Source organism: Narcine bancroftii, chromosome 9 (assembly GCF_036971445.1).
Source record: "Narcine bancroftii isolate sNarBan1 chromosome 9, sNarBan1.hap1, whole genome shotgun sequence".
Classification (NCBI taxonomy): domain Eukaryota; kingdom Metazoa; phylum Chordata; class Chondrichthyes; order Torpediniformes; family Narcinidae; genus Narcine; species Narcine bancroftii.
The window spans coordinates 110327205-110568803 of NC_091477.1; the positions used below are offsets into that span (position 1 = coordinate 110327205).

Genomic DNA, 241599 nt, shown 5'->3' on the forward strand with positions numbered 1-241599 from the left:
TTCAATATACAGATCAATGAATTGTGTCTAGACTTTAAGGGAGATCAAAGGATCTGGGATCAGTGCTAAGAGGTACCAAAGTAAAATATTAGCCATCATCTGAATGAATGGATTAGCAGGCTCAAAATTCTAAATGACTCACTCCTGCTTCTATGCTCTCATTTAAAGGGGAAATCATGTCAGTGACTCTCTGGGAGACAATGGCTTGATTCTTCATAGTCCAGAAACAAATGAGGTTTCAAAGAGCTGGTATTCAGTGCAAGGTAGAATTCAGCCAACAACAGTGTGTTGGTCCTGAGTGAGCAGAATGCAATGTTCAGAGGTAGTTGTAGATTAGTGAGAGTTGAAAAACAAGAATGATTAATGTCATACTGGCAATTGGGTAAGAACAGATCTGGAGGGATCAAGGTGAATCAGAAATTCAGAAATGATCTGCCAATAGCTACCGTGTTGTCCATATTAAAGAAATGTCAGTAATTTATTTAATGAAAATATGAGAATAGCAGATTTACTGAATAATTATTTTATGAAAGAGTAAGTGGCATTCCAAGAATCTAAAAATGAATCAAAGTCTGAACCTCAAAGAAACACAAACAAAGAATATTGTAAAGGTAATGATATGAAAGACTGACAAATCCCTCATCAAATCCCCATGAAATTTTACCTTGAGTATTGTTCGTCTATAAGTTCACCCAGTAAGTGTTTGACCAGTTAGATCACTTATTACTGCAGTTAGCCTTAAATGACACCTAATGTTGAATGGGATTCTAATTACTGTCAAATAAACATTCAATTACAATGCTGAGATTACCATCCTTGAGTTTCTGCTTAAAACAAGATTACACATTACACTTAGTTTGTTATGTTTCTGATTCATGTTTTCTGTATGTTTTCCTCAATTTGCCTAAAATCTTTGATCAAACCTGTCACAGACCAGTCCCTTTGCTCAGTCTGGTTAGAAACACAAGAGCCTGAATTTTAACCTCCCAACATTTCACAAATGTTGAGATTGTCCAGTAGACCCATCATTTCAATTCCTTGCTTCTCAGACCCCACACGCAAATCCTGCTGACCCACCCATGAAGAGGGGATTGTTTGACATCAGATTCTGCAGTGATTAAAAAAAATTTAAAATATACAGTAAAACTTCTGATATCAGGCACCTATGGGGATTGGTCGATGCCAGATTATTGTATTTTCTGGTTCCTTAGCTTACTCTTACAATGTCTAATTAATACACCTGCACTAAAAATAAAGATTTTAATTGTTATAGCATTATAGATAATTAACCCTTCCCCCCCCCCCCCAAAGTTTATACATAAAGCCTTCGATTCTGACTAAGAAGGATAATGCACCATCAATCACTCAGGAGACTATTGTGGAGAAACCAATAGGCTTTCATTCACTTGAGAACATAACATATCCCTACTGTTCAGTTGTCCTGCACTGAGTTGCAGGGGGCTGTGGAACAGTCATCTTTATACAGGAGCCTATGGGAAGGGCCGTAAGTATAACTGGCCAATAGGTATGCTTGACCAGATAATTATACATTTCAGTGGTTTACCACACAGGAATAAGGAGACACTTTAAGAGAGTCACCCTAAAGGTGAGCAGCATCAACCAGCTTTTCATCCTGGAGAATGTCATTGCTGTTTCACACCTCTTTAGTCAAACAGCTGCTACGAGCAAAGCATAACCAACACACTCTGTTGGCTCAATATTTGTTCCCATCTTCACCACAGGATTATGTGATACTACAGAAAACATTTACTTTTACAATTTTAAACTTACATATTTATTATTTTATTCTTATTTATTTTAATTTTATTTTTTCTTAGTTGCTTGAGGCTGCCGATTGCTTGAATTCCAGATACTGGTGGTTTTACTGCATATTGCTTTTCATTACCTCTGCACACACAAAAGAATTCTACTTTTGAAGGTAGTAACATTGTGAAACTCAGCATCCAATTTATGTACAAGATCCCATCAACAGAATGGCAAAGATCATACAACTTTCATTGTATGTCGTGCTGCTAACCAGTGGAAAAATATGATCTAGAACTCCAGGGACAATGTGCCAACAATTCTTCAAAATTGTGCATTTGGGAATCTTTACCACGCCTTATTAGAATTTAATGTTGCATCTAAAAAACAGCACCTCTGACAATGGAGTGCTTCTCTGAAATGTCAGCCTTGATTTTTGTGCTCAAGTCTCCAAAGTGGGATTTGAACCCACAACCATGACTCAGAGGTGGGATTGCTACCCTCTGAATCATGGCTGAAAAACCCATTGTCTAAAGCTGTCGTGTTGTGCAAATGGTGCCATTTCATGAACTGTTTGACTAGGTCTGGCATACAATTCTAGCAATTCTGTTCAGTAAATTTAACCCCTTTGAGGGAAAAATATAATTTAATGGTAGCTTTTAACATCTATTCTCATTCTAACAAAAACAAGTCCAATAAATTGAAGTACAATCCATGCTTGACATGCAGTTGCTACAATATTGTGAATCTTTACCATAGAAGAATAGCTGCCCATATTCTTCAAACTTTTATTGGACTTCAATCTACTTTTTAAAATATGTCAATTATTATCTCCACATACAGCTTCTATATTTCTCAAACCAAGCAAACTCCAAGAGTCAGAAGCATTAGCCTGTTCACTTAACTTGCCTTTAGGACTGACTACAGTTCAAATATTCCAGAGAGTTAGAGGACCTAGAGGCCAAGATGGCCATTCGAAGGTTCAGATTGTGGGGCGACAGAAGATCTCTCTGAGCAAATGCCTACCATATTTCCAGGATGTCTCTGTACCCCAAAAGCCACTGGAGATGTTTAATGCAGGGATTGGAGTGTATTCTGGACAAGGAGGACAGCATTTTAATTTGAACTTTTTTTTGGTATTTATTTTAAATTATAAAATGCCAAAACAAAACCAAAAGAAACCCAAAGAGAATATAGAAGGACTGGAACACTTCACTCATACAACAATCTCATTGTAAACATTCAATTTCATCATCATCTGACTGTACGTATTCAACCAGAGGAAACAGTGTTTCTCCAGACCATGGTGCACACACATACACAATACATAGCACTTAATAATCTGAGGATAAACAGTGGAGATAGGCAGAGTGGGAAGACTTTAACTGCACGCTACCCTCAAATGGAAAAACTTTGACATTTTCTTCATAATGGCACAAGTTAGACTGTCTAACCATGGCATTGAAAAATATCGACTCTTAACTGTCTACAATGAGTTAAAGTCACAGATAATATTACTGCCAAAATAACAGTGGGCTGTATATAATCCCTCTAAAGGGGCCACACAAATCCTTAAATGTTACTCCCAAACATTCATAAATACCTTTGGCCTTAATCTTCCCCTGTGGATACCAATAAAGGGTCATTGTTTACCATTTAGGTGTTTACACTTTGTCATTTCCTGGCTGTTTCTGGTGTCAGTTTCTTTTCCATTGCCACATCGAAGTACCCCTTATCTGGTTTCCCACATGGGCCCCAGCAATAACATTGGCTGCCAGAATTTTGTAATAAGGATCGGCAGTCTGCTGGAACACCAGCCGCACTAAATACGACGCAATGCAAAAAAATTAAATTGAAACAAAAAATTAAAAGCACAAGAAGCTTAATAAAACCAGCACCCTTTTGAAGGAACCAATAAATCAGATTGAACAACACAGGTCAAACTTGAGTCAAATAATCTAAAAAGAACTGTTACAAACAATTTAATGAAATAAAAAATTATCATAGCCTGATGGATAAAAGAAAATGGATATAAATAGATATCTGCAAAATAATTCAGCAAAATCCACTTATGGAAATGTTTTTAAAAAATCTTCAATTTAAATCTATAGACTGACATCTATCATGAGCTGTGAATAATTTTTCCATTCTCCCGTAATAGAGGCCACTCTCACACAAAACAATGACCCAAAGCAATGTTGCTTACACAGAACAGTCTTTGCTCTCTTTAAATTGAAACAATAAAATGAGGGCCAGAGTGATTTAGTCAGTCTGCTCTTCATCTTTTTGCCTCTGGGACCTCGGCAAAAATCCAGCCCAGATCAGCAGGATGAAAGAGTATTTCTCTATTATGAGGGTCCTGAATGACATATGTAAGCTGTGGCAGTTTCCAACCAATGCAACCGAACTACCCAGAATTCTTCACCAAACTGCATATTACAAGCAGTTTCACTCAGAAGTTTTACAAAGTGGGTTGATGAGGGGTATAGAAAAGGAAATAAATTGGAGGGATTTGCTAACTTGGGCTTTAAAGAATGAAAAAGATCCGTTCCCATTTTTCATTCTGCTAGCACTAAAAATTGACACCCATGGAATAAAATAAATTAAAACTCTGTTTAAAGGGCCTAACTGCTGATAGTTTTAATTTTTTGTTGCTCACTGCATTCTCCTTAAACTCCATTGGGAATATGATTTAATTCAATTTACAATACTTGCCTAGAAATTTCTCTTTTTTCAGTTCTAAATTTAGCTCCTTCAACATGCCAATATCCTTTTGCCAATAAATGAAGCTGTCAGTCCACTTAAATGCAATACATAACCCAGGTACTAAAGATGGCAGAGAGTTTATTTTCCCTCTGTGAGATTCCATTGGATCAACGCTGGTGTCTTTTGGGACCTTACCGCTGGAAGCATTACAACTACCATTTCCCATCCAAGGACCATCTGAACCAAATCAGCGATATTTATGAGAAAAACCATCTCAAGTAGTTAAACAAGAAAGTCTGCTGATGCTGGAGTTGAGTGCAAGAAACAAAAGTGCTTGAGAAACTCAGCAGGTCACGCAGCATCCAGAGAAAGTAAAGGGAGCAACATTTCAGCCCTTGGCCTTTTAACAGGCATCCATTGGATACTGAATGATTTTCCCCAGCATGTTTGAGTATTGCATCACACTGATGCATTTGTGTTTAATTAATAAAGTGAGCAAGTGGGTGACTTGGCAAAGATATGAACAGTTCGTGAGAAATATATTTCTCTCATTATCAACTTGCATTTAAATTATATTTTTGCCCCTCTGTATTTTGTGTGTGAATGACAACATAGTTTTCTGTTTTTGCTGGTCAAGGCCTGAATACTGTGATATATTTTGAATAACATTCTATCCCTGTTCCATTGGCATTCCCTTTATTCACACAAGGATTAATTAGTGGAAATTAGGACGAACAGCCTATTTGGTCACACAAGCTTGCTCTGCCACTCAACTAGATGATGGATTTTTGATTGTTAACTCTAACCATGCTAACTTTTCACTTTATTGCTAATCAATCATCTATCTACTTCTGCCTTAAAAATATTCAAAGACATTTCATCCAGCACAGTAGAAGCAAGAGAATTCTAAAGACCCATGACCTAAGTCTTCTGGTTACCCAACAATAAGAAGGCTATCAATGATTTAGGAAGGGGTACAGAGAAGGTGCACTGGAGGGCCCGAGTTTTTTTTAATATATTAAATTTTAAATTTAGGCAAACAGCATGGTAACAAGCCCTTCCGGCCCATGAGTCCATGCAACCCAATTATACCCAATTGCCCTACAACCCCCGAAAGTTTTGAAGGGTGGGAGGAAACCAGAGCACCCGGAGGAAACCCATGCAGACACAGACAGCGCTGGATTCAAACCAGTCACTGGCGCTGTAACAGTGTAGCACTAGCCATTACTCTAACTGTGCCGCCCGCTTAACGTTTCACTCGGAGTGAGTGATCCACATCTGGAGCAAACTGCCAGAGGAAGCTATAGAACCAGGTGCAATTACAATGTTCAAAAATTAGATGGACAGATATATGAATTGGAAGGATATAGACCAAATGCAGCCAAATGGAACTGGCCCAGAATGCTAATTTGATTAAATTGGTTTGAATCTTGAATGCCCTGTCCTGTGTTATAAGACTCTATGACTCACTGAGAGTGAAAACAAAAATCTAATTTCTACTTTATTTTACTTTCAAACAGTGATCCCCATTTATAAATTTGTTCATCTTCTCCACATCTACCTTGGAAGGATGGATGTGGAGAAGTCCAGTTGCCTCTCACTCTTATAAACTCCAATGAATATGAGTCTGGCCTATCAAATCATCCCTCTGAAGACAAATTGCCCATTCCTGATAGCAGACCTGTAAACTTTCTCTGATCTTGTACCAATGCATTTGCATCCCTTCCTTTATAATGGACAATAAACTAATGGAACATAATTTGAGTAGAACCTCTTCATCATACACCGGGCTTGCCCATTTACTTACGGCATAGAATATAGAACATAGGACAGTACAGGCCCTTGGGCCCTTGAAGTTATGTATTAAACCCACCCTATCTCGAAACCATCTATGTTTCTTTCATCCAATGTGCCTGTCTAAAAGTCTCTTAAATGCCCCTAATGTTTCAGCCTCCACCACAATCCCTGGCAAGGCATTCTAGACACCCACAACTCTGTGTGAAAAACTTAAAAAAACAAAGAGAGCCTTTTGCAAATGATGCACAGCACATCCAGATTCTTCTGTACCTCTGGAGATCTGCACACTCTCTCCTTTGATACAAACATTCTTTTTTAAACATTATGAAGTGTAATGATTGCTCTAAAATGGGAAGTGCTCCACCCAATTATCTCAATGGCAAGGCCCCATGATTTATGGTGTAGTTACCAGATAATCAATAATAGTGCTGGTGGCTAAATCTTGGTCTGGGCTCTGATTCTAGTCCTTCCATGTTGGAGCTTGAGCCCACCTAAGGAGATGGGGCTAATATAGATCACCAGGGACGTTGTGTAGCTTATAAACACTCTGACAGAATAAAACAATAAGCATGACTCTTACAATTTATCATTTATTATTTGCTGAATGTTCTCCAGTAAGTTGCACTTTGCCATCTGACTTACAGAATGTGAAAGGGTGCGCAATGAGTCAGCGGAAATAATCAACTGAGTGATGTTACATAACAATTTGACAAATTGAATTATCTTTTATTTCCTGCCACTCCAAAGTTATTAGTCCATTTATGACGTGCCCTTCCCTATTCAATGATAAGCAATACAGGAATTGAGTGTGTGAGGACTATTGTTGATGTGAAGGCTATCTCTCCATTATGGTTCTAGGCAATATACCACCAGTGTCACACTTGCCTGATTACAGATTCACCATTTAAAACACTAAAACATTTCAATACAGAAGTAACATCTTTCTGCCATTATAGAGACCCTTAGAGATGCTGTGCTTGGAATATTGTGTAATTCTTGGTCTCCTTATCATAAAACAAGTAAACTTGCCATAGGGGGAGAGATTCACTAAAACTAACCCCAAGACTTGGTAGATTTACCAAACGAGGAGGGATTGAATGAATAGATTAAGCCTGAATCCTTGATCTTATCAGAAGAATAAGTGGACAGTAGTACCATGTGACACCTACAGCTGTGTACACAGTGCAGATACGTTTCCTTTTCTTTTGGAATGATCTGTTTCTGCCCATAATAGCTCTATTTGTATTAATCCTGGACTAAGTGCCACTTTCTTTGCAGACAATTAAATCCAGTTGATAAATGGAAAGTAATGCTAAACTAATCCATCTGTAATCTAATTTGGCCCTCCAGTTGTTGTGGCAGTGAGGGTTTTGCAAGTTTCCTGGCATTCCCTAACATCTGATGTAAACGTAGCTTGGAAACCTTGCATTAGTCACTAAATACTTAAAAGATTTAACCAAGCATTACTCACTTAAAGCATTCCATTACCAACATCAAGTGATTAATAAGGCTAACCTCAGCAGATAATCAGTAAGTTTGTTTAAGCAAGTAAAAGCTGCTTATTGAAATGTGGTGAAGTATTATCAGTTGAAAGTGCAAACATAAAATAGGCTGAGAAAGCTTACTTGTCCAATGTTAGACAAACAACAAAGGATGGGATGAAAGTCTTCAAAAAACTGCACATCTAAACTAAAAACAGAAAACCAGGAAATATTGAGCAGGCTAAGGATTACCTGTGGAGAGAGGAACAGAGTCACGAAAAGCAAACATATGACTGTGTTTCTCTCCTCACAGATGTAGTCTGGCCTGCTAATTATTTCTTTCACCTACAAAACTGTGACTAGGGCTGCATTTTTAAAAAATGTTAAGGTAGAAACAGATTCCGGCATTTGAGACCCATGCCACCAAATTACTCCTGCAACCCTATAGTTTTTAAGAGGGTGGGAGGAAACCGGAGCACCCAAAGGAAACCCACGCAGCTCATGGGGAAATCGTACAAACTCGTTACAGAGAGAGCCAAGTTCAAACCGTGTCATTGGCGCTAACCACTGCACTAACCGTGCTGCCCATGATCTCGTCAACCCTGGATCCGACCTGCCATCCGTGAACTGAAGAAATGGGGAGATTTTGATGCTAAACCATGAAGTAATTGAACGAGTGCCTGGGGAAAGGAAGGTGCTAGCTGAGAAAAGTGGTGGCTGTGGGTCGGGATGGTGGAGGATGAGAGAACATGGCACGCTGACAATATGGAGTAGATATCCCTGAACATGGTGGAGAAGTGGGGAAGGAAGACTTGTTCAGTCGTGGCTCTTGAGACATGGGTATGCATTTTACTTTACAAATATTCTCAAGGACAATCAATCACACATTTAACTACCAGTGGCAGCACAAATCTCTACTGCTCTTACTTTCTTTGCCAAAAGCTTTCTGAGATCTAAAGGAGAGATGATTGGAATTGGCCACTTCCATATCCTGGCATTTGGACATCTGTTACATTCTATTCTGCACAATTAGACCCCAAGTTATGATATGAATTTTTCTTCATTGTTCATGATGTATTTACATAATGTGGTTTCCACATATATGCCATAAATCTTTCTGCTTTATTGAAGTGATATTCATTCCTTTTCCATGTATTTTCCATTAAGCCAAGCAGCTTCATCCAAAGACCAAGATCAGCTTCTCTAAGCAGCTGGAAAAATGCTCCAAGCAGTTTGTTCAAAAGTCACTCTGACAGCAGTGAAATGCCATGTTGTTACCTCAGCAATCTTGAGAATTGAGATTCCTTCAGAAATTGATACCAAGATAGATCATAGAGCTGGAAAAACCTTCCAAATTCTGCAATTTTCATGCCATTCAACCGAACAATTCCAGTAATACTTTAAACTGAAAAATCAGCAAATTTTAAGGAATTTTTATATGCCACTATGCAAAACTGCTCCACGCACCACATCTCATAGCTTGCATCCACTGCCAGTTATTTACGTTTGGCAGTCACATCACACAAGCACATTCTATGATATTCTACTAACATGGTTCACTTTCTCTATTACCAAAAAAAGTGGCATAAAATTAATAGCCCACAACAAACCAGCAGGGATTACAGGGTCACAAAATCGTAAAGTTCATCCCTTCCCCGAAGCTCATCACCCCATCTCGTATCCTCGCTTGCCCAAGGCCTTAAGGAGAGAATATTTGTCATAATTGCCATAGGGACTCAAGGGTCACTGGAAGGCATGAGATCTTAAACATAGCAGAATGATCAAACTGTATCCTCCATTTCACATTCCATATGCATTATCCATCATAGAGCTATATAGCATGGACATTTCCAATTTGCCATGCCAAGCAAAATGTCCCATCTACCTTCATTTGACCCATATCCCTCAAAATACATCCTATCCATGTATCCACAAAATTTTTCTTAAACATTGCAATAGTACCTGGCTTGACCACTTCTTCCCATCATTCCATATACCCTGCGTTTAAAAAAAAAGGGGTTACTCCTCAGGTTCCTGTTAAATTTCTCCCAACTTAAATCAATTTGGGCAAAACACACAGTGCATTCAACCAATCTACTCCTCTCATGATTTTGTACACCTCCATGAGACCATCCCATACCTTCCAAGGAATAAAGCCCTAGCCTGGTCAACCTTTCCCCTGAGTCCTGTCAACATCCTTGTAAATCTCTCGACCCTTTCCAGCTTGATAACATCTTTCCTGTTGCATGGTGGCCAAACCTGCGCACAATGGATCTTCACCAATGCCTTATCCAACATGACCTTTTAACTTCATTACTCCAACTGATATAGGCCGATGTGTCAAAATCCTTTTTGACCACCCTATCTGCCTGTGACTCCACTTTCAAGGAACTCCTAGATCACTCTGCTCTACCACACTCTCTAGATTCTTAGCATCCACCAAAATGCAACACCACACATTTTTCTATTTTAAATTCCATACTTGTTGTACAAGAGCAAGAATCCCATCATAGGATAACACACAGAAATGCTGGAGGAACTCAGCCAGTCTCGCAGCATCCATAGGAGGTAGATATATTGCTCTGTCTGCTGTAATAGTGTGGATCTCCCAGTGGCCACGCAATTCCCTTGTTGACGGGTCTCTCCATGGTCTCATGCATGGTCAGACTGAGACCACCCACAAGTTAGAGGAACAACCTTTCATCTTCTGTCTGAGCGCCCTCCAACCAGATGGCATTGACATCAACGTCTCCATTTTCTGTTTAAACCCCCCCACCCAACTTTCCCATCTCCTTCCCTCTAGTTCCATCTCCCTCTCTTCCCTTTTCCCTCTGTCGCCTTTCACAGAGCCAAAATCAATTCTCACCCTTTCCCTTATCATATTGAATTAACACCTTTTGTCTGTTGGTCTGGACTCCTCCCCCTCCCATTTTTCCATCTTTATCTCCCCAGTATTTAATTCACACACCAGCTTTTTGCTTGTACCTTGAAGGAGGGCTCAGGCCCAAAACATTGCTAATATATCTTTACCTCCCATGAACGCTGTGTGACCAGCTGAGTTCCTCCAGCATTTTTGTGTGGTTTTACTACATCCACAGCATCTGCAGACTTTTGTGTTTCATCGCATTGTGGGATGCTGCACCTCAATGAAGTAGACTCGGACTTCAGATTTATTGTCAGAGTATATACATGACATCACATACAACCCTGAGATTCTTTTTCCTGCGGGCCAGGCAGAATTGCCACATATTGGTCATGCAGAAAAAAACTATACACAATGTACATGCATAAACAAATGTAAGCAAGCTGATTGTGCAATACAGAGATTTTAAAAAAACAATAAAGTGCAAAAGTGCGAGTCCTTAAATGAGTCCCTCATTGAGTTTGTTGTTGAGGAGTCTGATGGTGGAGGGGTAGGAGCTGTCCCTGAGCCTGGTGGTGCAAGTCTTGTGGCACCGATACCTCCTTCCTGATGGTAGCAGTGAGAACAGAGCGTGTGCTGGGTGGCGTGAATCTTGATGATTGCTGTTACTCTCCGACGACAGTATTCCCATAGATGTTCTTGATAGTGGGAAGAGGTTTACCTGTGATGACCTGAGCTGTGTCCACAACATTTTCCAGGACTTTACACTTGGGGGTTTGTTGTCCAGATACCCTACCGTGATGCAGTTGGTCAGCACACTTTCCACCATACATCTGTAGAAATATGCCAGAGTTTTCAATGACATACCAAACCTTTGCAAACTGCACCCCCCCCCCCCCCCCGGGGAAGTAGAGGCACTGATGTGCTTTCTTACTGATGCCATTAGCGTGTTGCATCCAGGAAAGATCCTCTGAGATAGTGATACCCAGGAACTTAAATTTGCTCACCCTCTCCAGCTCTCATCCCCCAATAATCACATCTGGTTTTCCCTTCCTGAAGTTAACTATCAGCTCCTTGGTTCTGGTGACACTGAATGCAAGGTTATTGTTGATGTACCATTTCAGCCAAGTTTTCGATCTCCCTCCTGGACGTTGATTCATCGCCTCTTTTTATACAACCTACTACTGTGAGATTATCAGCAAGTTTGTAGAACGTGTGGTCGTAGGTGTAAAGTGATTAGAGCATCAGGCTAAGAATGCGGCCCTGTGGTCCTCTGGTACTGATGGAGATTATGGAGAAAATATTCTTACCAATCCTCACTGATTGTGCTCTGGAGGTGAGGAAATCAAGGATGCAGTTACACAGTGGGATGCTGAGTCCCAAATCTTGGTGATTGATGATTAGTTTTAAGGGGATGATGGTGTTAAATGCCAAAGAGTAGTTGATCCTGATGTATGCAGGTGTCCAGGTGATCCAGGGCTTTATTTTGAGCCAGTGCGGTAGCATTCATCATAGACTTGCTGCTATAATAGGCGAACTGGAATGGATCCATGTCTCCGCTCAGACTGGAGCTTCAACACCAGCCTTTCGAAACACTTCATCACTGTTGAAGTGAGTGCCACTGGTCAATAGTCACTTAGCCAGGTTACCACACTCTTCTTGGGCACAGATGGATACCATGCCCTGCTGGAGTGAGATGTTGAAGATATCCGTGAATACATTGGTAAGTTGGTCAGCACAGAGTTTCTACACGACGACTGATTTTTTTTTCCATCCTCACAGAGTCATTTTAAAACTGGATACAAATTCCCAGGTAGACATGTAGAGACCTAGGGGAGCTGGCAAGATCATTAAACTTTTCTACATCTCCCATCAGAATTACAGTTCTTTTTACTTATCCCTGTTGTTATAAGACACTGTCCTAGAAAACAATGAGGGCAAATTGTCAGTAGCAGTGCCAAGACTGTGCCTACAGCAGAGTTTTGGCAGCAAATCCACTAAATCTGTAGGGACAGAAGGAGAATCCAATGGAGTATGTACCAGTTATACTGAAACCACAGGATTAAATGCCTGTGCTAAATAAGTGGGTGGTGCTGGCATCAGAGCACTGAAAATGACTCCTGTCTACTATCAATGGCACTGGAAAATTTTCTGTTTGGCCAGGAGCTAATCTATCCAGATCCCAGGAGAGTTTCTGAGCCTATAAATGGATTCTCATCACAACTAGGGCAGCGCAGTTAGAGTCGTGGTTAGCGCAACGCTGTTACAGCACCAGCAACTTGAGAGTTTGTACGTTCTCCCCATGTCTGGGTGGGTTTCCTCTGGGTGCTCTTGTTTCCTCCCACCTTCCAAAAATATACAGGGTTTATAGGTTGATTGGCGTATTTGGGCAGCATGGAATCGTAGTCTGGAAGGGCCTGTTACCGTGCTGTATGCAAACCAAAAGGTTTTTTTTCTTTTCAAAATATTTTTAATGAGTTTAACAAAAGCCCTATACACAAGGTAAACTAATGGTAACATAAATCAAATCATATCATATGCATAATCCCATATTAATAATAAATTAGAAAAATAAGCATAATTATTACATAACTTATTTCATTCAGGACATCAAATTCTACATTTATAATAATTAACCAATTAGGCTATGTCCAAAAATAATATTGAATACAAAAATTATACAAAAAATACTTGTAAAATTCCTTTATATATTTTATACTCCTCTGATGTGATCATATTGTGATACGATCCTTAATCTGTAATTAACCCTCCCCTCTTCTTTACTTATTAGTCTTAATAGTAAAAAGGAAAACAAAAATTATGCCATAAGGTTTTAAAGGTAGTCCACCAGAACAGCTGCAATAATCCACAGGCAATATTTTGCAGAATGATGGAACTGGTTTGTTACCAACACTTGGAAATGAATCTCACGGATGATAGTGTTGTTAAGAAGGTGAATGGTATGTTGCCCTTCATTAGCCATGGGATCGAGTTCAAGAGCCATGAGGTAATATTGCAGATATACAAGACTTTAGTTAGACCCTATTTCCCATATTGTGTTCCGTTCTGGACTCATCATTACAGGAAAGATGTTCAGAGGAGATTTACAAGGATGTTGCCTGGATGGGATAGCTTGCCTTATGGGTATAAGTTGAGTGAACTTGATCTTTTCTCCTTGGAGGGACAGAGGATGAGGGAGATCCTGATGGAGATGTACAAAATGATGAAAGTCATTGATCATTCAGATAGCCAAGGGCTTTTACCCAGGGCTGAAGTGGGTAATATGAGAGGGCATGGTTTTAAGGTGTTTGGGAGTTAGTGCGGGGGTGGGGGGGGGATACAAGATGTAAGTTTCTCACACAGCGAGTGGTAAGGTGGATGGAATGTGCCACCAGCAACAGTGCTGGAGGCAGGGACAATAGGATCATTTAAGAGACTATTAGATAGGCAAAAAAACATAGAAACATAGAAGATAGGAGCAGGAGTAGGTCATTCGACCCTTCGAGCCTGCTCTGCCATTCAACGAGTTCATGGCTGATCTTAAAGTTCAATACCCCATCCCCGCCTTCTCTCCGTAATCTTTAATACCCTTATACTGAAGAAATAGATCTAATTCCCTCTTAAATATATTTAATGGACCTGCCTCCACTGCCCTCTGTGGCAATGAATTCCACAGATTCACCACCCTCTGGGTAAAGAAATTCCTCCTCATCTCGGTCCTAAATGGTTTGCCTATTATCCTCAAACCATGGCCCCAGGTTCTGGATTTTCCCATCCTTGGAAACATCCCACCTGCATCCATTCTGTCCAGTCCTGCCAGAATTTTATAGGTCTCTATGAGATCCCCTCTCAATCTTCTAAACTCCAGCGAGTACAATCCCAATTTGCGCAATCTTTCCTCATTCCTGCCATTCCAGGTATCAGCCTGGTGAATCGCCTCTGCACTCCCTCCATTGCAAGAACATCCTTCCTTAGATAAGGTGACCAAAACTGCACACAATACTCCAGGTGGGGTCTCACCAAGTCCCTGTACAGCTGCAGTAAGGTATCCTTGTTCCTATACTCAAACTCTCTTGATATTGAAGGCCAACATACCATTTGCCTTTTTAACCGCCTGCTGTACCTGCATGCTCGCCTTCAGAGACTGATGTACAAGTACCCCTAGGTCTCTCTGCACTTCCCCATCTCTTAATCTATTGCCATTCAAATAGTAATCTGGAGTAAAGTGGAGCAAAGAAAAATGGTGGGCCAAGCAGTAGGGAAATTCTAGGCAGTTGTTAGAGTAGGTCCACCCAACAATGTGGGCTGAAGGGCTTTTACTATGCTAGAACCCCTGTGCTAAAGGGTGGCACAGTTAGCTTAGCAGTTAGCGCAATGCTGCTACAGCACCAGCAGTTGGGACCAGGGTTCGAATCCCACACTGTCTATAAGGAGTTTGTACATACTCCCCCGTGTCTGCGGGGTTTTTCCCAGGTCAGCCAGTTTCCTTCCACCCTTCAAGACATACCAGAATTATATGTCAATTGGGTGTAATTTGGCAGCATGAGCTCGTGGGCCTAAAGGGCTTGTTACTGGGGTGTATATCTAAATTTAATTTAAGATTTAAATATGTTTATGTTCAATGATGTTGGTATTTTCTCAGTCCAATAGAAGAATCCATTTTTTTCCCCCAAAGGGGCTGTCAATCAAAAATGTGATAACCTCTGACCTGCAAGCTGGCTCAAGGTCTTCATGGAACCCAGAAACCTGGATTTGTCTTAGAACTTGGTGACTCCATGAAAAGTGTGGACAAAGCGAATTAGGGAGGAATAATGTTTTTATGTAGTACTGAATTCATCCTCAGAAAATATCCTTCAGCACAAAATAAGGCCAGATTACGATCCCATCTTTTGAGATGATAATTGTGGAGAAGATTACAGGAGTATACTTATGAAAAGGGGCATGTGGAAATAAATTGTCAGAAATGTTTTTCAAGGGGGAGTCACGTGATGGAGTAGTGGCCGGACGGTGAACTCCAGCCCTCTCCAGAAAAGTCGGGAAAAACAAGAGAAAACACAAAGGCACAGAAATAAAAGTTACAGAAAAGTGAGTATAAAGGTGGAAAGAAGATGGCGACAAAAAAAGAAAAATCGAAAGCAACGGCAAGAAGAGAGGAAGAGAAGACAAAGGAGGAAAAAGGTGAAGGCCTTACCTGTCCGAAGAGGCCCGCTGCGGAGAGAGAAACCCGCTCCCTCAGGTCGGTAAATAATGGACTACAAAAATGGCTCGCTGAGCCGAGTAAAAGTGCGCAACCGCGCATGCGCGAAGCGAATGAAAAAAAACACACCGACGGGAGGGGGGACCAGCTGGGGAGTCGATCTCCACAGCAGGCAACGACAGCTGCAGAACACCTGCAGCAAGAAGAGACCACAGAAGACAATAGAAACAAGAAAGAAGAGGAGGAAAGGGCACCAAAGAAACAACAGATGGTCAACCCAGAGGAAGAAGAAGAGGAAGAGTATGGTGAAATAGAAGAAGAAAAGATAGGCAAGGTAAAGGATATACTTGCTCTTATTAAAGGATACATGGAGTCATTTAAAGAATGGCAAACACAGGAATTTAAGGATTTAAGAAAAAGAATAAACAACACAGAAGAGAAAATAAATAAAATGGAGATGACCTTAACAGAAATGGGAAAAAAAATGGACAAGATGGAAGAGCGGGCAGTAGCAGCAGAAATGGAGGTAGAAGACTTAAAAAAGAAATTGGAGAAATCTAACAAAAAAACTAAAGAGACACAAGAACTACTAGCTCAAAAAATAGATACAATGGAAAACCATAACAGAAGAAATAACATAAAGATAGTGGGCCTTAAGGAAGATGAAGAAGGCAAGAATATGAGGGAGTTTATAAAAGAGTGGATCCCTAAGACCCTAGGATGTCCAGAACTACAGCATGAAATGGAAATAGAAAGGGCACATAGAGTATTGGCCTCTAAACCACAACCACAACAAAAACCAAGATCTATTGTAGTAAAATTCCTAAGATATACTACAAGAGAAAAGGTACTGGAGAAGACAATGGAAAAAGTAAGAGAGGGCAACAAACCACTGGAGTATAAAGGGCAAAAAATCTTCATTTATCCAGATATAAGTTTTGAACTCCTAAAGAAGAGAAAAGAGTTCAATACAGCAAAGGCGATTTTATGGAAGAAAGGGTATAAATTTATACTAAAGCATCCAGCGGTATTGAAAATATTTATTCCAGGACAACAAAACAGACTATTCTCGGATCCAGAAGAAGCACGAAAATTTGCAGAACAATTACAAAAATAGACTGAGGGAGGAAGACGGGTAATGAGAGTTAAAATGATCACGATTGATATGTATGTGGGTAAAGACAAAAATAGACTGAGGGATGAAGACGGGTAATGAGAGTAAAAATGATCACGATTGATATGTATGCGGGTAAAGAGGTATAAGAGTGAATAGAGACAATGAGCATACATGAATGTATCTGTACTTAGAGGAAAATATAGATAGTATAGACAAGAATTAATAAGGGAAGGTAATGGAATAGAGAGAATAAGGAGGGAATTAAAAGAGTGACCTTTGTGACATATGAAAAGTGAAATCTTTTCTGGGGGAGGCGGGGTGGGGGGAAATAGCGGTCACTGCAAAATCAGTTGACGCTTGCGAGTGGATTCGCAAATCCAAATGGAGAGGGGAGATGTGGTTGTCCGACAAGGGATAAAGGACAACTCAGGAGGGGAAGGGGAGATTGGGGATAAATAAGATAGAAATAGGAGAATAAGGAAAATGTTAGATGTTGTAGGAATGTTGTCTTATAAAGAGTTGAAAATAAGAAAACAGAAATGGAAAAGGAGGAAAGGTAATGATGGAAAAACGGAAAGAGAAGATAAACAAAATATAAAAGGGCTACGCTGAACTATATGTCTTTAAATATTAATGGAATACATAACCAAATTAAAAGGAAGAAACTACCAAATTTAAATGAATAAATGTATTCCATTAGAAAAAATAACATATTGGTTAAGAAATAATATTGAAATATTCGAACAATTATAGGAGCCTTACATTAAATACAATAGCGAAAACCTACCGGGGACAAACATTACCTAAGTTGATGGAAGGAGAAGGAAAGAAAAGAATGGACTCAGTAGAATTTCTGGTGTAATTTTGTTGAATGACAACATTGTCTGACTGGCTTAATGCAACCTAGATTGTATACCTAAAATGGATGAGAGGGGGGGGGTGGGGGGGTGGTTTGGGAGGAAAGGGGGGGGGGGGGGAGAAAAAGTCACTGTATATGTGTGAAAAAGAAATAGTGTATATCATGGCTAATGTGATTTATGGTGTGAAAAATAAAAAAATTTAAAAAAAAAAGAAATGTTTTTCAACAGAGCTGAAAAGTGAATGGGCTCATTAAACTCGTGAAGTTTTCTGAATAGCCATGGGGTTTCTGTGTTCCAAAGGAACATGGCTATACTGAAGTTAAAGCATTCATAAATTTGTCTTTAACTTGAAAAATCATTTAGTTATTGCAGATCACTGGGATCCGGTAACCTGAATGAAATAACTGAATGCAACTTGATCCATTGATTATTTTTCAACCACTTTTAGTGCTATTTGGATCATTTCAGTTTTCACTCTGGGCAGGTCTATCTCCCTTTTATGCGGTATGTTTGCCTTTGCCCAGCATAGTTTCTACGAATTCACTCATCGATATGACAATTGTGCCAAAGCCTTCATGTGGTCATTTACTTACCTCACAATCAAGCGCAACTCATTCTTAATCAAACGCAGTTTGCCTCTTACAAACCTGTAGTGTTTGTCTTTGATGAGCCATTCATTTTTGCTGAATTTATGTCGAATCTTGGATCTTGGAGGTTGTCCACATCCAAAATTGAATTGCTGTCCTGAGCTACTGAGTATATTTTTCTCTCCCTTCTTAAACAAACATCAGCCACGTTCCTGTCCCAAGGCACCATTTGAAGATTGATCACTCTGCTCAGAGCTCCTGTTGCTCCTCAACTCCACTCAATAACCAAGAGTGAATAGCATCAGCAACTACTGGCTTATTTGGACTGAAGACCAATTACTTTTCCTACAAATCCTCAGTGCAGCCTCGATTCTCATTTGCAACATGCTTTTTATTGATCGTCATTTCATTCTCCTATCATGTCATGTAAATATTTCTTTTTATTGATCGTCATTTCATTCTCCTCTCATGTCATGTAAATATTTCTTTTTATTTATGTTGTAGATGGATGTTGTAGATTTATGTTGTAGAGGCACCAATGCCTCTACTAAGTTCAATATGTCCCGTTGTCCCTCACCAATTTCTACAGGCAATATTTGAACTAGAATCAATTTACTTCCAAACAGACAAAATTATTTAGTAAAATATAATAACAATATTTAAATTATCCAGGGTTTGAATGGATTGGAGGGCTTTAGTCATGGGGAGAGATTGGATAGGCTGAGACTTTTTTTTTGCCCAAGATTGAAGGAGGCTAAGGGGTGACATGATTTGAGGAGTAGAAAGTTATTAGGCATTGAAATTGCAGATAGCTCTGGACAACAAATTTTTTTCAAATGGTTTACTTCCTGAAAAAAAATTGGGGATTATGATAGACATCTTCAAACTGACCAAAGATAATTTCAGATTTGCTGTATCACACAGGAAGTTTGAGAAACATTATATTAGCTTGTTTAATCGCATAATGAAGCTGACACATTGTGTTAGTTTAACTGACCTAAAAATGTTTTGCCATTGATTTTCGTTTGTACTCAGCATCTGTTGCCTCTCATGTCAGTGTAGAACATTAGTCAGCCAGCATTGATGGATTCCACATGTCCTGATACAGGTTTTCCATGGTCGCAATGTCTGGTGAAACCTTTCACCATGTTCGTCACTGATGGCACCAAGATCAGCAAGGAAGAAGCCCAAGTGCAAATGCAGAAAATGAATTTCCACCACTTGTTGCACTTCGTGGTTTTGGATGCTTGAAGTGGACATAAAATATGACAGGAAATCACAATAATACGTTATTTCTAAAAGAAATGGTACGATTGGAAAATATTAAGGTTATTTTTGTGATCAGTAGCTCGAAATCCATAAAAAAATGTTCAGGAAGCAAAATCTTTGTTGTTCAGAGTATACATAATATTGTTCCCTTGACAGGAAAATCAAAAACAAGTGGGTTTAGGCTGAAGGTAAGAGGAAGGAGTTTTAGAAGGGATGTTAGGGGTATGTTTTGTTACACAATGGGTGGTTTATATTTTCAACTGCTGAAGGAGGAGAAGGAATCAGATACAATCATTAGGTTTTAAGAGACATTTAGTCAAGCAGTTGAATAGACAAAGTATAAAAGGATACAGAATGAATGTGGGCAGACGGGATTACCGTAGATGAACAGAAAGTCTAGGATGGATGTAGTGGACCAAAGGGCCTGCGTCTGTGCCATATAACTATGTAACCCCATGATTCTACCCTGAATTGCAAGAGAGACTCGATATCTTGTGGAAGAAGAAAAGGAACTAATTGTAATATGAAGAATAGTGCCATCAAATCTGTACCATTCCATCAACTAAAATTGTACAACTTTGGCTATTCCTAATATATCACTCCTAATGCTGTGTCTGCTCTGAAAATTTGACTAAAACAGCGACTAAAAAAACTCCAGCAGCAACAAAGCCCTTACCATAGTGAACTTTCAAGCTTTGTTATGCAGATGAAATAGGCATTGAACAATAAATTGTGCGAAGCGGTGGAAGACAAATTCCAAGGTGTGGTGATCATAATCCATCCTTCAACATCTATGACATAGCCACATATTGTTTTACTCTAGTCTGAAGTTTTCTAAGCTCCTATTGTACGGTGCCTTTTTTTAACACAGCTCAGATCTATAGCCTGTGGCACTCAAACCCGGCATCAGATTTATCACAAACCCAATTCTAATGAAAATTTAGGAATATCAAATATTAAACATTCATGCTTAAAACTTGGAATTCACCTTAATGTGTTTCAACATCCGCTGCATATAGTTCTGAAGTCAAATAGAAAAAACAATAAAGAAAATTTGCAAAATGCCTCAAAGTAGCTTTGTGTAATTTTACACACTGCTACCGGGCCTGTATGGCTCTTGCCTGGAGTTGCATGCAGAATTTGTAGCTACCTCATTGTTGACCTGCCGATTGTTTAGAAAGGTGTCAGTGCTTGTCCCAATGCAGCCATAAAACATACAGGAGAGGGGGTGGGATAGATGAGCATCGTGGAGGTGAGGGAAAACACAAGGGTGATTTTCCACGTATCTGGGCTCCGTACACATTGGTGGTCTACCCCAAACGAATCCTGTTGCTATCCATTGTGAGGTGCGAGACAGAGATGAGTGCTTAGAGTTCTGATATCAATTGTACAGAAAGATCTCCATAGACACAACCAGTTATAGACACAATCCTGTTATGAACAATGAAAACTGAAGCTGGAATACGCTGCACGTGTCACATTGACATACAGTGTAGAATCTGCCATCAATATTTTATTTACAATCCCTGCACTGTACCTGTAGTCATGTCAAAGTGTATACAACAAAAGTCATAGCATTTTAATGTTACTCTTTTTTAACTTACGTAATGTTAACTCGAAATAGTTATTAGCGATTTATTTTTTTTATGAAGTACCTGCTCAACTGTGGAAGGAAGAATTTCTATGCATATGTGCATTGTTCAATATATATGATAATAAACTCATTATTATTTACAAAAGAGGCAGTTAAGTAAAAGGGAATAATATCCAGGCACAGTCCTGTGCAGATATATTGGCTTCCCTGCCACGATTAGCAGAGTAAACACTGAGTTCTATCTTGACCTTGGCTGCTGTCCGTTGGAATATGCATGTTCTCCCTGTGGCTAAATGGGTTTCCCACCACACCAAGATGAGCGTGTTGGAAGATTAATTAACTACTATGCATTTCCCTAGTACGAGTGCTAGAAACTGGGAGTGTGAACTGATTAGAATATGGGATGGAGAAAAATGGGATGAATAATAGGTTAGTACATGCAGATGGTGGATGGTTGGTGCAGACTTTGTAGGCCAAAGGTTTTGTTCCTGTGCTGTACCTTTATGATTGCATTACTGGGTTCCTATTCCTGATTTCAACCAAATAATAGTTTTCACTCTGGGCTTGAGCTTTTCCAGCAGTTCAGGCAGGGCCCAGTAATCCAACTTAATGAATTTGAGGTGCTTTGAGGTAAATGTGAGGTCATCCAGTTTGGAAGGAAATACAGAAGATTGCAGTATGCTGCAGTGCAGAGGGACTTGGGAGAGTGTGTGCTTGAATTACAAAAGATTGGTTTGCAGACGCAACAATTAATCAAGGAGGGAAACTGATGCGCTGTATCAATAACTTCAAAGACAGAAACGATGTTTTAATACACTTTAGATTGTAGCTGGCCCGATTCCATGTGCTTGAATGAATGGATAGAGGGAGGGAGGTCCACCTTTATGGCCAAGTCACAAGTGGAGGAGTTACTAGGAGTCATCAGTAGGCAGGCCAGCCACTCATACACAGCAGTATATACATATCACCACATTCACCCCCTCTTTAAAACAAAACCCTGCCGGGTTAAAATCCTGGAGGCTCAGCTGGTCGGGTGGTCTCCTCTGCCTCTGTGACTTGAGCAGCTCCACGGGTGGTGTACTGGTCAGCTCTGTAGCCATTCATGCGTCTTGAGGCTGGGGAGGTAGCGTTGTTTCTGTAGGAGGTGGGGTTTGGTTGGATGTGGGGGCAGTCGTGGTGGTCGGAGCAGCTGGAAGGGGGTTCGGGCATGTGTCACTACTCCTGCAGCAAGTCTTGGAGAGAGGGGGGTGCGATGTGGGTGTAGGTGGGATTAGGGTTGGCTGGGGTGGGGAGTGGGTAGGGGTATCTGGCACATGCCAAGTCCCAGACAGGGACTGTGTCCTCATGGCCATTGGGGTATAGCACGTAGGCATATTGAGGGTTGGCATGCAGGAGCTGCACCTCTCCAACCAACAGGTCGGTCTTATGGCCCCTCATGTGTTTCCGCAGCAGGACAAGTCCCAGAGATGAGAGCCAGGGAGGCAGTGTGGTTCCAGTCACCAACCTCCTAGGGAAGGAAAACGTGTTCATGTGGGGTAATGTTGGTAGTGGTGCAGAGGAAGGATCAGAGAGCATGGAGTGCTTCTGGCTGGACTTCCTACCAACAGAACACTGCCAGGCCTTTTGACTTAAGGGCCAGGAGGACTGCCTTCCAAACAGTGGCGTTCTCTCTCTCTACCTGGCCGTTCCCCCTGGGGTTGTAGCTTGTGGTCCTACTAGTGGCTTTGCCTCTAGCCAACAGGTACTGCCGCAGCTCATCACTCATGAAGGACCCCTGATCACTATGGATATAGTTCAGGTACTGAAAGAGGGTGAATATGCTGCGGAGTGCCCTGATGACGGTGGCTGAGGTCATGTCAGGACAGGGAATGCCAAAGAGGAATCTGGAGAACTCGTCAATGATTTTGAGGAAATAGACATTCCTGGTTGGACGAGGGCAGGGACCCCTTGAAATCGATACTGAGTCGTTCAAAGGGGCACGTGGCTTTGATGAGGTGTGACTTGTCGGGCCAGATGAATTGTGGTTTACATTCCGCGTAGACCTGACAGTGTCAGGTCAGAGACCTGACATCCTCGATGAAGTACAGGAAGTTCCGAGCTTTTACGAAGTGGAACAATCTCGTGAATCCAAGGTGTCAGAGGTCATCATGGAGGAACTAGAGGTGGCCGAGTTGTGCACTGGCTCACTTCCCTCGGGATAGGGCATCTGGGGGGGTCGATGAACTTCCTGGCCGGTACAGGATATCATAGTTATAGGTGGAGAGCTCAATTCTCCACCTCAGGATTTTATCATTCTTGATTTTACACCGTAGTTTGGTTTTGATCATAAAGGGTACGGCTCATTGGTCCGTTGGCAGGGTAAATCTTTTCCCGGCCAGGTAATGATACTAATGGAGTCCTACCTCAACGATCGTCTGTGCCTTTTCCTCGATTGAGGAGTGCCGTGTCTTGGGGCCATGGAGGATGCAGGAAAAAAATGCCACTGGCATGCCTGCCTGTTTGAGAGTGGCAGCCAGCGTAAAGTCGGAGGCATCGCTTTCCACCTGTAATGAGATGGATTCATCCACGGCATGCATTGTGGCTTTAGCAATGTCTCCTTTGATTTGCGTGAATGCAGCCCAGGCTTCTGCCAATAAGGGGAAGCTTGTGGATCTACCAGACCATAGTTGAAATCATTAATACACTTTAGATTGTAGCTGGCCCGGCTCCATGTGCTCAAATGAATGATTAGTGGGAGGGAGGTCGACTTTTATGGCCAGGTCACAAAGGGAGGAGTTTTAAGTGAGTGAATCACCAGTGGCCAGCCACTCATACACAGCAGTATATACATATTACCACATTAACGGAATTTAAATTCTTAATTTTTTTTAAATTTAAATTTAGACATACAGCATGGTAACAGGCCATTTCAGCCCATGAGCCTGTAGTCTCCAATTACACCTGATTGACCTAAATCTTGGTGTATTTTGAACAGTGGGAGGAAACTGAAACCCTGAGGGAAAACTCACACAGACACGGGGAAAATGCACAAACTCATTTTGGACAGCATGGGATTCGAACCCTGGACCCAATTGCTGATGCTGTAACAGCAATGAACTAACCACTACGCTAACTGTGCCACCATATTGGCTTTCATTGCAAGAGGGATTGAAGTTAAGAGCAATGAGGCTCTGTGGCAACTATACAGGATACTGGTGAGATCTCACCTGGAGTGCTGTATGCAGTTCTGGTCTCCCAACTTGAGAAAAGATGTATGGGCTTTGGAGGTGGTGCAGAGGAAGGTCACTAGGGTGATTACAGAGATGAGAGGGATAGCCTAAGAATGGATTGAGTCACTTGGGCTATTCTCATGTGCCTCGTAGAGACATAAAATTGTGAAAGGCAGGAAAGTTTTGTTACCACTGGTAGGTGAACCTAGACTGAGGGGGCTAAGCATCAAGTCTTGGGGAGAATATTTAGGACAGAGGACCAACTGCATTTTCCCAGAGAGTAGTGAAACTGGAATTTTATGCCCAAGGAAGTGGTAGAGATTGCCTTGTTAGGTGGCAATAGTTAGATAGATTTTGCAGAGTAGGGGGATTGCGAGGAAAAGACAGGTAGGTGGAAGTAAAATATGAAAGTCTGCAGTTACGTAGGCTGAGCTAAAAGCACGATGCTGGAGAAACTCAGCAGGTCAAGCAGCGTACATTATATAGCAAAGATAAAAATCCATAGCCAATGTTTTGGGCCTGAGCCCCTCATCAAGGTATGAGCAAAATGTAGGCAGGCATCTGAATAAAATGGTGGTGGGGGATGGGAGGGGCAGGGGGAGGAGCACAGGCAAGAAGTATGGCAACGTGGCTGTAGAAGCTAGTTCAGGTGAATACATGGTCATAAAGATGAAGAGCAGCAAGAGTTACAGATGGGGAGCAGAGAGAGAGATTCCACAGAGCTCCCTTCAGAGAGAGGAAAAGATCTTCAGGTCAGGCATCCCTCGAAGAGATAGGTGGATCTGAAATCTTCAGCTAGATCAGCCCTGATCTTAGTAAATGGCGGAACAGACTTGATGGGCCAGATGGCCGACTCCTGCTCCTTATGCACTGAATAGTGATGAATGGTCATTGGCTGTAATTGTTAATTTTGTTTGTCTCTGCACTGATGTTGTCTGACCAGCTGAGTACTTCAATCACATTCAGTTTTCACTTCAAGTTTTCAGCATCTGTTTTTATTGTACCTTAAGTTGAACTTAAGTCTGGAGAAATACAGCCCAACTCCCATACCTGAAGCTTGCAGGCACGCCTGATTCAGCCTAAAGAATAAACTTGAGTCACAGAAGGAGGCAATTCAGCCCATCGTGCCCAGACTCACTTTCATTCTTCTCTCCTAGCCTCTGCAAGGGGACAAATGCAAGGCTTTGGAGAGTGCCGATAAAGTGAAATTGTACTCCAGTTGCTGGTTGCAGGAGAGAAGGCACACAAGTCCTCGGGTCCAGCGGTCAAATGGGGACAGCTAGATAGTGTGGCACAAGGGAGAGGCGGGGGGGAGTGGATGTCTGCAGTGGCATTTTACAATAATTACTTTGACACAGGTTTCCAGAATTTATTTATACCAAGGTCACAGCAGACAACTGGGAGGATCACTGCAGAAAACCCCCTGTGCTATGCATTGCCTGACAAATTGTGTTTGAAAATTGCAGTATTTAATTCAAGCAATATTTAAGCTCTATGCTTAATGTTTATCATGCACCAGTCACGTTGAGACTGAGGCCCCTCCACTTCTAATCGAACTGTACTGACTGCTTGTACTGAACCCTTGACCTAGATCCCACAAGCCTGGATCTGATTGCAGCAAAGCAGAATTCCAATGATGTCATTGAGGAACATTCAATCCTCCAGAGACTGAGCTTATGAACTGAACCTCTGGAGGTTGTAAATGTCACACTCCAAGTTAGTGCTAGCTTTCACATGCCACAGGGCTATACAGTTCGTGTTTGGAACCAGATGAACATCCCAAAATGGAGTTGCAGTGTTACAGAAATAACTGGAAAAATCTTGTTACAGCAGGTGTTTAAAATAGGCCCCATTCACAAACGAAACTAGTTTACGTAATTTTTCTGTTCATGTATACTATTTGACACATACACCCAGTTACTGAATGATTATTTTCCACTTGTAATTGTAGAGTAAACCCCTCTTATCCGGAATTCAAGCAACCGGCAGCTTCAAGCAACCAACAAAAAAATTGCAGAAAATAAATAGGTAATAAATACAGGATCAAAATTGGCGCATCTCACCGTTGGTTTGCCAATTAGGCAACACGCAATCTCAAGCATCCGGAAAATACACTTATCCAGCATCGACCAATCCCCATATGTGCTGGATACCAGGGATTTTAGTGTACTAGTTTGCTGCAAGCTGTTTTATCATGTATTCATATCTTTCTATCAGTGCCTCTTCGATATTTAAAAACCTCATTTGGTTTCACACTTTTTGACTTGTTGTCCTAAAAGCAGCAGTTAATTCTATCTTACAATTTGTGCTAATAGTGAATTTTTTCTAACCAAGACTGAGAACGCTGGTTAAACAAGTCATCAACAATATAACTGGATACACAGACCTCAAAAGTTAAATAAATGGGACCCAACAGTATCAGACAGGTGTTTTCGCTGTAAAAAGGAAACGGGAACAACAATTCATGCAATTTGGACAAAAATTTTGGGAAGATCTAAACCAGATATTAAATAAAATCACAAAAAGCAATATACCAAAAAAACCAGAGATCTTCCTTCTAAGTAATATAAGAAATAAAGAATTTGGACTCAATTTTGATGGAGCACAAAAAAGATTTGTTAGGATAGCCCTAGCCGTAGCAAAAAAATGTATTATGTCAACCTGGAAATTAGAAGACAATTTGAGAATACAACAATGGTACATAGAAATAAATAAATGTATTCCATTAGAAAAAATAACATATATAATTTAAGAAATAACATCACAATATTCGAACAAATATGGGAGCCATACATTTTTTTTTAAATTTTTTATTTTTCACACCATAAACCACATTGACCATGATGCATACATTTTCCTTTTCAAATATATACAGAGCCATTTTCTCCCCCCCCCCCTCCTCCCATATGGGAGCCATACATGAAATACAATAGAGAAATCCTACCGTGGACCTCCACCACCTAAAATGACAGAAGGAGAAGACAACGAAAAGAACTGACTCAGCAAAATTTCTTGTTTATTTTTATTAAGTGACGACATTGTTTAACGGGTTTAATGTATCTTATAGATTGAACTTCAAATAAATGGGAAGGGGGGTGAGGGAGGGAGGGAAGGGAGGGGGGAAAAGGGGGAGAAAATGACATTGTATATATTCAAGAGAAAAAATGTCTGTATGTATCTTGGTCAATATGGTTTATAGTTTGAAAAATTAAAAAAATTAAAAAAAAAACAAAACAAAACATGAAGCATCACAATTTAGCACAGTCCTTGTTACAACAGAAGAGTAAGTCACTCTACTCAGTCAGCCAGAAATGTTACGTTTGAGCATTTGTTGAAAAGCATGACTTCAGCTCACTCCTGTGTTTAAATATGGATGTCACGGCACTATTATGGTCAAGCAGCTGACCAATCCATTGAGAGCCCACCAACATTACTTTCAAGTATATTCCTGAAGGGCTCAGCAGTCAAACTTTCAGATCATTGATCTTTTATCTGTACTGATGACTTGATACATTGCCTCCGTTTCTCTTCCTACAGATGCTGCCTGACCTATGGAGTGTTTTAGCAATCTCTTTTCATTTCAGGTTTTCAAGAGCTTTGAATTGTTTTCTGATTATTTTTTAAAGCTCAGTTCTTGACCCTCAATTATTAACATTGATATTAATGACCTAGAGGAGAGGCAGAGTGTAATGTTTCTGTTGAACAACAACATGAAAACAGGACAGAGAGCATTTGCTATGAAGACATTCAAACTCTGCAATAGACTGAGTGAAAACTTAGCAAATGGAGTTTAACATGGTGAGGGCACGGAATTTAATAAGAGGACTCTAAAGAAAGCTATTGTCTAAATGGAGAAAGGTTGCAGAGGAGCATAAACAACGGGAACTAGCTGATTCTTATGCACTAATGGCAAAAGACCAGCAAGTGATTGGAAAGTGAAATGGGGTATAGACCTTTATTACAAGACGGTTGAAGGTTAGAAAGAGCAAAGTGTTGTTGCTGTTGTGCAGGGGAAAGGTAATGACCATGCCTGGAGTATGGTACAGTTTTGGTCCCCTTATGTATACTGGCACTGGAGTTGGTCTGAAAGAAATTCACTGAGCCACGTCCTAGTTAAGAAGGTTGTCCTTTCACCAGCAGCTAAATACATTAGATCTATATTCTCTGGATCATAGAATAATAAGGAATGCTTTAATTGAAGCACAGGGACTCTGCAGTATAGATGTCAAAATATTTCTGCGATTGGGAGAATCTTGAACTGGACATAGTTACAAGATTTAAAAATTTTTAAAAAATTTTTCACACTATGAACCATATTGACCAAAATACACACAAACATTTCCCTCTTGAATATACACAGTGTCATTTTCTCCCCTTTTCCCCCCTCCCTTCCCTCCCTCCTTCCCACCCCCCTCCCCACCCACTAAACGTTCAACATATACAGTACATTAAACCCATGAAACAATGTCATCACACAATGAAAATAAACAAGAAAATTGTGTCATCTACTTTTACATTTCAGTTCATTTCGTCTTCTTCTCATTCTGTCATTTTAGGGGGTGGAGGTCCGCGGTAGGCCCTCTCTGTTGTGTTCCATGTACGGTTCCCAAATTTGTTCGAATACTGTGATGTTATTTCTTAAATTATATGTTATTTTTTCCAATGGAATACATTTATTCATTTCTATCTACCATTGCTGTACTCTCAGGCTCTCTTCTGATTTCCAGGTTGACATTATACATTTTTTTGCTACAGCTAAGGCTATCATAATAAATCTTTTTTGTGCTTCATCCAAATCGAGGCCAAGTTCTTTACTTCTTATATTACTTAGAAGAAAGATCTCTGGATTTTTTGGTATGTTGTTTTTTGTGATTTTATTTAATACCTGATTTAGATCTTCCCAAAACGTTTCCACTTTCTCACATGCCCAAATTGCATGTACTATTGTTCCCGTTTCCTTCTTACAGCGAAAACATCTATCTGATACTGTTGGATCCCATTTATTTAACTTTTGGGGCGTGGTTCATAGCCTGTGTAACCAATTATATTGTATCATGCGTAACCTCGTGTTTATTGTATTTCTAATAGTTCCGGAGCAAAGCTTTTCCCATGTTTCATTCTTTATCTTTATATTTAGATCTTGTTCTCACTTTTGTTTGGGTTTACAGCTTATTTCATCGTTCTCTTTCACTTGGAGTTTGATGTACATGTTTGTTATAAATCTTTTAATTATCATTGTGTCTGTAATCACATATTCAAAACTGCTTGACATAGTTACAAGATTAAGGATTTTTGAATGATCATGGAATAACTGAGTACTTGGAGGTAGACTACATAATAGGCAAAAAACCCAGTATGGTTTCCTTAAGGGAAAGTATTGCTTGACAAACCCACTGGAATTCTTTGAAGAAGTAACACATTAGCTGGATTAAGAGGATGCAATGGATGTTGAATTTTAATTTAGACATACAGAACGCTAACAGGCCATTTCAGCTCACAAGCCCATGCCATCCAATTTACACCCAATTGACTGACACTCCTGGTACATTTTGAACGGTGGGAGGAAACAGGAGCCTCTGAGCAGACACGGGGAGAATGTGTAAATTCCTTACAGACAGCGTGGGATTCAAATCCCAGTTCCAATCTCTGGCACTGAAAAGGTAATGCACTAACCGCTACACCAACTGTGCCATGAATTTGGATTTTCAGAAAGTCTTTGACAAGGTGCCACACATGAGGCTACTTAACAAGATAAGATTCCATGGAATAACAAGAAACATACTATTATGGATAGAGCATTGACTGACTGGCAGGAAGCAGAGAATTGGAATACAAGGATCATAGTCTGATTGACTAGTGGTGTTCCTCAGGGGACAGTGTTGGGGCTGCTTCTTTTGATGTTGTATATTAATGATTTTGATTTTGGAATGAATGACTTTGTGTCAAAGTTTGCTGATAATACGAAGGAGGAGCAGGTAGTGTTGAGGAAACAGGGAGGCTGCAGAAGGACCAAGAGAGATGAGAAGAATGGCCAGAGAAGTGACAAATGAAATAGAATGTGGGAAAGTAGAGGAGAGGTATCTCCTTGTTTCTGAGCTCCAGATTTCATGTACAATCTTAACAAAGTCCAGAAGATTGAATGAGACAGACCATTTTGGCAGTGGTGAAGTCAGAGTTGGTGTTAGAACAAATCTAATCAGGGAGGCATTAGGATAACCCTGGAGGGGGGGGGGGAGGGCACAAACTTCCATTTGTGTGCTAGTTTTGTGTGTCGTTCATGGTCGGGTGCAGGGCACAATAACTCATTTGGAGGGGCGCAAATGCCCCACCCCTCCACGACACCGACTCTAACTGGAGTCAAATCAGCATTGCACAAGAATTTATGCAAATAGTGCAATGTAATGGCCCAACTTTCAACATTGAAAGTTGACCTGCTGACCAGAGTATTAAAAATAAACTGGTAAGGAGCCCAATTTCTTTCCAATTTCCTCTTAAAAATGGAAAAGGAAAGTTCTTTGTGGCAATGTCACATTCGAATCTATTGTTTTGTACTGCACCATGTCTCAAATCTGATAAACATATCATCAATTACTTGAAAACAGTTCAATGCTGCAGTAGAATGCACAGGAAGCAAGGCTGTTAATCCTTGGGGCTTTTTTTTGTGATTTTCTCAAAAACGTTGGTGGCCCAAATGTGTAATCAACTCTGTGATCAGGCATTTGAGCTCAATCAATAGAAAATGAGTCTCAGATAAAGATTACCGGTAGATAGAGTCCATGACAGAGTCAGTACAGTGGTGATTTTTAAGTGTGTGAACAGCTTGGGCTGCCACAGAGAGGTCACATTTACTATTGAAAGGAAATTCACAGATTATTCGCATTACTGATTGAAGTGGTCACTGGGTGGTTCACACTTGTGTAGGAACAGGAAGGCAGTTATTAGAGCCAATTGTTTTCCTGAATGCCATTATAACTGAGCAGTAAAGGAAATATTATAGTTTGGCCCTTGTCCAGAAGCCTGGGGCTGGAGTGCATTTAGAACACTAAAAAGGAAGAGCTCTTGCAGTGATCTGACTTTATTTAAGATTTCATTTATTCCTGATTTAGTGAGATGTTTTCCTCAATTCCTTGGGGTTCTGTCAGAAGAGCATTCATTCCTGAAGCCTCTACAACTTTGATTCATTTACATTGGTGTACTAAAGCAGACTAAAATTGTGTTGTCATTCTTGTCTTTTTAATTCTACTCACAGATGATGAGATTCATCTCCTGTTGCAAGCACAATACAGTAATGTACATTTCATCAACCTCCCTCCTGAAATCCATTTCTGAATACTTCAAAGCATACACTGCATTGCATATATATCATATGTAACAGAAGTCAGATGTCTACCCTTTTTTTCTACTATTTGCTAAATTACAACAAGCATTCTGGACATGCTGGTGTCACATTAGGTGACACATTGCATCCAAGACAGATGCAATATCTCTGGCTCTCCGCTCAGCTCTGGATTACCTCAAAAACAACAATTCATACGTACAGCTGCTCTTTATCAACTATAGCTTGGCCTTCAATACCATTATTCCCTCAATGCTGGTCAAGAAGCTACAAACTCTAGGCCTCTGTACCCCTGTCTGCAACTGGATCCTTGACTTTCTCATCAGAAGACCACAGTCAGTACGAATTGGAAACAATGTCTCCTCCTCACTGATCATCAATACGTGCACCCCAAGGATGCATGCTTAGCCCATTGCCCTACTCGTTATAGACTCATGATTGTGCGGCCAGGCACAAATCCAATGCCATCTCCAAGTTTGCCGATGACACCACAGTTGTCAGCAGAATCACAAGGGGCAATGAGGAAGGGTATAAGAGGGAGACAGATCAGCTCGTTGAATGGTGTAACGATAACAACCTTGCGCTCAACGTCAGCAAAACCAAGGAGATGATTGTGGGCTTCAGGAGGAAGGGGAATATGACCCAGTCCTCATCGAGGGCTCAGTAATGGAGAGGGTCAAGAACTTCAAATTCTTGGGTGTCGACATCTACAAGGATCTGTCCTGGAACACCGTGTCGATGCAATTACAAAGAAGGCTGGCCAGCAGCTATGCTTTGTGAGGAGTCTGAGGAGATTCGGTATATCACCAAAAACTCACGCAAATTTCTACAGGTGTACCGTGGAGAGGATTCTGGCTGGTGGCGTCACTGCCTGGTACGGAGGCACCAACTCTCAGGATAAGAATAAACTCCAGAGGGTTGTTAACTCAGCCTGTGACATCACTCTATCGAGGACATCTGCATGAGGCAGTGTCTTAAAAATAGCAGCCTCTATCCCCAAAGACCCCCACCACCCAGGCCATGCCCTCTGCCAAGTACAGAAGCCTAAAGACGAGCACTCAGTGGCACAAAAACAGCTTCTTCCCCGCTGCCATCAGATTCCTGAATAATCAATGAACTATTAATGTTTTTAATATTTTATAGTAATGTCGTAAGATGGTTATAATATGAATGTTTGCCCCGTGACGCTGCTGTAAAACACCAAATTTCATGGCTTGTTCATGACAATAAATCCCGATGTTACTGCAATTCTACTGTGTTCTTTTATTTACTTTTGCCATTAGCCTCGGTAAAACCTCCTTGGCTCTGAGCACAAACAACCTCAACTCTTTGCTTCCTCCTTGGTCCTTACTCTCTATGGTCCCTCTTCCTGGACCCAACACACCAATGGCATCGTGAAGAAAGCACGTCAGCACCTCTACTTCCTCAGGAGTTTACAGAGGTTTAGTATGACCAGAAACCCTGGCAAATTACTATAGATGTGTGGTGGAAAGTGTGCTGACCGGCTGCATCACAATTTGGTATGGGGACACCAATACCCCTGAGTGTAAAGCCCTCCAAAAGGTAGTGGACAGAGCCTGGGACATCACAGGCAAAAACTTTCTCCACTATTTAGTACTTCTACAGGGAACGCTGCCATCAGAGAGCAGTATCAATCATCAAGGATACATACCACCCGGCACACGCTCTGTTCTCGCTGCTGTCATCAGGAAAGAGGTATAGGTGCCACAAGGCTCGCACCACCAGGTTCAGGAACAACTGCTACCTCCATCATCAGACTCCTCATAGACAAACTCAGAGACTCATTTAACGACTCTTTCTTGTGCACTTGATTGATTTTTTAAATTATCTCTGTATTGCACAGTTTTTTTACATTTACTATCTGTTTACAGTTCTTTGTTTGCTTGTTTACACTGTACAGTTTTTTTTTTGCACTACCAATTAGTCGTAATTCTTGCATGTCCCCCAGAAAAAGAATCTCGGGGTTGTATGTGATGTCATGTATGTAATCTGATAATAATTCTGAAATAAATCTGAAATTTTGATGGGCTCACTCAGTCTATGAAACTCAAATTGAAACCAGACGGCTGTGAGTAGCAAATGACCGCTAAAGTTTCTCGTACCATTTAAAGGAATATTATCTTTTACTGTTCGTTTGGTGCTGCAGATTTAAAGATAATTTTCAAAATCCATTAGGAGATTTTATTGGTGAAAATTAATATTTGGGGAAATTTTTGTCTCTGAAAACTGCATCTAAAAGGAGAGGGCACTGCAGTATGCAGGATTCACCAGGGAAAAGGAAATATTGGTCACTGGCATCTTGCTTGGAATTCGTTTTGAACAAGAGGATTAGGACAGTGGTTCTCAACCTTTTTCTTCCCACTCACATACCACCTTAATCTTAAGTACTCCCTTACTAACCATAGAGCACCTATGTCATATGGCTATGAAAAAGGTTGCGAACCACTGGGAATGTGACTCCACACATTCCGCATGTAAACTGTTCTCCCTTCTGCCATCTGATAGGAGGTACCATAGCATTCAGGACCTAACGTCCAGATTGGGCCACAATTTTTCCCCCAAAGTCATCAGACTCCTGAATTTCCAGAACAGATGTGGATAGGATACTGAGGACTGTTACTGCATATGTTTTAAAATTTTAATGTGTTTAAATCTATTCTAACTATTATTTATGTAAATATGCTCCATCATCCTGGAGAAACACTATCTCGTCTTTATCATGCGAGCACAGTATGAACGATAAATAAAGGTGACTTGAAAGGCAGAGAAGTCTATATTAATGCCATCTGGTTGGAGGATGCCCAGTCAGAAGATGAGATGTTGTTCCTATGGTCTCATGTAGAAGTACATGAGACCATAGACAGACATGTTGGCAAGGGAATGGGATGGAGGATTGAAATGGGTGACCACTGGGAGGTGCAGACAGCGCTGAGGTACGGTTGATTTTGATGGTCCAGGGAAAATAATTCATTTCTTAAAAAAAAAACTATGTGCTTTTTCTTTCTGGGTTTACTTTGAGTTAAAGCTAGTGAATCTTGCCCAACATTTGGTGACTCCTGCCCACATTCACCCTTTAAAGCATCGTTTGAAAATATAACTGAGCGGTGGATGTGTGTTTGTTGATGGATTTTTGGGGGGAGGAAACATTTGAAAGACATAAGGGAACACCCTTGCACTGGACTGAACTGGCAGACATGGTTAAAACCCAGAGACATTTTCTTATATTTACAGGAAAAGATTGTTTTTGTGAATTTCTGGTTTACCTCATTATATTTTCTTTTCATATTGGAAAATATCCAACCCCAATCTGGCCAAAAATAATACTAATTCAGCCCAAACTAATAACAAATATTTCAAATACTTTATCCTTTTAGACCGATATTGTAAGAGTCAGGAGAAAATTATCTCGATATTTAGTATTGCAATTTTGAATATCCCTCATAATTATAGTGGCATTACATAAATAGGCCTCGGTTAAGCATCTCCTATCATATTCTACGAACTCTGCATCAAAGGATCTTCACTGCTGTGAGCTTTTTGGGTAGGCTTGAGATTATGAAAGGTGCTATATAAATATAAATCTCCACTAATACTGCTAATATAGTTCAAATACGTGTGCATCTCAACGCAATATTTTTTCCCTTATTTGGATAATGAAGCACATTCTGGTCATGCCGAATAGTGGCAGTTTCAGTTCAGAGTTAAGACCCTTCAACAATGTTCTGTGTTTTATTGTGCAAATTGAGCTGCAACTTCAATCTCCAAAATATATCTTAACTACTACAAGAATGATTCCCCCCATCAGGCAATTCCTATGGCTCTCTGCAATTAAAGTAAATTTCTTGTGGTAGAAATAATAGTGAGGTTATCAGAATCTGATGACTTTCAAGCATACACCAGACTGTAACATCCAATGAGTGGTTATGCAATCATTTGTTAAATTCACTTTTGTGATTTGGACATCATTATAATGGCCAGCATTTAATGCTTATCCTTGAGAAGTTAATGATACATTTGTTCAGGTGTGGGTACTCCCTCAATGCTATTGAGGAGGGAGGATAAAGTTTTAAACTCAATGGAGATGAAAAACTAGCAATATACTTCCAAAGCAGGGTGGACCAGTGACGGGCTCTGTGGTTGCAGGACTTTCCAGCACCAGTCTGTTGGTGACTCAAGGCAAATAATCTCCAGGACCATCCAAAGTACTCCCGGTGAACAACATCTTGGTGTTCTGGTTGCTCAGCTCCTTTGACATCCCAAGTTATAGGGATCAGTTGTATAGTTGGGATTTTATTCCATGGAGGGTCAGAGAATGAGGAGAGATTTGACAGAAGTGTACAAAATTATGAGCAGTACATGCACGGTACATACAAGCAGGCTTTTTCAACGGAGACAACTAGAGGACATGGTTTTAGGGTGAAAGGTGGAAATGTTTGAGGATAACATTATGGGAACTTCTTCACTCAGATGGCAGTGAGAGTGTGGAATGAGTGGTGAATACAGACTTGATTTTGACATTTAAGATAAATTTGGATGGGTGTGTGTATGATCCAGGTGCAGGTCGATGGGACTCGATGGAATAATAGTTTGGCATGGACCAGATAGGCTGAAGGGTCTGTTTTTGTGTTCTATGGGTCTGAGAAAATGTGCAAGTGCTGTTGGTGTAGCCAGGTAATTAACTGCAGGGCATTTTATAGCTGGCACCCAATGCAACCTCTGTGGAGGGAATGTATGTTTAGGTGGGCGATGAGCTTCTAACTAAGTAGGCTGCATCTGTCATGGATGATCACCACGAATCGTGCAGCATTGAAACAAGCCTTTCTGCCCACTGTGTCTGCACAAAACCTCAAATGCCCATTTATATCAATCTTACATTAATCCCATTTTATTCTCCTTTTTCCATCATTTCCTCCCAGATTCTACTACTCATCTACACATTAAGTGCAATTAACCTAACATAAAACATCTGAGAATACGACAGCATCTGGGAAAAATTCACAATCAGTGGGAGCACATGCAAATTCGACTTGGTCAGGATTGAACCTGGGCAGCTGGAACGGTGTAGCAGCAGATGTAGAAACTGTACCAATTGTGCCATTCACATTCGTGGCCATTGAAGACATCCAGGCAAATGAACAGTTTAATTTTCAGTTTTGATTACCATAAAACTATCAGTCCATGATGCAAATCCATTTGGTTAAATGTTCTTTGGAGAGGAATTCTACCATCCTTACCCAGTTTGACCTGTATATGCCATCGAAATGACTGTAAAATGATTGGCATTCAACTGTCCTTTTACATTCATGACAAGTCAAATTTAAAAGGCCTATTCAAAGGTCTAGGGACCCAATGTGGTCCTCATCCTGATGACCACCTTCGTGTGTGCTGTATCAGGCTGTGTATGGAACCCAAGTATGCTGGTACCAAGTGCTGATATGTGTCAAAGTTCTATCTGTTTCAGGTGTTGAAGGATGGGCCTGGCCCCATGCCACATAATGTCCCAGTCAGCTGGACATTTCCACACTACCTAGTCTTTGTGGAATTTTTTTTGTTGTTGCAGACAATCACATTTGAATACATATCCATCAGGAAATGGTCAGCACAGAACATCCGGTAGATACTGAGGGACCAGAAGCTGATGGGTGGTTCCCTGAGCAGACTGTCCAGATCATCTGGCAAAATGGCACTGCTTACTAATAAGCAACAGGACGAGCAGTGAGAGTAGTTTTCCTGGTCACATCCTTCCTCTGTGACAGAAATAATACTTACAACACATATTGTCCCCAAGATGACTGCAGTGGGGTAGAGACAGTCACTCACCTATTTGCAGTATGAAGATTTGCTTAGTGTGTGTGGAGAAGTTTTTGGGTCATTGTCATGGTTCATTCCCCAGCAGCAGCGTGACAGAGGGCTCTCTGATTTACTGGCTTTTCCTGGGGACACACAGAGTCAGACATCCAGAGCTGTTGGAAGATCGTCAACTTGGTGAAAGATGCCTTTTGGTCTTCCCAAAACTTATAGTATTCCAGCACACCAAGATGTTGGTGAGTGAATGCTGAAAACTGACACATTCCAGGCTGCAGAAGGAGGTGCTGAGATATGCAGAGGCTCCCAACATGAGGGCATTGTGGAGAAGGACCACAGTTCAGAGTCCTTCCGTTACTGGGCATTGAGGGACTGAGATTGGAGGGGAAGTCCATCAAACATCAGAGATGAGAGTAACTAATGGTGTTAAACAGAGGACAAAGTGATGGAATTGTATGGGCATAAAATGAAGAATGTGGTCTTTGTATGGTTTTCTTTTGTAAATAATTTATTGTGAATAAAATTTATTTTTTGGGAAAGAAAATATAGTTTAGGGGCCTTCTGCTACTAGAAATTAAAAGGCCGAGATGAATGGGAAGCCCCTCAAACAGCTGAAAGATGCATCATCCCAGGGAGCCACAGTAGAGATAATGAGGCTGATTAGAATAAAGATTGTCCAACACTACAATGTACAGAATCGGAATATATAGGTTAAAAACACCATTCTCAATAGGAGCCGTACATCTCCTCTGGGGTCTACAATGCATTTAAGAGGGATCATGGACTGAAATCATTTAAAAAAATTATGTACCGTAAAACCCATGGTATCCTATGGGGATAGGTGGATGCCCGATAAGTAGATGTTCTGGTTGCTTGAGATTGCGTGTTGCATGGATTGGCAAACTAACCGTGAGGCACATCAATTTTAAACTTCTGTATTTAGCACCTTTTTATTTTCTGCAATTTCTTTTTGTCAATTGCTTGAGGGTCCCTTGTGGATAAATTCCAGATAACAAGGGTTTTACTTTAGTCAGGGGGGCTGTAAATAAAGGCCAAGAATGGCTTAACTAAATGGCAATATGAATATGTAGAATGTCTAACATTAAGAATGTAAAAAGCCTGTGCACTGTTTTCCTTTGTGCGCGTGTGTGTTTTTTTTTAATTTGTGAAAAGATTTATTTTCAAAACACAAAAAATGTTTTAATTACCACCAAACAATTCATTTTGACATTGAAAACTATTTTTAAAAAATACATTGTCTCATTCCTTTGGATTTTTGTTATTGGCAATATATGTTAAAAGATTGAATCATTTAAAAAATTTGTTTCTTTTAACATCAATTTAATTCTATTTTTCCAGATCATAACTAGTAACTCACAACTTACTCCTCTCTGGTCATTTTGCCATTGTCTTTAATCTGTATTTACTGACCTTATTGCCGCTGGAAACAGTTGTTCCTTGATCATCAAAATATGACCCATGACCACCCGAAGATTAACCAAGACTGCCTGAGCTCAATTCACATAGAATGTCAACAATCATGGGAAAGAGGAAATCCCTCTTCCTCTTAGTCTGGGTTGCATTTAAATACAGGTCCCAGAGGTGAAGGGCCAGTGCAATTTTGAAATGAGGTATAAAAAATGTCACATTCTTGAAACCCTTCAATAAAATGCAAAAGAAAAGTGGCACACTTGCTGCAGAGAAATGGATTGGAGGTCAATCCACAGGACCATTAGAGTGGCAGAGAGGATCACTGGAGTCTCCCGGGATTGGTGACTGCGTAAAATCATTCAGGACCTCTTCCACCCTGCACGCAGCATCTTTCCGCTGTTCTCAATGGGGAAGAGATACAGGAGGATCAGAGCCAGCACCACCAGGCTGAGGAACAGCTTGTTCTCACGGGCAGTGAGAATGCTGAACAACCAAAGGAACTGCTCACACTAACCATCCGAGACTCTCATTTGTACAAAAGATCATATATTTATTTATTTGTATATTGTTTGCATGTGTGTTATGACTGGTTGTGTTTTTCACCAAGGACGAGAGAACATTATTTCGTCATGATGTACTTTAGATGTGATTTTTTTTCTCCAGTTCGGTCTTAAAATGTCAGCATAATTAGATGAATAACTTAAAAACACATTTATCTAGGTTTGACACTTAGAATCACGGGGGGGGGGGCACCTTCTAGATTTGAGAGTCATAGGGATCATGTAGCCACAAAGCATGAAAACCGGTCCTTTGCCCAATGTACCCATCCTACCCATGTTGTCCATGGTCCATAGTCCCATTTACCTGCATTTGGCCCATATCCCTCAAGATTTTTCCTATTTGTCTACATTTATTTTAAACATCATATTGTACCTGCCAGCTTCCTCTATTCTGACAAATAAACAATACAATTCATATTCACACTCACCACCGTCGACGTGAAAATGTTGGCCCTCGGGTGGCTTTTTAACCTTTCCTCTCTTACTTTAAACTCATGTCCCCCTAGTTTTGGATCCTCTATTTTGTGACCACTCATCTATGCCCCTCATAATTTCATAATTCGTTACAAGGTCACCCCTCAGCCTTCAACATTCCAGGAAGAATAATCCCAGCTGATTGTGCCTCTACTTGTAACTCAAGCTCTCCCGTCCCAGTAACATCTTTGTGGATTTACTGGAATGAAACCCAAGGACTTGAGAGTTATAATGAAAGCAATAGAAATGATGCACTGTTCAAGTTTGCCACATTATGTGATTATTATCATTGTACATAGAGGCAGGTCATGAACATAATCTCTTTCTCCTTGAATTTTTTTTTAATTTAAATGTACAACACAGTTACAGGACCTTCCAGCCCATAAGTCTGTGCCCCCCACCCACTCCCCTGGCAAAATAAATCAAGTAACATACAACCCCTTACATTTTGAATGGTGGGAGCAAACTGGAGCTCCTGGAGGAAACTCACGTCGAAACGGGAAGAACATACAAACTCCTAGTAGTGCGCGTCGAAAGAACCAAAGACTTGTTGATCCAAACCAAGGCTTTTATTAACTAGAAGACTGGAGCGTATCACAAGTAAGTCGACCAGTCCAGAATGACCTGGTCTGGCTAGGAGCAAACCTTTAAGACCTGCGCTACACTCTCAGCTAATCACAGTCATCCTACACTACCATCTGTACATAGACACATTGGTGATAGAATCTGTACTATCACATTCCTTGCAGGCAGTGCGGGTTTTGAATCCGTGTCGCTGGCATTCTAACTGCTAAGCTAAGCCACCCTGATGAATGCCAGACATACCTTCACAAGGATGGAGATGGGATTGAGCTAAAGTGAAAAAACACACTCCCATCTTCAACCCCTGCCAAACCGAAGACTTACCAACGTCATCTAAAGCAATGAAAGCTACAGACACAAAGTACAAACAAATGAATAGATTTCCATCAAGGAGACCAGTCTCCAGCATGGACTTTCTGACAGTGGCTACTTTCACACACAGCACAGGAACTGCTGTAGATACTGATTGCAGAGGAAGCCCACTATTTACAATCCAAAATTCCCCAATGTTTATAAAACAGCTATAAATTTTGAGTATTTGTTGTTAGATTACAGGGCATTAAGTCTTCTTAACTCACTGGCATTGTGAAGTAGTATAAACACATGTTACTCTATATAACAAAAATTCCAACCTCAGGAAGCTGCATAAACAGTTTTGTAACCTCAGAAAATAAAATAGAAAATTCTGGAAATATTCACTCACCAAGAGAAAGTTGAATCTTGGATTGTGTGTGTACTTCAACAGATCTTGAACTATGTCAGTTGCCAATGGAAGAGGCCCTTTCCCCATATTCCACCAATCAGTTTCCAAGGGTAGGGGAATAAATGGGATAAAATACTTGGTTGGGATGGTGAACTTAAATTCAGTCTCTATGCAGGAGATTCCACCTCAATAGATACTAGAGTAAACACAGTTTATTGCGAGTGAACCAAGCAGTTACACATCCAGTCCTCTGTTGAAGACTTTTAAATTGTGTGACAAATACCATTATATGACTGTAAGTAACTTCCAAGAACTATCTTTGAATTGGCAGCTATAAGCACTTGATGTCAACAGGAAACAGAACCCTGAAAGTATGCGCTAACCAGCATACATAATGCAGTATATGTGCAAGGTGGTACAAAGTACAGTTACACTTGTAATAAGCAGTGAAATTACATAGGATTCTCTCCAGTGAAAAGTTGTTCAACTGCTAAAAATCTGAAGTAAAAATACAAAAAAGTAATGATACTTAAGTGCACAATCATATCGAAATCTTAAAAAAGGTGTGTAACTATTTTAGAAAATAAAAGTGATGCAAAATTTGAAATAAATGTTCATGTGTACCTTAACCTGGATTTTATTTGACAATAATGGGGCAGCACATATCGCGCAGTGATTAGTGCAATGCTATTACAGCACCAGCGACCCATGTTCGAACCCGGCACTGTCTGTAAGGAGTTTGCATGTTCTTCTCAAATCTGCGTGGATTTCCTCTAGGTGCTCCGGTTTCCTCCCACCTTTCAAAATCGTACCAGCTTTGTAGGTTAATTGGATATTTGGGTGGCATGGGCTCATGGGCCAAAGGCCTTGATATCGTGTCTAAATTTAAATGAACAGTCATTATTACGCAGAACTTGAGCAATATCACCCAGTGCCCAAACCTGTTCAATGAAATGTGGAAAATACTTCAAAAATCATATGCCAGTCTTTGCTGATGAACAATGTAATTCACAAATTGCTGTTCATCCATTGACTTACTGAACAAAAAACATTGATGCTGTTGAATTAAGGAAGTAGATGTTTAACAATATAATGAATAACTATTATTATTAAACACATTCTCTCATCAAGGATGAATAACATACTTTTGTAATTTAATTAGTTTGAAGGTTTCAATTGAAAATAAATATTTACATTTACTTACCTGTAGTTTCTTTCACTCTCTTTTAATCTCATCTTTCTCACTTGGTTTTCTTTGCCCACCTCCTGGCAGGTCTTAAAGGGTTGCTCCTAGCCAGACCTGGTCATTCTGGACTGGTCGACCTACTTGTGATATGCTCCAGTCTTTTAGTTAATAAAAGCCTTGCCACCTACTGGCAGGTCTTAAAGGATTACTCCTAGCCAGACCAGGTCATTCTGGACTGGTCGACCTACTTGTGATACGCTCCAGTCTTTTAGTTAATAAAAGCCTTGGTTTGGATCAACAAGTCTTTGGTTCTTTCGACGCGCACCACAAGGAGTTTGTATGTTCTTCCCGTTTCTACGCGAGTTTCCTCCAGGAGCTCCAGTTTGCTCCCACCATTCAAAATGTATGGGGAATTTGTCAGGGGTTGTAGGTTACATCATTTTATCCAAGTCTATTTTTACTGGGCCTCTGAATGATGGCAACAAGGGGAAAAACCTCCCTCTACCTCCTCCATTTTCCTATAGTGGCCATGCTGTCATTGCATTATACCCTGTGGAGCTCGCCCTACCAGCCCCTCAAAGCCCAACAAACTTCCTCAGCTCTGACAGCTGCATCATTCCATTCTGTGATTAATTCTCTCCTGATTCACTCTTAAGGCACCATTTATAAATCCTTTCAGAGATTTCCCCAATCTTCTCCAGCCCTGGATATGAACCAACATTCAACTCTCTTGCAAGAATGGGGGCCTTTGTATTTCTTCCAATGTTTCGATAACTTTTCAAACTTCCAAAATTCTTCTCTTTAAATAAACTCTAAGCAATCCTCTCTAAATACGTTAGGTCAGCAGCATTAGCCTTAAACCCCAGCTCAAGCTGCTTCACTCTTAACATGTTCACAGAAGAAGAACACGAACACTACCCAAAGTTGTTTCAAAAGCCCTCTCATAAATGGAAATAATTCCCATTTTACACCCAATATCAATTTTATTTTGCGGAGCAAATTCCCATCCCAATTTATACTTTGTATAAATTTGCAACGTATACTTTAGTGTTAAATAAGGCTGTGTTTTGTGTATCGTTTCCCTGTTTTGAGCATCAATGTATCAAGTGCTTAACTTGAGCAATATTTGCTGCATTGACACCTTTTATTACTCCTAACATTAATTCCTAAATGAATGTTGAACAGCCCGAAGGGTGTTGAGTACAACCTAAAAAGTCATTTCATGTTCTCCACATTCTGCCCAAGAGAATTTTGGAAATGCTTTTTAATATCCAGTTTTCCTAATATTTTTATAGTACACAGAAAAAAAGGTGGAGGAACTTAGCAGATTTCACATCATCCATAAGAGGTAAAGACATTTAACCAACGTTTTGGGCCTGACCCCTTCTTCAAGGTATGAACAAAAAAAGACAGACAGGGGCTTGAAAAGAAAAAGGCTGAGAGAGGATAAGCACAGGCCAACAGACAACAGATAGGAAGACAAGAGAGGAAAGGTAAAAATTGATCAGGAGAGGGGTGTGGCTCTGTGAGCCGGGGAAAAGGAGACAGATGGAGAGGGAGGGAATGAGAGAGGGAGAGACCTATAGAAAAGAAGACAGAGGGAAAGAGAGATGGTTGAGGGATGCTAACAGAAACTGATGAAGACAATGCTAATGCCATCCAATTGGAGGGTGCCCAGTTGGAACATGAAGTGTTGTTCCTCCAGTTTTCAGGTGGTCTCACTCAGGGAGTGCACGGGATGATGGACAGACATGTTAGCATGGGAAGGGGGTGAGGAATTGAAATGGGTTGCCTCTGGAAGATCCCTGCTATTGCGGCGGACAGATCCAAGGTACTCAGCAAAATGATCTCCCAGACTGTGTCTAGTCACTCTGATGCAGAAGTGACCATTCAGGAGCACTGCATCGGCAAATACAAATTCACAAGTGAAGTGTTCCTTCACCTGGAAGGTTCGCCCAGGGCTCTGAACGGTGGTGAGCAAGGTGGTGTGAGTGCAAGTGTAGCACTTCCTGCAGTCACAGGTGTGGGTACCAAGGAGGAAATTAGTAGGAACATATGTGTGGACAAGGACATCATGGAGGGAGTGGACCCTGTGGAAAGTGGAGAAGGAGAAAGTGTACTTGGTAGTGGGACCACACTGTAAGTGGCAGAGGATGATATGTTGGATGCAGGGGTTGGTGGGGCAGCAGACAAGGGCAAGGGGAACTCTGCCCCCATTGTGCATGGGTTCGAGGTGGCTAGGTCAGATGTGTGGGTGAAGGTGGAGGGTCGAGTTGATAGTAGGAGAGGGAAAGTCACTTATTTTTTTTGAAGAATGACACCTTAGATGATCATGCGTGGAAGACTTTATCCTGAGAATAAACACGGCAGAGAAGGAGGAACTGCAAAAAAGGAATGGAATCTTTGACTTGGAGGAAGTGAGTCAAAGAAGTTATTGAGGGTGAGGACAAGAAGTTCTGCCAGCAAGAGGAGGGTGGTGATGGTGGAGTGGGACTGGTCCGAGTCCTTTGTCGAGGATAAGTGGTATTATCACTGCTTTCACATTTATGGAACTAGATCTCTTTCCTTTCAATAGATTCCAGTCTCACTTTTGAATGGTTCATTACTATTTTTTTTAACCTATATTCCTTTTCTTTTTAAGATAATTTCATTATTAAACTCTGCGTCCATGCGCAGTAAAGAACAGTTGGGTTGAAAATGGTTTGCTTGGTTTTCTGTGCATTCTGAGAACAAACCACAATTTTTCGGACCCATCTTATCAAAGCAGGCAAAGATCATTCTCATCATAGGACAGCAGTAGATAAGAGTCTGCTTTAAATTTGCTTCCAAATTCAAGCAACATGTAAAACCACCTGAAGGCACCCACTGACCTTCAAATGACCAGTGCCTGCCAAATAGTCGCAGCATTGAAAGAGCAGCTGTAGAGGAGATTCATCAAAACAAATCAACTCTGACAGAGAACCCATAACTCAATTACTCTGAGCTGGAAATCTCCCACAGTTGAGTAAAGGGACAAATAAAGATGCACAGGACACACACATAACTATATTCACTGCTCTTTCATTCCTGATTGCAGTATCACTGCATTCTCGATGACAGCACAATTTCAGAAATTAGTTACATAAGATTTAGCACTTTGCGCATTATAAAATCTCACTGTATAACAACAATTTAGTGTTCCGCATCACTATTTTTAGATTACAGCTCAAATTCACAAAGCCACTCCTCAAACTCCATTCTTCTTAAGTAATAAAAAAAAACGAGTTGCACTGAGACAAATGGAAAAGACTTTTGGGATCCTTTTTACTATTCCCATGAATAAGGATTGTAGTTAGCTTGATGTGCCTTGTCTTTAACCAAGGCAGTGTCTGAAAAATTTAATATCAATCTGTTTCCCATCATGTAACATCTGCACAAAAGGACACACTGTAACTATTTAAGTCTAAATGTTAAAGAGTCTGAGAAATGAGCAAACAGAAAGGGCCCTTGGGTGTCCAAAGCTGTCTGGGAGGAAAGTGCAACATTTACAGCTTTCAACATGTTTTACTTGGGTCCAACCTTTTAATCTCCAAGATATGGACAAGCAAATATTTCTGACAGTTTTCAGAGCCACCATTTTGTATAATGAGAGGATTTACCATGTTAAAAGTAATGACAAGTAATGTCCAAAAATTGCACGAGAACAAGATTAAGGCTTCTCCAACTTGATTTCAAATTCAGCTACTATTTATCAGAAGCCTTCTGTCTCAGAACCGAAATTGGAAGGCAAGTTCTGAAAGCAAGCATGAGAATGTATTTAGGATGGGTAATTTAGGATGGGTAATTTCACATTGGGAAAATATTCTTCACTCTCTTAGTTGCACTTGCAGTTTTTATTGCCCAGCTACAGGAAAGGGTACTGAACGATACACAAGGATGTAACCAGAACTGTGGAGTTTTGAATTATGAGGAGACACATGGATAGATTGGGTCTTTACTCCCTGGAGCATAGAAAGCTGAGGCATGACCCTATAGAGGTATATAAAATCAAGAGGGGCATAGTCTTTCCCCAGTGTAGGGGAAGCTAAATCTGCAAGGCATGAGAGGGGGAAATAATTAAAAGGATCCTGAAGGGCACTCACTTCAGAGGGTGCAGGGTACATGAAAGAAGCTGTAGAAGCGAGTACAATTGTATTGTTTATGACATTTGGACATAGACATGGATAGGACAGGATTATGGGCCAAAATGCCTTTCAGGGAAGTAAGTCTACCATCCTTTTATAACCAAAAACTGCAACTATTGGAGTTCTGAAAGAGAAAAAAAACTGGAAGAATTCGGCTGGTTGGCAACAGCTGTGGAGGGAGAAACAAAATGAATGCTTCCTGTCAATGGTCTTTCATCAGAACAGGATCTTTTTCTCTCTCCATAGATACTGCCTGAATTGCTGGGAACATTCAGCATTTACTGTTTGTACCTCAATCTAACATCCATAGATTGTGACTCAAAACCCATGCATGCATCTCTCAACTAATTCCTCCATTCAGGGGCAATTAGAAATAGATAATAAATATTAGTGATGCCTTCTTGTGAATAAACAACTAACTACAAGAACCCAATGACTCTCCCTATCCATCCCCTAATAATTAAGATACTGGATTGTTATTAAAAACCTATCTGGTTCACCAACGTCCTTCAGATGAAACAAAATCTGCCATTAATACTCAACCTGTGATTCCCAATTGCTAACTCATGATCGAGCACTCTGTTTCAAGGGGAAATAGGGACAGGTTGGGGTGGGGGTGGAGAGAAGTGCTGGTTCTGCCTGTGCGTCATCATTCCACGAATGAATAAAAATGTTTGTAATATCATGCATTACCTATCCTATCCATGTTCAATGCCCAAATGTCGTAAATGATACAATTTTTACAGAACCCTTTTATAACACCCACAGCACTGCTAGCGTCTCAACCTTAGTTTCAGCTCCTCGCAGAATTTTCCTGCATTAATCCATACTATCTCCCCATGAGCTAATAAACTTTAGCTGTTGCTCTACATTGAGAATGGAACAAAACTCCCAATATAAAACATACTATTCTATTGTTCACAGGATTTTATTTTATTTTTACTTACCATCTCTCGAGCACACTCCAGCTCTACAACTTCTTACCACCCTGATCCAGCTTTGGAGACCCCTCAAAATCTCACTTGCTAGTCCTTCTTCCTTAAAAAAAACACTTCCAAAGGCTACCTCTCATCACATTACACATCTGTAAAGTGTTTTTGGATACTATTGCCCTGCAAAAGGAACAATATAAAACAGAATTGCTTTTGAGAATTGTGTTTTCCAGATAAAAGTGAAGTATACAGTATACTCATTTTTATATTCTCATTTGCAATGTACAACTAAAACGCTGACAGATCTAATCTTAACAAGTAATGCACAAAAGCAGACCAAATTATCTGAGACTGCACCAGGATATTGTGCACAGTCGCAATGCTAAACAGATATAGGTTTAAGCAGAGAGAGGAAAGATTCAAAACAGGGCCTGAGTGGTAGGTTTTTTCCCTCCATATAGAGGGTGGTGGGTATATGGATTTACCTGCCAGAGGTGTGGTAGAAGCAAGTACAATTGTTTAAAAGACGCTTGAACATGTTCATTGATCAAAAAGATTTAGAGGGATATGGATTAAATACAGAGAAATAGACTAGTGCAAGAAGCAACCTTTGTTGACATGGAGATTTAGGCCAAAGGCTGTTTCCATACTGTATATAGCTTTGTGACTCTAAGCCAGTGGTTCTCAACCTTTTTCCTTCCACTCACATATTCCCTATGCCATAGGTGCTCTGTGATTAGTAAGAGATTGCTTAAGGTGGTATGTGGGTAGAAAGAGAAAGTTTGAAAACCACTGTTTTAATTATACCTCATTGACTCATTATGTGCATGGTTTCATAACTCCAAAGGAAAAGGGCCAATGACAATTTTTCTCAAGAAAAATATTTCCGTAACAATTGGGTCTAGAGCAGTGATTCTCAACCTTCCCTTCCCACTCACATACCACCTTCAGCAATCCCTTACTTTTCACAGAGCCCTTATGGCACAGGGATTACTGAAAGTGGTATGTGAGTGGAAAGTAAAAGGTTGAGAACCATAATTCTAATAGTTCTCTCAACAAAAAAAGGAACCCATTAGTCTGAAAAATATGAATAATATTCTCCAGGGAGTTGTCCTAATAGGAGCTTGGTCTATCACTAGTTAATTGTTTTTGATTTATACATGTAGCTGAAGAGGAAACTTAACACATAAAAATACAAACACAAATTTGAAATGGTATTTTCAACTTGTCATGTTGTCATTTTAAAAATAAAAACATATTGGGAATGAGTACAGTATTTAGATCTTGTTTACTGGTCCTGTGCAGTTCAGCCTCCAGCTTCACCAATTACTATCAATAAGAATACTGTAGCTGAAAGTAGAATTTGAATAGATCAAGTCACTTCCTTCACAGCACACTGGGAATGACAAGGATCAGCATCCTTGTCAATGTTGCAAACTGTGAAATGTCTTATCTGATCTTATGATAACCAATTATTCCCTGATAATTTAGAAAATACAAGGCATCTATCATCCATCTGTCTTGTCAAACACAGTCTAAACCATTCCTAGTCTTGCTGTTAAACCAGACACTGAAGTTCTCTTAAAAGAATATGCCCTGCTGCAATTATACAATATTCAATTTAGTAATATGCTTACATATTACTAAGTTAGAGCCCCTTGCACCCAACTCTATGATCTTTTAGCAGAGTCCTTTAGTCTCTGAACAGGGCACAGACGATAACAAATGTATCCAATTATTGTCCTACTGCAGTTAATAAGCTTTCTTTGTTCTGTTATGCACCCAGAGGACCCCAAAACCCAGCAACAATAGAAATTCACCAAGACAAATGGTTACTTAAAAAGTCATTTTTAGATTTATTTACACACAAAAACAGGATCAAATTTTAACTTATTTCTATTAACTTAACCCCCTTCTAATTCTAAGCACACATGTTTGCAATGTGTAGAAGTTCAGAAAAGTCCATTCTCACTTCTCATTCCTCCAAGTTCACCGGTATCAGGCAATTCTTATACTGTGCTCAGAATTGAACATTTATGAATTTCACCAGGCTTTGGTACTTGAAAGGTAAATGGTGATCACTCAGGAAAGTTCTTGTTGGTTTTCAGAGAGAGGTTTGTTGCTTGTTGGACACCCACAACTGATTCCTTCTGATCAGCCACTTCAGTGTCTTGCCAAAGAAACTTGCCCCATCAGGGATTACCAGATGATAACCTCTTTCTTTCAGTTCATCTCAGAGTTCCTTTTCTGTTTCCCTTATTTCAAGTGAAACATTATACAGCCAGCCATCTCCTCATGTATGGACCACAAGGGTTTTGACTAGACTGAACTAAGAACTCAAAACCCATCTTCAAAATGGGGTTTTTCCACAAGCTTGCCAGCTTGTCATTTTCCAGTCCCAGCTGCTGAACTGTAGAACAATTCTCTCCCCCCAGCCCCCCCCATCTCTCTCTGAGAAAACCCTTTTTGACTCTCTGCTTGCAAAACCACATGGCCTTCCTTAGAACAGCAAACTGCCCTCAGACTGCGGCACTGGACCCAGTCTTCTGAGTTCATTCATCTGTTGCTTTCCAAAACAATAATCCATTACTCCACAGTGATAAAGAGAAAGAACATTTTGGTCTATAGGAAGATGCCAATAAACTAGTTAGTTTTCAGTAATAAAAAATAAAAAGTAATAAAATGTTTCCAGCAACTATGATTTTTAATTTCCAGCATTTAAGAAGTACTTGTTGTGCACTTGAAAATCAAGACAATGAACAGGGAGGGTCGGGGAGCCAGCATTACTCTAAAGCCCATTTTTGTCTAGCATGAACAGAAGGGTTTCCCCTTATTTTACAGTAACTCAACTTGGATGCCTTCTACTGTGTTTTCTTATTTGTCCTTTCCTTTGTTATGAAAGTACTTAAAATACCTCCAAGGCCCCAGATAAATCCTGCTTAGCAATCCAGTGAAAGAAGCAATAGCTAGAATTCTACTTCATCCTTGGAGATAGCTATTCAGAACTGCTTATAAAACACAACCTCGACATTCTTTGAAGCCAATTATTATAGTTAAGTGTAATAAAATCTCTACATTAGAGGCAAATCTAGCTATTTTACCAGAGTGTTGACTTTGTGACCTTTAAAAGTCACAAATACCATCAGTCTGATGTCTTATCTTGCTAAACATTTTAGAGTTGTAAGTAAACTGAGCTTGGGAGAGTTTCAATTCAAACTTAGTGGGTAATTTCACAGCCTAAAACTACCAAAGGCACAGCATTGATCAAGCCTGACTGACTAGATAGATTTGCCCTTTAAACCCATTATTTAATTCGGCTTTAGAAATGCTAGCAATCAGCTGATATCTCAGGAATCACTAGAGCTGGAAGTGTCCATCAGATGTCTCTTTATGCAAATATATTTTGTTGTAGTATATATTGAATCCTGACTGATCAATTCCATCTATTTTATCACTTCTTTATCAATTTATTTATCAATTAAATTTGCAGAAGAGTGAAATATTCATTTTGAATTCTTCCTGTTCTTTAGATTCCACTTATTACTTTTAAAATAGTTAAAAATCAATTTAACTATCTAGGTATTACCCTTACCAAGAAATTTAGTAATTTGTTTAAAGAAAACTCTCTTACCCTAATGAATAACGTCAAGAAATCCTTGACAGCGGTCCCCTCTTTCGAGGACATTAATTGGACACATCAATATTATCAAGATGAATATCCTACCTAAACGTTTATACATTTTTTAAAGCTGTACTGGTTTTTGTTCCCAAATCCTTTTTTGATTTAAAATAAGTCCCCCCACCCATCTTTAAAAAAAATTTCTCTTCAAAATATTAAGAAGAATGGAGGCTTGATATTACCTACCCAGCTTTAGGTTTTATTTTTGGGTAGCCAATATTAGATGTTATTTTTTTGGCTTCATCATAAGGGACAATCTACATGCTTTAAGATGGATTAATTTAGAAATTAAATCTACTAAAAAGTATTCTCTTCCTTCGATACCTTTTTCGGCTTCCAAATGATAATTTTTTTTTCTCGAAGCGCTGCAGAGAGGAGGTGGGGGGGGGGGGGGGGGGCAGAGCCTTAACTGATAATTTTGTTATCAGATACATATTGAGAATTTGGTTTCAATTCGGGAAACATTTTTAGGTACCATTATTAATTAGTCCTATTTGAGGTAATTCCTTCTTCTTACTATCAAAGGTCAAATTTAGGTATTTAATCCTTTTTAGATTCCTTTATTGACCAAAATCTTGCTTCTTTTGAATAATTATCCACCAATTTATAATACCAAAACATCACTTTTTTGATGTTTACATTTAGGAACTTCTTGAATTCTTTAATTTTTGAGGCTCCGTCAAGACCTGGAACCTAATGATAGGGAAGGTTTACAATTTCAAACCTGATCATAAAAGCATGTTATCAATCCTTTATGAACTACTTTAGAGCTAGGGATAATTCCCTGGACAGATTTTAAAAAAAACTATGGGAACAAGATTTTCAACAGTTAATTTCTGAAACTGCAGAGGACTCTGTTTTGGAGAGATTGCATTCATCCTCTCTGACTTGGACACTCGTTATTACAATTTAAGGTAGCACCTGGCCCACTTTTCCCAAAGACCAATTGACTAAATTCTATTCTAATTTTTCTTTTAAATGTAATAGATGAAGAAGGTTCACTATATCATATGTTCTGGTTATGTCCTTCTCCTCTTTCCAATTTTTGGGAAAGTGTTTTTAGTTCTTGCATTACTTTGACTCCAAATCCTTTTCTTGCCTTTTTTGGAATAAGTGGGCCAACAGGTCTGATATTGACTGCTTCACAATCTCATGTAGTTGCCCTTGCTTCCCTTATTGCTAGAAGGGCCATTTTAATGAGATGGAAAGATGCTGTCCCTCCCACTCAATGCTTGTCTGAAATGGTGGCATGCTTGACTTTGGAAAAAATTAGATGTTCCACTACTGAAATTAATCTTAATTTTGTTTCTTCATAGGGTTCTTTTCTTATTTTCAAAATTTGTAAGATTAATTTTTTTTTTTTTTACCCCATTTATTTCCTTTTTATTATCAGGTAGTGGACTGCTTAGCCTCTTATGGGAGGGGGTTGATACTTAGTATAGTGGGCTTTTTTAGGTTTTATTTTACTTTTTCTCAATGTAACACAGGTCTCAACATCATTTTTATAATCATGTGATTTATTAATACTTTTATTATTATGTATCTATGTAACATTTATTTGATGAGACCAATAAAAATATTGAAAAGAGAGGCATTTATTTGGAGACAACCTAATGTGGAACAGATCTCACAAGTACAAGAGGATATTGTTCCAAAAAGGGGCAGATTTTAAAATCACTGTCCTAGTGTAAAACGGGCACTGCAGATCATTCAATTACCATTTCAACAAAATTGAGAAAAGGCAGGCAGTTTCTAGAAATAGGTACAGAGTCTATAGAGTACAAGGCCAAAATAGCAAGTTACATAATGAACTCCATTTTTTGGGCATTAATTTACTTTGACCTGCTTTTGACCAGAGTTAAATATCTAAGTAAGACCACAAAATGGAAATTAAATTTTTAAATCAATCTTATTTCCATAACATGCCTCTGTACTGCCCAAATAAACATTTCCTCCTGTTCCAAAGCTTATTTTTGCATCCTATTCCAAACACTTTAAGAACGTTTAAGCATTAAGAAGCCACAATCTTTACAAATAAAGCATTTTGTCTATTTTTTTTGGTGATGAGCAAGGAATCAGACTGTCATTTAATTAAATCACCAGCAGGACAAAAAAGTGCATCATTTTCTCATTTATTACTTACAGGGAGTTGGGGGAAGGGGGAAATCAGTCTCCAGAAATTACAAACATACTGCCCATCTCAGGGCAGCTCATGGATGTATACATTGCCCAGGTACATAATATATACATAAAGAAAAGGAAGACTAAATGTGATTGTTTTTTGAATTCCATTGATGTGCAGTACACACCCATAAACGTACATACGTACGTGTGCGCGCGCGTACTTTAACCATATCAGTGAAAGGGACTGTTCACCAAGGCCTGTACTTCAGTATTGTTATGTAAAAACAATTTGTATCCAAGAACAGAATCGTTTTCTATTCTCACTGAGTATATTCACAAGTTTTAAACAAAATTTCTCTATTTATATTTAGAACTGTATTTTACTTCCAGGCGCATCAATAATGGATGTGCATCAGGAAAAAAAGTTACTTTCAGTTCAAAAAAGTATCAGTATAAAGGAAGCAAAAATGTTAAATATTATTCTGTATTTTCCAAACATTAGCAACTTTTTAAAAATCAATACTTCTCTATACTTAATAATTTACAGTGAAAACCTTAAATGTTTATCAGCAGCACGTGAAAGTCCAGGCATCTGAGTTGCATTTGCTGAGTTTTTCCGCTTCTTTTTACTGAGATTATTGAAATAGAATGTGCTGTTGAGGAAATTGAGGCAGATTCGCTGTAGAGCCTGTGTCATAATGCACATTGTGCACCTCACAGATACACATAGGCATAAGGACACACACAATGACGAACATGCAATCCAGTCGGAAAACTATGTCCTGAGGTTTCTGGCAGCAAACTGGAGTGATTTTGATGTGTCGTACCATAATTTAGGTGAAAGTGAGGTCCTAGTTGTACTGTACAAATTATTCGAAGCCTGGGGCATCGTTAAGTCCATGTAAGGCTTGCCAAAAGCTAAGATGTCATTCTGGAAAAGAAAAAGAAAGCAAATTAGGATTTTCTTGTTGAATCAATTCAGTCATAGGAAATGCAATATAGCCAATTCATATGCACATTTACTTTACAAAGCTTAAAGGTAGTACTGTACAAATACAAAGAAAAATATCTTTTTAATCTTATCCTTTGGATTCCTATAACATCAGTAACTGAATCTCACCATTTCTTTATAACACAATATACAATGCCATTTTATAATGTAACCAAACATGCACAAATGCAAAGAATGGAACATGCCCAAATTTGGAAGGAAGGCACGACATCCCAGTCTACAATCGCACATACAAGTTTTCCTAACTTGAAGGTGCAGAGGACTTAATCATCTCCATGTCAATCTACAGGCAACTTCCAATGCAACACTGCACCAGGTTGCAATTGCAATGCCAACACATTAAAATGAATTGACAAAAAAAGTAATTCTGCTTTAATCCCATCTTTGAATACAATTAACATTTTGTTCTAGGTAATTACTAAAGTTCACTTTCTTCAAGCAGCTGCCATTGGTGGGGTTAAGGCATCAAGACCTTGTTAACTGCATTGGAGAAAAATCAATAAACGACTCAGCTCCCATTTTCTACTTTAAATCAATTCATTTTTAACCACCAATTTAAATAAATCCAAATTTTGCTAATTTTCATACATTTTGGTAACTATATATTACAATTATGAAAAGCAAATCATGTCAGTGTGCAAACTAACATTTCAGAATAAAACTGGCCAACAATTTTACAACCATTTTTGCATCCAAACATTTTCTATTGTTTACAGTAGTTTATTTTGTTGAGTTCAAATTGACAATTATCCTGAAAATTGCTTCACTCAAACCAATGAGAATGCATTGTGGCTAAAGGTAGCTGGATTTTCACTCACATTCTCTCCCCGTCCTATTTTTCTGTTGGGTTAATTTTATTAAGTAATGAAATTTAGGAGTGCAGAAACTTTCAAAGATAACATTGGAATGAAAGAATTTAACCAGGTCAAGAGTCTTTTAGCAGCCAAATCAGGTTGTGCCATTTCAATAATCTAATTACACGTAATTATAGTACTCAGGAAGGAAATCAAATTAAATGGCAGTCAGATACAATTTCTCAGGATGAGCCAAGGCAGTGCATTGATTAGTTTGTATTTTGAAGGACACCTGATAACCATTAAGTTCTTCTGTTGCAATTATTTTTTCAATGTATCAGCTGTCAAATGCAATAGAAAATGGAGGGCAAAACACAAGGGGACATTTCTATCAGGCCAAATCACAAACATGTTGAGTTCTGCTTATGTTGAGCAAATGCACAACCTTACAACTTTGAAACAGCAACAGATGAAAGAGGCTGGTTGTACCACAGCCATTGAAAAATGATCTGGAAGGAGAAGAGCCAGTAATGACCCTTTTGAAGTCTGTGGTACTATTTGAGCACTAGAAGCTGAACCATAAATCAGGAATAAAATAATGTGCCATAATGAATGACAAGATCTTAAGATTATGACCCTTTAAGTCTTCATCAAGAATCATATTTAACATCAAGTCTTGTCAAAACGTGGCGAGAATGAAGTATGCAATTGTAGTGTAACTGCATCAGACAGCTTATGGGTGGGTACAGGAACTTCATGGGAACATTTGTAAAAGGCTGGCTAATGTCTTCTGGAGTCACATCCATGTAGTGAAATGCAAAGGTTAAAATTTTACATCCCATCCACTGGAAGTGAATTTAAAGATTCAGAGCAAAATCCGTTCTATTTCACGAGATGCTTCATTTTACCCAACTACAATACATAGGTTGAAGTAGGGTATATACGAGACTTAAGTTTTGTTTTATTGTAATGTGTACCAAGATGCAGTGATACCGGCTGCTTTACAACCAGACCAGTTGACATCTCATATATAGTACATTTAGATACAATTCAGAAGTGGAATGTTTCAGAGAGATCCAGTTGGTACAGAACAAAGGAAGCACAATTTTACTATTTTCAAGTTCATTCAGGAGTCTGCAAGCAGCTAGAAAGAAAGTCTTTAAATCCGTTGAAACAGTGAATCTGGTGATTCTTCATATCATACTCAAAAATCTACTTGACGACTGCGGGGTGAAGAGAGCAGAGCCAGGCTGGGATAAGTCTTTTAATTTGTTGGCTGCTTTTCCAAGGATTTGGGAATTTTTAGATGGATGGCAATGTTAATTCATGTGTGATCAGAAGTCCACACAGATCAGATGGAACAAACTTTGCATTATATCTGGGTTTCTCATCTCTATATGGAGCTTTAAATTTAGATTATAACTTACAAAAAATGTTCAAAGTACAAATGGATAAATTTGACTTTAATATATAATTTTATCTATTAAAGTTTTTGAAATTCATGCTTCCACGGTTTAAAAAATTGAGACTCAAATGATTCTTCCAGTCACTTCTCATGGTTCCTCCTCCTCCAGATTCCTTCTCAATATTTTCTCCACGGCTTTAGTTCTTACCAACAATACTTGTCATTCCATGCCCAATTATTATCTTCAAATCTTTTCAAGGTCTCTGCAACATTTTCTTCATATCCTCACATATTTAATCCTCTGGTTAAAAGTTTATAGAAAGCATTTTACTTACATTTAGAAGAACACAACTTGGATTACCAACACTTTCATGTTAAAGCAACAGCACACACAGCCTTAACTTTTTTTAAATTATTTTTGGAGCCATTTAAAAAACATAAAGAAGTAAACATGCTTAAAATCTACCTGAGTGTATCATTTAGTATCATAAATTTACTGCTTAATTTGAAAGAAGAATAAATACAATATTCTTCAGTTCAATATATCTGAATCCATTATGGCATTTAAACTATTTACACGGAACAGAATAACTTTAAAAATAGGTTCAAAAAAGATGTGGCTCATGTCATTTGTGACCTACTAATCATCCACCTTTCTCATAAGCCTAGCAATTCAATATCTGTGCTGGTAGCACTGACAAAGTCAATACATTGAAGTCCAGATTAATGTCAATTATAACCTTATTCAGCCAACAATAATTGCAGTCCAAATTTCTTTTTGTATGTCACATTTATATCTGATATATTTTTATAAAGCTGTTTTAAAATCTAACTAAGTTTATCTTAGCCACACTCTGGGCATTTCCAAAATAATCAGTACAGGAAGCCATTGGGCTGATGACAGCGACCCTATCAGAGCATCTATTCTAATGCAATTTTTTATGAATTTTCCATGTCTTTTACTATCTTCAATCATTTATCTAATTATGATTGTAATTCATTTACTTTATCATCTTCTGATCTTTTTTCAACCCTCCCTGAGAAATGTATTGGAAATAGTTACACCCACAGTAACTGTCTTATTTAATTTTTTTTTTTAAAACCTAGACATTCAGCATGGTAACAAGCTACTCCAGCCCATGCCTCCAATTTACACCCAATGAACTTACACCCCTGGGTAAAACCCACACAGACACAGGGAGAACATACAAACTCTTACAGACAGCACGAGTTGAAACCTTGCTCGCAATCGCTGGCGCTGCACTGAGGATCTGTCCTGGAGCTTCCATGTTGATGCAATCACGAAGAAGGCCCATCAGCGGCTATATTTTGTGAGGTGTCTGAGGAGATTTGGTACGTCACTGGTGTACCATGGAGAATATTGTGGCAGTTTACATCACTGTCTGGTGTGGAGGTGCCAAATCTCAGGACAAGAAAAACACCAGAGGGTCGTTAACTTGGCCTGTGGCATCACAGACTTGACTCTATCGAGGACATCTCCATGAGGTGGTGTCTTAAAAAAACATCCTCTATCTTCAAAGACCCCCACCACCCCGGCCATGACTTCTTCACTCTGCTACCATTGGGAAAAAGGTACAGGAACCTAAAGTTGAGCACTCAACAGCACAAGGACAGCTTCTTCCCAGCTGCCATCAGATTCCAAAATGGTCAATGAACCAAAGGCACTGCCTTACTTTTTGGGCATGTTTTGAATTATTTGTTGTAAGATGATTCATAATATGAACGTTTGCGCTGCTGCAAAACACCGAATTTCATGACTTGTTCATGACAATAAATTCTGATAACTGCCACACCAACCATTCATACATTTCAAGAGAGTCTGCTAATCAAGAGAAAACAAGGCCTTCACTGCAAAATAAATGTTAATATTCAACCACAAAGAATAAAAATGCAATTCAACAAAATGAGAAACGGACTGCAATGTTGTTGGCGATCACTCATGTTAAATTCACATCTAGATTTGAATTTCCAATGTCAAAATGCCAGTTTTATCCTTGGTCAGCGTTAAAGTGAAGAATAAAAACTAGTCATTTGACAGAAGAATTTAAAACACTTCTTTATGCCAAGAATAAAACAATTCTAATATATAATATAGAAAATGTATCTAATTAAAAAGGTTAAATAGCTGAAATGTTAAAGATTGATCAAATATTTTGTACATTACACATTAAATAATTCTTCACTATTTATTACATGATGTAGCAAATGTGCAAGATACCAAAAAGATTTAAATTGTTATTCAGGTCTCATAAGAACAAAAAGAAAATGCACACTTTGTGCTCCCTTTCAAGTTTCAAGCTCCTTTCAGTTTAATAAAAAGTTGACAATGCTTTGGTTTTCCATTTTCACAAGATTTTATTATTCAATTTATTCCAAAAGGAAAATGTAACTTCTGTTCTACTACAGTCGAGAAGACCTTATCTGAAGATCCAAAAACCGAAAAGATCCAAAAAACTGATTTTTTTTAAAAAGCGCTGACATGATGTCACAAGTGGAAAACAAATTCAACACTCAACTTGCCCATGTGGGGCTTGGATGCTCTGTTGGCACCAGTTTGATTACAACAACAGTAAAAAAAAAAAAAACAAAATCTGCTTCTGGCCAGGAAGATGCCAAACAGAACTAGGTCCAAGTCTTCAGTGTTGGCTGCAGCTGATGACAGCGACTCCATTCTCAACATCGGATGCAGTGCCATCCGCATCAAAGTAGGAGCTTTGGGCTCCAGGGCAGTAGAGGGAACCGTAGTCGGGAGATGCTAGGGTGGGCGGGGGCAGTCTTCTTTTGTGCAGAGATCAAGTTTTTTTTTGTTAAGTGCTAAACATTATTTCATGTGTATTTTCCACTTGTGGCATCATGTCAGCGTTTAGTGGTTGTTGTTTAACCGCTGATACAGGGATTCTGCTCATGCTACTGTGCTGCTTAGTTCCATTGTTCCAAAATCCAAAAAAACCCAAAAACCATCTGGTCCCAAGCATTTCAGATAAGGGGTATTCGACCTGTTTCACAATGGATTGGATAATATAATGATTTTCCCCCCCCTCCCCCACAATCTCTACAAGTTTCAGGTTTGCCCATATGGATAAGGATTCAAAGCAATAAAATAAAACCCAAGATGGAATATGGGTGGTGCTACAATAGACAACAAGTGCCAAAGAGATGTTTGAATCTATGGAAAAGCTAAAGTAGCAGATACCGCCTGTAAACCTCGAACACTAAATTGAGCTCTCAAGACCTATATTAGAGCAGTAAACATATTTAAGAGTTAAAATTCTGCTTATGTTATGAATCAAGGACACAAGACAGTAACGCACTCTTCCAATTAGTTGTTTTAAATTAGCTAGCTTGGAAACAAAATCTTTTCTCGAAACAGAGACTTGCAGAATTCTTTTGTCAAAGAAAACCTGCATTTATGTTCATGTTCCATTCTCACCTTCCTTTTCCATAGAAACACCTTTCCAAGTTATGTTGAGGTAAACATAGCTGTTAACATTGAATCATTTTGTTTTTGTTACTTTGATTATGTCCATTAAAAGTTTAAGTTTTTAAATCCAAAATCTTGTTAGAATTAACTGACAACTTCCTGAGATAACATTTTACTCTGATTAGACCAATCTTACAAATTTTGAATGCACTAAAGCCAGTGCGGAAACTGCCAAAATGTTTGGCCTGGAAGTCAGCCTGAAGAAAACTGAGGTCCTCCATCAGCCAGCTCCCCACCATGACTACCAGCCCCCCCACATCTCCATCGGGCACACAAAACTCAAAACGGTCAACCAGTTTACCTATCTCGGCTGCACCATTTCATCAGATGCAAGGATCAACAATGAGATAGACAACAGACTCGCCAAGGCAAATAGCGCCTTTGGAAGACTACACAAAAGAGTCTGGAAAAACAACCAACTGAAAAACCTCACAAAGATAAGCGTATACAGAGCCGTTGTCATACCCACACTCCTGTTCGGCTCCGAATCATGGGTCCTCTACCGGCACCACCTACAGCTCCTAGAACGCTTCCACCAGCGTTGTCTCCGCTCCATCCTCAACATCCATTGGAGCGCTTTCATCCCTAACGTCGATGTACTCGAGATGGCAGAGGTCGACAGCATCGAGTCCACGCTGCTGAAGATCCAGCTGCGCTGGGTGGGTCACGTCTCCAGAATGGAAGACCATCGCCTTCCCAAGATCGTGTTATATGGCGAGCTCTCCACTGGCCACCGTGACAGAGGTGCACCAAAGAAAAGGTACAAGGACTGCCTAAAGAAATCTCTTGGTGCCTGCCACATTGACCACCGCCAGTGGGCTGATAACGTCTCAAACCGTGCATCTTGGCGCCTCACAGTTTGGCGGGCAGCAACCTCCTTTGAAGAAGACCGCAGAGCCCACCTCACTGACAAAAGGCAAAGGAGGAAAAACCCAACACCCAACCCCAACCAACCAATTTTCCCTTGCAACCGCTGCAATCGTGTCTGCCTGTCCTGCATCGGACTTGTCAGCCACAAACGAGCCCGCAGCTGACGTGGACTTTTTACCCCCTCCATAAATCTTCGTCCGCGAAGCCAAGCCAAAGAAAGAAAAAGAAAGAAAGCCAGTATGATACCATGCAGTTACAAATAAATGAATAAACTTAAACTGAATTGTACTATTCAAATTGAATATGCAAAATTATTTCATTTGATGCAAATCTCCTTTTAATTAGCTTTTAAAGTTTCTTTCTTATCCACTTAAATGCTAATTATTGTGATCTGCTTTGCCTCAGTAGCATGAATCCAGTTTATTGTCATCTGAATGTAGAAGTACAGCCTGATGAAACGGCATTCTCCAGTCCTTGATGCAAAACATGCAGACACACAACCAGACATAACACACGTACAAACAAACAATACACAGGACAAGTATTCATCTATACCAGTGGTTTTCAAACTGCCCCCCTAAACTCACATTCCACCTTAAGCAATCCCTGTGCTCGGTGAATGATAAGGGATTGCTTAAGGTGGTATGTAAGTGGGAAGGGAAGGTTGAGAACCACTGCTCTAGTCCCAATTGTTACTCATTTTTCTTTCCACTCATACCACCTTAAGCAATCCTTTACTAATCACAGAGCACTTCATGGCATAGGGATTGCTTAAGGTGGAATGTGAGTTGGGGGGGGGGGGGGGGCAGTATGCAAACCACTGACCAATAAATAGTTTCATGAATACGAGTCTTGGACAGTTAGTGTGAGCAGTTTCGTTGATCGTTCAGTATTCTTCCTCCACAAAATGCACAAATCAAAGAATCAATAAGGATTTTATATGTTCACACAAGTCACAAAACTATTATTCACCACGTACAATGATACATTGTGGGTTGGATACCTTGAAAGAACTTAGCGTGCAAATACTTGCCAGATAAAGTACAGAAACTGCTCAATAACCAAATCATGCAATAGGGACAGTTTTGGAAACAAGAGCGCATTCTCAGCTTGAACAGTCGAGTGAAAGGGATAAAATGCATAAAAGATGACAAAATGTACCATTTATTTCAAAGTGAAAGTGAACGATTCTTAGTACCTCCCACAAATCAGGCAAAGCTTATTTTTAATTCAAAATAACATTTCTCCAAATTATGAGGAAACCATGGTAAAACATCTATTCAATTCGTAGGTTGTGAAACAAATAATTTATACAACACTAAATTGCAGTAAGAATTCAAATTCACTTACATCCATATGGGTTGAAAACCACAACTTTATTAGTTATACAAATCTGGTTCAAAGCAGTTAATGATAGCTAATAAAAACAATGCTGTCAATATTTCCCACATGGAAATAAAATAAACTACCCAGATTCAGAAAAGAAAGATTATACAGCATCTGGGTACCAATTTACACCAGCTTGCTTTCATAACTTTAAAGTATGTTTGTGGCCATCTTAAGCAAACATTATTATGCCAAAGTGGCAGAATGTTTGTAGGGAAGTCCAGTGTGGTCAGATTAATTCCTGATGCTGTAAATCCTAAATAAAAAATGTACAAAAAAAAACGTTTTTAATTAAGTATTCCATTTCTCATACTTGATATTCACCTTGACAATATACATCATTGCAATTATCCCACTAAATTCCAAGTAGTTTTTTTTGTAAAATATTCAGGTTGGCACTAATCAGGCCAAAATTATCACACCATAGGGAGCTTTACAGATAGATCAAGAAATCCTTGAAATGTAATGGGAATTCATTGCAGTGAAGATAATTTGCTATATTACAATCTTTTCTTGGTTTTTAAAGATGCAAGATATTTTGTAATACGTCTCCCTTCGAATAATAAAAATATATTTTGAATATTTAACTGTGTTAAATAATCACAGCGTGAAAGCTGCACAATATAAATAAGGATAATTGCACAACATTGCATCACTTACAAATTCTGAAGTCAAGGATATAAAATAAATTGGTCAAGTTTCCTGAGTTCTAAAACTCCAAAATTTTCTGATATGGAAGAGCAAATAGATCATGTTTATGATTTTGCAAATTTACAATTTGATTTACAGATTTACAATTCTACGATGAGACAAGAATTATGTTGCCACAAAGATTTCAAAAATGCAATCTTTACAGGTGATGTTAATTTTTTTCCCCAAACTATGAGAAACAGACATCAATACAAGAAGCAAAACATGTCAATTTAAAATGATTGTGTAATAAATCTTCAATCTCTCCTTCAAAAACCACATAGTGAAGAATAAAAAGGAATGCGCAGGTGCACTTCATTTAATATCCGCTATCACATTCTATTGATCAGATAGAGAGTCTGTGGAGCAGGTCTTTTTATTACTGTCTGGCACACTGGATTTGCAACAGTGAGTGGTTTATTTCCCAAAGGTACAATGAGGCTAGAGGATTAATCTGTAATGACTCTTGTGAAAAATGTGGTCCTTTCTTTTTTTCAATAGGATATCCAATCCTAAAGGACTTCATTTAATAAAAAGACACTAAATCGAATAGATGACTGGAGGTATGAAAAAAATCCCCCAACTTAATCCACTACTGTAAAATTATACCCAATTATACTCCTTTATTTTCTGATTACCACACTCCCAAATGACCTTGTTTGCTGAATGAATTGTGCTATAACAACAATACCATTTCCTTGTTTAACATTGTAAATACTTTGGTTTCTACCAAATGTAAAAGGTCGAACAAATATGGTAAAACCCTTGGTATCCAGCATTTATGGGGATTGGTAGATGCTGGTTAAGTGCATTTCCCAGTTGCTTGCGACAAACTCTTACAATTACTAACTAAATTGTCTTCTGCCTCGTGACCCGCTGATTTCTGCTCACCAGACAAGTCTAATTTACGGATGTAGTGATGAATCTCGAATCTGCAAAGCCAGTCATTTAAAAAAGAATGCTGTACCTCAATATTCATCTTGTAGAACTCTTTTCCTTTTTGTTACAACATGGGCCATGATAATACAACCATCTTCAGACCTTTTCAAACTAAACCATTCAAAAGGAGCCTGGTCAAGTAAGACCATCTTAGAGGTATGAAGAGTGTCAGAATTCATACAAAACTGATTTATTTTCTGAGACTGGTCCTTAATGTCGCAGATTGTTGATTAAATTCCACTATAATCTTTTTCCAGTCTCTTTCACATCTCCACCTTCTGCTTAAGCCAGAAAGAGTAATCACTGCATGTTTATGCTTGCCTGGTTGGTTTTTTTTTGGCATGGTAACAGTTAGGGGGGAAATTTAGCGAAAATAATGTCCTGTGAAATGTTTATTTATATTGTTCACAAGGCAGGAACTAGTTGCGGGTCTCGCCTGACGCGCGGGTGGTGGATTGGCAAACTAACACAAGGTGCACCAATTTAAATGAGTATTTTTTTTAACCTATTATTTCATTTGTTATTTATTTTCCTCAATTTTCTTTTGCCAGTTGCTTGAAGCTGCCGGTTACTACTTATTATTACTAGTTAAAAATATTCCCCACTCAAATTGTTTCAAGGTACTAGACAAGGCTGTATGTCCCCTTAGCCCTTTACTTATTAATCTGGCATTAGCACTCCATAATTCAAATGAGATTCAAGGTATTAGTAGAGGAGATGAAGTATATAAAGTCTCTCTATATGCAGATGATCTTTTAGTCTATATTTCAGATCCTGCTAATTCTATCCCTGTGATGCTCTCTTTACTATCAGATAATGGGAGTTTTCTGGATTTAAACTAAATTTTCATAAAAATGAATTATTCCCAATAAACTCACATGATCTTATTTATGATAATATGCCATTTAAGATTGTTAAAAAGTATTTTACTTATTTAGGTGTTAAAATCACTAGAAAATATTATCATAGATTTTCTCTTATATTTGGAATGGTAAGCTTTATTTACAGAAGAAAGATGGTGATAATGGCCTTACCAAATTTGAGAATTTGCTATTGGGCAGTTAATATTCAGTATATTTACTTTTTTGGATTTATTACTTTGAGAAATTTGATCATTAACTCTTATATAGATTTGGAATTGAAATCTGTCCAGAATTATTCCTTACCTTCTTTTTTTGGAGCAGCATTACTTTTTAGTCCATGAGCAGTTAGCATACTTCAAATCCAATGATTAAATATTTATTACATATTTGGTTTCAATTTCAAATTGACTAAATTTTTTGCCTTGGCTAATATTATACATCTTAATTATTTTTTTTAAAACAACATCTACTTTTGACCGAATCTTCCTTATTTTGAAGATTAAAGGAATCATCTCTCTTGTAGATTTGTTTGCTGATGGTGGTTTGTCTTTTGAACAACTTTACCAAATATAATTTACTATACACGTCTTTTTTAGATATCTAGAGTTTAGAAGTTTCCTGAATATGATAATGTCTAATTATTTAACATTAGAACAACCAGATTTACTTGACACTTTGTTCCGGTCAATTGGTACTATTTATACCCTTATTAAAATTGAGATCAGTCCTCATGGATAAGATTTGACCCACTGATTTCAATCATGTAACTTTAGACATTTAGGTCTGGATTCTCACATTTTTGACTTGAGTGATTAGTGCCCCCATGAATCAAAGCAAATTATTCTTAAGTTAAGATATGGAAGATGACGTTGGGATGACATGCAACGTCTGTGACATTTAAGTGGAAAATGTGAACTACTGAAGCGACAGATTCAGCGTTCTCATGAAATTCGCATGCAATCTAATGATGGTAAACGTACTCACAACTAGTAGCATTATTATTCAAGCAATACCACCATTATTTTTGTAGATGGATACGTCAGACTCATGTTTTACATCACAATGGACGCTGATGTGTCACACGACCCCCCCTTATGGTCCAGGAATGCTGGCCTTCTGCGTGGAAATTACCAACTTTGCTCAGTTCCCAGTGAACGACCAGGTCAAGCTTGAAGCCAGCATACTGCTGAGTCCTCCTTCTGGCAATATTGCAGCGTTTCTGTGTGAAAATGCCTACTGCACTGCTAAATACTTTTAACAGGAACCAGTATCTCGCGGCAAGCAGCACTTAAAGCTAGTCTGCTAAGTGATGGCAAATTGTGATGGTAGAATTTGCTAAGAGCCATTTTCTGATCAAAGACTCGAGAAAATGACAAAAGTTGAGAAATGACAGGCTCTGACCCTTTCCTGACAAAATGCTACAAGTCTCGAGAGTAGTAGGGGTACGGATAAAGTCTCATGTTCAGATTACCAGGTCATGAGGGCTGGAAGTCATGGCCAAAGGACCTGAAATGTACCAATATAATCAAATGGTTAATTAACTAATGTAAAGTCAACAAAACCATCTTTGTCTGGCACATTCATCACTAACTTTGAGACTGCAATAGTTTAGCATATCCTAATTGCTCATTTAGCAGTCATTCATTTTAATCAAGACTCTCACATAATATTCTAATTGACAAACAACAAGCATGCTCAGATTTGCATTCACTTTCCAGATATTGAGCCTTGACAACTAGATTTTAAAAAAATCGACTTGCAGCTTTAATCTCAGCAAATAGGAACATGTATATCAGTCACCATTCCAAAATAGAACATTCATTTAAATCCAAACTATAAACCTACAGATTGACCCTCTTACTTCCATCTGAGTTCTTTCCTGCTTTATTTACATTCCTTTAGGACCTGATCTGATTTCAGCTTCCTAAATATTTTATAAATATTTTATATGCTTCCTTTGACTTTTTGACTAAATGTACATCTCACCCGAGGTGAAAAATAAATTAGGCCAAGTCACCATGGTGTCCTTCCAGGGAGGTCTTGCTTGACAAATCTATTGGAATTCTTTGAGGAAGAGGAGAATCAGATGATATTGTTTATTTGGATGCCCAATAGGCCTGTAACAATAAGCTGTGAAATAAGATAGGAGGGCATGATAATACAGGAAAGACATTAGCGATGGAGAGAAGATTGGCTGACTGACAGGTCGCAAAGTGAGAATAAAAGATCTTTTCTGGCTGGCTGCCTGTGACTGGTGGTGTTCTTCAGGGGTTGGTGTGGGGTCTGCTACTTTACATGGTGTAGATGATTGAGATGTATAGGTTTGTGATGAAATTTGCAAAGGATACAAAGATATGTGGGGGCGGGTAGTGTTGAGGAAACAGGGAGTCGACAGAGGAATTTGGACATGTGGGTAAAATGGACAAAGTGGCAAATGGAATACAACATAGGGACGTGTACATTTAGTTAGAAGAAATAATGATGCAGACATTTTCTAAATGGGAAGTAAATTTGGGAAATGGATGTCTGAAGTAACTTGGGAGTACTAGTGGAAGATTCCCCTCTATTTGCGTCTTGGATGTGGACTACCCACTGCAGTGATCTAAACGCTCAAGAGAACTATAACCAAAGCTCTCTGTAACATCCTCCAAATTCACTGGAAGGACAAAGCAAAACAATGGCAGAATTGTGACCCAGGGCCATATTCCCAGTGTTGATACACAAGAGAGTGCGGATGATTAAATCTGGAGCGAGACTGCATTTGCCTTCCTTTCTGGCAGCTCAAAGTTAGCATTAATTTTGAGATGGCTAGTATACAAAAGCAAAAATGTAAAGCTGAGGCTTTGTAAGATGTTGGCTAAATCAAATTTGGAGTATTGTGAGCAATTTTGGCCTAATATCCAAGGATGTGCTGGCATTGGAGAAGGTCAAGAGGAGGTTTACAAGAAATATCCTGGGGGTGAGAGTGTTTTATGACTCTGGGCCTATACTCACTACAGTTTAGGGTGGGGCAGGGGGGGAAACTCAGTGAAACACACTGAAAAGTTAAGGGCAGAAAGAGCAGCTGTGGGGATGTTTCGTGTGGTAGCAGAGTCTACGATCAGAGGACACAGCCTCAGAATAAAAGGATGTCTCTTTAGAACAGAGATGAGGAGACATTTCTTCAGCCAGAGCATGATGAATCTGTGGATCTTATGGATTACCTACACACTGCTTCAAGAAATGCACCTAACAACTGGGACCTGAACTAAGGTCCTCTATCACCTGCTAGCTATTCAAAGGCACACAGTATACATAATGATGGGGTTATCCATGTCACCTCAGTGGAAGTACTCCAGCAGATCTTTGCTAAGTACAGATGGGGCATTCTCCCAGCTCAATGACAAAAACTTTAAAAAAAAAAATCACATCAAAACCCTGGAACACTGAGCTGTCAGTCTTGCCTCTCTCAACCAAGTCTCTATAATGGCCACAGCATTACTTGTGATTTTCAATATCACTCCAAATGCTTCGTCTGTACAGTAAGTAGTCATAGGCTAAGGATTCTATGAACTCAGCAAGGATTTTAATTTTTTTTTTAAAAATTAAGTGATCGTTTTGAACAGCAAACTTGATTTTTTTTTCCCCTATGACAAGGCTCAGAATAGAGGGTAACTTTCTGGAGTTAAGTATTTGAAAGCCTGTCCAATGGAGCTGACCCGGGACTCAATACTGGCAGAAACCAAGCTGCTCGAGGAACTCAGCAGGTCAGGGATCATCTGTGGAGGTGGTTCATACTTTGGATCGTCACGCAGCGAGTCTCAAACCTTAATGCAAACCATCCCTTCACCTCCACAAGTGCTGCCTGATCAATGGAGTTCCTCCAGCACATTTTTTTTTATGCTCCAGATTTAATCATCTGCATTCTCTTGTGTATCAACACTGGGAATATGGCCCTGGGACACAATTCTGCCATTGTTTTGCTTTGTCCTTCCAGTGAATTTGGAGGATGTTACAGAGAGCTTTGGTTATATTTCTCTTGAGCGTTTAGATCACTGCAGTGGGTAGCCCACATCCAAGAGGCAAATAGATGGGAAGAGATCACAGTACATCATGGGTATGCACCAGGTCTGAGGTCTTAATTTTCAAATGCTCTTTTCATCAATTGACCAAAATTAGGCTTATGCAGTGGAGGCAGCGGTAAAGGTTGGTATTGGTGTCTGCATTCACGGAATGCAAAAAAGACACTTAAAAAAAGAACAGCAATCATTGTCAAAATGCCTCTGTAGAAGATGAACTGACAGAGGGTTTGGATAGTTGATCTAATAGACTGGCATTTTGTGCCTTTATTAAATGGACCACAGAACATCAATGCCAGTATATTATGATACAACTTTATAAAACATTTGTTAGGCTATAGCTGAAGAAATGTGCAGTTCTGATCATCCCTCTTAAGGAAGGAAATGATTGGGGAGAACATTTATCAGGACGTCACCTGGAATTTAGCACTTAAGTCATGGGAGACAACGATGGGCTGAGTTTGCTTTCCTTGGAGCAAGGACAACTGAAGAGGGACTTGGTTGACACATGCAAAATTTTGTCGAGTGCAGAAAAAGGCAAGAAACTTTTCTCCATGACAGGTGTACAAAACCATTGGGAATAAGTTTAAAGGGGTATGTGAGGGAGAATCTTTTCATCCAGATGGTGGTTGAAATCTAGAATTTACCACTTGAGCGGATAGTAAAAGCACACACACAACATTTGAACTCTACAACCACTTGAATTGCCAAGAAAGAAAATGGGTTTGGAATAATGACGGTCAGCATGGACACAAGGCCTTGTTTCTGAACTGCTATGATTCTATTAACTATGAAAATTTATTTTCTTTAAAATAGAATATCATGTGCTCAAATATAAAAAATGAATTTCATCAGAAATAGCTGGTTCATATAAAGATATCAATCTTAATTTACAAGTTCAATCTGGTACTGTACTAAATAGTGATTAAACACTATTTTTTTTTAAAAAGAGCTCTCTTCAATGTTATTTTATACGACTTTTTATCTATCAAGTTAGCACCTTTCATCGAAAGCATTTTGACATTGAAATTCCAATCACAGTTGGTTTTCTGACTTAAGTTGTTAAATACCATTTGTCAATGGTTATTTACATGCAGAGTTGAGTTCAGTGCTGCAATGCCTTGTGATACAACATATGATTTAGACTGTTCATAACAGATCGTTTCCACCAGTAACATTTTCTACTGCAGTTGTTTTTGCAGTGCAAGAAACTGCTTTATGCCAAATTTCGTATAGAGATGCATTCTTAATAAAGTGGAATTCAAGAATGAGATTCAGGAACAGTCCTTGCCACGTCTTCATTTCAAACTGATAATTCAATCAGATCAATTACATGAACTTCTTTCAATATGTTTAGATTGATGTGAAATTACTCTGACTGATCTACTCTCAGTATGGAAAGGGAATTTTGGTAGGAATTTTTGTTTTGAAATGCTCAACAGTTCAAGTTAGATAACTGGATTTTGCATGATCTCCATCTTTAATCACACAAATATATCTAACCTTGAGAACAAGGGAGGTATATGAGCACAACCAGAAATTCAATGAAATGCATTTTTCCAATTTTCGTACCACTTAAATAAGAACCTCAAAATTATTCCAAGTAGAGTACTTGCTTTTCCTTACAATCAGAAACAAAATAGAAAGTTGGCATTTATCAACTATAAAAATTTTTTAACTTGCGCAACATTTTTACTACCAGGAATTATTTCAGTGTTGAATATCGATTCCCATATAATACAATAGTTAATATTGGCATTAAGAGATATAAAAATCAAAAATAAAACTTAAAAGTTCTTCAGAAATTTAAAGGCATATACGGTAGGGGGATGTATAGTTCTTAATATCCAACAGAACATTACATGGATAACATCTAGTAGCAATCATTACCTTTTGGTGTAGCCTTGTACTTATAAAAAAAATATCGGCCATAAATTTCTGATTTTGCAGCAATGCTCACCATCACTATATAGTTGATCCTGAGGCACCTTTAACTTCACAGCTATGCTTCAATCTCAAGATCACTTCACTTCTTAATAAAAAATATTTCAATAGAATTTAGCAAAATTATCATTTCTAGATCTGCACGTTTTAGAAAAGTTCATGATGAGAATAATAGAAAATGAATCTGCTAAGATAAAATGGTATCATTGAGATGCGATGCATTGGGATGAGCTGTACAAGAAGAAAATGCTGGAAATAAAGCAGTCACCTATGGAGAGAGCAACGATGGTGAAGAACTTTTTTTAAAAATCAGCATATAAAGTTCCAGGATTTGCAACTTTTTAAACATTTTTTGAATACTTAAACATTTTAAACCACAAAATATTGAAATACATTCGAATATAATGATTCATAATACATGTGGAATATACAACAACCCTTCCTCCCACCTCACTACTCCTCTCTCTCCCTCTCACCTTCCCTATAACCCAAACCCCAAAGATAGAAAAAAAGAGAAAAAAGGAAATCCAAACCATCAATCACATCACTAAATGCCACGTAACAGAGTAACACCATCACAACACACCATAGAAAGTTCAAAATTTTAAACCCACATAATTCAAATAAGGACTCCAAATTTTCAGATATAAAAAATAATTATCACACAAATTAAGTTTTCTTTTCCAATGGAATACATGATCTCAACTCCATATACCATCGATGCAAATTTAAATAAATCTGTTTTACAAGTAATCACTATTTTCTTGCTGCAGCTAAAGATAATCTCAAAAATGCAATTTGATACCCAGTTAATGTCAATTTCAAGATCAACATTTTAACATTACTTAAAAATAATGATGGTTCCATTGGCAATTTATTCTTAAGAACTTTCTCTATGTCCAAAAAAATTTAACCGTATCACGTAACCAAGTAGAATGTAGGAAAGAACCTACTTCCTATGACACATTAAACATAAATATTGCTGATGTATAAAGTTATAATGAACTAACTTGCATCTCACATTAACAATCCTAGTCTTTATCAAACAAGGGAAAAACCAGACAGGACGAGATTAGAATTAGATAAAATAGGGGAAAAGATACCTGAACACATATTATATAAATGGGATGAAAAATTGGTACAACATAGAAGTTCTCCAGTATTACATCATCTCCTCAATATTTGGAAGAAGATTCATGTAGAAAGAAATAAAACAAATTATCAATTACCAAAACTAATATTGACACAAAATAAGATACTCCCTTTTACAATAGATAACCTTTCCTTTAGAGAATGGGAAAAAAAAGGGATTAAAAGAATAGAAAATTGTTTTTCAGGAAGTAGATTCTTATCCTTTGAACAAATGAGAGATAAGTACAATATAACTGGAGATACAGCGCTGGCATATTACCAACTGAGATCCTACTTGAAGGATAAATTAGGAAGCAATTTGAGTTTACCAGAGGGAAGTAACCTTGAATATGTGATTACAGATACAATGTTAATCAAAAGATTTATAACAAATATGTATATTAAACTGCAAGAAAAGGAGAATGAGGAAAAAAATGGTAAAACTAAACAAAAATGGGAACAAGATTTAAAGATAAAGATAAAAAAGGAAACATGGGAGAAATTATGTTCTGGAACGATGAGAAATACAATAAATACGAGGCTACGTATGATACAATATAATTGGTTACACAGACTATACATTACACCGCAAAAGTTAAATAAATGGGACCCAACAGTATCGGATAGATGTTTTCGATGTAAAAAAGAAATGGGAACAACAATTCATGCAATCTGGACATGTGAGAGAGTAGAAAAATTTTGGGATGATCTCAATCAGATATTAAGTAAAATAACAGAAAACAATATACCAAAGAATCCAGAGATCTTTCTCCTAAGTAACATAAAAAACAAAGAATTTGGAATTGATTTGGAGGATGCACAAAAAAGATTTGTTAAGATAGCCCTAGCCGTAGCAAAAAAATGTATTATGTCAACCTGGAAATTGGAAGATAATTTGAAAATACAACAATGGTATATAAAAATGAATAAATGTATTCCATTAGAAAAAATAACATATAGTTTAAGAAATAATATTGAAATATTCGAACAAATATGGGAGCCTTACATTAAATACAATAGCGAAAACCTACCGGGGACAAACATTACCTAAGTTGATGGAAGGAGAAGGAAAGAAAAGAATGGACTCAGTAGAATTTCTGGTGTATTTTTGTTGAATGACAACATTGTCTGACTGGCTTAATGCAACCTAGATTGTATACCTAAAATGGATGAGATTGGGGGGGGGGGGGGGAGAAAAAGTCACTGTATATGTGTGAAAAAGAAAAAGTGTATATCATGGCTAATGTGATTTATGGTGTGAAAAATAAAAAATTTAAAAAAAACAAAAAAACAATCCTAGTCATACTATCTTTCCATATATTTCTCCAATCTTCTGATCAATCATTATCCCGAAATCTTTTTCCCACTTTAATCTAGATTTATGAAAAATTAAATTTACCGTAAATATTCGTGTATAATGCAAAAAAATTCCCCCCCTTTTTCCCCTCAAAAATAAGGGGGGGGGGGGTCACATTATACATGAGAGTAAAATTTAAAAAAAATATTTCTGCGGGAGCCCGGGCAGGCGGAGGGACGGCAGCGTGGCTCGGGAAGCCGGGCGGGCGGAAGGATGCCACCACGGCTCAGGAAGCCGGGCGGGCAGAGGGACGCCAGCGCGACTCAAGGCAGGTGAGGGGGGGGTCGTATTATACATGGGGGTAAAATTTATCCCCTTTTTCCCTCAAAAATGTGGGGGGAGGGGTCACATTATACACAGAACACATTGTACACGAGTATTTACGGCAAGCATTTTGTTCAGTAATAACAAATACATTTCAGATACAAATTTTTTCTTCCCACCTCACATAAGCAAAATTCTTTTAAGCATTTATGATTCAGAAGTTTTATAAAAGATAGAATTCGGTGGACACTGTGGTTGAAGTAAAAACACACAATGCCGGAGAGACTCAGTAGGTCGAACAGTGTCCTTTATGTAGCAAAGGCAGAGATACAGAACTGACGTTTCGGGGCTGAGTTCTTCATCAAAGTATGAAAAAATGCCGGTGAGCGTCAGAATAAAAGAGGGTAGCAGGGCAGAAGGTAGGTGGAGGGGACAGCAGCACTGAGGGTGAGGGAGTGGAAAGGCAGGGCTTTTGTGTAGGTGTAAAAACTGGAAAGGCAGGAAATGGGGGAGGGGAAAAATAGGCAAGGTTTAATGGAAAGCAGTGAAGTCATGTCATGTGGATGGAGGGTGCCCAGACTGAAAATAAAGTGTTGTTCATCCAATCTGCAGGTGGTCAGGGTGGGACAATATATAAGGTCATGGACAGACATATGAGCGCAAGAGCGTGACCCAGAATTGAAGTGGTTAGCCACTGGGAGATCGCTGTGCTTGCGGAAAGAGAGGAGGCACTGAGCAAAGCGATCTCCTAGTCTGCGACTGGTCTCTCCAAAATAGACAATGCCACAAAGGGTGCACTGGACGCAGCAAATAGACCTCTCAATATACAAGTGAAGTGTTGCTTGACATGGAAGACCTGTTCGTGGTCCTAGACCGTGGTGAGGGACAGGGGAAGGTGCCAGAGATTAGATGGGTGGGGAGGGATGAGTGCACGAAGGAATCATGTAGGGAGCAGTCCCAGTGGAAGGCCAAGAGAAGAGTGGGAAAGATGTATCTAGTGGTGGGATCCTGTAGTAAGTGCCAGAAATTCCTGTAAATGATGTATGGATGCAGAGGCTGGTGAGGTGGTAGGTGAGGATGAGGTGGATTCTATATTGGTTGCATCTGGGGGCAGATGAACAGGAAATAGAGATGTAGGTGAGGGCTGAGTCGATAGTGGTGGAAGGGAAGCTATGTTTGTGAAAGAAGGCAGACATTTCAGAAGTTCTGGACTGGAAGACCTCATCTTGGGAACAGAGACGAAGATAACTGAGAGAAGGGGACAGTGTGTGAGGAAGTGTAGTCCAGGTAGTTGGAGGGTTAAAGTAAGTCAGTGGAAAGTATGTCTCCAGAGATGAGTTTTATAATGTGCAATGGTTATAATTCAATTGTATACAAGAATCAAGTCATGTAACAGCAAAGACTTAAAAAAATACACCATTCATTCCTTATCTGCTTTGTCCATTAATCTCAATTCACTCTCTATATTGCCAGAGTTCCACATTAGTTCTGTTTATCATCTTCTTAAATTAGATCTTGTAGAATTCTTATACACCATATTCACTGGAGCCCCATTAGTTGCCACTTCAAAAAAACCCAAGATTGGTCAAATATTAGTTCCTCTTCCTGCTCAATCCTATTAATATTTTCTAAGTGCCTCATACCACTTCCCTAATAATAGCTTCCAGTACTTCCCCTAGGAGTGATAGCAGGCTAATTGGTTTGTAGTTGCACGTTTACACTTTCTTGTCTTTCTATAAGCATGGGACGACATTTGCTACCTTCTAATCAGTTGGAACCATTCAAAAATCAATGAATTTCAGATCCAATCCAATGAAACTCATGGGATTTTTAGCTTTTCAGTTTCATTAATTTTTCCCATGCCTTTTTTTAAATAAAAGACTCACCAGATCTAATTTTGTTCAGCTCTTTATTTGACACTAGACCTATTTTCCATCATTTTAGGGAGAATGTCTGTGAAGTCAGACACAAGATTTATTTAAATAAAGTACAACTGCAGTTTTTCCCCAAAATGCAACTTCCTTGCTTCCCCTACTTTATTATTAGTTTTCCCATATATTATTTTCTCCTGCACATCTCCAAGAGAACAATGACATTTGCCAATATTTTCCCTTTAAATATTCCTAGAAGCTCATGTTTCACCCTCATAAGATCATTTTTTTTTGTATTCTTCTCTCTCTTTGCTTAAATTCTTGGTCCTCTGAAGTACTCCCACTCTTCAGGTATAATCGCATCTCATCCATTTTTCCTCTTGGTTTTAATTGCCAAGAAGGGATAAACAATGCTTTAATTCTTTGAACAAAGCCATTGCCCATTTGCTGACATTCCTTATAATGAATATTTCCAACTTGAGCTTCATACATATTTTAGTTTTTGAAATTACTTTCATTTTTAAATAAATTTATATAAAAATGGTGGCACTGCTGGAGCTACCATAACGGCAATGCTACTGCAGACCCACGGAGAGCGGGATGCAGAGATACAGCACCCCACAGGGTGCAGCCGCCCAGTTCGACTGTCGTCAGCTCTGTACAGGCTTTGAATGGCCCGCTAAAGGAGTCGACAGGAGTTTTATTTAAAATCCCACAACTATGGGGTCTGACCCTAAGATAATTGGCAGGAGCCACAAGGGACTCCAGGGAACGGAGGACTGGCGCAGGGAACCAGAAAACGGGGAGACCAACCCTCGTCTGAGGAGGAGAAGCAGAGGAGACAACCCATGGGATGGTAACCACAGCAGCGGACCAGTGCGGGATGGCGACGTTTGCAGTTGAAGGACCCAAAGAGGGCTTGGGTTGTCGATGATTTGCACTGGACTGTGTGGCTGCGAATCCATGAACACTCTTTCTTTGCTTCTCTTTATTTGACTTTAAGAGGCACTTTACATGACAATAAATTGAACTTTGAATCTTGAAATTTAATTATACAATAGAAAATACCCAAGTAAATTAGTGACTTTTCTTAAAAAAATCATTTTCCAATCTATGTGGATATTTACATGATGTACACTGAACATGTGTTTTGCATAATACTGCAAAATTAAATCCAAGAGGAATCTCAAAACGATTCTAATGAAAGGTTATTGAGTTGAAATATGAACTGTTTCTCTGCACAGCTGCTGCCTGATCTACTGAGCATTTCCAACGCATTTTTCTTCAGAAATTAGTTGTGCTATTTCCACAAGTCTATTTATAAAATTTCTGTGCTTGAAAGCATCACAAATATCCATTAGCTTTCCCTATACTAAAACATTCAATGCTCTTCTGCAATAGAAAACCAATGTCACTGAGACTATTATAAATGTAATATTTGTGTTTGAAAGCATTTTCACAATCCAATTCACTCTTTTAAAAAACTAAATGCACCCCAATCTATAACCTCTCTAAAACTGCCAAAGTCATCCATATTTTATGTTACCTGGCCAAAGGGAAAAAAAATTACATTGCAGCTTGTTCAAGAAATGCCCGAAACATAAACATGCCATAGCTGTACCCCCTCAGATGTAGTGTTCTTATCAATGTCAGATTAGACTGACTCCATAGTACAGCAGACTAACCCATTCACTATAAATGAAATAACAGTTCAACAAAATACATATGCAAAAATGCAATGCTATTCTCAACACACCACTTCCTGCATTACATAATGGTATTTTTTTTTTGCTGCTAGCTGACATTCTAGGAAAGAAAACTATGCATAGGGAGCAAAACATCAAAACATGTCACAATCGTGATATTAATTTAATCTTTCATTGAGTGCGTAGAACAGTGCTATGACTTTGTGCTACTTGTTGCTCACAGCTGCAAACTTAGGACATAATTACAAGCATAAAAGGTTTAGTGAATAGTAGTACCAGGAGGTCAGAGTCTATCCTCTATACCAGATTGAAAGGTCAGATATTGCAAGTAGCTACTACAGAGCACGAAAGGAATGTGGCCCAAGATATGTTACACAATCTCCTCACAAGCCTATTTGCACTGAAAGATAAATAAAACAAATTTAAATGAGCAAGATAAAGACAATTACCATTGGTTAGTTTGATTTTTAAATAAAGTCTGGGGATACAAAATGGAAATATTTAGATTATAATGATCAAAATTATAAATTTAAATTTTTAGGCATACAGCCACTTTGGCCCACAAGTCCGTGCTGACCAATTTACACCCAATTAACCTACACCCCCCCCCCCCGGTACAATGCGAATGGTGGGAGGAAACTAGTGCCCTGGGAACAACCCACACAGACACGGGGGGAATGAACGTACTCCTTACAGACAGTGCGGGAGTTTCTAACCCACGTCCTGATTGCTCGTACTGTAAAGGCATTGTGCTAACTGCTACACCAAACAATAACCTTTCAGGCATGAAGACTGATTATTGAGATAAATACAAAGAATTACAGATACTATACAGAATATCAGCTGACTACTTTCGGATACATGTTAAATTTCAAAGGATCATAGACAAAATAGAAGTGCCAGAAACTGGACAAGGTGTACCTGAAGACAATATGCCAACCAGTACACAATGTTTACACACATTAAATATCAAAAGCAGTACAAAATTATTAAAGGACCTTCACAGGGTACTATTGACTGGGCACAATTCTAATTGGCATTCAGGATAAAGAAGGAATTGGTCTTGAGAGGAAGTGAATCTTTGAAACTTTCTAGTCAATAGGGATGTGGGAACTCAAGGTTAGTACAAGGTCAAGCATAACTGCATTAAATGGCACAACAGACATAAAAGGACCTAATGCTTTATTCCTACTTATATTTTTTATGCAAAGAGAACTGGGAGAGAAGTTGAAATGAATCTTCCAACAATAAAGAAAAGCAATCAATCCCTAAACAAATCAGATCCAAACTTTTCAGTCTTGATATGAATGATTGAGGACAAGCAAGTAGCCAAGTTGAGGAGCTAGTTTCACAAACATTACCATTCTCAATGACTATAGTAGTGGTAAGCATCAAGTAATGTTCACATACACATGAGTGCCAAGCTATGGCTAAAAGAGCATAGCGCAATTACTTGCCTTTGACAGTGTCATTGTCAATCAGGTCCTGGAGATCACAAAAAAAAACCAAATTTAAATGCATTAAATGCAGTAGCTGCAAAGAAAAAGAGGCCAATATTCAGAATCAGAATTTGTCATGATCATGTCAATAAATTCTTTGTTTTGTGGCAGCACCAACAATGCAAATATTTACATAAACTACAAAATGAATTTTAAAAATAGTGCAAGAAAAAGTCAAAGTGAGGCAGTGTCTATGGTTCATTGTTCATTCAGAAATCTGATGGCAGAGGGGAAGAAGCTGTCCTTGTGCCATTGAGAGCTCATCTTCAGGCTCCTGTACCTTTTTCCTGATGGCAGCAGAGTGGGTGGTAGAAGTCCTCGAGAATAGAGGCTGGTTTCTTAAGACACAGCCTCTTACAGATGTCCTCAATGGAGTGAAGACTGGTACCCATGATGTCCAGGCCTAGTTAACAAACTTCTGGAGTTTTTTTTTCCTGTCTTGAGTGTTGGCACCTCTGTACCACAGTAATGCAATCAGCCAGAAAACTCTTCAGGGTACACCTGTAGAGGTTTTTGAGTCTATGGTGTCATACCCAAACTCCTCAGAGTATAGCCGCTGGTGAACATTCTTATTCCCTAAAGAGTGATCCAATTCCAAAATTTCTTACTGCCTTGAAATAGAGGCTCATTAGATTATGAATCACCTGACTTTTCACAAATTTCAAACATTTTTCAAATAATGTTTCATGGTGGGCATTAATGATTGAATACTCAATCAATTTAATTACTGGTAGCGTTAGGATGAACATTAAATGAAATTAAAGAATTAGAGCAAACTTACATTGAGCCATTACGACATGAGTAACTAGGCAAATGAATATTTCTGACAAGGAAAAAAATTGCCTTCTGGAGTGGAACCCTAACATAACTGGGATTGTAATAGAAAGCAGTACGATTAAATATTCTCCATTTGCAATTCCAACAAAGCTCAAGTCAAAGATGACTACTTGAGCAGCACTCCATTTGCCTCACTCCTTCATTACTGATGTAAGGCAGCATCTGCATTTTAGCAAATTGCAAGATTTCACCAACTACTTCATGATTCACCTTATTGAAAGTAGATCGTCAATTCATGCCAGTGAGTCAACTTCCAACCTGACAGCAACTTGTAGCTTTTGTAAAAGAAATGCAGAAACTCAGTAATTTCAATCATCATTTCTTTAAGCTAATTATTAATGGCTAACACTTCCCATTTTCAATAACAGCCAAATCCCATGAATAAACAATAGAGTATTTTGCATATTAATTCAGTTTTTCCTTGTTATTTCTTGACACATGTTATTGTGGTAAATGCTCTTTATATGTATGTAATAGCCAAATTTTGTAGACAAAATTTAGGAGGTAAAGTATTACATACTTTTGACAGTAAGTGCTTGTATCATTCAAGGCGTCAGGAGCTCGGAGAGTGACCAGGACTGGATGGTAAGTCGGTGTTCAGGACGAAGGGAGCTCAGATGGTGGGCAGCTGGGGCCGAGGTGAGAGTCCACAGTTGGGGCATCAGGAGCTCCGGTGGGTGGGCAGCCTGGGCCAAAAATAGTGTGGGGGGTTGAGTCAACCTTTGCATGGAATCGACTATTGCACTCATGTGCATGGCACAAATAGCAGACGTGGCCATGAATGCAGGAAATATACTATAGGCAGCAGAGTGATGTTAAAGTCATAACTGGCATTTCATTTTCAACTGAGCAAGTATTACTGGCATCCATGGGATCTCTGGAAAACAATGCACCAAAAAAAAACCTTTGGAATCTGCACTCGTGACATACTCATGACTCAATAGGAGCACAGGCTGCTGTCAGTAACAAATCCATTACAGAAAAAGAATGTTTGAAAGACAATAGTTTATGGCCTTTAACACAATCAATCTTTAACACAAATCATGTTTTATGTGGTTTCAATTCCATTACAGAACTTAAATCTCCCTGGTATGGTCCCTATTAAATTATACCATGGAGACCATATTAGGAAACAAGCCATGTTGTTAATTACTTTGAAACAAGTAACAAAATATCCTAGATGGTTTATCTTCTGGAAATAAGATAATCAATGCCCATTTTTATTTAAAAAGTGAGCATGGAAATGTTAAAATAAACTTATGGAGGAATAAGCCAACTTACTTTCATAATGGCTTAACATCTCAAAATGAAACTTAAACTTACAACAAATATTTGTGTTAAAATATAACTACACCAATTGATCAAGGAAGGAGAAATCTTCAATATTTAACCATTGTCTTATGACAATACTTATTAAAGACCAAGTTGCCATTCAAGTTTATTACCATTGCACATACAGTAGGTTTCCGATTATCCCAAAACAATCTCAGTTATCCTTTTTTTCTGTCGGCAACATGACATCTCAAAAAAAATTTCATTCGACATGCTCACGTGGAACTCTGATGTGCTGTTATTGCCAGTTTGTTAACAGAGTTCAGAACCAGCGGGAAGACTGGATGCTGGCTCAGAGAAGCAGGTTGGAGCCATCAGTGAGTGACTGGAGGAAGTCGGCGGATCAGGCAGCGCATGGGGAGATTGTCCTCATTTCAGTTAACTCCCTGCCCTCTTTCTTTCTATTTCTTCTTTACCCTCCACTGTACCTGGTTCTCTGCTGTCCTGGTGTCATCAAGGAGAGCTGCCTTTAGGGCAAGAGTGGTGACCTCATGCTCCTGGGCAGGAGCAGGTGCATGGACGACGATGGGAAGGTGTCGGGGATTGGCAACGGCAGCAGGAGTGTGGACCTCAGATTCCCAGGTAGGAGCAGGGACGATGGTGGAGAGGTGTCGGGGATTGGTGACAGCAGCAGGAGTGGGGATGGTGGTGGGGAGGTGTCAGAATTCAGCGACAACCAATGCAAGTATTCTGCTGATACTGAGCTTCTTAAAAAAATTAACCGAAAAACATCTGGTCTCAAGCATTTCAGATAATCGGAAACGTACTGTGCTAGATCAAGTAATGTCCCACAATTTTCATCCAGCATTCTGCATCCATATTGTGGAACTTGCAATAAATTCAAGTCATTAATTTAATGGGATGAAGACAAAACATTTTAGTTCTTCAAATGTTAAGCTATTTTGCAAGATCCGTTTTCCTTCCACAAAACCTATATGAGGAAGAATGGAGGGTGAAAAGGAAATCACATTTACACTAAGTGAGGGAAAAAAAATCAAATATGGCTATGGATTTTTTAAAAAAATCATTGCAGATCTGAAAGCACCAGTTTTTTTTAATGTAAATTTCACAGCCAGAAGTTTTTGAACCACATTAGGAAACCTATCTGATACCAAGATGGAATGTCAATTTACCAAAGAAATGTGTGAAAAGAAATTTGAAGCAGAAACTGACATTACAAGTTCTATTGAAATGAATAATTACATTTAAAAAATCATCAGTATTTATTCCAGTTAAATTAAGGTAAAAGAAAAATTATTTGCATACCAAGTAATGCTGGGGTCACTCAGGTATCCAGCAGTTCTTTTTATAACATTCCTACCATGTAAGTCACTATCGTAATATTACTTGGGAAATATCACTACTTTTAATAGCACTACCAACAATACAACAGGTGTTCTGCTTGTGTGCATCTGACGTTAAATAAAAAGGTAATCCAAGAGAACTGCCACATTTAATCAACCCATACAAGCAAAAAAAATTGCTTGGGTCTTATAGTTCTACAATATAAACATGTCTGACAGAAATGTTTTCTCCACCCTCTGAATAATTTGTGATATTGTAATCACATTCTGAATTCCCTTTATTGAGTGCCATTTTAATGCAATAAACAGACAAAGTGAAAGCCTATAGGAGTTTTGTTTTAAATAAAGCCCAGCTGTTAAAAATCCATGACCTCAACTTTAAGGACATTATATTCAAGCCTTAATGGCCTACAACTATTGCACCTATGCTACAAGCCAAACATGTGCAATCCAGAAGGTTACTTACAGATTAAAAAGATTAAGGTTTTCAGAAACTCATTATGGTTAACCTTGGCAAGCCTTCAAAAAAGTTAATGATTTAGATTTAAAAAAACTTGTATTCTTAATGCAGCATTTTTAAAAATTTGTTCATGAACTCTGCTGAGTTTATTCCCCAAATTGGGTAAAAAAGGTTCAATTTATGCACTCCTTTGCTATTCACCAATTGTACGAAAAAAGCAAAAACCTGCACTGAAGACTCATTATTTTATTGCATTTAGTGGGGCTGCAGAAAGTTCAAATGTCTCACAGCTCTGTTAACCTGGTTTCAAATCTGAACTATCTGTATGCCATCTTCATATTCTCCCCACCTTCACGTGGGCTTCTCCTGTTTGTGCTGGTTTCCTCCAACATTCCGAAGATGAGCTGATTGTGTGATTAACCTACTATGATGAAGTGTAGGCAGGTGGCAACAAAATCAGGAGGTGTTGAGGAGCAATGTACCAAAAGGTGTTGCAGGGAAATAACTAGGTAAATGTGATTCATGTTTATAGTTCTGAGAGCTTGCAGAGATTTGACCAGCCCAATAATCTCTTATGCCAACAGGAAATATGGAGTGACAAGGATATGAAATGTACAGTTCTTACTCAATGCAGTAGCCATATATGAAATTTGCAGGCTATCTCCATTACAATTTTCCACAATGGCCATGGTTTTCACAAGAGACAAAATGGTCACATATTTCTATGGAGTATATTGAAACCTTTGTAAAAGTTTTTAAGCCAGTGGAAAAGTTGTATCCCAGGCAACCAGGATTATTCTACCCTAACCAGCAGCTAAAAAAAATAAAGTTGACATGTCATTGATGTTTGCCTTCACGACAAATATTAAATGAGAAAGCTCAGCTCCAAAATGCAAATTTAATAAGTCATTCTTCAGTTCTGTCGTTATTCTGAATGCTTGGTGACTTCAAGTTCAATTTGTACTTTTTAGTTGTTTCCAGCTTTACTTTCAATTAAGCTACAGCATTAGTTACATGACCAGTCCCTTTCAATTTATGACGTTATACAACCTTCTCCACCAACATACTTTTTCAAAAAAAAACTGCATCATGTTACTAACTTTCAGTGCATCACACACTAGCCTGCTCCCAAGACCCCAGTATGTTTGTACTGGCATACAACCAGCACTCAACGCTGAGCCAAGGAAGGCTGGGAATCAAGTTGAAACAAGGACAGCAGCAACTGACTCCAAAATCTCTGTGAAATCAGGAGATCCTGTGTTAGTAGGATTTCAGACCGATAACTAGTGCAAAAATCTTGAAAATGTGGTTTGAATCAATGAGACGCAATTTGTTTCTGCACAAGTACTCAGATACTAGAAATTTCCACACGTACAATTAGTGAAACACTGCATTCAGTGCTCTACCGGATTTGAATCTTGGGTTGATGAAGAGAAAATAAAAACAAGAGACAAGTGCAGAGAAGCCTCAGAGCTGGCTTCTGACAGGAAACCACTTCAGCAGGTGGAGAACAACCCAAAACAGCAGAGGCCACAGTTTTCAATGAAGGTCTATTTCTCCACAATTCCCGAAGACAGCAAAAGCAATTATTAACCATCTGCATGCTTCCAAGTTAATCGGAGGAAAGTGATTTTGAAATGGTTTTGGTAAAAAATACAAAATTCTGGAGAAGCTCAGAAGATCAGTGTCCTTTATGTCTTTCTATGGCTTGGCTTCGCGGACGAAGATTTATGGAGGGGGTAAAAGTCCACGTCAGCTGCAGGCTCGTTTGTGGCTAACAAGTCCGATGCGGGACAGGCAGACACGGTTGCAGCGGCTGCAGGGGAAAATTGGTTGGTTGGGGTTGGGTGTTGGGTTTTTCCTCCTTTGCCTTTTGTCAGTGAGGTGAGCTCTGCGGTCTTCTTCAAAGGAGGTTGCTGCCCGCCAAACTGTGAGGCGCCAAGATGCACGGTTTGAGGCGAGATGAGCCCACTGGCGGTGGTCAATGGGGCAGGCACCAAGAGATTTCTTTAGGCAGTCCTTGTACCTTTTCTTTGGTGCACCTCTGTCACGGTGGCCAGTGGAGAGCTCGCCATAGAACACGATCTTGGGAAGGCGATGGTCCTCCATTCTGGAGACGTGACCCATCCAGCGCAGCTGGATCTTCAGCAGCGTGGACTCGATGCTGTCGACCTCTGCCATCTCGAGTACTTCGACGTTAGGGATGAAAGCGCTCCAATGTAGCAAAGGCAAAAAGATATAACCAATGATTTGGGCCTAAGCCCTTCGTCAAAGTATGAGAAAATGTCAGCAAGTGTCCAAACAGAAGATTGGTGGGAGGGGAGGGAGGAGGTGTGGCAAGACAGGAGTTGATCGGTGGAGAATGGAGGGAGGGAAACAGCAGCAATGAGGAAGGAGGGATTTTAGGGCTGTGTAGGTGAAAGAACTGGAAGAACAGGAAAATGGGGGAGGGGAAGAAAAGGCAATAAAGAAAATAAGTTGCTGTTCCTCCAATCTGTGGGTGGTCAGGGTGGGACAATACAAAGCCATGGACAGCCGCGAGTGCAGGAGTGTGACCTGGAATTGAAATGGTAGGTCACTGGGAGGTTGCTGTGGTGGCGAACGAAAAGGAAGAGTTGAGTAAAGTGATCTCCCAGTCTGCGACCGGACTCTCCAGTACATAAAATTCCATAAAGGGTGGACCGGATGCAATATACAAGTCCTCTGGATGTACCAGCGAAGTGCTGCTTCATGTGAAAGGTCTGTTTGGGGTCCTAGACCATGGTTATGGAGGAGGTGTGGGCGTAATTGTTGCACCTCCTGCAGGTACAGGGAAAGGTGCCAGAGATGCGGTGGGTGGGGAGGGATGAGTGCACAAGGGAACAGCAGAGTAAATAGGATGATGTGTTGGACGCAGAGGCTGTTGAGGTGGTAAGTGAGGATGAGGTAGATTCTATGATTGTTTCATTTGGGGACAGAGGGGGCCAGGGCAGATGAGCGGGAAATGGAGAAGATGTGGGTGAGGGCCGAGTTGATAGTGGTGGAAGGAAAGCCACATTTGTGGAAGAAGGCAGACATTTCAGAAGCTCTGGAGTGGAGACCTTATCTTGGGAACATATACTGTAGAGAAATTGAGAGAAGGCGATGGAATACTTGCAGGGGACAGGATGTGAGGAAGTGTAGTCCTGGTAGTTGTGGGAGTTGCAGGATTTGTAGCATGTCAGTGGAAACTTGACTCCCGAGATGGAGACAGAGAGATCCAGGAAGGGGAAAGCATAATCGAAGATGGACCAGGTGAGTTTGAGATCAGGGTGGAAGTTGGACACCAAGTGCATGAAGATGGCAAGTTCATTGTGGGTGCATGAGGCAACCCCGATGTTGTCATCTATATACTGGAGGAAGAGTTGAGTGGGGGTCTTGCCTGTGTAGGCTTGCAGCATGGATTGCTCTACAAATCCTACAAACAAGCAGGCGTAGCTGGGACCCATACTGGTATCCATGGCTACTCCTTTGATTTGGAAGAAGTGGGATGAGTTGAAGGAAAAGTTATTTAGAGCAAGGACAAGTTCTGACAGGCATAGAAGGTGGTTGTAGAGGGCGACTGGTCAGGTCTTTGGTCCAGGAAGAAACGAAATACTTTCAGACCTGTGTGGGGGGGGATAGCACTATAAAGGGATTGGACATCGATCATGAAGATAAGGGGAATCTGAAGTCATTGAGGTGTTGCGGATGTAGGTGAGGAGGGATTGGACTGGGAGAAAGGATGGAGTCAAGGTAGGATTAAACTAGTTCAGTGGGGCAGAAAAAGGCAGAAACAATGGGTCTACTCAGATGGTGTGCTTGTATATGTTGGGTAGGGGGTAGAAACAGGCAGTGGGGGAGAATGAGGTTGGTAGCCATGGAGGGGAGGTGACCAGAGGTGATGAGGTTGGAGATGGTTTTGGAGACAGTGGCTTGATTTGGGTGGTGGTGGGGTCTTGTGGGAGAGGTCAATAGTTTTGTGGTGGTGGGGTGGGTTTGGACTAACAGAATAAAGCAAAGGATCTTTCCTTCTGGAGCTCGAAAGATTACTTCTGTCCTTCAGACCACAAAGAAAAAAATTTAGATTTATCCAAAGAACCTCCCATCTTCACAACAGCTGCAATGCTCTTTACTTGCAGGAAAAAAAAATGGTGGCTAATTTTTTTTTGCTTGGTCCTGATAGTTACTTTGTTCTGGCCTGGTTAAAACTCTTTTAAAATGATATTGGCATAATAGAACATTGATTTGCATAATTTTGAGACTGTCTGCTTTGCTGATATCAAAAATGGCTTGGTTCTGAGCAGGTAAATATCTCTTTGTTTTTACACAAGTTTTCATTCAGAAGTTTGGATTATAATCAACCTATACCGAGTGACAGCAAGCAACCACATAAAAGTACGAATGCCAGACCATTAGAAATTTCAAGATAATGTGACAGTGAACTACAAAACCCATTGGGCAATACACTCAGGCAGAGGAGTAACCATCACCTTTGTTAATTACTATCACAACAGTCTTCTAAAGAGGACATTGAAATAATGTGTGCAATTTTAGTCAACATACTATAGGAAGGATTTGATTAAGAGATGGTGCAGAAAAAAAAAATCACTGCCAAGCTTGAGTCTGTTTACCGTGGGACAATTTACCTTGGATAAAGAAGACCATCATTTTTTTTTAAACAAGGGTAGTGGAGCCTAAAACTAGAACAGATACATAGGTTTTAAAGTGAAATGGAGAAAATACGAAGAGGAGCCAAGGGGCAATTTTTCTACCACCAGAGTGGTATGTGGAATGAACTGCTAGATGATGTAGACGAGATGGCAGTTACAATGTTTAAAAGACATTCGGACAGGTTCATGGATAGTGAAGGTTTGGAGGAATATGTACCAAAATGAAGCAAATGGGACTAGCTCATGGACAAATTGGACCAAAGAGTCTGTTGCTTGGCACACAACTCTCGGGCTCAAACTGTCATTCAAATACAATCCAACTTTCACAATGAATTGATCAGATTGCATAATTTAGAGAGACGTGACTGTAAATATTGTAAAGATATGGATCTGGCACCAAATGCAGGTCTTTATCTCTCAAATTTAGCTGCATAGAAATTTGTCTCCACCTTACACTTGCTACATGGTACACACAAATTATGACACGCTAATTTCTTTCTTGACTCATGAGGATCAAGATAAGACTTCAAGACACTAAATGATTGAAAACACCAGCGATACTTGAAAAGCTTAATATGGCAGGACATGGCAGATGCTTGATAGAACCACATCTCTTTTCTACTCTATTGCCCCACACAATCTTAACCAATAAATCCACAAATGACCTAATCTCAGTCCTACTAAACAGGTCACACTGAAAAACATTTTTCAATTTTACTCAATGATGGACTAATCTCCAATGTGCTTTGAAGTAAACCACTGAGGTAAAGCTCATCTATATGGGAATCTGCTGAACTTGCATCTCCTTTACAAAACCAAGGTTTTGCCAATCTCAGCCATCATTGCATTACATGATCTACAAGTCACACTTTAAATCCACAAAACAAACATCCTCTATAAATCCAATCTTGCTGCATAACACCACCTTTTGAATAAAGCCAGAGAAAGACCCAGGAAAAAATTGTGCCATCTCTCAATAATGAAATCTACCAGCAAATTTAGCCTTGAGGTAATATGTTTAGGAATGGAAAGACCGTAAACCAGGCACAAAAGTTAACTGAACAGCAGCAAAGTTTGCCCTCCTGGACAACAGACCTTCTTCAACGTGCACCTTGAAGCACCAGGAGGAGGATACCAAAACTGCCTCAAAAATCTTTGAAATTCACTGCTGGTCATAAATGAATGTCAGTTTCCTCTACCAAGTAAACATCTCCCAACAACAGGAGTCTAATTACATTCAGTTTCAATGGACAAGCCACATCACTTAGGACTCTGATATGGGTTTCGAGACAATTGTTGGCCACTTCAGAGGACGGACAAGTCAGCCAGAATGAACAAGGTCAATAGATGTCCTCCCTCAAAGTAAGAGTATGATAAGAAGCAAGAAATGCTCCTCACTTAAGCACTCCGCTCAAGTTGAGGATAATTTGCATTCACTTCTCTTTGGAAGACTAGCCAACTAACCCAAGGGTGGGATTTTTTGGCAACACAATAGCTTTATAGTCTTTTGTGATGTTCTGGTGGTATTCCAGGCTCTCCTCTTATTTTAACATACAATCCCATAAGACTCTTATACCCTCCCCCACCATTGGAGCTTGTTCACTCTCATTTCCTGATCTTCATGCCTCTCTGTCATCACCTCCCATCTTCACGTGTCTCCACAACCCTACCTCTGCCTACTGCTCCTTCCTTTCCTATCCACTTTCATTCTCTCTGGTTTTGGGATGTCACAGGATAGCATAAAGTCAATAATAAATACAAGCCTTTAATTTCCATTATTCCAGTCTCTATGGATCACTTCTTCCTATCCCTAGCCGCAACCTTCATCCATACTGACCAAAAACATTCTGTGCACCTCTCCACCTTATCACTACCACAATTTATCCTGACCTCTACACTTCTCCCTACTCAACTGTTCATATTACCTTAGCCAGTCTATGTGGCTCTTGCTTCCCTCTCCTCACACCAGTGCATCAATGAATACCTCCCTGTTTCCAGGTGTTTCACTCAATGAAAATATTTGAAGCATTATCTGTCTTTATATTTCTCAATAGTGAGATTTTCAATCAAGTGCAGATGTAAATAAATTAATATTTTTCAGAGCACTCATGAAATATAAGATTTAAAATGCTTATGTCATGCTTCATATAAAGCACAGGGTGCAAAGGAGAAATATCTAATGGTATACATATGGAAATACTGTCATCCAGGTAAATGAGAGACATTTATACAACTTTACCCAATGACTATGGATTCCTGAATGTCTTTAAACACCAATGAAGTATCTTTCAAGTATAATTTAATTGTTAAAAATACAACAGCCTACTCATGGCAATACTCGAACAGACTCAAACAGCAAAATGATAACAGCCAGATTTGATACACCAATTCTGGTTGAGAGTTATTGGGTAGAACATGACCTAATAATTTTTTTATATATAAAATAGACAGTTGTGGCAGTACGCCATTAGGCAAGTGAACCTGCCCCGCTTGTCACACATGGCGCCATCAGGGGTTTCCTCCCGACCTCGGCACTGGGCTCTGAAGCCCGCGCTTGGCGACCCACATGACACCCGGGTGACGTCGGGGTCCCCCAGCACAGTTCTCAGCCAGGTCTGGGCTGGGAGTATAAGACCAGCCAGGCAGCCTGCAATAAATCAGTTTTGCTCACTGAACTCAACCCTGGTTGAGCGATCCTTCAGTTAGCAGTGTGGCTGCCGCTACACAGTAATTCAGTGAAAGGCAATGATCTTCACTTTTTGTTCCCCAAAAGGAACCATACATTTTCCTCCTGCTAACACCCTCACTTCCCACTCTTTAACCAACCTGCTTTCCCCCCCCACCTCACACCCACAGTCATCTCTGCCCCTGTACCCTTCATTTAAGAGTTCCCACCCCACCCCAACACCTGCACATGTGCCCAGCCACTTTAGTCTCCAGTTTCTAATTTCAGCCCACCTTCTTCAAGGCACCCCATCTGACATCTGATCCAGTTTTCCCACCACATCTTGTCTGAACATCTGGACCCCATTCCTGCCCATACTCTAGCTTCACACAATGAAAGAAACCACTTGCTCAGGAGGCTTGCAAAGAAGAACATTGATGCAAGTTCTCATTTAAAGCAATGCACCTTCAAAAGAGCAACACTATTTTGAAACAACAATCCTGCAAAGTGGTGGCTGATCTTTTGATAAGGCTCTTAATTTTCCCAATCTTTTTCCTCATAATAACCATAATGCAATTAAATATTTTTCCTGATACAACACTATTTAAATTCAGTTATTTTAATAGAAAATTCTACACAACTTTCAGTATATTTGTTCATGTTCTGTTCTCACTATGGTTCAAATCTAGCAGAAATCCATTAACTTTTAGACATGTTTCTTTGAAAAAAAACATTTGAAAACAATGGTGACATTAAGTGGAATAGGTTACCTTCTGGAAACCCCTCACCTGAAGGCTAGCCAAACAATTACTTTCCAATCAGGTCAGGAAGGCCAGGCAGGCTTTGTGAAGATGTTAATAAAAGGACATTCCACAAGCATTTTGCCTCACAAAGACACAGGAGAAACTAGATTTAAAAGACTCAATGGCGTTCCTCCTCACCGGTTTCAGACCCTTGGGCAGCATAGGATCATTCAGTTTCTTCTTAGACACATTCCTTATCCAGTTCAAAGGCTCCAGATGTCAGTTCTCCCATCGCATGCAACCAAGCACCTGCTTTTAAAAAAAAGACCTTCCTGCAGAGACTTGCTTGCTGTCAAGATTTTGGTGTTGCAAAAATGTTTGAAATCCAACTGCAAAACAAGTCCCATCGTTATCGGCCTGTTCTCGGTTACAAAGAGAGGCAAAGGATAATAATTCACAAAATAAAAAGCAGATGTAATATGACAGTCGGTAATGTACTGGGAAGGTTTGACCAAAACTTTTTTTTTGTACGCCTTGGTCTGAAAGGTTGATCATTTTCTTTATAGAACCTTGGAACCAAAGGATATTACAGTACAGAAACAGATCCCTTCAGCCCTTCTAGTCTGTGCCAAACTATTTCTCTGCCATCCCACTGGCCTGCACCCAGTCCATAGCCCTCTGTACCTTCCCCATCTATGAAGCTGCCCAAATTCTTCTTAAATGTTAAAACTTAAGACAGTATTCACTACTTCAGCTGGCAGCTCGTTCCACACTCCACCACTGCCTGTGTGAAGAAGTTTCCCCTAGACTCTGGTTTGTATTTCATTTACCCTCAGTGGTAAAAGCCTATCTACATTTACTCTATCTCCCTTATAATTTTTAAACACCTCTATCAAATATCCCCTCATTCTTCTTCCAGGGAATAAAGTCCTAACCTACAACCATAGAATACGACAGCAAAGAAAAAGGCCACTTAAAGTCTGTACCAAACAATTTTTTGTGTCTAGTCCCACTGACCTGCCCCCAGTCCATAGCCCTCCATTTCTCTCCTATCCATGTACCTATCCAAATTCTTTTTAAATGTTAAAATTGAGCCCGCATTTAACACGGAGTTAGAATTTAACATGGCGCTTGGTCACATTTCTGAATGGTGAGAATTGCACCATAGCTACTTTCAGTTCTGGTAATGATTTTGCTGGTGATCTCGGACTCAAAAACCAGAATGAACTCTCTTCAATTGAGAAGCCATCAAACAATCCCTCTGGTTTGCCCTGGTTTACTCACATTACACAATAATATTCTTTTACAATACAAGATTCTAATGTAAAAGCATCAAACTATTCCAGGGTCCTAATCAGTAAAACACAACGTGGGCAGACCTCCCAAAATGATGCAGTCAAATTCACACTATCTGCTACATTAACTATATTACTCCACTTAGATGTCAACAGTGAGTTTTATAAAGTGCTCAAAAAGGTAGTTTTTTTAAAAAAGCAAAAATCACTAAAAATATGGACGCTCCTATTGTTAGGTCTGCTTTGTTCATGAATGAGTGAGACAAACACCAGACTGAGTCGAAATCAGGGTTCTTTGTTCTTTATTACCGGATTGTAACACTTGCAACTAACCATGTTAGTCGGAGAATGCATTCTGCCGTTATCAGCAAAATGGTGATTTTTTATACCCTTGGATACGTGCTTAGAACATCATCATATCATTACTTGTCCAATGACTAAAACTGTTGCTATCCTTTCCCTGCTAGCTTCCTGCCTCTCAATCCATCAATGTCTCTCTTATCTTGTAAGTACAAGGATGCATTCACATCTTGTTACAGCCCTGTACAGGGTAACTCCTTACACATTCCCATCTCATGATGTTTTACCTTACACTATCCACATTTAATAGACCAACAATATTTGCTGTATCAGGAGTTCAGTTGTGTGCATGTTTCACTTACAACTGAAGAAGCACCATGGGTGGTATAACTAGTGTAGCAGTTAGCGCAACGCGATTACAGCACCAGTGACATGGGCTCAAATCCGACACTGTTTGCAAGTTTACATTCTCTCCACGTTTGCGAGGATTTTCTCCCTTCATTCAAGACATACAGGACTTGCAAGTTGAAATATTTGGGCAGTGCGAGCTCGTGGGCTGGAAGGGTCTGTACAATGCTGTATGTCTAAATTTAATTTATGTAACAGGGTTTTACCAGCTAAAACCACACCCTGCAGGTGCCAGTTTCCAGTTAGCACAGTATTACAACCATTGCCCCACAGGAGCTTCGACCCCCATACCATAACAGCTTTCATACTCACCCTCAGATGATACTCTTCCACCCAGCTGCCATTCAGAGAAATTTACCTTTCCTCTTCTTTTACCACCCTATATGATGCACATTTTAAAATAGCAATTAACTGATTTGGAAGCCCATTTTCAGATCTTTAGCAAATATTTATATATATTTTAATTTTCCACCAAATAATGAATGCAAAATTGTTCAAAAAGATCTAAATCAGAAAGAGAATGATTGAATCTTATGAAAAAGCATCTGGAAACAAATTCATCTCTATTCACTTACAAAAACGTCTAATTGATCCTTGATCCCGACTATGCTCATTTATTGTGAACAAAGGGAAAATGGTCTTGTGTAACACAGCTGGAAACATTTTCCTACAGAAGTATGGTCAAAGACTGGGTTTACAGATTTGAAAAAGGGACCTCTCACTCAATTTCACTGACAGCTGAGTCCAACACGCATCATAGCCCAGAATTGTCAGATTTAGGATGTTTCATTTTTACTTCACAACTTCCCAAATTTTTGCAGACTTAAAACTATTAAGATAGAATTGCAGCTCAAATTAGTTTGTGATATACAGTTTTAGGGCAAAACCACAGGCCCTGCATCATGGTGGACACAAAAAGGCACCACAATTAAACACTTTGCACACTAATCACTGAAATGATAGCTCCCAAATAACATCATCTAGGTTGTTTTTAAAAAAAAAACTTTAAAGCATTATGTGGTGAGGCATTTCCATTTGCTGAGAAGTAGGCTATAAAGAGACAGTCAAGAAAATTAACGATAGGAGGTATACACAAGTAGGAAAAGATAGCTACTGCAAAATATACACCATATAAACAGAAAATATGCCCTCATCTTCAATCCCCTCCTTCAAATTAAAAACAAAAGAATTTATATAATTTCAGGAATGCAGGCTTGACCATCAAATAGCACACTTTAAGTAACCCAGATAAGGTGCACAATAAAAAGGTTGAATGGAAAATATCTCAATGAACAAAGCTTCTCATAAAACATTGAGTTAACAAAGCAGTGCATTCTGGATGGGTCACGTCTCCAGAATGGAGGACCATCGCCTTCCCAAGATCGTGTTATATGGCGAGCTCTCCACTGGCCACCGTGACAGAGGTGCACCAAAGAAAAGGTACAAGGACTGCCTAAAGAAATCTCTTGGTGCCTGCCACATTGACCACCGCCAGTGGGCTGATAACGCCTCAAACCGTGCATCTTGGCGCCTCACAGTTTGGCGGGCAGCAACCTCCTTTGAAGAAGACCGCAGAGCCCACCTCACTGACAAAAGGCAAAGGAGGAAAAACCCAACACCCAACCCCAACCAACCAATTTTCCCCTGCAACCGCTGCAATCGTGTCTGCCTGTCCCGCATCGGACTTGTCAGCCACAAACGAGCCTGCAACTGACGTGGACTTTTTACCCCCTCCATAAATCTTCGTCCGCGAAGCCAAGCCAAAGAGAGAGAGAGAAGAAGATTCTAAACTATCATGAAGAGATAACTGAAGATGTGAGGGATGAATGTCAGAACCTATCTGCAAGAACAAATACACCCATGTATATACACATGCCATTAGTAACTAGTATCAAAACTGCAGTGTTCACGGACATTATAATCTGCAATTTCTTCTAACATTGTGCTGTGAACCAAAACCATACTCTAAAAGTGTCACAGAGCAGCAATGTAATGGATGGAGGATAGGACATGGGGAACACTGAGGAAAGATGCTCCTTTGACTTGTGGTGCAGAACAGAATACAAAATAGGCAGTTTTTCAGCATCATTCTTAGAATGAATTAAACAGAGAATTTTCTTTCAACTCCTCCAGCAATGATTTCCATTCCCATCAACTTTCGTGAATTAAGCTCTCTTCAAAGCTGAAGCCATGCTTTACTATAACATACAATTTCAGATCATGTTTATTGCCATAATGTAGTATGACACAAAATTGCCTTTATTCTGCCATAAGGCAGACAAAAGCAGTTTTTACCCCACAGGCGAGCAGTGATGCTACTTTGTCCTGGTGAAATCACCAGGAATTCAGGACCTCCTGCACTTTTCACATCATGGTCCAAATTCCCAGGAATTTGTCCTCCTCGGCAATTGGGGAGGTCCCGTCCCGTCCCCACCTGCTCTGGGAAATCCAGCTGCATGAGGGATTATGGTTAATGAGGAAGGCCATTCATCACATACGGTGTTGCCATCGCAATGTGCAAAGGGGCCTGCTGTTATCTTTTAATTTTAAAATCGCTTACATGACACAGCACACAAGCACTGATGTCACGAGGCTTTTCACACCGCAAGGAGAGGGTGGTCTGGGAAAATTTCCTGCGGCCACAGACCTGTTTAACATTCCTGGGCCAACCTTTTCACACTGCAGGTTCATGGGAGGGTTCCCAGGAAAATTTCCCCAAGAATTTTCATTTTACACTAAAAATTCACCATTAGCATTTTCATTGCCTCGCACCCATTACAGTCAGAGAAAGAGAAGCAAAAGAGAGTCACCCAAGAGTCACTGAACGTTCGTGGATTAGCCTCCAGCGCTTCCACAACCTCTGCAACCGCAAAAGACTCCGGTTCAGTTCAAACCATTGGCAACCCGAGCCTAGATTAAAAGCTTCAACGTGACGAGGAAGATTCCAGGACCCATCAAGGGTCCTCCTTGCCCTCAGCATCCTCTCCAGTTCCGATAACTGGTCAGGGAAACATGACCCACTCTTCATTGAGGGTCAAGAACTTCAAATTCCTGGGTGTCAACATCTCCAAGGATCTGTCGTGGAGCCTCCATGTTGATGCAATCACTGAGAAGGCTTGCCAGCAGCTATACTTTGAGGTGTCTGAGGACATTCGGTTATGTCACCGAAAACAACTGCAGGTGTAACATTGACAACATTCTGGTTGGTTGTATCACTGCCTGGTATGGAAGTGCCTACACTCTGGACAAGATTAAACTCCAGAGGGCTGTTAACTCAGCCTGCGACATCACAGGCACCAGACTTCATTCCACCAAGGACATCTACATGAGGCGGTGTCTTAAAAAAGCAGCCTCTATCCTCAAAGAACCCCCAACTACATAGGCCACGTTGTCTTTACTCTGCTACCATCAAGAAAAAGGTACAGCAGCCTAAAGACGAGCACCCAACTACACAAGGACACTTTCATCCCTGCTACCATCAGATTTCTGAATGATCAATGAACCAAAGACACTGCCTTTTTGTGCACTATTTTTTTTTTATTTATAGTAATGTTGTAAGATGGTTATAATATGAATGTTTGCACCGTGATGCTGCCACAGAACACTGAATTTCATGACTTATTCATGTCAATAAATTCTGATTCTTTTTCTCATGAGCCAGTCTCCAGCAGTCCAGAGGGAGGTGCGAGTCCTCTGACTGCATGTCTCCAGCAGCCCGTGTGGGTTCCTCATCCACAAGTTACTAACAGCTCGCCACCTACATGCTCTTCAGCAGCAGAGCCTCTCGCTGGCCTGCCATCATGGTCACCATCCTTGAGGCAGTCTCCACTGCTTCTTCTCAAGAAGGGGAAGGGGGGTGTTCTCCCTAGTACTGGTGCCATGCCCCAGTCTGCTGCACCCCCAGAGTCTGCGAGCACTGCCATCTTGAGCCAAACCCTGTGGTCATAGGATTTTAAATAAAACACCGTCGGCTCCTTTATTTGACATTTAATGCCCGTACAGTGCCAGCGACAGTAGGACTAGGCGGTAGGACCCAGTAGTGGAGCACAGTGTCTCTACACCCCGATCCACACCTGTGGCAGCGTTCCATTACAATAGCTGTTTTTTTTTATTATTGAATGGTAGCAGCCATTCAAAATATATTCAGTATCAGAATCATGGCTTTTTTCTTTAATTTTAAAAAATAAAATGGTTCCAGAGTTCATATTTTGCAAGAAATCCTTGCAACTTAAATGTTAAATGTGGGGGTTGTGGAAGGAAGGAGATGAAAAGAACTTGAATTCTGCAGAAAACTGTAGAAAATGGATAATTGTAAATTGTAGTCAATGCTGATACTGTTAATATTGACACTGATAATGTTGATAACTGTTTGAGCTGGAGTTCAAAAAAACTCCTTGTAACAATTACTTCACTAAATAGCCATAAGCTTTACTAATAATGTTACTGAAAACAGAACTTAATCTGGTTATAAAGTAAATCCACAATAAGAACTGTGGTGCCTAACTACTGTTCCTAAAGTTTACAGATGATTTTACTGCACAACATGATTGTATACATTTATGCTTCCTTTGTCACCACCCACCACCCCCATCCCTACCCCCCCAAACCCATTCCATGCCCCAACAGAAAACTGATGCAAAAGGAACTATCTGTAAAATTGATAATTATGGGATACCACAAAATCAAAACTGTCTTTTACTAGCTACTGCCAGTTTATGAATGCATTACAATCTCTGCAACATGACCAGAGAAAATCCATTCTGTCCCCTTGACAAGCTGGAGCAAATTAATGCACAGCATTACCTATCCACAGACTGCAGCCCAATAATAGACTTTGCCTCTTCAGTTTGTGAGAAATCAACTCATTATATTTCCACGCCAAGTATTCACATTAAATTTGCTTTGCAAATAAACCAATGAATTGGACATTTCAACTTTGAGGTACTTGGTTCTCTCTTTTAGCCCTCCCCATCTGCACATTCTAATCCCCATTGCTAACACCCTAGCAGAAGAGATGCCATTCTGCTGGTACCCAGTAAACATTCATTGTGCAAAGTTAATTATTCACTTCCACCCCCCCCCCCCCCCAAACTACTGTAGAACTTAATTTACATCACATTTTCCTTAAAACATGAGCATTATACAAAACTTCTCCACAAATAGCATAACATGTAAGAGACCTGCACCTCACAAAAAACTAATTAGGAAATGTTCCCGTTGATAAGATTTCATCTACAACAACTTCAACTCTGACCCCAATTCCTGTTTTCAATGATACATTCTTAAAGCTCTCCCCCTCCCTCAGGCAGTGCATCAGAGAAACATATGGATCCAGGAAATTATTCTTAATTCACATTTGTTGAACTAACAGAAGACTTATTTTGCTGGAGAACTGTTGCTTCAGTTGTCAAAAGGGTTAAGTGACGTGTTATTGTGGTGAAGTAACAGTCTGCCAAACCATGAAGGCAGCTCAGTGGCTCCACAGATTTCTCCAAAATATTCAATAAATGTTGCAGCCATTTCACTATTTTTATAAGCATGATACAAGGAAAGCTACAAGGTTCTACTGTGCTCTTGCCAAGTCACAGGAAGTGACGAGTGGATCCACTGGGTCTTGCTTTCTAATCGTCAAAACCTTTTGAAGCTCCGCATATTAACTCAGTAGTACAGATTATGTATCTAAACTGATATGCTAAGTACACCAGGCTCTCATGATATTGTTCCCCTTTCAACCTGGAGATTCCACAAGAGCAAATTTCTCTGAATTGACAGATTGAAAACCAATTCTTGCTGAGCACTAAATTGGGAACCTCATCGGGAAAATGCAGAGATCTCAAATTACAAAACACTTTATAAAATCAAGGATACAAATTCTTGAGATTCACGTAAATTCCTGCTCAATTCAGAAGATTTGAACACTTTTTAGGTCCAAGGAGAATTTATTTATTTTTTTTTTTTTTTTTTTTTTTTTTACAGCTACATCTCACATTTAAAGAACTGCTTTATTATTTGTCCAAGAACTTGATGGAGTCCAACATTTATTGACAGATAATAAAGTAAATAATTTCTGGGCCAGATTTTCCACATAGAAGACTAAAACTTACAGATCTGCAGCTGATGTGGAAATTTTCGTACAGGCCAAACAGGGATAATACCCAAGGACATCTGCTACTAAGTTGGTGAAATATATCCCCCCGTAATACCAAAAACTTTAGTATTTACAAGAAAAACAAATCAGTCAACCAAAACCGAAAATACTGCAGCATTCTTAAAAAGGAAAAGTAATCTTTTGACAATAGCAACTTTTGTATTCATCATCAATTATTTGTTACTGGCAAAAAATGCTCCCAAACCTACAAAGAAAATGAGTGAAGTGAAATGCAAGCAAATGTTACATTTTGTGCAGTGCATTTACCTTCCCTTTCTGCAGATTTGCTTCTTTCCTCTGGCTTCTGGAAGCTGATGCTTGCATACGAATTCAGATCATCATCGTTCCCACCATGGCCAGAGGTACTTCCTTGAAGTTGGTGAGGGTTTACATTTTGAGAGGAGGGCCATTCTTTGTTGCTAAAATCATTTATCAAGTCTAAGTCAATGTAATTCATACCATTTTTACAATCATTCTGCAGTGAGACATCATCTGACTGATCTTTGGAACCTGAAGCCAGAGAATCTCCTGGTTTGTTGAGCCACACATTCTCAAAAGACACTGAGCTATGTCGTTTAATGTGGTCAACGTAAGACAGCGTCGCGCCAGTTACTCCGGCTGTGGAAGTGAAAGTCTCTGAACTGTGCCTCCTCCTACCTTGAGGATCAACGCGGATAACTTTGGCACCTTGGTTCCGATTAGGGACAAGATTAAGCACAGTAAAGGCACTCCTCCCTGAAATCTGGTCCATGAGAGAACCAGGAATGACATCAGAAACAGTTTTCAATGCGCTCTCTTCTGCCTGAGGTAGAACAGAAATAGGTGTTACACCTCCTCCACCTGTCATCTCCGTATAGTTACTCACTGATGGTTCCATCAAGTCAGAGCAGGTGGAAACCAGTTGCATGGTAACATAATCACAGCTTCCCTGTCCTCGATCCTTTCTGCAGGTGCTGGAAGCACAGCTGGCTGCAGACCTGGTGACGTCCACTGAAGATTTCGATAGACAAGAAAACTTGGATGCATCAGTTCTTAAGTTCATATTCATGTAGTCTGACGTTGAAGGCCGTTGTTGCACGGTTTTCCCTACTCCTGATGAGTGCTCAGCAAAAGACAATGAACTCGATGAAAAGGTTTTGTCACCAAATTCAATATTTACATACTCCCCTGGGCTTTTGGGCTCTGGTGGAAGTGGATGCTCTCGCGCTCTAGGCAGTGTACTTGCCTTCGCATTGTCAAGTGATAGCCTCGTCGGACGCACGAGTTTACCTTTCATTGGGACATACAGCTCATTTTTAACAGCATTCGCGGTAGGATGCCCACCATCCTGTCCCCCTAAGCTATCACTGCTTGTTGAAGAAGAAGAATCCTCAGCATATAAAAGACGACCTGAATTTACAGCAATTCGTAAGGGGGACTCCTCACTTTTTCGAGGCACGTGCTTGAAAGAACGAGGCAGTGAGAAATACGAACAGACTGGCTTATGAGATTCTTCGGCTGGATTGAAGAAGCAGTCAGGTGGTGTGCTCGTGGTCGAGCAACTCACAGGAGACATATTTATGTAGTCACTAACCGATAATTTTCCCTCATTACTTTCAACAGACAATTTAGAATTCCCTCCACTGTTCCATATTTTCCCATAGTTCACATTCTCCGGTGAGCAGCTCCCACTCGGTGACATCATCATATAACCATCTTTACGAGAGTGTTGGCGTGGATTGATAATCTGCTGTGGCGCAGAGACACTTTTGGGGCTCATTGACATGTAGTCGTTTTTATTAGGCACAGGGGCCACCCCGGGTGACATTGGCATGTAACCATCATCCATCTGGCTGAAACGCCTGCCTGTACTCAGCTGGAGGTCCAAACACTCTTCTGGGTATGAATGAGTCGGTACAAAGGCAGAAGTTTTACACGTGGACAAATGACCACCGGGGTAGCATGGGGTCATCTCGGTGTACTCCTCAAACGAGGCGGTGCAAGACTGAGAAGAGGTCTTTTGGTGCATCGTGGTGGGTGGCGAAGTCCCTGACGAATGAGCCCTCTTTCGAAACCCTTTCTCGGATTCTGGATCTTCCGATTTCGTCGGAGTCCACCTGTTCTGACCATTGGGAGCCAGACTGGAAGGCTTTCCCATGTAGATATAGTTATTCAACTCCTGGTCTTCCCTCGCAGGAGGCGTTAGTCCGAGAGAATCTGGCGTGACGCTTCGGAAATCACACGGACTCGATCCGTACTCATCGGACGAGATGAACCCGCCGTCGCTCGGCGACCCAGAGATGGAGGCGCTGGATCGCCTGGGGAACAGGCCGTCCGAAGTGGACCCGTGGCCACTGGTGCTGCTCGACGACAAGCTGACCGGGCTGGTGGCCGAAGGCGAGGAGTGGGTCGACGGCATGGGGATGGAGCGGCTGTGGTGGAGAGGCGGGTGCAGCCTGCAGCCGCCCCGCTGCCGCTGAGAGTGCGCCCGGGCGGCGCCGGGGCTGCCGTCCACCGAGGCCGGCCTCGGCATGGTGCCCTCGCCGTCGCTGGAGGCTCGAACGCGGAACGAGGGGTGCTTGGCGCCGGGGGACGTGGCCGTGACGCTCTCGGTGCGCGACCGCCGGCTCAGGCCCACCTGGCTGGGCGGCGGGTGCTGGAGGGGCCGCCGCATGGGCACCGAGATGGGGTTGGAGCTGGACGACGACTGGCTCTTGCTGCGCGGCCGGAACTCCTCGCTCATGGCCTTCATGGCGTCCAGGATGGTCTCGTGCATGTTCTGCGCCACCACCGAGTCGTCCACCTGCATCCAGAACTCGCCGGGGCCCGTCACCGCCGAGCGACCCACCTCGATGAAGAAGAAGTTCTCCGAGTGCCCGCAGCGCCGGATGTTCATCAGCTGCAGCACCACGGCCGCCGCCTCCGAGTTCAGCTTCACCAGGCTGAGGGTCTTGCTGGTCAGGCACAGCCGGTAGATGCCCACCAGGTTCTTGGTGTGGCCCAGACCCTTGGGCTTCAGCACCACTTGCCACACTTCCTTGAAGGCCGGCCCGGGGCTCACCTGGCCGGGGGCGTCGTCGGCCGCCGTCCCTCCCCCGGGCTGAACGGCGGCGGCCGCCGCCTCCCGCTCCTCGCTGGAGCCCCTGCCCTGGGCGTGCAGCTCCAGCAGCGCCTGGTACCAGCTGTCCTGCTCGCTCTCGCAGTCGGCGGCCACGGCCAGGTACTCGTCCTTGGTGTACAGGGCCACCAGGTACTTGTTCTTCGAGTCGGCCCGCTTGTTGATGTTGAAGCAGCTCTCCAGGTGCACCGAGCGCTTCGGCGCGCCCGCCTTGTGCCTCCATTTCTTCTCGTTCTCGTAGTAGTCGAGCCGCGCCGGGCCCAGCTCGCTGGGCGCCCGCAGCACGAAGAAGCGCTTGTGCAGGTTCTTGGGCTTCCTCAAGTAGCCCACCTTCCTCACGTCCGAGAAGCCGTCGGCGCCGGGCGAGCTGGGCTCGGGCGGACTCGCCATTTGCTCGGCGAGCCGGTGTCCCCCCCCTTCCGGGGGGGCAACACGTTACCAAGGATTCGGCGACGAGATGAAAACAAGCAGCCGACAGCCAGGGCTGGTGCTGGAGGGTGGTGGGGGGGGGGGGGGGGGATCAACGACGGCTCTCCCCCGCCAAACCCCTCCGGACACTCGGGATTACTCCCGTCCGTCCGTCCCGTGAACGCCCACCCTCTCCTCCCGAGAGGCACGATGATTTTTCCGCCTCCAAGGCGAGGGAACCACAACAAGCGCGCAGCCCGTCCGACACTAGAGACCCCTCCTCCCTCGGCGCGCTCCCGCGTCCTCGACATGTGGCGCGCGTGCTCGGCGCTGAACCAGGACTCCTCGACCTCGCGCGCGCGGTCTCGAGGGAGGGGGGGGCGCGCTCTCCATTCTCTCTCACCCAACCGCCTGCCCGGCTACTAACCCCGCCTCCCTCTCCTCTCACCCTTCCCGCCTCCCGTGGCTGCCCCCTGATTGGTCCCCTGCCCCCCCCCCCCTCCTTGTTTATGTTCTGTTTTGACTTCTTGGCACGAGCAAGCCGCCAATCATCCCCAGGGGTCGCTCAGGGTCTGGTTGGCTGGCCGCCCCCTCTACCCCCCCTTTCTCTTCCCCCACCCCCCTTTCCCTTTCTTCCCCCCGAAAGCTTCCCGCCGCGGCCGCCCCCTCTACCCCCCCTTTCTCTTCCCCCACCCCCCTTTCCCTTTCTTCCCCCCGAAAGCTTCCCGCCGCGGCCGCCCCCGCTCTCTGGTTCGGTGCACGCGCAAACGTAGTAAGGTTGAGCCACCATTCATTATTATCGATAGAGCCAAGACCAAAGGAAAGTCTCACCATTGTAGTTTCAAATGATACTGTGGTCTATTTCCCCCTCTGTCATTGGAAGGAAGAGATACGTAAAATAAATAAGACAATTTGCAAAAATCTTCCAGATGTATACAGAATAAAATAGTCGATCTGCTCTAAACCTTATTTTTCCCACACACTCACATATTCCCCTTTAAGTAATCCCACAGGCATCCGATGTGAGGGGGGGGGGGTTGAGAACCACTGGGATAGTCCAATCTTTTAATTCGCATCATGTTCGTTATTTTCACATGCCTATTGAAAGAAGAAAATCTGCAGATGTCCCTGGAGAACTAGCAATGCAGCAAGTTTGTGATGCAGATCTGCGGGGCGAGGATTCAAAGAGCAACCTCCGCATTCATTCTTCCCTGCATTGCATGTTAGTTACCCCAGCCCGTCGCAGTGCTCTTGCCGATTTTTTAAAAAACTAACACCCTTTCAAAGAAAATAAAAAGTAACAACGTTGTCTCGTTATGTTACCACCCAGCCCAGATGGGCGAAAGGCAAACTCAAATGCAAAGCCCTCCTTTGATTGGGGGGGGAATAAAGGATTCAATTGTGTCAATAATTAACCTAATTGAAACAAATGCACAAACACAAGGATACAAGGGGTGCAGACACTCAGCATGTTCCGTGAATCGTAAACAACATCTGCGCTGACAGGCAGGAATCCCTGGATGACTCCGATGGCCAGCGAGAAGGGGGAGACTACTGTTCACAGCGAGCTGATACCAGTCATTATTCGCAAACTTTCGGAAATAACGATGCTAATTGTATATTCTAAATTTGGTTGCAAAAAGTATCTCTGTGTTATTATTCTCGCAACCGCGTTCAGATTAAACAAAACACAACCACATTGCTGAGAGCGGGCAGTTTTCATGTTGCGGTTTAAATGTTGCAGACCCTTACTTTCCATGGTGCTGCTGTTGAGTTACCGTGCCTGGCTCCCTCTGCTGCCATCTGCTGAATACCGTGAAAGATCTGTTCTGGAGAGAAACGACAGAGAATTCAGGGACTGGGGTGGATTTTCCAAAACGGAAAATTTAACGATTAATATCGAGTCAAAAAAGCTATCCGATATATCGTAAAGGGGGACTGATGAACCGCTCGTGCAAACCCTCCGTGGTTCAACTGTTGATCAAACAAAATTGAATATTTATATCAAAAACTGCACGTGTCGTTTGTCTGTAATAATAGTTATTTATTTAAATATTGCATATATGTATCGTTTGTATGTAACAATAAAATTGTAAGTACTGTGTATATGTATCATTTGTCTGCCTGCGTGTTTGCAGTGTGTTGCACCAAGGACTGGGTTGTACTTCTACAATTCAATAATAAATGAACTTGAACTTTGATTTTAACTCGATTGCTCCACATGTTTGTGGAAAAATAGGGTCAAAGTAACAACCGAATGGTTCTTGATGCTGCTTGACCTGCTGAGCTTATCTGTCGATTTTTTTTTGGTTCCAAATTCCAGCATCCGCAGTCTCTGAAGTGTCCCTGGTCCTCTCTCCACATTCATTTTCCTGTTAACAAGAGTGCCAATTTAAATTAATCCTATTTGCCTGCACCTAATCAATAATTCCCACCACCCCTTCCCTGTTCACGTGTCTGTCTAAAAGCCCCCTGAAATGTTCACACAAAAAACTAAAGTTGAATATCAAATGTTCTGAAACTAGTTTTAAAAGTGAGTATTTCACTATGTATGAGAATGTGGGCCAGTGTAGATTAATATAACTACAATTTAAATGAAAATACTTTTAAAATGAATACAATAACCATCCTATCAATGATATGCAAGTCTCCAGCTCAGGTTCAAGATTCAAGCTTATTTTATTATGTAATATTACAAGCTCCTGTTTCATTTAGTGTGAGGATCACTTTAAGGGCTAGTTCCGCTGCAAGCATTCACAGCTATGGAGAGCAACATCTTGTACAGACTATACCCAAAGTTGATCCTCTAGTCTCGAGGAAGAGAGAGAACATTTGTTGCTTCATTCATGGACACAGGTGGTGAGAGTCATGTGAATGGAACACTGAAGGAAAGACCACCACTCAATAGAACACTGAGGTGGAGTAATTGTGAAATGGACAATTCAGCTGATTCTCCATCAGGAGAATGATTGAACCACACTGTGATCAAAAGAAAAGTCACTGACTAGCCCATACCTGGATTGTGGAAGCATCATAGAAGTCACATGTTTTGTTTCCCCTACGCAAAGAAAAGGAGAGTTGTGACCAACTGTTTGTCTTAAAGCAGGGGTGTCAAACTCAAATTCACGGAGGGCCAAAATTAAAAACTTGGACAAAGTCGAGGGCTGAACTAAATATTTATTGAAAATTTTCAACAACATCTGCATGTTTTCTCTTCTTTCAACATATGTAATGTTAAACTTTTTCTTATTAAAATAAATGTTTAATAATAGTTTTAGATAAACTCTTTCCAGAAGCATTAACAAATGAGAAATAAAATATTCAATAAATAATATTTCTCTATAGAGGATTTGTCAAATGTTGCTAGTGTGCTGTCGAATAGTAAAATCTAAGGGCTATTGAGAATGTGGGAGAATAACATGATTCCTGAAACAATCAAATGGGTGACTGATTGTGGGCATGAACTCTAGCAGGGTTATTTGCCATGCCCTTTTTCCATTGGTACACATATCCTTTGATTTACACATTTTTCAAGTTTTATGCCTAATGAGCTTGTATCCAGGTGCAGGACCATTTTTAACCAGGAATATATTGATCACTGTGACATGAAACTATTGGAAGATCGTTTTATCCTGAGATTAAAGTTCATAATCCTTACTCAGGCCTGTGTGTGGGAGGGCGGGGTTTGCGGGCGATTGGGTTGGACAACGACAGTGCGGGGGCATCGGCTCTCGCTGCAGGGCGGCATCTCGGTGGATCAGTGGCCCCGTCACCGTGAGTCGCGGGTCGGCCTGCGGCAGGGAGGGGGAGTGGGCAACGGTCCTGGCGAGGTCAGGCCCGAGGCCTCCGGTTCCGGGCGCTGGGAAGCGGCCTTGGCTTCCCCTGACACCGGCCAGGCCCCAAAACCAGAGTCCACGGTGAGACCCTGCAACGTTAACAGAGGAGGTGGGGGCGATTAGCGGGCTGATGCCAATGCATTCTGGGATTTATAGTATTAGCTGTGCATGTGCTATACTGACGCGGCAGCCAGCGGGCCACCTCTAATACATTTTTGAAATGATCTTGCGGGCCAAATATAATCATAATTGCGGGCCAAATTTGGCCCGCGGGCCAGAGTTTGACATGTGTGTCTTAAAGGATATTTCTCAGCAAGTAACTTGACAAGGATTTGTGAGTTTTCAACAGTCAGGTCATTCAGTCTCTCCCACCTCCTTTGTGATTACTTCTCAGCATCAGTTTAAGAGCCTGTGTTTTGACACAGGATTTCTAAGACTGATCTTTGGAAAGAGTTTCCAGAAATGCACCTGAGCTATAATGGTTTGAGTATCTCTCTCTCTCTCTCTCTCACACACACACACATACACCCATAGTTGGGGTTAATTTAATTAATGTGTATTATTAGTAGTTATTAATAGTTATTTAAAAGAAAACAATAAGACTGGGTGAATTTCTATTGCTGCTGGTCTGCGATGTAACAGAAATAAAAAAGAAAATATTACATGAAATTTCCTTTAGTCTACCATAAGGAAGACGTCGATTTGCCATCAGCAAAAATTGTCCAGCGCCCCTTATAGCCAGAGAAAGAGAAGCAAGAGAGAGTCCCCCCAGGGTCACTGAAAATCCAGGGCTTTGCCTCCAGTGCTTCTGCAGCCACACAGCCTTCAGTCCAAACCATCAGCAGCCTGCGCTCCAGATGCACACCTCTGACATGATCAGGAAACCTCTAGCACTTCTCACATCCCACTTCCTATACCTGGTACTCCTTCAGCCAGTCACCAGCAGTCTGCAGCCTGTGCGAGTCCTTTGACTGCAGTCGTTAGCAGCCTGCATCCTACGTGGTCTTCAGCTTCAGAGCCCCTCACTGGTCTGCTCCCAAGATCACCATCCTGTGGGTCATCTCCTCTGCTTCTCTCTTAAATGGGGAATGGGGGGGGGGTCTCCCCATTTTCTGGTGCCCTGCTCCAGTCCCCCACTTCCCCAGAGTTTGCAACCTCTTTTAGCCTCTGCCAATCATAGGTACCACCATCTTGGGTCAGGATTTTGAAATAAACCACAGTCGCCTCCTTTAACAGGCTGTTTAAAGCCTGGACAGATTCGACGCAGGCAGACTGGGTGGCTGGATATCACGAGGAAGTGCTGAGATTTTGTTTCCCACTCTCCCCAGTTTTGCACCAGCAGCAGAGCACTGCCATGATAGCAGCTCCGACACTGCCACCATTTTGTTTCCAAGCAGCCATCACCATGTGGGCAATTAGGGATGGGAAATAAATGCCAGTATCTGGTGAAAATAAATCAAGAATAACTTCTGATCTGAACTTCAAACTACAACTAGTTTCCTTTGATCCTTGAAACTTCTGCATTTGGTCTCCATGCCTTAATAGCTGAATACTGTACATCTACTCTGTCCAGCATCTGCAGAGTTATTGTTTACTTACATATGCTATATTCTTACCCAGAGCATTATTAGAAATAATTAAATCTAAAGAATTCAAAAAAGGAACAAGTGCTTTGAGACAAATACGATCCACATTAATGGCACACAAATAATTTAATTTTTATTAATGATGTTTATAAAATTGCATTTCAGAAACGTTAACAAATTAATTGTAGGATTGAGTTCTAGATCTGATTTTCTGAGCAATTGGCTTCCTTGAATATTCTCAAGGTTCAAGATAAACAGAATTAAGCAGAGAGATTCAGTTAAAACAATTGATGCTTTGCTGACTAACTCATTTAAAAATTGTTGGGACAAATATCTGAGTAAGGATGACTTTGAAATTTCTGAGTATAGGATTAGCACCAACAAATTGAACAGGGAACAAAAGCTGCTGTATCCCACAGCAATCGACAATACAAGAGCACTTTTTTAAAGGGGTTGTGAAGTTCAAATGATATTACCAAATTCGCATGATTACTTGTTGGAATCAAGTAGAAAATTCATTTTCTTTGACATTTACCGATGTTACTTTAACTCCTATAAGTAGTTGAATGGATTTTGTGGACTAAATAACTGTTGTGGTGAATTAGCATTTTGATTGATATTTTTAGTAATCTTTCCTTAACTATGTAGTTAATTGTTGCTATTGGCAACATTGGAGATGAGCATATCTTATCTTATTGTACTTTTTGTTTGAAGTATATTGTACAAAATCACAATAGCATTGTATAACAATCGGATTAATGTGGGATTAATATAAATAGGTTGTTGAGACTGGGCTGAAGGACCTGTTTTCATGTCGACTGCCGAATGTATCAAAATAAAATGGAAAACATTTTAAAATTTGTATCCCACGAGAAATAACCCTGTTATGTGGCTAATAAAAGACTGAATAACTAATTATGAGAGAAAAATCAGTTAATTCAATAAGAAACATGAAATAGTTCCTGAAACAATTGCTCACTTAGATTTTACATGGAAATTACATGTGGTCAGGTGAACTCTGCATGTACAGTTAGAGATATTGCTTGGAAGTGATACAATTCTGTGCCAACAACTCCTTCAAGAATTTTCTCTCAATGTGCAAATTCCCATCAAAATGGTTTCTCTGTTGATATTACTGAAAGATAGTCATGCTGCAAAAATGTTTTCAGTTTTTGACTTTAGAATAACTGCACATATTCGGTCAACTTAGTTATTGTTGAAATTGTCCTGCAGATTTATTGAGACAGTTTCCACAACACCAGGATTAGAAGTTATGACTGAAATCCATTTAAACTTATGAATGAAAGAAAACCAAAATAGTCTGGAAAATGCAATATAGGTTTATGTTGACTTAACTTTCACTCTCTTGCCTCTAAATCTTTCAATATCAGGATTGTTTTGCATTTAGATTCATTTGCAATACAGGAATACTGCATTTTAAGGGACTTTTCTTAAAAAATGAAATTTAAACCAACATCTAGCTAGAAAATACTATTAATCGGGTTGAATCTGAGAAAATGCGAGGGAATAATTAGAGTTTGAGTATCAGGTCTCTGCATGGATGCCATGACCTCTGTCCACCTTGTGACAGAGTATATAGATATGTTTTTGGGAGATAAATTAGGAAAGGTTTGTTAGAGTAGGTCACATACAAACACTTTTATCTTATTTGAAATACTGGAGCTCTGATAATGCTAGACATATCGGCTCCACAGCCTTTGCAAGAGCTTTGGAGAGTGCCCAAGTGACTTCACTAATGGATTGTTGTTTACAAAAAGGCAACAGTTGAAAGAGCTTGTCGGAGCCGCAGATTGTCTGGAGCTGTTTTAAGAGGGTCATGTTGTTTTGCAAGCAGAGAGGGGAAAACAGGCTTTCTCTCAGAGAGAGAGAGAGAGAGAGAGAGACAGGCATAAATCAGTTATACAGTGTTACAGTCAGCAACAGCAGCTGGGACTGGAACAGGACAAGCTGGCAAGCTTGTGGAAAACCCCATTTGGAAGATTGGTTGTGAGTTATTTGTTCAGCCTGGTCAAAGCCCTTGTGGTTCATGCAAAAGGAAAGGACTGGCTGTTTAATGTTTCACTTGGAATAAGTGAAACAAAAAGGAACTCTGGTGACCTGAATGAAAGAGGTTATCATCTGGAGACCCTTGATGGGGCAAGTTTCATTAGCAAGACACTGAAGTGGCTGATTAAAAGGGAGTCAGTTGTGGATGTCCTGGAACAACAAAAATCTCTCTAAACTGACAAGAACCTTCTTGAGCATGAATCATTTACTTTTCAAGCACCAAAGCCTGGTGAACGTCATAAATGTTAAATTCTGTGCACAGTATAAGAAATGCTTGCAACCAATGAACTTGGAGGAATGAGAAGTGAGATTGGACTGTGAACCAAAGAACTTTTCTGAACTTACACACACATTACGTACACTGCGCTTAGAATTAGAAGGGAGTTATGTTAGGTTAGTTAAGTCAATAGTGATAAGTTAAAGTGTGATTCTGTTTTCATGTTCAAGGATAATTAAAAGTAACTTTTGTTTAAGTAACTATTTGTCTTGGTGAATATCTATTGCTACTGGGTTTTGGGGTCCTCTGGGCTGTCTGCCGCAATAGCGTAGATCTCCCAGTGGCCACCCATTTTAGTTCCCCATCCCATTCCCCTGTTTGACCATGGTCTGGTGCACAGCCAGACAGAGAAAACCTGCATATTGAAGGAACAACAACAGCACCTCATCTTCCGTATGGGCACCCTCCAAATGGATACATTAACATTGACTTCTCCAGTTTCCATTAAAACCCCCACTACCACCTTCTTTCCTCATTCCCTTAACTTTACCTCTGTCTCAGTTTCTCTCTCTCCCCTCCGACCTTTCCCTCTGACTTCTTTCACAGTGCCAAAATCTATTCTCACCTTTTCTTTTACCAATTAACAGCCTTGTTCTCGGTATGAACCTCTCCCCCTCCCATTCTTCCCCCTTTTTTTTCCACAGCCTTTAATTCAGATGCCTGTATTTTTCATTCATATCTTGAGGAAGGGTTCAGGCCTGAAACATCTGTAAAATATTTTTACCCCCTATAGACACTGCACGACTGATCCTCTAGCATTTCTCTGTTTCGACTACAATCACAGAGCCTGCAGACATCATCATGCTAACTGGAAAGAAAGCAACTAAACCTAAGGTCTGAGATATACAAATATATTTACTCTACTTCACAACTCTTCAGACAAATTTCACGTGTGCATTTGAAATGGTCAAAGTTTGGAAAGGTGATACAACTGATCTCTAAATACTATTTCAAATATATTAGAATGTAAGTATGAAGTAAAAATAAGAGAACATTGTTTCCCTCTGCCATGTGAAAAAACATAAATGGACATGTGGAAAAATAAGCTTTTCATTAGCTCATTCCAACTAAAGGGTCTGAATAACCAGAAGCCAAACTCGAAAGAATAGGAAATTCTGCAGTACTCCCATGAAAATATCCAGCATATCAATATAACATTGCCGTCATTTTTCACAGGAGCCTGTCTGCGCTGTTTGCATATAATGATTGCTTGCATTGTCAGATACTATCAAATATATATGTTGTTCAATATCTTCCTTAAGGAATTATCCAACTTTGATAGAAAATAATTATATTGCCCAATCAATTACAGAAAATATAATATTGTCTTTCAATATTGTCTTTATTTATGTTGTGATCTTTCAAGGAAGGATTTGCAAAATCTCCCTTTCAAGGGACACTTTGTAATTTTACCTTTGAGAGATCACAAGCAAGGAAAAATGATGAAGCTAACTTGAGAATGAAGTAAGAATGGTTTATGGAGCACGGGATCCCATAAACATCATGTGATACTGGCCAGATAATCCATTATCCTCATGTTATCTGGGGCAGATGCTGGGAGGGACACTTGTTCTAAACCAGGGGTCTCCAAAGTGGTTGATTTCGACCTCTGGGGGTCGATGGGACAATCCAAAGGGTCGATAAATGCCAGGCGGTTGAAAGGGGGTTGATAAATGGCAGAAGTGGGGGGGGGGGGGATGGGGTTGATTGAACTTTTGTGGTCGAAAGCAGGGGTATATCTACAGAAAATAGCGCCTTTGGCAGGGGTGGCCAACCTCTCGTAAGACCAGGCCTTGGTGGGCACCATGCACCATGTTGTATTTGGCTTCAGCCTCAATAAGCAGAGAGTGAAGGAATGACGAAGCGGAGAAGGCGGTAAACCGCCACTCGCCCCCCCCACCCGTCCAGTGGTGCCACAACCCCCTTCCAGCCCCACCATACCTCCCCCATCAAGCGCCGCCACCACCCCAAGAAACCCATGCCTTGGGGGGGTGTGAGGGATCAAGGATTCCACAAAGGGGTTGATGGTTTAAGATGTTTGGAGACCCCTGTTCTGAACAGCGTGTTTAAGATTTTTGTATTCGCAAGATGGATGACTTTGTTTGAAGATCACATTTGAAAGGTAATAGCAAATACACATCTGTTTTATTCTACTTTAAAACTTCAAAAACACAAACAGATAACAACTGCTTATACATGTTGCATAGATGCCTGGCAGAAGGGTGAGAGGAGGACTTTGGATGGGATGGTGTTGGAAGTTTTGCTGACAATCAAAAAATTCATTTTGGAGATGGGAGGACGAGGATTTTCCTCTGGGGTTTGAACTAGCAATTCTGCTCCTTTTTAACAAAAAAAACTACAGAATCAATAATTGGAAGAGTTAAAACTAAATTTAACTCCTGCCTTTGCTCTTGATATCAGCAAGAAAAGTAATAAGATCATCTATATTCAGGCCTGAGATTAATGCGACGACTCCTCATTACTTAGACCATATTTAGAATTATTCTTAAATCTCCATATTCACCTTCTGAATGACCCTTAAGGCAGGTCCATCTGGACTGTAAAGATGATACAGTTGAATTGGAACTTCCAGGAAAGAAGCAGGGATTAAAAATAATGCAGGATATTTTAAATGTCCAAGCAACTTGTTTCTACAAGGTTTGGAAAGGTTGAAAGTCCCACTCGCCTCTCTCTTGAATATCATATATCACAGCTACATAAGCTAGTTGTGTAAATAAGCAAACTCAATCTGATAGATGGGACATATGATAGCACTTAATTTCAGGTGGGATGTTAACATGTCTAAGCAATAAACTGTTTCTGGGGTTATTAACAAAGAATTCCTTTTCAGGGAATATGTGATACACATGCATTGACTCAACCAACGTTTACAGGAATTGTCTTTTAAGTTTTAAAATGAAACAAAAACAGATAATATCTGTCTGATTCAAATGTGATCTTCAACCAAAGTTTTGGAATTGGTGATTACAAAATGCCCAGTATAAATTTTGAACAAAAGCAGAGTTGTTCTCACCAGTGCCCTTACCAGCATCTGTCCCTCAACTATCTGGTCAGTATCAAATTCCTGTTTTGTGGAATTTTGCTGGATACAAAGTTGGTGCCATGTGTCCTAGCTACTAGAATGACTACACATTGAAAGTATTTCTTTAACTTTACAGTACTTTGGGATATTATGAAAGGTACTAATTAAATGTTAAGTCATTCTACTTTCGTGTCTTTTCACATATTCACACAGTTCATCTATAACACCTTATTTTAATTGCAAGTGAAACTGAAATCCCAAAGGAAAGCAATGACCTTCAGATAAAAACACACAGGGTCCCATTGTTTTAACTGTGGGGCAGTATGGATGACTTAATTCATTATTTTTAAATATGTTGAACTGAAGTTATTAAAACAGCCAGATCAGTCAAAACAATGCAAGAAAGGAGAGTAGTAAAATTTCTCTCTTCCTGCCTCTGAATTAACTAACAATTATCGTTCTTTGAACATGGAATGCACATCAGTATTGTATTTAGTTGCTTTTGATTCACAGTATATTTTTCATAACAAAGAGATATTTCACTATTTTCTCTGCTTTTCCTCTATGCTAGGGCTTTTGTCACTTCTGAACAATATAACCATTTCTCTCTCTTTGGCTTGGCTTCGCGGACGAAGATTTATGGAGGGGGTAAAAAGTCCACGTCAGCTGCAGGCTCGTTTGTGGCTGACAAGTCCGATACGAGACAGGCAGACACGATTGCAGCGGTTGCAGGGGAAAATTGGTGGGTTGGGGTTGGGTGTTGGGTTTTTCCTTCTTTGCCTTTTGTCAGTGAGGTGGGCTCTGCGGTCTTCTTCAAAGGAGGTTGCTGCCCGCCAAACTGTGAGGCGCCAAGATGCACGGTTTGAGGCGTTATCAGCCCACTGGCGGTGGTCAATGGGGCAGGCACCAAGAGATTTCTTTAGGCAGTCCTTGTACCTTTTCTTTGGTGCACCTCTGTCACGGTGGCCAGTGGAGAGCTCGCCATATAACACGATCTTGGGAAGGCGATGGTCCTCCATTCTGGAGACGTGACCCATCCAGCGCAGCTGGATCTTCAGCAGCGTGGACTCGATGCTGTCGACCTCTGCCATCTCGAGTACTTCGACGTTAGGGGTGTAAGCGCTCCAATGGATGTTGAGGATGGAGCGGAGACAACGCTGGTGGAAGCGTTCTAGGAGCCGTAGGTGGTGCCGGTAGATGACCCATGATTCGGAGCCATTTACAGCACAGAAAAAAGGCTAGTTTGGCCCTTCTAGTCCATGCTGAACAATATATCTGCCAGCAGTATGTAAGGCATCGGAAGAGGTGTCTGAGTTAACATCATTTCCATCTGTGGGAAAGTATCGAGCTTACACTTTCCACCTCCCTTTGAAAAACAATCATGGATTTTTTTTAAATTGCATGTAGATAACTGGGATCCTTGAGAGTACATAAAAATTCAAAACATTGTAGTGTCATGGTGGTTTTAGATGTGGGATACCTATCTTTGAGCAATTATTATAAACAGCCCAAATGTACTAAATGATCACAAGATAAGACAGTAGCGATAAGAATCGAGATTTTTCTCCTCGGTGTCAGAATGCAAGAGCAGGCATGTGATGTTACTGTAAAGTCAGACAAAATAATTTTCTGTTCATAATATTCTGTTGTGTAGAATGTGGTAGGATTTGAAAGATGGCGAGTCTGACTGCTCATTGAAGTAATGAGAGATGATTATATTGTCAAATGTGCCATTTATTTATGTTAAACCAAGATCTGAGTTACTTTCTCAGGTTTAAATTTTTTAAAAATATAAATTTAGAACCACACAAATAAAGCACATAATGAAAAATAATTCAAAGCAATACAAATACATAAGAAAATCTCCCTATATACCACCCCTCCCCGCTCTATCACCCTACAAAGGAAAAAAGAAAGAAAAGAGAACAAGAAGGGGACAAGAGACTCTCAACAGGGGTGCTTATTTCTTTAAAGTTTCTTATAGTATACTAAGACCTAAAGGAGAAAGGGAATGTCAGAGCTTCATTTAAATATTAACACCCATATTTTAAATATGGTTCCACACCTTCCAAAATATATAATATTTGTCTCTTAAATTATGTAATTTTCTTAAGTAGTATAGAACTCTGAACTTCAGCATGCCATCTTTCTGTGTTGGACTTCAAAGGTATGGCAATACATTTTCTTGCTATTGCTAAAGCAATTTGGATGAACTTCTTTTGATACATATTCAATTACAACTTGGGTTCAATATTCTTAATATCACTCAATAAAAAAAAATTGGATCATGTGGGAATTTAATCGCCGTTATTTGTTCCAAATGACTTTCTCAGGTTGATGCAAAAGAGATTACAACATTATTCAAAGAAATATGGAGGAGTTATGAAGTGTTGGAGAATACCAATCTCTCAATCAACACCTCCAAACAAAAACTAACTGATGTATGCAGATCGGTTTCAACAGTGATTACCAGTCAAAACCCTTTTCTCTTCAGCAATGGAAGCTTTTTATTTCTGAGAGTTTAAAAATCTGAACATATGGAGACTTATTTGCTGAAAAATCTATAGCCTTTTGTCCTATCCATTAGTATAACTTAGTTTGAGCTCTGCAAATTTATCTACCTCCATCAAAAATCTTTCTTAAAGTTTTCTCCTCTCTGATCTTGCAATCTTACAAACATCAGATGTAAGTAACAGTAAATGATTTGCAGATTACACATGATTAATTTGAGAAGTAGATGAGACTCAAGTGGCTGAAAGGCTTTTTGCTATTCCTGTATTGGTATCATCTTTAAAGGATGTTCAATCATGAAAAATGAGGAAGTTTTATTTTCTCTGCTTCTGGGATTTTCATAAAAGTGAGGAGATATTAGCTGGTTGACACCCAGACCCATACACTTCATAACAAACCAAATAAAACAATAAAGCTAACACCATCAAAAAAGCTGAGAACACCCACCCAAACATGTGGTCTTTTTTGCATAATGCCTTGCAGAGATTAAAACAAAGAAGCAGGCAATTCAATTTATCAACTCCTCTAGTTTTCCTGCCAGTTCAGTCACTGGCCAATTGTTCATTTGGTTCAAGGTCACTCCCCACATGTCTGCTGCTTTTCACTGAAAGCAACATCTCAGCTCCCACGTCCAAAACCCAGGAGACAAACATTGTCCCTTCCCTCCAACAAAGCTTCCCCACAAAGAATACTTGCTTGTCACTTCGAAGGCAATAGCAAGCCATAGCTTCAGAATAGATGCAATGAACCATGGAGGGCCAGGAGAGAACAACTCTTTGAGAAAAGAATTGACCAATGATCAAGACAGCTTTCTTCCTTTTTCTCACACCATGGTGAAAACCTTGAGTGTGTTGAAGTCAATATGTAACATTTCATGCTATCAGCTACCACATTTGTTGGAGTTTTACAACCATATAGCACATGAGAAGATGGAAAATTTGTAGATACATATAGAGAGGTCTTGGAAACATAGGAAGCAAGCCAGATAATTGTTCTTAAAATTTTTTTCAATTGATCAGAATCAATAGGAATATGCATTTTTGGCAACATCTGTTCAATTGACAAGATCATAACCAAATATGATGGGGTGAGCAACAGCAATTGATAACAATTTCAGTTTTCGGTGATATTCTATAATTTGATAAAAGCTAATAATCCAGAAGACCTAATGCAAAGAAAGAGGCAGCTTCCTCACCAAGTACTTTACAACAAGAATTATAGATGCTCTCAGAGACTCTTTTTCTGGTCATCTTGCAGCCTTGCGAACAAAAGTATGAACTTTAACATTGAGTGACATCAGTCCATCTCCCCGTGATCTGCTGTGTATTGGCAGCCAAAAATTTCGAGACCAAACTTCATCAATTTTTCACCCTGCTTAGGAGACAATTGAAACCTTGTGATAGGGAGATTGTTTTGAGCCAAAACAAAATAACACAAAACAAAGCGAAGGAAGTTTTATAGCTTTCAATTTTAGCCTGTGTCAAGAACTCAGAATGATCGTTATAGGATATAGGCATGGGAATGTGTGAATTGAAAACAGGGAGAATGAGTTAGTCTATGTTGTAATGATCAAAGCAGAATCACAGGCAATAGATACCTTCAGTGAAACTACAGAGCATCAAGCTAGCTTGAATGATTGAGAAGATAAATTAACTATGGAACAATACAAAAGCACCAGAGGGCAATATGACGCTAATTATTATAATTATGATTACAGCTGTCATTTTTGTATCCCAGCATGAGAATCAGTTTCCACATGAAGGTTCAGGAATCTTGTCAGGGCAAGTTGATGCCTGCATTCCCTCTCAGTGTCAGCTCATTTTGCTTCCATTACACTAAATGGCTGATGCTTCATCAGTGCTGAGGATGTTCTGCAATGATCCCTCAATTCACATGCCTTTGCCACCTCCCGTTTTGATCTGTTCATCCATTTAAAGAAGACAGTGGTATAGTGGATTCAGCCCTGCTCTCTGTGTGGAGTTTACATGTTCTCCCTGTAACTATGACGATCAGCTGTTTTGCTTTCATCCCATATCTCAGGGACCTGAGGTCAGACAGGCCTCACCACCATAAATTGCCCTTAGTATGTGGACAAGGGGTAGAATTGATGGGAAAGTGGGGTTGGGGTGGGAATGTGAGCAAAATAGGTTACAATGAAAATTGGTGATGGAATAGGATTGGACAGAACTAGCTTCCTTCTTTGTTATAAGCAAATAGGGAAAACTCCTGTTCAATTTATTCCTGGGAGAAATCCACCATTGAAAGTTCTTTGATCCAAAACAGTAACTCTGTTTTTCTTTCCACACATGCGATCAGTCCCAATGAGTGTTTCTAGAATATTCTGTTTTTATTTCAGATTTACAACAGCTGCAGTTTTTTTTAAAATCATCTTTCTTAATCAGGATAGGTTTAACTTTCCATTTGATGCATTCTTCACAGGGTAACGTGAGGTATCTAGCCAATTATCTTTTTCAAATTCACTGTACTGGATTAGGCAATATTCATTCATACATAGGCTGTGGCTAGCACAGATCAGTTGCCTTTATATTAACATGGCTTCCATGCTTGGTAAGATTGTTGGTTATTGGTGATGATCTCATCAGACCAATTATTTCCCTTTATGCTGTTCAAATAGTAGGTAGGTAAAATTTTCATTTGATAATGAACAAGACTTTATTTGTCACATTAAACCTGGTACAGTGAGGTGGGTTCTTCTGCGAGCAGTCCAACAGTTTTATCTCTAATATTCATACAGTCATGAAGAGCAAGGGGACAATTTCTTTCCCACAGCCATCAGACTCCTGAATGAACCCCACAACAGTGCTCTCATGCTGCCCTTGCTTTAAACTGATTTTTTTGTTGCAACTCTGTGCACTGTAAATAAGATCATATCTTTCTTCTTTATCTGGCTTTAGAATATTAGAGTTGACCTCTCAGAATGCTCATGGAAGAAATCTTCTCACTGTACTTGGTATAATCTGACAAATAAACAAACAAATAATATTCAGTCTTATGAGCTTTGAGCAGAGGAAGATTGGGTTAGAAAGCTCTTTTAAAAAATGAAAATTGCAATTTTTTGGCACAAGTAGCATAAAATGATTTGCAGCATTTATTCAATTGAGAGCTGAATGTGTTTCAAGTGGAGATGAGATTTGTCTAATACCACAGAGTGAGTGAGCATCAGGTATAGTATTGGACATTTTAGCCAGTTGCCAATGAAGTTTTTTTTTCATTCCAAGTTTGCCTGATCTCTAAGTGGCCAGATCATGTCTGATCTTATTGAATGGGGGATCAGGTTTGATCAGCCAGATGACATACTCCTCCTCCTATTTCTTATCTTCTATTGGCTTCTGTACTTCCCACATGATCATGATCGAACATAAACATTTCTGTAATGGGGATTCACACCACTTGGCTTTGTGTACTCAAGCATCAAATCGGGACTGGGAGGTCACGTGATGCAGGAAGAGTAAGCAGAGGGAAGACCCTGGAGCTTCCAGATCGACAAGAAGATAAACTATAACAAAAGATTTTAAAGATAGTCAAAATGCTCACAAGTGGTGTGGGAAAGTACTAGAATCAGCAACAATGACAAAGAAAACTAAATCAACAAGTAAGGAGTCGATGTCGAGATCCCCAGAGCAAGTCGAAGTGCCTCGTGGTGATGAAAATGGCGGGGCCGTCCCGAAACCCACCAGTGAAGTCGCCACCCAGCTGGAGCAACCCGCCTGACAGGAGAGCTGCAACCAAGGAGACAGCGCTGCCTCTTGGGAACCCCTACCCCCTCTCCCGCAGCGGGACTGCCTAGTTGGGAGAGTTCGCACCGCAAGCGGCTCTCAGACCGAGGACAGCGAGTGCGGTGGCCACGAGATGGAGGAGCAGGATTGCCGGGTTAGGAGAGTTCGTGCTGTGCACGACTCTCAAGCTACGGACGTTGATTGCGGTAGTCGTGAAGCAAAGAGCTCAAGACATTCGGCTGAAGAGCCAATTTGGGGCATGGTGAGCTCAGCGGACAACAGCATCAGGTCGGATGGCGTGGAGTGCTCTTGTGACGAGGTCGAGGAGGGCGAGGACTGTGACAGTGATGGGACAGCAGCGACGGTCATCGAGGGAAACTCAGTGAGGCCAGGAGGCCTGAAAGAGACTCACCTGGGGCTCAGAGCAGGCTGGGGGTGGGGGACTCGGGGTCCTCTCTGCAGGATGTGTTGGAGGCATTGGGCCTCATGGAAGACAAACTATTTAAAGCAGTGGACAACAGAGCCTAGACTATGGGAGAAAAGTTAGATAAAATGCAAGATGCCCTCTCTGGTCTAATGGGGAGAATGAAAGAGACTGAGGACAGAATGGGGGTAATGAAGACAAGATAAATAAAATAGAGAAGAAAATGGATGTCCTGATGAGGGAGCACATTTGGTCCAAGCTAGACACCCTGGTGAACTTCAGTCATAGAAACAAAATAAAGATAGTGGGATTAAAGGAGGGCATTGAGGGGAGAAACCCAGTAAATATTTTTCCAGAGCTGGATCCCTGAAATACTGGGCAGGGATGTGCTGGGTGAAAAAATAGGAATAGAGAGGGCTCACCGATACCCCCTTCCAAAACCAAACCCTGGGCAGAGACCCTGCTCTATCTTGGTAAAGTTACTGCATTACCAAAATAGAGAGAGCATTTTAAGAGCGACAGCAAGCAGCACGAAAAGGAGGGGGAGCCTGATGGAGATTGAGGGGGGTAAAGTACTCAGCCATCTTGAAATTAGTAATGCCAGATTTTTATGTTAGCTAGGAAAGGCTCAACAATTCACCAAGAAGTTACTGGTCCTTGTTGGGGGGAGGGGTGCGGGGGGAAGGGGGGGGGGTAAAGAAAAGCAATAGTAAAAATAGGGAATAAATTATGGTAAGAATCTGTAGTAAATAATAATGGTATTTTGGCACAACTATGTGTTATTATCAGGTTTATGAAAAGGGAGGAAAAAAAGTTAATTTACAAAATGACAAGAGGAAAAAATGAGATCTGGGATGTTCAGGGGGGAGAGGAGGAGTATGAGTGTGGGGTGCAAGACCTATTATATTGAGAGGGATGGTGGAAAATTAAGGGTAATAGCCGCCAAAGGCAGGCGAGGAATGGAATATGGGTTGGGGCGGGGGAGCTGCTCGGGGTTAATTGGTTGTTCTATTATAGTTTTCCTTGATGTTATGTCATTTTGTCTCTTTAGTTGCACTTTTGAGTCCTTGTTTTTTTCATCCAGGGTTTGTTGCAGTTCTGGCAACTGGAGACAGTTGCCGGGGATGATCGGTGGGTTGGGATGGGAATTTGGGGTGACAAAGGAGCGGAAGGACTAATGTACTGATAACCCTAGGGGTGATGGCTAAGAGCATAAAGTGTGTTAGCTTTAATGTTAATGGTCTAAATGGCATTGTTAAGAGAAAAAGAGTCTTGGTACACATTAAGAAAATTGGTGCAGACCTGGCCTTCCTCCAGGAAATCCATTAACTGAACAAGAGCATCAGAAGTTAAAAAGAGGGTGGGTGGCCCAGGTAATAGCCTCCTTGTTCAGTTCAAAGGCAAGAGGGGTTGCAGTCTTGATAGGGAAGAGTGTTCAGGGTGTGACTATAGATAAAGGAGGTAGAATTGTATTGGTACACTGTCAGATATACTTGGAATCCTGGATCCTTATTAAATGTATACACTCCCAACTTTGATGATGAAAAATTTATACAGAATATTTTCCTGAGATTGGCATAGGGAAGGGAGAACATTTTAGTTAGGGGAGACTTTAATTTTTGTCTGGATCCCGTCTTGGATAAGTCAACAAAGAAAATAACAAAACAAAGGTGGCAAGATCAACCACTGAGGGTATGAAGAAGCTGAATTTTATTGATATATGGAGGTGGAAGCATCCAAGGGAGAGGGATTATTCCTCCTGATAAGAATTTCCAACTCACTACAAGCCAGTAAAAGCATTGTTGAACCTAACTTTTCCCAGAGATATCCTCTCAATTGAAGATAGCAAAAAAGTGTATTTGGGATTCTTCCATATTTATTCCTTAATTGTTGAAAAGACATCAATTGACCTTGTTCACCTTTTGTTCCAATTTATTTATCTTATTCCAAATAGTAATCAAATGTTTTAACAATGGTGCTTATTTCACACCGGTTATTAACTTTGAATCCCATTTGTATACAAATTCCTCTGCTATTTTCTCTCCTATTTTATCCAACACGAGTTTTCCTGATCCCTCAAAAAAAAGAAGTAAGAAATCTCATTTGAGCCACTTGATAATAGTTCTTAAAGTTAGGAAGCTGTAAACCTCCCGATTCATATTTCCACATTCATCTTTGTAGAGAAACTCTTGACATTTTACCTTTCCAAAGAAGTTTCCTTATATGTTTATTGAATTCTTGAAAAAAAAACTTTTGTGGTAATAGCATTGGTAAGGTTTGAAAAAGATATTGTATTTGTGGAAAAATATTCATCTTAATACAATTAACCCTTCCTACTAATGTCATTGGCAGGTTCGTTCATTTTTTAAAATCCTCCAATTTTTAAAGTAATTTAGTTTATAAAAATTGTTTAAATTATAATCTAACAGATCTCTAAATATTTAATCGCCTCTTTTGGCCATTTAAATTGAGTATTTCTTCGACAAAATCTATAATCTCCTTGTGTAAGGGGCATCATTTTGCTTTTATCCCAATTTATTTTATAACCTGAAATCTTACCATATTTTTCTGATTTAGATGTAATTTCCCTAAAGAAGTCTCTGGTTCTGTCAGATATATTATACCTTCATCTGCAAATAAACTAATTTTATATTCTTCCTGACTGACCTTAAACCCCTTAATTTCTAAATCACTCCTAATTACCTCCATTAGTGCTCTATTCCTAAATTGAACAGAGCTGGGTATAAGGGGCAGCTTTGTCTACTAAATCTCACCAACTGAAATGGAACGGACATTTGCCATTAGTTACCACTTTCACTTTAGGGTTGTTATATAGTATCTTAATCCGTTAATAAAAGTTTGACAAAACTCAAATTTATCTAACACTTTGAACAAGAAGTCCCACTCCAATCTATCAAATGCTGTTTTTGCTTCTAGGGCCACTGCTACACTCAAATCTTTCATTTTCATGCTAAATGTGTAATACTGATTATCCTAGCCACATTGTCTGCCGATTGTCTCTTTTTCACAAAACCTGTCTGATCCAAGTTTATTAATTTGGGCAATTGGATCAAGTTTCAAGTCCTCTCCTTCTTCAAATTTTCCCTCTCAAAAAAAGGCACCAGTGATCTGTTATTACAAGGTTTTACCTCACATTATCTCTCTTGTGTCCTGGAACTCTTAACCCAAGTTCAAATACTGTCTCTTCCATCTGATATTCTCCATCATTGTATCAAAACAGTTCACTAAAATCACTAAGGACATTCTGTGTAATTAAGGAAAAGGCTATTTGTACCTTCCTTCTTGACCTGTCTCAGGGCACTTTCAGGTGGCCAATTGCCCCGCTTGTAAAGCCGCATATTTTGGCAATATGCGGCTGTTGGGAGGCCACGTGAATGTGCAGGAGGCGCCTGCAAGGTGAACTTTATAACACTCCTCCGAGAGGGATAATCACCGCAGCACAGTGGCCTCCCCAGCCATCTGAATGCAGCCACCTAAAAGCTGGCGAGCACCTGACAGCTCCTCTCCCAGCTTCCCCTTCCACCGGTGCAGGACGTCGGGGCAGGGGCAGCTGGTTGGGCTGTCAGTGTGGGGACTGCAGGGCTAGAGTGGCCGGCGGGGGAGAAGGGGGCTGGAGTGGCCGGCGGGGGAAGAGTGATCAGTGTGAGGATATTCCACAGGGGATGTCCCCGCACTCATAGCCCACGCTGGCTGTCCCAGCTGACAGCCAGCCATCCTAACTTGACAGCCCAAAGGACAGGAGCCAGAGTGCACTCAGATGCTCATCACGGTGCAGCTGTCCCATCAGATGGCCAGCGCTGCGCTTTTAGCGCTGTCACCTGAACGGCAAATCAAAGGGCCGCTTTCTTCTTCAGGCGCATTCTTAGCGGAGAATATACCTGAAGAAGCCTTCAGACTTTAGCCACTTTCAGGTGGCCACAATACCCGACTGTAAAGCAGCCTATTATACTCCTATGTGGCTGTCGGGTGGCCACCTGAAAGTGGAGAACCTGGCCAGGAGGTTTACCTACCTAACCCTTCTCCGGTAGGTATAATATCCTGTTCCAAGAATCTCCCATTGCACCTGAAAGCAGCTCAGGCAAAGCTGCTAGCAGCTTTCAGGTGCCTAGCAGCAGGCAGGCTGTTGACAGTCAGCTGTAGACCCGCTGACAGCCACCCTCCCCGGTGCGGACACTTACCCTCCCTGCTGGCTGAAAGTCCCCGGTGTGGGACTACGAGGCTGGAGCGGTGAACAGAGCACTATGGGGCTTACGCACTCACACAAAATCACACTAAATTTAAAAGGTGGGAGCTTTCGATAAGTCATGATTCTCAGGGCCGGCCGCCCCAGCCCCGTACTCCCCTGATGGCCACCCCAGCCCTGCAGTCCCATGCTGAGGGGCTTTAGGCAGCGAGGAGGGGGCTGTCAGGCAGTGGGGAGGGGGCTGTCAGGCAGCGGGGAGGGGGCTGTCAGGCAGCGGGGAGGGGGCTGTCAGGCAGCGGGGAGGGGGCTGTCAGGCAGCAGAGAGGGGGCTGTCAGACTGCTGCCTCTGCCCGGAATCAGGAGCCGGCGTTTGCTCTGTGACCCCTCTCCCTGCTTCAGATGGTAGAACACCTCCTTCAGCGCTGCCACCTGAACATCCCCTCACAGACACTTGCAGCCTGTTCCGGAGCCGCATTCTCCAGGCGATTCCACCTGAAAGCAGCTTGACCCAATTGACTGAATTAGTCAAGGATCCACATCAGCAGCACACACTGTGTTCTTGCTAATACCATCAGGAAGGAGGTCTAGGTGCCGCAAGACTCACACTACCAGGTTCAGGAACAGCTGCTACCACTCCACCATTAGACTCAACAAATTCAATCAGTGACAATTAAGTCTCTTAATTTTTCACTTCATTGATTTTTTTTCTCTCTGTATTGCAGTCACAGTTTTTACATTTCTTTATTTGTTTACATGTTTACGTTGAGTACTTTTTTTTGCACTGCCAATAAATGGTAATTCTGCCTTACTTGCAGGAAAAAGAATCTCAGAGTCGTATGTGATGTCATGTATTGGAGTCTGACAATAAATCTGAAACTTCTTCCATTTTCATTTTACTGCTATCTAACTGGATGGGAGCATATTCGGCTGGTTCCATTCTAAACCATCCAATCGTTGCCAAAATATTACTTGCACTGCCTTCTTTTGTTACATCTGATTATCCTTGGCCTCACCTTTTTCTCATCTACATGTAATCCCTTAACAATATCATCATTGAAGACTAAGCTTCTGAAGCTTCCCAGTCCTGTCTGTCTTCATTGCTTCTAAATGGTCGAATTATGTAACCAATAGTGTTGAGCAAAATTTTCCACAAACTAAATAAGGGCAAGATTTAAGCCACACACACATACGTCCCTAACCTTTAAGTCGAATCCTGTTGTGACAGTCTCATCCTTCTCAAATCCCTCCTTGGACCTATTGTCTTCCATCTTATATATTACTGTTCATTATTCCTATAATCTCATTTTAGATTTTTAAAGATCCTTTGAAACTAATAGGCATGTTGTTGATCAGAACTGGATGATACTAATCCACCAATGAAACAAGCATCAATACATTAATCCTGTCATTTTTGGATTATTTCTCCATGGAAAATAGTTTGTTACGATTCAAAAATAGAAAATATGTTCCTCCATCCTTAAAATTTGATGATACTCTTTCTGTCCCAATTTTCATTCTCTTTGAAATGAGTTACTTTGATGTTTGTTGTCTGTGCCTCATTAAAAAAATTCCTCCAAACACTCTGGTCCTCTTCTCTTTCTGACTCTCCTTGAAACCCTCATCTCTAACCAATCATTCAGTTATTTTCAGCAATACCTCCTTTTATAGTTCATTGTTAAAAAAATTATACATTAACTCTTCTGCGAAGGACCTTTTGGATGATTTAAATCCATTAAAAGTAAGATGTAGATATGGCATTTCTTGGAATTCATAAATTAGCACACATTTAGATATGTTATCTTTAATTATTTTTTGACAGGTCTGAAGTAAGACATTTTAAGCAGCATATTCTTCAGAGATGCTTAATATTAAAACAGATTTTTAATTTCACCACTGAAGGATCTTATTCCCAACAAAATTGTTGTAAAGGTTGTTGAGAAGTAACAAAACAAGGCAAGTTTAGAGTTTGACTAGATACACTCTTAAATCCATCCCCGATCATTCCATATAGTTGGTTTAAATGCTTGCGATTGTTTGGAAACGGTCTGTTTAATCAGGATTCATCATCATATCGAAGACAGAAGCCTCAAGAATCGGGGGGGGGGGAGGTGAGTAAATTTAAGACACAGGAGAGGATGGCCTGCTTCTCTCAGGGCATAATGAATCTGAAGATTCCTCTATCTAATGAAGCAGTAGCTGACTCATCATTAAATATATTTAAGACATGAATACATTTTTGAATGATGGGGGAATTAGGAGATAGGGGGTGTGGACAGATAAGTGAGACTGAGTCCCCGGCCAGATCGGCCATGATCGACTTGAATGGAGGAGCAGAATCAACAACCAGATGGCCTACTCCTGCTCCTTTTCCTTTTGTTGTTACATTTAACCTATATTGAATATTAACAAGACATTTATCGTTTTCAGTTATTGGACAGCAAAATTCTTATTGAAGAGTAAGTATGCAGTAAAACACTGTGGGTATACTGTAAATCTGAAGTAAAAATGTTGGAAACACCCAGCAGAATACGGAACATTTCAGAAGGAGGAATGTGGTTAACATTTCCTGCCAATAACATTTCTTTATATTTGGCAACATTATTTGAAGGAAATGTGAGAGAACCTTAATGAAGCTATGGCACTAACAACTGGTTTTAAAAGTTTTGATTAGAAGAGGAAGAATAAATAATTGGATTGCATTCTGATTTCTGAATGAAAAAGATTCTGCATAAGGTATAGTTGGATGAATCTTCATTATAGCTCACTAAATTGGGTGATGTCCATTTTGTTTGAAACTGAGAGGCAAAAAGGGACACATCAAGATTAGGATAAGAATATTTGAGAACAAGACAAAAACTGAGGCACATTACGAAAATAACAATGTAACACCAAAAACTCTAATAGCCTGAATACACCTGACCTCGGAAGCTAAGCAGGTTCAGGACTGGTCAGTCCTTGGAGGGGAGACTGCCTAGGAACACCAGGTACTTTGGGTTTCTGTGAGGGGTACTGGACAAAGTGGCGACTCTTTGTCTGCCTTACAGTAGTCAAAAGTTAAAGAATTTCATGTATGTTACATTCTAACAATTATGAACCCTTTACCTTTTTTTACCTTTGCAACTTGTACTGATAAGGTATGTTGAATATAAATTTAAAGGAGTTTCATGATTGGGTAACCAATGGTTTAGTTGGGCACCAATCACACCGAGAGAAGATAATCAGGGGCAATAAAGAGTGAAACCAATGACTTTCTGGAGATGTTGAAAAATATTGCAATGCTGGCTTGAATACAATCACTTGCTGGCTAAGCAAACATGACTGACAATTTAAACAGAGCCAAGTCCCACAAACAGCAATAGAATAATGCTCAATTATTCTGCTGTTAAAGGTTGCTATATTGGCCAGGGCACCAGGAGAACTGTTATTTTTCAATATTCTCATATTGCAAATTTTCCTGAAGGGGTAAACATGTCATACAACCTTATTCAAAAGCCGTCATTTCAGGCAATTCCATTGGCACTGTAATATCAGCCAATATTGCAGAAGCTTAATGTAACACCACCCAATGTTCCATTGAACCATAACTTGTCTATTTTCCTACAGGTGCACCAAGTTAAATGTCTCTCCTACTTGTGTAAGTTTCTGGAATGCGATTTGAACCTAAAATTTTCTAACGCAAAAGTAAGGATATTATTGATGGACCTGATTGACAATTGACAACACTTCATTTATGATACAAAGAGTATAATAGTAAAATTCCACTTGATCACATCTTACCATTGACTATATTTTAAGTCAAGTCAGAAGTTGGCTCTTAAAGAATAGAGGTGTGATTAGGAGAAAGCTTGGTAATGCTATAAAATATTAAATAAAGGCTAATAATAATTCAGCAGAATGGCATCATTCGAAAATATTGTAATATCTCTTCAGTTGAACTCTTGGTTCTCTTTCCCTGATATCATTAACATTCAATTATATAAAAATATCTTAATTTATTTTGGAAATCACAAATATGTAATATAAGAAATGTTTATCCTGACTGAAATAAAAAAATCAATATTAAAAATATATTGCAAGTCCTCGTCGACCGTTCTGCAGTTGAATTTGTACCATCGCCACCTCTATGAATTATTAAAGCAACCTGCTAATCCAAGCTCTTACTCAATAAATTCTTTGGCTTGGCTTCGCGGACGAAGATTTATGGAGGGGGTAAAAAGTCCACGTCAGCTGCAGGCTCGTTTGTGGCTGACAAGTCCGATGCGCGACAGGCAGACACGATTGCAGCGGTTGCAAGGGAAAATTGGTTGGTTGGGATTGGGTGTTGGGTTTTTCCTCCTTTGCCTTTTGTCAGTGAGGTGGGCTCTGCGGTCTTCTTCAAAGGAGGTTGCTGCCCGCCAAACTGTGAGGCGCCAAGATGCACGGTTTGAGGCGTTATCAGCCCACTGGCGGTGGTCAATGTGGCAGGCACCAAGAGATTTCTTTAGGCAGTCCTTGTACCTTTTCTTTGGTGCACCTCTGTCACGGTGGCCAGTGGAGAGCTCGCCATATAACACGACCTTGGGAAGGCGATGGTCCTCCATTCTGGAGACGTGACCCATCCAGCGCAGATGGATCTTCAGCAGCGTGGACTCGATGCTGTCGACCTCTGCCATCTCGAGTACTTCGACGTTAGGGATGTAAGCGCTCCAATGGATGTTGAGGATGGAGCGGAGACAACGCTGGTGGAAGCGTTCTAGGAGCCGTAGGTGGTGCCGGTAGAGGACCCATGATTCGGAGCCGAACAGGAGTGTGGGTATGACAACGGCTCTGTATACGCTTATCTTTGTGAGGTTTTTCAGTTGGTTGTTTTCTCATTGCTCCAAGAAAAGTGCAGAGAACAAAACAAAGGACTCTACATCACCTTTGTTGACCTCACCAAAGCCTTCGACACCGTGAGCAGGAAAGGGCTTTGGCAAATACTAGAGCGCATCGGATGTCCCCCAAAGTTCCTCAACATGATTATCCAACTGCACGAAAACCAACAAGGTCGGGTCAGATACAGCAATGAGCTCTCTGAACCCTTCTCCATTAACAATGGCGTGAAGCAAGGCTGTGTTCTCGCACCAACCCTCTTTTCAATCTTCTTCAGCATGATGCTGAACCAAGCCATGAAAGAACCCAACAATGAAGACGCTGTTTACATCCGGTACCGCACGGATGGCAGTCTCTTCAATCTGAGGCGCCTGCAAGCTCACACCAAGACACAAGAGAAACTTGTCCGTGAACTACTCTTTGCAGATGATGCCGCTTTAGTTGCCCATTCAGAGCCAGCTCTTCAGCGCTTGACGTCCTGCTTTGCGGAAACTGCCAAAATGTTTGGCCTGGAAGTCAGCCTGAAAAAAACTGAGGTCCTCCATCAGCCAGCTCCCCACCATGACTACCAGCCCCCCCACATCTCCATCGGGCACACAAAACTCAAAACGGTCAACCAGTTTACCTATCTCGGCTGCACCATTTCATCAGATGCAAGGATCGACTCAATAAATAATTTTTTAAAAAATCACACATGTTGATACTTTTAAAACAATACATCTCGAGGCATCTTGAAATCATCATTTATGATTCAGTTCCTCGGTTCTCCAAACCTTCTGGCCTAACGATATTTCTCAGCTTTTCGTATAATTACAAATTTTTGGTGTACTCTGCACTTAAGGCAAACACTTACCACTTTCCATTAGTATTAAGTATTAGAAGTGCTGCATCCCAAAGAGACCTGAAGAATTTCTTTCTTCCAAATTCTGCATCTTTGCAATCTGCTGTCCAGAGTTTAGCCAGAGCTTTTTCTTGGTACCGTTGACCAGAAAAGGTGACTTTTCTGAAAGAATGGGTGCAGACTGGGAGATTGCTTTGTTGAGCACCTCAGCTGTCTGCCATAATAGTGTGGATCTTCCAGTGGCCACCATTTCAATTCCCTATCCCATTCCCTTGCTGACATGACTCTGCTAGACTGAGACCACCTGCAAATTGGAAGAACAACACCTCATCTTCCGCCTGGGGTCCCTCTAACAGGATGGCATTGATATCGACTTCTTTAGTTTCCTTTAAACTCTCCCCACATCCTTCTTCCCCTGTCATCTTTCCCCAGCTCTGTCTCACTCTTTTCTTTTTCCCTCTGTCTCCTTTCAGAGTCAGAATCAATTCTCACCTTTCCTCTTATCATATCCAATTAACACCTTTTAACTATTGGTCTAGACTCCTCCCCCTCCCATTCTTCAGTCTTTATTCAGATGCCCTCCTGTTTTTTGCTTATATCTTGAAGAAGGGCGCAGGCACAAAACGTATCTTTACCTCCTATGGACGTTGTGAGACTGGCTGAGATGCTCCAGCATTTCTGTATGTTTTTACTATAATCACAATATCTGCAGACTAAAGTGTTTCATTCAGATGACTTCCTATAATCAGTTGGGTGAAATCAGGGGAAAATATTAATGCTGATATTTTCACTAGTGTTAAATGGAAAGAAAGTGATAATTATTTCCTGCTTTAAAAGAGCATAGATTTTCTTTATATATTTAACTTTCAACATCTTTGTAATGCAAACATTTTGAGATCAATTTTAATCTTAACTAGTTTACATTAAAATGCCTGGGAGTTTTGCAGAAGAGTCTGTGCAGAGCATCCTGTGGAGTTTAAAGGCCATGGGCAACAAGATCTGAAGTACTGCAAAACATGTTCTATAACTTAGTATGTGAAACCATAACCATAGTGTGCAAAACTAAACTATTCAGTCTGTATCTATGGCAACATTGAATGATAAAATGGGAATGTGAACTTCAGCTAATTATGAGAAAGACAGCAGGAGGGATTTTAGCAGTTCCTGCAGGTGCATCTCTCTATGCTTCAATAGATTATGGCACTCATTAGAACCTTTTCCTCTCTGTGGTGTGATGCACAATGACATACCATGTTTTCTGGCTGACTTTTCCATTGGCATGAACATCTTTTTCTCACAAATACAACTTCAGTTAATATTCTATAGGTCTTGCTACATGCATTTGGTTTCCAAGTTTTTACCGCCTCATAATTTATGTAGTACTCGGGTGTACCCAAGGTCATTTGTGTCATGGGTTGGGCATGGAGGAGGAAGTAACAGAATTTCAGGTAGGTGCATGAACAATTACTAACATCATTTAACTTAGCGCCAACACTTGTTGGCAATGTTTAGAAATGGCCATTTTATCAACTGTGTTGTGATGAAGTTGGAGTCTGTGATTTTGCTAGCATTTCTGCAGATTGGTCAATAAAAAATAATTGGGAATTTTAGAGCCACTGCAACAAAAGCATATCACTGCATTTTTCTATACTTCGGACAGGTACCTGCTGAGATTCTCCAACACATTTGTGTATTGCAAGTACATTTGGGTGCATTACTCTACCACATCCAAAGGAGGAAAACTGTCAAGGTTTGCTCCACAGGTATAATTTCTTGGATTTCTGTTCTTCATCAACCAATGACAGAAACTACCAAAGCAGAATGTGAGAGGTTTGAATCAGGTAAGAGCAATTGACCCAAAGACACATTCATACACTTTAAAGTTGATTGCAGTATTTCACCATATTTCAAATGTTTTTTGAGAAGTTTTTAAAAGTCTTTGTGAAATTGATTTGTGGTGAATGTTCTCTCAATCTCCCACCAAATCTGAAATTAAAATTGTTGAAATTATACTACTTCTTCAGAATTCCAACTTATTTTCAGTGGAAATTTCAGACATTTAAAAATTATCTGCAATGATTTTAAAATGATTTTACCCTTCATAGGACTTTGGATTGGGCTCCATTAACAAGTAGTGTCTCCCTTCAACCTGTCCCATACCATTGCTTTGAAGAGGTTGAGACGAATAGAGTGGGAAACCAAACACAGGGATGCAGCACTAAGCAGGCACTGTACATACTGTTCTATCCTTGCTAGTGCCTACAGCTCTCTGTTAGCAGGTCCAAGAGGATTACTTTACCATAATCACCAGAGAACCTTCAGAAGGCATGGACTCCCTTATAAAGCAATTACTGGTACTTCCAGCTGCCAAGCAGCTGTGGGCACTGAATATAAGGAAGACCTTTAGCTGACTAAGATCCGAGGCCCATGCCAAATGAGTCCTGTGATCGCGATCTTTTTTTGGCAATATATTCAACTCAGCCACTGGCTGACGTATAGGTCTGCTGGACATCTACCAATGCTCTCATTTGGAGATGATTACGCCACTCCTTTGTGCACGCATTCTACCATTGTGGCCCAATGATTCTATCCATATTCTATTAATGATAATAACATCTTACTGACAACAGATTTGACATTTCTCCTTCTTTTCCATGTCTGCTCTTCAATTTTGGACAGCTGGGATATTTTGAGGTGGTTGCTCGATAAATGCAACAAAAATCTTTTCTGGTATGTGGTTCTGGCTTCTTTAATGGAGTCTCTTTCTTCTATTAGAGTGAATCAAACTTCCAGGGCTTCCATATTTCACATCCCAAAAGGGTATTCTCTTTTGATGGATTACATTAAGTGGTCCCTCATGTGAAGGGATAGGAATTTGCCTTTGAGCAAATTGTGCAATACTATATAACTGAATAATTTCAGAAACTGCAGTTCAGCATCATTTCTGGAAATGACATTCGACAGATTAAAATATTGCATGTTTAACACGTGGCTGAAAATGAATTTCACCCCAAAGAGTCTTTAAAATTGTGTGCTTAGTCTCCTGCAGTTTCACTGAACAACATTGCTAGGAACACCAGTGGTTGCAATGATCTTTTCTATGGCCTGCAGTGACTCTTGAATTTTCTCCTCCTCTGCCAGAAATTATCATTAGGTTCTCTATGAAAAAGAGAACAATATTAGGTGCTATATGACCATATAACAAAGGTCTGTTGAGAAAAACATATAAATCAAATTCTTTTGATAAACTTGGTAATGTACTTCTAGTTGTAAGTCTGTTATGGATGAATATCTATTCCATGTCCGACAGAGCAGAAGTAACATCCAGTGTGTATGGACAATTTCAAGCACCAAGGCTCAGTTCTCTTCCAATTCTCATTCCAGAGGCTGTCCCTCAGCATACAAAGATGCACCATTAGGTTCTAACAACACGCATTGCAACCTCAACATTCCTTCTTTCAACCTCTATTTCCTTGTGGTCAAATTGTTGCTCAACATATACTACTGGATGAACCCCAATTCCCTCAAATTAAACATGCAGAGCAATTCCTTTCACCTGTATGGAAGAAATTGATCCAATCTAAGACAATCAGTGACCCTGAATGCAAGCAATCCAAAAATGACTAAAACCCATGGACCAACTCACCTAATAGGTTAAGAAAAAACAGTTTAAAATTAACTCTGCTGCATTTTACTTGTTGAACTGTAACCTCGTCCATCTGCAACCAAAGGAGGGAGATATACCGGGAAACAAGGAAAATTTTCAAGAGTCTCTTAAGTTTACACACCAGTGTACTATGAGAAGCTTTGCCTCATTATAATACCAAAAATGAATGCAGATTATCCAAGTGGGTACAAGATTAAAAGTAGATGTTTCTTGTCTTCACAGTGCCTAGCACTTAATACTCTAGAATTTTACCCTCAGTGTTACCTCCAACTTAACGAACAAAAACTTGAACGGACTATCCATATCTTGATGAAGAGCACAAGCTCAAAATGTTTGTTTATCGTTGCTCTATAAAGTACACTGACCTGCTGAGTTTCTCCAGCATTGTGTTTTTACTTCAACCATGGTATCTGCAGACTTTCGTGTTTTACTTCCAAGGACTATCCATAACAAATTTGGAAGTATCCAAATGTGATAGTACAGATTCTATCACCAATGTGTCTATGGACAGATTGTAGTGAAGGATGACTGTGATTGGCTGAGAGAGTAGCCATGCCTACTGGCAGGTCTTAAAGGGTTGCTCCTAGCCAGACCAGGTCATTCTGGACTGGTCGACCTACTTGTGATATGCTCCAGTCTTTTAGTTAATAAAAGCCTTGGTTTGGACCAACAAGTTTTTGGTTCATTCAACGTGCTCTACACCAACAAAAAATGAAAAACATAATTTGGAGAATACAATAATGGTAAATAAAATCAAAGCAGATAGCACCCTTCCAATTTGTTGGTTTGGATTATGCAGGAGAAGTGCGAGCAATTAATTGTGTGTGTGTGGAGTTGCTGAAAATTTTCTGAGAAAATGCCAGCATGGTCAGTATTTCCAAGCATTTGTTCACAGGCATCAAAGTCCTGAACTTGTTGACAGCTGTTCACCAGCAATTTAACAACTGAATGACTGCAGTCCTCATGAAGTCCAATGGCAGAAGTGAAATCATGTGGAAGTTCCTCACTATTTCACATTGGGGCTTACCCCAAGCTGGATTTTAATTTAGGCATACAGCATGGTAACAGGCCCTTTCAGCCCATGCCTCCCGATTACAGCCAATTGACCTACAATCCTGGTACAATTTGAACGGTGGGAGGAAACCAGAGCAGCCAGAGGAAGCTCGCACAGACATGAGGAGAAAGTACAAACTCCTTTCAGGGAGCACCAGATTCGAACCCTGGGTTACTGGTGCTGTAATAGCATTTGCGATAACTGCGACACTAACTGATTTGGACACACCTTCTCTATTGATTTCAAGAAGTAAGAGTTACCTACAAGGGAATAAGTTATGAATTGTTTCATTTCATTGTTTGAGTTTTTAAGTGCTTTGTTTCCTTGATTATTTTGAAACAATTTCCAGAGTTTTAATAGCTTGTCTCTGTTAATAATTTGTTTCTGAATGGCAGAAATGAATAAAGTTGTTGACAGCTATGACAGCTACCCATGGTCATTTGACTAAAACAAAGGATGTGGCTTCATTGGCTGTCAAAGTTTTTCACCTGTCTGGTAGTTTAGTTTATTTTAGCTCTCCCCCCCTCATGACAAGAATCTTTCCTGCAGAGTATCTGGATATCCTTGTTTAGCAGATTCCAGAACTTAATTTAAGCCTCAATTTAAATTTGGAGATCGAGCCAGTGTGTATGGTTAACAGTGAACTACAACATCTGAACTATGATTTGTAATTCCCATTAGACAATATTCTTCATTGTGTATTGTGTGCTCAGACTCCAAATATCCTTTGTGTTATTAAGCATCTGATTTCATCCATCAAGACATTAAGTTGTCACAGCTATGGAACAATACATTTTCAGATTATGATGTTTAATATTCATTTTTACGTACCTTTCCAGTCATTGCAAGAGTATATATTCCAAGGGTTTCTCTCGCTGTTCCTGTATTACTGCCTCTGGATTTCTTAAGATATCTTGCCTTATTTCTCTCCACAAACTCATCTTGTAGGCTGCCCTCAGCATAACAAAGCAGCGTGGAAAACTTCTGACAACACACACCTCTACCTCAACGTACCTTTTCTCATTGGCCAGAGTTGGAAAGGTTTTGGCAAGGGCAAAAGAGGTTGAGCCTTGCTAACATTAAACATTCTGAAAAATATCCCTAAATTTTCTACTCTGGCCAATGAGAAATCCATGGCAGGAGGGTCATCTCAAATGTAAATTATGGTGATAATAATGTAAAATGTATTATTAAGGGTTTCATCAGATTCTGTATGTGTTTAAATACTTTTGGGTAAATATAGCTTTCCCATTGTTCTTGAGAATTCAACATCCTATTTTGCAGCTAGATGGTCCTGATCACTTACAGCTGCTTTGTACAGTTTTTAATGTTGAAGTAAATGAAATTCTTGATCCATCATTTAACTCTCAATTACTTGATTGGTCCTTTTTTGTCCTTCCCAATTCAATGCCACCATGGTAGCTGGTGTTCCCTTCTCTTGGGGTGGTAATTATTTCTTCAAAGAACAAAATTCCTCAATGAACTGATTATGCACAAGTTGGGATCTGACAGGACAAGTATTAAGGCATGAGCCCTGCAGGGAATGTCCTAGGTTCAAAGTGGCCCTTGAAGACCATGGAAGAACAGATGTGTACTCAAAAATATTGTAAGAGAAAAGGGCCCTTTCTCCCTAGCTTCCTGCAAATTCTATGTGTGGGCTTGTTGACCTGTTAGTCAGATATTAAAGTTTGATCACAATTAAGGACTGCCAGCCCAGTGGAAATCTTTTAATGTGTTCACTCAGTTAGAAGGCATAGATCCTTCACAATCTGTGGGATCAATCATCATCTTGTGATTGCTTTGTCTACTGAGCCATTGACACTGCAGCATAGAAAGTTGGAATTCTGCCCAGTTTATACAGACAACACTTCTCTGGGTAGAGGAAGCTCCTGCCTGGAACAGAGAGGCATTCCATTTTAAGAATCAAATGAAGAGGAGTGACATATTCACACCTCCTACGTCTTTTATCCCATTCTTTATATCACTTCCAAATCACACCCAAATAAAGAGGAATCCAGACTGCTATGTGCAAAAACACATTTGAAGATACAAAATTAGTGTAATCATGCATAGACAATTCTGGATTTAAAATGTTCCCCTTTGATAAGTTATTTTGTATTAAATATTTCAGATTGTGCTCCCATCGGAGATGGGCTTTGCGAGGAGAATTGTCCTGCAAACTCATCAAAGGGATGTTGGGCAGATCAAGCAGTGGCCACGTAATCAAGTAATGGTCACATAATTGCACCTGCAATCAGAGATGAACAAATCAAATCTTCAGAATTGTTTGAAGAGTCTTCGACCCTCGAAGCAGATTGGAGCAGAAGCCAATTAGAATGCAGCTTTGAGTTCATCTATTTTACAAGGTACTTCATCAAGTTCAAATTTATTATCATCTGATAACATATAGTATTACAACAAAACAGTGTTTATCTGGACTACAGTGCACACAAATATACACCAGGGCATTAAGGGTTATGAGGCGCAAGCTAGGCAGAGGGGCTGAGTAGGAAATGGATGATTAAATGGTGGGGCAGACTCAATAGCCTATTTCTGCTCCTAATTCTATGGTCTTGTACTACATATAATAATCACATTCATACATAAAGATACAATATATAGGGATGATTTACTTGGTTGCAAGATACAGTTCATTAATCTCACTTTCGTCATTAGAGGAAAGGGAGACCCAAGTGATCTTCTCGGCCGCTTTGATGATAACATTTCAATCAAGCACGCTTCACTTGATAATTCATAGCAGAATATTGAATAGTGGATGGTGTTTATCTATGGACATCTACCATTGGGACATGGCCTCATGTGGATGTCTTCGATGAAGTGGAGTCAGGTGCCTATGATGTCGCAGGCCAATTTTAACCCTCTGGAGTTTTTACTTGTCCTGAGATTTGGCACCTCCCTACCACACAGTGATGCAACCAGCCAGTATGCCCTTCACATAGAAAACTCCTGTAGAAGTTTTTGAGAGTCTTTGGTGACAATACTGAATCTCCTCAACCACTTCACCAAGTATAGCCGCTGGCGGGCCTTCTTTGTCATTGCTTCAACATGGAGGCTCCAGGACTCCGTGTTGATCTGGAAGTATCAACATCTCCAGATCCTCAGAGATGTTGGGACCCAGGAACTTTAAGTTCTTGACCCTATCCACTACTGAGCTCTCAATGAGGACTTGGTCATGTTCTCCTGACTCCCTTCTGAAGTCCACAATCATCTCCTTGGTTTTGCTAACATTGAGCTCAAGCTTCTTGTTGTGACACCACTCAAAGAGCTGCTCTTTCTCCCTCCTGTTCATTTTCTCATTGCCATTTATGATTAAGCCAACAACGGTAGTGTCAATGGAAAACTTGTAGATAGCATTGGAAATGTGCCTGGCCACATAGTCATGGGTGTATAACGAGTAGAGCAGTGAGCTAAACATGCATCCTTAGGGTGTGCCTGTGTTGATAATCATTGAGGAGAGGTTGCTTCCAATTCGTTTGGCACAGACTTCTGTGGGTTCACAAAAAGCACCACCAGCTCCATTTCATACCATTTAAATTTGTACAGGGGCTTCAGTGTATAACTGAGCAGTAGGACCCTGCAGTGCTGCACTGGAAGATATGTCCCTCCTTCTCTCAGGTCTGCACCAGATTTTATTAATTTTCCTCTCTCCCTCCTTGTCTCACATCTGCCAATCAACTACCTCAGTCTCCCTATCCTTCACCCCTCCCTAATTCACCAATCACTTCCTGGCCCCTCCCACCCTGTCCTCATTCTACAGTACTAGTTATCTCCCCTCTGTACTCTCATTCTTGATGAACAATTTTAATCTGAAACATTGTCCATTCTGTTTCTCCCATTGGTGCTGCTTGACCTGCTGAGTCCCTCTATCAGAATTTTGTACCACATTCCAGCATCTGCAATCTCTTGTGTCTTCAGGTGCACACTCATCTGAATCGGTCATGTTTCATAAAAAGGTAATCTATTCAGATTATTTTGTCAAATAATAAAACAGAAATATAGTATTACATGAAATTGTCTTTAGTCTGCCATAAGGAAGACAAAATTCGCCATTAGCATTGGCCAGAGCTCAGTTACCGGGTTTCTGTGTATTTGCCTCCGGCACTCACGCAACCCCTGCAGCCCCACAAAACTCCAGTTCAAACCATTGGCAACCCAAACCCAGATCAAAGCCTTCAATACAATGAGGAGCCCTTCTTGGCCTCAGCACCGTCTCGAATCCCAGATCCAATAGTGGTTCTCATGAGCCAGTCTCCAGCAGCCTGCAGCCAGATTTGAGTCCTTAGATCTCAAATCACCAGTAGCCCACGACCTATGTGAGTTCCTCACCCGCAAGTTGCCAACCACTCACTGCCTAGATTGTGTCCTTCAGCCATAGTGCCCTTGCTGGTCCGTGACCTTGGTCACTGTCCTTACGGTCATCTCCTCTTTTCATCTCAATGGGGTGAGAGGAGGTGGGGGGGGGGGGCGGTTTCTCCCATTACTGGTGCCCTGCGCCAATCCGCTTCTCCCCTAGAGTCTGCAACTTCTTGTGGCCACTGTCAACGCAGGTGCCGCCATCTGAGGCCCAGACTTCATGATTGCAAGATTTTCAATAGAACACCAACAGCTCCTTTAACAGGCTGTTTAAAGCCTGCATGGAGCCACCGGCAGTGGGGCTGTGCAGTAGGACTCTGCAGGGGAGCTCTGTGTCTCCACTCCCCGCTCTCCTCAGGTCCATTCCAGTAGCAGCATGGCTGTTGCAGCATCTCTGGCAGCGATGCCATTTTTTTTGTGTTTCAATGAGATAAGTTTTAAAAATGTACTTTACCATATAACCATATAACCGTTTACAGCTTGGAAACAGGCCATGTCGGCCCCCCAAGTCCGCACCGGTTCACTTGAACAACTCCACTAGCTCCTCCGCAAACTCCTCTGTTACACAATTTTTGTTAAATCTTCGCTGGATAAACCTGAAGCGACTACGTTCAGCAGTTGCAAATTTAACCTTTCAGACAAATTTACATGACCTTAAAAGTACTTCAAAGACTTTGGTTCAGTCTCAAGGCCAGTCTGTTTTTTTACATAATATCGCACGAGTACTTAACATAGATATGCATCTAATGCTGTTCAGCGTTACCCAGCCCCTCAAGACTGATATTATAAAACGTAATAGTGGACAAGTTTGCCTTAAGTTGTTGGGAGTCACTATCTTGAAAGATCTTTCCTGGACCCAACACACAAAAGGCACACAAAAGAAAGCACATCAGTGCTTCTATTTCCTCAGGAATTTGCAGAGGTTTGGTATAGCATTGGAAACCCTGGGAAATTTCTACAGATGTGTGGTGGAATGTGTGCTGACCGGCTGCATCACAGTCTGGCACAGGGACACCAATGCCCCTGAGAGAAAAGCTCTGCAAATAGGTAGCCCAGAACATATTGGGTAAAACCATCCCCACCATCGAAAACATCAACACAGAATGCTGCCGTTGGAGAGCAGCAGCAGTTATCAAGGATCCACACCATCACTACTACCATCAGGAAAGAGGTATCAGTGTCACAAGACTCACACCATCAAGTTCAGGAACATTTGCTCCCCCTCCACCATCAGACGACGCCTCAACAATAAACTCAATCAGGGACTCATTTAAGGACTCTTCTGCACTTGATTGTCTTTTCCTCTCTGGATTACAGTCAGTTGTTTACATTTCGTACTTGTGTACATGGTGTAGTTTTTTTTTGCACTACTAATAAGTGGTAATTTTGCCTCCCCCACAGCAATCTGAAATCTGAAAATATGATAAGTGAAAGTTTATGAGAAGTTGAAATACCCTCAAATCTTCAACAATTTTGTAGAATTATAAGGGATATTACTAAAAGCAAAATGAATGCCAAATGTTAACTGATGTCTTTATGTCCATAGTGGATGTGATTTAAAGCTTGGGAACATGTGTGCTCATTAGGAAATCAGGAACTTTTTATGTCGAGACTCTCACATTCTTTAACACTGAATATGAAGCCTTCCTGTTGTAAATGAAGTGAGAGAATTAGATACTTGAGATAACAAGCACAATTTTAATCCTGATACTTCATGAAACAATAGCTCCCCTGCTTGCACATCAGATTGTGGGGAAATAAAGAAAGGGAAGTAAGAAGTAAAGCAAGGACTGGAGGATCAACAGATTGATAACACAGAAATAAATGAATCTTTGATTGTGAAGATAAAGTGATTGGAAGTCATTCCACAGGACCGTAAGAGTGACAGAGAGGATCACTGGACTCTCCCTCAATCCCAATCGATGTGATCTACCAGGATCGTGGTCTGAAGGGGGCATGCAAAACCACTGAGTACCCCTTCCACCCTGTGCACAGCATCTTTCAGCTTCTCCTGTTGGGAAAGATATACAGGAGTATCAGAGCCAGCACCACCAGGCTGAGGAATGAACAGCTTCTTCCACGGGCGGTGCGAATGCTGAACAACCCAAGGAACTAACCATCCAAAAACTCTCATATTCATTAAACAATATTTATTTAACTATTTACACAGATGAAATATTTGCCCTGCATATGCATTGTTTACCTCTATGTGTGTTATGTCTTGTTGTGTGTCTGTATGTTTTGCATCAAGGACTAGAGAATGCCGTTTCATCAAGCTGTACATTCAGATGACAATAAACTTGACTTGATCTTGAAAAGATTTGTAGCAATAGAAAACAAAAAAAATTGGTAAGATTTCCAAGTAAAAATACAAAAATGCTGCAAGTTACAAGATTTGTAAGTCTGTCAGGTTGGAGGCCGGTGACCAGTGGTGTGCCTCAAGGATCTGTATTGGGCCCATTGTTGTTCGTTATATACATTAATGATCTAGATGATGGGGTGGTGAATTGGATTAGTAAATATGCAGACGATACTAAGATAGGTGGAATAGTGGATAATGAAGAAGGTTTTCAAGGATTGCAGAGGGATTTGGGCTGCTTAGAAAAGTGGGCTGAAAAATGGCAGATGGAATTTAATGCTGATAAGTGTGAGGTGCTTCATTTTGGTAAGAAGAATCAGAATAGGACATACGTGGTAAATGGGAGAGCATTGAGGAATACAGAAGAGCAGAAAGATTTAGGAGTGACGGTACATCGTTCCCTGAAGGTAGAAACTCACGTGAATAGGGTGGTGAAGAAGGCTTTTAGTATGCTGGCCTTTATCAATCATTGTATGGAATATAGGAGTTGGGAGGTGATGTTGAGATTGTATAAGACGTTGGTGCGGCCTAATTTGGAGTTCTGTGTGCAGTTCTGGTCGCCTAATTATAGGAAGGATATAAACAGAGTGGAGAGAGTGCAGAGAAGGTTTACCAGAATGTTGCCTGGGTTTAAGCATCTGGAGTATGGGGAGAGATTGGACAGATTGGGTCTTTATTCTTTGGAGCGTAGAAGGTTGAGAGGGGATTTGATAGAAGTATTTAAGATTATGAAAGGGATAGACAGAATGGATGTGGATAGACTATTTCCGTTAAGAGGAGGAAGGTTTAAAACAAGAGGACATGAGTTAAGAATTAAGGGGCAGAGGTTTAGAGGTAACATGAGGGGGAACTTCTTTACTCAGAGAGTGGTAGCTGTGTGGAATGATCTTCCGGGAGAAATAGTGGCGGCGGAGTCAATTGTATTATTTAAGAAAAGGTTGGACAGGTATATGGATGAGAGGAAGATGGAGGGTTATGGGCATTGTGCAGGGAGGTGGGATTAGAAAGGGGTGTTTGGTTCGGTGTGGACTAGAAGGGCCTAATGGCCTGTTTCCGTGCTGTAATTGTTATGTTATGTTATAACAAAATGTGGCAGAGAGAGCAAAATAATTTAACTTTCCATTACACATCTATGGTTCTGTTTTGGAAATCACAAAGTTCCTTGGTGTGCAGATAAAGGATGATCTATCCTGGACCCACAACACCTCCTCACTAATCAGGAAGGTGCACGACAGCACACAGAGATATCAGTGAGGGAACGCTCCTGACAGGCACACCCAGGCCCCACAAGAGTACGTGCTGAGGGATGCACTAAGGCTTGGCACAGCCAATGCAAAGACGCTGTGGGGAAGGACCACCATCTAGAACACTTCCATTATAGGATTGATATAGAGGGGGAAGTAATGACAAGGAGCCACAATGGTGGCAATGTTGCTCAAGAGGAAATTACTACAACAAATGAAGCGATAAAAATGTATGGTTATGACACTAAGGCTGCAAAGAGACTTTGAACAGTTTTCTTTTTGTAAATAATTTATCATGAATAAAGTCTATTTTTGATTTTAAAAAAAAGTTAGAAAGGTGCAGCAACAACTTTATTTCTTATTGAGGTTGAGAACAGCAAATCTGTTGGCCCCCATCTTGACAACATTTTACTAGAGCACAATTGAGTGTGCTGAATCATTGTGTAGTATAGTAGCTTTAAAGCACCAGACCAGAAGTCAATACAGAGCATCATCAAAACAGCAGAGAAAAATCACTGGGATTTCCCTTTTCTGTATTGACAACATTTACTGGGAGCATTTCTTAAATAGGGGCTACCATCAAGAAAGTAGAAGCTTTAAAATTAGGACTGCTAGGGTCTAACCCAAAACATCGGTTATGTATTTTTACCTTTGCTATAACGAAGAGGTGGGCAACCTTTTAATTTAGACATGCAGTGCGATAACAGGCCATTTTGAGTCCATGCCACCCAATTAACCTATAACCCCTGTACATATTCGTGGGCTGAAATGGTCTATTACTGTGCTGTATATCTAAATTAAAAAATAAAAATTAAAAGGTTGCCCACCCCTGCTATAAGGGCTTTTGCCCAAAACGCCGGTTACGTATTATTACCTTTGCTAATATAAAGGACACTAACCTGCTGAGTTTCTCCAACTTTGTGTTTTTACTTCAACTACAGTTTCTACAGATGTTCGTGTTTTACTTCTGCCAGGCTTGGAAATAGTTTCTTCCCACAGGCTGTGAGATTGAAGAACAGTATCCTGTAACTGAGTAAATCAACCCAAGATATCTTATATATGGGCTGCATGGTTGGTGTAGCGGTTAGCACAATGCCTTTACAGTGCCAGCTATCGGGACTGGGGCTCGAATCCCGCACTGTCTGTAAAGAGTTTGTATGTTCTCCCCGTGTCTGCGTGATTTTTCTCTGGGGGCTCTGGTTTCCTCTCACTCTTCCAAACGTACTGGGGTGTATGTTAATTGGGTATAAATTTTGCAGCATTGACTTGTGGGCCAAAATGGCTTGTTACCATGTTGTAGGTCTATATTTAAAAATTTAAAATTTACATTTAAATAAAATATGTGATTATTATGTGCTATGTGTTGTGTATTGTGTGTGCACCTTGGTCCAGAAAAATGCTGCTTCATCTGGTTGTATATGTACAGTCAGATGATAATAAACTTGAACTTGAAAATAAAAACAAGTGAAGAAGCCTATTCATACTATGTATGTCTGGAGGGTCTTGTTTTCCAAAAATAAACTTCATTTACAATAAAAACATATACAAAAGATAGCAGTGTAAAGTCTTAAACTTTCTCAACTTTAGAGCCATTTATGGTAAAGTTCAATTGATCAAGAGCCGTAAGAGATAAAAAAAAATATTATATTCATGTTTTTACTCTTACGTGCACATTTTGTAACAAATAAATTATATAAATATTAAGAAATACATGTAATAATATTTACTAATGTCTGTAGTTATTAAACTGCTAATTTGCATTAGTTTCAATAATCAAAAAGTATGCTATACATACCAAATATTTTGTTTATATATAGATAGATGTCCACGTTCAGGGTGTCAGGAGCTCAGATGGGAGGACGGGAAAGACTAGGCGGTAAGTCCATGTTCGAGACATCAGGAGCTCAGATGGGCAGCCGTCCAGCTGGGACCAGGTGGTGAGTCTGCAGTCGGGGCGCCAGGAACTCCAGAAGGCGGCCTGGATCACACTAATACTGCTAATTTCACTGTCCACAGCACAGTCCCACACAGCACAACCATACTATTGCAAGTCTCGCCCACTAGAACTACCATTGTGAGCACCAGCTCATACAATTCCCATCTTAGCCAATACATTTCTGCAAGCCACACATTATGTCAAAGTGCTGCATGTGGCTTGTGAGCTGTGGTTTGGCTACCCCTGCTTTGGGGTAAAGGGGCGGTAGGGTTAGCACAACACTGTTGCAGTGCCAGCGACCTGGGTTCGAATCCAACGCTGTCTGTCAGAAGTTTGTAAGTTTTCCCATGTCTCCATGGATTTCCTCTGTGTGCTGAGGTTTTCTCCCACCTTCCAAAAACATACTGTAGGTATGGGTCAATTGGGTGGCACGGGCTTGTGGGCCAAAAAGGCCTGTTACCATACTTTATGTCTCTTCTTTCTTTCTTTTCTTTCTTTGGCTTGGCTTCGTGGATGAAAATTTATGGAGGGGTATGTCCACATCTGCTGTAGGCTTGTTGGTGACTGACAAGTCCAATTCGGGACAGGCAGGCACGGTTGCAGCGGTTGCAAGGGAAAATTAGTTGGTTGGGGTTGGGTGTTGGGTTTTTCCTCCTTTGTCTTTTGTCAGTGAGGTGGGCTCTGCGGTCTTCTTCAAAGGAGGTTGCTGCCCGCTGAACTGTGAGGCGCCAAGATGCAAGGTCTAAATTTAAAAAATTAAAAAAAAAATTTAGAGGGGATCTGAACAGGAACTTTTCATCCAGAGAATTGTTGGAATCTGGAATACACTGAGTAGATGTGGAGGCAGGGACTCTCATAACTTTTAAGAAATATTTTAAAGAGTACTTGAATCACCAAGGCATGTACAGCCACAAACCAATTGTCAGTAAATGGGTGAGTATAGAGGAATACATGATGGTTGGCATCTATAAGGTGGGACCTGTTTTTGTTGTACATTATTCTGTAACTCTAAGTGACTGTCCAACCAATCTGTAAACTGGCCCTACCTGATTTCCAATATAGTGACATGGCCAACGTTGCACTTTAATAATAAATATGGAACTAAATCTGCACCTTATTGATTTCACTGTTACATGCTTTACAGGTTTGGAAGATTTGTATATTATAAACATTAAAAAGCATAACTACATTGATCAATTGTCTCAGGTTTATATGATATAAACAGATCACAATTCAAAAGTGGTTTTGTATAATGATTTAGTTCTGTTGCCCTTGTACAACATGCTCTGTGATGGAGTTTCTAAGCTGTGGTGAAGACATGTAACTACTGTATATTTCAGCGTATAAGTTGAGTTGTGAAACCCAAAAAAATCTCTCAAAAATGGGGGTCGACTTATACATCAGATATACTTTTAAGTCCTTAAATTCAGCTCAAAATCTAATCTGTGCTGATCTGGTGATTAAGTCAACCCTTGAAAAGCCAATTCAGCATGTAAGTCGACCCTTTAAAAACCAAAAACCTGATTGTGACAGATTTTCATTGAGATTTTTATTGAAAACAACAGCACAATTATCACCCCTCAAAATTGCTATCAATTGTCTGAAAACAACACATTTAGAACTCTTCAAAATCATTCTCACTATTATGTCTGAAGCAAAGATGGTGGCATTCGTCATCATATGGGTCCCGATCTGTATCTGATGAGACAATTTCAGCTTTGTTGTTAGTGTCCCACAATAAATCATCTTCCGTACCATCAATAGCACAAGATACCATACTTTTTAAATGATTTTATCACTGTCTCTACTTTAACTTTATCCCATGCCTTGAGCACAAAATTACACAGCTTACCAAGAGATGCAGCACACATTGCCCTGCATTTTGTAAATGACTTTTCTGCACTTGACTGGTGTATTCCATTCCTCCTCATGCACGGGGTCTATGAATGGCTTGTTCAAGCAGACATCATTGCAATATAGATGTCAAACCATCATCTAAGTATTATGTAGTGCTAATCTACTTTTAGTGTTCTCAGTTAAGTGGCTACAAAAAATATCCCACACCAGAAAACTCCTTTCTTTGAAGAAACCGCCTGTACCACACATTGTCTATCCATAATTTGACACCATTTTTATCCATCCTTTTTCATGAAAATGTACAAAAATACGTGCAGTGAATTTCATTTTTAGTTTAATTTTGCATTTGAGGATCACCATGGGTCTTAACTTTGTCCCATAGGTACCACCATAGTAAACCTGGTCCTTTTGTGGCCTGTCCTTCTAGTTTGCACAATATTAACACCTTTCCATTCCACTGTTCTATTGCCTATCATGTCAAAATTCATGAGGATTTTGTCCATATTTCTGATATTTGCCAACGCAAACTGGTGTTTCTACCAGTTACATGTAATAAACTGGTGAAAATTTACAACTTTATGATCAAGATCTTTTGAAAGTTTCTGTGTAATTTTTGTTTTTTTGGCAAGATACCAGATTTTTTCTGTCCTGAAATGATTACACCAGCCTACTGTAGCCTCAAAATCATCACTGAGATCTGGGTGTGACTTGGCCCACTGCAGTGCAAATGCTCTTATTTTATTTTGGGTGACTATGTAGCCTCTGTTCACGTATCCATGCTGCAAAATGATTTTCAAACTCTGGCCAATGAGTGATTCCTCTTCTCATCGAACATTGGCTTTCTGGTATTTTTCTTAAAGTCTCTTCTTTCTTCCCCCAATCTCTTATCAACTTTTCATGTACATCAAATTTTCTTGCAGCCGCGCAGTTGTTGGTTTTCTTGGCCATTTCTATCACTTTCAACTTAAAGCTTGCTTCACAATTTCATCATGTACTGCATGGACCCTCCATGATAGCAATCACCTCCAGCCAATGCTCAGCAGATCAATTCATGTGATCTATGGGAGTCGACATATACACCAGTCAACGGGGCACCTCAGGCAGCCAGAAAATGAGGATCAACTTAAATGCCGAATATACCATAAAACCCTTAAAATGAGGATGAAAGTGGGGGGTGGGGATGTCGACTTATACGCTGAAATATATGGTAAATGTTATTCCTGGTATTTCCAGATAAAATAATATTGCACCACAATTCAAGCCCCACCTAAATTGCAATATTATGGGAACTGCCTATTCTGCAATATCAAGCCACTTTTGCTGAGGATTGGATCAACAATCTGCTTCCCTCTTGGCTACTCCCATGCCTTGTCCCCTGTTCACCTAGTCCAAGATCCCAGACTTATTGATTCTGCAAAAGGGCTTGCAAACTGCAGCAATTATGTCCCTGAGCAATGAAATCAGTGCACCAATAGAGTGCACTTAAAAATAATAAATATCAACACACACATTATTTTAATTGTTTTAAAAGGATAAAAAGCATTTATTCAACTTAGGCTGATATTCCCCCACTAAAGAAACTCTTGATATTTGGAAGTGACAGTAATTAATAATAGTGAATTTTATTTTTCTGCAGTTATCTCAGTTGGAAACCTAACATCATCTCTGAAGTCATCCAGTGGTGAAATAATCACTGATAAAAGGAAGCAGATGGAACAATGGGTAGAACACTTCTGAGCTCTATTCGAGGGAAATGTTGTTGCTAGCTCAGCCATTGATGCCATCGATTGTCTACCAGTCATGGATGAACTCAACTCCGAATCACAAGACAATTGACAGTCTGGCACTAGGGAAAGCTCCTGACAATGATGGGATCCCTCCAGACTTTATCAAAAACTGCAAGAGCTCACTCATCCAACCTTTACACGAGGTCCTTTGTCAGTGCTGGAAGGAAGGAGCCATACCACAGGGTATGCACGACTCCAAAATCGTCACTTTGTACAAAGTGTAGTAAAAGTGACTGCAACAACTATAGGGGTATCTCCCTTCTGAGAATTGTTGGCAAAGTCTTTCCCTATGTAAATCTGGCACATCTACAAACTCTGGAAAAACAGGTCTACCCTGAGTCTCAGTGTGGTTTCCACACAGAGATTAATTGCCTACATGATTTTCTCACTCTGTCATCTCCAGAAGAAGTTCAAGGAACAATAGAAACCCCTCTATGTTGGTTTCATCAACTTGACCAAGGCATTCAACCATGCTAGCAGGGATGGGCTCTTTCAGATTCTCCCCAAGATCAGTTGTCCCCAGAAACTCCGTAGTATCATCAAGTCATTCCAAGAACAACGTGAGGGCTACTGTTCAGTACGATGGCAACTCATCAGAATCCTTCACTATTTGTAGTAGAGTCAAACAAGGATGTGTGTTGACCCCAACATTATTTGGTATCTTCTCTCTGCTATTGAAGCATGTATTTGGAGGTCAACAGAAGGCATCTACATGCACACCAGGTCTGATGGGTGGCTGTTCAATTCTGCGTGCCTGAAAGCAAGTACAAAGATGTGAAAGATCTTACTATGCGATATACTCTTTGCTGATGACGTTGCTATAGCCTCGCACACTAAGCAGCACTGCAAACTCTCATGGACTTCAGACTTACCATCAGCCTAAAGAAAACAAAGGTCCTTATCCAGTACGTAGTGGAAACACCAGTCACTACCATCGACAACTATGATCTAGAAGTGGTCCATGAGTTCACATACTTGGGGGTCAACCATTAGCAATACTCTCTCCCTTGATGCTGAAATCAAGAGGCATATCAGCAGAATTGCATAGACTCTCCTCGCGGATTTGGGAGAATTAGAAACTCGCTACAAAGACCAAGACTGCTGTATACAATGCATGTGTTATCAGCACCCTCCTGCGTGGTTGCGAGATTTGAACCACCTACTTCAAGACAGAAAGGAAACTCAACAGTTTTCAGCTGTACAGCCTTTGCCACATCTTCAGCACCACCTGGAGAGACAAAGTCCCAAATTCTGAGGTCCTCTCCCACACTGGACTTCCCACAATGTTCACGCTGTTAAGACAATGCAGACTGCGCTGGTTGGGCCATGTCCATCACATGAAGGATGGTAGACTGCCAAAGGACATCCTCTAAGGAGAATTAGCAATAGGCAAGAGGAACGTTGGTAGACCTCAGCTTCACTTCAAGGACCTCTGTAAGTTCATCATGAAAGCCTTAAAGATAACACAGTGCTGGGAGGATACAGCAGATGACCGCAACAAATGGCGAGATACTCTTCATCAAGGTGAAAGAGTGATCTTGAGTCAATTTGATGAGCAGAGAGCTAAGCGAAGAGCACAGTGGACAACAATTCAACAATGACCTATACTTGCAGCAACTGTGGCAGAGCCTGCATTTCTAGGATTGGTCTCCATAGCTACAGTCGATGCTGCTAAACAAACAAGTGACTACCAGAGGTGCAATCCCCATGGTCGATCACAACCGACGGAGGCCAAGAGAGAGAGTTATCTCAGTTGCAATTTTTAATGTTCGTTCTGCATTATAAGTTGAGCCTTGAATATAATCTACTTTTAACAAAAATATAGACTGCCATCAAAATCCAACAATGAATAACTGCAACAAGAGGAATAAAGAGACTATTTGTTGTTTCCTGGTGGGGTTTATGCCTCCCACTGACAAGAGGATTTTAAGTGAATATTAAACAATTCACATAAAAAATGGCAGACTACTTTACCAGAGTCAGGAGGTTGTGCCTTGATTCGGTGATCAAAGATTGAATGATTAAAAAGGTGTTGAGGTCATTTATTTGCATGAAAGATTGCCCATGTCAGATTAAAGGAATGGAATTTGAAAGGTGAATTCAGTTATACTTTGCTGAGTTGCAGTGTTTAAAAAAATCCACTGCTGCAATGATTAGGGTAGCCCTTTGGGGCTCTGCATTTGATATCAATATCAATAATTGACCTTTCCTTGACCACATTCTTGATGGACTGTCTTCAGAAGTATATTGTTGACTCACATTTAAATGGAAACAATAGTACAGTACAACTCCGATTATCTGAAGTCGGATTCTCCAAAATCCTGTTATCCTAATTTTTTTTTTTAATTATTTTTTTAAAAAATCGGATAAATGAGGATATTTAAACAAATCAGAAATCCTCATTTATCCAAAATTTTTTCAGAGCTGAATTGACCAGGACTTTGGTCTCCCAGCGCCGGCAGCAGCGGACCTCAGGCTCCTAGCATGAGTGGGGCCTCGGTGGGGAGGTGTCAGTGATTGGCAGTGGCCAGCATTTTTGTTTGGAGAGAATTAAACATTATTTTAATGCTTAAAAAGCCTTACCTTGTTGTTTGTTGTTGTTTAAACATCGTTACAAATGATTTGACCTGGATCAGAGGCCGTGAATCAGAGGTGGGGAATCAGATATGGGGAAATCAGAGACCGGGAATCAGAGGCTGATTTTTTTTTTAAATGACAAATTCTCCAAAATAAATCTTTTATCCAAAATAGGCCCAGTCCTGATCATTTCGGATAATCAAAGTTGTAATGTAATTTTGACTCATCTAATATTATTAACCTTTTCTTTTTTTCTTTTCTTTGGCTTGGCTTCGCAGACAAAGATTTATGGAGGGGTATGTCCACGTCTGCTGCAGGCTCGTTGGTGACTGACAAGTCCGATGCGGGACAGGCAGGCATGGTTGCAGTGGTTGCAAGGGAAAATTGGTGGGTTGGGGTTGGGTGTTGGGGTTTTCCTCCTTTGTCTTTTGTCAGTGAGGTGGGCTCTGCGGTCTTCTTCAAAGGAGGTTGCTGCCCGCCGAACTGTGAGGCGCCAAGATGCACGGTTTGAGGCGAGATCAGCCCACTGGTGGTGGTCAATGTGGCAGGCACCAAGAGATTTCTTTAAGCAGTCCTTGTACCTCTTCTTTGGTGCACCTCTGTCTCGGTTGCCAGTGGAGAGCTCGCCATATAACACGATCTTGGGAAGGCGATGGTCCTCCATTCTGGAGACGTGACCCATCCAGCGCAGTTGGGTCTTCAGCAGCATGGATTCTATGCTTGCGGACTCTGCCACCTTGAGTACTTCGATGTTGGTGATGAAGTCATTCCAATGAATGTTGAGGATGGAGCGGAGACAGCACTGATGGAAGCGTTCTAGGAGCCGTCGGTGATGCCAGTAGAGGACCCATGATTCGGAGCTGAACAGGAGCGTGGGTACACGCTGATCTTTGTGTGTTTCTTCAGGTGGTTGTTTTTCCAGACTCTTTTGTGTAGTCTTCCAAAGGCGCTATTTGCCTTGGCGAGTCTGTTGTCTATCTCTTTGTCGATCCTTGCATCTGATGAAATAGTGCAGCCAAGGTAGGTAAACTGGTTGACCGTTTTGAGTTCAGTGTGCCCGATGGAGATGTGGGGGGGCTGGTGGTCATGATGGGGAGCTGGCTGATGGAGGACCTCAGTTTTCTTCAGGCTGACTTCCAGGCCAAACATTTTGGCAGTTTCCGCAAAACAGGATGTCATGTGCTGGAGAGCTGGCTCTGAACGGGCAACTAAAGCGACATCGTCTGCAAAGAGTAGTTCACGGACAGTTCCAGTAAACACCATGAATGGCCATATGAGATTGTACAGAGAAGTCTTATGCCCACTATTTTGCTCCTTTGTAAGAGCATAAGAAATAGGAGCAGGAGTCAGCCATCCAGCCCTTTGAGCTTGCTCCACTTTTCAATGAGATCATGGCTGATCTGATGAGAGGCCCATCTCCATTACCTGCCTTTTCCCCATATCCCTTAATTCTCCTATTTTGTAAAAATCTATCCATCCTTGTGTTAAATATATTCACTATTTCAATGGGCAACAAATTCCATAGCTTCACCATCCTCTGGGAAAAACTGTTCCTCCTCATCTCCATCCTAAATCTACCACCCTCAACCTTGAGGCTAGTCTCCCCCACCAATGGGAACAATTTACCTACCTCTATCTTATCTGTCCCTTTCATAATTTCATGTTTTTATAACATCCCCTCATTCCTCTAAATTCCAATGAGTACAGCCCCAGACAACTCAACCTATCTTCATAAATAAAAATCTCTTGCTGTTTAACTTACCAAATACCTCCATTTATTTTAACATTCAATGTTTCCGGTGTTTTCCATTCAGATTGTTCACTCGCTTTCATAAACCATGCTATATGCTCTCCGTATTTAATTTCCAATCTTTCAGCAAGAACACTGGCAAAACTTTACTAATTTCTTACTTTCAAACTGGATGAAAGCAACATTTCTGTACTGACTATTCTTGATTATTTTTCTACTTCTGCTTAATGCCTCAATTATGCTTTAATCTATCTATCTGAAGACAACACCCATTTGAAAAATGTACCTCAATGTTGAAACACCTGGGGAAGGTCACATCTGATTAATCCTTCAGCTCATTCTCTGCTACATTCAACTTGCTGCAACAGCTTGTTCATCATCTCGGTTTCTCATCCCTAATGCATGTTGATAAAGCATTTACAGACCACAAGGATATGAATGATTAGCCCTGAAGGCAAAACATTTTTCATTTGAGTAGCAGCACTGACAATTGATAATTAACTAGTTTTAACTGTAAGCTACCTCCAGGCAGTGGCAATCACTGCGAGACTGAATTTTATGTTCAATGCAAAACAAAACATTATCATTTCATGTACTTACACTTCCATCAAATAGCACGTACAGATCTTATGCAGAAAACCCTGTAGATATGTTCATTTTTTTGATATCCAATTGACTGTGTGATCTGGTAAATCAGAAGAAAAAGGACTATTCTTTGAAGTTATTCTCACTTCAGAGTGTAAGCTTAAGGGTAATGCAAGGGTAGTATATAAATGATGAAAAGGACACATTCTGTCTAATTGATTTGAATTAGAAAGTGATAGATTACTTAGGATGCATGACTAGAAAGTACATAACTGACTCTAAGGCCGACGTCAGAACGTCATTTAAGAGGATGTTAGTCCCTGATGGCATATCTGGTAGGGTACTGAAAATCTCTGCCAACATTTTCAACCTCTCACTGCTGCAGTGAGAAGTTTCCACCTGCTTCAAAAGGGCATCAATCATCCTGGTACCCAAGAAGAGCAGAGGGAACTATCCTCCAGTAGCCCTCACATCTCCTGGGATGAAATGAGAGGTTGGTCATAGCCAGAATTAACACATACCTAAGGATTGGACCCACTGCAATTGCCTACCAGCACAATCTGCTTCTACCCCTCCACCATCAGGTTCCTGAATGAACAATTAACCATAAACACTACCTTACTTTGTCTTTTTCTTGCACTGTTTTTATTTATTTGATAAGGTGGTTTATGTCAATATTTACACTGTGATTGCTGCAACAAAACAAAAAATTTCATAACATGTTCATGACAATAAAATTTGGTTTCTGATTCTAATGAGAAGCTGGAGGGACTCAATGGGTCAGATACCAACCATGGACAAAAATGACGATCACCATTTCTGGTCAGGACTCAGATGGGAAGGGGAAATATCAAGCATATGGGGGTAATAGTGGGGAGGGCATTGGACAAAAGGTAGGAGAGGTGGTGAGGCAGTTAAGGGAAGTGTGGGTGAGGGGAGACGAGTGAGAGAAAAGTGAGTACAGGAGCAAGTCAAGGACAGATGAAAAGTGGAATCAGATGGAGGTGGGAAATCATCTGAATTGGAAAATTCAATGTTCATGCCATTGAGTTTTGGACAGACCAGGAAGAATATGATATATTATTGCTTTTCGCTCAAATCCTCTTCTATCTCCAGTGGTCTCTTCCTTTTACCTCTGCCTCTTCTTTGCCTGCCTACTTTTGTCCTGTATCATCTCTTGACCCCTTTTAGTCCCCACCTCCATTTTATGCTTGATATTTCCCCTTTCTAGTCTCAAAAAAGGGTTCCAACCAGAAATGTTGACTGACCACTTCTCTCTATGGATGTTGCCTGACCTGCTAAATCCCTCCAGCATCTTTTTATTTGCTCAAGATTCTAGCATGTGCAATATTTAGGAGCATCTTGTATTTCTCTAGAAAGTATGCAGCCTTGGTATTGTTATTACTTTACAGGTCTGATTACTGCAGCAAATGGGTGTGTGAGTTCTCTGTCATTTTGAAAGGTGTCAGCCCACAGTATCTGACATTATTGGAACTCAAGAGTTACTGCGGAGCCTTGGGACTTGTCCAATTGCCTCAAGGGTTCAAAATTAATTTCCACGGGTGTTTTCTAAATAAATTACATGGTCTTAGTTTGTTTGTTTTTCACTAGAGCCTTTGACCAGAAAAGACAATGTGGTGATAATGTTTATTACATTATCCCTAAAGGGTCATCTTGATCCAGAATTAATCAAGTTTTGTCTTTGTCGAATGGACTTCTTTCCATCTGGTTGGCTGATAAAATCCTAGAAAGGGAGGGCAAGAAAGAGTTATTTATCTGGGGAATGAAACAAGTCTGGATCAAAGCAATTCTCATTGAAGGTGTCGGGAGCTCCGGCCTTTGGGCAGCTGGGGCTGAGGCGAGATTTCATGAACAAGGTGTTGGGAGCTCCGGTCTGCAGGTGGCTGGAGCTGAGGTGAGAGACTAGGGTCCACTATGACATGATATATGGAAAATTCCTACATTTTTGGCCAAAAATAGGGTGTCGACTTTTACACGAGTATATATGGCATATTATAACAATTGTCACTCAACTCATTTTATGTCGTCGTTGCAACATTTGGCCAATGAACATAAAATAAGCCTTAGGAGAAGGAAACATGTATGTGTATGATTTTAAAGCTTAGATATTGTCAAGATTGATATTTGAGACCTTCACACAGAAAATATTGATGGAATGTGCTCAGATGCAATAATGAACCAGATTTCTGATCTATTTTCAATTAAAGACTTCTTTTGAGGAGGGAGTTGGTGGGGAAGGACACTGGAGGGTATTGATCCTCTCTCCAAGTGGCCATTTGTTACACTTTGACCCAATCAATATATGAGAAATGGGTGTCTATTTCCTTGCACATCCTGGCACTCCTCAGTATGGCTCCCACTAATCTTCTTCACCACATATGGCAACAATTCCAAGTTGAGAATGATCATTTTAAGAGATTAATCAGGGTGGTACATGATACAGTTAAAATGACAGATTGTGATCAAGATGTGACTTCCAAAATTATGTGTATCCTTTGTATGTAGTGTGGCAGGGTGTATACACATGTTTGGCAAAGGTTTGATTGAGTAGATCACATACAAACACTTTCAAACAGATCTTACTTAAATTACTGGAGCCCTGCTAGACATATCAACTCCGCAGCTTTTGCAAGAGCTTTGGAGAGTGCCCAAGAGACCACTAATGGATTGTTGTTCACAAAAGTCAACAGATGAAAGATCTTGTCGGAGCCACTTTCTGTCTGGAAGAGAGCTTGCTATTCTAAGAGGGTCTTGTGGTTTTTGCAAGCAGAGAGAGTCAAACAGGCTCTTTCTCTCAGAGAGAGAGAGAGAGACAGAGAGAGAGAGAGAGAGAGAGAGTTCTTCTACAGTGCTACAGCCAGCAGAAGCAGCTGGGACTAGAACAGGACAAGCTTGTGGAAAGCCCCATTTGGTAGACAGCCTGGTCAAAGCCCTTGTGGTTCATGCTGTCTAATGTTTCACTAGGAATAAATTAAACAAAAAGGAACTCTGTGGTGACCTGAAAGAAAGAGGTTATCATCTGGAGAACCCTGAAGGGGCAAGTTTCGTCAGCAAGACGCTGAAGTGGCTGATGGAAGTACATCAATTGTGGATGTCTTGGAACAACAAATCACTCTTTGAAAACTGACAAGAACCTTCCTGAGCGGTAACCATTTACCTTTCAAGCAGCAAAGCCTGGTGCACTTTATAAATGTTAAATTTTGTGCACAGTATAAGAATTGCCTGCAACCAGTGAACTTAGAGGAATGAGAATTGAGATTAGACTGTGAACCAAAGAACTTTTCTGAACTTACACACACACACACACACATTACATACATGTGCGCTTAGAATTAGAAGGGGGCTAAGTTAGGTAGTTAAGTTAAAGTGTGATTCTTTTTTCATGTTTAAAGATAATTAAAACCAACTTTTGTTTAAGTAACCATTTGTCTTAGTGAATATCTATTGCTGTTGAGTTTTGGGATCCTCTGGGCACGTAACAGTATCCATGCAAAAGACCTAGTAATTCATACTCTGTTGTACTACTTGTAGAGGCCAAAATATATTCTTACTTGCACAAGCCCTCTGCAAGACACTAATTTAGTGTATGTTGCAATGCAAGGTTGAATTTCTGTGTCATTAAGTTCTGCCAGTCACATGTTCCTATTACTTATGTCCCTAAATAAAGCAGTTGCACCAAATAAAAAAATTGTACTTGGTGACTAAAGCATCCTGATTTTCAATCTGATAAAAAGAATGTATTTTTTACTTTAATTTTAATTGAAGAAATGTTATCATTTTAAACTGACAAAATATTACACTGTTCTTTCCAAATACCTTTTATGAAAGCATCAACTATTACATTTGATTACCCAGAAGACAGGGTCTCTCCAACACCAGCCCATGAGACTATTCTTCAAGTTTCCACCTCATTAATAAAGGGCTAAAACATGCCAGAAGTATCAATTTTAACCAGCAATTGGTTGAAAAATTGGATGCATTGAAAAGATGGCAATTTTTCTTTTTGAAAAGAGACATGAGCAGGATTCCCCAGGAGTTAGATACACTATTTTCATTTCCACTATATATAAGTGATTTGAAACAGCATCGGTCTTGGCTCAGCAGTAGCAGGCTTGGATTAGTACCAGAAGGTTGTGGGTTAAGGCTCCATTCCAGAGACTTGAACACATAATCTCGTCTGATATGTACATCAATGCTGTGCTGAAGAAGTAAAATGAGGAAAGTATGAGTATTTAAAAGGTTCCATCCCTCTGTGTGTAGGGCTCCGGATGTTCCTCCAATCAATATCACCAGAGTGTATATTAACAGTCCATTTCTTTCATTACTTCTGTGGGGCCTTACTCTAAAAATTGGCTACTGGTCGGCATAAGAACAAAACTCAGAAACCAATTAAAGGTAATGGGCTTTGAGACATCCTAAAGGTACAATGGAAACATTCACAAGAAGCAGAACAAATTCTAGTCTTCATAATTGCTGGCCCAGCTATCTACTCTCAAACAACAATATCATGGGCAGTGTCATTAATACTGCTATCAAAAGATACGTATTTATCAATGACCAGTTTAATCATATCCAGTTTAGGTTCTGCCATTATCCCTTGAAACTTTTTAAAACTCAAATCATTGTAAGCATGTGTCACCTGCAAATGCAGCATTTTCAAAAATGCAGTAGAAGTCTAAAAATCTGGATGCCAGAAATCCAGACCCACCCAAGAATCCAGACCTCGAAAACTCTCGGCTGAAATCTGGATCACTCAAGAATCTGGACTTCTCAAAACCTCTCAATTTTAGTGTGCACGCGTGCATGCATGGGTAGGTGCCACAGATGCATAGCGGCAACAAGCAACCACGCGGAAGTCATAGAAATATTTTTAAAAACATTTATTTGTTTTCATTAATTTTGTATTTTATATGAAAAAATGTTTTATTAATAAACTATCAAAATATATCTGTTTATTTTCCTTAAATTTGAATTTTAAAAGTACTGCTTGAGAATCCAGAAAATCCGACCAACCCAATCCCTGAGCAGTCTGTATTTTAGAACTTTTATTGTGTACTTTGTTCATTATACATTGTAAATACAATCTTCTGCAATATTAATTGCATCATTACTTCAATGTATTCTCTTACAATGTGTCAGCACCATTCAACCAATGCACCACTTTAAACAATGCACCCGTTTAGGAGGTTATCACACAGAGCCCAGTCCCTAAAGCAGAAGTACCTAGAGAAGCTATTAAAATTTTAAATTTAGACATACAGTACGGTAGCAGGCCATTTCAGCCCATGAGCCCATGCCACCCAGTTATACAATAATCCCCAGAACATTTTGAATGGTGGGAGGAAACCAAAGCCCTTGGGGAAAACCCATGCAGACATGGGGGAGTACGTACAAACCCCTTACAGAAAGCATGGGATTCAAACCCCGGACCCGATCCCTGGCACTGTTATAGCATTATGCTAACTGCTATGCTAACCAACAGGTAGATATAAATGTAGAGTTGAGATAACAGTCAGATCTGCCTGCTCCTGCGATAATGCACACATATTGATTGATCATCTCATTTCCAGAGTTTTGAAAGCGGGATTCGTGCCTGGATTCCTATCTTTTTCAGTACTTGCCCTTTCTCAACCTTATTTTTTGGTTTTGGCTACCTTAGGACTCTGCTCAAAATTTATGGGTCCCATAGAAGAAGTCAAGTTTAGTTGGCTTCTAAAGTATTTCTGCTGACTGCATAAATTTTTAAAATGATTTCAGTCTGTGTCCCCATGAAGGCATAGATTTAAGGTGATAAGGGAAAGATTCAAAAGAGATCGGAGGGGCATCTGAAACACAGGTGCTGGGTAAATGGAAAGATCTGCCAGAGAAAGTGTAGAGGTGAATTTAATTACAATGTTTTAAAGGCATCGGAGAAGTACATGGATATGAATGGTCGAAAGGAATATGGCCCAAATACTGACAAATGGGTCAAGCTCAGTTAGTCATGATCAGCATGGATGAATTGGGTCAAGGGTTTGTTTCTGTGCTGTAAAACTCTATGGTTTCAACAGATTGAAAGATAGTAATGTAACACCACTACTTAAGAAGGAAAGGGGAGAATAAAACATCAGTAGTAGGGAAAATGCTTGCACCTATTGTCAAGAATGTGGTAACAGGACCCTTAGATATGAACTTATACAAAACTTTGACAAATCTGATCATCTTTTGAGGTTGTAACAGGCTGAATAAGAAGGATCGTTAGACAATCCCTTGAACGAAACAAAGGATAAATTCTGTCTAATTTTATGATATGATCTATGACAACTATAAGTCTAATGTAGTTTTATTTAATTGCTATCCTGAATTATTTTTTTAAGAAATATTCTTAAATAAACAAATATGGATAGGTTTTCAATTTACATTAATTTGTTATATGTATGATAAATGACCTGTTATTTGTTTAATTAGAAGACTTTGTATGCAGGATTTATATGTTAAACTCAATAAAAATATTTTAAAAAGGAAGAAAGAATGATCCATTGGATATGGGTTTCGCGAAGGGTTTTGATGAACCCATTTAGAACATGTGATTGGGGTCATATAAGCATTGGTTCAAGCTCAGAGAACAGAGTACATGTTCACAATGTACATCAATAATTTGGATGAGGGAATCGAGTGAAATGTATAATGCACAAATCTGTGCAAATGTGAAGAGTGCGGTGATTCTGGAAAGATAGTGATTCAAGATGATCTTATTGTGATATAATGAAATAGAAAATGTGGTAATATGAAATTTCCTTTAGTCCAATGTAAGGCAAAGATTCCCTATCAATATAAATTGTCCAGCCCCCCTTACAGACAGAGAAGGAGAAGCAAAAGAGACTCCCCCCACCCCCCCAATATTCACTCAGTGTCTGTGGATTTGCCTCGAGTACAGCTACACAGCCTTCAGTTCAAACCCAAGCTCCAGATCCAAGCCTCCAACACAATCAGTGCCCTCAGCACCTTCTCTCATCTCAGTTCTGATACCGTCCACAGAAACATAAGAATGACAGAGAGGATCACTGGAGTCCCTACCCCCCCACCCGCATGATCGTCTAGAATCATTGTCTGAAGAGTGGGCGCAAATTCATTGAGGACTCCTTCCCCACTGTTATGGGCCCAGAGGACCCCAAAACCCAGCAGCAATAAAAATTCACCAAGACAAATGGTTACTTAAATAAAAGTTATTTTTAATTTTCTTTAAACATAAAAACAGGATCTAACTTTAACAACCCCCTTCTAATTCTAAGCACACATGTATGCAATGTGTATAGGTTCAGAAAAGTTCTTTGATCCAATCTCACTTCTCACTCACTCCTCCAAGTTCTCCAGTATTATACTGTGCACAGAATTTAACATTTATGAATTTTTACCAAGCTCAGGAAGGTTCTCGTTGGTTTCAGAGAGAGATTCATTGCTCATTGGACACACACAAACTGATTTCCTTCAGTGCCCCATCGGGGTTTTCCAAATGATAACCTCTTCTTCTGCAGGTCACCACAGAGTTCCTTTTTGTTTCCCTTATTTCAGGTGAGACACTCTAGCCAGCCATTTCATCTTGTATGGACCACATGGGTTGTCTCAACAGGCTGAATTTAGAATTCACAATCCATCTTCAAAATAGGGTTTTAAACAAGCTGCTAGCTTGCCATGCTGCAGAAACCAGTTCTCCCTCTCTCTTTTAGAGAAAACCTGTTTGGTCTCTCCTCTCTCTCTACTTGCAAAACCATATAACCTTCTTAGAACCGCAAACTGCATTCAAACAGATTGCAGAACCAGACCCAATCTTCTGAGTCCATTCATCTGTTGTTTTCCAAAACAATAATCCATTACTCCACAGCATGTCCAATTAACACCTACTTGTGAAGTCTCTATAAGTACTCTTCAAAGTTTTTGCAAAGGCATTTGGAGCCTGGACTGTCTGGCTTGAGCAGAGCTCTGATATTTTAAATGAGATCTGTTTTGTGAAGTGTTTCTGTATGTTTGTAACTTACATTACCCCCACAATCTATCTCGTTCAAAAAGTATCTTTATGCAATATAAGATATGATCTAATCTGTCACACCACACACTGCATCTTTTAGCTGTTCCTGTCAAGAAAAAGATACAGGAGTATCAAACCAGCATCACCAGGGGCTTCTTTCCACGGACAGTGAGAATGCTGAACGACCAAAGGAACTGCTCACATTGACCATCCGAGACACATACTTACGAAACAATATTTTTTTATTTGTATACATTAATACCTTTTTTAAAATTTAGACACAGTTATAGGCCATTTTGGCCCATGAGCTTGGCGCCCAATTATACCCAATTGACCTACAATCCCTGGTACATTTTGAAAGGTGGAAGGGAACCAGAGTACCCGGAGGAAACCCAGACAGACATGGGGAGAACTACAAAATCATTACAGACAGCATGGTATTTGAACCCTGATCCCGACTGCTGGCGTTGTAACAGTGTTAAGCTAACCACTACACCAACCATGCCACCCTAATACTTGCCCTGCATATGTATTTTTTTGCCTGGATGTGAATATGCCTGGTTGTGAGTCAGTGTTTTGCACTGAGGACCAGAGAATGCTGTTTTGTCGGGTTATACTTGTGCAATCAGATAACAATAAAACTTGATTTGATTTGGTAAACCTTCAGCTAGATTCAAGCCAGTTTCCTGCAGTCTGCAGCCTGGTGCAAGTTCCCTGATCGCAGTTGCCAGCAGCCTGCGTGGGTTCACCAATAGCCTGCTGCTTGTGTGTTCTTCAGATGCAGAGCCCCTCACTGGTCTGCCACCATTGTCTCAACCCATTGTTGCACCACAATTACCTATTAATATTTTACTTTTCCCTTCTTCCATATAACCATAACCATATAACCATTTACGGAGCGGAAACAGGCCATGTTGGCCTTTCGAGTCCGCACCGGTTCACTGATTTTGTGCACCGTCTTCAGGCATTGGTCCCGGTTAGATCTTCATTCAATAACGATGGGCGAATTCAATGAAGGTGGAATCAGACGTAGAAATGTTTGTAAAACGTGCCGTTCAATACTTCTGGGCACATTCAATATTATGTTTTTCTTCATTTTACATGTTATGTGAACTCACTGATGCTCAGCTTTAATTTTCTCATTGTTTATCTCAATCCTCTCCAACCCTAACTTCTTCCAGCCCAAAACCTTTACCCCACAAACTAAAAATTGTAAGTCTAATCCAAAGATTTTTTTTTGCCAAGTTAATCTCGGCTACCCTTGCATGATTAACACTTTCCCCCCTTTTGCCTGCACCATGAAGCAATAGCAATACCCCTGAGCAAAAAGCCCTGCAAAAGGCAATGGACACGTCCCAGGACATCACAGGCAAAACTCTTCCCACTATTGTGAACATCTACAGAGAACACTGCTGGCACAGCAATCATCAAACACCCACACCACCCAGCACACACTCTGTTCTCGCTACTGCCATCAGGAAAGAGATATCGGTACCACAAGACTCCCACCATCAGGTTCAGGAACAGCTGCTATCCCTCCACCATCAGATTCCTCAACAACAAACTAAGTAGTGGTCTCATTCACCTACTCTTACCTTTGCACTTTATTGATTTTTCTCTCTATGTATTCTACAGTAAGTTTATTTACATTTCTTTGTTTAGATGAGTAAGTTGTGTACAGTTTTTTTGCAATACCAATAATTCTGTCTCACCCGCAGGAAAAAGAATCTCAGGGTTGTATGTGATGCCGTGTATGTGCTCTAGCAAAAGGCACATAATCACCTGCTCAAGTTGAAAAAAAAGGCAAATTTACCTTTTATGCAGATCGCACGTGCTTTTATGTAGGCGGGAATCACGAGCTGGCTTCTGAAACTGAAGGAGGCAGGGTGAGAAGTGCAGTAGCACCACCCGCCAACTGTGATGTCAAACATATGTAGCGGAAAGGGAAAGCAGCCTATACTGAAAATGGCGACTGAAGAACAGGTACATAGAGATTTGTATAAGCAGTCTGAGGTTTCAGGCAGATCTTCTGTGCAACGTAATTGCTTTTTTGTGTGTCACAGTATATAGATATGTTTTTGGGAGATAAATTGGAAAGGTTTGTTAGAGTAGGTCACATACAAACACTTTAAAACAGATCTAATTTAAAATACTGCAGCTCTATCCCATGCTAGACATATTGGGGCCCATGGCCTTTGCAAGAGTTTTGGAGAGTGCCCAAGAGACTTCACTAATGTTTACAAAAGGCAACAGATGAAAGATCTTGTTGGAGACGCTTTCTGTCTGGAAGAGAGCTTGCTGTTCTAAGAGGGTCATGTGGTTTTGCAAGCAGAGAGAGTCAAACAGACTTTCTCTCAGAGAGAGAGAGACTTCTTCTACAGAGTTACAGCCAGCAGAAGCAGCTGGGACTGGAACAGGACAAGCTGGCAAGCTTGTGGAAAACCCCATTTGGAAGGCAGGTTGTGAGTTCTTAGTTCAGCCTGGTCAAAACCCTTGTGGTTCATGCAAGAAGACATGGCTGTCTAATGTTTCACTTGGAATAAGTGAAACAAAAAGGAACTCTGTAGTGACCTGAAAGAGAGAGGTTATCATCTGTAGAACACTGAAGGGGCAAGTTTTGTCAGCAAGATACTGAAGTGACTTGCGGATGTCCTGGAACAACAGATCTCTCTCTGAAAATCGACAGGAACCTTCCTGAGCGGTAACCTTTTACCTTTCAAGCATCAAAGCCTGGTGAACTTTACAAATGTTAAATTCTGTGCACAGTATAAGAATTGCCTGCAACCAGTGAACTTGGAGGAATGAGAAGTCAGACTGGACTGTGAAACAAAGAACTTCCCTGAACTTACACAGACATTACACACACATGCGCTTAGAAGGGGGGTTAAGTTAAGTTAAAGTGCGATTCTGTTTTCATGTTTAAAGATAACTAAAGGCAACTTTTGTTTAAGTAACCATTTGTCTTGGTGCATATCCATTGCTGCTGAGTTTATGGGGCCTCTCGGCTCATAACATTTTTACCATACGGGTTCTTTGAAATTTGCGCTCTCGGGTGGCGGGCGCTCTCGGGTGGCGGGCGTCCTCGCTACGTCATCAAGCCCTCCCCCCCCCCTCGGATCCGCCTTCAGCGGGATTCCTTTCAGGAGGAGGTGGAACGGCTTCGCTCCCACCTCTGAGGCGCCCCGCCACCCAGGCAGACGGAGCGAATTCAACCAGCCGATCCTCCTCTGGACCTTTTATGGAGGCAAGTGAAGCGAATTAATGGGCAGAGGAGCCAATAAAAGGGGCTAGTCACTGGAATGCAGCTTGGGGTGGGGTTTCTTCCTGCTGCCTGGAGGAAGGGAAGCATCTTGCAGCATGCAGTGCTGAAGCCCCCACTTTTCCTATCGCCAGCCGATGTCATTTCTCCTTGCAGCCCTCAAGTTTGAATTTGACGTGGCCCTACCTGACAGGGCGAGAGGAGCCCTCCCGACGCGTCAGCTCGAGCCCACTCGGGCCCCGGGCGGCGAGGAGCCTTCAGCGGGCGGCGGCGGCGGCAGCTGGTTGGTTCTCTCCTGACTGACGTCACCAACCAGTGAGGACGCTTGCTCGCGCCGCGGGTCAGCGCTCGACGGCGCGCAGCCCGAGGCTTCGGCCCCCCGGAGTAGGCCGCAGGCCTCACGACCCCTTCTGTTTGAATCGTCACGCCGGGCCGGGGTTTCGAGCTGGTTTGAGGGGTGCCGCCGGCCTCTTCGAGGGTCACTGGAATTTCGATGCGGCCATCGCAACAAGTGAGCTGGATTCGCCCCTCGGTGTTTAAAGTTTTCTTTAACGACACGGTAACAGCCGGTTCGGCCCATCGAGGCCCGTCCTGCCCAATTAATCTCCGTATTTGAAGGGTGGGAGGCCACACGGGTATGGGGGAAACTCCCTGCAGACACCGTGAGTGGAGTTAAAACCTAACGCTGGAGAACCCCAGCAGGTCAAACAGTCTCCTTTATAGAGCAGAGAGAGAGATGGATGACCAACGTTTTGGCTTTGTGGCCTTCATCAAAGTATGGAAAATTTCTGAACATGTCAAGTACACCGTTTGACCAGCTAATAAACTTTGTGTTTTTACTTCAACCACAGTGCCTGTAGGGTTTTGAGTCTCTCCAGCATTGTGTTTTTCCCTGCTGCTGCTATTAAACTGCAGCAGCCCCGGGTCGCCCTCCTGGGACCCAGGTGCGATTCGTGGGCCTCCAGCACCTTTTAAGCTGAGGGGGGGTGGTGGGTGGGGGGGGGGTGGTGGGTGGGGGGGGGGTGGTGGGTGGGGGGGGGTGGTGGGTGGGGGGGGGTGGTGGGTGGGGGGGGGTGGTGGGTGGGGGGGGGTGGTGGGTGGGGGGGGGTGGTGGGTGGGGGGGGGTGGTGGGTGGGGGGGGGTGGTGGGTGGGGGGGGGTGGTGGGTGGGGGGGGGTGGTGGGTGGGGGGGGGTGGTGGGTGGGGGGGGGTGGTGGGTGGGGGGGGGTGGTGGGTGGGGGGGGGTGGTGGGTGGGGGGGGGTGGTGGGTGGGGGGGGGGGCGGGAATAGCCCCGGTAAATCGCCAACCCGGCGATTTGGGGGGGGTAATCCTGCTCCTGCGATGACACGATAAGTGAAGCATCACGCAAACTAGTCTTCCCTGTCCCGTCCCCCTCGCCAGCTGCGAGTGTCCGCCCCTCCCCGCCACAGCTCTTTTGCTGCTCCGGCCACCGGTCAACGTGTCCTGGGTAAGTTTAACTGGGTTCCCTGACTCTCTCTGAGGCAGGGCAGGAAATCGGTTGACTTTGGACGACGCTGACCGGGACGGACTCTTTCAAGCTATTTTGTGAGTGGGTGCGAACTGGGAAAATTGCCCGGTGAACTGCATTTTACAAGGTAGTTTGAAAGCACCTAGAGTTGGATTCAAACCCGGGTCACAGCAAAGATGATTTAAAGAGTATCATGTTGTTGCTATGGAATTTTTCTTTGGATCTTAAAACCATGTCCAAGTTTTAAGTAAATACATGATGCTGGAGAAACTCAGCAGGTCAGATATATAACCAATGTTTCCTCCTTCAAGGTGTAAAAGGGAGCCAGGTGTCCATACAAAACAAACCAACCTTGAAGAAGTTCTCCTTTGCCCATTTTGTTCAGACACCTGCCTATGTTGGTTATGCATCCATTTTTGCTATATAACTGCACTGTTTCTCCAGCATCATTCTTTTCATTGCTGATGGCACCAGATTTGAACCTGGGTCACAGCAAAGATAATTTAAAGAGTGTTGTTGCTGTGGGTTTTTTCTTTGAATCTTAAAACCAACGCCTGAGTTTAAGTAAAAGCACAATGTTGGAGAAACCCAGCAGGTCAAACCGTGTACTTGATGTAGCAAAGATAAAGATACATATCCAACTTTTCGGACTTGAGCCCTTCATCAAGGTATGAGCAAAATGGAGGCAGGTGCCCAATTTTAAGTGCCAGTCACAATTGGAACAAAAGGGAATGACAGTATATTTGAAGTCCTAGCACCAAAAGACATCCTTCAGTCCAACTGGTCTATGCCTGTCAAGATGCCTTCCTGAGTTTGTCCCATTTCTCTACATTTGGCCCAAAAACCTGTACCTGTCTGAATGAATTTTCAAAGTGGGCAACAAATGGCAGATGGAATTTAACATGTATGAGTCTGATGTGTTTAATGTTGGTAGGTTAAACCAGGACAGGGACCTGCACAATAAATGGCAGGGCCTTGCAGGGTGTCGTTTAGAAGGGAGGAGTTTCTGAACAACAACAAACTATTTGTGGTTTTAACGTAGCAAAACATTGCAAGGTGTTTTGAAAAATTGTTGGCGATCAAATTTGGTATGTCACATGAGCATGGAATGAAAGTAAATCTCTGTATGCTTGAGATCTAAAATTGCTGGAAATACTTGCACTGGGCATCATTGATGGTGAGTGGACTGTAGAGCTTGATGTTTGTTTATCAAGGAAACCACAAGTAGAATCTTAAAACTGCAGACAGAAAATTTCACAGCTCAACTCATGAAGGTGCAGCTGCCAGTGTTGAGAGTAAATAAAATGAAAGTGCAAGAAAGAAATCAGGAAAAAAGAGAGCCCAAATTTCTTATTGAATTGAAGAAGGTTACAGATTTTTGGAGAACTATTTGATAACAGGAAGTAGGATGAATGCATTGAAGTTTTTAAAGAGATTTTGTATGTTTTAATGACAAGCTTATATCCTTGTAACATAATACTGCCATGTTGATGTCTTTTGAGATCTGTTTTCCAGCAATATGAGATTTGGCTTTAAATTATTTTTTTTTCCTTTTCAACTCATTTGTGACATATTGCATGACCAAAGTTTATTTCTCAAACAAGACTGGAAGCAGGATTGAAACGGAAGTATTTTAACTTTATTATGTGTACTTAAAGAAAGAAGAAATAAGCAAACAATGCAGGGTTTTTTTTGCATTTGTATGTCAGCAACCTCTGTTTCTTCTGTGGTTCCGTATTCCCCAAGAGAAGTGAGACTTGAAGAACAATTGCTGAAATGTTTTTCCAGGGTGGTTATGAAAAGAGTTTTTGTTAGTCCTGATCTCTAAATAGGTATTATTAATAAAGAAAAATTTGGATATGCAGCATGGTTACAGCCCGTGCCACCCTATTATACCCAGTTGACTTACAACCCTCCGTATGCTTTGAACGGTGGGAGGAAACTGGACCACCCGGAGGAAACCCACGCAGACACGGGGAAAATGTACAAACTCCTTACAGTCTGTGCCGGATTCAAAATTCAGTTGCTGGCACTGGAAGAGCATTGCCCGAACCGCTAATCTAACCGTGCCATCTAACATAATCCATGCTATTGACGGTTTCTTTATGGGATCTCGGAGCATAAATCACAACAGTGATTCATTGGATAAAAAACTTATCAGAACATCATTAAAACAGTGTCAAAAGCACTGCACAAACATTGTTTTTCTTGAGCAGAAAAGCTAAAATAAAATGTTGATATATTCAGCACGTCAGACTTCAAACAGAATTAACATTTTGGGTGGCGATTAGTCTCATCAAAGATTTTCTGAAAGTTACACTATGAAATATTTTCACATGTAACTGGGGCCTTGTGATGTTTATGAAATAAACATTAAAAAAAATATATATAATTTTCTGCCTGTGGTGGCTGTTGCTCAGGTCAGCATTTATAGCCTAACCTATATTTTATTTGCCCATTTTCCCACATTTCTGTTGAGTTGGTTATGATCAGCTAGCAAATTCAGCCAGAAATGTGCCACTTTGGCCCTAAAGCCTGGTCCAACATTTCGTAAGCCCAAAGTCTGATCTGTTAGCAAAATTGACACTTGCTCCCACTGACTTCTGAACATTTCTTTATTGGGAATCTATATCTGCCTCAAAAATATTCAGACTTGTTTCTGAAGTACTCTGAGGAAGAAAGTTCCAAAAATGCAACCATTTGAGGAGATGTTTCTTCTCATTTTAAATCAGAGTACAAAGTTCTGTATTATTAATCATGAGAAAAGGTTGTTCACTGCCACCTTTAGATCTTGTATGTTTCAATCAAGATATCTATCACTCTTGAAAATGCAAGAGGAGCATGTCCAATTAATCCTTGTTAGTCAACCCAATAGTTACTGGTATTAGTCTTCTAAACCCCTCAATTGTTTCCAAATGCATTAACATCTTTAAATAAGGAGAGCAATACTGAACATAGTACTCTAGTGTGGCCTCACCACAGCTCTTTCTAGCTGAAGTACAATTTCTGCACTTTTATATTTCTCTTGATAAGTAATGATATTGTTCGATTTCCTAATACCTTGATGTACCTCCCTGCTAGCCTTTTATGAATCATGCAGTAGGAGGTTCAGATCGCTCTTTTCCTTGGAGCTTTTCAACCTGTCACCATTTAGGTAGTGATTTTTAAAAAAAATTTTCCTTGCCAAAATGGACAATTTCACATCTTTCCCCATTAAACTGCTTTTGCCGGATCTTTCCCCACTCACCATTCCTTTGTAGCCTCTTTGTGTTTGTCCTGCCAATAGTGCTCATATGTGCCAAGATTGAATTTTCTCCGTCTTACAATAAGTTTCTCTCCACCCTGCCAGGCGCCCTGATCCATTGCATCCTAAGGCAACACTCCCATCCAAACTAAAAGAACCTCAAAATTATTGGATAGTTAGAAAGTAAATAACAAATGTTTGGAAATGGTCTACAGCAGGCATTCTCTACTTTTTTTTTAAGCTGTGGTCCCCTTAGAACTCTGCTCAAAGTTTATGGGCCCCCTCCCCTCTTCCATGTGAAGCAATCAAGTTTGGTTTCTTCCAAAGTTCTCTCTTTCTGATGACATTAAAAAAAATTGTGAGGTGTGAAAAGAAAACAAGGCTTTTACTTAAATGTGCTGTGGCCCCGGGAAGGTGGGGGGGTGGGGGGGGGGGGTGACACGTAGGTTGAGAATGATAAGCGATCTTCTACCTCCAGTCGATTTTTTTTTTTGTTCACCCAGCATATCCCCATTTGCCATGATTAACTCAAGGACAGTGATTATACTCCAAGCCAGGATGTTGCATGACTTAAGGGATTTAGTTTTCTTATGCACTTGTAGCTTTTGTCCTACATGGCTTGTGATTACAGTTGAGGATGCTTTCGTGAGCTGCCATGCTGCATTGTGTAGGATGTACTTATTACTGATGGTGAAGAAGAGAACCAATGGTGATTGAATCAAGCAAATATTGTACGAGTACTTCAATTTTAGTTTCAAGTGTCTGTAATGAGTCATGGGTAATTTGCCATTATTTCCCTATTCATGTATATTGGTAGTGCATGGAATTTTGTTCTGATATTTTCAATCTGCAACAAAGCATTCTGCCTTAGAGTTTGTGATGGTGATGTTGGATGGCAAAGGTAAGGCTATGTGGAGCAGATACAGTGATAGAGGGAAATAGATCAGCTCATTGAATAGAGTAACGACAACAACCTTGCGCTCAACATCAGCAAAACCAAGGAGCTGATTGTGGATTTCAGGAGGAAGTTAGGGGAACACGACCCAGTCCTCATCGAGTGCTCAGCAGTGGAAAGGGTCAAGAACTTCAAATTTCTGGTGTCAACATCTCCGAGGATCTGTCATGGAGCCTTCATGTTGATGCAGTCACAAAGAAGGCTCGCCAGTGGCTATATTTTGTGAGCTATCTTAAGAGATTTGGTGTGTCACAGAAGACTCTCAAAACTTCTACTGGTGTACCGTGGAGAGCATTCTGGCTGTTTGAATCTTTGCCTGGTATGGAGGCACCAACTGTCAGGATAAGAATAAACTCTAGAAGTTGTTAACTCAGCCTGCAACATCATAGGCACCAGACTTCCACTCCACTGAGGACATCTACATGAGGCTTAAAAAAGCAGCCTCTATCCTCAATGATCCCCACCACCCAGGCCATGCCCTCTTCACTCTGTTACCATCCGGAAAAAGGTACAGGAACCTAAAGACGAGCACTCACTTCCACGCTGCCATCAGATTCCTCAGTAATCAATGAACCAAAGACACTGCCTTACTTTTCGTGCGCTATTATTTTTACTTTTTAGAGTAATGTTGTAAAATGATATAATCTGAATGTTTGGTCTATGATGCTACCACAAAACACTGAATTTCATGACTTGTTCATGACAATAAATTCTGATTCTGGGAGATTTTCACTGAGTTGAGCTTGATTTTGAGAGTTTTTAAGTTTGGTATGCATTTCAAAAACATGAAAATCCAAAACTTGAGTGCATTCTTGTCACCCACATGCACTGATAAATAATCTTTACTTTTCTCAAATATTAAAAAAAAAAGGTTTTAGTCATTACACTGAGAGGTTATGTTTGTTCATCCTTCACAGTGAGTGATGAGGCGAACCGTTTGTCCTCCATTTGTGTACAATAATTCCCATGACCAGTTGCTCTTTTGGGATATCTGATCTTGTGCCTCAATATAACATCTGAATGCAATATTTTATGCTGTGTGACGGTTCTGCCTCTTGTCTCGTTCATTAGTTTTGCCTTAAACCTCTTTCTGGCAAATTTTTACTTTCGTGCTTTTGGACTTTAACCTTCTGAGCATCATGGTCTGATTGAGCATTCTGCTAAAGATTCTGTTTTGTAATGTAATATAAAGAAAACACACTGACTTACCTATATTATTCTAGTATAGATGTAAATTTTTTAAAAGTTTTCTTTGTTTCTTTTTATATCAAGAACATTGCATGGTGTATTTAACTAATCTTTGTATTTAAACTGCCTTGTATGTCTCTTCCCGGGTGAGGACCTCATCCAGCTCTAGCCTTAAGGGCTGTTGAGGGAGCTGGAGCAGGGCGGATTCTTGGACTGAGCGGTTGGCACTGAAAAGAGATTGGAAGTGTTCTGACCATCGGTTGGGGATGGAGATCTTGTCGCTGAGGAGGACTTTACCATCTGAGCCCCAGAGGTCTGGAAGGCTGGCAGCAAAACTCTGCACGCCAAACTGCATGAGTTTTTCAAGCTCTGCTGGGACCAAGGAAAGCTGCCTCAGGACCTTCGTGATGCCATCATCATCACCCTGTACAAAAACAAAGGCGAGAAATCAGACTGCTCAAACTACAGGGGAATCACGCTGCTCTCCATTGCAAGCAAAATCTTCGCTAGGATTCTCCTAGATAGAATAATACCTAGTGTCGCCAAAAATGTTCTCCCAGAATCACAGTGCAGCTTTTGCGCAAACGGAGGAACTACTGACATGGTCTTTGCCCTCAGACAGCTCCAAGAAAAGTGCAGAGAACAAAACAAAGGACTCTACATCACCTTTGTTGACCTCACCAAAGCCTTCGACACCGTGAGTAGGAAAGGGCTTTGGCAAATACTAGAGCGCCTCAGATGCCCCCCAAAGTTCCTCAACATGGTTATCCAACTGCACGAAAACCAACAAGGTCGGGTCAGATACAGCAATGAGCTCTCTGAACCCTTCTCCATTAACAATGGCGTGAAGCAAGGCTGTGTTCTCGCACCAACCCTCTTTTCAATCTTCTTCAGCATGATGCTGAAACAAGCCATGAAAGACCTCAACAATGAAGACGCTGTTTACGCAGTCTCTTCAATCTGAGGCGCCTGCAAGCTCATGCCAAGACACAAGAGTAATTTGTCCGTGAACTACTCTTTGCAGACGATGCCGCTTTAGGTGCCCATTCAGAGCCAGCTCTTCAGCGCTTGACGTCCTGTTTTGTGGAAACTGCCAAAATGTTTGGCCTGGAAGTCAGCCTGAAGAAAACTGAGGTTCTCCATCAGCCAGCTCCCCACCATGACTACCAGACCCCCCACATCTCCATCGGGCACACAAAACTCAAAACGGTCAACCAGTTTACCTATCTCGGCTGCACCATTTCATCGGATGCAAGGATTGACAACGAGATAGACAACAGATTCGCCAAGGCAAATAGCGCCTTTGGAAGACTACACAAAAGAGTCTGGAAAAACAACCAACTGAAAAACCTCACAAAGATTAGCGTATACAGAGCCGTTGTCATACCCACACTCCTGTTCGGCTCCGAATCATGGGTCCTTTACTGGCATCACCTATGGCTCCTAGAATGCTTCCACCAGCGTTGTCTCCGCTCCATCCTCAACATTCATTGGAGCAACTTCATCACCAACATCGAAGTACTCGAGATGGCAGAGGCCGACAGCATCGAATCCACGCTGCTGAAGATCCAACTGCGCTGGGTAGGTCACGTCTCCAGAATGGAGGACCATCGCCTTCCCAAGATCGTGTTATATGGCGAGCTCTCCACTGGCCACCGAGACAGAGGTGCACAAAAGAAGAGGTACAAGGACTGCCTAAAGAAAGCTCTTGGTGCCTGCCCCATTGACCACCGCCAGTGGGCTGACATCGCCTCAAACCGTGCATCTTGGCGCCTCACAGTTCAGCGGGCAGCAACCTCCTTTGAAGAGCACCGCAGAGCCCACCTCACTGACAAAAGACAAAGGAGGAAAAACCCAACACCTAACCCCAACCAACCAATTTTCCCTTGCAACCGTGCCTGCCTGTTCCGCGTCGGACTTGTCAGTCACCAACGAGCCTACAGCAGACGTGGACATACCCCTCCATAAATCTTCATCAGCGAAGCCAAGCCAAGGAATATTTACACACACACACACACACACACACACACACACACACACACACACACACACACACACACTACGTAATTATATAAAAAGATTAATATATAAAAAAATTATTAATAAGAAAAATATATGTTCATGTTATTACCTAACCTTAAATATAGTATTTTTAAACAAAGCCAATCCTGCATGATTTTTGAACTTGAAAGCTACCCCATTGTTAATTTTTCATCAATCTTCGCACTCTGAAGACAAAAGGCATGACAGATGCTGAAACTGAAACAAGAATCAACACCGGAAGCTATCACCAAGTCAAGCAGTGTATATGGACACAAAATGTGTGTGTCAGTGTTTTGGTTTGAGTCACGACATCTGAGACTGACAGGGAAGAAGAATGTTTGGTAGTTTGCACAGTAGGAGGGAGGGGTAATTGGTGAAAGGAGGAACCTGATGGGGAGAAGCTGTTGGGCACATGAAACCAGATGGACGAGAAGAAAGAAATGGGTTCTGAGTGCTGGGAGATGCAGGTGCATAGAGAGTGGATATCCACGAAAAAGATGAGCCTGTTGGGAACATGGAATTGGAAGTTATCAAAATGATGGAGGCCACAAGGTGTCATGGATAAAAGTGGGAAGGAACTGCAGTTCCCCAAGAACCTATTCTTATTTGTTCCTTAATAAAATCATTTGATCACCTTATCTGAAATCTGTTCCTTTGTGTGAAAACTATTGCTCCAATTAAACATTGGTAATACCCTGTTTATGAAATCAACATCATTGAGCACTTCTCCCACTTCTAGTTTCTTTCTTCACCTGCCAATTGCCTGGTGCTGACCTTGTATTGATTGTATTAATTTGTTCCTAGGACTTAAGTTGGGATCTCATGATATAGCTGTGTCTCTGTAGATTGGGTCACCCAGCTTTAGGAATGACGTCAATAAATTGGAAGGGTTACAGAGGATATTCACCAGTATGGTGCTGGGACTGGACAGCTTGAGTTGCAGAGAGAAGTTAAGTTGGCTGGATCTTTATTCCCTCAAGTACGAGGTGGATAGGTGCAAGTTTGCAACTGACCTACAAGGCCTTTTCTTATTGGCAACCCACTAAATTGGCATGTAAATGACCTGTGTTGAAATATTGGGAGGACCGTTCACACTGGACCATGAAATCCTGGGTCTGTGCAGCCTTTAACATTAAATACCTGGTACCACGGAGCTAAGAAGGGCCCAACCTCCAGTGGCGTCATCCTGAGTGATGTATGATGTATGCGCAGGGCAGTGAAATCATAGTGGGAATAAAACACATACACGCACAATTTAGGAGTGTGGGAAAATACACGCACAATTTAATAAGACATAAGTGTACAATGTATAAGAGCACCGGAAAGTATACGGACAATAAAACATAAGCACACAATTTATAAAAGAGAATGGGAAAACCTACTGTAGTGGGCTTCAGACTGTTCAAACTGAGGACGACCCCACCGACCAGTTCGCTCAAAATCTGACAGACCTAGTGTCAAATCTAGTTCCCTGAGCCGACAGGCAACCATCTCATATAATGGTCCATCCTTAACGGTGCACGTTATAATGTTTGAAGATTTCTTCCTCAGCCCTTATCGAGAGGAGCGCTTGCACCTCTTGGTCCCCCCAGTTGGCCACTATTATCACAACACATACTAAAATTACACTCACACTAATACTAATATCTACACTAAAACCTTTGAAATATAACTACACTAACACTGCGTGTCATGTCATTCATGTGTCATGTCAATAATACACTAATACCTACACTAAAAACCTTCAAAAACAGAACACTAGCCTTAAATACATTGAAACACTGACCTTCCCTCCAAACAACTTGGCCAGACTGACTCGTTTCCCACCAAGATGACACATGCATGCAATGACGTCACTAATGCTAACCGGAGTAGTGGGTGGCCTGTTCACATGTAAATGGCTTGGCTCTGATACCACATATTAGTTGTATCGGTCTTGGTTAGATTTGTACCCCTCCCTACTGGGTTCAGAGCAGTCACACTGGCAGGTAAACTGTTAAATTCCCAGGTTTAACCCACATTCAACTGCCAGTGTGAAAGGGACTATAGTATCATGCAACATTAGAACAGCCATTTGGCCCATGTGCATACTGATTGTCAAGTAACTATCCATACCAGCACTTGGCCTTGTACTCTTCCAAATACTGTTTGAAATATTGTGAGAGTTCATACCTCCACACCCATTTAGATAGTTTGTTCCAGATTATGAACTCCCCACCCCCTGTTTGAAAAAGTTATTCTTTAAATATCTTATTCCTTACACTAAACATTGGTTCTCCACTTATCTATATTTCTGCTATGAGGAAATGTATCCTCCGTCTGTCCTATTTATGCCCTTTCCTAATTTTGTCCCTGCTTAACCTCCTTCACTCCCAGAAAAAATGTTTGCCTATCTGAATTTCTTTTGCTCCTTTTCCAATGCAATCACATCCGTTCTATAATGTGTGTCCAGAGCTGTACACAGTAGTCCAGCAGTAGAATAACCGCACCTCTTGCAAAAGGGGCATCTTAGAAGCATTTGCACAACAGTGGTGTAAATGGCATAGTCATTCTGATGAGGGAGGGTACAAATGCAGGCTACATTGGAGGGCTTCTGAAAATGACACCAATCCCCCCCCAAATTTTTCTAGTTGTAAGAAATGTAAACAGGAAGGAGAAATATCTGTTTTACTTTCCAGTGTTGGCTGTTGAAAAATAAGTTTATGAAATATAATTAACTTCTGTCTCAATTTCTGACCAACCTTTTTATCCCAACCCAGAATGTGTATGCTATATTTGATATTGAAAATTTACATGAAAATTGAAATGATTTCCCTTATAATACTTTAAATTCAAAGCATACCACCAATAGGGTGCCAGTGCATTACAACTGAAGGTCACAAAGATGGGGCTGTAGTGGCAGCGACACGGCTCCTGAAAGAACACACACAACCAGACGGGTTGAGCTCAGTGAGCAGACTAGTTTATTGCAGGCTGCTGGGCTGCACTTATACTCCCAGCCTGAACCTGGCTGAGAACTGCACTGGAGGACGCTGACGTTACCCGAGTGTCACGTGGTCTCCCGGCACGGGCTTTTGAGCCCTGTGCTGGGAGGAAGGGAAAATCTTTTTGGCCGACTGCCCCGCCGCGTGGCTTACAAGCGGGGCCAGTTCGCCTGCCTAGTAGTGAGCTGCCACAGGGCAGAATTTTCTATGTGAATAATGTTACTGGGTTGGAAGAGTGAAACATAGAAGTAGTAAAACTGACCCAGGGTTTCAGCAACTGAATCAAGAATGGGAGATGGTAACATAACAAAGGTGGAACTAAACCTTTGTTGTGACAAACAGAAGACAAGATCAAAAGTCAGTTCATATTGTCATAGCATAAAAAGGCCCTGCAGCCCAACTGACTCATTTACCTGCATTTGGTCCATTTCTTTCTAAGCCCTTCCTATCCATAACTCTGTCAAATGTCTTTCAAATGTCATCATTGTGCCCACATACTCAATGCCCTCTGACAGCCCATTCCAAGTATAGACCACCCACACCTCGTACCTACGATACTGATTTCTCAATTAAAAATGTGGTCAGGTAAACCCAAGAATTTTAGGATCAATATTTGAAAAAGATTCTACTTTAGAACATTATGCCTTAGCCTCGCAACAATGAAGCTGACATTTTGGATATCGAAGACAGAAGCAGGTATACAGTGGATACATTTCTGAAATTGCCTGCATGCTTGACACAAATCATTTCATGCACAGCAAAGAAAAAGCAGATGATTATTCATGGAATTCTTTTTTTTTCATGAATTAATTTATTTTTAAGTTGTTGAAATATGCAAGCACGTGGCAGGCTCGGTCAAGGCATTTAGCTTGCCTGAAGGATATTCTTAATATTTGTACATTTGGAGGTGGAGGCATGACTTAGGAAGTCTCTTGCAGAAAATGAACAATTTGCCTAGTGTTTTTGGTTTGTTACTTAATCTAGGCACGCTGATCAAAACAGGGGTAGCTTTAAACAATGACCCAAGACATCCATTTTAAGGCAAAATTGCATTCCGTGCACTACAAGCAAGTTGCTTGTCATCCTCTCTCCAGAATGGGAGCTTTGTTCAAATAATGATCTAACATTCCTCATTTTAAAACATCTGTTTATCCTTTGGCGTAACAGTATCCAAATGTATCCTTGTCATGGCTGGTCTAGTCCTAATAGTTATTTTAAACAAAAGAACCTTCTATAGTCCATGATTGAGTTCCTGAAGAAGTTTATTGTTGCATGTTCAAAGTCCCCATCCACTTAATCCATGAATATCTGAGCATAATACCTGTACTTCAAGGAAGCAAAATTAAATTTTTGCATCATGTAACACAGTACAGAATTCAAAAACATTTTAAAATAGTTTGGAATATAATATGCCATAGCAAAGGAGATGATTCCTGTAAACAACTGTGTGCAGAATTTCATTTATTAAGGTACAAAAATAATTATTAACAAGACATAGCAAAAGAAGAAAGACTGTTGAAAAGATTTTGCTATATTATATAAAGATTTTGTGTAATATGAGGTACACGTATCATTGTAAATTGTAACTCAGAATAAGTAACCAATATTAATGTTGCTGTTTCAAAATAATTAATTTTGGTTAGCGTAGCAGTTAGCACAATGCTATTAAACCATCAGTGACCCAGGTTAGAATCTGGCGCTGTCTGTAAGGAGTTTGTAGGTTCTTCTTGTGTCTGCATGGGGTCCCTCTGGGCGCTTTAAGTTTCCTCCCACGTTACAAAAACTTATGGGGTTGTTGGGTTAATTGGGTGTATTTGGACAGCATAGGTCTGTGAGCCGGAAAGGCCTGTTGCTGTGCTGTATCTCTAAATTAAATGAAAAAGTACTGATGTTGTATCCTTGCATATTGTGTATAATTCTTAAGATAGTACAAAAATCAGTTTCCTACTAAGTACACCATTCGAAGTACCCATTTATAGATGCATCAAGATTTGGACAAGTCCATGGACTAAACGATTGTTGCTTAATTTTCTAATAATGCAATTTCACAGACTTGGTCAATGGCAGACTCTGGCTGTGTACTGTGTTTGAACTTCCCATAATCTATCCACAACTATTGACAATGGTTGCCTGGTGAGGTATTGAAGATGTAGTAATTGTGATGAGATTATCATTATACTTCTTCTTCTTTGGCTTGGCTTCGCGGACGAAGATTTATGGAGGGGGTAAAAAGTCCACGTCAGCTGCAGACTCGTTTGTGGCTGACAAGTCCGATGCGGGACAGGCAGACACGATTGCAGCGGTTGCAGGGGAAAATTGGTTGGTTGGGGATGGGTGTTGGGTTTTTCCTCCTTTGCCTTTTGTCAGTGAGGTTGGCTCTGCGGTCTTCTTCAAAGGAGGTTGCTGCCCGCCAAACTGTGAGGCGCCAAGATGCACGGTTTGAGGCGATATCAGCCCACTGGCGGTGGTCAATGTGGCAGGCACCAAGAGATTTCTTTAGGCAGTCCTTGTACCTTTTCTTTGGTGCACCTCTGTCACGGTGGCCAGTGGAGAGCTCGCCATATAACACGATCTTGGGAAGGCGATGGTCCTCCATTCTGGAGACGTGACCCATCCAGCGCAGCTGGATCTTCAGCAGCGTGGACTCGATGCTGTCGACCTCTGCCATCTCGAGTACTTCGACGTTAGGGATGTAAGCGCTCCAATGGATGTTGAGGATGGAGCGGAGACAACGCTGGTGGAAGCGTTCTAGGAGCCGTAGGTGGTGCCGGTAGAGGACCCATGATTCGGAGCCGAACAGGAGTGTGGGTATGACAACGGCTCTGTATACGCTTATCTTTGTGAGGTTTTTCAGTTGGTTGTTTTTCCAGACTCTTTTGTGTAGTCTTCCAAAGGCGCTATTTGCCTTGGCGAGTCTGTTGTCTATCTCATTGTCGATCCTTGCATCTGATGAAATGGTGCAGCCGAAATAGGTAAACTGGTTGACCGTTTTGAGTTTTGTGTGCCCGATGGAGATGTGGGGGGGCTGGTAATCATGGTGGGGAGCTGGCTGATGGAGGACCTCAGTTTTCTTCAGGCTGACTTCCAGGCCAAACATTTTGGCAGTTTCCGCAAAGCAGGACGTCAAGCGCTGAAGAGCTGGCTCTGAATGGGCAACTAAAGCGGCATCGTCTGCAAAGAGTAGTTCACGGACAAGTTTCTCTTGTGTCTTGGTGTGAGCTTGCAGGCGCCTCAGATTGAAGAGACTGCCATCCGTGCGGTACCGGATGTAAACAGCGTCTTCATTGTTGGGGTCTTTCATGGCTTGGTTCAGCATCATGCTGAAGAAGATTGAAAAGAGGGTTGGTGCCAGAACACAGCCTTGCTTCACGCCATTGTTAATGGAGAAGGGTTCAGAGAGCTCATTGCTGTATCTGACCCGACCTTGTTGGTTTTCGTGCAGTTGGATAATCCCACCCTGGATGAGACATATAAGACATATAAGGCAATCGAACAACTGAAAAGTGGCAAAGCAGCAGGTATGGATGGAATCCCCCCAGAAGTCTGGAAGGCTGGCGGCAAAACTCTGCATGCCAAACTGCATGAGTTTTTCAAGCTTTGTTGGGACCAAGGTAAACTGCCTCAGGATCTTCGTGATGCCACCATCATCACCCTGTACGAAAACAAAGGCGAGAAATCAGACTGCTCAAACTACAGGGGAATCACGTTGCTCTCCATTGCAGGCAAAATCTTCGCTAGGATTCTACTAAATAGAATAATACCTAGTGTCGCCGAGAATATTCTCCCAGAATCACAGTGCGGCTTTCGCGCAAACAGAGGAACTACTGACATGGTCTTTGCCCTCAGACAGCTCCAAGAAAAATGCAGAGAACAAAACAAAGGACTCTACATCACCTTTGTTGACCTCACCAAAGCTTTCGACACCGTGAGCAGGAAAGGGCTTTGACAAATACTAGAGCGCATCGGATGTCCCCCAAAGTTCAATCATTATACTCATATCATATTTAAATGGACCTTTTGTTATGCAGCAGAAAGCCAGAACTCTTCTGTTACTCTCTGCATGTACACAGGCACTGACTGCAAAACATTTTGAAGAGATGTTTCTTGCACAACAAAATATTCAAGACTTCACAGCAAAAATTGCAGGAAATGGTATATAATTAGTCTCTTGTAAAACAATGTGAATTGATATATTGCATCAATAATATTTAAATGAACTTTGTTTAAAACACTTGCACCACATTTTACAGTCCATTTTAATGGTGTTATTTTAAAAGGGAAGGATTTGCTTCTGTCTTGTGTACAAAAGGTAATGATGATGGAGTGGGTAGGAGTATAGAATGCTCCACATCTGCTATGGTTCCAGCATTTCCTCAGCAATTTTAGATGTCCATTAAATGTTTGAATCTTTTTTTAAAATGAATTAATGGCATCAAATTCACATACCATTCTTCCTTGAGATCTTTTGGAACTGTAATTTCCCTGTTTTCTAATTTGTTGTACCTCTTTAATCCAGCAACATTGGGGCTGGCCATTGCTGGACTACAGAAAATGCTGGAAAACAGAAATTGATCCCTCAGGGAACCCCCAATGTAAACATATCAAAGGTAGAGCAAAGTTTTAAACAGGAAATAATACTGTAGGGCTGCGTAGTTAGCATAGCAGTTAGCGCAAAGCCTTTACAGCACCAGCGATCAGACTGTGTTTGAATCCTGCGCTGTCTGTAAGAAGTTTGTACTAAAGGGAGCAGATTCAAACGTGCCGGACCACAGAGCGCCGGTTAAGAGAGGTTCAACCTGTGTATGTGTCTGATATATCTTTAAAGTGAAAAGTATCTTGAATGAATTTTAAGAACAAAAAAATAAAACTGGGTGTAAATTGAAAAATAAAAATGTTTTATAAATGCTCATTGATTACAATTGAATCTTTTAGTGAAAAAAATTTGTACATATTAATTCTGTGTAACATTTATGTTTTTATTTTTGTTCCACATGGAATTTCTTCCACTCACAAATGTTGAATATTTGCTTCAGATGGATACCATCTCCTGTTTCCCACCTATCATGAACTGTTACCCCTGGGGTTATTTCATCTATCAATATACCTCCCTATTTAATCAGATGGCTTAGGCACTAATAATGAAAGTTGACTTATAAACTAATAATAAATTTTGCACAGTGGTATCAAAGATTAATTGTAATTTTTAGTTGAATGTTATTTTTCTTTGCATTGGATGTTGAAAAGATAAATATCTGGAAAGCCCATTGATTGTTTCCATCATTATAATCATGGAAAATTTATGTCAGGAGATCATTTGGCCTAACTGTTTGGAAAAGAGCAATTTGGCCTAATCCCACATTTAAGCACTGCATCCAAGTATGTAATGGTACCAAATGTCAGGATTGAGTTGAGCAGAATTGTTTTTTTTTGCCAATGTCTTTCTAACATGAAATTTCAAATGTCCTTTAATTTCTACATCAAATTTTCCATTAATGTGTGTAGTTTAACTTGTATGTGTGTTATTGTAATTACAGGTAAATTTGACCAATTGGCAGTGAGCGTTATTACTGAGTACAGTCTAGGCTAATTGACAGAACTTTAAACAGTAATCAAACTGCGTGTTCACTGAGTGGTGGAAATCATGTATTCAAGAAGACGTGGAGGGAATCTGGGACTCTTTCTATTAATAAGCCAGCTATTTCAAGTAGGATTTGATAATATCCCACCTGTCACACTGCTAACAATGGCACTGAATATCTTTCTATTCTTATCACCGATAAAGCCATTAATGAATGTTTGCATCAATGTGCATGAAACGTGGAACAGACAAGATTGGAAACGTCTTTTCTACTCACCATTTCACCATGCGGATGACTGGCACCTATATTTCAACATGGTCTCAATGCTGTACAAAGGAATTCGATTGGAACAAAGACTTGGCAGCAATTGGTTTGCCTACATGTTGTCTGTATTCTCAGTATTAACTGGCGTTACCTACTTGGTGCTGGAAACAATCCTTGCAGAACTGATGCATGACGAATTGTACAAAATACAATGTGCAGTTGGCTTCTCAGGTAAGGGAGTTAATTGGTTGAATTTGCATTCATCAATCTGAAATATCAGTGCAGGAAAACCTTTAGTGGGGGGTGTAGGGGTGTGTGTGTAGGTGATACAAGTGAGAAAGCAGATTCATTCGATGGGTCTCAAAAGCTAGGACTCTGAATGCAGTTTTACAGTAAATGATTATTTTTTTTAAAAACACGCGTGGGGAAAATAGTATCAGGGATAATGCACAAACATACAGTTTATAACAAGTATGGGAAAGTGGTAGCGGGAATAAAACATACGTGCACAATTTATAGCAAGCGTGGGAAAGTAGTAAGGTAGTGGGTCTAAAACACATACGAGCATGGGATAGTCGCCCCGACAATATGTGCACAATTTCTAGTGAGTGTGGGAAAGTCGCACCAACAATGAAATACGCTTAAAAAATGGTATCTTGCCACCCAACCATCAGAACTGCCAGAAGTAATTGAAGATTTTACTCCATATCACAAATGTTCAATTTGATGAACAGCATGTGGACTGTTTGTAGTCATTCTGACAAGTTTCTGTTGTTGTTCTCATTCTGCACTCTTTCCATATGCTAGTTAACAGTGTTCCCTGCTGTGATCTCACTTTTTTGTTCTTTCCATTCCTTGCCTCTTTAAGAACCTCCCACACATGCAAGAACGTCATCAGTTCATCGCTAATGGGACCAAGCATACCGGTTCGCCTGGTCACATTGGAGCCCAGTCGAAATGGATTGGATTTGATACTACTTCCCTAGGTGGTTAATTCCCAGAGAGATTTGGAACCACACCCCACCCCCCCCCCCCCCCCCCCCCCCAAACCGGGTTGGGAGCCTTCACACTGGCAGTTAACCTGGTAAATTGCCAGTTAATTCTCACTTTCAAATGCCAATGTGAAAGGGGCTATGTTCTCAGATTTCTAGAACAGTTTCAAGAACTAGAGGGCATATGTTTAAGGTGAAAGGGGAGAGATTTAAGAGAGACTTGAGAAGCAACTTTTTAGCTCAAAGGGTGGTCCTTATCTCTAAATGAGCTGCCAGAACTATAGAAGTGAACACAATTACAATGTTGATGAGACATCTGAACAGATTTATAAATAGGAGAGGCTTAGAAGGATATGGCACAAATGCAAGCAAATGGGTCTAGCCCAGAATGCTAATTTGCTCAGCATGGTCGAGTTGGGCTATAGGACATATTCTATGCTGTCTGAGTCTAAATTCAATGCAACCAGTGCATGCCACTAAAAACCAAAGCTGCAAACCTAATGCTGGGAGATCAGTAGATGTAAAGCTAAAATAATTGTTTTGCTTAGTGCGTTAGATTACTGCACTTATGTCAAGAGGCTTGGAGCATTAATATTAAATCGCCAGAAGATATGGGTATTTGAATTAATACAATTAAATAAATCTGGAATTTAAAAAAAAAACTATTGGCAATAATGGTGCCACTTGTCTGCCTTTTTAAAAAAAAAAAGATCTAGTTCGCTAACATCCTTCAGGGAAGGAAATTTGCCATGCTCATCTAGTCTGGCCTATGTGTGACCCACAGATTTTACGTTATAGTGGACTTATAAATGGCTTTCTGACAAGACCTACCAACCCACTCCATTTAGGCCATCCTTGTACCTGCAATGTAAACTTAAAAATGCAAATAGAAAAGACAAGGGAAATCCAGTTTAAAAAAAAAAGCAGAAAGCATTACAATAAAAATACTGGGCCGGAACTCTACTTATCATAGTCCTATTGGATGGTACCACATTGGCTACACCCTTCTCAGCAAACCCCGTGGTTTTTCACCAGAAACCATCTTCGCAGCACTTCATCGTGGTGGAATGCAGCACTAGGGTGTCTTAGTACAGATGCCTGCTGCAGTCACGAATGGCTTTGACAGCTTGCTCAGCCCTGCCCCCAGTTTCACCACCTGTCACAAAGCCTTCAAATGTTTGTCAATGCAGTTGACATTCACAAACGTTCAGTAACATGTGGATCCTGTTTAATTTTTTTTCAACTTTTGAACACATTAAAAAACATGAACCTGACAAATAGAACATCTAACCCGTTGAGCCTGCTCCACCATTTAGTAAGATCATGAATGATCTGGCCATGGACTCAGCTTCACCTACTTGACTTTTCCCCATAATTCTTAGTTCCTCCTACCATGCAAAAATTGTGTAAACAAAAAAAAGTCTTAACTATATTTAAATGAGGCAGCCTCTACTCCACCTTCAATCTCCATCCTATACCTTCTCCTCTGAATCTTGAAGCAATGTCACAGTTTAGTCAAGTTATTTGTCATCTGATTGTACAAGTACAACCTGACAAAACAGTGTTCTCTGGTCTTCAGTGCAAATCAGGCAGATGTGCAACCAGATATAACACACATATACAGACAAACAATATGTATGCAGAACAAGTATTCATCTATACAAATAAATATTGTTTCATGAATATGAGAGTCTCAGATAGTGTGAGCAGTTCCTTTGGTCGTTCAGTATTCTCACCGCCTGTGGGAAGAAGCTGTTCCTCAGCCTGTTGGTGCTGGTTCTGATACTCCTCTATCTCTTTCCTGATGGGAGTAGCTGAAAGAAGCTGTGTGCAGGGTGGAAGAGGTCCTCAATGATTTTGCACATGCTCTTCCGACAACAATCCAGCTAGATCACATCGATTTTGGGGGGGGGGGGGGGTGGAAGGGAGACTTGTTCATTAGTGGAAACAGTTTCCCTGTCTATGTCTTCTATATTCCTTTCACAGTGTTATATGTTTCTATAAGATCTGCTCTTTTGTTTAATCAATTCCACGCATATAGTACTCAACAACGAAAACTGCCTCAACTTTTTCCTGGCAGCCAGTACCTCACATTCACTTTATTAGGTTCTGCTGCTGCAAATGAGTCAGGCATCACCAGTCCCGTTTAGAATCCACGGTGCAGACTAGGGCCAGGGTGCCGTTGACGGTTGTAAGATCACAATGTTCCCACTAGTTTAGGTTGATGAGCAATGAAAACAAACTTCCCGGAGAATGCCCAGGCAAATCCTGTTTTGACTGCTGTCAGGGAGGAAGCTCTTTTCGAACTGTAAGTGGAAATACATAGATACATAAGAGAAGTGCATCACGGAAATGGGTCCTTTAACCCACTGAATTGGTGTCGACAGTCACCCATTCGTACGAATCCTACGTAAATCCCATGTTATTCCAACATTCTGATTAACTCTTTCTCCCTCCACCACACCTATACTAGCACATTCCAACTACTTACCTATTCAATAGAGGCACTAAAGCCACCAATTAGTCTACAAATGTGGAGTCCTTTGGGATGTGAGAGGAAACAAAAGCAACAGAAGACACATGGTCGCAAGGCAAGGAGCACATTCCACATAGACAGTACAAGGTCAGAATGGAACATGGGTTTCTCCCACAGTGAGATCATAAGTCTATTAGCCCAAATATAAAGAAACATAAATTTGGGCCTGAGTCTTTGTTCAGGTATGACATTTGAAGAGGGGTCAGGCTGTTCATGTCAACTGCCTTTTGCTTTCCACAGATGCTGCATGGCCTGCTGAGTTTCTCCAACACGTTTTTGCTCTGACTTCTGTTCTGAGAAGCTTATTAGAATCTCTTGTACAGATTAGAGTGACTGAGCATTCAATCAAATTGCAATTGATTAGCTGGATTGCAAAAGATTGAGCCATGCTTGTCAAATAGATTTTAATTTTGTGACAAGAGAATGCTAATGTTACTGTAACCTTGTCCTCAGATTTCCACCTCTGATATCTCAATTGTCACCCTATCTTAGTGTAGATTTTGAAATGGAAGAGGAGCACTGTATTAAAATTCCTACAAAAACTGATTTGAATATTTCCATTATATTGATGTACAAGAGCAGTGCTGGTTAGGGAGCTTGTATTTATTACTAAATCAATGCACAGTGGTTCTCCAATTCAATTGGCTGTCAAAGGCTCAATGTGAAGGCTATTAATTGGGAGGAGGTGAATTTTTTTTAAAAAATGTCTCACTCTTCTGCTACTCTCTTCTGGCAAGATGCAGGCCTGGCCACTCTTTCTGGATGTTGTATGACACAGACTTTGGGGTATAAATTGTTTAAAATCATCAAAGTACTTGTGAAATGTGTAGAAGCTAAAGTGTGTATTCATTTGGAAGAAAGCTTGACTTTTTTTTTAAATGATTTTATTTTAGGTGTTTTATTTGCTCTGAAAGTTGTGAATGGCTATTATAATCCAGGAGGTATCACCTATGTGATGGGCATCCCAGTGAGGGAGCAGTATGCATGCTGGGCTGAGTTGGTCGCAATTCATCTAATTGCCCCAAGGTACGTGCAAAACCTGAGGTGCATTGAGTTACAGTATATGTATTAACATTAACTACAGAAGGGATTACTGCAATCCCAGAAAATTAGATATTTACCAAATTATTTTTGGAAATGTCTTCACAATCAGTGTAGCCCCATTTTGTTTTTACATTTGTTATCAGAATTCATTAAAGGATGTTTGTGTTTAATCTGGATCAGAAACCATAGCAGGTTTCTACAGATATGTGGTGGAAAGTGTGCTGACCAGCTGAATCACAATCTGGTATGGGGATAATATCCTGCAGTCTAAGGCCTTGTAAAATGTAGTGGACGCAGCCCAGGCCATCACAGGCAAAACTCTCCCCACCATAGAGAACATCTATAGGGAATGCTGCCATCAGAGAGCAGCAGCAATCATCAAGGATCCACACCACCCAGCACGTGCTCTGTTCTCACTGCTACCATCTGGAAAGAGGGACAGGTGCCACAAGACTCACACCACCAGGTTCAGGAACAGCTGTTACCTCCATCATTAGATTCCTCAACTACTAACTCAATCAGGAACCCATTTAAGGACCCTTACCTTTGCACTTCATTGATTTTGTTACATCTTTGTGTTGGACAGTCAGTTTGTTTATATTTTTGTTAACGTGCATCCCGAGAACAGTTTTTGTTTGCACTACCATTTAAGTGGTAATTCTGCCTCACCTGCAGGAAAAAGAATGTCAGGGTTGTATGTGATGTCATGTATGAGCTCTGACAATAAATCGGAAAACTAGGTCATAACAGAGTTTAAGAAATGATGGAACATTGTAAGAAGCAACAGGAGAGTATCTTGAGGAACAGAGATACTGCGTTTATCTGTATGTGAGAAAGCTTTGACTCTGCAGTGGAATTTTCCTTTCTATTGCTTTGAGATTCTAATGAGGGCAGGACCAACAGATACCATAGTTGTTGAAATCAAAATAAAAATGAACATTTCTCAAAAGTCATGTTGATTAAGTGATCCACAATATATCTTGCCAATTAGTAAATGTATTTATTTATTTCAGATATATTGTCAGAGTAAATACATAACGGCACGTCAAGTTTGTTGTCATCTGATTGTACAACTACAACCCAATGAAATAGCATTCTCTGGTCATCAGTGCAAAACAAGCAGACAACACACATACAGGCAAACAATACATATGCAAGACCAGTATTTCATCTATACAAATAAATATATAAATGTTGCTTCATAAATATGAGTGTCTGGAATGGTTAGTGTGAGCAGGTCCTTTGGTCATCACATACAATCTTGAGATTCTTTTGCTCAGCCAAGAGAATTGTTCAGCCATCAAGTTTCCAAGGTCTGTGTTATTGTCCTGTTAGGTGAAAAAGCATAGATGATCTTTAAGTTTTCCATAAGAAGTTTCTGGTCTCTGCCTTGGGCTTTGGGGAAATCTGGAGCTGGAACACTGTATTTTAAAGGACATAGCAGTGTTTCTCACCCACCCGAACTTTGCATGATTATGTAGAGGTTATTGGGCCTTGGGTACATATCTGGAGTGTGCCCTACAAACTAATAAAAGTGTGCAGCTTGCAAGGAATACAGCAAAAAAAAACTAATTGAAAGGCTATGATTGAAGGGTTTAAAGTGAGCCAATTTCTTCGTCCATTTTAGATAAGTCTGATGTACTTCTTGATGGATATAATCTAATTGCATTGGTTGCTGATATTTTACTCATATTTCTTTTAGTGTGGTGTCAGATATAACTGCTAATATTCTGTTAATCCAGGCTGAAGATGAATAAATAATATGGTGTGTTTTGAATTTAAAACAAAAACATTTGTCCAAATTTAGCACAAAGTTTGGAGTACTTTCCAGACATCAGTAATCAAGTTATTGTGAAAACAAACCCCTGTTATCTGGATTCAAGCAACTGGCAAAAAGAAATAGCAGAAAATAAATAAGTAAAAACTATAGGTTTAAAATTGGCACGCCTCGCTATTAGTTCACCAATCACACAACAGGCAATCTTAAGCAACAGGAAAATTCATTTATCTGGCATCTATCAATCCCCATAGGAGCTGGATATCAGAGGTTTTACTGTATGTAGCTACAAAAAGAGAAGTGTGGCTGCAAATAAAATCTGCTAAGGTCAGGCCCTAGATTAACATTAAGCAAAATTACAAGTGCTTAGGGGACCAAGGGAGGGGGGGGCACCTCAGTGTTTTTTCCAGTGCCATGCTACAGCGGAACTAGGCCCCCTCAAAAAGGGGGAGCCCCACAATAAATGGAAAAAAATATGTAAATCAGGTTATATTTAATATAGTTGTGGGGTCTGGCCTGGAAGAAAACTGAATTTTTAATCTATTTTTTCACTTTCAACATTTATTGAGTCTTCATGTTTTGTCAGTTAGACAATGGAACAGTTGAGGGAGAACCATTGCTGGGCTGTGCTTAGGGCATCAGTTGGCCTTAATCCAGCCCTGGCTAAGGTAGATAATTGAATGGTGATACACTCTTTTGGTTTTGGATCATTGTGTTTTTAATTACATAAACCTATATTTCAATTAACTTTTTTGTAGTTACACAATAATACGTACTGCTAGCCACCTGTTGCATCCATGTCCTTGTGGCAATAAATTATTGAAAGATATTCAAAGAGAGAGAGAGAGAGAAATCATTTTGAACTGGCTCAATTTTTAAAATGAGTAAACAAAGAAATATAATTGAAATTACTAGAGTAACAGCTCTGCAGAAAGACCAGGCAGTATTCAATAAGTTTCAATCTAAGACTTATGGTAAGAATATGATTTTTTTTTCCCCTAGGTCATCTTTTGTTGGACATCTTTCTGGTATTATTGTTGGGCTAATGTACATCAAAGGACCCTTGAAGAAATTGATGGAAGGAGGTAGGCAGCAATCCTCCTTCCTTGGTCACAAAGTACAATTCTCTGTTTCATAACCTTTTACCCAAATGCATTTTGTACTCTTTAGATTATTCTGTGGTACTGTCCCAAATTATGTTGTGCATATTATTGCAACCCAAGATCAGCAAAGACTACACTAGATAACAATAAAGAAACCGAGCAAAAATGCAGTACCTTTTTAGAGAAAATATTTAAAAATTTGTTGGTGACTATAATTAGTCATTACAGAATTGAGCATCCATGTTCACTTTACTTTCCATTTTGAAACTAAATGGACTTTGAGAAATATCAGACTGTGTGCTTCATTCCCGGGCTGTCTTTACCAACCTTACTATTCTTCCAATTGTATTCAGGTTCCAACAAGACCCAGTGCCTGAGATATTAGTGCATTTATGTTCACCAGAAGTGCCGGATTTGAATACCCTTCTTCTTAACTGCACTCCAGTTCTCTCTGCTTGAGTAGGAGGGCAAGCAAATCACTAAATAGGTCACTTTTAGTGGTAACTATGCATGCTCATTGATTTTTGTGAGGTGCTACTGTGTCAACTCTTAATGCTGTCCAGCACAATATATTTTGTGTTAATCATACCCAAATTCAAAGCTCTAGGTGGTTTTTCATCTTCTACAGAAAGCATAATTATCTCCCTGTATTTGTTTACAAATGTACATTGAGGTAGTAATTTTGCCCTGCCTGCAGAGAAAAGAATCTCAGGATTGTACATGATATCATGTTTGTACACTGACAATAAATCTGAAAGATATCCCAAGAAAGGGGCAATAACAAGGGTGGAATATGTTAACTCTGCCAATGAGAATTCTGTGGGAGTCTCTCAGTGCTCTCCCTCCATAATCCCTGCTGCTATCAAGTTCTATGACTATGTTGTCACCCAGTTTCAGTTCCACAACCACGTGTCCTTCTTGACTACTTGTCTCTGTCACATGGCTTCCAGCAAGCCTATGCTCATCCCCCTCACCCCCACCCTTTTATTGGAGCTTTTGCCTCTTTCTTCCTATTGTTGATAAAGGATTATGTCATGAAACATTGACCATCCATTTCCTTCCATGGATGCCATCTAACCCACTGGGTTCTTTCAGTATTTTGTGTGTTGGTCTAGTTTTCCATCAGCTATAGTCTTTGTGTTTACCCATATTCTTCCATTCCAGTTTGTTTTAAGGAGTTGATGTATCATCTATCAGGCAGAATCACTGAGTAGTACAGGTATTCCATCCAAGATGCCCAGATCTTTAATGGATCTGACCATGTTTTACCACATTCTGAAGCCTTGAATGTTCCTGGACACTTGAATTGCCAAACCTGACTGTGATGCAACCAATCAATGTACTCTCCACTGTGCATTTGTAGAATAGAGAATCTGGCAGCATGCCAAATCTTCTCAGACTCTTTAGAAATTAGAAGGGTTGATGTGCTGGCTCCAAGAAAGGTCTTCTGAAATATGGGCTCCCTTGAACATGAAGGTTCTGACTTGCTCTACCTCCTTCCCACCTCCTTCCCATCAATGCAGACAGGTGTATGATCCTTTGGCCTCTCCTTCCTAAAATTAACAAAAAGCTCCTTGGTCATGGTGACATTGAGAGCAAAATTGTTCTTCTGGCACTACCCAACCAGATTCTTGATCTCTATCCTGCATTCTGTCTGACTCATCTCTATTTTCTCGGCTAACAATGAAAATGTCATCAGTGAATTTGTAGATTGTTGGAGCTGAACTTGACTATGCTGGTATAGAGCAGGGGACTAGGCACACAGCCTTGGGATGCCCCTATGTTGATGGTCAGACAGGAGGAGGTGATGTTTCCAATCTGCATGGATTGTGGTCTGTTAATGAGGAAGTCAAGGATCCAGAGAATACCCTGTTGAAGCAGGTGGGGATCTCTGGCTGTTTTAGCAAAAGTTTGAAAATGTCCACAAAACTTCAGCTAGTTCATATGCATAGATTTTAAGGCCAACTGTCTGGGTCTGATGCTTTTCAAGGATACACCCCCCAGAAGGTTCCATTTACCTCAGCCTTGAAGACCTGGAGCCCAGTGTCACTGAGGGTTTGTGATGGTTCTCGATTGCTTTTGCTTTTGAAGCAAGCATAGAAGGCATTAAGCTGGTTGAGAAGAAATGTATCACAATTAATGATACTGCCTTGTTTCACCTTGTCAGCATAATGGCGTGCAAGCCCTTCCACAGCTCTTTGGCATATGTCTGAGACTGCAGCTTGTTCTGAAATGACCTCTTTGCATTTGTGTTGTTGTCCCTGGACTTCCCGTATGCTTTTGAATCTCCCTTCATAAATCCCACAGATTTGGTCTTCAGTAGTTCATGGATCTCTTGGTTCATCCACAGCTTCTGATTTGGATACATCCATATAGTCTCAATATAACGTGCAGTTCATCTATGTATTTTCTGAAAACATTTCCATTGGTGGAGCCTGTATTAGTGGTTGTGCCACTTTGTCCTAGCACATCCTTTTAAGGAAACTGTTAATCTATTTATTTAATGGTAGGAATTGAGTTTTACTTACACAATAAAGATTTTATTAAGGAAGAACTTAATTGAAATCTGATAAATCTCACTGAATACCTATTGGAGGAAAATATATTTTCACCCATTGGTAGTCAATTAAAAATAAAATGTGTTGGCCCGAAAGAGTTGGCACACAAGCACTCCAGGTAGTTTTGTTGACACATAACTCCTGTTATTCGGGTTCAGTCCCAACCTCTGGTGCTATCTTTGTTGAGTTTGCCCATTCTCATTGTGGCTGCCCATATTTTCCCTGGCTGTTCTCCTTTCCTCCCACATCCATGCACTAGTAGCTTATTTGGCCACAGTAAAATGCCTATTGTGTCATCAGTGAATGGCAAGAAAATCTGGGGGAGCTGATGCTCATGAGAGAAAATATGTTAGAGAAAAATAAGGGGATTGGAATGGATGGGAAGACACTGGGAGCTGACAGTCTTAATGAACCAACTGGCCTCCTTCTTCGTAAAGAAAATATAAAGTGTAAATTATTTAAGCCTTTGCTTAATTTTGGTGAAAATACTGATGTGACCTATTGTCTCAATAGTTTTTAAACTAGATATGCAATCTAGGAGGTTGAGGTGGGGGTGGTGTGCAACAGTATTTGTAAAGGGATGCCATGTAAAACTAAAAGTTAATTACTGATTATAAGAAATGTGGAGATGAAGCAATGCATTACTCAGTGTACAAATATCTTAAGATAGGGATATCAAAAATGTTTGGTAACTACTATCCTCAGTAATAAATGTTTACTTATTTGACAGATATTGTTTCATCAAGCAATTATCCGAGACAACAAACCAGATTCAATAATCGAGGTTGGTTTGAATTTACTTTCTGAAGCTAATTTCACATTCCGTTCCCTAATTAATGACATTTAAATTTTGAGAAATATCGAGCAAAGCTTTTGAGCCCACACGCTTATTTCCTGGAATTGAAGGCAACAGAACAAAAGAGGAAAACTACGTGGAAGGAAATTCACAGTTAAAGCCAGTTCCATGTCAGTCAAACACAATCATATCAAAGCAAGGAATGCTCCAAAAACATTGTTAATTTTCCACATTTATCTATCTTGTTCAAGGGTATCTCCTTGAAGAAACCTCACATTGCTTGGCAGCTATATAAAAAGCCTAGGAATAAAGTCCTTTCCTTCTCCAAAAAAAATGTTTAAACCATTCAGTTTCCATGTCCCCCCTCACCTCACCCCACCCCACCCCACAATTCACCTTGGGGTTCCCCCTTATTAAGGATTTCAGTCTGTGGTCCCCAGGGTGGGGTGAGCCGTATGGTCCTGCTGAGAATGGCTGCCCTCAGCTACTTCAGTGGGATCACCCAAATCCACAATCTCTACCACCAAGGCCTTTGAGGGACCCTTGGGGAATACTTCTACCTGCAGGTTCCATTACTAGTCACACACCATTCTTATCTGGAATAAAACTGGAAAGCCTGCAAACATCAGCAAATCAGGCAGCATGAAAGAGAAATAGGTATCATTTAAAATGGAAGGTTCTTTTTCTGCAGCTGTTACTTGGCCTGCAGTGTTTGATGAAGACCACGGTCTTCATCATAACTGATTCTAGATCCTGGTACTCCCTTACCCAATGGCATTGTGGGTAAATAATTGCAGTTGTTCAAGAAGGTGGCCCATAACACCACCTCAAGATCAACTAGAAAGGGGCAGTAAATGCTGGCTTTGCTAATGACCTCCACATTCTTGAAAGCATTGATGGAGATGGATTCTTTTGATTGACTCATTACACTTTGAATTTTAAAAGGTATTATTTTCCTGCATCAGCATGTTGTTTTGATTGTAAGTTGCCTTTGCAAACCCTAGGTTACTCAGGGAACAACGCTTCCAGATATGCCCCATATGACACAGCAGGTTATACAGGAGGAATGACGGAGGAGGAACAATTGGAAGAAGCAATTCGGGCAAGTCTAAATAACCATGGTATGTTGTGCAGTCCATGATTGGCTTCATTTTTATGGTTGGTCGAATGGTTTTTGTATCACCCAGGCACCTGAAATATAATTTGTATTTAATGGGAAAATATAATTAACTTGGATTAAGCACCAATCATGGAATATAAAATTGGTAGTCAGATTGGGGATTATCTCCTCAATTACTAAATGATTTTCATTTGGGTCCAATGATTATATCTTTCTATTGTCTTTGTATTTGTTTGTAGGATTGACATGGTGCTTTCATATTTTCTCCTCAGTAATTTGAGGTATACTATCAACATTTAATCTGTAGATAACATAGTGGGTGCTACATCCATAGCAATTCAATTAATGAGATAATCTGCATTTTATGAAACAATGAATGGTGGTTTCATTAATGGTGATCAGATAGCTGATGGATTATTGTAACAATTCATCAATTACCTTCAGGGAGAAAATCTACTTCTTTACCAAGTTTGTGACTCTGGAGCCAAAGAAATGTTGTTGACTCGTAATTGCCCTCTAAAATGGCTGAGCAAGTCACAAACAAAAGTGGCTTGCCATCGTGTTTGCAAGATCAGTTGTGGAATAAATGTTGGTCTTTCCAGAGTCACCCCCATCCTGAAAATGAATAAATAAATTGCATTTATAACACATGGAAGGCTGGTCTGTCAGGACAAATCACATGAAATCTTGAGTGAGGTGGCCAATTGGATACAGAATTGGCTTGATGGAAGGAGATAGAAGGTGGTAGTGGATGTTGTAACTCAGAATGTCAGCTTGTAATAGGGAAGCTGCAGGGATCTGTACTGGTAAGTCTAAATAGCCATAGTACGTTGTGCAGCCCACGAGTTGCTTCCTTTTTATGGTTGATCATTATGATTTCCGTAACAGCAGACACCTGGAATATATTTATGTAATATGCATTTGATGAGAACATGTAATTAACTTGAATCAAGCACCAATCATGTAATACAAAGAGATAGACAGATTGGGGATTGTTACTTTATCTCCTCAATTATTGATTTCATTTGGGTCTTATCAATGTTAATAACTTGGATGACAATGTGGTTTGCATAGTTAGTAAGATTGCAGATGTCACCATAATTGATGATATAGATAATTATCTAAGTTTACAGCAGCATCTTGTTAAACAGGCAAAGTAGGCCAAAAAATAGCAGATAGAATTTAATTCAAACAAGTGTGACATGTTGCACGTTGTTCATTTAAACAAGGCAGTCGTAGGAACCATGAGTGCTGTAAATTAGAGACCGAGAGAACAGGTACATAGTAGTTCCACGAAAACGGTGATGCAAGTAGTTAGGGTGGTGAAGAAGGTGTTTGGCATGTTTACCTTCATTGGTCAGGGCACTGAGTATAGGAGCAGGGACATCATATTGATGAAACTGCACTTGGAGTATTGTGTTCCGTTTTGGTTACCTAGCCATAGGGAAGATACCATTTAGCTGGAAAGGGTGCAGAAAAGATTAGCAAGAATCTTAATGGGCATGGTAGTTTGAATTATAAGGGGACATTCCAACCCCCCCCCCCCCAAATCATCCATTTTCTTCCTGTTCCTCTCCAGATTCCATCCACAAACTTTACTGCAATTCACCCACAGGATCAATGGTTTCCATTATCACCTCCTTAACATCAGATTCTAGCATTGGTAGCCATTATATCTCCATATATCACTCTCCAGCAGGTGTCTCCACCTTCTCTATCCTCTCCTCTTTCTGGTTCCATTTGCCTTGAATTTCCCTTGCCTGCTTCCTCCTAACTGATCATTTTTCTCCATGGATGCCTCCTGACCCACTGAGTCCCTCCAGCTTCTCTTTGTTCGCTTAAATGAGATTTTAGTTTTGTTTTGGCAGGATAACCTTTTGAGAATTTACATGTTTTCAAAGCCAAATTGACAATTTTGTTTTGCATCAATAATATTTGTCTTTGCTGCGTTGCCAGAGACCTCCCAAATTATTGCCCATAATTCAGTAACAGGCATATGTAACAAGGGGAAAAAACCCACCTACTAGAGGAACTCTAGCTTCGGTGAGGGATCTCGACCCAGAATGTCGACAATTCTTCTTTCCACCTCTGCGCCCCAACTTGCAAGACCGACCGATGTTGCTAACCCACTGAGTTCCTCCACAAATCATTATTTTTTTGGTTTTGTTTCAGATTCCAGCATCTGCATCTCTTGTGTCGACAGATAATTGTGTGTTTGATCTGTTTAATTTTTCAAGGGAAGCATCATAAGGGTGCTTGTGCCACATTACTCAGCTACAAATTTCAGTGTGTGTTGCTGCATTTTCCTTGAAGCAGTCTCCCTTTGTATAGGAAAGGGGTGGCCAACCTTTTCATTTTTAATTGAGACATATAGCACAGTAACAGGCCAATTTGGCCCACGAATCTGTGCCGCCCATTAACCTACACCCCCGGTACAGACTTGTGGGCTGAAATGATCTGTTACATATGACAGCGATCTATTTATTTATTTATTTACTTTAAATTAGCCCAATGTTATTTAAAATATTTTTAATTATTAATCAACAATTATATAACATCTAATCTACTTTGACTAACTTTTTCTAAACATAACTAAATTTATATGCAATTATCTAACTTAAACTTTAAGCGAATATATTTGTGTGTGTGTGGAATACAGCAAGCCACTACAGCGAAGGTTCAGTTCTTAAAAGCCAGTTCTAAGTTTGAAGTTCAGAAATTCAATCATGACATGTGGGCTTGAAATTGAAACGACATTCAGGCTTTAGATGGTTGAGGCATACAGGCCTTAGATGAATGGTGAGACACACAGGCTTTAAGATGAAGTGAGCAGTTCCTGAAGTGGGTGAAAGAGACCGAGGGATAACAGAATGTTGATCACCTGGTCAGCGTGCTTTAGAGAAATGTCCTTTTTAGACAAGTGCCTTCTTCAGCAATTAGAAACCTTTTTGTGGGTCAATAGAGTTCAGTTTTTCTTCTGCAACTCTAAAACCACTTTTGTGGGGTCAGTAGACATGCTCTGTCATTCCTTTATAAGCAAAAGGAGAAAATCTGACAATTCTGTCTATAACCACACAATGAGGCCAAGTAGGTTTCTCATTCCCACAAAGGAGGTCGAAGAGCTTCCTCAAAATCGGTCCCAACCACTCCTGTGAAATCAGACTTAATCTGTTGGTCACGTGGTCTCTGCACCTAGGCTTTAGAAACACTGCCTTCAAATGTATCCATTTAGGAACACAATATCTTCAAAGCTTGCTGTTAGTTTCAGTCACTTCGAATCCTTCAGGCAGGTTGTTAGATGTGTTCGCTTAAGGGACGGTCCCACACAAATAAAATAAACTGAAAAATGGGGGGGTGGGAATGTCAAAGTCTAAATTAAAAATTAAAATGTTGGCCATCCTTGGTATAAGCTATTATTTTCCATTTATTCTTGAATCTTAGTTCTTGCACCTGTTGCTTCAGTTCACACACACATTCCTCCTGTCTCTTTCATCATATGTTAACTCTTCTTACTTTCCAGCTTTGTGTGCCTCACTTATCCTCATTCATAATACGAAAGTAAATTTAATTTTACCTAGTCAGTAGCTGCAAGGTTCCCAATACTGTAAAAACCCTTGGTATCCAGAACTCCAGCAACTGGCAGCCTCAACAAATTGGCAAATAAAATCAAGGAAAATACATTTTAACAATTAAAATAAATAAGAATAAAATAATAGATTTTTAAAAAATTGTATAAGTAAATGTTCTCTGAAGTAACACAAATCTTTGGTGAAGATGGGAGCAAATATTCAGCCAGCGAGAGCCTTGGTCGTGCTTTGCTGGTAGGAGCTGTTTGAATAAAATGGCTTCACCCAGGATGAAGAGCTGCTTGATGCCATTCGCCATTGGGGTGATTCCTTATCCCTGCCTAGTAAAAGATGCCCCAGTCAAAGGCTTTATCTGTAAACTTGGGGAAGGTTGGGTTTAATTATGTACAGTTTTATTGATTATTTGTCTTTCGTCTGGGTCCGTGGAGGGGGTGGAACCTGATGCAGCGACGGTAAAATGTTTTCAAAAAATGAGATTGAAAATAAAGTAAAATGTTTTAAGGTTTATATATTCATGCAAGTGAAATTTGTTCATTGTAAGGAAAGTATTATTGTCTTTAAACTGTTTATTCTTAATGCAGGTGTATTAGTTAGGTATTGTAAGAGTGAGTCTCAAGCAACCGGAAAATGTACTTGACCGGCATCTACAAATCCCCATAGGTGCCAGATACCAGGGGGACTTACTGTATATACATTTTTTCCAGAACAATCACACTCTGTCTATTATAAAAATATTAATCCCCAACCCAACCTTGTTATATGATTATTATAACATTTGTTCTTAATAATATACCCAGCACTTTAACAATACATTTCTGCACAAATCAGTTCAAAAAAAATTGACCTTGTGACTTGTTTCTGGTCATAAAAGAACCAGGTGGGAGTTGGAGAGATCCCAATTTTGTTGCTGTTTAATAAGCGCAGGATAATGACAAGTTGTGTAAATTAATGGCTCAGGTTTCTTCTCTTGCAACTATTATGGTGAATACCAACAACTGTGCCTTCATTTTATATAAAGTGAGATCATGCTTCACTGTAGACTAGCTGAGTTTGCACATTGCTGAACAGATCTTGGTAGACTGCTGCCTTTTATTTGTGGCTCTTTCATTTGATCTCTATGTCAAACTATGGCTGTTTCCTATATTTGCAAACTAGTTGTGACAATTTGTCTAGGACGCCAACCAAGTACCAGTGCCATGACTTGATAGGAAAGCTAATTTGGGAAATGATTTGAGCAGCCAATGCAGAATTTGTGGAAAAATGGTGGCAAATTTAGTCCTACATTCTGACTCGTGTGCAAGATGTCCAGAATTTACGGAGAGAAAGAAATAAATCTCATGAATTGCGAATCATTGCAAACCTTGACTTTTCCTCACATCCATCAGCTTGCAAATCCTGTCTCCATCCGTTTCAAGAAGTTGCCATATTTGTGCAGAAACTTTGAACTAAACTCTGTGAGGCATTCTGCTTAATAGTATTGTACACAGAGCCTTCTTCATGGTGGTGCTTGTTCTTACAATCCGATTCACCCTGTGGCCTAGAAATGGAACAACTAAATGTATATTGTCTAATTCCTATCTAAAAGGATTTTGGTATTTTTCTCCTTCAGTTTCTCTTTCCTTTTGTTCTACATATAATTTTACTCCAATTCATCCTGTGCTCTTTTCTTTTTCACTTCAATCTTATTGGTATTTGGTGCGTTGACCATTACTCCATTCATCACCTTTTGTACCCCCATTATTATCAACATGAAGCAAATGGCAAAAAAAAATTAAGAGCTAAAGGTAAGGAAGAAAATATAATTTCTGGAATTTTATGGAAAAATTACTTGTAAACCAGGTTTTGCAGGGCTGCAGATGAAGCAGCATAAATAATTTAACACTATCAACAGATTCTTGTATCTCTTTGTCCCTCATTATTCAATCATTCTCTTTGCATGGAAAATATTCATTGAATTGGACAGGATGTGTATTAGCACATTCCAAATACGATGTCTGATGACACTGCCATCGGTAAAGTGTTGTTGCTTATACAACTAATTTCTAGCTGCAAGAAAGGGTCATGACAGAGGGGAAGATCCACAAGATCTCTCTGCTGGTTGCTTTACTTTTCCTGGTAATCTTTTTAATTTTTTTTTTTTCACACTATGAACCATATTGACCAAAATACACACAAACATTTCCCTCTTGAATGTACACAGTGTCATTTTCTCCCCTTTCCCCCCTCCCTTCCCTCCCTCCTTCCTTCCCACCCCCCTCCCCACCCACTAAACGTTCAACATATACAATACATTAAACCCATGAAACAATGTCATCACACAATGAAAATAAACAAGAAAATTGTGTCATCTACTTTTACCCACTGGGTCAGTTCATTTCGTCTTCTTCTCCTTCTGTCATTTTAGGGGGTGGAGGTCCGCGGTAGGTCCTCTCTGTTGTGTTCCATGTACTGTTCTCAAATTTGTTCAAATACTGTGATGTTATTTCTTAAATTATATGTTATCTTTTTCCAATGGAATACATTTATTCATTTTTATGTACCATTGCTGTACTCTCAGGCTATCTTCTGATTTCCAGGTTGACATTATACATTTTTTCGCTACAGCTAAGGCTATCATAATAAATCTTTTTTGTGCTTCATCCAAATCGAGGCCAAGTTCTTTACTTCTTATATTACTTAGAAGAAAGATCTCTGGATTTTTTGGTATGTTATTTTTTGTGAGTTTATTTAATACCTGATTTGAGAGTGAAATCACCTACGGCTCCTAGAATGCTTCCACCAACGTTGTCTCCGCTCCATCCTCAACATTCATTGGAGCAACTTCATCACCAACATCGAAGTACTCGAGATGGCAGAGGCCGACAGCATCGAATCCACGCTGCTGAAGATCCAACTATGCTGGGTAGGTCACATCTCCAGAATGGAGTACCATCGCCTTCCCAAGATCATGTTATATGGCGAGCTCTCCACTGGCCACTGAGACAGAGATGCACCAAAGAAGAGGTACAAGGATTGCCTAAAGAAATCTCTTGGTGCCTGCCCCATTGACCACCGCCAGTGGGCCGATATCGCCTCAAACCGTGCATCTTGGTGCCTCACAGATCAGCGGGCAGCAACCTCCTTTGAAGAAGACCGCAGAGCCCACCTCACTGACAAAAGACAAAGGAAGAAAAACCCAACACCCAACCCCAACCAACCAATTTTCCCTTGCAACCGCTGCAACCGTGTCTGCCTGTCCCGCATCTGACTTGTCAGCCACAAACGAGCCTGCAGCTGACGTGGACGTTACCCCTCCATAAATCTTCGTCCGCGAAGCCAAGCCAAAGAAAAAGAAAGAAGAAAGAGAAAAGAAAAGAATACCTGATTTAGATCTTCCCAAAACTTTTCCAGTTTCTCACATGCCCAGATTGCATGTACTGTTGTCCCAGTTTCCTTCTTACAGCGAAAACATCTATCTGATACTGTTGGGTCCCATTTATTTAACTTTTGGGGTGTGGTGTATAGCCTGTGTAACCAATTATATTGTATCATGCGTAACCTTGTGTTTATTGTATTTCTCATAGTTCCGGAGTATAGCTTTTCCCATGTTTCATTACTTATCTTTGTTTAGATCTTGTTCCCACTTTTGTTTGGGTTTACAGTTTGTTTCCTCGTTCTCTTTCTCTTGCAGTTTGATGTACATGTTTGTTATAAATCTTTTAATTATCATTGTGTCTGTAATCAGATATTCAAAATTGCTTCCTTCTGGTAACCTCAGCCTGCTTCCCAATTTGTCCTTCAAGTAGGTTTTCAGTTGGTGGTATGCAAACATTGTACCGTGAGTTATACCATATTTGTACTTCATTTGTTCAAAAGATAATAAATTATTTCCCAAAAAAACCAATTTTCTATTCTTTTGATCCCTTTTCTCTCCCATTCTCTAAAGGAAAGGTTATCTATTATGAAAGGGATTTTGCGTCAATATTAATTTTGGTAGTTGGTAATTTGTTTTTTTCCTTTCTACGTGAATCTTCTTCCAAATGTTGAGCAGATGGTGCAGTATTGGTGAATTCCTATGTTGCACCAGCTTTTCATCCCAGTTATGTAGTATATGTTCAGGTACCTTCTCCCCTATTTTATCTAGCTCTAATCTGGTCCAATCTGGTTTTTCCTTTGTTTGATAAAAATGTGATAGGTATCTTAATTGTGCTGCTCTATAATAATTCTTAAAGTTTGGTAGCTGTAAGTCCCCTTGTTTGTACCATTCTGTTAATTTATCTAGCGCTATCCTCTGTGTCCGGCCTTTCCATAAGAATTTCCTTATTATTTTCTTTAACTCATTGAAGAATTTCTCTGTTGAGTGAATTGGTAATGATTGAAATAGGTATTGTATCCTTGGGAAGATATTCATTTTAATGCAATTTACCCTTCCTATCAGTGTTAGTGGTAAATCTTTCCAATGTTCTAAATCATCTTGTAATTTCTTCATTAATGGCTGATAATTTAATTTGTATAGATGGCCTAGATTATTATCTAGTTGAATACCTAGCTATCAGATTGCTTGTGTTTGCCATTTAAATGGTGATTCTTTCTTAAACTTTGTGAAATCCGCATTATTCATTTGCTTCGCTTCTCTTTTATTTGCGTTGATCTTGTACCCTGATACTTCTCCATATTCCTTCAATTTCTTATGTAATTCTTTTATTGATAATTCTGGTTCTGTTAAGTATACTATGATGTCATCTGCAAATAGACTGATTTTATATTCCTTCTCTTTTATTTTTATCCCTCTTATTTTATTTTCTGTTCTTATCAGTTCTGCCAAGGGTTCTATAGCTAACGCAAAAAGTGAGGGAGATAGTGGACATCCCTGCCTTGTTAACCTGCTTAATTTAATTGGTTTGAAATATATCCATTTACTGTCACCTTCGCCAGTGGTCCCTTATATAATGCTTTAATCCAATTAATATATTTCTTTGGTAGGTTGAACCTCTTTAGTACTTTGAATAAATAATTCCATTCTACTCTGTCAAAGGCTTTCTCTGCGTATTACTCTGTCAAAGGCTTTCTCTGCGTCTAAGGCAACCGCCACTGTTGGCGTCTTGTTTCCTTGTACTGCATGGATTAAGTTAATGAACACAGATATTGTCCGTTGTTCATCTTTCTTAATAAATCCAGTTTGATCAAGTTTTACTATTTTTGGTACACAGTCGGCCAATCTGTTTGCTAGTAGTTTAACTATTATCTTATAATCTGAGTTGAGTAGAGATATGGGTTTATACGATGCTGGTGTTAGTGGATCTTTCCCCGTCTTTGGTATTACTGTAATTATTGCTGTTTTGCATGAATCTGGCATGCTTTGTGTTTCTTCAATCTGGTTCATTACTTCCAGGAGAGGAGGAATTAATAAGTCTTTAAATGTTTTAGAGAATTCTATTGGGAGTCCGTCCTCTCCTGGCGTTTTATTGTTCCGTAGTTTTTTTTAATATATCCTGTATTTCCTCTATTTCAAATGATCTTTTCCTGGTAATCTTGACTGCAGGAGATTACACTTTGGGATCTGTCAGAGCAAATTGCACAAAGCAGGTTTAAACACTGGCGAAACAAAGGGTTCCTACCTTCCAGCAACTTGTCTTGTTCCAGTTTGCCTTGAAATAGCTATTAATCAACATTAACAGCAAAGCAGTTACTTAATTATGCATTCATAATTTAAAATGAACTGTGGAGCTCATTTTGATTGAATTGGTTTAAGAGTCTGCCAGCAAAGTGAAGGGGCCAATTTTTTTTTTTTGCAAGCGTAAATATGGGGTGAACTCCACTCTCCCATGAAGTGAACTAAATGCTTAGACTATGAAACTGACTTTTCATTTTTTACTCATTGTTTTGCATGCATCTTTTGATGGCTTGATGCAGTACAGAAAGAAATACAGTGAAACCCCGTTATAATGCAATCGTTGGGGTCCATAAAATCTCAACGTGAAAAAGCAGGGTAGCGCTAAATCGGGGTTTCTCTGTATTTCCCTGTTTAATTTGCATACCTACATCATTTCCATTTCTCCTTTATTTGGAACATCTCAGTTATTCTGTATACATTTTAAATCAATCCAGCAGCCTGACGTCCAAGTCCAATGATGTTATATCCAAATTTGTGTTAAATCAGGGTGCTTAAAATTGGGGTTTCACTGTATAGGCATGAAACATGGAAGTCTGCAGATACTGTGATCGTAAAAAAAAAAACCTATGAACTTAGCAGGTCTTCCAGCATCCTGTATAAAGATATATTGCCAAGGTTTTGGGCCTGAGCCCTTTTTCAAGGAATAAAAAGAATGAGCCAGAAGCAAGAAATCTCAGAATTCAGACAATGCTGGCTGGGGATTCCAGACCAACAAAAGGTGTTAATTGGCTATTGATAAGGGGAGAGGTGAGAATTTATCATGTTTGTGCAAAAGGAGTAAGGGAAGAAAGAGACAGAGCTGGGGGAAGAAGCGGTAGGGGGGGGGGGGGGGTGCGGTTAATGAAAGCAAGAGAGATCAATATTAATGCTATCTGGTTGGAAAGTGCCCAGTCAGAAATGAGGTATTGTTCCTCCAATTTGCAGGTGGTCTGAGTTTGGCAGTGCATGAGACCATGGACAAATATATCAGCAAGGGAATGGGATGGGGAATTGAAAAGGGTGGCCACTGGGAGATTCACATTTTTGCGGAGGACAGAGCCGGGGTTCTCAACAAAGCAATCTCTCAGTTTGCGTCCAGTCTCTCCGATGTAGAGGAGACTACAACAGGAGCACCAGATGTAGCCTGCAGATTCACAAGTGAAATGTAGCTTCACTTGGAAGGACTGTTTGGGGCCCCAAATGGTGGTGAGGGAGGAGGTGTGGGTGCAAGTGGGGCATCTCCTGTGGTCACAGCGGACGATTGGTGGGGAGGGAGGAGTGGGCAAGGGATTCAGGGAAGGAGCAGTCCCCACAGAAGGCGGAGAGGGGAGAAGAAAGGAATATGTGTTTAGTGGTGGGATCACGTAGTGGGAGGCGGAAATGATGGAGGAGGATGTGCCTTATTTACACTTTTTTTATTCAGACCTAGCAGCCGATAGCAAATTTTATCTTAGAAGACTGGCCTTACTGCACTGAGATTTTGCAGGTATCGGAACAAGGAAAAAAATACAGCATACTGGCATATTTCAATAATAGTTCCAATGGACCACCCTCATTATATAAGCAAGTGACCTATCCACCACCTGTCAATTATTGTCTAGGTAGTACATGCATGAAAAAAAACTGATTTGTGAACTAAAACAAGCTCTTACAGTAGCTTTACATTTTAATTTTCACAACAGTGGTGGAAATTAGGTAGTGTTTCTTCTTGCCTCTTTCTCTAGAGTGCTCTACTTAAGTTAGACTTCACTAAAGGAGTGAGAGCTTGTAAGATGTAGCCTTGAAACACCCTCTTGCTTTGAAAATGAACACGCCACAAAAACAAGCTACTCGTCTGGTGTGCATCTCAGCCATGCAAATCTGATAATTTGATGATTCATTGTCGTTTTGTGCTGTCTTAACATTGCTGTGTTTTCAATACATTTTAATTTGCTTTTGTTTCCCTCTCTTTTTCATTTTTCTCCTTTTTTTTACACAGTTGGAAAGTGTTTTCAGGGTAGAAGCACATCACTCAGCCCAACGGGTGCACTCTGATATTTACATGCTGCCATATGTCCCATCCACCCCCTTCAACCCCATCAACAAATCCTTTTATTTCCTCAGACAACCTGTTGACTTCACGCCAACTAGATTCTTGGAATATTCACAGCATATGAACTGAAGTTTAAAAAAAATATATTTTATTTAAAAATTTTCCATACTTGTAAATAATAAACTTTTAAATAAATATTGATTAAATTTAAAATTACAATGATTACATGCTGGTTTTACCTAACCCTTGCCCTCCCCTCCCTCCCTCCTTATTATCCCCCACTTAGAAATTATACAAAATAAATGTATATAAAAAAATAAATGTGATATAGAAAATATAGAAAAGAGAGAAAAATAATTTCCTGGATTGCACAAAGGGTCAGTTTGCATAGAACTGCCTGAAGTTGTAACGTAATTAGCACTTACATAAAGACCTCAGATTTCCTTACTAAGAAGAACCAGGAATGTTTGGATGATGATGACTGTGACGTCCAGGAGCTAATTAAAAACAAAGATCAATCATTCATGGATTGGAACTTCCATCTGGGGAAAAAAATAACTCCACACACACCTGATGGCTGAGGTTCAGTAGAAAACCTAACCTAAATGATGCCATAATCTTGTCCTTAAGGAAGGTGAATAGGAATGACCATAAGAAATTGCCTTTATTTGGTTTTAAATTTGATGGACAGAAGAGATTTGCTGTCTGAGAAATCATTTGTGCTGGCAATAAAAAGGTCCATGGTGAGATTCTGGAAAATGTAACCCACTTTCCTATTTCCATGTATACTCCCTTAGAGAAGGCAGACATCGATGATGAAATTCATTACCACTTCCAATGTGCTAACACAGCTTTTGACATCTGAGGATAAAACAGGTCAAAATTTAAGACCTCAAAACTCAGTCTACTCCAAAACCGTAATCCCCTTCTATAAGCTTTAGAGATATTGGATTCCTGCTGCATGTACCTTTAACATTCTGGAGAGTTAACATGAATCCTGTTTTTGTGACAGCTGCAAATCTATTGGCATGAACATTGTTCCATTTTCGGAGTCCTCTCCAAGAGCAATTTCCCCCATTAAGGCTCTGATTACATTAGGACAGCTCCAATATTCAGGCTGTGTCAATTAGATGCTTGACACCAACAACTCCTGGACCCAGTATTGTACTCGAAATTTTGCACTCCCATAATCTATTTCCATGAGAACAATGTTCTCAGAACCTCAAAAATGTTATTTTCATTGACTCTCAAATTATCTCCATGGCCAACAAAATGGACATGGAACATTTGTACTTGCACCAGGAACTCTGAGTCTTCTCACCAGGAGTAAGCAATAATCCAGTGAAACCAAGAAGGTGAACACAGCATTTCCAACCTGCTCAGGCACTGGTCCTACCAAATACTGCCTGCTGCACTTGTGTCAGAGTCTACAGATCCCACGTTGATCTCGTCACTCATCTCAGAGCCAACAGAACTGGAGGGAAGTAATTCATCTTCAACTCAAGTAAAATCCTTAAAAATATTTTTTTCTATTTAAGACAAAATTTTGTACCAATTTATTTTTTGTTTGTGGTTTCATTACGTGTGGCTGTTAATTTAGTTGAAAGATGGAGATTGAGGTAATGACAGCATAGTCAAAATCCACATTTACAGGGAAATGCTTTTTGCCTACTTCATCCATTTTTATCCTGATGCCCACAACTTGTATCTGTGAAAAGCAGAAGGAAGAAAAAACGTGAAGAGACTGCTGTGAACTTGAATGCTATGTTGTGCCTTTCTTGGGCAGGTTGAGTACCCCATATCTGAAGTTCCAAAAACCGAACTTTTTTATGTACCAACATGATATCTCAAGTGGAAAAAAACTCAATACCTGACTTGTCCATGTGGGGCTCTAATGCTCTGTTGATGCCAGTTTGATTACAATAACAGTGGAAAATAAAACAAAATCTTTGGTTCTGGCTGGGAAGATGCCAAACAGAGCTGGATCTGTCTTCAGCATCAGCTGCAGCCGGAATTGGTGATGGCAACTCCATTCTCAACATTGGGTGCTGTGCCGTCCGCATATAAACAGTCGCCTCGGGCTTCTGGGCAAGAGCGGGGACCTTGGGCTTCTGGGCAGGAGCAGGAGCAGGGACTGGCGGCAGCAGTGGGGAGGTGCCTGGACCAGCGGCAGCAATGGGGAGGTGCCTGGACCAGCGGCGGCGGTGGGGAGGTGCCTGGACGAGCGGCGGCAGTGGGGAGGTGCCTGGACGAGCGGCGGCAGTGGGGAGGTGTCTGGACCAGCGGTGGCGGTGGGGAGGTGCCTGGACCAGCGGCAAAAGACAAACACCGTTAATGAGGCAGATGACACTGGAGGAAATGTTTGAAAAAGCCATCGAAGATCATTTTTAGTGTTTGATGCAGCATTTATCTTCTTTTGTAAGCAGAGATCGTTTATTTTTGTTAAGTATTAACTATTATTTCATGTGAATTTTCCACTTGTGGCATCATGTCGGCACTCAAAAAGCCTGCCGTTTTTCGTTGGTGTTGTTTAACCACTGATACAGGTTTTCTGCTGATGCTCCTGTGCTGCTTAGTTCCATTGTTCCAAAATCCAAAAAAAAACAAAAACCGAAAAACATCTGATCAGAAGTATTTTGGGTACGGCATATTGTATTAAGTAGCAACAAAATTATTGGTGTCTCTACCGACTGCCCTAAATTGATCCTCCCTCAAACACAGTGTTCGTGAGATTTCTTTGAAGTAACAGAGCAGATACATTGTTGTTACAAGTGTCTGTCATACAGAACTATTTGTGCCAAGTGCATACAGTTGAAGAGAGCATATGTTAAGAATTTGTTATAGTTAGTCACCAGCCCAGAATGTGCCTATGTAGTTTTTAAATTTTGTTTTTACAAGTTAGTCCCCTTCAGCAACTTTGAGTTCTCAATTCATTCAGGATTACTGTATTCGGGATCCCATTGGCCATTCATTCCACTGCACATTCTGTGATGAACAAATGGGGAGAAAAAAAAACTGCTGCTGACAGCCTGAGTTTCTTCCTGATGCTTTTATGAATGCATTTCTTAAACAATAATTAAATCTGCTTTCTTGTGCTGAAGGCTTTGTTGACACTGTGCATTGTCTCCGATTCCAACCAGATCTCCTAAACTTCTCTCTTCACTGCCATCTGTTGGCAAAATTAAGACTTGCCCAATGCCAGATCTTGATGTACTTGTTTTATGGGCCTGTCTGAGAGTGTTACTAGATCATAATCCAGGAAACTTCACAAATGGTCTGAGCTGTTTTTATATCACAAACTTTTAATTAACTCTAGAGTACCAATAGTACAGATTTTATACTCTAATCCTTACGGTCAATGATACCTGGAAAATAAATAATGAATTTTGTGAGAGAATTGGATGTTTGTTCTAGCCCTGCATTTCAGTTTGTTACCTCCATGAATGTGTTTAATGCACAAGTCACACATTACAGGTACTGCTGTGAAATATGTTTTCTGGATTGTTTCTGTGCCAGGTCAGGACATGTGATCAAAGGCTGGATTTTATGAGAGTGAAATAACACTGTATTGCAATGCACAGATAATTTCAGACACACTACTGTATAGTGAGACACAGTTAATCTTATACCAAAGGATTCTCGGAAGAGTGTGATCAGAGCATAAAATGCAATATCTATACGAGCGCCTTGAATTTAAATGCCTCATTATGTGGTTTTAAGGGATGAGTTGACTAAGTTAGATGGGAAATTCATTAAAGGATGTAACTCTGCCTGGGCAATATTGAGCACATAAATAAATTCTGAATAACAGATATCTATATTCCTTTTGGAATAAAATCTCCACAGTAAGATGTAAGAAATTGCCAAGGAATTTTCAGAAGGTGAAATAAAACATGAGAGCAAATTTGCAAAATTCAAAAACAATTTTGTCTTAGAAAGCCATTAACAAAAATAAATATGGATCTATTCGAGACAGGAATAGGAGAAGCATATAAAGGTAGGAGGACAAATTATAGAGCCATTAAGCAGTGATGTTGCATGGAACCAATGATGTAAGGCAAGTGAGGAAAGAGTGTTTTTTTTCCACGAAGGAGACTATAAGATAACAAATCCTCTCAATTTGGTGGGTTGTATTCTATTATGTTAAAATTAATGGCCTCAGAGATTGAAGATGTATTAATTTCAATTGAAAGAATAGTAGACACAGGACTTGTTGTGTAGTTGGAACTCAGAAGTGCATTTGGAATGCTGCAATCTGCAAGAATGGCTCATGATCTGGAAAATTGGATTCATCTGGATAACTATTCTTGAGATGGTGAAAAATGTGATGGAACAACATTTTGTTCACTAATAGTTACTGATTTTGTTGGTTCTGAATGATTTTTCTAATTCTGTTTCTAAAGCAAGAGAGGTGAGGTTTTTTTTGCATTTGGAGTGATTTGGATATCCTTGTAAACATTTCATAATGTCAATGTGCAAGCAATTAGGAAGGCACATCATCTGTTGACAAAATTACAAGAAGGATAGAGTTTTAAAGTATGGAAGTCTTACTACTATTATGCAGTTGAACAGGAGTGTTTGCAAATGCTGTGGTTGTCGTGCAAAATGCTACAGCATTTCTCCAGCACTTTTGTGTATTGGACTACTATTATGTGGGTTTGGTGAGACAGTAAAGGTTGGTATTCTCACCAAAGAAGGGCCATGTTTGACTTAATGATGCTATGAGACAGTTGCCCTTGCAGGAGAGATGAATAGAGTGAGCCAATCATTCCTCGAGCAAAAGCAATCTACTAAAGGAACTCAACTGGTTGAGCATCATCAGTGCTAGTGGGGGAATTGCCAATGTTTCAGGTCAGAACCCTTCATTAAAGCAGTCTCTTGTGTTTTTTCTCTTTCTAAACATAAGAATGAGAGAAAATTTCATGATGATGCTGTAGAGTTAGAATTTCCTTCATGGAAGTTGGCCCAGCTCACCTGTGCTAGCTAAGTTACCTATTTGAGCTAGTTCCATTTGCCTGCATGAGGCCCATATCCCTCTGAACTTTCCCCTTCCATGGGCCTGTCTAAATGTCTTTGAAACATTTTAATTGAACCCATCTCTATCACTTCCTTTGGCAGCTTGTTCTACACAACAGCCAACCCTCTATGAAAATGTTGTCCAATGGTTCCCTTTCAAATTTTCCCCATCTAACCACAAATCTACAGTGAAGAGAGTATGGCTTGAGTGGTGGGGATACTTGAGGATAAAGGCTGATTTCCTAAGACAACACCTCTTGTAGATGTCCTTGATGGAGTGAAAACTGGTGCCTGTGATGTTGCAGGCTGAGTTAACAACTCTCTGGAGTTTTTTTTTGTCCTGAGAGTTGATGTCTCTTACCAGAGTGATGCAACCAGCAGAATGCTCTCCATGGTATACCTGGAAAAGTTTATGAGAGTCTTCAGTGACATACCAAGTCTCCTCAAACACCTCACAAAGTATAGGTGCTGGCGAGCCTTTTTCATGTTTGCATCGACATGGAGACTCCAGGACAGGTCCTTGAAGATGTTGAAACGCAGGAATTTGAAGATCTTGTCCCTCTCCACTACTGACCCCTTGATGAGGACTGGTTCATGTTCTCCTGACTTTCTCCTGAAGTCTACAATCAGCCTGTGGTCCACCTTTCCACCCTGCAGTCATCTGTGCTCCAGAGAACAAAGCACCAGCGCCAGTCTCTCCATTCACTCCTTATTCCTGATAACTCAAGCCCCCCAGTTCTGTAACATCCTCATAAATCTTTTATGCCCTCTTTCCAGTTTAATAAGATCTTTCCTGTAGCTGGGGAATCAAACTACACACAAGAGTGGGCCCAACATTCTTTCCTGTAAACAGACCAATGTTTACAGGCCTTCAATCTGGAAAAACATCTCTCCCACCCACCCCCCACCATTGCCTCCTTCTGGTTCCTACTACCCAAGCCAATTTTGTAACAAATTGGCCACCTCACCCTAGATGCTATCTGTCTCGCCTTCTGGAACAGCCTACCATGTGGGACCTTGTCAAGGACCTTGCCGAAGTCCAGGTCGACAATGCCAATGTTCTTGTCAATCCTCTTGGTTACCTCTTCAAAAAAAATTTATTAGATTTATGAGAAATGATTTCTCAGGCATAAGCTATGCTGACTTTCTGTATTCAGTTTATCCTCTCCAGCCTTCCACTGATGATGGCTCACCTGTCTGTAGTTCCCAGACATTTTCTTACAGCCCTTCTTAAATAAAGTGACGGCATTAAACACCCTTATTCTTCTGGCATCTTTTTCTACATCCCTTTCAATCGAGAGATTCACTTGATCCCAGTTCCCTATACTTTACACATACTTCTTCCTTTTCCTTCATTGTTAACTTCAATATACCTCAAGGTTCCTTATTCCTTTCAAGTTTGCCCTTCACTCTGATGGGAACCTGTTGGCTCAAATCTTCATTATCTTGTTGTTAAAAGCCTCCAACTTTTAACGCCACTTTATCTGCAAAAAAAAACTTTTAAATCAACTTTTGCAAGTTCCTGCCTAATGTCACCAGAATCAGCCTTATGCCAATTTAATACTTGAACTTGTGGACCAGTTGTATATTTTTCCATAAATTGTGTACTTTAAAATTCATGTAATTATCACCCCTGTTCCCTTCATGGAAACAAGGTGCTTTTTCTGCTGCTACTCATTATCTTGAGGGGTATGACATGTACCGGTAATGACTTGTGCGCCAAAGATCAGGAAAAATACACCGAAATGCTGGAGGAACTCAGCAGGTTTTGCAGCATCCATTGGAGGTAAAGATATATTACTGAAATTTCAGGCATGAAGCCTTCCTCAAGGTTCCTTGACCTTACCTTGAGGAAGGGCTGAAGTCCAAAATGTTGGTAATATATCTTTATCTTCAATGGATGCTGCAAGACCCGGCCGAGCTCCTCCAGCATTTCTGTGTGTTTTTACTACAATCACAGCGTCTGCAGACTTTCTTGTTTCACTCCAAAGATCAGGATCTAGTTTGGTGGAAATGCAACCATATTTTGTTTTGTAACTATAGTTTAGACTTCAGGATAGCAGTCTATAGAAGTGTATTAAGATAAGTAGAGTTGGATTGTACTTTATTTGGAGGTGCTGCAATGATTAATTTGAGATTATTCATGGCACCTTTAGAGTGGTACTGTAAGCAGTGTTCAGATGACATACACTTTCTGTTTCAGGAAGTATTGTAGAGAAAAGGATACAAGGTTTTGAGTAAGGATTAAGAAATATTGGGTCTTGAAAAGAACCATATTCTTGGAATAATGTTTTAAATTTCAAATGCTGGTGTTCAGTATGGTTTGGATGGTAACATGATTTTTTTTTTCTTCTGTGTTTGAGACTCAACGTTATATATACACACATGGTTTGAAATTCAGCTCATCATATTTTTTCTAATTAAAAATCAAAAATTGAATTTTCCTGTATTGCTGCAAAAGGAATATTTTTAATGTAGCTAACAATAACCTTTTTGTCTTGGCAGAAAGGGATATATTCCCATTAATTAAGAAGCTAGAAACATCTGGATCGAATCACTGCCCTCACAAAACACAGGGCCTCCACTGGAGACCCAGCATTGCATACTCTAAGTCACTCGCAATGCCTCAGGAATTCCATCTCCATTCGGATGAAATCCAGATTATTCTAACCTAAGAATGTGTAATGGTATAGATGTGTTAACTCTTCCGTCACAGGTTAACTTTGCCACAGTTCTTGCATAACCTGGAAACGCGTTAACATTGTTCTCGTGCCTCATCTTATTTTTGGAGAAAGTACGTTGAAGTATTTAGCAGAAGCTGGAAAGCATTAAATTGCAGGCCTGTGCACGTTATTTTTGTGAAGTTTTCCCTAAATAAACAACTTTTTTTGGGAGCAATGGAAAGAAATAAGGGTTTCCCCATTTGGATGGAGGAAAGTCAAAGGAAGTGAGCTTCTATCGCTGTCTCATGACTGATTGTGGTTTACAGGAGAATACAGAAAACTAGTCATCTGTTTACTCACTCAGTACAAATCTTAGCTAGTGGGGAAAAAGGAAATATTTACAAAAATCTTTCATATGATTAATATACTTTCTATTTGGCTTTCATGTTGGTTTACAAAAAATGTTATCTCAAGATTTTGTTAATGCAAATTACTGTATGATGAAGGAGCTGATTTAATTTACATTTAGCTCTGATTAATGAAAAGCCCATGCTTAATAGTTTCTACCTTCAGTGTGCTGATTAACTGAGGGTTTTGGTGGGGGATTGTTGAAAAACTGATCTTTTGGTGATTCATTTGATCTGGACTTTTTTATTCTGTTTATTTTAATGAACATTCTTGAAAGCAGAGACAATTGTTCTTTGTGTACCTTCAACAGGAGTAAGTTAACAAATTTTGTATTATTACATTTTGTGTATTAGTACATGTCAATAAAAGGAATCTTGAACTAAATCCATGGTAGATGAATGCCAGCCTGGTGTTTTCTCACTCCATCCAAAAACTGGTCTCAGCAAAAGGGAGAGATCTGAGGCTGAATTTATCAAATTAAATGTCTGGCCTAATTTTTTTTTTTACCCAGAGTAGGTGTTCAATGAAAGCACAGATACAGACGTCCATATTTTCTTAATGTTGTTATGCCTTTCTCCTGGTCTATTGTGGTAATTTATGTTTTGTTATTGGTGTACCTTGTGAGCCTGTTTGGCTGCAGCAAGTAAGAATTTTGGTTCTTGTGTATATGACAATAAACTCACATTGACATTCTCCATAAGAGGTGCCCAAATTTTAACAATATCATTAATTTGTTTGCTGCAGGCTGTTCTCATTTATTGTAAATATTGGAGGCATTTGAAGCTGCAGTCAGATTGATTTGTGTAAAGAAAAGAAGACATTGTCAAACTTCAAGAAGGGCCTAATAAAACACAGACTAGTCATCTCTCATTTGTTGCTTCATGGCCTGTGAAACCAAGAAGGCATGTGTTTTTTTTTCTGGTTGTCGAGATGTGATGTGCCACTGGTATTTTGCACGACCGAATCATGGGTCCTCTACCGGCATCACCTACGGCTCCTAGAACGCTTCCACCAGCGTTGTCTCCGCTCCATCCTCAACATTCATTGGAGCGACTTCATCCCTAACATCGAAGTACTCGAGATGGCAGAGGCCGACAGCATCGAGTCCACGCTGCTGAAGATCCAGGTGCGCTGGGTGGGTCACGTCTCCAGAATGGAGGACCATCGCCTTCCCAAGATCGTGTTATATGGCGAGCTCTCCACTGGCCACCGTGACAGAGGTGCACCAAAGAAGAGGTACAAGGACTGCCTAAAGAAATCTCTTGGTGCCTGCCACATTGACCACCGCCAGTGGGCTGATATCGCCTCAAACCGTGCATCTTGACGCCTCACAGTTCGGCGGGCAGCAACCTCCTTTGAAGAAGACCGCAGAGCCCACCTCACTGACAAAAGACAAAGGAGGAAAAACCCAACACCCAACCCCAACCAACCAATTTTCCCCTGCAACCGCTGCAACAGTGTCTGCCACATCGGACTTGTCAGCCACAATCGAGCCTGCAGCTGACGTGGACATTTACTCCCTCCATAAATCTTCGTCCGCGAAGCCAAGCCAAAGAAGAATTGTTGTTTTACAATTTATATAATGACTTGGATGCACCAGCAAGAATATCGTTGCTAAATTTGCTCATAATACATAGATGGGTGAGAAAGTAAGATGTGACATTTGCATCTGGTCTACAGGTCTGAAAGTCAATGGTCTAGTCAGAGAGAGGGTACAGAGACCTAGGACACAGAGTTTGAGGATGAATTTGATTGGGGCTATACTGTAAAAGGTGGAGTGGTATTCAATAAATAAGAGTCTGACATGGGTGTCCTTGTAACCCAGGTGTCCCAGGACAGCGTGCAGGGCCAAACCGATGCATGGGCTCGTTATGACAGTAGGTGAATGATGGTGGATCCGGGCTGTTTAAGAGGCTGGAGTTAACGTGGACGGCCATCCTTTTGCGGCACTTCATGTTGATGGATGTCTGAGCCATTGGCACATTTTTCATGTTTTTCTTTGGCACTCAGTCAGTGAGGTAAGTTGGGAGGAACGAATGGACAGGCTAGGTTATGACAAAAGTGAGAGGATACTTGATTGAAGTTCCTGAAGGGCAAGGATGTTTTCTCTTGTAGAGGAAGGTAGATTTTGGGGTCGCTATTTAAAAATAAATATTCATCCAGTTAAGACCGAAGGTTTTCTCAAAAAAGATAATGGGGCTTTGGAATTCTCTTCCTCCAAGGATATAAGAAGAGGAGGAAAGGCTCTCCCACACTCCCCCCCCCCACCTCTGTTTGCTGATGAGCACTCCCTCCCTTTTCAGCCTATTACCTCCTGCCTTTGGGACTGTGCTCCTCCCCTATCTTCTCCCCCGCACCCCCCCCCCCACCATTTTGTTTGGATGCCTGCCGACATTTTGACCAAACCTTTATGAAGGGCTCAAGCCCAAAATGTCAGTTATGTAACTTTATTTTTGCTTTAAAATTTGACCTGCTGAGTTCTCTACAGCTTTGTGTTTTTATTTCAACCACGGTGTCTGCAGACTTGTGTGTTTTACTTCTATACATGTCTTATAATCCTCTTATTCAGTGTGAAGGCTAGAGCAACTCTGATTGATCTAATACAGTCACTTGCAGGTGTGGAATTGGAGTTACTAAATTGGTATCTTTGCGAATTTTTTTTTCTTTTTTTTTTGGCAGGTTGCATGCTTCGCTGATTTTTGTTTGTGGTTGTCAGTAGAGCAGTTATGTAAATAGTACCACAGTCAATGAATTCCCATTCAGCAGATTCATATTATGATGAATCATGATTATATCCGCTGGCTTTCTTTACAATATACTTCTCAAATATGTATTTTATTTTAGGGGAGAGAGAAGAGGATTTGCTGTGGTCTTGACTTCTGGACTGTAATGTTGAAATTAATTCTGTTTTGACTGATGTGGTTTGGATAATATGGTATGATGTGATATTCTGGTCATTGGAAACTTTGGACAATGTTTTGCACAGTATTACATTATGCTCAACATTTAATAAGTATCCGTTAAGTTGGACAATTTATGATTTATGTAATGTTTGAAGAATTTTAACATCAGCATTATGGTTTCCATTGAGGTTAGTTATTGATTTTTTTTCAAAGGAAAAGTGGTTGATCTGGCTCGCATACAGCAGGCTCCCAAATAATGTTTGGAGCTCCCGAGATTATGGAAAGTGTTATAGGTGCATGTCTCTTTCATTGTTGTCAGACAAAACTTCCAGGCCAACAAAGAATCAACTTTCTCAGTTACCAATGGAAAAATAATGAAAAGCAAGAGTGGAAGGAATGTGTCTTCAGAAATGTAATTGATGGAAATACAGTATTGATCTCCATCTTAAATACTTGAGTTGGCTTTCTGTGTGTGTATTAATGCGTTTCCTTTATAATGCTCATAATTAATGCAAATGCAGAATTAGAATTTATGACATACTACAAACCAAAGGATAATTGTAGGTATGCATGATACGTGTTGATGAAACCTAGAATACAAATGTAATGTCTTTAAGTTGCAGTCATTTTCTCAGAATTGAAGAACTTGCAAACATCTTAAGCCTTTTTGCAGAGTGCATGCTCAATTGTGGCCTTAAAACCATCATAGGTGGTCATTGTTAGCCGATGCACTTCCCTTCTGATGCTGAAAACCCATATTATGGCAAAGATGACAGGATTAGTTGATAGCCAAGCTGAGCCATTAGCTCAAGAACTAGCAGTATCTCCAGCCAAGATATTCCAGTTCCGTTGTAACTTTTGGCATTATGGAAATTGAGGTCCTGTTGACAAAAACAGGGAAGAGCCATTTGGCTAATTGCCTCTGTTATTCCTATCAATCATTAACAAAGTACTGCAAAACATCATCACCAATGCTATCAATCAGGACATAGTTATCAGTACTCTGTCAAAGCATGATTTGAAGGTTTCTGGACCACTCAGCTCTAAAATTCATGACAGGATGAGGTGAATGAATACCTATGACAGCAAGTAAAACTGAGGTCAGAGGACAACAAGGGAGAAACCTTATAGAAAAGGAAGATAATTTTGGTTCAAAATCAAAAAATAACCATCTGCTGGAGAAACACTGTGGTTGATCAGCATCAGTTAGAGGAGGAAATAGAATTGTCGAAGTTTCTTTCATCAACAGAAGGGAGATGGACAGTTGAAGGAGAAGAGGATGAGGTGTGAGAAAGAGGAAGGTTGGAGATTGGAGAACAAGGAAGAGATGAAGTATAACAGCTTGATGGGAATGATGAGGGGTGGAGTTGGGAGACAGTGACGGATGATTAGTAGGTACTGGACAGAGAGAGAAGAGAAAAATACAGTTGGTTGGAGCAAGATGAGCCAGGGAGCATGGGAATCTGTTGAGTAAAGAAGATGGTAATGTGAACCCTCAGGAACAATGAAACCAGGCGAGGAAAACATTTACAGAATGAAGTAAGTGTGCCTCAGATACCAGATACATTCTCTTGTCTCTCCAGATAATTTTAATTGTTGGGCCGCATTGGTGCCTCAAGGCAGAAATCCTCAGAGCAGTCCTGGACAATCCATCCTAAGCTGCCTCTCCCTGCTAAGATCGGATGATCTGCAATATTTTGGTGCATTTATCCCTGGCAAAAAGCATTTGCACTGTGGAATGACAAGTAATGACCAATGGAGAGAGAGCCCACTCTGTCGATCCTTGGCATTTTCTGGCAAAATCACCTGATTTTTCATTACTGTTAACATTCTAGGGATTACCATTAACCAGAAGGTTGAAAGGACCAGGTACACACTTACTGTGGCTGGAAGACCAAGACAAATGGCTTGATTATTGACTCATTCCTTGATTATCTGAAGCCTGTACAAGACGTTAAGGAGTATCATGAAATACCCATCACCTGTACGAATGAATGAAGCTTTATTTGCCATCGTACAAGCCAAGATAATTTCAGCAAAAGTAACCCATCCTGTAACTTTTACGTCACCAGTATTTTGTCCACAATTCTTTAAATAAAATCAGATTGGATCATGTGCACATGATCTTTAATTTCATCGTTCTGTACTGGTTGGAGAAACAAATGAAGCGAACCTTGTACTCACTCTTTACTAGAACTTGATCTTTTAGCCACAAGCTTCAGAATACATTGTGAACTGGCGTTGCTTGATATATTATTAAATTGTCACATGCAGCTAATTATATTTCTATTTCAAAATGTCATAGACATAGTATTTGGGCACATCCTTGTGGTACTTATTTGTATGGTAAGGAAAAATAAGAGTTTTGTTTATTTTTCTAATAATTGAAATCATATTCTCATCAGTATTGTGATAGATGTTCGTTGTATATTTACATGTTTTGATAATGCACATCAGTTATTTACCACTTAAATATTTGCAAATACCTAAAATCATTTTTGATGCACCCAAGGCTTATTATTTTTCGGGTGCCTTAGCGTGGGCGATCATGCCTCTCCATCCATCACGATCTCTGACCCTCCGAATTCTAGTTGTTGTCTCCCCTGTTCTCCTTCAGTGAAGTCTCCATCTTTGAGCTGATACAAACACTTTAAAACAGATCTTATTTGAAATACTGGAGCTCTGCTAATGCAAGACATATCGAGGCCTCACAGATTTTGCAAGAGGTTTGAAGAGTGCTCAAGAGACTTCACTAATAGATTGATGTTTACAAAAGGCAACAGATGAAAGAGTTTGTCGGAGTCACTTTTCTGTCTGGAGCTGTTATAAGAGGGTCATGTGGTTTTGCAAGCAGAGAGAGTCAAACAGGCTTTTCTCTCTGTGTGTGAGAGAGGGACACACAGATCATTTCCACAGTGTTACAGACAGCAGCTGGGACTGGAACATGAGAAGCTGGCAAGCTTATGGACAGCCCATTTGGAAGACAGCGTGGTCAAAGCTCTTGTGGTTCATGCAAGAGGAAAGGACTGGCTGTCTTGTGTTTCACTTGGAATAAGAGAAGAAAAAAGGAACTCTGTGGTGACCTGAAAGAAAGAGGTTATCATCTGGAGAACCCCGAGGGGGCTAGTTTCGTCAGCAAGACACTGGAGTGGCTGATTAAAAAGGAATCCATTGTGGATGTCCTGGAACAACAAGTCTCTCTCTGAAAACCAACAAGAATCTTCCTGAGCAGTAACCATTTACCTTTCAAGCACCAAAGCCTGGTGAACTTTATAAATGTTCAATTCTGTGCACAGTATAAGAATTGCTTGCAACCAATGAACTTGGAGAAGTGAGATTGGACTGTGAACCAATTAACTTTTCTGAACTTGCACACACATTACACATGTTCACTTAGAATTAGAAAGGGGTTAAGTAAGTTAAAGGTTGATTCTATTTTCATGTTTAAAGATAATTAAAAACTACTTTTGTTTAAGTAACCATTTGTCTTGGTCAATATCTATTGCTGCTGGGCTTATAGGTCCTCTGGGCTTGTAACAATGATTATACAAGGGAAAAATATTGAAGTGGTTTCCCATTGCCTTCTTCAGTTGCAGTGTCCATACTGGACTGAAGCAGATTCATCTGCCCAACGTTTTTAGTTTTACAACTATAAATTCCAAGGCAAGTCACTACTTATTATTGGAATATAGCATGAGTGACCAAACCTGCTTCACGTTTGAGCCACATGCGATAAATTTCAGATGTTTGAGGGCTGCAAGACATGAAAAAATATTACACGCTCATTTTTACTCTTGCATGTACATTTTGATACAGACATTTTATAAATATTAAGAAATACATGTATGTAATTATATTTATTCATATATGTAGTTTTAAACTGCTAATTTGATTAGTTTCAATAATCAAAAAGTACGAGTACATATATTTTCAAAATCCTAATTGCAGGCCACACCCACTAACACTACCAGTGTGAGCACAAGCCCGTGCGATTCCTGTCTCAGCTAACCCATTTCCGCAAGCTGCATATCATATGTCAAAGAGCCGCGGGTGGCCTGCGAACCACAGTTTGACCACCCTTGGAATATACTATGGTGAAGGTGCATTTAAATATAACATTGAGATGTGCCTTGATTTTTGATGACATGCAGCAAAAATCTGGCAACACAAGGAAAGGTACAATTATTTTTTAGTCATGGAATGTGGAATGAACTGACAGCTGATTTTGGAGTTGGAGATAGGCACCAGGTATTATTCCCTGAAGGACATTAGTGAACCAGGTTGGTGTTTATGATTTATGATCACCATCCTGAAATGAATCTTTGTTTATTTAATGACATATTCAATTCCTCAGCCATGGTGGTCTGATTTAAAGGAGTGCGCCTGACTCAATGGTCCATGTACAATAAAATAAAACCCCCAGGATCTGTCACCTATGGGGATTGGTAGATGCCGGTTAAGTGAATTTTCTGGTTGCTTGAGATTGTGTACTGCATGATTGACAAGCTAACAGCAGGGGGAGTGCCAGTTTTAAACTTGTGTGTTTTTAACCTATTTATTTTCCACAATATTTTTGCCAGTTGCTTGAATTCTGGATAATGGGGATAGTGATCAGCAACTTATCCACAATGGCATGATTCCCTGGTAAGATGGGACAAAAGGAATCCAATGGGTCTGAAGTTGTGGCAATGATACCTGAGGTTTGCAAAGAGTTCATTTTAAGTGGTGTTGCATGGAAAACCTGTGGTTTCAAACTTTGATGCTTGAGAATCTGGGATAAATTACATAGACTGGAAGTTTGCACGTGTAACAGATTTCCACTGCACGTGCTGGAGCAGGAATAGGTCCAAGAAAATTATTACCTGCAATTGCTCATCCTTCATTTTGTCACCTACCATCCAGGTAGTTAAATTAGTGGAAGAGAACCTTTGAGTCAGCAGTGATAAAAGCGTCAAATAACTGCCTTTAGTGCTGTTTTTTTTTTGTTATAAGTATCCTTTGGATAAAATTCATACTTTAATTCCATTTATTGGCTCCCATTTGATTTTAAACCAATGAAGTCTCACAAGCAACTTCACGTTCTCATTCCCTTGTGTGTTTTCCCCCATCAGGTGGAGCAGAGAGTTCACCTTCTTTCTTTCTATAGGAGATTGACCTTTTGTTCATCTGATAACGTTCCCCTCACATGCTGTATTGGATGTCCCTTCCACAGATCTCTAAGTTGAAGGACTATCTGCTTCACAACAGCTTAGAGTGAAAATTTTGTACTTTTGTATGGGAAAGTTGGGCAGTGGGATAAGTGCATCTTAAATTTAAAGGGTTTTCTTTAATCAATTTTCTCATTTCTGAATGCCAGTTTTCATGTGTCTCTTGTCTAATGAGGAACTATGCACATGTATTATACATGTTTTGGACTCTCAACATGTTATTGACTTTAAAAATAACTCTTTAGTTCTTCAAGCATATTGAATAATGGTTTTGGCTGCTCTTCAGCCAGTTACTAATGATGGAAGCTGGTACAAGTCATAATTAACCCAAGTGACTTGACTTAGAAGCCTTCAAGCAAGAATACCGTGATTCAAATTGATATCAATTATAATCTCAGTCCAATTCATCTTGTGCTTTCAGAGGTCCGTGACAATGGCAGGAGACCCTATGGCTTTGTTGATCCAGAACAGTTGAATGAAGAAGAAATAAGACAGCGAAGAATAAACCGATTTTCCAGATGATTATCAACACTCGTATTATGCTATTACCTTTTATTATGTCTTTACTCCATGCATATTGTTACTGTTTACACAGTTCATACAGTTTTCATATAAAACGTTTGGGTTTTGCAATCAAGGATACCGGTATATTTTATTGTTATAAACTCTTTTTTTTTTAAACAACACATAACCTAACTTAAACTTTTATAATTTCATCCAAGTTGAAGCCAGTGTCCTAACTAACTGACTCTCAGTAAATCAAGGGTAGAAAGGGTGAAAAACATTTTGTGGCGACATGTGGTTGACGTGGTCTATTTAGATTTCAGTAAGACTTTCGATAAGGTTCCGCATGAAAGGTTAGTGAGGAAGGTTCAGGGATTAATATAGAGATAGTCAGATGGGTTCAACGGTGGCTAGAAGATGGGCACCAAAGAATCATGGTGGACAACTGTCTGTCAGGATGGAGGCCAGTGACGATAGGTGTGCCTCAGGAATCGTTGTTGGGTTCTTTGTTGTTCGTCATTTACATTCATGATTTGGATGACGGGGTGGTAAATTGGGTGAGTAAGTATGCAGATGATACTAAAATAGGGGGAGTTGTGGATAGTATGGGGGGTTTTTGTGGACTGGAGAAGGATTTGGACTGCTTGGAAGAGTGGGCTGAAAGGTGGCAGATGGAGTTTAATGTAGATAAGTGTGAGGTGCTTCACTTTGGGAAGAATAACCAAAATAGGATGTATGCAGTGAAGGGGAGGGCATTGAGGAATGCAGAGGAACAGAGGGATCTTGGAATAACGGTTCATCGTTTCTTGAAGGTGGATTCCCATGTAGATAGGGTGATGAGGAAGGCTTTTAGTATGCTGGCGTTTATAAATCATAGCATAGAATATAGGAGCTGGGAGGTGATGTTGAGACTATTTAAGGCATTGGTGAGGCTACATTTGGAATATTGTGTGCAGTTCTGGTCTCCAAATTATAGGAAAGATATAAATAAGGTAGAGAGGGTGCAAAGAAGGTTTACAAAAATGCTGCCTGGATTGCAGCATCTAGAATCCGGAGAAAGATTGAGTAGACTGGGACTTTATTCATTGGGGCGTAGAAGGTTGAGAGTGGATTTGATAGAGGTATTTAAAATTATGAAGGGAATAGATAGAGTGGATAGGCTCTTTCCCTGAGGGTAGAGGAGATGGGAACAAGGGGTCATAAGTTGAAAGTTAGGGGGAAAAGCTTGAGAAGTAATATAAGAGGATGCTTCTTCACTCAGAGTGGTGGCTGAGTGGAATGACCTTCCGGAAGAGGTAATTGCGGCAGGGTCAATTCTGTCCTTTAAGGTTAGATGAGTACCTGGATGTGAGGGGGTTGGAGGGTTATGAGCAGGGTGTAGGTACATAAATCGGTGCAGACTAGAAGGGCCAATTATGGCCTGTTTCCGTATTCTAATTAGATGGTTATATAAATGAAGTATTCTTACTGATGCACTATGAATTTGACTGTAATTAACTTTGAAGTGTTAAAGTGAATAGCCAGGCTGACTAGGAATGTGAAAACTGGTTGCATTTTTGCAACTATGCAAAGAAACAATCATATGCTGAAGTTGGAGGGAAAAATCGTAGGGAGGGGTTGTGGTGATATAAACTGGTATGATCTTCTGGTATAAATCATATTTAAAGAAGTCACAGGTTCCAATACCGCATGCAATCAGTGGAGAGGCCTCATTCAAAGGGAATGAGGGAGACAGGCCAACAGGACTGATTTTCATTTTCTCAGCTGTCCACTGCCAACATGGGATTAAGGTCCTTGCTGTTGCTTCCTTCCAAGCTGAAGAATAATAAAAGTAAATGTGCATTTGTTTTGCACATGTATCTTGATGATTTCTCAGACCTTCATGTCCATTGCACATGTGCAGGAATAGAAATGGAAGTAAAACACGAAAGTCTGCAGACACTGTGGTTGAAGTAAAAAGATAGCTGGAGAAACTCAACAGGTCAAACTGTGTACTTTCTATAGCAAAGATAAAGAAACATAAACAATGTTTTGGGCTTGAGCCCTTAATCAAGGTCTGGACAAAATGTGGGCAGGCGCACAAATAGAATGGGGGTGGGGGGCACGGGGGGGGGGGGGGGGAGCAGGCTAAGAAAATAATAGATATCCTGCTAGCAGTGCCTGCTTACATTTTTCATTCCTTGATGAAGGGCTCAAGACTGAATCTTTGGTTATGTATCTTTATCTTTGCTCTATACACTGTTTGACCTGCTGAGTTTCTCCAGAATTGTGTTTTTACAGGAATAGAATTGTAAGTTTGGGGTTATTCATGAAAGGCACATGCACTAATTCTAAATAATTACTTGGAAATCTGTGCCCTGAACATGTCTCAGAACAGGGATCCTGTTGTAGACCTGGGTTGCTGTGTCTGCAATTTCAGAGGTATATAATCTAAAAGGAAATAAAATTCATTAAGGGAACAAAAATAATCATTGTTTTTTTAATCTCTCTTTTGGGATTCAGATGTTCTGTTGCATTCTATCTGATCAACATAGGCTTTGGCTTGTAGAAATATTGCAACCTTTAATATAATCTTAGTAGTTAACAGAGGGCACAGGAAATAGACCAAAAAGGTAAGTCCAAAGAATCATTGTGTCAAAACTTAAGAATATAACTTAATGTTTCAATGTGAAAATTCTGTCAGAAAGTCTGTTTAAAATGGGTCAAATACTTGGCATTTAAATAGTTTTGTTGGAGGAGTACAGATTTGCAGCGTATTAAGATCTCATTTTAATTGCGATGTTTGGAAAAGTAAAGAATATTGCACTGTGATTCAGTGAATTAATTGGTGTGATTTACATATTAAAGCAAGTTGGTGCATAGATTAAATATTTTCTTAATTGGATAAATGCAAAACTAAACCTAATTGTACAGATGGTATTATTTCACCAAGTCAGTACAAACACATTTGTTAAGTCAAGAATAAAGATGTGTATTTCATATCAGATGGTTCTGATTGTAGAATAGGTCAAGATAAATGGAATCTGTGTGATTTATCATATTGTGTTTAAAAATAACAGTAAATATTGTTTCACAAATACCAATTATTCCTTAATTATTTGATTAATTTGTGTGATATTCCAAACAAAGCAAAACTTTGCCAGTTTTAGTTCAAAATTATAAATCATCTATTTTGGATCTGGTTGCAATTGGTAGAAACCAATTCATTTCATTTTTCAAAGCATCCATTCATGTGGGTAGAAAAAGTTCTTTAATTATATTTCTCATGTAAAATGATGTGTGCCTTGTACATCTTTATTTAGTTATTACACTTGTATTCAATAAATGATGTGTACTCAGTGAGGCAACTTGCAAATGCAGGTTGGGGGAACGGAAAGATTGAATGAAACTGATCCAAGCTTGACTGGTGCTAGAGCGGAACCATCAGAGGGTTTCCTTCTCTGACCACATCTAATTCACAAAATGACAGGGGCATTGCCGTTTCCAAATTTAGAAACTCCTTTCTTTTCTGTTGGGCAGAATTGAATTCCAGAGCCTTAAAGTGAGTTGGTAATGCTGCCAACATTCTATAATCTCTTGGCTTTTGTTTTGGAAAGAAGAGAATGTTGCTCTTCCTGGAACCATGCTGTCTGTAGCACTTTGTAAAATTGATTTCAAAGAGGAAAATTAAACATTTTTTTGTAAAGTTTAGTGTTTTAGAAGTATTCTAATGTCGTTGACACAGATGCTACACGAGCATAAGTTTGGGAGACTTGGTTTTTGAAGTCTGCATGCAATTGCTTGATTGCTTGTGGCAAAATGGGCCATTTTATCTGACTTTGCTCTCTCACCTACACCTGGTCTATAAACCTCCATGGCTTGAAATACGCAGGAATCAGGGTTTTGCAATATAGTGGTTACATTGATTAAATTGTCATCATATAAACCTGGATATTTTTTGTAAGTACTCTCAGTCAGGGTGACCACAGGGTGACCATGATAATTACTGAAGCCCATCTGGTTCAGTGATGTTCTTTGTAAAAAAAAAAAATCTGCAGTCCTAACCAGCCTATCCTACATGTGACTCTAGACCAATATTGATCGACTCTTGAATGCCTCTCCAGTTGAGATTACTAAGGAAGAATAATGTCCACTTTCTGTACTATAACTAAAATAAGCTCCAGAGATGACAGGTCATCGGACATTGCAGAGAGCAGTCCTTGAAGTTGCCCTTGGCAATTGATGAAGCCCTACTCTCAATTTTGCTACCAATTCAAAGGCCTGACTAACTTTTAAATGATTAGGACACTCAGACATTCAACACTTCAACAATTAAAAGTCAAATTATTTTTCAGCATTAAAAACATGAATTGAAAAACACGAAGGAAAAGAATTAATAATTAAACCAGCACAGTATGACAATAACACCATCTACAAATTTGCTGACGATACCACGGTAGTGGGTTGTATAAAGGAAGAGAATCAGTCAGCGTGCAGGAGGGAGATTGAAAACTTGGCTGAATGGTGCACCAATAACAACCTTGCACTCAATGTCACCAAAACTAAGGAGCTGATTGTTGACTTCAGGAAAGAAAAGCCAGAGGTATACAATCCAGTGATCATTGGATGATCAGAGGTGGAGAAGGTGAGCACATTTAGGTTCTTGGGAGTCACTATCTCGGAAGATCCAGCACCCCAATGGCATCACGAAGAAAGCACGACAGTGCCTTGACTTCCTCAGGAGCAGTGTTCCCTGGAGATGTTCTTGATAGTGGGGAAGGTTTTGCCTGTGATGTCTTGGGCTGTGTCCACTGCCTTTAGGAGGGCTTTACGCTCAGGGGTATTGGTGTCCCCATGCCAGATCGTGATGCAGTGGTCAGGACACTTTCCACCACATATCTGTAGAAATTTGCCAGGGTTTCTGATGTCATACCAAACCTCTGCAAACTCCATAAAAATTTGCATGACATTGGTGACAAAGGGGGAGAAGATGTATGGCATGCTTGAGTTCATCTGACAGGGAATTGAATGCAAGAGTTGGTAGCTCATGTTGCAGATGTACAAGACTTTGAGACTGCGTCTGCCATATCGTGTGCAGTTCTGGGTGCTGTACCATAGGAAGATTGTTTAATCTAGATCAGATGCAGAGAAAATTCACCGATTATAAGGAGAGACTGATTAGGCTGGAGACTGAAAATGCTGGAATCCAGAGCAAAAATGAGCTGCTGGTGGAACTGAGTAGATTCGGCAGCATCTGTGGAGGCAAAGAGTTGAAAGACGTTTCAGGTCAAGAGCATGCATCAGTACTGGAAGAGGAAAGACACGATGGCGAGGTGAGGGGGAGGGGTGAGGCTGGAGCTGGCAAGGGAGAGGCGTATCCCACTGAAGAGGGGATGATGAGCAGATGGAGATGGGAACAGAGGCGAGAAGGTGGCATGGAGACAACAAAAGGGTTGGAATTTATGGTAACTGATAGGAAAGTGATAAGTGGGGAATGGTGGGCAGAAGGTGAGGGGATAGGGGTCCCAGTGGGTTGTGTGTGTCTGTGTTAGGTAGTTGGAACAAGGTTGAGGAGGAGAACAAAAATGGGTAATGGGCTGAGGTTAAAGGTTTGGAAAAAAAAGAGTGAGAAAGAGGATCTGGCTAGATTCGAAGGAGAGAGAGAAAGGGGTGTGGATGACCTGAAGTTGGAAAATTAATTGTCTTTAATTAATTAAAGATCGACCATGCCCTACTTGACCTCCTGCTGTTTTGCTTTGGACAGGCAATATAGTATCTACTGGAGTTTAGAAAAGTATGTGACCTGTTGTGGAAAGATTATTTTGCTCTTCCTGAAAGATTGTGGAGGTTGAAATTAAGATGACACCCAATTTCTTTCAGTAAGCGGGTCGTGAGCCTTGGGATCACTTTCTTTCAAGCAAAGTCTGAATACTTTTAAGGCGGAAGCAGTTGGGTACTTGATGAGGAAAAGTCAAAAGGGGAGGGGGGGTGGGAATGAGGGGTTGAAATTTCAATGAGATCAGCCACCATCTACTCAGTGATGAAGCAAACTTAAAGGATTGAATGAGTCATCGCTGTTCGGTTACGGGCACTAGGAAGATTGACTGTAGGTTGAAATAACCAGTTTAAAAATAAGCCTGTGTATTATTACCAAACATGAAAATAACCTTACTGTAGTTTTTTTTTAAATGTGCTCTGCTCACCAAAGATGGAGACAACGTCCTTAAGATATTCCACTGTCTAAACATCTAGTTGCCATCTTTTTCGAATATCTTGCCACATCTTTTCCAAACGTTTATGGAAACTTTTATTACCACCACCACTTCCTGCAGAGCATTCTGTAGAAAATTGGCATTCCTTACTTTTCATGCTTTTTGCAATGATCCTGGGCCTCCATGTCGATGCAATCATGAAGAAAGCTCACCAGTGGCTAAACGTCGTGAGGATTTTTGGCATGTCACCAAATACTTGCAAATTTTTGCAGGTTTACTGTGGAGAGCATTCTGATCGGTTGCATCACTGTCTGGTTTGGAGGTGTCAATTCACAAGACAGAAAAAAGCTACAGAGTTATGAAATCAGCCAATGCCATCCTGGGCATCGGTCTTCACAACACTGAGGCAGAGTTTCAAGACTGCTACCATCAGAAAGGAGGTTCAGGAGCCTTAAGACAAATACCCAATCATACAAAAACAGCTTCTCCTCAGCCATCAGATTTCTGAATGGATAATGAACCACAGACACTTCCTCACTTTCTCCTCTTTTTGCTCTCATTTATTTAAAAAAATGTAATTTATTGCAATATTTGCACCTGTAATGCTACCTCCAAAGAATACATTCATTACATGTTTGTGACAATAAATTCCAATTCTGAGCTTTAATTTATGTCCAATTCAACAAACCATCTTTTTCCTCTTTTTCTATTTACCATAGTAAATTTGATCAATTTCTGAAGTTCCATAATATGGGACAGCTCACAATATTTCCCCCCTCTAAATTCTACTAGACACCCCTCAATATAGATATCATTTCAACAATACATCTCTATGACTTTGATATTCTTTCTCTTGCAAAATACTTGAGATTAGACACAATGCCAAAAATTCATGCATAAAGCAAGTGTGGCCTTGTTAGGTGCTTCTAGTTTTGATTACCATTGAAAAGATGAGTTGTTATTGGGGAATTGTGATTGTCATTGATATTTGATTTGACTGATGTATTACTAATTTCAAGATAAATTTGAATGTAAATATTGTTTTGGAAATAAAGTCTATTTTCCTTTGTTCTATCTGGTGGGAATGCATGGGCTTCTTTAGTCAAAAGTTTGTGTTTATCAATTGCAAAGATGCCTTGATGAAAGACAACAGACACAGTGACCTGTGAATGCATTTATGTTGCAGCTCATTGTACATCAGATGCAAAGTTGGGGTTTAAGCTTCAAGATTCCTTTATTGTCATGTTGCCAGAGCCTTGTTCAGCATAACCAGGTCAGGTAGGTTGGCCAGAACAAGTCCTATCCACAAAACTACTTGGAATCAATTGGCTATGGGCAAAATCCTGTCTTCAGTTTCACTATCTGTCCACTCTATGAAGCCTTTATAATGATATTGAATGTCTCTAACGTACAAAAGAAAACCAAACTTCTAATTAAATACGTTATCTAAAGTATTGTTGGAGACTAGAATCCATCAGCACATTTGGGACTTCTGCATTTAGATATAGTATTTGAAACTTGCTTGTGGAAGAATGGATGTACAGTGGAAAGCGTGTTGACCAGCTGCATCATGGCCTGGTATTGGGGTACCAATACCTCTGAGCGGAAAGTCCTGCAAAAGGTCATGGATGCAGCCCAGTACCTCACAAGTAAAACTCTCCACACTGTCAAGATAGTGTGTACGGAAAACTGCCTTCGGAGAGCAGCAGTAATCAACAAGGATCCTCACCAACCAGGACATGCTTTGTTCTCCCTGTTACCATCAGGAAAGAGGTCAAGGTTCCACCAGTTTCAGGAACATCAGACTCCTGAGTAACAAACTCAATCAGAGACTCGTTTTAAAGACTCTTACTTTGTACATTGCTTATTATTTAATATTTATTTTCTGTATCACACAATCAGTTTGCTTACATTTCTTTCTTTGTTTACATTTCTCTCTTGTATCTTTTCTTGAGAAGAGTTTTTTTGCACTGCCGGTAAGTAGAAATTTTGCCTGGCCCACAGGAAACAGAATCTTCTATGTCATGAATGTACTCTGGCAATAAATTTGAACTTTGATCTTTGAAAAGGAAATGAATAGAATCCAAAAATAGAGAAGGTAGTTGAAAAGTGAATCTTGCAGTTGGAAACCCCAACTTTGCTTGCTAAATATCTTGGCAACTGTGCATGACTTCCAAATTATCTAGATGAGTTTTTAGATATTTCACTGCTTGCAAACTTTATCTCATCAATGAAACTTTGTACTATTATACTTTATATTCAGATAGTTGCCAAAAACAGTAACTGCTCCCTGAAGTCCAACTCCCCACACTAACCCATATCCCATGAGCTTGGAAATATTTAAAAACCTACTGAGTATAAGTGGGCTGAATATTTAGAACACTTGGGGAGAAGAAAATTCATAACATTTAGAAATGAAGCACTTCTGATCTCTGCCCAGATGGTCAGTTCCAAGCCTAATCTCTAGATTTGGATTCTCCAGTCAGGGGAGATGTTCCAGTTAAGTCCCTTGACTGCTTAGATGTTGCAAAGGTCAAACACACTTTTGCTGAACAATAGCATTGTGAATGGTGCCAAGCCATTTTCCCACTGGAATCGGTGTTTTTTTTTCTGATAATATTACACAAGATGGCAGGTTATTGACTGAAAACTCTTTGAATTTGCGTCCATGTTGTAATTTATCTGAGTGCTCTAAATAGTCACATTAGAGCAGTAAATTGCTTCTAGTAAATGAGGCGTTCAAAGTCTCTAAGAAACATGCCTCATTCAGTTTTAAATTTTGGCATCTGCTACAAATGTTATGATCTGAAAAGCTTTTGCATAGCATTTGCCAGGAACAGCTGCCATACATTCTCATGGCATCTTGATAATGCATGTGTTTGGCAGTGCAGAATCTACTAAGGCCTTGGAGGAAGGAAGTAATTGGGGCCGATCTTCCACAGTGATCTGCTGGCAGATATGTCTGTAACTGCTATTCCTGAGAGGAGGCTGTAGTGCAGAGCCACAGGATACTTGCACTGCAGACGGGCTGGGAAGTTCGCCCATAGAATCCATGCCAGTGTTGCAGTGAGTCCATCCAGCTCAATGGCAGAAATCAACTACTGGAGAAAGGTAAATGAAGCTTTTTATTTTATCTAATTTGAATGTTTAATTCTTTTTAGTGTGTGTGTATAAATATGTGTGTGTTTTAGTCTTGCGTACTGATAAATTAATTAGAAGCAGACCACTTAAACATACTCTGCCATGTAGAATGACCATGGCTGATCTGATTGTAACCACAAATGTATAACCCTCTTGCTTAGTAAGAATCTATTGTAAATCATAGAAAAGTGAGCTAGGAACTGCTCCTGTGGCCCATGATATCTATGCCAAACATAATGTCAAATTAAAGTAAATCTGGCTGTAGATCATGGTCCATATTCCGCCTTGCATACGCATGTGTCAATCTGGGACTGTCTTAAATCCTCTATTTTTTCCTATTTTGATCAATACCTGGCGGCCTGTTCCAGGTACCTACAAATCTGTGTAAAACAAACATGCCCTGCATGTTCCTTTAATATCCCACCCTTCCCCCTCACTTCACCTTAGGTCCTCTGGTATTTGGCATTTTTGCCCTGGGAAAAAAGATATTGACTGACTACCCTATCAATTGGGTGGATTTCAGACTTGAAAACAAATCAAAGTCTCTCCTTCTACTACCTCTGAATGAATAAAATTCCAAAGCTTCAGCTCCTTCTGAGCGAAAAACAAACCTGATGACCATTTATTTTTTAAACATTGACCATTAGTTCTAGATTCTCCCACAGAGGAAGCATCTTCAATACATCCAATTTGTGAAGACCCATCAGGATCTCCAGTTGTCTCTCACTCTTCTAAACTCTAGGTTAGAAGCCTCACTTGTCCAACCTTTCCTCAGAAGGCCATGTTTCCAATGCATTCATGAACTTACTTAAATATTAATGCTATAAGTAACCAAATCATAACACTGGACAACAATGCTTCCTGAGAAAAAAAAAATGGGGATTATGATAGACAACTTCAAGCTGAACACAAAGTTTATTTCAGATTTGCTGAATCACATAGGAAGTTGGAGAAACATTAAATTAACTTTTATTGAATTTAGCACATAATGATGCTGACACATTGAGTTAGTTCAACTTTGCCAAGCTCTCAGGTTGACTGCACATGATTCACAACAAATGTGAAAAACTCAGGGTTTGTCTTGGTCACCAATTTTACAATTGAAGTAGAGCTCATAGGTTTTCTTAATAAATAGTCATGTTCAGTCTTTGAGCCTTAAGCTTATACTTACCACAGATGTATCACAGCTGTTGCAATATTCATGAGATATTTCTGCTACATAGCATTTATTGTCTTCAGGAAAATACAGTTGTTAAGTACACTCACAATGCTACTGCCTGAAGAACATGTGCATCAACATGCATTCAATCTATATCAATGAAATACACCGCATCTGTGTATGTGAGCTGTTTTTATTAGCCTGACTAAGCATTCCCAGGCCTAAGACAACATTTGCATAGCACTTGCACTGGGTGCATGCCTAGACTGACCAAAGCAGCTTGCGTTGTGATCAATGTACTAGTAGACTTAAAATATGATAGGAAATCACACAAATAGGTTATAGGTTAAAAGGTTTAAGGTGATTTTTGTAATCTGTAGTCCAAAATCCATAAAAGACATGCAAAAGTGTTCAGGAAGAAAAAGTTTCATTGTTCAGTGTAATCTTACCACCATTTTGATTTTGATCCTGAGTAGTTTTCACTGTCTGTGGCACACGTTCACAGTTGATGAATTGGGGATTGAAGCCTTGCCATTCTATCAGTGTAGGCCGGCCACTGGTGCAGAAAAAGCTTTTGGGTCTTGCTAATCAGCTGGAAAACAATTACCTGCAGAAGATTGTCCAGAGGCATTGTGGGAAAAAAATATAGTGACCTCAGGACAGTGGAAGAAATTTAATGAAAGCTCTTCAGCACAAAACTTTAGCCCTGTTTATCTCAGTCTCCTGAATTGGGGAGCATTTCCAGCACTTTCTGCTTCTTTTCTTTGAATTTCAAGCATCTTCAGTGTTTTCTCCTTGATATTCGAGTTAAAATCCCGGCCTGGGTATGGTGAAATGAAACTGGCTCTCTATCACAAAGTGCTGACTGTTCATTAGTAAACCCACATGTGGCCAGAATCTAGATTCATAGCATTGATGCAACATTAATGAAGGCCCTTCAACCCTGGAGCTGGAGTTGGATGAACTCCAGATCATTCGGGAGGCTGAGGGGGAAGATAGACAGGAGTTTCAGGGATGTAATTACACCTGGGAGGAGGAGGGTGGTAGCTGGGTGACAGAAGAGAGAAAGGGAACAAGCAGGCAGTGCAGGGTATCCCTGTAGCCATTCCCCTCAGCAATGTACATACCTTTAAATATTGCTGAGGGGGGATGACCTATCTGTGGAACAGCACAGTAGTCAACTCTGAGCCTCCAAAGGGAAGGGTGAAGTAAGGTAGAGTGATAGTGAACTCAATAGTCAGGGGGATAGGAACTCTGTTGGCTGCAAAAAAAAAGCTCCAGGATAGTGTGTTGCCTTGTGGGTTCTCAGGTGGAGGTTATTTCTGAGTAGGTACAGAATATTCCTAAAGGGGAGAGTGAGCCAACAGAGGTCATGGTAAATATTGGTACCAATGACAGAGGGAAGAGTGGGGTTGAGGTCCTGCAAAGTAAGTTTCAGGAGTTAGGAAAGAGGCTGAAGAGCAGGACCACCAAGGTGGTGATCTCTGGAAGGTCAGAACAGGCAGACAAATGTATGGGGGGCAGGATTTCAAGTTCTTGGATGATTGGAATCTTTTCTGGGGAAGGGGTGTCCTGTATAAGTGGGATGGGTTGCGCCTGTACAATATCCTGGCAGGGATGCTTGCTAATGCTTTTGGTGGGGGAGGGAGGCGCTTAAAACTCGTTTTGCAGTGGGATGGGAACCGAAGTGATGAGGCAGTTGGCACACGAGTAGGGACAGCAGGGAAGGAATTTGTGTAGAAGGACAGAATTGCAGCCATTGGAATGAGTTGCAGTGTCCCAGGGACACAGTCAAACGTAACAAATACAGGACTAAAAGTTTTGTTCTTAAAAGCATGTTGCATAAGAAATGAAATGGATGACCTTGCAGTACAGCTACAGATCGGCAGATATGATGTAGTGACATCACGGAGTTGTGGCTAAAGAATGGATGTCATTGGCAGTTAAATGTGCAAGGATACAAATTGTGTCAAAAGGATAGGCAGGTGGTGTGGAAAGAGGTGACATAGCTTCAGAAGGAATAGAATCGTTGTGGGTTGAGTTAATAAATGGCAAGGATTGAAAAAAAACATTGTTGACAGATGTGGACAACAAATTACAGCAACAAATAGAAAATGTGTGTCAGAGGGCAATGTTATGGTAATCATGGGGGATTTAAACCTGCAAATGGATGGGAAAACCAGGTTGGGACTAGATTGAGAGAGAGAGAGAGAGAGAGAGAGGGAGAGTTGGGGTGGTATGTAAGGCACCAGAGACGCTTAGAGTAAATAAACCATTAGGGGGCAGCAATCACAATTTGAAATTTAACAAGGAGAAATTAAAGTCTGATGTGTTGGCATTTCAGTGAAGTGAAGAAAATTATGTTGGCACAAGAGAGGAACTGGCCAAAGTCGATGGGTAGGGGGCACTAGTCAGGAGGACGGCAGAGCAGCAATGGATGGGGTTTCTGTGAGAAATAAGGAAGGTCCAGGATAAATACCAAATAGAAATATTCAAATGGAAAAATGTCACAACTGTGGCTGACAAGGGAAGTCAATGCCAACATGAACGTAAAAGAGATGCAGAGAAATTTCTTCAGTGGTGGATGGGAAATCTGTGGAATTGGTTGCCACAGGTCGACGTGGAGGTCAAGACATTATTTAAGGCAGAGATTGACAGGTTTTGTTTAGCCATGTGGAGAAGGCCAGGCAGTGGAGCTGAGTGGGGAAAATGGATAATTTCATGATGAAATGGTGAGGAAGGCTCAATAGCCTATTTCTGTTTCTATGTCTTATGGACTTGTAACCCTGGCTCAACAAACCATCCAGGCAATCCCTTGCATGGAACCCTGCATCAGGGATTTATCCAATTTCCTTCTAAATGTTGTTATTAAATGTTCTTCCACTGCCCTTTCAGGCAGCAACCCAAGATAATTTGCTGTGTCAAAGAAATTCTCTACTTTTTGCCTTTGGTTTGGTTGCCAATTCCCCTAAATCTGTTTTCTCCAGTTGCCAGTGCTTCTACCACTGGAAACAATTTATCTATTTACTTATCAAAACCTTTCATGGTTTTGAGAACCTCTAATTAAATGTCCCCTTAACCTTCTCTGCTCTTAGCCGAGTGACCTCTTGTGTCCCTGCAAGCACACAAATTCTTTCCTCCCTTTCAGCAAATCTCCACTGCATCCACTTGAAGGCTTTGACATCCTCTGCAAAGTGTGCTGCTGCCCTAAATTGGATAACATATCCCAGCTGGGGTCTAAGTGTCTCATAAAGGATTATTATAACATTGTTGCCTTTGTGCTGTAGGCCTGTGTAATAAAGCCAAGAATTCAGCAAGTTTTATCAACATGCATCCCGACTAGTCCAGCTACTTTCTGTGTGCACATAACCCCAGGTCTTTATTCGTTCACTGGCTTGAAAATTGTTACAAAGAGGCAGGCGTGCCTTTTCCTTGATTTTTTTAAGCAGTCCTCTTTGCAACAATTGTGGCTATTGCTTGGTAAAATTGTGCACCTCGGGCCAACTAATATTTAAACACTGGTAAAATCAAATTATTCGGACAACTTCTGTTGAAATTACTTCAGTCCAAATGGTTTCTAATGTACTTGCCTCTCAATCTTGTGCACCGGAGTCTGTGATACGGATTACCCAGAGGGAATCCAACACTCTCCTACAACTTCCAGTTTGAAAATGGATTTAGCAGGCAGAGCTTCTTCAGACTAAGAAATTTGGTTGAAAGCATTTCCTGAGATTTACTATATACCCGAGTAAAAATCAATACTGTGTAAATGGTGACCCCCCGCCCTCCAATTTTGGCCCAAACCATCTGCCTATCGGTGCTCCTGATGTCTCCAACGTGAACTCTTGCCTAAGCCCCAGCCACCTGCCCATTGGAGCATCCGAAACCTCGACGTGGACCCTCACCTAGGCCCTGGCCATCTGCCATCGGAGCTCCAAACTCCATGAATGCAGACTTACCACCCGATCCTGGCCGCTTATTCACCCATGGTAACTCCCGACGTCTTGAATGACGCAGGTACCTGCCACATTCAAAAGGAGTATGCATGTAATAGTTGACTCCATAAATTTAATGTTAAAAAAATGGAGGATCAAAGGAGGAGAGGGTCACTATCTCAGAGGATCTTTCCTGGACCCAATACACTAATGGCGTCGTGAAGAAAGCTCATCAGCACCTCTGCTTCCTCAGGAGTTTGTGGAGGTTTGGCATGACAACAGAAACCTTGGCAAATTTCTGTAGGTGTGTAGTGGAAAATGTGCTGACTGGCTGCATCATGGTCTGGTATCAGGACATGAATACCCTTGAGTGTAAATCCCTGCAAAAGATAGTGGACGCAGCCCAGGACATGGAAGGCAAAACCCTCCCCACCATCAAGAACATCATTAGCTTAGTGGTTAGCACAACGCCTTTGCAACGGCTGTGATCAGGGCTGGGGTTCAAAGGAGTTTGTAGGTTATCTCCGTGTCTGAGTGGGTTTTCCCCAGGGGCTCCAGATTCCTCTCATCGTTCAAACGTACCAGGGGTGTAGGTTAATTGGGTGTATTTGGGGGGCATGGGTTCATATCGTACAGTATGTCTAAATTTTAAAAATTAAAAAATCTATAGAGAACGCTGCCATCAGAGAGCAGCAGCAATGATCAAGGATCCACATCACCCAGCACATGCTCTGTTCTTGCTGCAACATGAAAGAGGTCTAGGTGCCACAAGTCTCAAACCACCTAATTCAGGAAAAGTTGCTAACCCTTCACCATCAGACAACTCAGTCAGAGACTCATTTAAAGATTCTTACTTCTGCACTTTTTTTCTCTCTCTCTCTATTGCACAGTCGGTTTATTTATATTTCTTTATTTGTTTCCATGTGTACATGTAGTACTTTTTTTTTACACCCCCAATAAGTGGTAATTCTGTCTTGCCCTCAGGAAAAAGAATCTCATAGTTGTATGTGATATCATCTATGTTCTCTGACAATAAATCTGAAATCTGAGTACATACAGTAATTTATCTTAGTTAATAAATGGCCATCTTGACCAAGTTTCTCTCCATTAGAAAGTGCTTGACCAGTTTACCCAGAGCTGGACTTCATTATTTCAAAATTCTAGGCAACTCTAGTGCTAGTTGTGCGGAGTAAAAAAAAATGGCAGCACTGTGGCTGGTGCAGACCTATGCAAAGTGGGGAATGGAGACACAGACAGTGCTACCCCACAGGGTCCAAATGCCAATTTGGACTGCTGTCAGCTCTGTACTGTCTTTAAACTGTCTATTAGTGGAGCTGATGGTGGTTTATTTTAAAATCCTGTGATCCTGGGGTCTGGGACTAAGATGGGAGCATCTATGTTCGGCAAAGGCCTTAAAGGGTTGTTGATTCTGGGGAAGCAGAGGACTGGTGCAGGGCACCAGAAAATGGGGAGACCAACCCTTATTTGTGAAGGAAAAGCAAAGGAGATGATCCTACATGTGACCACGGCGCCAGATCAGTGAGGAGCTCCATGGCTGAAGAACACACACAGGTGGTGGACAGTAGGTGACTCAAGGCGAGGAACCCATGCAGGCTGCGGACTGCTGGAGACTTGCTCAAGACTGGCTGAAGGGGTATTGGAACTGGGATGTGAGAGGGTACTTGGGGCTTCCTGATTGTGTCGGAGGTTTGCATCTGGAGTTCAGGATGCTGATGGTTTGGAATGAAGTCTGTGTGGCTGAAGGCACTCAATGACTCTAGGTTGCTCTCTTTTGCTTCTCTTTCTCTGATTGTAAAGGGGACTGGGCAATTTTTGCCGATGGCAAATCTTTGTCTACCTAAAGGAAATTTTGTGCAATGTTTCTTTTTCTATTTCATTACATGACAATAAAAGAATCTTGAATCCTTTACATTTTTCCTGTGATTGTGAGTTTCCGCAAGATGTTTTCTCCCAAAGACTTGGGACGGTTAATTGGGCTCTATACATTGCTGCTTATATGTAGGTGAGTGGTAGTATCCTGTGTTGTTGGGTACAAGGACAGAATAAAACATTATTAGTATCTGATTGTTTGAGGTGATGGTCACACAGACTTACTGGGCCAAAGAACCTTCTTCTGTGCTGTGTGCCCCTCAATTCGCATGCACTGCCTTCTCTACATCTGTGACTCCTACAACTTACAAAGAAGATCTCACTTTGATCTCGCTAGGAAGGTTGGTTTAAATTATAGAAAAAAGTAGGAGGGTGGGGGGCCACCTGACGGTGATGGGAGGTCATCACAAAGGCTATGTTGGTCTCCGTTTGCATGCTCTTTGCTCACCAACCACCAAATAAACTGCCGTAAATGCGAAGAAAGAATGCTGGAATTGCACAACAGATCATACATGATTGAGACTTTCCTGTAATGTAATAAACATCACCTTTTGAAAGCAATGAATGCATCGAAAAGCATCACTTTACATCCTATTGGAGAAAGTTCAGATTTTAGCTGTAACATTTATCTGTCCTCTGTAATATGCTCTTTTCATCAACTACAATGTTCTAATTAAGTTGAATCAAATTTATACTCTCATTTAATTTGCTTGTATCTCTTGTATCATACAGAATAAACTAACTCAAAAATACTCTAGTTAATTCAAAGGAGAAGGCACAGTGAACTAAATATTTATTCATTGTTCCTTGCACTTTCAAGATGTTAGTGCAGTTAGGGGGGCAAATATTTATTGTCCATCTCTTATCCATGCTTTGAGAAGATGACGGTGAGAAATTGTAGGATTCTATAATACCCAGTCAGATAGATATGGGCCTGGAGATGCATATTATCCACATCTTCCTTAAAAGATGGTTATGAGCCAGATAGGGGTTATGACATTCAAAAAGCTTTAGTCTTATTTTTTATTCCAAAATAATATGATCACATCCCAGAGCATGGTGGAGAAGCTATCCTCACTGGGACACAACACCCCTCTCTGTAACTGTATTCTCAACTTCCTAATGGGAAGGTCACAGTCTGTCCAGCTTGGCAGCAGAGCATTGAGCACTGACATTTCTCAAGGCTGTGTTCTCAGCCCGTTCTTGTTCATGCTTCTGATCCATGAATGCAATGCCAAATCCAGCTCCAACAGAGTCATCAAGTTTACAGGTGACACAACAGTTGTCGGCCTCATCAGCAACAACGATGAGTCGCGCTATAGAGAAGAGGTGGAAAATCTGGTGAAATGGTGCAAGATTAACAATCTGAATCTCAACATTGACAAGATGAAGGAGATAATTGTGGACTTCAGGAGGACCAGGGATGACCACGCTCCACTGCATATTAATGGTTTGGTAGTGGCGAGAGTGGAGAGCCTTGGAATCCACTTAAGAAGGTACCTATCCTGGACACAACATCTCCCTTGTCAGGAAGATGCAACAATTACTGCACTTCCTGAGAAGACTGAGATGGGCAAGACTACCGACCACCATCCTCTCCACTTTCTACAGGAGCTCCTTCAAGAGCATTCTGCCAGCTACATCACAGTGTGATACATTTGCTGTGGAACATCAGATCAGGTCCATGAGAAGTGAGAGGATCACTGGGATCAACTTCCCCCTCCTTCCCACCCCAACCCACCCCAATCAATGGGATTTACCAAGATTATTGTCTAAAGTGGGCTCACAAAATCAGTGAGGATTCCTGCTATCCGCACACAGCATCTTTCAGCTACTCTCATCAGAAAAGAGATATACGAGTATCGAAGCAGAACCACCAGGCTTCTCCCCACGGGCAGTGAGACCACTGAATGATTGATGAACTACTCATACAAACCCTCCATGACTCGACTATTTATTTTACTATAACATTAATTTATTTTAATATTTGCATACAAGTACTGTGCATATGTATCATTTATCTATGTATGTTATGCCTGTATGTGTGTTTGCAGCGTGTTGCACTGAGGACGGGGTGAATGTTTTTTTGTCGGTTGTACTTGTAGAGTCGGAAGATAAGTAAACTTGAACTTGGCTTGTTTTTTTTTAGCCAAATTCAACTTCTCAATCAGTGATGAAATTTCTCTGGATGGTTCCAGATTTCCAGTTCTGTGGAATGTCTCGTAGGGCCATTGGAAGAAGGTAAGGAATGCATCTGGATAATATTTACCTCTCAGCCAACGTTGCTACAAGAGGCGATCTGATTCTTGACCCGTGCTCAGTCTGACTATGCATTTATCCACAAAAGTGATAATATTTCATCAGCACTTTGAGAGCTTCTGGAGATTATTCTAAAAACCCCAAAATAAATGATCTTCTTTCAGTAAATAAATCTCTCCTGTTTTGTTTTGAGAGTTAAAATTCTCAAATATAAAGAAAATCTGTCACAAAATAATTTAATGACTGCAGCTGCAAAGGGCATATTAGTGTGCAACTTGGGCTCCCTGATTTGCACACTGAGATCTCAGCTACTTGTCAGGCTTCTCAAAATGTAAGTTTTTTTAAAAATCTGTCGTAGTTTTAGTTGAGATGCACCCAAATTATAGGAATCAAAGTTTGTAAATCTAGATATTCAGCGATTGTATTTGCTAAAATGAATAAGGAAATGGAAGTATTTGCAAGCAAAATTAGTCATAATGAAGTGTTTTAATAAGAATGTTTGGAATATTTTAGTGATGTGACAGTATCAGGGTAGTATTATTTGCTGAAGTTTGCAAACTGCAAGATGAAATAGTAATATACCTGTAATAATTTCTGATGAAAGGTCATCAGCCTGATACATTATAAATGGAAAAACAAGAAGTGCTTTAAGTTCTCAGAAGGTCAAATTACCAGATAAACCAAAGTCAATGTTTCAGATAAAAGACCTTTCTAAAGCACTGGGGAGGAGTAACAACAAGCTCATTAAGTTGTAGGGAGGGTAAAAAATGATGGGTGTCTCTGATGAGGTAAAACAAACCTGAGCAGAAGCTGATGGCAAGGTTAGCTGGTCAATGAGTGAGTGTTTACTTTTTGCCACTTTTACATTTTTGAATTCCTGCTCTGCCTTTTGCGGCTCCCACGTTATTCATTTTGTGCTCTCTACTCTTGTTCTCCCCTCTCTCTGTTCTTATTCACACGCCTGGCTTATAGTTCATCTCCAAGATTTTCTGCTGTCAGTGTGGAATTTGTATGTTCTCCCCCGTAACTCCATGGGCTTTCTCTGGATCCACCCATCACTTCCCTTATCCCAAAGATTTATGGGCTGGTCAGTTTATTGCCTTTTGTATATCTCAGTACCATAGATGTTCTGTGGTTAGTAAGGGATTAT

At 40.5% G+C, this 241599-nt stretch overlaps 2 protein-coding genes across 30 annotated transcripts; one reads left to right on the forward strand and one right to left on the reverse strand.

Moving 5' to 3' along the window:
• Positions 1-53432: 53432 nt before the first annotated feature.
• Positions 53433-164885, reverse strand: irs1 (insulin receptor substrate 1). 26 transcript variants are annotated; one of them, XR_011344302.1, is made up of 7 exons: positions 164437-164617; positions 144269-145151; positions 143373-143473; positions 104151-104227; positions 93058-93124; positions 90941-91131; positions 53433-54371 (listed from the first exon to the last, which is right to left on the reverse strand). XR_011344302.1 is itself a non-coding variant. In XM_069897287.1 (2 exons), exons 1-2 carry the CDS (start codon positions 102378-102380, stop codon positions 54367-54369), a joined length of 3225 nt encoding a protein of 1074 aa, XP_069753388.1. In that variant the 5' UTR covers positions 102381-102735; the 3' UTR covers positions 53433-54366. The 26 variants fall into 26 exon arrangements, 1 of the variants encoding a protein (XP_069753388.1); XR_011344305.1 differs by lacking the exon at positions 90941-91131 and having other exon boundaries at positions 164437-164607; XR_011344307.1 differs by lacking the exons at positions 90941-91131; positions 93058-93124 and adding an exon at positions 103230-103268 and having other exon boundaries at positions 164437-164605.
• rhbdd1 (rhomboid domain containing 1) lies at positions 164366-222007 on the forward strand. Of its 4 annotated transcripts, none has more exons than XM_069897293.1 (7): positions 164366-164761; positions 181936-182227; positions 186418-186550; positions 189348-189430; positions 192737-192790; positions 193807-193923; positions 212695-213644. In XM_069897293.1, exons 1-7 carry the CDS (start codon positions 164744-164746, stop codon positions 212862-212864), a joined length of 867 nt encoding a protein of 288 aa, XP_069753394.1. In that variant the 5' UTR covers positions 164366-164743; the 3' UTR covers positions 212865-213644. The 4 variants fall into 4 exon arrangements, with proteins under 4 accessions (XP_069753394.1, XP_069753391.1, XP_069753390.1 ...); XM_069897290.1 differs by having other exon boundaries at positions 164369-164809; positions 181688-182227; XM_069897289.1 differs by having other exon boundaries at positions 164370-164761; positions 181688-182227.
• The last annotated feature ends 19592 nt before the right edge of the window (positions 222008-241599 follow it).

Coding starts and splice junctions, on each gene's coding strand:
- irs1 (XM_069897287.1), bottom strand. CDS start 102,380: ATGGCGAGTCCGCCCGAGCCCAGCTCGCCCGGCGCCGACGGCTTCTCG.
- rhbdd1 (XM_069897290.1), top strand. CDS start 181,795: ATGTATTCAAGAAGACGTGGAGGGAATCTGGGACTCTTTCTATTAATA. Junction 189,431..192,736: donor GAAGAAATTGATGGAAGGAG/GTAGGCAGCAAT, acceptor CTTATTTGACAG/ATATTGTTTCATCAAGCAAT. Junction 192,791..193,806: donor AACCAGATTCAATAATCGAG/GTTGGTTTGAAT, acceptor TGCAAACCCTAG/GTTACTCAGGGAACAACGCT.